At 46.7% G+C, this 216,845-nt stretch overlaps 1 protein-coding gene, 2 long non-coding RNA genes and 2 pseudogenes across 4 annotated transcripts; 1 reads left to right on the top strand and 4 right to left on the bottom strand.

Annotated features, from left to right (window-relative positions):
- Positions 1-41,122: 41,122 nt before the first annotated feature.
- On the bottom strand, positions 41,123-64,402 carry LOC138283016 (uncharacterized). The gene is made up of 3 exons (XR_011201033.1): positions 63,992-64,402; positions 57,583-57,761; positions 41,123-41,265 (listed from the first exon to the last, which is right to left on the bottom strand). It is a non-coding gene; the product is annotated as an uncharacterized lncRNA (long non-coding RNA).
- LOC138283138 (U2 spliceosomal RNA) lies at positions 61,150-61,314 on the bottom strand (annotated as a pseudogene).
- A 2-nt stretch (positions 64,403-64,404) lies between the features above and the next one.
- On the top strand, positions 64,405-211,104 carry LOC138283009 (zinc finger protein 484-like). 2 transcript variants are annotated; one of them, XM_069221124.1, is made up of 2 exons: positions 64,405-64,728; positions 106,688-110,114. In XM_069221124.1, exon 2 carries the CDS (start codon positions 107,317-107,319, stop codon positions 108,700-108,702), a length of 1,386 nt encoding a protein of 461 aa, XP_069077225.1. In that variant the 5' UTR covers positions 64,405-64,728; positions 106,688-107,316; the 3' UTR covers positions 108,703-110,114. The 2 variants fall into 2 exon arrangements, with proteins under 2 accessions (XP_069077225.1, XP_069077226.1); XM_069221125.1 differs by lacking the exons at positions 64,405-64,728; positions 106,688-110,114 and adding exons at positions 169,404-169,727; positions 207,498-211,104.
- LOC138283015 (uncharacterized) lies at positions 149,289-169,401 on the bottom strand. The gene is made up of 3 exons (XR_011201032.1): positions 168,991-169,401; positions 162,574-162,752; positions 149,289-149,431 (listed from the first exon to the last, which is right to left on the bottom strand). It is a non-coding gene; the product is annotated as an uncharacterized lncRNA (long non-coding RNA).
- On the bottom strand, positions 166,159-166,323 carry LOC138283141 (U2 spliceosomal RNA; annotated as a pseudogene).
- Positions 211,105-216,845: the final 5,741 nt, after the last annotated feature.

Raw genomic sequence — 216,845 nt, 5'->3', positions numbered from 1 at the left:
TGCAGCCTGAGTGAAATAAGGTCCACGTTATTTCACAGCCATTTTACACTGCACTTAAGTAACTTATAAGTCACCTATATGTCTAACCTTTACCTGGTAAAGGTTAGGTGCAAAGTTACTTAGTGTGAGGGCACCCTGGCACTAGCCAAGGTGCCCCCACATTGTTCAGGGCCAATTCCCTGAACTTTGTGAGTGCGGGGACACCATTACACGCGTGCACTACATATAGGTCACTACCTATATGTAGCTTCACAATGGTAACTCCGAATATGGCCCTGTAACATGTTTAAGATCATGGAATTGCCCCCTCTATGCCATCCTGGCATTATTGGGACAATTCCATGACCCCAGTGGTCTGTAGCACAGATCCTGGTACTGCCAAACTGCCTTTCCTGGGGTTTCACTGCAGCTGCTGCTGCTGCCAACCCCTCAGACGTGTTTCTGCCCCCCCTGGGGTCAAGCCAGGCTTGTCCCAGGATGGCAGAACAAAGGACTTCCTCTGAGAGAGGGTGTTACACCCTCTCCCTTTGGAAAATGGTGTGAAGGCAGGGGAGGAGTAGCCTCCCCCAGCCTCTGGAAATGCTTTCTTGGGCACAGATGTGCCCAATTCTGCATAAGCCAGTCTACACCGGTTCAGGGACCCCTTAGCCCTGCTCTGGCGCGAAACTGGACAAAGGAAAGGGGAGTGACCACTCCCCTGACCTGCACCTCCCCTGGGAGGTGTCCAGAGCTCCTCCAGTGTGCTCCAGACCTCTGCCATCTTGGAAACAGAGGTGCTGCTGGCACACTGGACTGCTCTGAGTGGCCAGTGCCACCAGGTGACGTCAGAGACTCCTTCTGATAGGCTCCTTCAGGTGTTAGTAGCCTATCCTCTCTCCTAGGTAGCCAAACCCTCTTTTCTGGCTATTTAGGGTCTCTGTCTCTGGGAAACTTTAGATAACGAATGCAAGAGCTCATCAGAGTTCCTCTGCATCTCTCTCTTCACCTTCTGCCAAGGAATCGACTGCTGACCGCGCTGGAAGCCTGCAACACTGCAACAAAGTAGCAAAGACGACTACTGCAACTCTGTAACGCTGATCCTGCCGCCTTCTCGACTGTTTTCCTGGTGGTGCATGCTGTGGGGGTAGTCTGCCTCCTCTCTGCACTAGAAGCGCCGAAGAAATCTCCCGTGGGTCGACGGAATCTTCCCCCTGCAACCGCAGACACCAAAAAGCTGCATTACCGGTCCCTTGGGTCTCCTCTCAGCACGACGAGCGAGGTCCCTCGAATCCAGCAATTGTGTCCAAGTGGCCCCCACAGTCCAGTGACTCTTCAGTCCAAGTTTGGTGGAGGTAAGTCCTTGCCTCACCTCGCTAGACTGCATTGCTGGGAACCGCGACTTTTGCAGCTACTCCGGCCCCTGTGCACTTCCGGCGGAAATCCTTCGTGCACAGCGAAGCCTGGGTCCACGGCACTCTAACCTGCATTGCACGATTTTCTAAGTTGGTCTCCGGCGACGTGGGACTCCTTTGTGTAACTTCGGGTGAGCACCGTTTCACGCATCCTCGTAGTGCCTGTTTCTGGCACTTCTCCGGGTGCTACCTGCTTCAGAGAGGGCTCCTTGTCTTGCTCGACGTCCCCTCTCTGTCCTGGTCCAATTTGCGACCTCCTGGTCCCTCCTGGGCCACAGCAGCGTCCAAAAACGCTAACCGCACGATTTGCAGCTAGCAAGGCTTGTTGGCGTTCTTTCGGCGGGAAAACCCTTCTGCACGACTCTCCACGGCGAGAGGGATCCGTCCACCAAAGGGGAAGTCTCTAGCCCTTTTCGTTCCTGCAGAAACCTCAGCTTCTTCTGTCCAGTAGAAGCTTCTTTGCATCCACAGCTGGCATTTCCTGGGCATATGCCCATCTCCGACTTGCTTGTGACTTTTGGACTTGGTCCCCTTGTTCCACAGGTACCCTAGATTGGAAATCCACAGTTGTTGCATTGTTGGTTTGTGTCTTTCCTGCATTATTCCTCTAACCCGACTTCTTTGTCTTTTGGGGAACTTTAGTGCACTTTGCACTCACTTTTCAGGGTCTTGGGGAGGGCTAATTTTCTAACTCTCACTATTTTCTAATAGTCCCAGCGACCCTCTACAAGGTCACATAGGTTTGGGGTTCATTCGTGGTTCGCATTCCACTTTTGGAGTATATGGTTTGTGTTGCCCCTATCCCTATGTGTCCCCATTGCATCCTATTGTAACTATACATTGTTTGCACTGTTTTCTAAGACTATACTGCATATTTTTGGTATTGTGTACATATAACTTGTGTATATTTGCTATCCTCACTCTGAGGGTACACTCTGAGATACTTTGGCATATTGTCATAAAAATAAAGTACCTTTATTTTTAGTATAACTGTGTATTGTGTTTTCTTATGATATTGTGCAAGTGACACTTGTGGTACTGTAGTAGCTTCACACGTCTCCTAGTTCAGCCTAGGCTGCTCTTCTAAGCTACCATTATCTATCAGCCTAAGCTGCTAGACACCCTATACACTAATAAGGGATAACTGGGCCTGGTGCAAGGTGCAAGTACCCCTTGGTACTCACTACAAGCCAGTCCAGCCTCCTACATTGGTTGTGCAGTGGTGGGATAAGTGCTTTGAGACTACTTACCACTCTTTTCATTGTACTTTTCATAAGAGAAAAATATACAAAACAAGTTCAGTGTGTGTACACATAGCTAAAAAGTTTTGCATTTCCTCTTTTCACTGTTTTCAAAGTGCTGAAAAGTACTTCTAAACTTTCAAAAAGTTCTTAAAAGTTTAAAAAGTTTTTTTCTGTCTTTCTAAAAAGTTCTGAAAACTTTTTTCTCTTTTTCTATCACTTTAACTCTCTCTAAAAATGTCTGGCACAGGCCAAAATACTGATCTGTCCAAACTTGCATATGATCACCTTAGCTGGAAAGGAGCAAGGAGTCTCTGCATAGAGAGAGGTTTGAGTGTAGGGAAGAATCCTTCCTTAGAACTGTTAATTAACATGCTTAGAGAACAGGATAAGGCCATAAGTGCCCCATCTGTTGAAAAAGTAGCTAATGGTTCTCAATCTGATCCAGGGACTCCCCCAGGAAAAGGTTCAGGGAAGAAACTTCTTAGCCTGCCCATTACAAGACAGTCTAGCATAGTTAGTACTGAGGTGGAGTCACATCATACAGATGATGTGCTCTCACATTACACTGTCAGCCAAGCTGTTAGGGTGGCCTCTGTAAGGGACAGGTCTCCTTCCGTTCATTCCCATCATACCTCTGTATCTAGAAATGTCCCTCCCACCAGCCCTGATGACAGATTGTTAGAAAGGGAACTCAATAAGTTGAGGGTGGAACAAACCAGACTGAAGCTTAAAAAGCAACAGCTGGATTTGGATAGACAGTCTTTAGAAATAGAGAGGGAAAGACAGAAGTTGGGTTTAGAAACCCATGGTGGCAGCAGCAGTATTCCCCATAGTCATCCTGTAAAAGAGCATGATTCCAGGAATCTGCACAAGATAGTTCCCCCTTATAAGGAGGGGGATGACATTAACAAGTGGTTTGCTGCACTTGAGAGGGCCTGTGTTGTATAGGATGTCCCTCAAAGGCAGTGGGCTGCTATCCTATGGCTATCATTTAGTGGAAAAGGTAGGGATAGGCTCCTTACTGTGAAAGAAAGTGATGCCAATAATTTCCAAGTTCTTAAGAATGCACTCCTGGATGGTTATGGCTTAACCACTGAACAATACAGGATAAAGTTCAGAGAGACCAAAAAGGAGTCTTCACAAGACTGGGTTGATTTCATTGACCATTCAGTGAAGGCCTTGGAGGGGTGGTTAAATGGCAGTAAGGTTACTGACTTTGAAAGCCTGTATAACTTGATCCTGAGAGAGCATATTCTTAATAATTGTGTGTCTGATTTGTTGCACCAGTACTTGGTGGACTCTGATCTGACCTCTTCCCAAGAATTGGGAAAGAAGGCAGACAAATGGGTCAGAACAAGAGTGAACAGAAAAGTTCATACAGGGGGTGACAAAGATGGCAACAAAAAGAAGGATGGTAAGTCTTCTGACAAGGGTGGGGACAAATCTAAAAATGAGTCTTCATCAGGCCCACAAAAACACTCTGGTGGGGGTGGTGGGCCCAAATCCTCTTTTAATCAGAACAAGGAAAAGAAACCATGGTGCTATTTTTGTAAAGTAAAAGGCCATTGGGCAACAGATCTCAGTTGCCCAAAGAAAAGCACCAAGCCTCCTACCACTACAACCCCTACTGCTACACCTAGTGTCCCTACTAATAGCAGTGGTGGTGGGAGCAAACCTACTAATAGCCAATCCAAGGGAGTAGCTGGGCTCACTATTGATAACTTAGTTGGGGTTGGCCTTGTTAGGGAGGCCACAGAGGCTGTGTTAGTCTCTGAGGGGGCTATTGATTTATCCACCTTAGCTGCTTGTCCCCTTAATATGGATAAGTACAAACAGCTACCCCTAATAAATGGTGTTGAGGTTCAGGCCTACAGGGACACTGGTGCCAGTGTGACTATGGTCATAGAGAAACTGGTCCACCCTGAACAACACCTACTTGGTCACCAGTACCAAGTAACCGATGCTCACAACAACACACTTAGCCACCCCATGGCTGTTGTTAATCTCAACTGGGGGGGGGTTACTGGTCCAAAGAAAGTTGTGGTAGCCACAGATTTACCTGTAGACTGTCTACTCGGAAATGATTTGGAGACATCAGCTTGGTCAGATGTGGAGTTGGAGGCCCATGCAGCAATGCTGGGCATCCCAGGGCATATTTTTGCTTTAACCAGGGCTCAGGCCAAAAGGCAAAAAGGACAGGGAAGCTTCGATCCTGGAACAATGGACCAAGTGCTCCCTAAAGCTAGGGCTAGTAGAAGCAAACCACTTCCTACTATCCCTCCCTCTACAGTGGATTCAACTTCAGAGGAAGAAGAATTCCCTCCCTGTGCAGAACCTACACCAGAGGAGCTGGAAGCAGATACTGCTGAGCTTTTGGGTGAAGGGGGGCCTGCCAGAGAGGAGCTGAGTGTGGCACAGCAAACCTGTCCCACATTAGAGGGTCTGAGACAGCAAGCTGTCAAACAGGCTAATGGGGATGTCAGTGACTCTCACAGAGTTTACTGGGAGGACAACCTCTTGTACACTGAGCATAGGGATCCTAAACCTGGAGCTGCCAGGAGATTAGTGATTCCTCAGGAGTACAGAAAGTTCCTCCTAACTCTGGCACACGACATTCCCCTAGCTGGGCATCTAGGACAAATGAAAACTTGGGACAGGCTTGTTCCCTTGTTTCATTGGCCTAGAATGTCTGAGGACACAAAAGATTTTTGTAAGTCCTGTGAAACCTGTCAAGCCAGTGGCAAGACAGGTGGCACCCCAAAGGCACCCCTTATTCCACTGCCTGTGGTTGGGGTTCCCTTTGAAAGGGTAGGGGTTGACATAGTTGGCCCCCTTGACCCTCCTACTGCTTCAGGCAATAGATTCATCTTGGTGGTAGTAGACCATGCCACAAGATATCCTGAAGCTATTCCTTTAAGGACCACTACAGCTCCTGCAGTGGCAAAGGCCCTCCTGGGAATATTTTCCAGGGTGGGCTTCCCAAAGGAAGTAGTATCAGACAGGGGAAGCAATTTCATGTCTGCATACTTAAAGGCCATGTGGAAGGAGTGTGGTGTAACTTACAAGTTCACCACACCCTATCATCCACAAACAAATGGACTGGTGGAGAGATTTAACAAAACTCTCAAAGGCATGATTATGGGTCTCCCTGAAAAACTCTGCAGGAGATGGGATATCCTTCTACCATGCCTCCTTTTTGCCTACAGGGAGGTACCCCAGAAAGGAGTGGGCTTTAGCCCCTTTGAACTTCTTTTTGGACACCCTGTTAGGGGTCCACTAACACTTGTAAAGGAGGGTTGGGAACAACCTTTAAAAGCTCCTAAGCAGGATATTGTGGATTATGTACTTGGCCTCAGATCAAGGATGGCTGAGTATATGAAAAAGGCCAGTAAGAACCTTCAGGCCAGCCAAGAGCTCCAGAAGCAATGGCATGATCAGAAGGCTGTTTTGGTTCAGTACCAACCAGGGCAGAAAGTGTGGGTCTTGGAGCCTGTGGCCCCAAGAGCACTCCAAGATAAATGGAGTGGACCCCACACAATTGTTGAGAAAAAGGATGAAGTCACTTATTTAGTTGACTTAGGCACTGCCAGGAGTCCCCTTAGGGTACTCCATGTCAACCGCCTGAAACCCTACTATGACAGGGCTGATCTCACCCTGCTCATGGCAACTGATGAGGGACAGGAAGAAGACAGTGATCCTCTACCTGATCTCTTCTCTTCCACAGAACAAGATGCTCTTGTGGAAGGTGTAGTTTTGGCTGATTGTCTTACTGCTGAGCAGAAAGATAATTGCATAAATCTCCTAGATCAATTCTCAGAACTCTTCTCTACTGTGCCAGGTACCACTTCTTGGTGTGAGCACACTATAGATACTGGAGACAGCTTGCCTGTCAAAAGTAAAATCTATAGGCAGCCTGACCATGTCAGGGACTGCATAAAACAAGAGGTCCAGAAAATGTTGGAACTAGGAGTAGTTGAGCACTCTGAAAGTCCATGGGCTTCTCCTGTGGTACTTGTACCAAAACCCCATTCCAAAGATGGAAAGAAGGAAATGCGGTTTTGTGTAGACTATAGAGGTCTCAACTTGGTAACCAAAACTGATGCTCACCCTATACCCAGGGCAGATGAGCTCATAGATACACTGGCATCTGCCAAGTATCTAAGCACTTTTGACTTGACTGCAGGGTATTGGCAGATCAAATTGTCAGAAGACGCTAAACCTAAAACAGCATTTTCAACCATTGGAGGACATTACCAATTTACTGTAATGCCTTTTGGTTTGAAAAATGACCCTGCCACTTTTCAGAGGTTGGTGAATACAGTCCTGCAAGGGCTGGAAGCTTTCAGTGCAGCATATTTGGACGATATAGCTGTCTTTAGCTCCAGCTGGGATGATCACCTGGTCCACCTATGGAAAGTTTTGGAGGCCCTGCAAAAGGCAGGCCTCACTATCAAGGCTTCAAAGTGCCAGATAGGGCAGGGTAAGGTGGTTTATCTGGGACACCTTGTTGGTGGGGAACAGATTGCACCACTACAGGGGAAAATCCAAACAATTATTGATTGGGTTCCCCCTACTACACAGACTCAGGTGAGAGCCTTCCTAGGCCTCACTGGGTATTACAGGAGGTTCATTAACAACTATGGCTCCATTGCAGCCCCTCTTAATGACCTCACTTCCAAGAAGATGCCTAAAAAGGTATTATGGACAGCAAACTGTCAGAAAGCTTTTGAGGAGCTGAAGCAGGCCATGTGCTCTGCACCTGTCCTGAAAAGCCCTTGTTACTCTAACAAATTCTATGTCCAAACTGATGCATCTGAATTAGGAGTAGGGGCAGTCCTATCACAACTTAATTCTGAGGGCCAGGATCAACCTGTTGCTTTTATTAGTAGGAGGTTGACCCCTAGAGAAAAGCGTTGGTCTGCCATAGAGAGGGAGGCCTTTGCTGTGGTCTGGGCTCTGAAGAAGTTGAGGCCATACCTGTTTGGCACTCACTTCATTGTTCAGACAGACCACAAACCTCTACTTTGGCTAAAACAAATGAAAGGTGAAAATCCTAAATTGTTGAGGTGGTCCATATCCCTACAGGGAATGGACTATACAGTGGAACATAGACCTGGGAGTAGCCACTCCAATGCAGATGGACTCTCCAGATATTTCCACTTAGACAATGAAGACTCATCAGGTCATGGCTAGTCTTATTGTCCTTCGGTTGGGGGGGTTGTGTAGGAAAGTACCATCTTGCCTGGCATGTTACCCCCATTTTTCACTGTATATATGTTGATTTAGTTGTATGTGTCACTGGGACCCTGTTCACCAGGGCCCCAGTGCTCATAAGCGTGCCTGAATGTGTTACCTGTGTAGTGACTAACTGTCTCACTGAGGCTCTGCTAATCAGAACCTCAGTGGTTATGCTCTCTCATTTCTTTCAAATTGTCACTAACAGGCTAGTGACCAATTTTACCAATTTACATTGGCTTTCTGGAACACCCTTATAATTCCCTAGTATATGGTACTGAGGTACCCAGGGTATTGGGGTTCCAGGAGATCCCTATGGGCTGCAGCATTTCTTTTGCCACCCATAGGGAGCTCTGACAATTCTTACACAGGCCTGCCACTGCAGCCTGAGTAAAATAACGTCCACGTTATTTCACAGCCATTTTACACTGCACTTAAGTAACTTATAAGTCACCTATATGTCTAACCTTTACCTGGTAAAGGTTAGGTGCAAAGTTACTTAGTGTGAGGGCACCCTGGCACTAGCCAAGGTGCCCCCACATTGTTCAGGGCCAATTCGCTGAACTTTGTGAGTGCGGGGACACCATTACACGCGTGCACTACATATAGGTCACTACCTATATGTAGCTTCACAATGGTAACTCCGAATATGGCCATGTAACATGTCTAAGATCATGGAATTGCCCCCTTTATGCCATCCTGGCATTATTGGGACAATTCCATGACCCCAGTGGTCTGTAGCACAGACCCTGGTACTGCCAAACTGCCTTTCCTGGGGTTTCACTGCAGCTGCTGCTGCTGCCAACCCCTCAGACAGGTTTCTGCCCCCCTGGGGTCAAGCCAGGCTTGTCCCAGGATGGCAGAACAAAGGACTTCCTCTGAGAGAGGGTGTTACACCCTCTCCCTTTGGAAAATGGTGTGAAGGCAGGGGAGGAGTAGCCTCCCCCAGCCTCTGGAAATGCTTTCTTGGGCACAGATGTGCCCAATTCTGCATAAGCCAGTCTACACCGGTTCAGGGACCCCTTAGCCCTGCTCTGGTGCGAAACTGGACAAAGGAAAGGGGAGTGACCACTCCCCTGACCTGCACCTCCCCTGGGAGGTGTCCAGAGCTCCTCCAGTGTGCTCCAGACCTCTGCCATCTTGGAAACAGAGGTGCTGCTGGCACACTGGACTGCTCTGAGTGGCCAGTGCCACCAGGTTACGTCAGAGACTCCTTCTGATAGGCTCCTTCAGGTGTTAGTAGCCTATCCTCTCTCCTAGGTAGCCAAACCCTCTTTTCTGGCTATTTAGGGTCTCTGTCTCTGGGGAAACTTTAGATAACGAATGCAAGAGCTCATCAGAGTTCCTCTGCATCTCTCTCTTCACCTTCTGCCAAGGAATCGACTGCTGACCGCGCTGGAAGCCTGCAACACTGCAACAAAGTAGCAAAGACGACTACTGCAACTCTGTAACGCTGATCCTGCCGCCTTCTCGACTGTTTTCCTGGTGGTGCATGCTGTGGGGGTAGTCTGCCTCCTCTCTGCCCTAGAAGCTCCGAAGAAATCTCCCGTGGGTCGACGGAATCTTCCCCCTGCAACCGCAGGCACCAAAAAGCTGCATTACCGGTCCCTTGGGTCTCCTCTCAGCACGACGAGCGAGGTCCCTCGAATCCAGCAACTGTGTCCAAGTGGCCCCCACAGTCCAGGGACTCTTCGGTCCAAGTTTGGTGGAGGTAAGTCCTTGCCTCACCTCGCTAGACTGCATTGCTGGGAACCGCGACTTTTGCAGCTACTCCGGCCCCTGTGCACTTCCGGCGGAAATCCTTCGTGCACAGCCAAGCCTGGGTCCACGGCACTCTAACCTGCATTGCACGACTTTCTAAGTTGGTCTCCGGCGACGTGGGACTCCTTTGTGTAACTTCGGGTGAGCACCGTTTCACGCATCCTCGTAGTGCCTGTTTCTGGCACTTCTCCGGGTGCTACCTGCTTCAGAGAGGGCTCCTTGTCTTGCTCGACGTCCCCTCTCTCTCCTGGTCCAATTTGCGACCTCCTGGTCCCTCCTGGGCCACAGCAGCGTCCAAAAACGCTAACCGCACAATTTGCAGCTAGCAAGGCTTGTTGGCGTTCTTTCGGCGGGAAAACCCTTCTGCACGACTCTCCACGGCGAGAGGGATCCGTCCACCAAAGGGGAAGTCTCTAGCCCTTTTCGTTCCTGCAGAAACCTCAGCTTCTTCTGTCCAGTAGAAGCTTCTTTGCATCCACAGCTGGCATTTCCTGGGCATATGCCCATCTCCGACTTGCTTGTGACTTTTGGACTTGGTCCCCTTGTTCCACAGGTACCCTAGATTGGAAATCCACAGTTGTTGCATTGTTGGTTTGTGTCTTTCCTGCATTATTCCTCTAACCCGACTTCTTTGTCTTTTGGGGAACTTTAGTGCACTTTGCACTCACTTTTCAGGGTCTTGGGGAGGGCTAATTTTCTAACTCTCACTATTTTCTAATAGTCCCAGCGACCCTCTACAAGGTCACATAGGTTTGGGGTTCATTCGTGGTTCGCATTCCACTTTTGGAGTATATGGTTTGTGTTGCCCCTATCCCTATGTGTCCCCATTGCATCCTATTGTAACTATACATTGTTTGCACTGTTTTCTAAGACTATACTGCATATTTTTGGTATTGTGTACATATAACTTGTGTATATTTGCTATCCTCACTCTGAGGGTACACTCTGAGATACTTTGGCATATTGTCATAAAAATAAAGTACCTTTATTTTTAGTATAACTGTGTATTCTTATGATATTGTGCAAGTGACACTTGTGGTACTGTAGTAGCTTCACACGTCTCCTAGTTCAGCCTAGGCTGCTCTGCTAAGCTACCATTATCTATCAGCCTAAGCTGCTAGACACCCTATACACTAATAAGGGATAACTGGGCCTGGTGCAAGGTGCAAGTACCCCTTGGTACTCACTACAAGCCAGTCCAGCCTCCTACATCTCCCATCTGTTTTCAAGATATTTGTTTGGTTTCCCAGATCTGTTAAAACTGGTAAGGATGTTTCTCCCACCATTAATAGCAGACATAATTCGAACCCTAATCTATACAGATGACATTATAGTTCGGGAGTTATTCCAATAGGACCCCAGGGTGGTTTAAATGAATTGGATCTGTATTTACAGAGAACTATTTTGCACATAAACATAGTCAGATCAAATGTGAATCTGATAAATAGGTTTAGAAAGCAGTGTATATTTCATTGGTACTTGTTAAGGTACCTTTAGAGCAAGTGAATAATTATACATACTTGTGTAGGGTTATAACTCTGAATATTCATGTAACATCTTATGTTAATCAATAGCTACATGCTCAGGCATTGAGGGTGATTTGTGAACCTCCAACAGAGACCTCCTACAGAATAATTATGAATTGCTAAGGTTTTCCTGGGTATCAAATAATATCGTAGAACTGTAATGTGAAAAGGTGTTCTGTTTTACAAGTTCTAGGTCAAAACTTAAATAAAAGTTTGAAATCAATTTGACATCTGGAGTGCAATCCATTAGTGTTTGCAGTTGAACATATTTCTCAAAAAATAATTTAAATTATTTGAAAAAGTTCCTTTGTCCTGAGGATGGGTAATATCATTCATGGTTCAGGAACATTGTGAAGAATTCAAGAGACCTCTGTTCCATGGATGGTAAAAAAGAGAAAAACAAAATGTATAGTTGTATTTAGAAATCTTAACCCCCGACAGTGCACTTCAAAGCAACTTCCATTGTAGGGACATCTGTGTCCCCTATCAGCAAGGTCCTCCAGGCGTTGTAGCAGGCTTGTGCCAAACACAACCCAGCGGGCTGGGAAAGTTGCATTGAAGAGCAATGTCCGTGGCCGGCAACTGTAATTAGGTTAATGGAATTGCCATTAAATTACTTACATTGTGAAGCTCCTTAAAGTGCTGTGCAGCACGAGCACTTCTCATTTCGTGTATTTCTTGCTGCCCGTGAACTAAGCATTCTTGTTTTGCAAGGAATTTCACTTCCATTCCTCCCTTGGCTACCAACATCCCTTCACTTAAAGAAGCTATAAATATAGCTATGGTGTTAGAAGAGAGAGAGATTAATGAAAGAAATACAACAGTTGGATCTCAAGAACGTGGGTGAGGTGGCAGAGGCACATGAAACTAGGGATCAGATGAATGTTGTGAGCAAGAAACCTTCAATTAGTTTTCAAGGAAACAACAGTAAAGGAGAAAACTGTAAAGTAATGAATATATCTAACTATGCAGGGAAGCAGGTTACAAAGTCATGTTGAAGATGTGGGAGTAGTGTGCATCAGGGTGATTAGAAGAACTGTTTTGCCATAGGCAAAGACTATCGGAACTGTGGAAAAAAGCGGGGGTTCCAGGATGTGCAAAGCTGCAAACAGGAGTAGAGTATCATCATTCAAAGAAGCATCAGAAGAAATTGAACATAAAGTGTTGATGGTGAATGGCCGTGGTAAAAAGGAACCTAAGGCTGAACTCAAAAGGAAAATCAACCCAAAGCAGTGTGCAGCATAAATGTAAAATATGTTTAATTGATGGTGGATTCTGGATCATTGTTCACCATAATTCCTTAACAGACATTTGAGGGTACGTGACCCAGCCAGAAATTAAACTCCGCAAACGTGATTCTGAAAGGGTAACAAGGTGCAGCCATAGATGTCACAGGCTCTATCCTTTTAAAGATCAAGTTTCAAGGCCTTGACACATTTGTGAAGGTATGTGTGGCAGAATCTGGGCCTTCGATATTGGGGTGGTCTCACCACTATGATTTGCATTTTATTGTGAATCCAAGAGCAGCAGTTTAAGTGTCAGTGGTGGAGGTCGTCTTCCTTTCAGCTTGTCATCAGCAGCAAGCATTTTTCAAAGATTGATATTTAATATTTTAGCTGGTGTGAAGAATGTTGTGTTCTTTGAAGACGGCGTGTTGATTTTTGGGGAAGGTATTGCCACTCATGATAAAACATTTGTAAGAGGTATTGAAACAAATTACAAATGCAGAGTTGACATTGCGCAAGGCAAATTGCAACTTTTTGGTGCAAGAAGATGAGTATTTAGGATATTAATTTTCAGGCAGGCAGTAAAGCCAAAGTTGAATCTTGTAAGTGTGGTTGTAAATGCTGAAGTGCCAAATGACAGAGAAAAACTGTGATCCTTTATGGGCCTAGTGGAATATTATTCCAGGTTCCTTAAGGATTTTGCACACATGACAGAGGCCTTGATAGAATTATTGAGGAAAGAGAAAAGATTTGTTTATGGGGAGGCTCAACAACTGGCATGCCTTGAGATAAAGAACAATATTGCCAATGCCAAGGTTTTGGTCTCATTTCAAATGGGGTTTAAAACTAAACTAACAATGGATGCCAGTGCTGTAGGTATTGGAGTGGTATTGTTCTAAATACATGGACATTCTGAGAAGACAGTAGCTTGTTGACTGGGGCAGAGGGAAATTATTCAGTAATTGAGCAAGAGGCATTAGCTGCTGCCTGGGCTACAAACTATTTCTGAACATTTATTTGAGGGAATTATGTGTTGGTAAGAACAGATAACAAGCCATTACCCAAGGTACTTGTGCGTTCAGGGATTAAGAACTGATCTGGGTGCTTAGCAAATTTGACTGAAGTTACATGAATATGATTGTAGGGCGGAGTAGGTTCCTGGGTGGAAAAACAGCGGTGGATTGCTTATCACGGATAAGGCAGCAGGTGAAGGTGAGTTGGAAACTGAAGAAGTAGTAGCCATTTTCAGGGATGCCATAGAAGGTTTGGAGGTTACTGTATCCAAAGAAGATTGAATGATGGCAATTGGAGGATGATAACACGTTGAGGGTAGTAGTGGTGTTGATCGAAGTTGGGGGGAAGAACACAAGAGTATGCTTCCTGACTGTGTAAGGCCTTGTTTGTAGGAGACTTGCCCTCTATGTAGTGTACAAAGCTAGGCGCAGTGTGGAGGGGATCCAGGCAACCACACATTGGTTTACAGAGGTGAAAACGAGATCACCTAATGCTTTACGGTTTAACAGAGCTTGATCGAGCATTTAGGGCAATCTTGGAGAAGTGCAAACCATTTGTTGTACTCACAGTATCAATCATACAGCTCACACATTCGAAGGAATAACTCGAGAACAATTTATAAAACTACTTCAGATTTTTATATAACTTTTAAGACCAAGATTATCAAAATTGTTTAAGTACTTTTTGAGAGATGGATTTTTGAAGTTTAATAAAAATGGTATTTTCTGCGTAATTACACACCATAGGAATCAACAGAAAGTCACCCTCACCCTTAAAAATACACATAAAATCATACAGTTGCTTTACCAAGTTCTTCTTTTGCAGGTTGGTCAAGGTCATTGGTGGGCACACTGTGCCAGCTGGAGAAGTTTGGGCAGCTCCCAGTTCCGGCAGGAGCAGCGGTGAAAAGTTTCTGGAGCTGGTGCAGGGCCACAGCGGGGGACCACTTGGAAAAGGTCTGTGCAGGTACATTTAGAGGTGGTTCATGGTGGGTCCCCTTGGGAGTGTGGAGGTCGCAAGGGGTGAGGGACCCTTAAGGCACAGCAGGCTCTTTGTTGCAGCGCATGGGGCAGCCGGGTGCAGAGCGAATTGGTGAGCCAGGAGCTGTGCACAAAGATGGCCTTTGGATGTGGATGTAAGTCACTTCAAGGGTCGTTTGCAGGACAACAGGGGCTCTCTGGTGGGAGGTTCGGGGTGTTCCTGAAGTCCCTCGACTGGGACTTCCTCCTAGACCTTTTTCAGCCCCGGGCAGACTGGTTTTCCGGTGTCCGATGTCAGCTGACCAGTACCCAGGGTATTAATACCGTCGGCCACTGAAGGGCAAAGTGCCACCAAACTTGGCACACTTGCAAGGTTTGTCCTCTTGTTCGTTAGTGTGTCGTCTTGTCTGGCTGCGACTTCCAGTTCAGGAGTTAGGGGCCGGTCAGTGAAGTGGCCCTCACTTGGTTGCTGGTTTCTTCCTTGTTGCAGAGTGGTACCTCCACTCTGGAGGGAATTCTTGGGCGGTTGGCAAAGCCTGGAGGTCCCCTGGGGTTCTTGAGGTCAGTCCAGTTGTCCAGCTTCTCTCCAGCAGTGATTGCCGGGTCTAGATGCAGCAGGCAGGGTTTGGCACCTTTTCTTTGTGCAGCAGGTCCACAGTTCTCGTGCCTTGGATCTTCTTGGTGCTGATCTTCTTTGTATCCTTCGAATCTGATTACCTGGTCTAGGGGTGCCCACTGAATTCTGAATTTAGTGGGCGTTTTAGGGCGAACCTGGTAGTGTCCAATGGGACACTTACCTTTGGGTGGCTACACTCACTATAGTGACTACTTCCTGTGGGAATGGTCACTTCCCTATCCTCGACTGGCTGTTTTCCTTCGATCTAAGCTGGAGGAAAATGAAATGGGGTGTCCACCTCGCAGGCAACACCTTAGGGGTAGTGCATTCCAGGTGGGGCCACACCCCCTACTCTTTATGTGGTTTCCCACCTTTGCTCCCGCCAAAGGTGGGGTTTTTCAAAGGGGTTGACCATTTGCTGCTAGCAGCAGACCTGGGGGTTGAGTTTCAAAGGTGGTAAGCCCTTTGAAGCTTGCCACCAGGGCAGTGCACATTCCTGAGAGAGGGGGTGTTAGCACCTCCACTTAGGAAGGGCATTGTTCTACAACCCAGAGAGACAGGGTTCTCCCCCAAGGTTTGTAGATTGGGTGTTTGGACATGGCAGGCTGGATAGAGCCAGTCAGCAACCATGCCAGGGTAGTTAGCGTTTGTAGGGGGCACCTCTAAGGTGACCCCTGGGTACATTTAGGGATACATCCAACACAAGTACCAGTTTGGATGTATTATTCTCAGTTGTTTGATACCAAACAACCCAGGGTTCAGAGTGGCCATCATGTAGTAGGGAAACTCGCGTTGACTAGTGTCCAGCACATGTATTAAAATGGTTGTTCTGTTCACTCACTATGTCCCAGGTTTGGCAAGGACACAGTGGGAGCATTTTGCTCATTCAGCTGTGGCCTCACATATGACATGGTGCACACTGCCTCAGGGCTGTAAGGACTGCCACAGGGGGTGTCTTACCCGTAGTATATGCAGTGTATGGTGGACAGGGCACACAGGCAGTGTGCCATGTAGAGTTTGAGTTTTAGGTTTGCACCAGTACATCCGGCCTGAAATGGCAGGGCTGGGAACATCTGGATGCATGGTCCTGCAGGGAGGCACAATCAGTGCTTCTGCCCTCAGGGGCCTACCCGTAGTACCCCATGCCCTGGGTGTGGGAAACTGGCACCTTGTTGCAGTACCCCCAGCCCCCACCTCCCCACTTTTTGCCTGGTTTCTGAATGCAACTTGGACTGGAGTGCACTGGGATCCTGCTAACCAGGTTGCCAGTGTTCTTTCCCTAAAATTGCAAAGGTGTACTGCCATTTGATGGAGTTTGTTTTGACCAATGACTGTGTTTCACCACTGCGCATATTAGTTGCTCCATGTTCACATTGTATGTTTTGTTCAGTTTAGCCGCCTATGGGCTTTGACATTGCATTAGCCATTACTTTCTGTATTCAGTTGAGCCGCCTATGGGCTTTGACATTGCATTAGTCATTACATTCTGTATTCTGCCAATTGGCTTTGACATGGCATTAGCCATTACTTTCTGTATTCAGTTGAGCCGCCTATGGGCTTTGACATTGCATTAGCCATTCCTATTGGCTTTGACATGCTGTATCCAGTCTAGCCGCCTATTGGCTTTGACATTGCATTCCTATTGGCTTTGACATGATGTATTCAATTTAGCTGCCTATTGACTTTGACATGCTATTAGATATTCTGCCTATGGGCTTTGACATGATATTATATATTGCATTTTGTATTCAGCTTAACTGCCTATTGGCTTTGACATGATATTATACATTACATTTTGTATTCAGCTCCGCTGCCTATTGGCTTTGACATGATATTAAACATTGCATTTTATATTCAGCTCAGCTGCCTATGGGCTTTGACATGATATTATACATTGCATTTTGTATTCAGCTCAGCTGCCTATTGGCTTTGACATGACACTAGACATTGCATTTGATATTTAGGTTAGCTGCCTATTGCCTTTAACGTGGAGTTAGACATTGCAATTGAGAATCCAAGCTGTATTTTTCCAAGCTGTGTTTTTGAACCAAGATGTTTTTCTCACAGTAGACTAGACCTGATAAGAGAGGGTACATGGTGTTGTTCTCTCTGCTTGAGCTTGGGAACAGGAGTAGTCTTGGAGACCTGGCCAGTCTCCAAAAGGCTTGCTCAGTTTCCCAGGTCTGAGAGGAGGGGGCACACCTTTGTAACGAATGACACAGGCTGCAGAGAGTCAGATTCGAATCTGCCAGACCTCGTGCTGGAGCTTGGCGCCAGCTGCCAGCAATCCCGTGTGGGTAGATGAATCTCTTTCTCGCGGCTGACAGGGGTCATCAGCTTGCAGACCTTAGAAAGATGAAGCTGTAGATAGTTTCCCACACGGTGAAGTATTTGTTTTGCTTTGCATTCAATATCTTATAAATATAACCTGCTGTGTATATTGCAAACTGATATATTTTGTTTGATTAACGCGGACTTGAAAGCTACTAATTCGTCATACATAAAAATTGGGGTTGGGGAAGAATTAACAACAATAAAAGTCTTCTTTGACCTCAGAAGTGCATTTCTGGTGTGTTATGTTAGTGCTTAGAAACTAAATAAGAGGAAAGCACTACAATTGGTAACAGAAGTGGGGTCGGTCATTAAGAGGTGATTAAGAGGGTGTTGACGAGTTGGTAGATTTCTAAGTGCACACTTTAAAAGTGTAATTGTTTTTGTTGTTTGGAGAATTACAGAAATTGTTTTTTTTTTGGAGAATCACAGTAGCACGGCAGACCATGTCTGAGAATGCATGTGTTGGTAAACTGCCCGATGGTGCTAAGAAAAACTGTGAATTGTTTTCTGTTTGGAGAATTACAGGAGCACAGCAGACCATTTTTGAAAATGCATGTGTAGCTAAAATGCCTGATAGTGTTTTGAGAAATAATTTCTGTTGTACATATGTAGAAAAAGTGTCTTTTGGAAGTAATGATGACAGAAAGGTCTGGATACCTTTATCTGCTTACAGAGAAATGCAGGAGAAATGTAGGAAGTTGGAACATGAAAAAAGGATTTTACGTGAGCAAATTAGCCCGACTGAAAGTTATAAAAGGGCTGTTTTAGAAGAATCTTTCTTGTCCCATTCCAGTAATGAGGGGGTTAAGACAGCTCCGAGCTGCACTGAGTTTCCTGTGAGCCAGGGTTTTTGGCAGCCAAAATGCATTCCTTAACTGATAACACGGACGAGAGAGACCAGAATGTGATTTACGAGTTACCGTTGCAAAATACACAAGTAAAACGAAGGATTTTAGAGCAAGACACCCCGAGTTTCATTAGCTTGTTTGATTTTTGGAAAAAGAATAGCCCTCATTTGAGGGAAATCCTAACACTTTTGTATATGGTCACTGTGAAAAATGATATGCAGCTGCGCGCTTGTGATTTGGCAAATGAAATAATGCAGACTTTAGGTTTCTGCGCAGTGCAAGAAGAAAAAACTGATGTACATGTAACTCAAGAACAAGGAAAGAAAATAGTGCCCCTAGCTAGAATCATACAATGGATCTGGTACTTGCAAGACAGGGCTAGAGTACCACAGGTAAAAGAGTTATCAATGAAGTTGTGTGCACCATTTGAATTTGTGTCTACTGAAGATAAAAAGCATGTTTGTTTTACTAATGATTCATTGACTGAAATGTTGTTTTCTGGCACAGTAGAAGGAACAGCGTTGTATAATGTGTGTCAGATTTTAAAGCAAGAGCTACGTGAGATGTGTCATTTTTATGCTGATTTTTGGTTCTTTGATAATGTTTTAGCCACATGGCTTGTACCTAACTGGTTCAATTACCTTGCAGATGTTAATCAGAAAAATTCAGAGAGAGAAGTATACACCCAGAATTCTGCCTTAGTGGGGATGGCTAAGTGGGTGCCCCAGAAATGTGAACAGCTGAGAGAAAAAGCCACTTACAGGTGGGCAGAGATGAGAGAGATGCACATTCCCCTAGATTTGATAAAAACTGTGCAGCACGCACAAAAGCAATCTGTCATGCAAGCAGTCACAGAGCAGTTGGGGAGAGGAAAGTTACCAGGACAGAAATGGCAAATTGATCAGGTTTTAGGGAAAGTGATTGCTGCAGATTACCAAGGAAAAATCGAAATTATGCTGATACCTAGAAAAGAATTTGATTTATTCATACAAATTGGAGACAGAATGGCCCAAATTGGCAAAAGTGCAGTGAATGGAGGTTTGTTAAAGAAGGAGTCTGCCCCAGCCCTTCTGACAGTGCAAGAAAAGGGAAGCTGTGGTGCAGCAGATAAAAACCTCAGTGCTGATGTGTGGGCTGAAGCCCCAAGTGATCCTCCAGAACCTGCAGCGAATGTAACAAAGGGCCCCAAAAACGTCCTGATGATTATAAAAAAAGGGAAAGAAAGAGGAAGGGTGCAGTTTAAATGAAAAATGTTATTTGCAAGAAAAGTCATACTTGTTTCTTTTGCAGATCCTACCACGTTTCGCCACTGTCCCTGAGTGTGCTGTGTGGTCCCCCTTCCGGTGTGTGCGTGTGGGGTCGGGGAAGGGACCGAATCCCCAACCTGAACCTGGCTGAGTAAAGTGCCAGCACCATGGATCCATTTTGCGCAAACTGCACCTTCAGTTCAAGTTCAACTTGTTTGATTGCATTCTTCCACTGGAACTAAGCTGTGTTTTTTTTTTTTTTTCCCTCTCGTATGGAACTCTGACTTTTGCTTATCTTCCAGCAAACCTTTCAGGTGGACCGTGCACCTTTACATGAGCAGAACTCATGCCACATCAAATTGCTAACACTGTTGAATTAGAGACTCATTCAGAGTACAAATTGCCCAGTCTTTTCTATGTAGATGTATCTGATGTGAAAGGTTATGAGATCAATGTGTTAATGCACTTCTATTGCTTTACAGGGATTGCTTTGATCATTCAAATCTGACTTGTTGATAATGTTTTTTTTGTGCTGATGTTTTTTTTTGTTTTTGTTTGAAACAGGAGATATGTGAAACAAAAATTCATTGGTCAAAGGGCGGAATGTACTGCCATTTGATGGGGTTTGTTTTGACCAATGACTTTGTGTTTCACCACTGCGCATATTAGTTGCTCAATGTTCACATTGTATGTTTTGTTCAGTTTAGCCGCCTATGGGCTTTGACATTGCATTAGCCATTACTTTCTGTATTCAGTTGAGCCGCCTATGGGCTTTGACATTGCATTAGTCATTACATTCTGTATTCTGCCTATTGGCTTTGACATGGCATTAGCCATTACTTTCTATATTCAGTTGAGCCGCCTATGGGCTTTGACATTGCATTAGCCATTCCTATTGGCTTTGACATGCTGTATCCAGTCTAGCCGCCTATTGGCTTTGACATTGCATTCCTATTGGCTTTGGCATGATGTATTCAATTTAGCTGCCTATTGACTTTGACATGCTATTAGATATTCTGCCTATGGGCTTTGACATGATATTATATATTGCATTTTGTATTCAGCTTAACTGCCTATTGGCTTTGACATGATATTATACATTACATTTTGTATTCAGCTCCGCTGCCTATTGGCTTTGACATGATATTATACATTGCATTTTATATTCAGCTCAGCTGCCTATGGGCTTTGACATGATATTATACATTGCATTTTGTATTCAGCTCAGCTGCCTATTGGCTTTGACATGACACTAGACATTGCATTTGATATTTAGGTTAGCTGCCTATTGCCTTTAACGTGGAGTTAGACATTGCAATTGAGAATCCAAGCTGTATTTTTCCAAGCTGTGTTTTTGAACCAAGATGTTTTTCTCACAGTAGACTAGACCTGATACGAGAGGGTACATGGTGTTGTTCTCTCTGCTTGAGCTTGGGAACAGGAGTAGTCTTGGAGACCTGGCCAGTCTCCAAAAGGCTTGCTCAGTTTCCCAGGTCTGAGAGGAGGGGGCACACCTTTGTAACGAATGACACAGGCTGCAGAGAGTCAGATTCGAATCTGCCGGACCTCGTGCTGGAGCTTGGCGCCAGCTGCCAGCAATCCCGTGTGGGTAGATGAATCTCTTTCTCGCGGCTGACAGGGGTCATCAGCTTGCAGACCTTAGAAAGATGAAGCTGTAGATAGTTTCCCACACGGTGAAGTATTTGTTTTGCTTTGCATTCAATATCTTATAAATATAACCTGCTGTGTATATTGCAAACTGATATATTTTGTTTGATTAACGCGGACTTGAAAGCTACTAATTCGTCATACATAAAAATTGGGGTTGGGGAAGAATTAACAACAATAAAAGTCTTCTTTGACCTCAGAAGTGCATTTCTGGTGTGTTATGTTAGTGCTTAGAAACTAAATAAGAGGAAAGCACTACAAAAGGTAATTGGAGACACCTTTAGCTACCACTATAAGTCCCTAGTAAATGGTACTAAGGTACCCAGGTACTGGTCAGTGGATGTCTGAAACCAAGTAAAACAGCTCCCCATGAGCTGCAACTGGATCAGGAGGAAGCCCCAGTCAAGGGACTTCAGGAAAACCCTGGACTTCCCCCAAGAGTGCCACTGTCGTCCTGCAAGCGACTCTGACCGCAACCTGCATCGGCACCAGAGAGGCATCTTTGCGCACAGCCCTTGGATCAACAATTTGCCCTACACCCAGCCACCCTGAGACAAGGAACCAGCCATGCCCCAAGGGTCCCTCACCCCTTGAGACCTCGACACCACAAAGGGGACCCCAAGGCACCACCGTTAAACCTGCTCCTGCAGACCTTTTCCAAGTGGTACCCGGCTGTGGCCCTGTAACAGCTCCAAGTCTTTCGTACTCTGCTCCCGCCGGAACCGGGAGCCGCCCGGACTTCTCCTGCTGGCGCAGCGTGCCCACTGACGACTGCGACCAACCTGCCAAAGCTGAACTTGGTAAAGCAATTGTATGATTTTATATGCATTTTTATAGGTGGCCTTCCATTGATTCCTCTGGTGTTTAATTATACACAGAAAGACTGCATTTATTAAAACGTGAATATTCTGATGGATACAACTACCTGTGGATTCCTTACCTAATGAATACTCCCACGGCGCCAGCATTCGACGGAAATCTTCTTACTAGTCTCTGCACGTCGACGAGGACGTCACTCTAGCCCACGCGACGCCGTCTGACGTCATACAGGCAATAAGAGGTCCTCGACGACGTGCGGACGTCAGTTCCCTTTTTTCCGTGCATTCGAAACGGTTATCTTCGAGGGAGCAACTGTTACTTTTTTGGTTACAGTGTATTTTTGCTGCGTAGTCTTTCGCTGTGGTAATAATGTCGCAGAGAAAGTCTGGATTTAAGCCTTGTCGTGAGTGTGGAGGCAAGATGTCGGTGACGGATCCTCATTCCGATTGCCTTTGGTGTTTGAGCTCCGACCACGACGTCTCGACTTGTGATTCATGCCAGCACATGAATCCAAAGGCCCTCAAGGAACGTGAGGCGAAGCTGTTTATGGCTAAATCGAAGGAGAAGCATCACAAGAAGTCTTCTTCTCCAAGACATCGGCGTCATCGAGACTCCCGGCGCCGTAGAGAATCTCGGCGTCATTCGAAGGAGACTCGTTCCAGGTCTTCGGATCGGCGCCGAAGGACATGGGAGATCAGTCCCACGGTTACGCTGCATCCTTCGACGCCGTTGCTCTCTCCGGCGTCTCCAACTTCACCTGGACAGGCGTCGGTGATTGAGGTATTGGAGCCTCAGGTGTTTTCTCCGGCGCAGACGTCGAGGCCGGCGTCGGGGTCGCCTCCGAGACAGGCACCTCAGTATCCGGCTTTTCCCACCCCTGGAGCCGATAGTTCCGCATTCTTGAATGCGATGTATGCCATCTTCCAACAGATGGCTCCAGGGAGTGCTCCGGCTGGGCCTTTGGCCTTTTCTTTGGGTGATCCTGCGCCTCTTCGGCCGGCACCCTTTATGCCCTTTCTCCCTTTTGGGAACGTGGGCTCGGCGCCAGTGTCGGCGCCGGTGGCCGCTCCGGTGGCTTCAGAAGGATTGGCCCCGGGGATTTCCATCCCGTCGACGTCGGGATTTCGGCCTGTGACTCCGGTGGGTCCATCTGCTTCAGCTGCTCTTTTGTCGGCGCCGAAGTTACCTGTGGCGCCGGACGCGGCGTCGGTGGCTTCTGAAGATCAGCGCCGATCTTCGACTTCGGCGGAGGCATTGTCGACTCCGCGTATTGAACAACGACTTCATTCCAGGAGACGTGCTCTCCGTGTATTAGAAGAGCAGGAGTACCAACGAGCCCTGGAGGAAGGAGAGCTAGAGGACTCGGGTGATGGGCTGCGTGGACTGGAGTCGGCCAGTGGGCTGGACACTTCCCCTGAGTGGGATCTTTCGTCCCCGGGGGAATATACTGAGGAGGCTGCTTCCTTTCATGCAGTGGTACGGAAGGCAGCTAGTTTTTTGGACCTGCCTTTGCCGGTGGTGGAGGCTAAACAAAACCTTTTAACAGAGGTGCTACATCCGGCCTCAGCTGCGGCGGAGCCTCTGTTGCCATTTAATGACGCTCTGCTGGATCCGGTGTTAGAGGTGTGGAAGAGGCCGGTATCTTCCCCAGCAGTTCACAGAGCCGTGGCCAGGAGGTATCGGGCGGCTCCGACTGACCCTGGGTTTCTATCTAGGCACCCTACGCCGGAGAGCTTGGTAGTGCAGGCCTCCTGTTCATCCAAGTCAGCGCCTGGTTCTTTCCCGACGGTGCCTGGGGACAGAGATTCAAAGAAGCTAGAGGCGCAGTCGAAGAAGATTTTTTCGTCCTGCAGTCTGGCGTTAAAACCCACCAATGCAACCTGTATCCTGGGGAGGTATATTCATGCTCTGATGGATGACATTTCCTCATCGTTTACAGAGCTTCCCCAGGGTCTTTTGGATCTTGTCTCAAATGCCCAGGCTGCTGCGACCCAGATTATCCAGACGGGACTGGATACCACCGACTCGGTAGCCAGAGCAATGGGCACAACTGTGGTGGCAAGGAGACAGGCCTGGCTCCGTAACTCGGGCTTTTCTGCAGATGTACAGTCCACATTGTTGGATCTCCCGTGTGATGGGGACAAACTGTTTGGAGCCAAGGCTGATTCGGCCTTGGAACGTTTTAAGGAAAGCAGGGCCACGGCTAAGTCGTTAGGGCTCCAAGCTCCTTCTTCCACGGCCTCTTCCAGATTTTTCAGGAGGTTTCGTGGATTTGGGCGTGGCTCTTCCTCCTCTTCCTTTCGGGGAAGATATCAGCAACCTGCCTCTTCCCATCCCTATAGATCTTTCAGGGGGAGAGGTAGGGTCCGCACCAGAGGAGCCTCTCAGCAGCACTCTGCCTCTTCCTCATCCTCTGGCGGGGTGCAGCAGGGGAAGCAGCCTTAGGCTTCCACCATTTCCCACTCACTCCTCTCCTGTAGGGGGAAGATTACAGCATTTTCTCACCAAATGGAAGACTGTTACAACGGACACTTGGGTTCTCAGTATTGTGGGAAAAGGCTACACCCTTCCCTTTCGGGAGTTCCCGCCCCTCATCCCGCCCCGCCCCGCCCTTCTTATTGTTCAGAAGAACACCTCCTGTTGCTAGAACAGGAGGTACAAGCCCTCCTTTCCAAGGGCGCGGTGGAGTTGGTCCCAGAGCAGGAAAGGGGTTGAGGATGTTACTCAAGGTATTTCCTGATTCCCAAGAAGGATGGTCGTTTGAGACCAATTCTGGACCTGAGGATCTTGAATTGGTTCCTCAAGCAGGAAAAATTCAAGATGCTGACCCTAGCACAGGTGCTTTTGGCGTTGAACAAGGAAGACTGGATGGTGTCTGTCGACTTGCAGGATGCTTACTTTCATATCCCGATACTCAAGTCACACAGGAAGTATCTCCGGTTTGTGGTGGGATCGCAACACTATCAGTTTGCGGTCCTTCCGTTTGGTCTTACTTCAGCACCTCGAGTCTTCACAAAGGTGATGTCGGTGGTTGCGGCAGAACTCAGAAGGAAGGGGATAGCAGTATTCCCTTACTTGGACGACTGGTTGATCAAAGCCAAGTCCCCGGAGCTTGTGTCGCATCATCTGCAGTCAACAACCCAGTTGTTGTTCGACCTGGGTTTTTCGGTGAACGAGCCCAAATCTCACCTAGAGCCCTCTCAGCGCCTCCTGTTCATAGGGGCAGTACTGGATACAACATTGGGTCGGGCCTTTCCTCCGCCTCAGCGGATTCAAGGTATTCAGGATTTGGTTCCAATGTTTCAAAATGGAGCAGTAGTTCCAGTCCTCAAGGTCCTTCGTCTGCTCGGTCTTTTTGCCTCCTGCATTCTGTTGGTCACGCATGCTCGCTGGCACATGAGGGCTCTTCAGTGGTGCCTCCGAAGGCAGTGGTCTCAACACAAAGGGGATCTAGAGGGTACTGTCAAGATCTCCAGAGATGCTGCTGTGGATTTGAAGTGGTGGATTGCAAGCAACAATCTTTCACAAGGAAAGCCGTTCCAGCAGTCGCCACCAGTGGCCACAGTCATAACGGATGCTTCCACTCTAGGGTGGGGAGCTCATCTGGGGGATCTGGAGATCAAAGGTCTTTGGTCTCCAGAGGAACAGATGTTTCACATCAATCTGTTAGAGTTACGGGCTGTACGTCTGGCTCTCAAGGCCTTCCTCCCTTCCCTTCGTGGTCAGTCGGTACAGGTCCTAACGGACAATACTACCACGATGTGGTACATAAACAAGCAGGGAGGAGTGGGGTCGTACCTTCTCTGCAGAGAAGCTCTTCGACTATGGTCCTGGGCAAAGGACCATCAGATTTGCTTGATAGCAAACCATCTGGCCGGAGTCTTGAACGTGCGTGCGGACAGTCTCAGTCGCCATTTCTCGGCAGACCACGAGTGGCGTCTCCATCCAGATCAAGTCCGTTTAATCTTCCAGAGGTGGGGGTTTCCTCGGGTAGATCTGTTTGCCACTCGAGAGAACGCGCATTGTCCGTTGTTCTGCAGCCTCCAGTATCCGATGCAGGGAGCGTTGGGGGACGCGTTTCAAATAACCTGGTGCGGCCAGTTGCTTTACGCGTTTCCTCCCATACCCTTGATTCCTCGAGTATTGAGGAAGATTCGCCAGGACCGGGCTCTAGTCATCCTAATAGCTCCGGATTGGCCAAGGAGGGTATGGTACTCCGACCTTCTCCAACTCTCAATGTGCCCTCCGCTCCGTCTCCCTTTCAGGGCAGACCTCCTCTCGCAGTCGCAGCGGCAGGTTCTACACCCCAACCTCCAGAGTCTGCACCTACATGCCTGGAGATTGAACGGGGCAACCTGAGTTCCTTCTCTCTCCCGCCTGAGGTAGTGGATGTTATATTAGCGGCCAGGCGACACTCCACTAAATCTATCTACGCTAATAGATGGTCTAAATTTGTTGCGTGGTGTGGAGAGAGGCAGATTGATCCTTTGCATTCTCATCTATCGGACGTTTTGTCTTTTGCTCTGTCTCTAGCGCAGAAAGGTTGTGCAGTGGCTACCATTAAGGGTTATTTATCGGCCTTGTCAGCCTTCATATGTCTTCCAGACCAACCATCTTTATTTAAATCCCCTATTGTTATCAGATTCCTGAAAGGTCTTCTAAATAAATATCCTCCAAAGCCATTCGTTATGCCGCAATGGGATTTGTCCTTGGTCCTGACTTTCCTTATGGGGTCCCCTTTTGAACCTATGCATTCTTGCCCCTTAAGGTATTTGGTTTTAAAAACAGTCTTCCTGATAGCTATAACATCAGCAAGGAGAGTGAGTGAGTTGCAGGCCTTATCAGTAAAGCCCCCTTATACAACTTTTTATGGGGATAAGGTGGTGTTGAGGACCAAGGCTGCTTTCCTCCCGAAGGTTGTTTCACCCTTCCATTTGGCTCAGGCAATTACTTTGTCCACGTTCTATCCTCCGCCTCATCCTTCCAAAGAGGAAGAAAGACTGCACCGTCTGGACCCAAAGAGAGCGTTGAGCTTCTTTATTGATAGAACAAAGGATTTCAGGCTGGAGGATCAGCTGTTTATTGGATACGTGGGCAAGAGGAGAGGAAAGGCAGTCCACAAGAGAACACTATCCAGGTGGGTTGTTCTTTGCATTAAAATCTGTTACTCTTTGGCAAAGAAGGATCCTCCTGAGGGCATTAGAGCTCATTCCACCAGAGCTAAGTCGGCCACTTCGGCCTTGGCCAGAGGTGTTCCTGTGGTCGACATCTGCAAGGCCGCAACTTGGTCGTCCCTTCACACTTTTGCAAAACATTACTGTTTGGATTCTGAGGTTAGAAGGGACGGCCATTTTGCACGGTCAGTGCTGCAGGATTTCTTGGTTTGACCATTTAGGCACCCACCGCCGGGCATGGTACTGCTTTGGGACTCTATTCATTAGGTGAGGAATCCACAGGTAGTTGTATCCATCAGAAGAACGAGTTACTTACCTTCGGTAACGACTTTTCTGGTGGATACATTAGCTACCTGTGGATTCCTCACATTGGGTACCTAAGTACCTTTCACTTGGGACTTATAGTGGTAGCTAATGGTGTATCCAAATACCTTTTGGAATGTTTTAGGGAAACAACACTGGCACTGGTAACCTGGTTAGCAGGATCACTGTGCACCCCAGTCCAAGTTGCATCCAGAAGCCAGGCAAAATGTGTGTGTGTTTGACCGGAGGGTACTGCAACAAAGTGCCAGTTTCCCACATTGTTACAAGGTGGTTGAGGAATTGTTGGTGTGTTGTGATAAAGCTGTGATGGGGGTATTAGTTTGTACCGCCAGCTTGGGGTAAGGTCCAAATTGATTTGCTTGGTGCATGAAGGACATCAGACCAACCAATGACTCTTAAGAGACTGGAGGAGACATTTTGGCAGCCAACGGTTGACTGAAACCCAGGTGAAACAAGCATTTGCATTTGCAAGATTGATGTCTACAACCCGGCGACCGTTACCGCATTGGCGGTCAGTGTGGTACATTGGCAGTTTGGCTTCAGCCAAACCACCAATGTCATGATATGGAGGAAAGTACTGCCAGCCTGTTGGCAGTACTTTCCTCCATATTACCGCTGACCACTGGGGTCGTAATGACCCCCTTAATGTTCTAGTCCAAGAATTTTATATGCTTATCTAGTTTATACAAGAAATTAGAGCAGCAGAAACATCACTGATTTATCATGAATACAAGCACAGGTAACCTACTCCAGTCCCATTAACTCTGCATCTAGGGGACACAAGGAGGGCACCAGCCCCCTGACTATCTAATACAAACAACAGTTAATAATTAATCAGTCCTGTCTGATGCCACACAGGCAATCAGAATCCTTCATGAAATATTCTTGCAGAAATTAGATGAGTTTCGTCATGAAAGTCTGTGATCGAGGTTTCGGTCTCCCGTGGCTCAAACAATCCCTGAGACCATCCTCAGGACGTGTCATGAAGGAATGAATTACAATTGTTGCTCTACAACATAATAAATGCCTTATAATAATAAACCAGTATGTACATGTAAAAACAAACCAAAACTCAAAACACTCCATACTTAAACGTTGATTGCCCCCTCACAATATACACTACACTGTGGAATCAAAGCCATCTCATACAAACGTGAGCCGAACCGTACACTTGTGCCCACGAGACCTCACCTACATTAGAAGGAGTGACCAATCTCACCACTAATACCAGTGCAGTGCCATGAAGGAGAATGAAACTGACCTCCTGTTTTGGCTGCCCATTTATACTGAGAACAGGTTCTTGCCAAGCCATCACCACATGGTTGGAAGTAATAAAATATACTAGTATTTCTTGTAGGATTGCCACAATCACCTATTTCAAGCTTAATGATTTACTTTAAGTTCCCTTTATCATGTTTTATAAAAGGTTAACCCATGGAATGACAAACTTGTTTATTGGGGGCGATATATATCGATGATATTTTTATTATTTGGAAGGGCACAGCCAAAGATCTTGAGGCCCTTCACAAATATTTACATGACATTTCAGTCAATATTACTTTGCAAAAGAGCTGTATGCTTTTTGGATTTACATCTGTGTGTGGATGAAGGAAAGTTAGTGCCATTAATGTTTAGAAAACCAACAGCTGGTGATATTTTACATGCTCAATATGGGCATTTGAAAAAAATCATCAATAAGATTCCCTTTGAACTTAACTTTTGTTATTATTTGCCAGGAGATACCATATATGAACAGACAGCATCTCCACTTACATTTATTTGAAATAAAATCCTATGCAACCTTAAGATCTGTTCAGTGTCTTGTTTTATATATATATATGTATATATATATATATTTGTTCACTGTCTGAGCACTGTGCTGGGACACTCGGTTGAGTAGCCGTGTGTTCTATAAAAACCTTAACTGCATTGTTTGCATCAATTTGGATACATAATGAATTGTATATTGTCCTTATACTAAAAATGTGAAAATCATCATCATACAAGATATTGTGTCCTGTACCCATTTTCAATTACATTTATTATGATACAAGTTACTATTGTAGTTTTCACACTTTCAAAGCAAAAGTAGAAGTGTTAGTGAATGAGTCCTAACAGACATTTATTTGGCGTATTACTTTAGGGACCTTAGGCATTATTCCCCAGCATGTTTGCCTTACTTTCAAAGGTAGATATGCTCTTCCATTTCGAGGAATGTAGGCCTCGGAGGAATTCTCAGACACTCGCAACTTGCATCCACAGACTGCCAGGAGTTGGACTTAGCACAGTGGATGCGCTGAAGGTGCATGAAAAACACGTTTTCTTGAGCTTCAAATAGCTAGCGATGGAAGGAGTTAGTACAGGTTCACTCGGCAAGTTACATGATTAGTCAGGACTCTGATGAGGACAGAGACATGAACGGGTAAGAAAAGCTTAGGCTAGGTGTGCTTTGACAGGGCTATTCTATCAGTAGAAGGCAGAGAGTAAAGGTAGTACAGATACACGTCATCACTTCATCTTCACCTACGGATTCAAACCCATTGGCTTCAATACTGAATTACGTCCTCACTCAACAATGGGAATTACTCCAAATCATACAGTACACAGCAGGCAGCCTCCTCCCTCAGCATCCCAACACACACACACACACACACACACACACCCTGGACCTCAGTCAGCTTCACTGACTCCCCATCCAGAGCTCTTTCAATCTCATGAAACACATTCACAGAACTGGACCGGCACACCTCACAAACACACATTTTCCTCACATTTCTATGATGGGGAGATCTGGAATATGTGGGGGAGCCACAGGTTTCCTACCATTGTGAGTTCCCTCAGGTCTCCTGACAAGAACAGTGCCCCACTTGTGTGAGTGGGCCAAGAGACGACGACACAATAGGCCCTAAATCTCTACAGTGAGAAATAAACAATAGGCATAGCTGTTATATTTGAGACGGTACTGTGGCGCCATGCAAAACTGCAAACCACAGACATTTTAAAAAACTAGACAGCTAGAGGATTCCAGGGTAGTGTGCCTTGTGTAGATCCCTCAAGGTTTTCTGCCAGGGAGCCCGGATCCTCGGGGTTTGCGCCTGTTCCCAATATGTCCACCTCTTGGCAGCTCCAAACTCTACTAGCTATTATAGCACAGAGTTAAAGAATGGCTAAGTGGGGGATGGGGTTTTAGGTTGGGAACAGCGGGGAAGGAGACCTGTGGAAGCAAGAGTTAAGAAATCAATAGCAAGAGTATGCACATTGACTTTCATGAACTTTGTTCCAAATATTTATATACTGATAACATGAATGATCAAGAGCTTTTCTATAACATGACATTAATAGTTCTGGGTACTTGGAAAATAAAGAAGGATTATGCAAACTTTCATATGAGCGTTCTTAGAATAACATATTATGCTTTGAACATGAAACTGTCTCAAGTTAGTTCTTGGAGTAGAGACTACATTATAGCAAGAATCAATGATCACATTAGTTTTTATAAATGAACTGCGATAATCTCATGAATGATACTGCAAGGTCACACTCTGTCTTGAATTTCAGGATTCAATTGACTAGAAATTATCAATCATTTTAATACAAAACTGTGCATCAAGATTTCAATCCCTAAAAATGATCGCACACTCTGCCGATCTGATCTACAAGGGTTAATGGCCAAGAATGAATCTCACACACTGTTGCCGATTCAACCATCAATGCACAAACCATAAGCACTGGGGTCCTGACTAGCAGGCACAGTCAAAACACACTGACAAACAAGCCAAAAACTGGGGTAACCATCCTTGAAAGAGGCTACTTTCTCACAGATCTTATTTAATTTAATGGGAATCAGGAGTTTAGCTTAGCCTTCTGGCTTGCAGGCCTGTGCCCCCGAAACCTAGTGACTTTTAACCTACTTAGCTTGCTCTATCTTAGCCTATTTATTTAATTAATTCTTTCAAAATGGCTGCTATGTTTATAGTTTGTGAAATGTTTTGATTTTACTTTATCAGTGCCACTCTGTGAAGATGTCACTATCAGTGTCGAAGTTAAGTGAGCTACGTAGGTATTCACATCATGTCCCTTCCCCACTTACGCGTGACAGGAACATAATGAACTTTTGGAGGGAATTGTTTATATAATTGTGGCCCCAAGCATGCCTTCTTATCTATTGTTTTGTAACATACCTGCATCAAGGGTCCTACAAGATCTGTATAAATACATCTCACGCAGACAAGGTTATGAGAGGGATCCCATCTAGGTGCTATTGATGCCATCTATGCTGCAAGTCGCTTTGATGCAGACCCAGCCTTCATGTCACCACAGAGTCTGATATAGAGACCTCATTCCAAGGTAAAAAGGGTTTGGGGGTACATCTCATGGACCTGGTACTGGCAGGTTAAGTTTATCACACCTAGCTCTCCTTAGGTTAGAGATTAGTTTCTACAATCTAGGGTTTTAGGGATATTTTATATTTCATAATTATTGCAAGACGGTGGGGGTCTTTGTAGTCACAACTCTTATCTTTACAATTCTGCTTCTTGCATTGTTCATTATTCTAACCATTGCAGCTTATGCATTTCACAGTAGATTGCCGTATTTTTAATAAACCTATTGAAAACTTTACTGCATCTGCTTTATTACCCGTGTGTGACTGACACTTATTACTAACGTGAGAAAAGGGTAATCTCCATTTAACCACGACTCCCCTGAGAAGTTGTATTCTAGAGTCCATGCATAAAGGCTGCCAGAAATCACCTTTTACTGTTTGGATTATGGTGAGGTACTGCTTGTGAGCCGGGAGGGTTTTGCTGACAGTTGCGGCTTGTTGTAGGATTGGCCTAGCTGCCTACAGACAAAAGTGCTGTCATCCCTAAACCAGCAGTCTCGCCTAGGAGCCAGAGTCCAACTATGACACACTTGTTAAGTTTTTTACTGCCTTTGTTAATTTCTGTTTTTTCCCTGTCTGCTCACTTTCCAGGCCTTTTTAATGCCGCTTTTTCCAGGCACATCCCGTTCCCGCATCCTGCCCTTGCAGGCCCTGCCCAGCACCCCTCCCAGGACCAACTTAATGGAGGCTGCAGTGCGGCTCCTTTGATTAGGTCCTTCGTGACAGCTCCCTCCTCTTCGCTGCCTCCCTGGTTACTGAATTGTTCACTTTGTTATTGTCTTATTCTGCTCAACTTTGTTTAACTCATCTTTGTTTAATCTTGTTAAACTTGTTTTGTTTTGGACTATCTTTCTTAATTTCTGTTGGTTTTCTGCCTGTTCACTTTCCTGACATTTTTCCAGCTGCTTTTTCCTGCCACATCTTCTTCCAACTTCCCTCCTTCACAGGGCCCCCCCATCGCCTCCCAGCGCCTCTTCATCCTCCCAGGACCCACTTAATGGAGGCTGCAGCACAGCCCTGTAGCGGGCGCGTGCCAAAGGCAGTCTAATAGCAAGCCCGTCTGTGCCCATCAGTGCCTCGACCGCGCCCAGCGCCAGTAACCCTGGTTCTTCCACAACATGCCGATGCACTGACGCTGAGCTCCTAGCCCTGGACCCCAGACTCTGCAACAACTGCTGCTGCACTTCTCCACGATCAAGGGTAGGACCTTTTATCTGCCAGCACTGTCTCTTCTCCTGCAACACCAGAGCAGCCACACACACAGCGACCATCACCATGCCAACCATGTCAACCATGACTGCGTCTGCTCCACTGCCTCGTGCTCAGCACCCATCACTCCGCGAGCATGCCACTTAGATCCAGAACACCAACACCTCCTTCACCCTTGACATAGTCTTCCTCACCGAGATCTGGCTTAAGCCTGCATCCGTTTCTAACAATACCTCATCAACTCAAGACTGCTACAAGATAGCACACCAGGGCCACATCAACAAACCTGGAGGTGGAATCGCCATCATCCACAAAGAAACCATCCACTGCACCACAGCCGCAGACATCACTGCCCTAATCATGGAACACCTCAATTTCCAACTCCAAATGGACGGCAAAACACCATCTGAGGCACCCTCACCTACAGACCTCTAGGACCACACCCTAGTTTCTACGATGCTGTCCCTGAATTCATCACTCTGCTCGCCATCACCTCCAAACGCATCTACCTCAGAGACTTGAATTTTCACCTCAAGAGTGCCAACACCGCCAACCTCCTCAAAAGCATGAACAACATCGGCCTCACGCAACTAGTCACCGACACACACACACTATGCAGGACAAACGCTCAATCCCATCTTCACGGCCAGTGAAACAGTCAAGTACAGCCATCTCACCTGGCTCACCTGGACAGACCACGCCATCGTCCACTTTACCATCACAGGATCCCACAGCACTGCCACCAACCCTCTCAGCAACTCACAGCAGCTGGAACAAAGTATCAGAGAGCCAGTGGGCCACCGTCCTCAACACCTCCAACCCTGACACCACAACAAACCTAGAACAGGCTGTCAAGAACTTCTCCGCCTGGATCACTGATTGCGCCAACAGTCACCCCCGTCAAGCCCAAGAAACTCATGAGACCCACCAAACAGGCCAGTTGGTACCCTACAGAACTGAGAACCAAGAAACGCAACTGCAAGCGACTAGAAGGGAAATGGTGCACCACCAAGGAAGCCACTTCAGGTCATCCCTCAACCAATACCACCAACTACTGAAAGAGACAAAGCTGAGTGCCCTGGCTAACCGCATCAAAGCGAGCTCTAACCACATTAAAGAACTCTTCAACACAGTCAGAGAGTTCTCCAACTCCTCAGCCACCAAAAACATAATCACCCCTTCTTAGCAACTCTGCAACACCCTGGCTGGCTACTTCCACAAGATCTCCACTATCTACAAAAACTTCAAACCAACCCACTTACACCCTCAGCTTCCTCACTCTCACGGATGCAATCTCCGATGCCATCTCCGACCACCTGCTCACTGCCTGGGACCAGCTCACCACACAAAACACCATAGCCATCATGAACTCTGTCCATTCAAGAGCACCCACTGACCACTGTCCCCACCACATTTTTTACCTTAAGAGCAAGATGATCAGCAGCAAGCTCATCACCATCTTCAACTCATTCATAAGCACTGCCACCTTCCCCGAAGTATGGCAACATGTAGAAGTCAAACCCCTTCTCAAGAAACCTTCTGCCAACCCCAGTGAACTCAAGAACAACTATCCCATCTCTCAGGCCCTGATTCTCCTCAACCTCTCAGCAGCATTCAACACCAAATCCCACGACACCCTTATTAAGAAGCTTGATCACATCAGAATCCAAGGAGACACCCTGAAATGAATCGCTTTCTTCCTCACGGAAAGAACCCAGAGAATCTGCCTACCACCTTTCCCCTTGGAACCTAAGAACATCATCTGCGACCTCCCTCAAGGCTCACCCTCAGCCCTACACTGTTCACCATCTACATATCCCCCTTGGCCAACATCATCAGAATCAGGATATGAATATCATATCCTACACAAATGACACCCAGCTCATGCTCTCAGTATTAGAAGGCCCCTCCACCATGAAAGCCAACTTCTGCAGGTGCATGACTGGCATCGCTGACTGGATGAATAACAACTGCCTGTACCTCAAAACAGACAAAACGAAAGTGCTGATCTTTGGTAACAACACCTCCCTGTGGAACGACTCCTGGCTGCCTACTGAACTAGGATCAGCACCCACCCCGACAGACCATGCTCGCAATCTTGGGATCATCCTGGACAGCAAGCTTACCATGAAAAACCAGATCAACGCAGTCTCTTCTGCCTGCTTCCTCACTCTTCGCACACTGCATAAGATCTTGAAATGGCTCCCAGTCAACACTGTCATTCAAGCCCTAGTCACCAGCTGGCTGGACTAAGGCAACGCTCTCTACGTAGGACTCATGACCTACCTCCAGAAGAGACTACAGGCCATACAGAATTCAGTGGCCGGACTCGACCTCCCCAAATGGACCCACACCACCTCCACATCAAGAAGCTCCTCTGGTTCCCCATTCAGAAGATATGTCAATTTAAGGTGCTCATCCACACCCACAAGGCCCTTCACAATCAAGGACCAACATACATCAACCACCGCCTTAACTTACAACAACCCTCCAGACACCTGAGCTCCGCTTCCCTCTCCTTTACACCCCCCCCCCCCCCCCCCCCACGTCTGCCGAAGCAACAATGAAGGATGCTCCTTCTCCTACCATGAGGCGAAATCCTGAAACGTCCTCCTCCTTCACCTAGGAACTTTATTCTCTCTTCTGGAATTCAGGGAAGGACTCAAGACCTGGCTGTTCAACTGACCCCTTAGCAGCTATGTTCTCAGTACCTTGACACCATTGTGAGTGATTAGCCGTGCTCTATAAATACTGTTTGATTGATCGATTGATTGGGTCTAGGAATCACACTGGTGCTAATACTAATTGCTGAACTCAAGGCAAATTCTGTGTTAAGTGCAAAAAAAGGTCACTTTCACAACATCTGCAGAAGTTCCAAAGCATTTTTGAAGGTTAATAGTTAGGATTCTACTTTAGAGAATTGTTCTGTTGATTTGTTTGGTGGTTCAGTGCTCACCTTAGGTGTTGTTACTGATGTCAGGAAATCCTTTGTGAGGTCACCCTTTGCTTTTAAGCTCACGCTAATCATGCTAGCTGAGTCAGGTGCTCCCATTACCATCATTTCTGATTCTTTTTTCTTTCAACAGAGAGGGGAGCAGATCACTCCCTTACAGCTCCTGATGTTCACTGCCTGGTGTACGGGGAGGTGGACACTGATAAGCATAGCTATTTTACAGACAGCCCAACATGTCTTGGTTGCATTATCACCTCTAAAATGTATGTAGCGAGAAAGGGTTGACTCACAATTGGCTGGCAGGATCCCACCAAGTTCTGCCTCATGCTTGTAATTGGTGCTGACCCACCAGTCAGGGTCTGATTCTCTTACACACATATTTCACAGATTTCCTGACACATTTAATGCAAAAGTCGTGGTTATCAACAAAGGTGTGCACAATATAAGAGTAAAGAGAAATGCCATTCCTGTGGTACATACGGTTAGACCTGTTCTGTTGAGTGTTGGGAAAGAACTCAAACAATTGCTTAATTATCAGGTTGCCGATGGTATCATCCAACCAATCAACTCAGCCGGACGGGTCATCCCAGTTGTTATTGTGTACAACAAATCAGACAAGGTTCGCCCCTGTGGAGATCTTCGGACATTTAACAAAAATATTCTCATTGATTCTCACCCATTGCCAAAGCATATGTGCTCTTAGACAACTTAGGATAAGCCAAATCCTTCACCCTTTCTGACCTGAGGTCTGCCTGCCACTATATTCCTTTAGCTCCAGAATTTCAATAATGAACCGCAATCATCACACCATTTGGTGCTTAGAAGTGCTGTAGATTACCTTTTGGCTTTGCATCAGCTACTAGTGTTTTTCTTATAAAGTGATGGCCACTATTTTAATGAATATAACTGAAGCACAGGCCTTTCAGAATGATGCACTGATTTTTGCAAACAACGTACACAGATTTAATACAGCTGTTGCCAGAGTTCTTACTGTTTTCAAGCAATACTGTATCACTTTACAATGTGACAAATGTCAATTTTCTAGCACAAGAAGTCGACTATCAAGGTCGCACTATCAGTGAAAAAGGTATACAACCTAAACGTTCCTTAGTCAAAGCTATTCAGGGCACAGATGCACCCAGGGACAAGAACACTGTTTGCTCCTTTTTGGGTCTCAGTGAATGTTATTTACAATTTGGGCAAGGCTATGCTTTTATTGTACAGCCTCTTTGCAACCTATTTAGAAAGGGGGAAAAGTTTGGTCAGACCATGTTGATAAGGCTTTTGCCCTGACACCTTTCATGGATGGTAACAAATGTTTGTTGGTGCCCATCAGATTGAGCAAGGAGTTATTCTGTCCCAATTTGTAGACAGCAAAGCATGTACCATCGCTTTTGCTCTACGCTTCCTCAAACAATCTGAATCTACCTACAGCTCTATTGTACAGGAAACACTTACATGCTGTTGGCTGTAGAGAAATGTAAAACTTTCCTGTGAGGTACACACTTTCATCTCTACATCGATCACAAAACACTGTTACGTCTTCTTAACCTATGCTGGTGTTAGTAGATTACATATCCAAATAGGTGTACTTTGAATTCAGACTGGTACCCAACATTCATGCTGTTATTACATTTCATTTTTGTTACATTGCTACAAAGGATTTTTATAATTGAAGGTGCACCGAAAGAACTTCTCTTTTTACATCCATGCAAATAAAAAGTTTCCTTAAATCACATCACATTACACACTTACACGTTTCTCAATACTCTCCCACCGGGAATGGCTTAGTTGAGAGGATGAACGTGTTTGTCAAGGAGGGGATCCATACTGCTCTTCCAACTGGAGAATATATTGAATCGTTTTTTGAGACAAAAAAGTTTGGCCTTATCTTGTGACACCATACATCACCACTGGTGGTTCTCTGTTAAAGGTGCTGCACGGCAGAGGCTTTAGGACGAGGGTGTGTCCGGATTGGATCTTAGAGTTAAAAAGTGAATGCACCATGCCTACTCTCTAAACACGATGCGATAGATGCCACCACCAACAGAGTGACTGTGCCACAGTGAAAAACTAATGAAAAACATCATGTCCAAGAGCTCTACTGTAGTGTGGGACACTGGGTCCTTATTAAAAAAAAATAAAAAACAGTAAAGTCAGAAAAGGAGAAACTAAATTTACAAGGTCAGTACAAGTGGTGAAATTGTCAAAAAGGTCTGTACTCATTTTTAGGAAGCCTTGATGGAGCAGGAGGTTTTTGGCTAATTTACTCCTGTGCAAGCAAAAAGAAATTGAATGTTAGAAAGATGCATGTCAGTGATGTTATTAATGAAGCAGTGCTCTTGATGGCTCTTGGTAGCTTCAGTCTACGGGATACCTTTTGATCAAGTTCTAGTACTATACTGCGTAGGTTCAAGTGACCGGCCAATGTTCTTGTTCCATGCCACATTCACCAGCTTGAGTGCTGGCTCTGATGTATCTCGATCACCCTGTCGGTAACACTCCCACCAGAACACTCATGTTAGGAGTTCATATAATGTGTCCATACCTAGCCGCTTTAAGGATTTCAATGTATGTTAATTTTGCTTTTCCCATACCTTTTGTCTATTTTGTTGGAAGGGGAAAGGTGATGTACCAATGCGCAGTGGTTTATTCCTTGCTCTTTTGTTGTTGCGTGTTATGTACTGATCTACCTTCCACACTCCAGCACACTTCTCTTCATGGAATTCTTGTCGGCGGCCGCAGCAATTGACTGTGGACATCCGCGAGGAAGGCCTCCAGCTGGTCGTGGGCTCCTCATTTGCCTCATTCTGCAGACAATATTACCTGCTTGTATCTGTCTCTTCTCAATATGCCACAGATTTGTCATAAATGGAGAATAACAGCCATCTCGATGGTCAGTGGAGCACTGTGTGGAGGGTACGGGCATGGACTCGGACAACAGAGGGGAGTGGGCAAAGAGGCAGCAAGCAGACCATGCAAAGCAGACAGAGGGGCAGTGGCATCACAACAGACCATGAGGGCAGGTGGGTAGGGGCAGTGGCAGGGCAATGAATCATGTAGGGTAGGGTTGCAGGGCATCAAGCCAACCATGCAGGACTGGCAAAAGAGGCTATGATAGTTCAACAGACCATGGAGGGCAGGACGGAGGGACATTGGCAGCACAACCAGCCGTGGAGGGCAGAAGGGACGGGGTTGGTGCCCAGACTCGCACAATCAAGGGCAGATTGGAGGTGATAGAGCAGCAAGCTGACCACGCCGGGCAGGTAGAGGGGTAGTGGGAGAAATACAGAGCATGGAGGGCAAGATGGTGTGAGTATGGGCACTCACACAGAAAATGGAGGGCAGGGTGAGTGGGTGGTGACAGCAATCTGACTAAGCAGGGCAGGTGGAAGGGGCAGTGGCAGCACAATGGACTATAGAAAGCAGGAGGAGACGGGCATGCGCCCAGACAATGGCGGGTGGGGGTTCAGAGGCCAGGGCAGTAAGTTGATCACATAAGCCAGGCAGGAAGGGCAGTGGCAGCACAACCAACCATGGAGGGCACGTATGAGGTGGCAGGCGCATGGCAACAGACCATGGAGGGCAGAAGGGAGAGGATAGGGTGAAGGTACTTGGATGATCAAGGGCCGGATTAATCCTCATTGCCTCATTCATCTCATTTTACCTCTATGCAAATTAAAGGTTTTCTTAACTCGCATCACATCATATCACACACTTACAAGTTCCTCTGTACTCTCCCACCTGGAATGGCCTAGTTGAGAGGATGGACATGTTTCTCAAAGAGGGGATCCAGACTGTTCTTGCAACTGGAGAAGGTGTTATATCTTTTTTGAGACAAAAACGTTTGGCCTTATCCTGTGACACCATACAGTACCACTGGTGGTTCTCTGTTAAAGGTGCTGCACGGCAGAGGCTTGAGGACGAGGGTGTGTCCGGATTGGATCTTAGGGTTTAAATTGGAATCCACTACGCTCACTGTGCGCACGATTCTGTAGATGCCACTACCAACAGTGATTGCACCACAGTGAAAAGTAAATGAAAAATATCATGTCATAGAGCTCTACTCTAGTGTGGGTGACTGGGTCCTTATAAAAAAATAAAACACTAAACTCAGAAAGGGAGAAACTACATTTACAAGCCCAGTACAAGTGGTTCAATTGTCAAAAAGATCTGTACTAATTTCTAAGGAGGGTTGGTGAAGCAGGAGGTTTTTGATTAAACTTACCCCTGCGGAAACAAAAATAAACAAAAAAATTGAATGCCAGAAATAGGCATGTCAGGTATGTCAATAACAAAGGCAATGCCTTCAGGTAGCTGGGGCACCAAGCTGATGAGCCAGGGCAGGCGGTGAGGTAGTTAACAGCACACCAAAAATCCCATTTCCTACGAAGGCATCGCCCTAACTATAACTAGCCACTAGTTCCACGGACAACATACCTAACAAAAACCCAGAAAGAACAAAGACAGGAAGAAAATAGGGAAAAAAGAGGACGGACTAAGAGGAAAAGGAGCAGAGAAAGAAGAGGAGAGGTCATGAACATGGAAAGACAAAAAAGTTTATGGGCCTAGTTTAGAGTTTGGCAGATGGGTTACTCCATCACAAACCTGACGGATAGCCCGTCCGCCGTATTACGATCTCCATAGGCTATCATGGGATCACAGGGAGGGCATAGATGGGGATCAAGGAACAAAAGGACAGCCATGAGATAGGAAACGCGCAGCCCAGACGCGTAAGAGTACCACAGTCCCTGAAAGGAGCATGGATGGAACAGTGGCGGTGCAAGAAGAAGATTCCCGAGATGAGATGGACATGGGTTAAGATACTTTGTACGAAGATTGGTGGATGTCGCCGAACGGTCAAGCCAGTGCGCGTCACAGTCCTGAAGGGCTGTGGCTTCCCAGACGAGTGACCTACCCTGCAGTAGCAGGAGGGAAGTGTGACAAGGGGAAATTCTGTATGGTGGATGACGCTGCACTTGGGTCATTTTAGTAATCCGCGTTCACACCCTGAAGTCTATCTCAAAATCAAGAGAAGGAAAGCTGTGATAGGGATTGTCAGGGTACTCATGAGTCTGAACTTTCTGAAGTTATAAGAATGTCCAAACTCTGCTAAATATTTTTCCCAGGACATAAAAGTATGGGAGAGCGTACAAAAAGAGAGGCTGAGTCACTGCTGTATAGCCCAAACTTTCAACCCTTCAGAAGTTGAGAGCGGGGCTTAGGTTTTTTTATTATTGTTATTTTACACATGGTTGTTCTTCGTGTTTGTTCGACCGAGAGACTGTTTGTGGTTGGCACAGTGGGTGAACCTAGAGGAAAGAGGTAGACAAAACGTGAGTCGAAGAAAAGTTACCAGCTCTGTCATTCTAATGGACATACCATGTCACTCTGATTATACAATGCTTAAATTCAGACAGAAGTTAAATCACCATTGCAAAATGCATAAGTCAAAAAATAGTGTTTTTTGTTTTGCTTATAACTTTAGCGCTGTTTGATGAATCTTCATGACATTTTCAAAACTTATACTTTGCTAAGTTCAGCTTCTGCCTTGAAATTTTCTGGGTGATCTGTCAACCGAGGGTCGATAGAAAGAGGAGGTCCCAAAACACGTTTTTCCCATTCATTTTTCCATAGGACCTTTAGACACGCCTGCAGCCCGAACCACTGAACGGGATTACACCAAATTTGGAACAATGGTAGATTCTGTTGTGCAGATCATGCTTTTGTGCTTTGGTGTAAATCCATTCAGGAGTTTTGGAGTAATTTAAGGCCAAAAAATATAGATATATAGGGACGCGGATTCACCTCGCACCAGAAGAAGAATTTGATTGGCTGGCCGCAACCTGACAGAAAAATTGCGGCTGCCATTTTGTTTGTGGTATCGGCTCGGGCTGGGAAAAGAAGAGAGAGAAAACACAAAAAGGGTCAGGATACAAGTATCCTGACACTATAGGACACATAGAGGTGTCCGTAAGGGGCAAAAATAGCCCAATTATTTATGTTTTTTCATCCGATTCGTGGATCCGCGAATCCACTTGAGGATTCGCAAATCCAGAGAAAAATTGAAAAAAAAAAAACACCCACTGTATCCAAACTCATGCTGTACACGGCCAAAGACTGTGTGCAGCTTAGGTTTGGGTGCATGCAGGAGGGTTGGCCGCCAGGCCATCCAGGCTATGTGTCTAAACCCCGCCGCACACATCTAAATGCCATGCGTGGCGCTGCTTATACTCACGTCTGTGCATGCTAAAAAAAACATAGAAATTCACTGAAAAAAACAAAGGTTACAGGGATGTTATAGTTAGGTTCTGAATTAGTTGCACAAAACCTTAGAAATTCAGCAGTTATAGTTAGTTATTTCAAGTAACTATACCTCGCGCCCTAAGGTAACTATAACTCGAGCCCCCGCCACCCAAAGATTTTTCTTCAGTAATATCACTTTGATTGTTTCATTGAATATTTTGATTGACGTTATAAATGTTGCCATGAGTGCTGTACTATATACTATCTGGGGTAAGAGAATTTTTATGTTTCTTTTTAATTCTATTTTCTAACTATAATGGCCCTGTTACCTTTGGTTTTTTTTTTCAGTGAATTTCTATGATTTTTTTTTAACGTAAAGTAATTTTCATTACTGTAAGTTAGTCTAACCTCCACCAAAGGCTGTTTGCAGTGGGGGTTGGACTCATGGCCTGGCCGGTGGCCAGGTCCTGCGGCCAACGCCCTATAACCACCCAACCCCACGCTGCGCACAGCTTTTAGCCATACGCCGCAGGAGTTGGCCATAGGGCCTGTCTCTCTAGGTGTGAGGGCGTGTCTCTGGGTGTGAGAGTGGGCGTAACAGGGTCTATGTGTATGTGAGAGTGACCCCCTACCTGTTTTTAAGGTCAGAGCTCGCTCCACACGCCACGCAGCTTTACCAGACTGCGCCCGTGCCCTCTACCCCACCCTCGCTGCTGCTGCGAGTTCGAGGCCCTCCACCACCTGCAGGCACCTGCTTGCGCCTAATCCCTGGTGTCTAGTGGTTTGTCGTAAGTATTATGTGTATGTCTAGTATCTGTCTTTCTTGTGTGCCTTTCTTCATTTTTTAGCCTCTTTTTCTCTTGGTAGCCTTTTCTCCTTGTGCTCGCTTTCCACCCGTTTTTCAGCTCTTCTGAGCCAATCCCTTCCAGCCACTGCGTCCCTGCAGCCCTGCCCCCTTGTGCCACCACGCGCCCATCGCTCCCGCCTCCCAGCTGCTCCTCCCTCCCACCTCCCCTTCTTAATGGCACCCGCTGCGCCGTGCACAGAGTGACCCCTGACCTGTTTTTATGGTCAGAGCTCGCTCAGCACGCCGGGCAGCTCCACCAGACTGCACACGTGCCCTCTAAACCGCCCTCACTGCTGCTGCGAGTTCGAGGCCCTCCACCACCCGCTGACACCCGCCTGTGCCTCATCCCTGGTGTCTAGTGGTTTGTCGTAAGTATTGTGTGTTTGTCTAGTATCTGTCTTTCTTGTGTGCCTTTTTCTGTGCCTTTCTTCATTTTTTTGCCTCTTTTTCTCTTGGTAGCCTTTTCTCCTTGTGCTTGCTTTCCACATGTTTTTCAGCTCTTCTGAGCCAATCCCTTCCAGCCGCTGCGTCCCTGCGGCCCGCCCCCTCGCATTTTCACATGGAGAACGCCAACGACAGCAACTCCACTGCCCTGTTCGACAACCTCGCCAACCTCGGTCGAAAACAACTTGTCACGATGCCCACCCACTCCGCGTGCCACACGCTCGACCCCGTCTTCTCCGCCAGCAGCCACATCACCTTCTGCCATACCACTGAACTCCACTGGACCGACCACTGATGCGTCCACTTCACCGCCCAGACACCCGCCACTCACCACCATCCACAACAGATCCCCCGCCGCAGCTGGAACAAGATCACCAAAGACCAGCTGATCTCCACCCTCGCCCGGGCCCCGCCACCCAGCACCACCGACCCCAATACAGCCGCCCTCAACCTCAGACAATGGATAGATGACTGCGCCAACATCCTCGCTCCGCTCAGGAAACCCTCCAACAACCATACCAGCACTAAGGCCATCTGGTTCACTGCTGACCTTCAAGCCTCCAAGCGGGAGTGCCGAAAAATCGAGAAGAAGTGGCGCCACGAACAATCAGAGAGCAACCACACCGCCCTCAAGACAACCATCCGCAAGCACCACCAGCTCATCCGGACCAACAAGAGATCCTTCTACAAGGATCACATTGACAACAACGCGCACAACAGCAAAGAGCTCTTCAGCATTGTCAAGGAACTCCCCAAGCCCAGGTCCTGCTCCATCGACCCCCCTCCTTCGCAAGACCTCTGCGACTCTCTCACCGCCTTTTTCCACTGCAAGATCACAGACATCCACGACCGCTTCAACTCCTCTACTCCCCCACAACCACTGAGGCCACCTCTAACCCCAACGCACCCAGCCCCACTAACCTTCTGCTCTCCTGGACCCACAACGACGACAAGGACACCATCAAAACCATGAGCACCATCCACTCCGGATCACCCTCGACCCCAGCCCCCACCATGTCTTCAACAAAGCTAGCCCCATCATCGGCTCCCAACTCTGTATGATCGTCAACAGCTCCTTCGAGACTGCCACCTTCCCAGTGAGTTGGAAGCACGCCGAAGTTAACGCCCTGCTAAAGAAACCCAAAGCAGACCCGTAGATCTCAAGATCTACCATCCCATCTCCCTCCTTCCCTTCCTGGCAAAAGTTATTGAGAAGATCGTCAACGGCCAACTGACCCACTTCCTGGAGGACAACACCACACTGGACACCTCCCAATCCGGATTCCGTAGGAACCTCAGCACCGAGACCGCCCTCATCTTCGCTACCGACGACATCAGGACCATGCTCGACAAAGGCAAAACCGCTGCCCTCATCCTCCTGGACCTCTCGGCTGCCTTCGACACCATCTGTCACCACTCCCTCTACAATTGCCTCCATGACGCAGGGATCTGCCACAAGGATCTGTAGTGGATCACATCCTTCCTCTCCAGCAGAACCCAGAGAGTCCGCCTCCCTCCCTTCTTTTCTGAAGCCACCAAGACCATCTGCGCCCTTCCCCAAGGGTCCTCTCTCAGCCCAACCCTTTTTAACATCTACATGGCACCGCTCTCCAACATCGTCCGATCCCACAACCTCAACATCATCTCCTACGCCGACGACACTCAGCTGATCCTCTCACTCACCAAGGACCCCGCCACCGCCAAATCCAACCTCCATCACGGACTACATGCCATCGCCAACTGGATGGAGAGGGGCCGCCTTAAGCTGAACTCAGAGAAGACAGAGATCCTCATCCTCTGCTCCAACCGCTCCACATGGGACGACTCCTGGTGGCCGGCCATCCTAGGAACTGCACCGACGCCCACCAACCACGCACGCAACCTTGGCTTCATCTTAGACTCATTGCTCACCATGACCCAGCAAGTCAACGCCGTCTCATCTTCCTGCTTCAACACCCTCCGCATGCTCCGCAAGATCTTCAGATGGATCCCCACCGAAACCAGAAGGATGGTCACCCACACCCTCGTCAGCTGCAAACTGGACTACGGCAACACTCTACGCTGGAACCACAGTCAAGATCCAGAAAAAACTGCAGCGTATACAGAACGCCTCTGCATACCTCGTCCTCAACATCCCACGCCGCAACAACATCTCAACCCACCTCAAAGACCTACACTGGCTCCCCGTCAACAAGAGGATCACCTTCAAACTCCTCATCCACACCCACAAAGGTCTCCAGAATGCTGGGCCTGCTTACCTCAACAAGTGACTCACCTTCCACACTCCTAACCGCCAACTTCGCTCCGCCAACCTCGCCCTCGCCACCGTCCCTTGCATCCACCGAACCACAGCCGGCAGCAGATCCTTCTTCCACCTCACCGCCAAGACCTGGAACTCCCTCCCCGTCCACTTATGACTGACCGAGGACCTCCTGACCTTCAGGAAATGCCTCAAGACCTGGCTGTTCGAGCAGTAGCAATTCCTGACCCACCCCCTCATCCCCCCTGTCAGTACCTTGAGACCCTAGCGGGTGAGTAGCGCGCTTTACAAATGCTTGATTGATTGATGGATTGATTGAGAGTGGGTGTGAGAGTGTCTGGGTGCGAGAGTAGGTGTAAGAGGATGTCTGGGTGTGACAATGGGTGTGAGATTCTGAGTGGGTGTGTGAGTGTCTTTGTGGGTCTGTGAGTGTATGTGTGAGAGTCTGAGTGGATCTGTGAGTGGGTGCCTGAATATCTGAGCGGGTCTGTGAGTGGGTGCATGAGTGTCTAAGTGGGTTTAGTGGGTGTGTGAGGCTTTGAGTGTGCCTGTGAGTGGGGGCATAAATCTCTGAGTGGATCTGTGAGTGGATGCATGAGTGCCTGAGCATGTCTGTGAGTGTCTGTGTGGGTGTGTCAGTAGCTGTGTGAGTGACTGTCACAAAGGAACCTCACCTGCCATTTTATCCAACAAGAATCCACAGCTTTGCATGAAATATCTACCAAAGTGGAGTTCTTTCTACCTCCTTGAGTAACTGTCCAGTATATATTCTACACTACAGCTGTGAAATGGAGCCAAGGAAATGTCACGAGTGACCTTGTGTGCATTTTGGCAACATGTTTGTTCCTGTTGCCTGTTTCTCTAGAATTCTGTGATAAGATGAATCCTCCTATAGAGAGCCCACGGAGACTACAAAGACGTACATCTCCACCAAACCAGGTTTCTTCCTCTTATCTATATGAAGTAAGTGCTTTTTTTTGTGGAGATGCTCTCAGATTCCTCGGCATCAAGAACGCGCCATCAAAATCGGCTGGAAATGCACTGGGGGGAACCCTTTGGCAATCTGTGCATCCTCCTGGCAAAAGGGGGAAATACATGCATACTACTAAGGCCGATGGAGTGGGGCCAAGCGGGCTCAGTTCCAGGTGATTTGCACATTGGCATACTCTTAGCTATTTAAATGGAGACTCACAAACTCTAGGGGGGGATCACGGCTCCGGGGACCAGGGTGGTGGGTTTGCACAGGCCTCCTCCCCCCTCCCAATCTAATTAACAATTTTGCCCTAGGGAGATGGTGGTCCACGGGGGAAGGGGACGCACGCCAACACTATTTCATTCAAGCCTGGGAAGGGTGCCAGTCCCCAGGGTATAAATAAGCTCATGAGGAGAGCCCCGAGCCCCCACTCCTTTATTTTCAATATGCCCCCGGGACTTGGCCCAACTGGTAGCTTTACTAAAACAAGTGCGGGAGACTGCGCTTTTTTGTTGTTGTTTTTTTTGTTGTTTTTTTTAAACAAAGTGCTTTTTTGCCCTGGCGCATCCCTCTGGGACCTTAGCACCAGAGCTAGGGGGCCAGGGTGTCCCTACCCTGTCCACTTTTCTTTTTTTTCATCTTTTTTTCTGGGACTCGGCTGATATCGAGTCCCAATCAGATCTCTGCACACGATCGGGAGGATTCACGAAGCCTCCGTGCCTCTAGATTTCTGTATTTGTTTTTCTTTTAATATTTCAAAAACTGCTGAATGGATTTCTACCAAATGTTTTTTAAAGTGTCATCGGTGTACCGAAAGCTACCTTTCTGCCAAATTTGGTGTAATTCAGTCCAGTGCTACGGGCTGTAGCTGTGTTCAAAGCTGCTATGGGAATTAACATGGGAAATGCACTTTTTTTTTTACCCTCCCTTTTTCTCAGACCCCGCTTGACGGATCACCTCGAAACTTCTCATGCACAGCAAGATTCTTTGGCAAAGTAAAAAATGCTTTTTCAATGTGAAATGGTCCTAACTATAAAAACCTCCGGGCAATCGCCAGTAGTTTTATAAATATATATATATATATAGATATATATATATATATATATATATACAGAAAGTTTTCGGCAAGGGAGCGACCCTTTGAAAATACCAACAATGACGTTGTTCCGTAGATCCGAGAAATCTCAGAATAACAAAACCGACGAGCCATGTGTGTGTACAAGCGCGTTTATTGCTTATCTGGCAACATAGGTATTGCAAAAACCAGTTTGTGTTTGAGTTTTGGCTTTTATTCCAACCTTTCCAGGCCTGAATGGTGACAGCATTTAGATGGAATATAATTGAGAACTTTGGTGACAGAGAAAGGCAGTGTAGAGGAGTGATATTTTATAGAGTGTATTATTCCCAATATTTATACAACCAGTTCACAATGGTACAAATGTGGATAATACAAATGATTCCTCGGAGAAATGAAGTTGAAAAGCTGACATTTTATTTCCTTTTTTCTTTTTTACTTTTTAATCTGTCTTGTATTATTGCTTCATAAAGTGAAACAGTTCCCAATACATCATATGGTAAGGCTTAATGTTCCATTATATAGTCACTGCAAATTAATGAAATATAATAAAGCCGACACGTTTCGTCCCCTGTTTGGCATGCAAACCTGAGGCTTTTTCAAGGCTGAAAGCATGTGCATCATAGACTGCAGAGAATGGAGCTACAAACAGCTTGACTTAAAAGAGGCACATAATTAAACAAATGAATCAAACCTCAGTAAGAATCTCCAAGTTCATCATCATATTGGGAGCATATCAGTAGCTATTGTAATTGGTATTTTCAAGTTTTCAACCTTAAATAAGAAATAAAATGTCAGCTTTTTCAACTTCATTTATCTGAGGAATCATTTGTACTATCCAAATTGTACCATTGGGAACTGATTATTCAAATACTGGGAATAATACACTCTATAAAATTCCACTTAACCAAAAATGAGAGATCACAGGCCCTACCCTCATCTAGAGGTGGTTCAGTCAGTCTGCGAAGGAAAAGTCTTTGGACTGCAGATTGGTAATCCAAGAAGGACACTAGTCCAAAGGGATGACCAAAGGGAATCACTGGTTTCGTTGTGGCCAGAGACCAGTAGTCCAGTGGCAGCTGGACTTTTGCTGGACTCTGGCAGGACTTCAAGGGACATCGACCCCTGTGGCCAAAGTTGATCCACAAAGACCATGACTTAGGAGTAGCTCCAGGACACCTCGCTTCCACTCGTCTACCACACAGCATCTTCAGCATCCTGTATGTCTTACATCAGGACCACTTCTTTGATGTCTATGGCGGTTCATCCATAGAGCCTTGAAATGGACTGGAGACTGCTTTGATGAAAAGGCTGCTGTTCTACAATTCCTCACTGGCTCCTTTGACTTGCTCCCTACCGGAGTTGGTTGCCAAATGTGGGCAGGAGTACCCGAACACAACTTTGCAAACATTTTTCAAAGTTTCTGATGTTTCTGCTAACTGCGGCATTCGCCAGTGCTTATTTGCATTTCACCTGAAAACCTGTGAGTTAGTATTTGCTTAATTATTTATATCTCCGGAACCCTCCGGCGCATTTTGTTCATTTTTGTGTCTGAAAATAAAAAAATGGGATATATTTTTGTAAATTGGTGTCCTATTTCTTTTCTGTGACTTTCCTATTTCGTTGTTTTGGTACTTCTAAATGTTTTGTACTTGTTCCTTTGTTTAAGCCTGACTGCTCGAGGCAACAGCTACCCAGGGTTCAGCTAAGGTTTTAAAAACATGGCTGACTGGACACAAGACGAAATTGCGAGTGTATTACACTGTAAGGTGGCACAAACACACCATATAATACACATCTTTCCTCACACTGAGTAAATGACCATGTGGAGCATGGCTTCTTAAAATTATTAACCACAAAGGCCAATGATTGGGATTATTGTACTTTCCACTAAGAATGTGTCAGTATGAGAATACTTATTAGGAGTGGATGAGAAGCATGTATCCTTGCAGTCTAAAAGAGGGTATCTCTACTAACTTTAAAATTGATGCTCTATCTTGGCTCATGAGTCAAAAAACAGCATTTCTGGTCTTCTTTTGTCTCATGAGCAATCTACATCCATGCAAATAAAGGATTATGGCAACCTGCTAGTTTGTTTGTAAGAAGGTGAGAACACCAGGGTCATCTATATTATAACCATAGATTGAACAGTGTGAACTTTGTTACACTCTGCTGAAATTGAGTGTTCACCCACCTTCAATTAGTGTCTGCAGCCTTCTGCATGACTTGCCACATACCTAAATGGGCCAATAAAGCAACCCTATGAAGGGAAACATGATAAATGGTGCATACTAATATTTGAGAGCCTATCTGTTCTAATAGCCCTTTTTGTTTATAACTCATGCGTGTGTCCTGGATACAAATTATATTCACTTACAAAAAGTGTTATTGTTCTGTGAGTAGCATTGTCTCTGATTTAGCACTTTAATGTTCCTTATTAAAATTCACAGGTCAGCCATTAATCTTAGTACTGTGTCTGGGGGCATAAAAGATTTTTCTTTTGGTGCTCCATGTCATATTTTTATCATTGTTTCACTTTTATTTTCCTTTTTGGCTCCCCTCTTTCTCCAGACACCCTCCCCCAACACCTTGCCACCCCATCACCCCTCTTCCTCCAGCGTCACAACCCCGTCCCTCAGGAAAATCACCTGTAAGCAGCGGTCAGTGCTGTAAAGGCTCCACCTTATCACATCCCAATGGACAGATCAAAAGCAAACTGCCCCCCACAAAATCCACTCACTACCCAAACCTCACTACATTACTGAACCACCATGGTTCCAGCATGTTATCAACATCATTGGTGATTATTAATAATGTTATTTATTCCCAATTAAGTGGGTTCCTCCTGCCTCTTGAGATTTAAATGAAACTATAAAGTTGTGAGCTTTATCTTATCTTTTAAGTGTTTACTCAGGAACACACTCATAGTGTGAGGGCCTGATTTAGAACTTGACAGACAAGTTTCTCTGTCACAACGGTGACTGATTTCTCGTCTGCCGAAATATAAATCCCATTATATCCAGTGGGATTTATATTTCGGCAGGCAGGATATCCGTCACCGTTGTGACGGAGTAACTCGTCCACCAAGTTTTAAATCATGCCCTGAGTCTGTAGCTGAAACACCATCACTATCTGGCAAATAACCAGGAGATTAATCTGACTATAAAAAACTGGTCTGGAGTGTCTGATTCTTGGGTTGTCTGCTTACAAAGCTTTTGCCTCTCCTCAAAATTTGGTTTACATTCAAGGCTCCTGGTACCATCTTCTTATTCTCCATGTTTGAGCTCCTTAAAATGTTTACTATTTGTCCTGCTTCAGAGTGGAAAAGATGATTGTATGGATAGAACATGGCTGCAAGTGGCCTTACCTCTCTCACTACCATCAGGCTCTATAATGCTTTTTTACTTGACATGGTCTCCCCTGCCCAGTTAAGGTCTTGCTTCGGGCCCCTTTAGGAAGGGCCTTCATCTTACCTTTAGTTGATGCTCCCTGATACTACGTATCCTCAGCGGCACGGCTGCATTCTACTGCACCGGGCCTCTGCTTCTGCAGTGTGGAAGCCCAGGGGTTTGATGGTATCCAAAGTCACCAAGCAAGTCAGGACCCAGATCGAGGCCACAACATGCAAGTATGCGTCTCCGGATCATGTCCATGGCGTGGGCACCCTGAAGGGGGTCATCGCACAAATCAATCACAGAACATTTTGGTAGTTCCATAAAAAGTTTTAAAGTGGCCCGAATGTCTGCGTATCTGACTCCCGCCTTCTCCGTCCACAATGCTGTGCTGCTGCTGACCTGCGTGCTGGCCAACCAGCAACGTCCTCCACCACTTCTTCTGGTGTAGCCATCGATTTGGCATCTGTTGCTGACCCAGCTGTGGGTCTCTCGTGCTTGGTGAAACAAACAGTGGAACAGGAGGCAACGCCGGAGGCTATGTCACGGGTCAAGGTTTCAGCAACACAATACATGGCAGTCCCTCTGGAACTATAAATAATTGTACCTCTGCTGTGATGTTTAGCACTAACTGTATCAGGTCTTGTGTTCACAGATCTGATAATTTTGGGTGCAAACACACTTGTAATTGTGTGTGGTGAACTTCCATCAGGAGTTCCAATTCTTTTATCAACAGGACTTTTACTCAAGTTCCCACTAATTATTCTTCTCCTAATCTCTCCTCAGGCCCATTCGAACACACCTACCTTTGATTTAAAACACTTTGGGGGTCATTACGACCTTGGAGGGTGGCATCTGCTGCCCGCCAAGATCTGACCGCCATGCGGCCGCGGCCATTTGGAGATCCCTGCTGGGCCGGCGGCCCAGCGCGGATCAAAGACGCAACATAGGAGCCGGCTCCAAATGGAGACGGCGGTGTTGCGGCCATGCGACGGGTGCAGTTGCACCCGTCGCGCTTTTCACTGTCTGCATAGCAGACAGTGAAAAGCTGCATGGAACCCTGTCAGGGGGTCCCACGACTCCCCGTTCCGCCAGCCTTTTCCTGGCGGTGCAAACCGCCAGAAAAAGGCTGGCGGTCGGGGACTCGTAATCCCCTGGGCACCGTCAGGGCAAAAGTGGCGGAATACCGCCGGCCCCGCCAATGCGACTGCGGCGCTTCCGCCGTCGTCGTAATACGCCTGGAAGCACCGCCAGCCTGTTGGCGGTACGTCCGTCGTTTTAGCCCTGGCGGTCCCGTACCGCCAGGGTCAAAATGACTCCCTTTGTATATTCACCTTGAGGGAAAAACAAACATTTATTGTGTATTAAACTGTATTTATTACAGGATACCTGCGCTGCTTTCACCTCCCTGTACCTTTCTTCTGCTTCCTGCTATCTGAATCCTGCTTTCACCCTGCAGCTAGTCTCTGGTCCCTGTTCCCATGCTTGCGTACCGAGCCTTTACCCTCTGCATTTCCCTTCTGCTTCCTTTCAGCCTACCTATACCCTGCGTTCAGCCTCTGCACCCTGTGCACAAGCCCGCACCTCACTTTCATCCCCATTTACCCTTTGATCTCTGCCCACAAGCCTGAATCCTGCTTTTACCCTGCACCTATTCTCTGCTGTTCGACACTTGCCCTTTCAGCAGAGTCACCCTGGATTTTTTTTGCCTTTTGTTGGACTCTATTTTTGCTGGCTGGAGAACTCTGTGCACTTTACCCCTTCCAACCAGAGGTAAAGTGCTTGAGCTCCTCCTTTCAACATGGTAAAATTGGTATAAACCTGATTGGCATATTTCACTTACCCATAAGTCCCTAGTATATAGTACAAAGTGTACCCAGGGCCGGTAAATTAAATGCCACTAGCGGGCTGCAGCACCTCTTGTATCACCCACTTTATTGAAAGTACAAACTCGACTGCAGGCCTATCATGGCAGCCTGACTGTTGCAGCTTAAGCTACAAATTCATCCAGTCCGAATCAGAAACATCTTTATTCGCAGCATTTGAGCCGCATAAAAGAATTAATAAACATACAAGATACACATCCCTAATAAAAGAAACATTGGGTAGCAATAATACAAATCATAAGCCAAAGAACAGTTCATAAATACAGCTAATGTCATGCAGATTTAAGCAAATTGAAAATGCATTAAAAAAACATTCCAACCCACAGCCATGCACTTCAAACAAGTAAACAAAACCTCCCAGCCACCCACCAGCTGCTCCACTCTTTGTTATTTTCATGATCTGCCATATATTCAGTGCCACAGAGTGGGAGACAAGGGGGGTGGATGCAGTTCCTCCAGAAAAAATAGGGAAAATCAGATTTCTCCTTGGCGTTTCATAGGAAGTGCAAAAGAACGAGATGTGCAAGTTGGTCTAAAGTGACACTCCATCACAAGGGCAGGGACCTAAACCTGACAGCGAGTGACCAACCATGAGGGTGGGGTCATTAAACCGAGATGTGGTTAAACAAAGCAATGTTGCTGATTTTGAATGAGGAGGAGGTATGGTTGCAGACCCTCTTGGAAGGAAACCAGTTTATAGAAAGACACCATGGCCTTAGAACTGTCAGCCCTCACGCTCATCGCCCTAGTATATGCAACAAACGCATCTCCCAGCTTTGCCCTAGAGCGGGCCTTGCAGGAAACCGGGGAAGTGAATAAATCTGCAAGCCCTATTTCCCCAACTTTGCTTTCACATATGCGAGCCAAGGGTTGTTATCAACTGTGCGCAATTTCAGGCGATCCTCGATAATGTTGGTTTAACAGAGTGGACTCCCTCACCCTAATAGTGCGCCAGAGCAATAAGAGGGCTAGTTTGATTTTGTCTGCTATGAGGAACACCCAGCTCATCATGGACCATGGAGTTAGGGCAGCTGCGTAGAACCACAAGAAGCTCCTTAAGAAAGCTGTTTTCTGCTAGTTGGATGTCTTGTATGTCAACCGTGCCCCAAATGTCCGCCCCATATGTGGCAACTGCCACTGCTTTAACCGCATAAATGTTTAGCAGCTCTCTAACCGGCTTGGAGCCTAGCTTTTTGCAGAATCCCTGTACCCCATAATCGTTTTCTCTAGCAAGGCCCATCTGTTTAAGACCATAGCTTTCCATCAATATTTGCTGTCGAATAGCACTTCCAGGTAAGGGAAAGAAGTGGTATCCTTCACTCTCAAACTATTCACGCTATGTGCTGGTTTCCTCTAGGGCCTCTTCCCACAAGAAATAGTGAAGGTTTCGCTATTGTTAACGTGAAGGCCGAGTTCCTGCATAAAATTAGTATAATTAACAATCAGCCCCTGCAATGCCCTCCCAGTTCCGGCCATTAGGACTGCATCATCCGCATAGAGGAGAATAGGTCGAGGGCGAGTTCCCTCGAATGGGGTATCTTTGGAACTTAATGTGAGAGCATCCTCAACTCTATTAGTGTAGAGAGAAAAAAAGAAGGGGGCTAGAACCCACCCCGCCCTACTCTTCATGGTGCATTCCCCATTCTTTCCAAACCTTACACAGGCGGTGGCCTTGGAATAAAGCTGTCTCATAAAGTTGATAATACCATCCTCTGTACCCATATTGGTCATAACTGCCCAAACTTTGGCATGAGATGAGTCAAACCCTGCCGTTAAGTCCATGAACGCTAACAACAAGGTTCCTCTTTTTGTGACAGCGTACTTGCCAATTAACAAACTCAAATTCAAACATTGGTCTATAGTACCCATCTCGTACTGGCATCTACTAAGACTTGGTTTTCACTGACCCACTGCTCCAATCTATGCAACAGTTTTCTACCCACTACTTTTGCTGTGTCCAGTAGGGAAATTGGCCAATAATTCTTCGGCTCAGACCTCTCTCCCCTTTTATAAATGAGGACAGTCACTGATTTTTTCCAAGTGGCAGGAGGACCCACCCTCGCATCTGCGTTGAAAACATTTGTGATCAGAGGTCCCCAAAGATCCGGGCAATCGATGTAGAGGTCCACCGGAACCCCATCGGAGCCAGGAGCCTTACCTTGTGTCACTTTCTCTAAGGGCTCTCGGAACCTTCTCTAGTTCGGAAAGGATGCAGGGTCGACTTACAACACAAAAGCGTTCACATCATCTATAATTCCTGATGAAGTGGAATATATAGTGGAAAAGTGTTTCACCGAAGAGGAGGCCTGAATGTGTGTATCTGTAGCAGAGTCTACACCTTCCCTAAAATAAGTTCCATTAATCACCCTCAGAAGGTTGCCCATTCATTAGGGCTAGCAATTCGAAGAGCCTTCCACGCACTCTCCCTAATCTCCTTAATCCTTAACCCACAGGCTTTTTTATAAATCGCCTGTGCCTCCCTAATACGGGCCCCATCTCTGGGTTCACTACGTAGGACTGCATGTAGATTAGAGAGGGTTTTAGTGCTAGCTGAATCAAACCAGCCCAAGGAACAGAGTTTAGCTGTGCCCACGTCCCGGGTCAAGATTTGTTTTACAAACTCTGTAAAAGCTGAATGGGCAGCCATAGTTTGAGAAGTATCAGCTCCCTCATCCAAACACGTGGAAATGTCAACCTTTATATTTTAAAGCACCGTATACAACAGGTTAGACTTATCCACCTTCTCCCATTTAACCATGAACCCATTACTTCTGGCTAAAATAGGCCTAAATCCCACCTTTGGCCGTGCCAAAACTCCACCCTCCATCATTATTTTCTAACACACCTGGGCGTGGTCACTGAAAGTAGTAAATGTAACCCTGAAATCAGCTGCCCTAGTGCCTAGAAGCTCTGTATATAGCACATAATCTATTGTAGAAGTGCAGTGTGTGCCCATAAAAGTTACCCCCCCCTCCAACAACCCCCTAGACTCGTTGACCTCATTCAGCATCAGGAGGTTAAACTTTGCCAAGAGTGAATTGAGGGCGCTACCATGGGCGTTATGTAAAAAAAATAGTTAAAGGTTCCCCATTATTATCTTTTAAGCTACATACAGATATAGGCCCTCATTCCTACTCTGGCGGGCCACGGTCGCCGCCCGCCAGGCGGGAACCGCCATATGGCCGCTCCGCGGTCGAAAGACCGCTGGGGCCATTCCGACCTTCCCGCCGGCCCAGCGGGAAGGCGGCCTGCAACACTGAAGCCGGCTCCGAATGGAGCCGGCGGTGTTGCAGGTGTGCGACGGGTGCAGTTGCACCCGTCGCGCTTTTCACTGTCTGCTAAGCAGACAGTGAAAAGCATGCTGGGGCCCTGTTAGGGGGCCCCCGCACTGCCCATGCCAGTGGCATGGGCAGTGCAGGGGCCCCAGGACACCCGTTCCCGCCAGCCTGTTCCTGGCGGTGAAAACCGCCAGAAACAGGCTGGCGGGAAGGGGGTCAGAATCCCCAGGGCAGCGCTGCTTGCAGCGCTGCCCTGGCGGATTCACCCAGCCGGGGGAAATCCGGCGGGAAACCGCCGGACCCGGTTTTCTGACCGCGGTCAGAATGGGCCAGGAAGCACCGCCAGCCTGTTGGCGGTGCTTTCGTCATTCGCGGCCCTGGCGGTTTTTACCGCCAGGGTCGGAATGACCCCCATAGTGATCATTGGTCAGAAGTGGGCATTAAAATCACCTACCCAAAGCAGCTCCATAGGCTTTTGGTGGTCATTTCTGATATCAATAATCACTCCCTCAAGTGCCGCAACCAGTGAAGCTGACTTTTGAAAGCAATTATTGTAATAATTCATAACTAGCATATCCCAGTTGGTTGAAAACTCACACAGCAAGCAAAAGAAGTGCACCAGGTCAACCAGTCAATCACAGCCCTCCAGTCCCTCCAAGGGGGAAACATTATTGCTGGACATTATCCCTGGGGCACACTCTAATTGGTTTACCGCAAAATGGCCAGCCCAGGATTCTAATATCAAATTAAACTGTACGTCACCTGGGTCACAAGGTTTCTAAAAGTAACCTAAGGGGAGAACCACTGTCTGGGCAAGACCCAGGGGTAGGTGTTCAAGTCATCTAAGGATATTTTGAGCGATGGCTGGATTTCCACAGTTGACGACTATACAGTCTCCAGGTAAAGATTTCTGCGAGGTGCCCACCCAGTCAGCCCTTCTTGCCATCACAGTGTGGAGTAAAAGCAGATAGGCAGAACCCAGGGACTTCTTTGCCCAGTGAGAAACTTTTGATATCAGCTGGACAGTTGACTCGGTCTGAGTAAACCTGGGTATGTTTGACAGCACCACCACATAAAGGCAAGATGCTGGCGGTAGAGTTAGAACCCGAGCAATCCTTCCCCCACTTCTAGACCTTTGTGATTGAGTTGTTTTACACAGGCGTTTGCCATTATAGTTCTCCTGTAGCCCCCCTACCACCTCCCTCAACCAGGGGACACCTATGCTCACCTTGGGGGGGATGTTTAGTAATGGAAGTAGAGGCTTTGTAAGTTTGCAGTTGAACTGGTGATATGTTCCTGCTATTCGAGACCGCTGGGGCAGCCAGCTCCCCCCAGTGGAGTCAAGGGGAGTGGTGGGCGGCAGCTGATTGCTTCCTCTCTTCTTAACACAGGAAATGTTTACACTAGCTGCAGAGGAAATACAATTTTATGGCAAAACGTGAGGTTTCATTATGATGAGTAAAAAATTTAGACATTTTGACTCTAAGCCATCAAGGCGATCCAATAATGGTTTAGATGTAATCGCATCATAGTTTCCACCCCAGTACAGATTTCATCTACCATACCCCGATCCGAGTCAGAACAAGCCGTCCCACCTTGTCTCTACGCACCTTAACCCCCTTAGTCAATAGAGCACCTCCTTTTTTGTTTTTGTCTGGTGGTTCACTGAAGGTGGAACTAGGGTTATCACTCAATACCATGCACAATTCCTCAATAGTAGCAGGCGACGAGGGGAACTGCCCCAGGGCACTCAAAACAATGCTCTGATGCTGAGCGTCGTGAGACGCAAGTGCTGGTGAGTCGACCCTAGCCTCATCCATAGAAAGATGTCTTTCAGGCAATTCTGTCTCTTTTGTAAGAAAACCTGCTGCACAAACCAGACAAGAGTCAGTGGTGGCAGTGGAGTCACCCGCCATGGTGATTGCTGTGGTCTTTGTTACCCATGAGTTCCACAAGAACATCCACACAAGTAGGCAATGCCGTGGCTCAAAACAAAGAGGGAGAGGCCTGGCCTCTGTTGGTCGTTGACCGGCGCAGGATGGCCCCACCCTTGGCCTGGGTGCGTCTCGCACTGTGGGACTGCAAAGAGCGCTATGAGCGCTGGCGAGGTTGGCCACGACCCTTTCAGAGATATGCTGCAAGCGCACGTCCTGGAGCAAAGAGCACTGGGAGATGGAATCCCGTAGTGTGAAGGAGGGACCAAAGATGCCTTTAGTTGTCAACTAAAAAGTCCGCCAACCTGTCAAAATACCTGCTTTTAAAAGGACTAAACCTTCCTTTTAAATATTAGTAAGTCACCCCTATGTTTGACTTATTACCTATAAGTCAGAGTCCATAGTAGTTAAATGTAGGATATGGAAACCTGTAATGCTACATGTCATTACATTGAAAAGCCCCAAAAACTATTTTCATTGTGGCAAGATTGGCTGTTCCATAGGAAAACACTGGGTTACATTATTACATTTATTAATGCTAATTTTGGTGTGCAAGCAGCTAGAAATATAATATAATTCTAGAAATCGTTTTAGTAGTTGTTTCCAATCCAATGTAATGGTAAAAGTAGAATTTGGAATAAAAAAGGTACTTTAGAAAGTTACCTTTTTCCTGCCTGAGTAACTACAAACCCATTCCACTTCTGCTTGAAGGGGCAAAAATGCTAGAGAAGTTAGTTACCAGACAACTTTCCCATTTTCTAGAATCTAATAATCTGGCTTCAGGTTAGGATTTAGAATGGAATGCTTGAGGTTACAGAATGCATTAGGGACAATCTTGATCAGAATTCCTCGGCGATGGTGGGTTTACTTGACCTATGTTTTGGCTTTTGACACAGTATCTCATGATTCTCTTCTGGGCCTGCCCAAAAGAAAAGCATGAGATACTGTGTCAAAAGCCAAAAATAGGAATCCAAGGTCAGTCCTTGGCCTAGTTTAAAAAATAATTGGGAGATAGTATGCAGTCTGTTTTTCTGCCTCCTTTTACTTCTTCTTCCAAACCCCTTGAATGCAGATTTCCGCTGGGCTCTCCTCGGTGTCCTACCCTCTTTAATGTCTATCTGGAGCCCTTTGTGTTTTGTTGAATCTTGGGGTCTGCGGGTGATCTCGTATATGTGGATGATACCCAACTCCTTCTGTCTTTTCAGGAGAATGACATGGAAGCTTTCAGTTCTTTTTAATTATGTCTTAAATCTGTTGTTGAATGGATGAATAGTTATTGTCTTAAACTTAACTATGATAAAACTGAGATTCTGTTTTTGGAATTAAATATTGCCCTTATTCATGCAGCCTTAGGAGTTTGGGACTCCTCATTTTTCTTCTGTGCCTGTAAGAAAAATGGGTATAAAATTTGAGTCAAATCTATATCAAAGCTATAGCTGCTAGTTGCTTTGTAGTACTCAAATTCTTAAGGTGGATGATTGATCTGGTACCAGAGGAAACTCGTAAATCATAGTTCATTCTTTGGTGACCTTGAAATAAAACTATGCAAACAGCCCTTTTTTGGGGGCCTGCCGGGGTAGCTAAACCAGCACCTTCAGATTATTCAAAATGCTGCAGAGCGTTCAATCTTGAAAATTCCTGCGCGCCTGTCAGTGTCATTGTATCTACAACAACTTCATTGTCTTCCCGTTATTAAACAGATTCAATTTAAGGCCCTTATCTTAGCCTAGAGAGCTTTTGAATACAAAGGTCCCCTCTACCTAAGGAAGAGACTCAAGGCCTATTCTCACACTAGATCCTTGAGCTCTGATAGTTTAATGCTACTTTACAGTCCTCTGTCTTGCAAAGCTCTGGGAAGTGGGAGGTCCTTTATATATCTCACGTCTAAGCTTTGAAATTCTCTCCCACTAGGTCTTCGTTTGGCCCATTCCGAAGCTACTTTTAGGAAAAACTTGAAGGCGTTTCTTTTTAACTCCAACCTATAATCATGTCTTGCCGACTACTTGTTGCTAGCGTCTGGATGCTTCTCCGGAAGCAGCTGCGCGCTTTATTAATAATTTTGTATTGTATTATGCAATTACCTTATTTCAGAACATGTCTCTGTCTAACTGGGCTTATTCGTCTTCTTTACCTCCCATCTCATTAATTGGGCAGACCTATGGGTAAGGGAGTACCCACTGGTTGGTCCCTTCTTTGCCCTTCCTCTTGCCCCCAGGTTTGGCAGTGCTGGCCTCCTCCTTTGCCTCTGGTGCCTTCTTGTCACCAGCCTACTCAGTGCTCGTGCTCTGTTTTGGAGGGTTTCTCTTAATTTTCACTTAGCTGCCCTTCCCCCTGGGGCTGGGTATCTTGGTGTCCATTCGGGGGGTGCCTTACTTGATGTTCACTAGGGCACCTGTGTCCATATGTTCCTCTATTGCATATAGTATTTTTGCCTGGTTTACTGGTTTTCACTAGGGTTACCCCTTAGATACCGGTGTTATCTAGAGGTTTACCGTCTTGGTACTTGGATGGTCTCCCAGCAGACAGCTATTGTTCCCAGTGCAATAAGCACTATGCAGTCAGTCCCAAGAGCTCCCAAGAGCTAAGGTGAGGGATATAAGTGTTGCCACCTAAGCATGGACCCCACCCCCCTCCAGAGGTCTGAGTGCTGATGGGCTGTGAAGGGTGTTAGGAGGGCTTTAATCCTCCACCATTACCCCACCCAAATACCAGGAAAGAGAAGAAAAAGGGAGTGCAACATTTTCTTGTGCCCTAATGTCTGACTAGGCAGTCCTCAGGTTTTCTATCTTGTGCCCCTAGTGAGCAGACTGGTAACAGCAGCAGGCTGGTTCCTCACGTTCTTTAATAAGGAGTGGACCTTGTCTGGGTAATTTGCAAAAAAAAAAGTTCATACACTATACAAATTTCAGCTGCTTCTGAGTCAAACTTATAGATCCAGAAAAAAAAACATATTTACTGAAACAGTAGTTTCAAACTGATAAGAACCCATGCTAAACTTGATCTTAGCCAAAAGGCAGAGAAGTGAGTACACCACCGACTGGTGTTGGCAGGTGGTCAGAGCGGGCAGTGCTGCAGGATATTGTTTACTGGTGCCAGGGACAGCCCTGTAATTACTCTCTACAGTCTCTCCTGGCCTGCGCAATTGAACCTGAATTTTATGGTCCAGATAATTTGCTGTTTCATTCACTATATTGAATACGGCAAGTGTGGGTCTGGTGGGGGTATGGGTAGGGGAGGGGTATTTCCTCTTGTCTCTTGCTGAAGCGAGAGGCTCTAGGCGAAGCGCACACAATATGAAAAGCTCCATTGCCTCTAACCAGCCAGAGTGAGACACTCCTGAGTGAGGAGATGAGAACTGCTACCAGCTCAGACACAGCCTGCAGCACCCTTGCCCAACCCCGCTCTTCTGCCCAGCTCAGCCCAAGAACTTCAGGCCCAAGACATGTTCCGGCTCAAAATAAAGCAAGCTGACAAAGTGCTCAGACTGGAAGACACACTCCAAGGCGCTTGTTGACTGGCAGCAGTCAGGTGAGTCATGCACTTTGTCATTCTGCAGACCATGCAGTGTTCATCTGATCTCTGCAGCATGTGCTTAACCCTGCTAGGCTGCAAGTCCTGTTAGTTTACACTATTCAAAGGCATGATTTTCTTAATTCATATTTTTAGGCTGGCACAGAAATGCCAGGGGCGTGGTGGGAAATATTTTGTGTTCCACACTGAGAATGAATCGAATGGTGTGTGGCAATTTCCAGTTACTTGCAGCTGTAAAAGCCAAGCTTGCAGCATCACTTGAAATATACTGCTCAGCTGCCCTGCTCTGCCGCCAGGCTTAAATATCTGGTACAGTTTGAAACTGCAGAGGTTATAAGGCATAAATGGACCTTAGTTCTGACTGCTCCAGCAGCCAGTGCAACCTCAGGGCCTGATTTAGATGTCGGCTGAGGGAAAACTCAGTCACAAACGTGATGGATATCTCATCCGCCATATTACGATCTCCATGGGATATAATGGAATCGTAATTCAGTCCACAGGGTATTCCCTTCTGCCAGAATCCAAATGAGGCCCTAAGTCTCACAACAAACAGAAACATGGATACAGTATTCTAGAACTATTTTGTTCGTTTTAAGATTAATACATACAAAATAACCACACACCAAAATTAAAGATGATAAATCACACAAGTTAAAGAAATTGATAGTAAATGCATTATTTTATGTTAACTTTATGAAAACTCATTGGTCAATGGAAACACTGCAGATGTTTTGTGTGTAACCAGCTCAGTGACTCTGCCTGGGAGTGGAAGTTCCCTTATTTGAAGTTGTTGGTGGGCAGAAGAGGCGGTGGTGGGTTGGCGGCATGAGGGTCACCGCCTATCGTGACCACTCACTTTAAGGCTTTGAGGTGGCAAATGGAGCATCCACTCATAAGCAATCTGAAAACTTCTTACATTGAGACAGGAAAAAGGTCTGGTCTCATTATAGATTTTAAATACAGTGTACAGTGCGAACTGTGAGGTCATGCTTAGCGCATCCCTCCAGGTCACAGCAGAGGTCAGGGATCTCGCATTGTCTGGGACAAACCTAGGCTTCCTCACACAGGCTAGGTTAGGGTGATGCCAAGAACAAAATAAAAGCCAGACTACCGGTTTCATCTACACTCGGGCAGCGCTTAATTTGTAAATAAAAATGTGCTGGTGCCCACAGCTCTCCCTCTTCTGAACTCCTCGGCTGCTGCATTTAAATGTGCGAGCACAGGACACTGAGACAGTGTAATCCTGAAGCCATCTCCGGCCTCTTTAACCCATTTACAGCCACTCCCTGCCCCTTCAGCTCACTCTTACAGCTTTCTGCTTTCTCCCTTTGTGACGCTTTTACATTTTTCTTTTCTTCCATCTTTCCCATGTGTGTATATTGCTCGCAGTTAATGCCTGAGGCAGAACAATAAGTGCTGGCCCTCAAAGATAAGTGCTGGTGCCCCAGCACTGGAAAGCACTGCACTTGGGTACTTTGGGTTGGGGTGTATACCTGTTTAACAAGCAGAGGACACTCCCGCCCCAACAGCTTCAGATTGGCACATAAAACCAGAGGTCGAAGTGGGTGGGTTTAGATGGGCACGACCTGCCCATGTATTTTTTATGTGACAAAAGCAGTTCTACTTTATGTTAAAAGACCACCGTATTGGGACGGTTAATTCGGCATTTCCGATGCCTCGGCTGAAGAGGATGGGGAGAGTCTCCTGTGCTATGAAGCCCAGGGAGGGACATATAGCTGTACAAGAAAGAAGCCTCTTTGCCAGCGTGCCTGAAAGAAATGTAAATGTGCACATTTTGGTTAATCTGTTAAACCTTTGAGGCTTTTTCAACATAAAACAGTGCATCTATCACTGGTTAGTTTACCATGCATTAATGTTTAATTTAAAGTATGTGCTATTTTATTTGCAGTTACCTGAAGGTGAAGACCAACAAATGAATTACAGAATATCACTCTTTTTTGCCACGCCTATGATCTCACCCCCACGCTCACTGACTTCGTCCCATTTTGTATCAGAGTTCCCATACTTTTTTATGCACTTTGCTGGTTAAAAACCTAATAAAAAGTTACCAAAACAAAGTTCATTAACAAAATGCATCCTCATATTAAATATGCCATTCAGACGACAATATCGACATTTAAAATACAATGTATTTGAACCCCAAATGTGTACATTGAAATTATGTATTGCTCCCTGCTGGGTTCTTCGGGTCTCTCTGGTGCATCTGCTCCTGTCCCCATAAAAGTGCGCCCGCCACTGTCCATGTGCAGGGAGGGGTGCAACAGGCGCCAGCAACAGCCCCTTAAGTGCAGGGGACATTGGGGCCCGAGGGAGGCGGTGCTGCTGCTGCTGGATGTGGAAGGGGAGCTCTGAGCAAGCAGCAGAGGTACAGAGGCCGCGCTGGGTTTATATGCAGGGCTCAGCCTTCTTCTCTGTCAGGGTGGCTTGTCCCGTTCCAAGATGGCGCCGGAGAAGATTCCAATGGTAGAGTCTCATGCCTGAAGGCCTGTGCGACGGCCATCTTTAAGCAGGATAAGGCGCAATATCTAGCTGTGTCCCATTTCTATGTTTATCACTTAAGCCCTCGGCTCGCGATGCAGGACAGGAAGTTCAGACGAAGATGGGACCGGTCTGGGCCCAGAGCTTCCGGTCAGCGTTTACTGATTCTGTAGCTCGTCCGTTCATTGTTTTACTTACCTTGAAGTAGTCTGTCCCAGTCATCCCGCAGGCAGCGTTCACCTGCTCCATGCCCACGGCTTCTAGGCGCTTGTGTGGTCCCCGCACCCCTGACCAGTCTGTGCTGCTACCTCTGAGCCACCTGCCCTCCAGTGCTGCCCTGGACCCCCCAGACTCAGTGATCTGCGGCCCTCTACGGCCTCGGGGGAGAACGAGGACTGAAGCCTGGAGAGGTGAGAGGCCTGGACTGTGCCCCATGTGTGAGGGCTTCTGTGAGCGGGTGATAGAGGAGGGGGGAATAACGAGGGCAGTGGTGCAGGACATTGCTGAAGGTCAGGGCAGGACATCTCAGGAGTGGTGTGTGGTGACACATGGTTCATGGGAGAGATGAGGCATCACTGAGAGATGGAGAGCTGACCATGCATGGGATGTGTCTGGGTATAACTGAAGAGAGATGAGGCATCACTGAGAGATGGAGAGCTGACCATGCATGGGATGTGTCTGGATATAACTGAGAAGAGAGATGCAGCATCACTGAGAGATGGAGAGCTGACCATGCATGGGATGTGTCTGGATATTACTGAGAAGAGAGATGCAGCATCACTGAGAGATGGAGAGCTGACCATGCATGGGATGTGTCTGGGTATAACTGAAGAGAGATGAGGCATCACTGAGAGATGGAGAGCTGACCATGCATGGAGTGTGTCTGGATATTACTGAGAAGAGAGATGCAGCATCACTGAGAGATGGAGAGTGACCATGCATGGAGTGTGTCTGGATATTACTGAGAAGAGAGATGCAGCATCACTGAGAGATGGAATGTGTCTGAATATTACTGAAGAGAGATGCAGCATCACTGAGAGATGGAGAGTGACCATGCATGGGGTGTGTCTGGATATTACTGAGAAGAGAGATGAGGCATCACTGAGAGATGGAGAGCTGCCCATGCATGGGATGTGTCTTGATATTATTGAAGAGAAATGCAGCATCACTGAGAGATGGAGAGCTGACCATGCATGGGATGTGTCTGGGTATAACTGAAGAGAGATGAGGCATCACTGAGAGATGGAGAGCTGACCATGCATGGGATGTGTCTGGATATAACTGAAGAGAGATGAGGCATCACTGAGAGATGGAGAGCTGACCATGCATGGGATGTGTCTGGATATAACTGAAGAGAGAGATGCAGCATCACTGAGAGATGGAGAGCTGACCATGCATGGGATGTGTCTGGATATAACTGAAGAGAGATGAGGCATCACTGAGAGATGGAGAGCTGACCATGCATGGGATGTGTCTGGATATAACTGAAGAGAGAGATGCAGCATCACTGAGAGATGGAGAGCTGACCATGCATGGGTGTGTGTCTGGATATTACTGAAGAGAGATGAGGCATCACTGAGAGATGGAGAGCTGCCCATGCATGGGATATGTCTGGATATTACTGAGAAGAGAGATGCAGCATCACTGAGAGATGGAGAGCTGACCGTGCATGGGATGTCCGGATATTACTGAAGAGAGAGATGCAGCAACACTGAGAGGTGGAGAGCTGACCATGCATGGGAGTGTCTGCATATTACTGAAGAGAGATGCAGCATCACTGAGAGATCGAGAGCTGAACATACATGGCATGTGTCTGGATATTACTGAAGAGAGAGATGCAGCATCACTGAGAGACAGCTGACCATGCATGGGATGAGTCTTGATATCAATGAAACAAGACATGCAGCATCACTGAGAGATGGAGCGTGACCATGCATGGGGATGTGTCTGGATATTACTGAGCAGACCGATGAAGCATCACTGAGATTTGGAGAGCTGAACATACATGGGGATGTGTCTGGATATTACAAAGGAGACAGATGAGGCATCACTGAGAGCTGGAGAGCTGACCATGCATGGGATGTGTCTGGATATTACTGAGGACACTGATGCAGCATCACTGAGAGATGGAGAGCTGACTGTGCGTGGGATGTGTCTGGATATTACTGAAGAGAGATGCAGCATCACTGAGATTTGGAGAGCTGACCATGCATGGGATGTGTCTGGATATTACAAAGAAGACAGATGAGGCATCACTGAGAGATGGAGAGCTGACCATGCATGGGATGAGTCTTGATATAAACGAAACGAGACATGCAGCATCACTGAGAGATGGAGAGCTGACAGTGTAAATGTCAGTGTGCTACCATATCATGATTTAGTATTATATTTATTAAAAGTGAGTGTTTAAGCATAAACTGAGAAACACTCCTGCCCTGATGGCAAAGCTATTAGTAAACTAAGAGACAAGTCATGCATGGATCATGTGTACCCTGTATGTGGGCTAGATTTATTTTACATGGAGCAACCGTTTAGTGTATTTAATTAATCAAACAAAAAAGGATTTTTTTACAGCAGGAATGCTGAAATCACATATTCGAAGGTGCACTCATGTGAGAATGAAGAAAAAGGTGACTGTAAAATACAATATTTGCCTAGGATCACACAATTTGAGAACCGTTTCCAGGTCAAGTACATTAAAGTTAGGTTGAGTAGATTAGTAGTGGAGAGCTGACCATGCACGTGTATGTGTCTGGATATTACTGAGAAGAAAGATGAGGCATCACTGAGAGATGGAAAGTTGACAAGTGTTTGGATATTACTGAAGAGAGAGATGCGGCATCACTGAGATGGAGAGCTGACCCTGCATGGGGACATGTCTGGATATTACTAAGAGAGATGCAGCATCCCTGTGAAATGGAGAGCTGACCATGCATGGGATGTCCGGATATTACTGAGAAGAGAGATGCAGTATCACTGAGAGATGGAGAGCTGACCATGCATGGGGATGTGCCTGGATATTACTGAAGAGAGATGCAGTATCACTGAGAGATGAAGAGCTGACCATGCATGGGGATGTGCCTGGATATTACTGAAGAGAGATGAGGCATCACTGAGAGATGGAGAGCTGCCCATGCATGGGATGTGTCTGGATATTACTGAGAAGAGAGATGCAGCATCACTGAGAGATGGAGAGCTGATCGTGCATGGGATGTCCGGATATTACTGAAGAGAGATGCAGCATCACTGAGAGATGGGGAGCTGACCATGCATGGGGATGTGCCTGGATATTACTGAGAAAAGAGATGAGGCATCACTGAGAGCTTGGGAGCTTACCATGCATGGAGTGTGTCTGGATATTACTGAGAAGAGAGATGCAGCATCACTGAGAGATGGAATGTGTCTGAATATTACTGAAGAGAGATGCAGCATCACTGAGAGATGGAGAGTGACCATGCATGGAGTGTGTCTGGATATTACTGAGAAGAGAGATGCAGCATCACTGAGAGATGGAATGTGTCTGAATATTACTGAAGAGAGATGCAGCATCACTGAGAGATGGAGAGTGACCATGCATGGGGTGTGTCTGGATATTACTGAGAAGAGAGATGAGGCATCACTGAGAGATGGAGAGCTGCCCATGCATGGGATGTGTCTTGATATTACTGAAGAGAGATGCAGCATCACTGAGAGATGGAGAGCTGACCATGCATGGGTGTGTGTCTGGATATTACTGAAGAGAGATGAGGCATCACTGAGAGATGGAGAGCTGCCCATGCATGGGATGTGTCTGGATATTACTGAGAAGAGAGATGCAGCATCACTGAGAGATGGAGAGCTGATCGTGCATGGGATGTCCGGATATTACTGAAGAGAGATGCAGCATCACTGAGAGATGGGGAGCTGACCATGCATGGGGATGTGCCTGGATATTACTGAGAAAAGAGATGAGGCATCACTGAGAGCTTGGGAGCTTACCATGCATGGAGTGTGTCTGGATATTACTGAGAAGAGAGATGCAGCATCACTGAGAGATGGAGAGTGACCATGCATGGAGTGTGTCTGGATATTACTGAGAAGAGAGATGCAGCATCACTGAGAGATGGAATGTGTCTGAATATTACTGAAGAGAGATGCAGCATCACTGAGAGATGGAGAGTGACCATGCATGGGGTGTGTCTGGATATTACTGAGAAGAGAGATGAGGCATCACTGAGAGATGGAGAGTGACCATGCATGGGGTGTGTCTGGATATTACTGAGAAGAGAGATGCAGCATCACTGAGAGATGGAGAGGTGACCATGCATGGGGATGTGGCTGGATATTACTGAGGAGAGAGATGAGGCATCTCTGAGAAATGGAGCGCTGACTATGCATGGGATGTGTCTGGATATTACTGAGGAGAAAGATGAGGCACATCTGAGACTGGGCAGGACCCTGATAGAGAATGTGGTTGGTCATTGCTGAGCAGGGCTCGAAAAATCTCGATCATTCACATTGGCGTATTTCATATTATAAGGTCGAGCTATTTTTAGATTCTACTGACCCTTCTGAGTGGACAAAGAACAGGTGTTCTGTTCAGTCAGAAGCTGGATTAGCAATTAAGATGCCTTTAAATCTTATTCTTGTCACATTTGCTCTGTGTTCAGAGACAAAGGTCAAAACAAAAGTCAGTTTGTCGTCTTGCAGTGCAAATACTTTCCCTTGTGACTTCAGAGTTCCAGGATTTTATAAGTTGAACTGTCTGACCTATGTGACGTGAAAGGCTTTTGGTATCAGCTTTTTCCTAACACACAACATGTATATAACCAAGTTAACTTTACAAAATATATTCCAGTAGCTGTGAAAGACCGTTTTTTGTATTTCTGTGTGATGAAAACAATATTTTAATAGGATGAAAAAAAGTCAGAACACTTTACTTGCTGATGTGCAAATCATAAATGTTTTCTGAAACCCAATTTTCACTGATTATTGTTAATACATTATATAGTTTTATCAGTAAAGCTGCAGGTTAGTGGGAAGGTTTTTGGACATTTCTTGGAAATATACTGTCTGTAAATGACAGCGTGCTACCATTTCATGCTTTAGTAATATATTTATTAAAAGTGAGTGTTTAAACGTAAACTGAGAAACACTCCTACCCTGATGGCAAAGCTATTAGTAAACTAAGAGATAAGTAATACATGGATCATGTGTACCCTGTATGTGGGCTAGATTTATAATATTATACATGGAGCAAACGTTTAGTGTATTTCATTAATCAAACAAAAGAGGATGTTTTTACAGCAGGAATGCTGAAATCACATATTTGAAGGTGTACTCATATGTGAGAATGAAGAAAAAGGTGACTGTAAAATACAATATTTGCCTAGGATCACACAATTTGAGACCTGTTTCCGGGTCAAGTACATTACAGTTAGGTCGAGTAGATTATTCAAGCTACTCGACCTGCGGGTCTAGTTAAATTGTTATGATTTTTCGCGGCCTGCTGAGCGTCTCACTTATTCAAAATTATTAATTTGTCACTGCATAGTGTGAACACTATACCAATCCTATATTATAATTTTGTTATTAAAATGTGCATTGTGTTGTGTGTTTTTTTTAAATCGCCACAAATTGGAAAGTGCCCTGTGAATCACTTACATGTGAAACCTATATGTAAATTTATTTCAAATTGTCCTGATGTCAGATTAGGGATGGGCTGGGATTCAGAAATATAGGGACCCTACCAGACAGTTTTCCACCTTCATGCGTGTACACTGAGCAGGGCAATCCAAACTCTCTTTGTTTACTTTAGAAGTGGTAGACCTTATCCTGTCTGTGCTCTACCCACCTACCAAGACTGTTTACTCTGGTAGTTGGTCATGTTTTGTTTACTGGTGCTCTGAGAAGTAATTATAATCCCCCTCCCCCACACACCTCCCCCTAGCATGTTTGTTTTGTGAGTTGTGCTTTGCTTTTGGCCCTGGTAAGTTTCATTTGTTGTCTCTTTCAGATTTTCTTTTTTGCCAGGTCAGCCATCTTTGATTAAGTCACCTGTTCTGATACAATTCTAGTCAAGGTTGACACTCATTGACCATTTGAGCTTATGCACAGTTGCGCCTTGAGGCTCCTCACGTTAAAGAGTGTCTCCTTATGGTCAGCTTTGCTGTTAGTGAGCTGCAGGCCTTATCTGTACCTCAATCTTTTCCATATTCTTCCCAGGCAAGCTTATCTTTTGGATGAGGGCACCCTTCATACCACAGATGCTGTGTCTATTATACACTGACCAGTCCAGTACCTTGGCTATGTTAGCTCTTCCTCTACGCCAACCACAAGCCGAGGTCACCAACATCCCTCCATCTCAGGAGCTCTGTGACAAACTGGCCACCTTCATCCACAGGAAGATCAAGGACAATCTACAACTGTTTTGGACCCCAAAACTCGTTGAACCCACCAACTACAACCCCACCAGGATCAGCCTAACCCCCTCAACTCCTGCACACCTGGTTCCCCCCTCATGACAGACAACACCCTCTCCACCATGAGCAGCATCCAGCCCGGGTCCCTGACCGACCCCTGCCCACACTACATTTTCAACAAGGCCAGCACTGTGATCACTCCCGAACTCCGCAAAACCATCAACTGCTCCCTGGAAGCAGCAACCTACCCTGAAGACTGGAAGCATGCCGAGATGTGCCCTCTTCTAAAGAAACCCACAGCCAACCTGACTCACTTGAAGAACTACCGCCCGATCTCACTGCTACCCTTCCCAGCTAAAGTCACTGAGAAAACAATCAACACTCAGCTATGACAACACATCTAGGACAGCAACATCCTGGACGTCTCCCACTTAGGATTCAGAACTATCTAAAGCACCGAAACCACTCGGCTTGCAGCCACGGTTGACATTCGCTCCCTCCTCGACCAAGGACAGACAGCAGCTCTCATCCTACTCGACCTCTCAGCTTCCTTCGATACAGTATCCCACCGTACGCAGTGTGCCAGACTCCACTCAGCAGGCATACGATGCAATGCCCTTTAATGGATTCTCTCCTTCCTGACAGACAGAACACAGAAAGTCAGGCTCCCTTCACACCAGTCAGAACCCACAGACATCAGCTGCGGAGTACCCCAAGGATCGAATCTGAGCCCCATGCTGTTCAATATCTACATGATCCCACTTGCCCCCATCGTCAGAAACTTGAGGATGAATATTGTCTCCTACGCTGATGACACCCAACTGATCCTCTCCCTGACAGAGAACCCATCAACAGCCAGGAAGAACTTCAGAGACTGGGTGGAAGCAGCCACCTGGATGAGGGAAAGCTGCCTCAAGCAGAACTTGGACAATACCGAGATCCTTGTCCTGGGACCCTCACCGTTGTCCTGGAACGACTCCTGGTGGCCCTCAACACTCGGAAAGCCCCCCACCCCTATGGACCACGCACACAACTTCAGCATCCTCCTCAACTCAAAGCTCCCCATGTCCAGGCAGGTCAACTCCGTCGCCTCCACCTGCTTCCACACCCTCCAACTCCTGCGAAAGATCGTCAGATGGTTTCCAACTGACTGCCGGAAAACCATGACACACACCCTTATCACAAGCAGACTTGACTACAGCAACGCCCTCTATGCTGGAACCTCCAAGAAAAATCAGAACAAGCTACAACAGATCCAGAACACCACTGCCAGACTCGTCCTAGACATCCCCCGCCGAGAACACATCACAGAACACCTGAAGAACCTCCACTGGCTCACTGTCGAGAAGAGGATCAACTTCAAACTCCTCATACATGCCTATAGAGCCCTTCACTACGACGGACCCAACTACCTCAACAGCCACACCAACTGGTACTCCCCTCCTAGACCCTTCCGCTCGCCCCAACAGTCGTTCACCAACATACCCCGAATAAAGAAGTCCTCGGCTGGAGGAAGATCGTTTTCATACCTGGCAGCAAAAAGCTGGAATACCTTACCACCACACCTCAGACAGTCGCCATCACTGCCTCTGTTCAGGAAGGACCTCAAGACATGGCTCTTCGACTGATCTCCGAGGTCGCCCCTAAGCATCTTGAGACCCTATGGGTGAGTAGTGCACTATACACGACCTTGATTGATTGGTGTCCTTCTCAGGAGGAAGAGACTGCACCATTTGGATTCTGGCAAGGATTCCATTTTTTTTTTTTTTACCTTTACAAGATACAGCTTTTCATCTAGATGACCATGGCTTTCTCATCTTCAAGAAATACAAGGCTATTCAGAACCTCACTGTATCCCACTGTATCATCCATTGATCAGCATTTGCTATGTCCTTGCAAAGATAGATCTCCATGAGACTGACAGGGCCCATTCCACTAAGGAAAAGGCTGCTGCTTCGACTCTGTCCAAGGTTGTTTCCTGGCCTTGTTTGGCAGTGACGTGGGCCTCGATCCAAACATTTATCAGGCACTACTGCCTCAATTCTGAAATCTTGGAGGTACAGCTTTGGTATTGATTCACAAGTTAAGGAATCTGAAGGTGGAGGCATTCATGAGAAGAACTTGCCTTACCTTTGGTAGCAGTCATTTTCGTGGATACTCTTCAGTCAGATTTCTCACTGGCTCTCTCAGCTCTGTCTGTTTTTGGAATTAGGTTCCAAGTTGAAAGTGCTAATGTGATTCTACAAACCAAGATGGCCACTTTTTAGCTGAACTCTGTGGCTTGACCATGCTATAATGTCATTGTCCTTTTAAAATTCTGGCAACTTTATCCCGTATTTAGCAGAGTGGCTGTGGTATTGATCCCGTTCACCAGGAGAAGGGTCAGGTTCCCAGCAAGACTCTCAATATCCTGTTGATGCAGGCGTGTAGAAAACTGGTGACAGGTGGGGCTGAGGTGTCGAGAAATGTAACGAAAGGGGCCGCCATGAGACCAGAGTTTGGCTGCCTGTAGGATTCACAAAAGCGAGGCTGTGAAACTCTGAAGCCCGCTATGGGAGGCTGAGGGGAGCCACTGCAGTCCTAATGCAGTAAGGCTTGAGGGCCCAACCAGTTGAAAGAAGGAGAGCAGCTCACTACTAACAACAGGGAGTTGCAGAGCTGAATGGTTTGACACACTATAGAAAGGCAGAGTAGACAGGAATCCGGGTGTTGGGATGGAAAAGTCCCTTGCATGATGATGGAACTGTACCACTGTCTTGAGTGCCTGAATCCCTGATTTAGATTAAAAAAAAAAAAATTGTTGTAGTGGGTGAACACAGATCATGCATATGCACCATGACATAGTCCTTCTCATGGATTGCGTTTTTTTTCTGACATGGAGGGCGCCCACAGCACCACCCCGATAGTGGTGAAATGCTACCACCTTCACCAGGAGTTAAGGGGGACAAGTGGAGTGGTGGCAGAATACTGTGTAGTGGCCATTTTACCTCTGTCACCTGAGTGAGGCCTACGGGCTCACTCATTTAAAGTTCCTCTGTAGTAGGCTTATCTCACCCTCTGCCTACATAAGATGGGTGTGTAGTGCTGCACATTGTGCGTATGTTATATACGTGTGCTTGGGTGTACATGTGCCTGTGGCTAATGCAGTACAATGAAGATTCTGGGGCCCATTTGGAGAGGCCCATGGTTACCTGGAGAAGCATGAGACAGATTTGCGGATTACTGCATTCCTGTGAGCTGAGCGGGGCACAGTGGTGGAAGGGAGAGTCAGGCTTCTCAGTATACTTAAAAGAGTGCTCTTTGATTCAGAAAGAGGTCACTGGGAAGGTACTTGGGGAATCTCAGGAAAGGGTTGGGGCTGGTAAGGTAATCATTAAGAGTAGGGTTGAGACCGCAGGCTAACCCTGTGATACACACATCACTGTAGCTGACATCCAGTTGTGAACTCTAGTCACTCCCATGGCTTGTGTTGTAGCGCTGTCAGATTTGGAGTCACTCTTGCTGTGACAGACTACTTTCTAAAGGAAAGACAGGGCCTTCAAAAAGGAAGCAGACCCCTAACATTAACTTCAAAAACTTAAACTCTAAATCACATTTGGTGTCTGGAAATGTACTATAAAAAGGGGGAGCTCGAGGCTCCCCACAAAACTGTCAAATGCCAAACAGCCAGTTGGGCTGTGCAAGGGAAAGAAACTCTGGAAGTCTTATGCCTTTGACCAGGGCTGGGGTCCAGTGCCTGCAAGTCTGCCATCTGGGTGAGGTAATATCACCCAGGGAGTTCAAGACCACATGCCCCTGGAGGGTGGAGCACCAGTACCTGCCTGCTTGCCAAAACCAGTGTGCCCTGTGAGGAAGAAGAGAGCGCTGGAGCAAGGTCCAGTGGGAGATCTTGGTGATGAGATCTCTGAAGTGAGGTGTGAGGAAACCAAAAACGTTTTTTATTGGGTTTTGTTATTGTTATTCAACAAAATAAATCACAGATTGAAAAACAGATGACAAATGAAAGCCAGCAGTATTTCACAGGTATACTAAGCAATTATAGGGGAGAGTGGCCTCGACTCTGGTACAGGGGACATAGCGTATATTGTCGGGGGCATTGCATGGTTTGTGTGCTGGAGAGAAGATAAGTTAAGAAATGCGCTGGCTCTTTGTACCGTGTACAGTAGGGTGTCTTTTACTGACTGCTTCTATGAGTTATGTTTCTGTGGGTGTGTATTCCCCTTTACATTGTGTTGCATGATCGGGGACCTAAGGGTGCGTAGGGCCTCCGTAATCTGGCACGAAATGCTGGGACTAGGGGGAAAGTGTCGATTATAGGGGCAACTTGTAGTGGGGCATGAGCGTAATCAGCGGGGGAGATTGAACGATATCAGGGAGTTGCGGGCCAGGTGTCAGGACACTGGGGGGAGGGAAGGTGAGTAGGGTGACTTATTGGAGGTTGCAAACCCTGTTGTGGAATCGTAACATCTGCAGTAGGAGGGGAGAGTGTGGGATCCCAAAATGAGAGTATTAGATTACCCCTTTAGGGAAGATCTGGGGTTCAGGGCGGTGACCTTGTCTTTTGTGTCAAGGGCAGAGGGCCTCATATCAGCAGAACTTAGGGAGGTGTGAAGGGGGATATCTCTGATCCATTCCTTAAATTCCATGAGTATGGTGTCCCAGGCAGCCGCTATGCAGCGTTGTCATATGTGGCGGCTTCTTCCCAGTGTAACGCCGAGCTCTCTGCCTTTCCTGAGTAGAGCAGTGCTTTACTCCACAGGGGAACTGTCAGAGGCTGCGGTGCTTCCGGTGCATAGTAAGCAGATGCTTGGCCAAGAGAAGTGCAAGGTCAGTGAAGCGCTGCTGCACCTCTTGGTGTTTGCATGAGGGATAACTGCCTAGGTCTGTGGCCTCCCAGGAGTGTAGCGAGTTCAGTGATAGTAACTAGTGTGGTGTGGATGGCGTTCTAATACGTTACTATATTCTGGGAGGACCAGAGCACGTGTTGGATGTTGGCTGTCGGAGAGAAACATCTAGGGCAAGTTAGGGCTGCTGTGGGGAACATGTGGTTTAATCGTAAGGGTGAGAGGTAGGACCTATGAAGTATCATGTACTTGAAATTTTTAAAGTGGGCATTCCTAGAGACAGTGTGTGGGGGCTCCTTGTCTCTGGTCCACTCTGTATAATGTATGGGTTTTGCTAGGTCTTCTTCCCAACGGTTCCTTAGGTGGGATAGTGTGGTGGTTGTGGGTCTAGTGCTCCGCAGAGTGAATGGAGTGCCATTAGTAGCTGCCTGTTGGAAAATGGGTTATTGGTAGGGCAGGTAGGTACCTACACCTAGCAACAAGCCACTAACCTCCACATAGGTACAGTTAGGTCTCAGTAAATTAGTCCCAGCTCAACCCTTGTTAGCTTGGCAACGAGCGTCAAGGCTTAACTTAGGAGACAAAGTGTAAAGCATTCAAATATCACAAAACAGTAATTAAATAAAACACAGGAAACAGTTTAAAAATCCAAAACCAATTTATAAAAATAGTTTATATTTTTATCTTTAAAATGACACAAAAACGATTAAAATCGGTTCAGGGGAACCGGAGATATGAATTTTTAAAGAATTATTACTTTTCTAGCGCTTAGAAACAAAAAGCGCCAATCGGGTCATCTGGTTGCACCTCGACCGGGGCAAAGTCAAACTTTCAGGCCGACCGTGATGGAGCCCTGCTCGGCTACAGGTCGCGGGAGGCCTCGGTTAAAAAGTTACCTTCTGACTTAGTCTTTATTTTGAAGTTTTTCTTCACCGGGACGAACCTGCCAGTTGAATCCGACCTCCTGGAGCCCTTGTCCGGATACGCGATGTGGGTTTCCTCGGTGGAGACTTTTACCTTCGGACTTATTCGTTTTTTCGAGATGAAAATCCTTCGACCGGGGTAAACCTGGATCTTGATCCGACGTCCATGGAGCCCTTCTCGGATACGATGGCTGGGAGGTCCCGGTCAACTTTTTACGTTCGGACTTAGTCTCTTTTTTGGATGTTTTTCTTTACCGGGACGAACCACGAAGTCAGGCCGGGTCGCGGTTGAGGCAAGCCGGCTAGAATTTCCGCGGCGGGTCGGTCCCTCTCTGGAGCTTTTTTCCAAAAATTCTCAAATCTTTTCCAAACTTCTGGGGCTTCACCCAGATGTTCTTTTAAGGTTCTTTTGGGGTCCACAGCTCACCCCAAGGGTCCAGAAGTTCTGTGATGGTCCTTGGGGGGTGCGGACTTCAACTCCCAGAATGCACCTGGCGCAAACTCCTTTTTGGCCACTTGACAGTGGTCAGCTGGTCGCTTTCTTCAGGAGTTGGTGCAGGGGACTCTGGTTTAGCAATTTTTCACCTGTAGCAAACAGGGAGTCCCTCCTTGAACCAGTTGAAGCCAGGCAAAGTCCTTCTTGTGCTGAAGCCCAAGTGTGCAGCTGGTGCAGTCCTTCTGAGTGCAGGTTCCAGGTGCAGGCCAGGCGTCCAGCAGGGCAGTCCTTCTTCTTCCTTAGTTCCTTTCTTGTTGAATTCTGGAGGGGATCTGAGGTGTGGGTGCAGGTCTGCCAGTTTTATCCTTGCTCCTGGGTGAAAAGCAGGGGAGCCCTGGTTCTCCAATCAGGGACAGGGTCGTCCCCCTGTGATGACCACTTCCTGGGAAGTGTGGCAAAAATCCATCCCAGAAGGCAACAGTCTCTAAAAATCCAACATGGATGAATCTGATTTTTGGAGGTTACATCTGGCTGAGCCCACCCACTGGTGTGGCTAAAAATCATAAACACACCCCTCTCCTGCCCTCTCCTAATCTAATCAAGGGGGCACCTAATTGTCTGGGGTTGCAGGATGTGGGGGTGTTGCTGGGTGCTGCAAATGTCCTTCTCTGCCTTTGAAGACCAGTTTGGCAGCCCTCCCCCTTCCTGCCTCACCATCTGCTGAGGGGAGATTCTCTCCCCCAAGCACATTCCTTTGTGTGAAGCCAGGCCACTTCACACCTAATCAAGGCAGCCTGGCAGAAGCTGCTGCAGGGTGGCCAATCAGAGCACAGCAGCAAAAACAATGCAGAGCTGAAATTGGCAACTTTTTAGGTAAAGTCTAAACTTTTTACCTGGACAAGTTATATTAAATCCAACAACTGGAAGTTGTGGGATTTATTACAACAATCAATTTGATACCAAATTCTTGGTATGTAACATTTAAGGAGACTTTAAAATTTAAAATAAAGTCTGCCCATTCTAGCCTATGAAGGCCATTTACTTCAATGAGGGAAAAACGAATTTGGCTGTTTTTACCTCACCAGGGCTTATAAATCTATTTTTATAAAGTCCCTGCTTATAGTTACATGGCACCCAGCCCTAGGGGCACATAGGGCACACCTTAGGGGTGACTTATATGTAAAAAATAAGGTAGTTTAAGACTTTGGAAGTACCTTTAATTCCAAAGTCGAATTTGCATATAACTTTAATTTAAAAGCAGCCAGCAAGGCAGGCTTGCTTTTAAAATGACACTGGGCACCTCAGCAGTGCACCTAGGTGTGCACCACCTATGCTGTGGTCCCTAAACCTACATGCCCTACCATATACTAGGGACTTATAGGTAGGTTAACTTAGCCAATTATAATTAGCCTAATTTGCATATCCATTTTACACAGAGCACAGGCCCTGGGACTGGTTAGCAGTACCCAGGGCACCATCAAAGTCAGGAAAACACCAGCAAAAAGAGGAAAATGGGGGCAAAAAGTTATGGGGCCTCTGCAATCAGCCCTGTTTTGTCACACAACCTCCCCCCCCCCCCAGCCCACACGCCCAGGAGACTCAGCCCAACCCTGGGAGAGTCTTCCTGGCTTGTTAGGCGAGGAAGACAGTGAAGAAAACTGGCTGTCCCTTTGCAGGGCCTACTCTGCCTTATATCCTCCTGTCAGGGTCACTCCCTATGGGTAGTGAAGCCATCCCAACAGTAAAAGAACCCAACTCAAACTGAAACTTCCCTCTAGGGGGGTCTTCCTCCTTTCTCTCTGCCAACTTGGGTAGTGAGGTGCCCACCTCCCCTACTCCAAACTTTGCTAGGGCAACACCTAGCTTACCCAAAGAGGTCACCCAACACTTGAGCAACCCCACCATGACCAATAGGGTCAGAGGGCCTACTTTACTATTGGCCCTGGGGTCTGCCTCCCAGGCCAAGTACAGTGCTGCCAGGAAGGCTAGCACCCAGCAGAGGCTACTGACAGCTGTCAGTACCCAGAACCACACCCTAAGCTCTCCACTGACAGGTGGCTGAGCTGCTTTAAGGGCAACTTTGGGGTCCTGGCACCCCTCTTGCTGTCTAGAGTGGGGGGCTACCACCTCCTGTGGCAGACACCCTCCTTCCACTCTCCCTTCTGTCAGTGCAGGGGCAACACCTTGCATCTGGACAGCTGCCTGACTACTCAGGACTTCCTTGGGGTCAGGTGAGGCCTCACCAGTGCCAACTCTGGGCTCCCCCCCTACTGGGGCAGAAGGCCTTTGGCTCCCTGGAACTCTCTTTAAGAGTGGCCTACCCTTCCTTTTCTTCTTTCCTTTTCTTGGGGACCCCTGTCTCCTAACTGTAGGGACTGACTCCCCAGGACTTTGGGTTGGGGGGGGCGCCCTGGGCGACCACCCCATCTGGGACCAGACTCACCTCTGGGAGGTCATTGCCCAGGATACAATCTAGGGGGAAGTCAGCACTGACTACCACCCTAATCCAGTCAAGGATACCCTCCCTCTCTAGGGGCACTATGGCTACAGGTTTGGAGGTGACCTCCCCTGTGGCTATCCTGACTTTCTTTGTCTTTCCTGGGACATACATGTCTGGGGTCACTAACCGGTCACTCACTATAGTGTGACTGGCACAGGTGTCCCTCAGGCCAGTGGTAGGGATCCCATTCACTTGAATGTGGTGGAAGTGCCTACTCCCACCCTCAGGGATCACCAGCTTACCATCTGGTCCTGTCTCCCAGCACAATGCTAGGAGGACTTCATCATCTGAGGAATCCTCCTCTATGGCTACACTGGACAGCCCAGTGCTAACCACCTTCCTTGGACAGGCTGCATCTCCTCTGAAGTGACCTGTCTGCTGACAGTCAAAGCAAGCCCTACTGTCCAAGAGTTTTTTTTAACCCTGGGTCTCCCTGTCTCTGCTTGTCAGAGTGGGAGTGGGATTTACTCTCCTCCTTCTTAGGGTTCTGGGGTACAGAGGGAGTCTCTGTGGTGGGCTTACCACCTCCCTCCTTAGGTTTTTGGGGACCTGTCCCCCCCTTCTTGGAGTCTCCCCCCTGGGACTTGACAACCACCCTGGTTCTCAACCACTCATCAGCTGCCTCCCCTAGGTCTCTAGGGTTGGTCTGCTTAGAGTCCACTAGATGCTGGCGTAACCTTTCTTGGATACAATTGGTCAAGATGTGCTCTCTCATGATCAAATTGTATAACCCCTCATAAGTATTTACTTTGTTGCCAATAATCCAGCCCTCTAGTGCCTTTAGTGAAATGTCCACAAAGTCAACCCAAGACTGGGTACTGACCTTCTGGGTGTCCCTGAACTTCATTCTATATTGCTCTGGGGTCAGACCAAACTTCTTGGCTAAGCACCTCTTCATACTAGGGTATGAATCTGCCTCCTCCCCCCTTAAGGTCAGAAGCCTATCCCTCCCTGAGTTGGGGACCAACTCCCACAAAAGGGAACCCCAGTATTGAGGCCTAACCCTTCTCATTTGGAGTGCCCTCTCAAAGGCCCCCAGCCACTTATCTATGTCATCCCCCTCTACATAAGCAGGAACTACCCCCTTGGGTAATCTGGGGCAAACTCCCCCACCCATGGACACCTCAGCTTCTTTATCGCTGCCTCCATCTCTTTTCTCTTTGTATGCCCACTTTTTCTTTTCTAGGGCCAGCTTCTCTGCTTCCAAAGCTATGTATGCTAGCTGGGCCTCCAGCTCTCTTTCTCTGATGGATGGGTTCTCTCCTCCTGAAAGGACCCCCTTCCCACCACTAGCTTTGGGTCTGCCCCTAGTGACTGTATTTACTGAGGACCGTTCTTCCTCATCCTCACTTAGGCTCAGATGCCTTCCCTCCCCTGAGTGGTTAGAGCTTGCATCCTCCCTTCTTTCTCCCTCCTCTGGAGCTTCTTCTGACTCTACCTCTTGGGCCTCAGCCAATGCTGTCAGGGATGTGATCAGGCTTTGCTTCCTGAGATCAGTGGTTGCAGGCAACCCTCTTTCAATACACAACCCCCTAAGCTGGACTACTGTCAGTGTGGGTAGGCTAGCCAGATCAAGCTCCATGGTTCCCTAGTTTTGTGTCAACAAAAACTTTTTGCAAAAATTGGAAACAAGAATTTAGAAAAATTACAAAAATTCAATAATTGAAATTAATCCAAATTAAAAATTAAAAACAATTTTTGCACTAGGACAATTTAAAGGATTTTTAATTTGTTTTACCTAAAACTGTAACGTGATATTGAACACAAGTACAGGATCCCGTCGCTGCTTCCAATTATGTTGGAAAATGGGTTATTGGTAGGGCAGGTAGGTACCTACACCTAGCAACAAGCCACTAACCTCCACATAGGTACAGTTAGGTCTCAGTAAATTAATCCCAGCTCAACCCTTGGTAGCTTGGCAACGAGCGTCAAGGCTTAATTTAGGAGACAAAGTGTAAAGCATTCAAATATCACAAAACAGTAATTAAATAAAACACAGGAAACAGTTTAAAAATCCAAAACCAATTTATAAAAATAGTTTATATTTTTATCTTTAAAATGACACAAAAACGATTAAAATCAGTTCAGGGGAACCGGAGATATGAATTTTTAAAGAATTATTACTTTTCTAGCGCTTAGAAACAAAAAGCGCCAATCGGGTCATCTGGTTGCACCTCGACCGGGGCAAAGTCAAACTTTCAGGCCGACCGCGATGGAGCCCTGCTCGGCTACAGGTCGCGGGAGGCCTCGGTTAAAAAGTTTCCTTCTGACTTAGTCTTTATTTTGAAGTTTTTCTTCACCGGGACGAACCTGCAAGTTGAATCCGACCTCCTGGAGTCCTTGTCCGGATACGCGATGTGGGTTTCCTCGGTGGAGACTTTTACCTTCGGACTTAGTCGTTTTTTCGAGATGAAAATCCTTCGACCGGGGTAAACCTGGATCTTGATCCGACGTCCATGGAGCCCTTCTCGGATACGATGGCTGGGAGGTCCCGGTCAACTTTTTACGTTCGGACTTAGTCTCTTTTTTGGATGTTTTTCTTTACCGGGACGTACCACGAAGTCAGGCCGGGTCGCGGTTGAGGCAAGCCGGCTAGAATTTCTGCGGCGGGTCGGTCCCTCTCTGGAGCTTTTTTCCAAAAATTCTCAAATCTTTTCCAAACTTCTGGGGCTTCACCCAGATGTTCTTTTAAGGTTCTTTTGGGGTCCACAGCTCACCCCAAGGGTCCAGAAGTTCTGTGATGGTCCTTGGGGGGTGCGGACTTCAACTCCCAGAATGCACCTGGCGCAAACTCCTTTTTGGCCACTGGACAGTGGTCAGCTGGTCGCTTTCTTCAGGAGTTGGTGCAGGGGACTCTGGTTTAGCAATTTTTCACCTGTAGCAAACAGGGAGTCCCTCCTTGAACCAGTTGAAGCCAGGCAAAGTCCTTCTTGTGTTGAAGCCCAAGTGTGCAGCTGGTGCAGTCCTTCTGAGTGCAGGTTCCAGGTGCAGGCCAGGGGTCCAGCAGGGCAGTCCTTCTTCTTCCTTAGTTCCTTTCTTGTTGAATTCTGGAGGGGATCTGAGGTGTGGGTGCAGGTCTGCCAGTTTTATCCTTGCTCCTGGGTGAAAAGCAGGGGGGCCCTGGTTCTCCAATCAGGGACAGGGTCGTCCCCCTGTGATGACCACTTCCTGGGAAGTGTGGCAAAAATCCATCCCAGAAGGCAACAGTCTCTAAAAATCCAACATGGATGAATCTGATTTTTGGAGATTACATCTGGCTGAGCCCACCCACTGGTGTGGCTAAAAATCATAAACACACCCCTCTCCTGCCCTCTCCTAATCTAATCAAGGGGGCACCTAATTGTCCGGGGTTGCAGGATGTGGGGGTGTTGCTGGGTGCTGCAAATGTCCTTCTCTGCCTTTGAAGACCAGTTTGGCAGCCCTCCCCTTCCTGCCTCACCATCTGCTGAGGGGAGATTCTCTCTCCCAAGCACATTCCTTTGTGTGAAGCCAGGCCACTTCACACCTAATCAAGGCAGCCTGGCAGAAGCTGCTGCAGGCTGGCCAATCAGAGCACAGCAGCAAAAACAATGCAGAGCTGAAATTGGCAACTTTTTAGGTAAAGTCTAAACTTTTTACCTGGACAAGTTATATTAAATCCAACAACTGGAAGTTGTGGGATTTATTACAACAATCAATTTGATACCAAATTCTTGGTATGTAACATTTAAGGAGACTTTAAAATTTAAAATAAAGTCTGCCCATTCTAGCCTATGAAGGCCATTTACTTCAATGAGGGAAAAACAAATGTGGCTGTTTTTACCTCACCAGGGCTTATAAATCTATTTTTATAAAGTCCCTGCTTATAGTTACATGGCACCCAGCCCTAGGGGCACATAGGGCACACCTTAGGGGTGACTTATATGTAAAAATAAGGTAGTTTAAGACTTTGGAAGTATCTTTAATTCCAAAGTCGAATTTGCATATAACTTTAATTTAAAAGCAGCCAGGAAGGCAGGCTTGCTTTTAAAATGACACTGGGCACCTCAGCAGTGCACCTAGGTGTGCACCACCTATGCTGTGGTCCCTAAACCTACATGCCCTACCATATACTAGGGACTTATAGGTAGGTTAACTTAGCCAATTATAATTAGCCTAATTTGCATATCCATTTTACACAGAGCACAGGCCCTGGGACTGGTTAGCAGTACCCAGGGCACCATCAAAGTCAGGAAAACACCAGCAAAAAGAGGAAAATGGGGGCAAAAAGTTATGGGGCCTCTGCAATCAGCCCTGTTTTCTCACACTGCCCATGTGTGAGGAATGGCCCCAGAAGCAGGTTGTAATCTTGGCAGAGTTGGTCAAATGTGAGGAGTTAGGTGTCTTTAAAGAGTTTGCCCGCTGTATCTAGTGAGTGTGTGGGCCATTCTGTTTATTGATCTGCAGTAACAGGTCCTAGAGGTCTTGGTAGGCCCTGGAGCGTGGTATTTGAGGGAGTAGGGTGTCCCCTTTCTCGTCAGTTGGAAGACCCTCACAAGACATTTGTTGGTTACCGTGCAAGGTCCATGAGAAGAGTAATTTGAAGCCTGGGTGGAGGAGTTGGCTTATTGCATGTGTGTGGAGTGGAACCTCTCCTGTGCTTGTATCATAGAGATTGTGCCTGTAAGGTATCGGGAAACCCATTGGAGCTGCACTGTAAGGTAGTAATTTTCAAAGGATGGTGCCCCAAGTCCTCCCTGTCCTATTGGCAGCTGGAGTTTATGAATTTACCCTTCTCCTCCGTCCGTCCCACTAGAGATCACCCTAAGGCTGGTTTAAGTCTAAGAAGAAACATCTAGGGGGGAGCACAGGGATGTTTGCAAAGTGGTATAAAAGGTGGGGGAGGACAATCATTTTAGAGCATGCTATTCTTCCTGTTAGGGCTAGGGACAGCCACTGCCAAAACCGCATTTGGGATTTGATGGCAGTAAAAGCGTGTTTCAGATTTCCCTTGAAGAGGTCCATATGGGAATGATACAATCTAATTCTGGAAATCGGCAGCGGTCTGGTACCTTAGGTCAGTGGCATATCGCCCAGGTGGATCATTTGTGGGCAGGGCATCTTGTCAGAACAAGAAGGCACATGACTTTTCTCAGTTCACTTTAAGACATGCCATTGCTCCGAAGTCTCGAAATGTCGATGAGACTAAGGCCATATTCATGGATGGGTTTCGCATATAGAGAAAGAGGTAATCCACGTAAATTGACACAGTATGTGTAGGGTTGTCTAATTTGTCCGTTGTTGCCCATCTTGCTGAAGGCAGTGGGTCAAGGATTCCATGGCCATGGAAAATAGAATAGGGGAGAGAGGGCATCCATGATGTGTTACCCGGCTTATGGGAAATTGGGATGAGATCAGTCTCCCGATGCAAACTCTGGAGGAGGAGTTCGTGCATAGCAATTTGATGTATGCTAGCAAGCACTGTCCCAGACCCATCACCCGTAGGACTTTGAACAGGTAATCCCAGGACAGGGAATCAAAGGCTTTTTCAGGGTCTAATATGAGACGTGCTGCAACCAGGTACAAAACCACTCTGGTCTGGGTAAATAAGGGATGGAAGTACCTGTTGGTTGCGCACCGCTAGGATCCTTTCCCAGGACAAAAACAGGTCATAATATTCTATTTGGGGTCCATCCAGGCCCAGAGTCTTATTATGGCTGAATCGTGTATGGCCTTCTTCACCTCAGCTATGGCAATTGATTTGTCCATTTCCTCTCGCTCAAAAGCACTTATGGATGGTAAAGGGAGAGGGGTTTAAAAGTGCCTGATTATCTCGAGGTGTAGGGCTGGAGGTCCCCTTTATAATGCTGTGTAGTAGGAGCTGAATGCTTGTAAAATAGTGGATTGGGATCTTAGAATTAGGCTCATGTCCATACTCATTTCGGTGATAGAGGGGTGGGTGGGTTTCCTGGCAAGTCAGCCATGGCAGTAGGTGGCTGGGTTTGTCGGCCGTGGCATGCAGTCTGACCGTGTTTTCCATAAAACTCCACCATGGCAACCTAGTTTTTCTCGGCATCCTTTAGGGTGCACTACCGGATAGGGGGTGATTGTCCAAAGCAGTCACAGCAGCATCTGCATCACGGAGGGCCTTTCCTAGTTCTCTGCGAACCTATGCAGAGTTGTGAAGTAGTGGGGGGGGGGGTGATCCGTCAATGTAGATGTCTAGTACGTTGTTATAATCACCATCTAATATCCATGGGATATCCACCCATTGGCGTATCCAGAAGGGGATGCCTTGGGCATATGCTGAGTATGTGGTACCATGAACTCTGCCTCTCCAGCATCTGCTAAGGCGTTGGAGTTCTCTGGATGTAAGGTGGATCTCTTGCAGGAAATTGATGTGCGCTTTGTTGGCGTTTGATGTAAGCATATACTGAATAGTTGTGGCATGCAGAGTGCATCCCTCCTACATTTTGCATGAGAAAGAGTGTGGCTGTGTCTAGCAGCATCAGGTGAGAGGGGAAGGGGAAAGGGAGATGATGCAGGGGCCCCCCTCTCCCACTATGCCCATGCTGGCCCCGCTAGAGGGAGTATCATGAGGTGCTTGCGCTGGGAAATGGAAGCCAGCAAATAACATATACCAATGCATAAACCAGAACTGGGGCCTGCAGCTGATGGCCACATGCCCAACAGGTGCTCTAGAAGGCAGTACATATAACGTGGGTGTTGACTTGCAGCTGCACTGAGTCAAGAGTTGGGAGATTGAAAGGGCTTTGGTCCACCAGCAACATGTCATGGATAGCATGTCAGTCACAAGCTGTGAGAAGTGCCCCCTTGAGGGAGTGAGGGCCATTAGAGCAGGTCGTCCGCTGACTATGGCATCAGAAGTCCTCTGTGTTGCATTTCTCCTGGGGCCATGTCTTCTTCTCTCATTGCAGTACTAGAATCTGTGTTTTGAGTGGAAGATGATTGACGGGTGCAAACATGCAGCGTCTATAGCAGATTGTTGGCTTTGGTGCAGTTCATCTGAGTGTGGTGTTTTCAGAGGTACACTTGCTCTGTTCCATGGTCTGTTCTTCTGGTTTTTACTTTCTCCAGGACGGGGTGTGGGTTTACTGGTTAATGAAGGGTGCGTGTCGCCTTCAAAATGGGTTTCCACCCAGTCTCATGTGGAGGCCGGTACAGTAAAGAAGTGAGTTTGTTGGTTATGATTGACATTTAGGTTTGCTGGGAACAGTAAAGAGTATCGAACATTTAAGTCACAGAGCTGGCATTTCACTGTAAGACATGAGGAGCGCTGATGCTGCATAGACATGGTGTAATCTGGTAATACAGATAATCAGCAGTTCTCTTATTCAAGTGGGGCTGTCCTCCTCGCCTCCTTGAAAAATACCTTTCTGTCTTTGAAGTGGAGGAGTTTAGCTACCACTGGGCGGGGTACCCCAAATGGGGGTCTGCAGGTGGGTACCCTGTGTGAACTATTCCTCCAGGAACTCAGTCTTTGAGTGGCAATTCTCTGCTCCCTCCAGTAAGCCTACGAAGCATATGTTATTCTGCCTAGTTCTCTCCATTGCATCCTCTGCACTGTTCTCTAGGAGTTGTACTTGCTCCTGGAGGTCTTGCATGGTTCTGCCTTGTTCTGCCAGTTGAGCTTGTATTTCTGAAATGGCACGTCTGCCTCTGTAACCCTAGAAGCTAGTATTTTTCGGTCTTCGAAGAGAAGCCCGGATTCCACCAGGATCTCCTTGATGCGCGATTCGACAGATGTATGCGATGATTCAATGGCATTGAAATGGCATCTAGTTTAGCAGCGGAATGCTTGGGTTGTGGGGATGCTGGGTCTCCTTGTTCCTGTCAGTCTATGGACTTGGCTGGTCATCTAGGATGAACTTTTGTGTGTGTGGGGGGGGGGGGGAAGAGGGGGAATTATCACCAGATGCCACTGCTTAAGTCTTCCTGCAGTGTTCCAGGCCTTAAGGCAGTCATGTGGGGTGGGAGAGCGATAGGTGGGAGGTATTCAGATTGCACACAGGTCTGTGCCCCTTCCCCCAGGTAGTCGTTCCGCTCCGTGCTGGGCCCCTGGGTGCATTTCCTTGTTGTTGCTATGAGACCCTCAATGCTGGGACGGTGTTTTAGTGTCTCTAGACGCCCAGGTCAGATCGGAAGGATTGGGTCCTCAAATGTGTGCTGAGTCGGGCCCGCGTTTTATGTCTGGGAGAGGCCCTCACCTGGTATCCATCCTCCAGCTCATTCTTTCATGTGTGGGTGGAAGGGAGGAAATGTCTGAGTGGTTGAATTAGGGTGTGTGCGATGTATCACAGTGGTCAGGGTAAGTAGGTGGTCACTGCAGGGCACAAGGGACTAGGGCACCCACAGGGCCTCCAGCGGTCCAGGCGGTAGCAGTCTTAAGGGTGGAAGATTTGTACCGACTACAACCTGTTCCCCCCCCTCCCCACACCCCACACAGTCCTATTCAGTTTCAACAGACTTCTTGTCTGCCTCTTGATGAGCTGGCCTGTGCACCGGTCACACGCAAATCGAAGCCCATCCTTCGCATGCAGAGGTATTCTCGTTTCCTCAGTCCAGTTCACTGGCACAATCTAGTGGAGGCGGCTGGCAGATAAGTCCTTTTGGGTGGCACAGGGTTGCAGGGGCCTGTGGCATGGCGCTTGTGGCAGGGGTTGAGGCGTCTGCGGTGCCTTTCCGTCAGAGAAAAGGGCTCTGGGATGGGGACCAGACCACAACCAGGAGATTCAGTGACCAGAGAGGGAATCAGGGCCGCTCCTTCGGCGGGGTCAATCTCCTACCTTGCGGCAGTGTTAGTGTGTCGATCAGCAGTCGCAGCCCGGCCTGGTAGGTGTTGCTCGGAGATAGAGGATTGCAGACGACTGGCCCTCCGGAGTCTTTCAGCAGTGCACCACTCAGGATCAGGCTGGGCTAGGCAGTTGGCTTCTCAGTCTACAGATGGGTAACGTCAGGCGGGGGACCCATTGTCTCAGGGGAAGGGGTGAGTTGATCAGCACTCCACTTCATCCCCACAGCACTTCACTACGTCTCCGGGGCTTTCGCACCACATGGTCTGTGCTGGCTCCGCGCCCTAGGTGGTAGGCCTCGTGGGCCTGCTGCGCAGTTTCGGAGGGGTGGGTTCGGTGGACTCTTATGCACCGTTCTCTGGGGTCTGATGTGTTTCATTAAGTGCCCTGTTAGCCACAGTTTAGCACTCCCTCCGCGTTGGTCGATGCAACCATGCACCTCGTAAGAGGGCAGGATTATTGTGGATTGCACTGTCCTGGAGCCTTGTTAGCAGAAGTCCACTATCTTCGGCTGCTAAGCTCCGCCCTGTGTGAGGAGAATGACTTATGCACCAATTGGGTCATATCCCGTGTGCAAAGGGAAGTTGGTTGTATGCCAGGTAGAGCAGCTGTGTAAATTACTAACCTGCTGACCAGGCTCTAGCTATTCTGCAGCGTGAGGACGGTGACTCCGTATGCCAGGTGGGGCCATCAGGTACAGGACAAGTTGTGCGGTCTGATTGAGACCGTCGTCTGGAGGAAGAGGCCTCCTCAGCAACCCATGCGGGCCCAAGTCCCGGCTGAGGATGAGCACCAGGAGAGCTGGATTCCATACCCACTCTCCACCCACCATTCCTCCCCTGAAATGTGGGGAGGACCCAAGGAAAATTACCAGCATTGGAGGAGTGTCTAGAACATGTAACCGCTGCCCCCACAGGATCATGTGTGAGGAATCCAAAGACAGACAGCCACTGCCCCAGCAGGGCCCGTGTCAGGAACTCACTGGAGACTGCTGCTGCAGTTCCAGCACCTGAGAAGTGGGTGCTTGGAGGCTCTGGTCATGCAGGTCCTGCTGGTGGCTGTAAGTGATTTATAATCCAAAAGTCCCCAAGAGAACTTACTTGCTATATAGCACCTCGGCGCTGAAACAACTTTGACTTCAATACAAGTCGGAGTGGTACTCCTGCAATTCGGACTACCAGTAGGGCATAACCTGAATGTGACCTGATGAGGAATAACTACTATTTCTAGCAAGAGGTGGAGTGGTTCTCAGGGATCCGCCTTTTGAAATACAAGAGCCCTGACCTCAGGGGACTGAGTATACTGATTGTGAATGCAGTATTATAAGTTGTTTTGATATATAAATACTGCTTTTTTCATAAAAGCCAGTATTTGACTGGGCAATCATTTATTGCTGCTACTGAACGTATTTTAAGTTGTGAGCCTGTGTTCACCATGCTCCCCCCACCATGTCTAACTCCCCACCCCTCCTCAGGGAAGCCTAGTACTACTCAACCTGTGCTACCACTGAGAGTCAAGTGCTGAAGGGTTGCTTGGCCTAATTGCTCAGAATCCATAGTAGCAGTAACCCCCTTGATTAGGCCCAGCTTGTCCTGTGGGCCTCTGATCGGGTTCAGACACCAGGCATCGAAAAGGAGATGTCTGTACACTTACCAAAGGAACAGTAACTCATATGCTGGGCGAACTGTTGAAGTCCGAGGTAGGAATAGGACACTGTTCTCCAGGACAACAAGTGACTGGCCACCATTAAAGGAGATTTTGCTTTCATGACAGTTTCAAGAGCTGGGCTTTAAGCTATCCTCCTCGGCCTGAAAGATGGGGTGATCACACGCACAAACCACCTTGCCAGCCAGCCAATGTTGCGGAACAGAAAGCTGGAACATACCCACTAAGGAAACTATCAAGGAGGAAAAAGCCAATGCAAAAAGCCTTTTCTAAATTGCCAACAACAAAACACTGAGAATCACAAGGTGCATAGGGAGCAGAGCAGACTAGGTATTAGCAGGGAAGAGGAAGGGGGAAAGAACTGGATCAACATCCAGGAGCATTGTGACGCACAGAGTGGTGTTCCAGCAAGGATTATATACCATAATATAATGTGGAAGAAAAGCTATCATTCACATGAATTAAACCTTTCATCCTAATGTGGGCTAAACCAATTTGTGCTTAGGAAACAATGACCGTGATGGATTTGGGAAAACAGACTAGGAAACCCGCCCCATCACGGTGCAGCATGTTCCTGCCTCTACTCATCGTCTTCCATGAGAGCGCACAAGGACCCTAGACTCTCACCTACATCCCAGAACATGCAGCAGGCAGGAAAACAGACAAACACAATGACGCCTACCTGCTGGTGGCAAGAGATGTGTTCCGCAGGCGTGCCAGAATGTCCCTAAATGGATCATCCAAGAGTGTGTCTAACAGGCAAAGGAGGGGAAGCTCAGAATAAAGTCTATGAATTGGATCAACTAGAAAAAATATAGTATATAGAAAGTGAAGCTTGCTGACTTCTGGCTGCAACTACAATACACAAGCCTGGTTTCAACCTACAATAGTGGGCAAAGTTACACAAAGAGGAGATTCTTGGCAAATGGAGCCCCGTCTAACACCGATGGAGGTAGTGCATTGCCTTCACTTTACCCAAAGATTCACATGAAGATTTACTCACTATCAGTGACTTCCTGCTGCCACTAGCTTGTAATGTACATTCGGCAGAATTGTTAAAGTTGGATAGCCAACAGTCCAAACTCTCATTTCAGGGAAGGAGGGAGCAGCCATAGATTCAGGAGTGAAAACGGAAGTCTTTGAATTTTACAGGGAAACAGGCTGCGCAGTAGGAATTGGCTACGATGAAGAGTATGTTGTCAAATCCCAAGATGGGCATAGATGGCACACCATAAGAACCAAGCTGGACACCTTGACTAAGCCCAGGTGGAATTTTAACTCCACAAGGGGAATTGAAGAATTTTGGCGACTCTGAGTTCCTGCCAAAATCTGCATGGTGAAATAGTTTTCCGTTTCAGAAAAAGAATTACACCAGTAACAGTATGAGGCTTCAGAATGCAAGCTGGTGATTGCCAGATAGACTTGGTGCCCCGTATTAGTGTTTCTGGCCACCAGGAGGACTTCTGGAGAGATTTTATGAACGAGGGCAGTCGCCGTCAGTGGGCTGCATCCAGAGGGAATTTTCTACTCAAGCAACAGCAGAATCAACTTGAAAATAGTGTGGTGCCATTCACGTGAAATGCATTATTGGTGCTAAAATCAGAGCACGAGCAGTACGATGCACATTTTTCACTTATTGGCAGGATTCCACCTGATTCCACTGAGTGAAATTCCGTGAGATCCGCCCCGGCCTAACCCTGACCTGGACAGTGAAACCCATCCAGGCAATGGCTCCTCGCATCCACTGCCAGCTCTGTACTCAAGCTGGAATGCTACACATTCAAGCAAAGCTAGAAGACCCAGAAGAACAAAATCCATTTTGTGGAATTAATAAAAAGAAACAGGAAGGGAGTATGTAAGAGTTTATGGAATCGCTTCTGAATTTATTGTATAGGAGCACACCTTCTTGAGCCACTTTATGGTGAGACTAGCAAGCCCACTCATTAGCAGTAATACTTTACATTGTACTCTACTGGATTACAGGAAGTAAAAACACTAAAAGGAACTCAAATCATTTCAGAACAAGGGAGTTGATTGTATGTCTAGAAGGCTGTTAGATGATAGTGCACAGAAGTATGGCACATTGCACGTTTACATAAGTGCTTGTATAAAATCCTGCCATACATGAGTCCCCCTTCTTCAAGAAGGTGATTTCTAAATGCCTGGAGTTCTACAATTCATTTTTGCAGTGGATTTTATCACATTTCTGGACTGGATCGTGATGGGTCTATTACAAATACTCACATTCTGCCAAGGCTCACTTGCATTATAAGGTTTTCGAGGTGTAGGGTGCATGGAGGCATTTGCTTTTTGAAATCGTGGAATTTACGTACCCGTCTACAGTACGTCAAGCCTCCTCTGGATAAGGCAGGGTGTTATTCACTCCAGACTTACTACATGCGCTTCATGAGTGTAGGAAGTTGGCTCTGTATGCACTATTTCAAAGTAAGGAATAGTATGCACAGAGTCCAAGGGTTCCCCTTAGAGGTAAGATAGTGGCAAAAAGAGATAATACTAATGCTCTATTTTGTGGTAGTGTGGTCGAGCAGTAGGCTTATCAAAGGAGTAGTGTTAAGCATTTGTTGTACATACACACAGGCAATAAATGAGGAACACACACTCAGAGACAAATCCAGCCAATAGGTTTTGTTATAGAAAAATATATTTTCTTAGTTTATTTTAAGAACCACAGGTTCAAATTCTACATGTAATATCTAATTTGAAAGGTATTGCAGGTAAGTACTTTAGGAACTTTGAATCATTACATTAGCATGTATACTTTTTACATAAAACACAATAAGCTGTTTTAAAAGTGGACACAGTGCAATTTTCACAGTTCCTGGGGAGGTAAGTTTTTTTGTTAGTTTTGTCAGGTAAGTAAATCACTTACAAGTCTCAGGTTTGGGTCCAAGGTAGCCCACCGTTGGGGGTTCAGAGCAACCCCAAAGTTACCACACCAGCAGCTCAGGGCCGGTCAGGTGCAGAGGTCAAAGAGGTGCCCAAAACACATAGGCTTCAATGGAGAGAAGGGGGTGCCCCGGTTCCGGTCTGCCAGCAGGTAAGTACCCGCGTCTTCAGAGGGCAGACCAGGGGGGTTTTGTAGGGCACCGGGGGGGACACAAGTCAGCACAAAAAGTACACCCTCAGCAGCGCGGGGGCGGCCGGGTGCAGTGTGCAAACACGCGTCGGGTTTTCAATGGTTTTCAATGAGAGACCAAGGGATCTCTTCAGCGTTGCAGGCAGGCAAGGGGGGGGCTCCTCGGGGTAGCCACCACCTGGGCAAGGGAGAGGGCCTCCTGGGGGTCACTCCTGCACAGGAGTTCCGTTCCTTTAGGTGCTGGGGGCTGCGGGTGCAGGGTCTTTTCCAGCTGTCGGGAAATGGAGTTCAGGCAGTCGCGGTCAGGGGGAGCCTCGGGATTCCCTCTGCAGGCGTCGCTGTGGGGGCTCAGGGGGGACAACTTTGGTTACTCACGGTCTCGGAGTCGCCGGAGGGTCCTCCCTGAGGTGTTGGTTCTCCACCAGTCGAGTCGGGGTCGCCGGGTGCAGTGTTGCAAGTCTCACGCTTCTTGCGGGGAGTTGCAGGGGTCTTTAACTCTGCTCCTTCGAAACAAAGTTGCAGTCTTTTTGGAGCAGTACCGCTGTCCTCGGGAGTTTCTTGGTCTCTTGGAAGCAGGGCAGTCCTCTGAGGATTCAGAGGTCGCTGGTCCTGGAGAAAGCGTCGCTGGAGCAGGGTTCTTTAGAAGGCAGGAGACAGGCCGGTAGGACTGGGGCCAAAGCAGTTGGTGTCTCCTTTCTTCTTCTGCAGGGGTTTTCAGCTCAGCAGTCTTCTTCTTCGGTAAGTTGCAGGAATCTAAATTCTTAGGTTCAGGGAAGCCCTTAAATACTAAATTTAAGGGCGTGTTTAGGTCTGGGGGGTTAGTAGCCAATGGCTACTAGCCCTGAGGGTGGGTACACCCTCTTTGTGCCTCCTCCCAAGGGTAGGGGGTCACATTCCTATCCCTATTGGGGGAATCCTCCTTCTACAAGATGGAGGATTTCTAAAAGTCAGAGTCACCTCAGCTCAGGACACCTTAGGGGCTGTCCTGACTGGCCAGTGACTCCTCCTTGTTTTTCTCATTATCTCTCCTGGACTTGCCGCCAAAAGTGGGGGCTGGGTCTAGGAGGCGGGCATCTCCACTAGCTGGAGTGCCCTGGGGCATTGTAACACTAAGCTTGAGCCTTTGAAGCTCACTGCTAGGTGTTACAGTTCCTGCAGGGGGGAGGTGTGAAGCACCTCCACCCAGAGCAGGCTTTGTTTCTGTCCTCAGAGAGCACAAAGGCTCTCACCGCATGAGGTCAGACACTCGTCTCTCAGCAGCAGGCTGGCACAGACCAGTCAGTCCTGCACTGAACAATTGGGTAAAATACAGGGGGTATCTCTAAGATGCCCTCTGTGTGCATTTTTTAATAAATCCAACACTGGCATCCGTGTGGGTTTATTATTCTGAGAAGTTTGATACTAAACTTCCCAGTATTCAGTGTAGCCATTATGGAACTGTGGAGTTCGTTTTTGACAGACTCCCAGCCCATATACTCTTATGGCTACCCTGCACTTACAATGTCTAAGGTTTTGCTTAGACACTGTAGGGGCATAGTGCTCATGCACATATGCCCTCACCTGTGGTATAGGGCACCCTGCCTTAGGGCTGTAAGGCCTACTAGAGGGGTGACTTACCTATGCCACAGGCAGTGGGCGGTTGGCATGGCACCCTGAGGGGAGTGCCATGTCGACTTAGTCATTTTCTCCCCACCAGCACACACAAGCTGGCAAGCAGTGTGTCTGTGCTGAGTGAGGGGTCCCTAGGGTGGCATAAGACATGCTGCAGCCCTTAGAGACCTTCCCTGGCATCAGGGCCCTTGGTACCAGGGGTACCAGTTACAAGGGACTTACCTAGGTGCCAGGGTTGTGCCAATTGTGGAAACAATGGTACATTTTAGGTGAAAGAACACTGGTGCTGGGGCCTGGTTAGCAGGGTCCCAGCACACTTCTCAGTCAAGTCAGCATCAGTATCAGGCAAAAAGTGGGGGGTAACTGCAACAGGGAGCCATTTCTTTACACAAGCGCCCCCCAGCCCACAGGCCAGGAGACTCAGCCAAAGCTGGGAGAGTCTTCCTAGTCTGTCAGGCGAGGAAGAGTAGAGGAAATAGGCTGGTTTGTTGCAGGGCCTACTCTGCCTTACATCCTCCTGTTTAGGTCATTCCCTCTGGGGAACTGACCCACTTCCACAGTGATAGGACCTAGTCTGAATTGCCTCTTGTCTGTACTTTTTATGTCTCCACCCATTCTCTCTATTTTGGGGTTAGAGGTATCCACCTCTGCTAATCTTATCTTAGCCAGGGTCACCCCTAGCTTACCCAAAGAGGTTACCCAGAGCTGGAGTAACCCCACCATGACCAACAGGGTCAGGGGGCCTAACTTGCTATTTGGCATGGGGTCAGACCACCAAGCCAAGGATAGTGCAGCCATAAAGGCTAACACCCAGCAGAGGCCACTGACAGCTGTCAGTGCCCAGAACCACACCTTTAGCTTTTCACCTACAAGGGAGGGGGCTAAATTGCAGGCTTCTTTGGGTTCAGGGTGCCTGTCTGCTGTATTAGAGTGGGGGGTTACCACATCTTGTAGTAAACACCCTTCTTCCACTCTTTCTTCTGTTAGCTGAGGAGCCACCCACTCAGGCTTAACAGTTGCCTGACTAGCCAGGACTTCTTGTGGGTCAGGTTGGACTTTAACAGTGCCATTTTTGGAGTTCTCCCCTACTGGAGCAGAATCTCCCTGGCTTGCTGGAACCTTGGCTAAAGGTTGTCCACCTTTCCTACTCTGTTTTCCTTTCTTTTTCTTCTGGGGCCTACTTGCAGTTACTGCAGGGGTAGCACCTCCAGAGTCCTTGGGAGAGGACTGGCACTGGACCAGTTCCTCTCTTGGGCTCTGACTAACCTCTGGGTAGTCATTTCCAAGGAGACAATCAAGGGGGAGGTCTGTACTGACTACCACCCTTCTCCAGCTAAAAGTCCCACCCACTTCTATGGGCACAAAAGCCACTGGCCTACAAGTGACCCTGTCTGGGCTAACTCTTACTCTGGCAGTCTCACCTGGGATGTACTGGTTTGAGAACACCAGCCTGTCATGCACAATAGTGTGACTGGCACAAGTGTCTCTCAGGGCAGTGGCTGGGATTCCATTCACCAGTAGGTGGTGGAAGTGTCTACTTCCCTCTGGAATCTCCAACTCACCTGTTGGGCCCTTTTTCCAGTTGAAGGCTATGAAGACCTCCTCATCTGAGGAGTCATCCCCAATGGCAACACTGGTCACCCCTGGGATTTTGCTAGGGGGTTTGTTTTTGGGACAAGAAGTGTCCTTGGTGTGGTGCCCTGTCTGTTTACAGTTATGGCACCATGCCTTAGTGGCATCCCAGTTCTTACCCTGGTACCCACCTTTGTTTTGGGTTGTGTCTCGGGGCCCACCCACCTGGTCTGGTTTTTGGGGGCCTACAGAGGACTCTTTTTCTTTGTTTCTAGTGTCACCCACTTTCTCCTGGGGAGGTTTTGTAATCCCTTTCTTTTGGTCACCCCCAGTGGAAGTTTTGGTTACCCTAGTCTTGACCCAGTGGTCTGCCTTCTTTCCCAATTCTTGGGGAGAAATTGGACCTAGGTCTACCAGATACTGATGCAACTTTTCATTGAAGCAGTTACTTAAAATGTGTTCTTTCATAAACAAATTATAAAGCCCAACATAGTCATGCACTTCATTTCCAGTTACCCAACCATCCAGTGTTTTCACTGAGTAGTCTACAAAATCAACCCAGGTCTGGCTCGGGGATTTTTGAGCCCCCCTGAATCTAATTCTATACTCCTCAGTGGAGAATCCAAAGCCCTCAATCAGGGTACCCTTCATGAGGTCATAAGATTCTGATTCTGATACTAATTTAACTAGGGTAAAATCTGAGCTAATGCCACTGATGTACAGGTGGAAAGTTTCGGTTGATATGGAAAGCAGACTACATTTGCTACTTGAGAATTGAGGTTAGTCTGGGAACTGGGGACGTCATTGAAATAATTATTGCGCAGCTCTGAAGAAAACGGACACCTTGGCAGGGGTGTGAATAAGATTGCAAATTGTAGAATGCCACTGCTGAATTTGGTAGTGGTAACCAAATTTCTGTATTTTTTCTGAATATCCCTTATTTCCATCAGGTGAATACTTTCACTGATTACAATACACATGTCCCAAATCAGGGGTCTAAAATGTTTTCTGTAACAAGAGCTTCTTATGTTAGTTGAAAATCATCTTGAGCTACTAATATTATTTGTGTTGTAATAGTTACCAGGTCAGACAAGAGCACGTTAATGCCACCGTATGCACATTGACCAGAAGTAACCATGTCAGTGCAACAGGCAGGGTTGCCAGTAGAAATTTAAACAAGCATTTGCAATGCAATGGGTCAAACGTTTACTCGAGTTAAAGCTATTAGCATTGTAAACTCCTAACCAGACTTTTCTTGCCACATAAACTGAAAATGAAAAGTAAAACAGTTTCACATAAGCGAGCCGATGGCCCACATGAGCGCAAAGCAAACACACAAAAGGAAACAGAAGTTCGCATGCAGTGAACCGTATCGGCAAAAGTGCAATTATCCATGAAACCGGCAAAAGTGCAATTATCCATGTAACCGGCAAAAGTGCAACTATCCATGTAACAGGGTCGATGTCATGCAAAGCGCTCTACTATTGCCCAGTGAGATTGCGCTGCCTACGAAATAAATAGTGCAGAAACCATACGGAAAACATGGAGCCTCGTATGTTTTCAGTAGTTGGCCGGTGCGCTCGAGGCAGGCTAAACACCGGAAAAGGCATGACGTATGCTTGCCTTTCACTAATTAAATCAAGCAAATTTTAAAAGATAAGCCCACGAATCAACCAAACTAATGGGCTTGACATGAGCGTGGTTAAAAGCCCACTGAGAGATTTCACCAAGGACAGAGAGCTTTGCGCTCGACCCTAAAAAGGCTTTGCAAATATGGAATGCCTTTACCTGGGAAATACATAACAGCAATAGCTGCAATGCCCTTGGCGCCAGGGCAGTAATGTTAGTACTAAGTCTCCCCAATGCCACATGATTTACAACTCAAATATCAGCTTCAAATATATTTAGGAAATTCAACATTTTTTTCCCCCCAAATATCAGTTTGTGAGTTCTAAAAACTAAAACTAAACACATTTTCATCCAGAATACATACTTTTCTGCTTTGGTATACATATATTAATTCAGCCAAGCAAAAGCGTCTAATTTATTTGGGTGGACTACACACAAGAGTTTCTCCTTGGGTAAGCCTGTACTAGATTACTATATGTTAGCGGGAAACCAGGGCTAGTTTGGGATATCACTGTGCAATCTTATACCATGGGTACCCTTACAGACCTGGCTTTCAGATATATTTTCAAGTATCAGACCCATTGTGCATCATATTGGTTTGAGGAAGTAGAGATTTGTTCATGTGACCAGGTGGAAAGAACACTGGCTTCTCTGGCTGGAGTCGCGGGTATTACAATAGTTAAAGTCTTGTTGGCGAGGAGAGGGATAAATTGTTGGTTCATGGTAAGTTGAGTTGTGTATGAACTTTCCTGGGATGTCAATCACATATGAACAAAGATACCTCCCTCTACTTCTGAAACTTGAAAAACACATTTTGGGGATTTTGTCAATGAGGATAGATTTTTGTTGCTAGAAAAGTTAAAGAGCAAAGGGTGATGAAAGATCCTGGATTTTTTGACATATGATAAGTTTAAATACGAGACAGATTCTGTTTTGCCAGCTTTTAACATAGGACCGCACAACGTTTGAAGCCTTAGACAAAGCCATTAGGCAAAATTGTTTGTTTATTTTTTATAACGAGGATGAGTCTGATGGCAACTCTGACAACAAAGAGCCAGGAGAGATGGGAAAAGGTGGCACATATACTTCTCACAGGTGATTAATGGCAATATCTGTGCAGACAAAACACGTGCACTTCGTGTAATTATAAGCACAGGCTATTGCACTGTGAGTAGTTATGTTGAAATGATTATGCTCCATAAGGCTCATAACACATGTAACCAGATACCACTGACTGGCGTGTTCGATGTTAATCGATGGGGCTGATTTTATACTTCTGAGCTCGCTATTCTCTGACTGCAGACATCTTGGGGAGAAGTGATTAACATGACTGAAAAATGGCGGTAGTGGGAATGCCAAGGGGCCAGTGGTACTGTATGGTGGGGATACAGGAGAACCACTACTGACAAAAGGTAGGATAGCACTGTGTTCATGTGAAAACAGTCTACTATGAATTGAAGCCTGGATTCTTGATTTGAAGAAATGCTGTGACCTGCGAGAACATTTGAGAAAAGTGAATCTTTAAGATATATGAGCTGCATTTATTGCGTGTATGCTCAGAAACGATGTGAACTGTGCAGAAGGGAACGTAGCAGAGTATGTGGACGATTCTTGCATCTGTATTGAATTTTCTAGAGATGTCCTCACTGAGTGCAGTTTTATGGGCAAGGTTAGGAATGTAATTCAGTAGTACTGACGCTATTAATGATAAAATAAGATCTGAAGTTGGTTCTTTTTTATCTCTAGTTAGTGTGTGTGTCTTTCTGTCTCTGGAAAAAAGAACAGAAACAGAATGCAGCGCACCTGGGTGGTACCACACGGCTCATTGTCCTCCTGTACAAGAAGGTACCAGAGCCCATTTGGAGCTGTGGTGCCACCTTTTTGCAGAGAAGAGCTATTTCAACTTTTCTGAATACAGTCTGGCACCTGGAGGATAGTTAAGAGGTGAGGAATCTGCAGATAGCTACAGTATCCACCAGAAAGATAATTACCTAAGGGGGTGGGGCGAGTGTGTTTGTGTTTTACTGGACAGGCAGGGCCCAACTGTGGGTGTTGTGGGCTTTTACTCCTGCTATCCCAGTGCCCAGCCTAGTATTGATCCTGACTACCTCTGCAAGTACTACCCTTCAATGTTTGACTCTGTCATAGCACAAGATAAACATTCCAGGGCTTCTCAATGGGAGTTAGGTGCAAGGTTTAGATGGACACAAGACTCAAAATATACATAGCAACCCCAGTAAATGAGTCTCCAGCAAAATACTCGCTGAAAAAAGTAGTGTTACTATATTAACACAAAATGAAATACATCACACAACAAATAATATACTAAGGGGGTTATTCTAACTTTGGAGGAGTGTTAATCCGTCCCAAAAGTGACGGTAAAGTGACTGATATACCACCAGCCGTATTACGAGTTCCATAGGATATAATGGACTCGTAATACGGCTGGTGGTAAATCCGTCACTTTTCCGTCACTTTTGGGACGGATTAACACCTCCTCCAAAGTTAGAATAACCCCCTAAGTCTTCATAAGTTTGGCACTCTAGGGGTGTCCGTGCAAGATCCTGAGACCTGTTCCCCTGCATACTGACTGGGGCAACAACTAGATTAGGCCTGCTAGCAAGTTCGAGTGTTAGATGTTCCACAATGGTTTTAGAGTGAAAGTGCTTCAGAACTGAGCAACTATCTTCAGAGCAAGTTCCCCCAGTGGCCCTGTGACTTGGTGATCAGTCTTACCAGCTTCTACTAGTGTTATGGTATGGAAAGCCTGGGAGTGTAGAAGCGGCTTGTAGGCGTTCAGAAATTCGGCTCCACAGTCAACGCAAGTGGGTGCCGGGCAATGAGCGATAGCTTCATCACCACAGGCAAGCCTGCTGGACAGCCACAGCACTCCTCTGATTTTTGTTTTTTTGTTTTTTTTGTTGTAAATCCTCCTTATTCTAGCGGCATGTCTTGTGCAGCTTCTGGTCTGAGGTGCCAAAGCAGATGCTCTGATTACACGGTTTACAACAGGCTAGGCTTCCCTTTTCTATGTTGCACAAGGGTGACAGGCCTGTCTCTCCCCTGCAGCCACCACGTTGCATATGGGGGTCGCAAGCACCACCACACAGGATACCGTCCTCTCTGGTCACATTGCTGCACAGGGTGCTGGCTTTCCTCAGTTAAGACCATGCTTATTTTTCAAGTTCGACTTTCCTGGCATATGTCGCCAACTTTAGCAGCAGATTGGTGAATGGCCCAATTGTTTTTTGCGGTCCTGACTTGACCATGAATCTCACACCTTGCTTCTGGGGTCCACTCAACAGGATCCCTACTGGACCTTGCTTCTTCCAAAGGTGATCTCCTTCTCACAGGGTCCTCTGGTCCCTGCAGGCAGATGCTGAGGCTCCAGGTTAAGTAGTCGAGATTCTCCTGGGTGATATCCCCTTTCCCACCAGACCCTAATCTCTTGTCCTGATCACAATGATCCAAAGTCGTGCTGAGCTACACCACACTGATGTACATCTAAGGTTTGAGCTTTTGGAAGCCTCAAGCTCCCCTTTTTATAATCCATTTCCAGACACAGATGTTATTTAATGTCTTAGTCTTTGAAGTTTGAGTGGGGGGGGGGAGGGGTTGCTTCGTTTGAAGTGCCCACTCCTCTGTTTATTCTATTGCCTTGGAAGCAGTTTGTCACAGCAGGAGAGACTCCACACTTGATAGCTCCATAACGCAGTCCATGGGAGTGACTACTGGATCATACCTAAATGTCAGCCTCACTGATGTATCCCAACAAAAAGGTTAAAAAGACCCCAGTCCTGATCATTGTGATTCCTCGTCTCTGCTGTGTTTCCCTTATCAGCCCTATCCTCTTCCCAGTCCCCACTGACCAGTCACCTTTCACGAATCAGAGACCTTTTGAATTGCACAGCAGAGCTTGGCTCTCCCTTCCCCCATTTGGTGTCCTATCCCGCTCTCTGGAATGCTGGCAATCCACAAATCTGCCTGACATAGCTCCTCCACTTCCATTTGCTTTTCCAATGCCCTGGGTTTCCAATATGGAAACCTCAGGCCTCCATGTACTGTACTAAAGTCAGGAACCCATACGTACCAACATGCAAACACATGCTGTGCACGGGTAGATATTATATCATGTACTCCAAGAGTGAGTTGGCTACACCAAAGCTGAACGTTCCATGAGTGGGGCAGTAGGCCTCACTCCAGTTACACAGTCAAAACAACCTGTTCACATTACTGATCACCATTTCAAAAACTGTATGCTTCCACCACTGCACCTGAGCTATTAACTCTTGGTACGTGTAGTTGCCCTTAACCAGTGCGCTATGGGCACAGTCTAACAAGCCAGCAATCGGTGGGGCAGCCCTAGGTAATGGCACACATGCATGCACCAAGAATCCAGAGGTTGTTGCAACTGGGACACTCTGGGTAGAGGTGCACATCCATCACCATGCAGGGGACTTTTCTGTCCCACCAGACGCCCCTACCAGACCAGACTGCCCTGAACCGGAGAGGTTGGGTCATCAGATCAGCCGAAACAGCAGGACTGTCCATCTGCATTCCCGTGGTTCATTGTGGCTTGGTGCTCCTCTACAAAATCTAATTCTTGCAGAGACATGGACTATTTCAACAACATGGCATTCTCTCCTTTCTTAGCCATCAATCACTTGACTGGCAGATGATTCGTTTGCGCTACAAACCTGGTGCCAAACAAGTAAGAGCAGACCTTACTTAAGGACCATACTGTGGCAACACACTCTTTTTTAGTAGCTGCCCAGTTCTGTTCCATGGGTAGTAACTAATTACTAATAAAGGCTAGCAGATGCCCTCCACCTTTGTCATCCAGTTGACTTAACACAACTCAGACTCTGTTATCAGATGCACCTGTACGTAAAATGAAAGGTTGACTTTAGTCAAGAGATTTCAGTATTGATTCGTTGCATAGTGCCTTCTTTAGCTCCTCAAATGCCTTTTGACGCTCTTTAGTCCATGTCACTTTTCTGGGCCGCTTCCTGGAGGTCAAAGCAGGTAATGTGGTAACTATATTTTCATAGTTTGCCACTAAGTTCCCAAAATACCTGATGAGTCCTAAAAAGGCCCTCACTTCAGTCTGGGTAGTAGGTACCTCTTACTCCAGCGCAGACTGAATCTTGGCATGCAACAGGTGAATCTTCCCGTTACCCACCTCATGCCAAAGGTAGAAAACAATGGACTGCCCCACCTGATACTTGGTTGCCTTGATGGACATTTATGACTCTTGTATCTTGGCCAACACCTGTCCTAGGTGTCTCAGGTGGTCCTGCAATGAATTGCTAAACAGTGCAATATCATCCAGGTAGACCACAGAGAACTGCTCCAGCCCTGCGAGAACATGGTTGGGCAATCGCTAAAAAGTGGCAGGAGCATTCTTCAGCCTAAAGTGCATCACCTTAAACCCCTCTTGCAGAGAAAATGCAGTTTCTTCCTTGGCACTTGGTGCTAACTGTGCCAATAGTCACTGGTAAGATCAAAGGTGCTGAAGGACTTTGCAGCACCTAAGTGATCCATAAGCTCAGCCGCTTTTGGGATTGGATGGGCATCGCTCTTGGTTACCTCATTAAGGGCTCGAAAGTTGACACACATCAGCAGGTGGGTAGACCGTTGCTCTTGTACTCCCCAAGACTAGACCGTGTACTACGAGATTTCTCTCCAGTCTCTTAGCAACTTCCTCCTTGATGCAGCCCAGAACCCAGCCAGCCGTTCTTTACCTTCTGCCCTCCACTGGCAGTCTGTCTCCTAGGTCTGTGTTGTGCATACCGACAGAGTCAATCATATAGTCAGCGCGAACAGGTTGGAAAACTTTCTGAACACTTTGTTGCATTCTCTCTGTCACTCAGGTGTTGAGTTGGGAGCTAACGGAACCCCTTGCACAGTGTCACCCTTCATGTCACTATGCAGTAGTGAGGACGAGGCTCATTGTCATCCTCACCCTCCTCTGTTGTACTCATAACATTTAGGGTCTCATTATGACCCTGGCGGCCGGCGGTAAGCTGGCGGTTTTCCACCAGCTATTATGACCGTGGCGCAGTAGCCACGGCCATACTGCCGGCCCCTCCACTATACAGCCAGGCTTTCGCCTGGCGGTCATAATCCCCAGGGCGGGGATTATGAGTCCCCGACCACCAGCCTGGCCACGGCGGTAAACACCACCATGGAATGGCTGGCGGTAAGGGGACTGGGGGGGCCCCTGGGGGCCCCTGCACTGCCCATGCACTTGGCATGGGCAGTGCAGGGGCCCCCAGGCATAGCCCTGTCGCGCATTTCACTGCCCGAATTTCGGGCAGTGAAATGCGCGACGGGTGCTACTGCAACCGCTGCACATCAGCATTGCCGCCGGCTCTTTTACGAGCCAGCAGCAATGTTGATGTGACTTTTCCACTGGGCCAGTGGACGGTAACACTGTTACTGTCCGCTGGCCCAGTGGAAAAGTCATAAAGGGGAGCTAGAAATACCGCCGGCACTGGCAGTATTCTGGCTCCCGCAGCCTCGGCGGCCTTATCAAAAGACCGCCGATGTTGTAATGAGGGCCTAAGTGTGTAATCTTTCCAGAAGTAAGGCTTCAGCTCGTTCACATAGACCATCCTTTTTGGTTTGCTTGTGGTACCTGTGTCCACCGAGTAGTAGAGAGCTGTCGTCTGGACTATCTTGTATGGCCCATTACGTTTGTTCTCCAAAGCTCTGGGGCGAAAGTCTCCTGACTTTCATTATACCCAGTGAACATAGCTTTCCATTTTAACCTGGGCATTTTACGTTTTTCGTAGAATGTTATGGAGCTGAAAGTCTTTCTTCCTGTCTATTGTGCAAGCAAGTAAAGGTTTTAATCACACCCCAAACAATTAGAGTAGCATTAAGCCACTAAGAAACTGCCAGTATGCTATGATGAAAGGGGTCAAAACACAGCTGCCCCTATCCAAGCTGTGGCAGGAGCTTTTCAACAGAGCTCTAAGAGAAACCCAGCTGCTCCTAGATAGCACTACCTCTCAACGACAAAGCCCCCATGATGGAGTGGTGCTAGTATCTTTTGGTGTCCATGAGAATTTCCAATAATAGTCTGATCCAGGCGGACCAGTGGGGGAGGGCAGAACTGTTAGTACTGAGGAAGTGGCATGAGGTGAGTGGTGGTGGATGGAGGTGAATGCTGTTGGTGGTGAGGTGACTGCTCGCTATGAAGAATTTGCTTTAGCCTTTATTAAGCGAGTGGTCTGATCTGGGCTTATCAAGTGCTAAATCAGGTTGAAGCCCAGTGTGGAGGGGGGGGGGGTGAAGTGCAGCACAGGATGAAACATCTATTCTCCTTTCAGTACCTCAGTAGAGTCTGAATCCTCCTTCAGCAAAATGTCTGTGCGGGGCAATTGAATCAGCAACACAATTGCACACAATAAGGAACAAAAAAGCAAGTTGCAAACTTCCCCCTCAAACGAATAGAGATAGAACTGGACAACCTTAACACCCCTATCAATGTATTAAAAAGACTACTGCTAGAAGAACAGAAAGTGGCATATTTGAGTGTGCTGGAAACAATTTCCTGCAAAGTAAAAGAAATTGTAAATCTGATGCCCCTCAAATAAAAGTCCTCCCTTGAGGAACCAGGCTGCTCACTGGACAGAAAAGGGGCATCAGTGACTCAAATGAGGACATTCATTAATTGTGCTAAAGCACTACATTGGGGATGTTTTATTTTCTTCCTATTGTACTTCTTACCCCTATTTGTTGACCATTGTAGCAGGGCCTAGTCCTCTTCCTTTAAGGTGCTTTAAGTTGATGTTCCATCCTTACATTTAGATGCCTCATAAGATGCCCTGGAACCAGGCTCACCTAATTTGTCACAGAAAAATCCCTCCTGTAGAAGATGCAATAAGGTATTTCTGCCTCTGTTACTGAACAAGCATCACAAGAATTTTTTTTCTCCAGAATTTAAGGTTCTTTTAAGACAAGGTGGTAATTATTCAGATCGTCTGACTGCAGTGATTTAAAAAAATTGTTTTTAAAACCCGGGCATCCCCATTTTCAGGCCAACAACTATTCAGTAGTTGAAGCAGCTTTAGTGAACAAAAGGGTTCTGCTGTTTTTTGTTTTTCTTTTCATTGTTGATGCCAGAAAAAGCTCTTTGAGGGAGGCAGAAGTCTGAATACCTAAAAATGCTACGCTGAGCTGCACCTCTCCCATTGGCTCAAATTTTAACAGTGTTTGTAGGTGAGGCGTAGGTTGCATAATCATTTACAAGTTAGAGGAGACATTTTCCTCCAAGATTTGGGTTTTAGAAGCCTTATTTTTGAAATGGCATAAAATATTCTCAAATAGATGCTTTGGTAGCATGGGAGAGGACTGACTTGCCTTATAGTGTCATAGGTCAGAAATGGTATGAAAAAGCTAATTTGATAGAGTTGGAGCACTGCTAATTTGCTCATAAAAGTAATCCAATATTTACTGCATTAACAAAGACTTCCCAAAGTGCTCAAGGTCCTTGCACCTTTTGAATGGTGCTTCCTTGGATTTGGTAGTTTGGGTCTGTGCCAATGGAGGGATGATTCACAGAATTAACTGTTCTTAATAGTCAGTGGTCAGGCTAGAGAGGTTACTAATGCTGGGCTAGCAACCAAGAGTCATAGTCAAAGGGCCACAGACTTCAAGAGGCTGTATTTCAAAACTAGACGGGTGTGATCAAGATTCATGATTGGCAGCTGCACCCAGTGGACCCACTAGTTCACCAGGTGCAACCAGGAAATTGTATAGAAAATGTATGCTTTAACTCTTGGGCTTTAATATCTCTAGTACAGCCATTGATGCATTTCTCCTTCTGTGCCTCTCATCTTCAAAATTACCCTTCCTCATCCAGCTTCTCCGTCTTTTAGCCACATATAAACATTTTGTTTCTCATTCACAGATTCAAAGGTCCTGATGAAGAGACCCACAGCACCCCAGCACCAGTCCTGCACAGCACCACAAGAAGAAAAATTGTATCGGTGTGCAGAATCATCTGAGTAAGCCTCCACTCGAAGGTTGGCCCTGTATTGCACATTGTGCAATTAATTCTGGGGAGAAACACTGGCCTATTGTGAGATAAACCTTCATACGGAGCTCATCCTTATGGGCACTTTAAACATCCAACCCAGTGACGATAACCTGTATCATTAAAGAGCGTAAAAAAGGTTTTACTCAGTATTTCTATATGTACCTCAGATGTTCTGCTGTGGCGAGATACGTTCTAGTGTAGAGTCCGAGGTGAACATCACTCAAAGCTCACATCTATAGTTGTATCAGATGATCTATAATTTATAAGGTGACAACCCCACATCAGTGCACAGAGTGTGACCTCGTTTTCCTTCTAATCAAAAATGTGTTCAGCATCAGAATATCCTTAGGAGAAACTGTAACAGTGTGAGAAAGCTTGACTCACTGAATCCTCTGTTGAATTATCAGAGAATACTTTCTGGGAAGGAACTTTACCAGTATATTGGATGTGGAAAACACTTCACTGAGCCAGAGAAGCTACTAAAACACCAGAGAATCAATATGGGTGAGAAACCCTGTAACTGCACAGAATGTGGTAAAAGCTTCATAGATAGACACAATTTGTTGATACACCACAGAGTCCATATTGGTGAGAAACCCTATCAGTGTGCAGAATGTGGAAAAGTGTTCACTCGTAAAAGAAATCTTCTCATACATCAGAGAGTCCATTCTGGTGAGAAGCCCTATCAATGTACAGACTGTGGAAAAAGCTTCACTCTGAAGAGCACACTGAGGAGGCATCATAGAACCCATACTGGGGAGAAACCCTATCAGTGTGCAGAATGTGGGCAAATCTTCACTCGCAAAACAAATCTTTTCTTACATCAAAGAGACCATACTGGTGAGAAACCCTACCAGTGTACTGAATGTGGAGAAGTGTTCACTCGGAAAAGAAATCTTCTCATACATCAGAGAGTCCATTCTGGTGAGAAGCCCTATCAATGTACAGACTGTGGAAAAAGCTTCACTCGGAAGAGCACACTGAGGAGGCATCATAGAACCCATACTGGTGAGAAACCCTTTCAGTGTACAGAATGTGAGAAAAGCTTCATTGCAGAATACAATTTGTTGAGACACCTGAGAGTCCATACTGGTGAGAAACACTTTCAGTTAACAAAATGTGGGAAAGGCTTCACTCATGAGACCGATATGTTAAGTCACCAAAGAAGCCATATTGCTGAGAAACGCCATTGGTGCACAGAATGCGGGAAAAGCTTCACTCAAAGAACCACACTCATCGTACATAAGAGAATCCATACTGGTGAGAAACCCTTTGAGTGTAAAGAATGTGGAAAAAGCTTTAACGAGAAGCACATGGTTGTGGATCATCAGAGACTCCATACTGGTGAGAAACCTTTTCACTGTACAGAATGTGGAAAAAGCTTCACTCAAAAGAGAACACTGTTGACACATCAGAGAATTCATACAGGTGAAAAACCATTTCAGTGTACAGAATGTGGGAAAAGATTCATTAAGACCTACAATTTGTTGATGCACCAGAGAGTCCATACTGGTGAGAAACCCTATCATTGTGCAGACTGTGGGAAAAATTTTGCCCTTAAGAAAACTATGTTAATACACCAAAGAATCCATACTGGTGAGAAACCCTATCAGTGCACAGAATGTGGGAAAAGCTTTACGCAAAAGAGCTCACTATTGGGACATCAGACAACTCATACAGGTGAGAAACCTTTTCAGTGTGCAGAATGTGGGAAAAGGTTCATTAAGACACACAGTTTGTTGATACACCAGCGAGTCCACACTGGGGAGAAACCATATTGTTGTACAGAATGTGGAAAAAGGTTCAGTCTTAAGCCAAAAATGTTAATACACCAAAGAATCCACAATGGTGAAAAACCATATCGAAGAACAGAATATGGAAAATAGCATACTGTGGCGATATGAATAATCAGTACATAGGAGAAACTATATAAATGTACAGAGTGTGGGGAAAAGCTTCACTCAAAGCAAGGTCTGTTACTGCATTGGAGGATCCATACTCCGTAAAGGCTGATTTAGTGCGGAAAATGTAAGAGAACAGTCATGCTACTTAGAAGCCTTATTGGGGCACAAAAAGTGGGGAAAGCTTCACTAAGACATACTGATCATACATCATAGAATACATACTCGGGAGAAACACTACCACTGCACTGAAAGCGGAGAAGGCTTCAGTGAGAAGCCAACCAGGTGATTTTGTGGAAAGAAATTCGAAATTGAAGTTAAACCATCTAGGAGATCCCGTGATTGCAGTCTGTGGTGTTCCCTGCCTGAAATATTGCAAGCTAATGAATCAAGCTCATTTTGGAAAGTAATCTTAGACCATGAATGTAGTCAGGAAGTTTGTATCATTTCCAGTCTCAGCTCATGATTAGATATCTTACAGACAGGATTTGTGTACAATTATCAGAAGTGAGAATGTGATGGAACATGAAATAGTTGGAGGTTGTGAGTGTGACCCAAGCGAGTGACCCCGCCTCCCAAAGAATACCAAGTAATACAGGGAATAAAAGCTGCAAATTGTCATGGGCAGGAAGCTTAGGTGGGATCCTGATGGGAAAAAAAGCCTGATCCTTGCCCATGAATCCTGACATGTTAACTGTTTAGAATTGATATGGCGCCTTCCAAAAGGCAAGGAAGGAACTGTTTTTGTCTTGGTGCATAAAAAGGGGTTCCCTAATTTGTGCTTTTAGAATCTGCTGGAAAAATCTTTAGGCAACTTTTCCTTATTTTCTTTCTCAGTAGGGCTGAAGAGAAATAAAATTCAAAGAAGTCTAGGTATTGTCCACATTTTCCTAGCAGTGATAATCTAATAATGTTGTCCATGCACATTCAGAAGTTTATGGGTCATAGAAGGATGCTGGAGTATGACAGACCAACTTTCTGCTAGAAAATGGTGTAACTCAGAATCTGCATGTCCTTTTACAGTTGATAGTATCTCTTCACACCCACACATGAGATACTTCATGCCTGTCTATAAGTGTATACCTCCGAATTGCAATTGACAGGGATGCATAGTTCTCTCCTGTAGGAAAGTACCATCTTGCCTGGCATGTTACCCCCATTTTTCACTGTATATATGTTGTTTTAGTTGTATGTGTCACTGGGACCCTGTTCACCAGGGCCCCAGTGCTCATAAGTGTGCCTGAATGTGTTACCTGTGTAGTGACTAACTGTCTCACTGAGGCTCTGCTAATCAGAACCTCAGTGGTTATGCTCTCTCATTTCTTTCAAATTGTCACTAACAGGCTAGTGACCAATTTTACCAATTTACATTGGCTTTCTGGAACACCCTTATAATTCCCTAGTATATGGTACTGAGGTACCCAGGGTATTGGGGTTCCAGGAGATCCCTATGGGCTGCAGCATTTCTTTTGCCACCCATAGGGAGCTCTGACAATTCTTACACAAGCCTGCCACTGCAGCCTGAGTGAAATAACGTCCACATTATTTCACAGCCATTTTACACTGCACTTAAGTAACTTATAAGTCACCTATATGTCTAACCTTTACCTGGTAAAGGTTAGGTGCAAAGTTACTTAGTGTGAGGGCACCCTGGCACTAGCCAAGGTCCCCCCACATTGTTCAGGGCCAATTCCCTGAACTTTGTGAGTGCGGGGACACCATTACACGCGTGCACTACATATAGGTCACTACCTATATGTAGCTTCACAATGGTAACTCCGAATATGGCCATGTAACATGTCTAAGATCATGGAATTGCCCCCTCTATTCCATCCTGGCATTATTGGGACAATTCCATGACCCCAGTGGTCTGTAGCACAGACCCTGGTACTGCCTTTCCTGGGGTTTCACTGCAGCTGCTGCTGCTGTCAACCCCTCAGACAGGTTTCTGCCCCCCTGGGGTCAAGCCAGGCTTGTCCCAGGATGGCAGAACAAAGGACTTCCTCTGAGAGAGGGTGTTACACCCTCTCCCTTTGGAAAATGGTGTGAAGGCAGGGGAGGAGTAGCCTCCCCCAGCCTCTGGAAATGCTTTCTTGGGCACAGATGTGCCCAATTCTGCATAAGCCAGTCTACACCGGTTCAGGGACCCCTTAGCCCTGCTCTGGCGCGAAACTGGACAAAGGAAAGGGGAGTGACCACTCCCCTGACCTGCACCTCCCCTGGGAGGTGTCCAGAGCTCCTCCAGTGTGCTCCAGACCTCTGCCATCTTGGAAACAGAGGTGCTGCTGGCACACTGGACTGCTCTGAGTGGCCAGTGCCACCAGGTGACGTCAGAGACTCCTTCTGATAGGCTCCTTCAGGTGTTAGTAGCCTATCCTCTCTCCTAGGTAGCCAAACCCTCTTTTCTGGCTATTTAGGGTCTCTGTCTCTGGGGAAACTTTAGATAACGAATGCAAGAGCTCATCAGAGTTCCTCTGCATCTCTCTCTTCACCTTCTGCCAAGGAATCGACTGCTGACCGCGCTGGAAGCCTGCAACACTGCAACAAAGTAGCAAAGACGACTACTGCAACTCTGTAACGCTGATCCTGTGGGGGTAGTCTGCCTCCTCTCTGCACTAGAAGCTCCGAAGAAATCTCCCATGGGTCGACGGAATCTTCCCCCTGCAACCGCAGACACCAAAAAGCTGCATTACCGGTCCCTTGGGTCTCCTCTCAGCACGACGAGCGAGGTCCCTCGAATCCAGCAATTGTGTCCAAGTGGCCCCCACAGTCCAGTGACTCTTCAGTCCAAGTTTGGTGGAGGTAAGTCCTTGCCTCACCTCGCTAGACTGCATTGCTGGGAACCGCGACTTTTGCAGCTACTCCGGCCCCTGTGCACTTCCGGCGGAAATCCTTCGTGCACAGCCAAGCCTGGGTCCACGGCACTCTAACCTGCATTGCACGACTTTCTAAGTTGGTCTCCGGCGACGTGGGACTCCTTTGTGTAACTTCGGGTGAGCACCGTTTCACGCATCCTCGTAGTGCCTGTTTCTGGCACTTCTCCGGGTGCTACCTGCTTCAGAGAGGGCTCCTTGTCTTGCTCGACGTCCCCTCTCTCTCCTGGTCCAATTTGCGACCTCCTGGTCCCTCCTGGGCCACAGCAGCGTCCAAAAACGCTAACCACACGATTTGCAGCTAGCAAGGCTTGTTGCCGTTCTTTCGGCGGGAAAACCCTTCTGCACGACTCTCCACGGCGAGAGGGATCCGTCCACCAAAGGGGAAGTCTCTAGCCCTTTTCGTTCCTGCAGAAACCTCAGCTTCTTCTGTCCAGTAGAAGCTTCTTTGCATCCACAGCTGGCATTTCCTGGGCATATGCCCATCTCCGACTTGCTTGTGACTTTTGGACTTGGTCCCCTTGTTCCACAGGTACCCTAGATTGGAAATCCACAGTTGTTGCATTGTTGGTTTGTGTCTTTCCTGCATTATTCCTCTAACCCGACTTCTTTGTCTTTTGGGGAACTTTAGTGCACTTTGCACTCACTTTTCAGGGTCTTGGGGAGGGCTCATTTTCTAACTCTCACTATTTTCTAATAGTCCCAGCGACCCTCTACAAGGTCACATAGGTTTGGGGTTCATTCGTGGTTCGCATTCCACTTTTGGAGTATATGGTTTGTGTTGCCCCTATCCCTATGTGTCCCCATTGCATCCTATTGTAACTATACATTGTTTGCACTGTTTTCTAAGACTATACTGCATATTTTTGGTATTGTGTACATATAACTTGTGTATATTTGCTATCCTCACTCTGAGGGTACACTCTGAGATACTTTGGCATATTGTCATAAAAATAAAGTACCTTTATTTTTAGTATAACTGTGTATTGTGTTTTCTTATGATATTGTGCAAGTGACACTTGTGGTACTGTAGTAGCTTCACACGTCTCCTAGTTCAGCCTAGGCTGCTCTGCTAAGCTACCATTATCTATCAGCCTAAGCTGCTAGACACCCTATACACTAATAAGGGATAACTGGGCCTGGTGCAAGGTGCAAGTACCCCTTGGTACTCACTACAAGCCAGTCCAGCCTCCTACATTGGTTGTGCAGTGGTGGGATAAGTGCTTTGAGACTACTTACCACTCTTGTCATTGTACTTTTCATAAGAGAAAAATATACAAAACAAGTTCAGTGTGTGTACACATAGCAAAAAAGTTTTGCATTTCCTCTTTTCACTGTTTTCAAAGTGCTGAAAAGTACTTCTAAACTTTCAAAAAGTTCTTAAAAGTTTAAAAAGTTTTTTTCTGTCTTTCTAAAAAGTTCTGAAAACTTTTTTCTCTTTTTCTATCACTTTAACTCTCTAAAAATGTCTGGCACAGGCCAAAATACTGATCTGTCCAAACTTGCATATGATCACCTTAGCTGGAAAGGAGCAAGGAGTCTCTGCATAGAGAGAGGTTTGAGTGTAGGGAAGAATCCTTCCTTAGAACTGTTAATTAACATGCTTAGAGAACAGGATAAGGCCATAAGTGCCCCATCTGTTGAAAAAGTAGCTAATGGTTCTCAATCTGATCCAGGGACTCCCCCAGGAAAAGGTTCAGGGAAGAAACTTCTTAGCCTGCCCATTACAAGACAGTCTAGCATAGTTAGTACTGAGGTGGAGTCAAATCATACAGATGATGTGCTCTCACATTACACTGTCAGCCAAGCTGTTAGGGTGGCCTCTGTAAGGGACAGGTCTCCTTCCGTTCATTCCCATCATACCTCTGTATCTAGAAATGTCCCTCCCACCAGCCCTGATGACAGATTGTTAGAAAGGGAACTCAATAAGTTGAGGGTGGAACAAACCAGACTGAAGCTTAAAAAGCAACAGCTGGATTTGGATAGACAGTCTTTAGAAATAGAGAGGGAAAGACAGAAGTTGGGTTTAGAAACCCATGGTGGCAGCAGCAGTATTCCCCATAGTCATCCTGTAAAAGAGCATGATTCCAGGAATCTGCACAAGATAGTTCCCCCTTATAAGGGGGGGGATGACATTAACAAGTGGTTTGCTGCACTTGAGAGGGCCTGTGTTGTACAGGATGTCCCTCAAAGGCAGTGGGCTGCTATCCTATGGCTATCATTTAGTGGAAAAGGTAGGGATAGGCTCCTTACTGTGAAAGAAAGTGATGCCAATAATTTCCAAGTTCTTAAGAATGCACTCCTGGATGGTTATGGCTTAACCACTGAACAATACAGGATAAAGTTCAGAGAGACCAAAAAGGAGTCTTCACAAGACTGGGTTGATTTCATTGACCATTCAGTGAAGGCCTTGGAGGGGTGGTTAAATGGCAGTAAGGTTACTGACTTTGAAAGCCTGTATAACTTGATCCTGAGAGAGCATATTCTTAATAATTGTGTGTCTGATTTGTTGCACCAGTACTTGGTGGACTCTGATCTGACCTCTCCCCAAGAATTGGGAAAGAAGGCAGACAAATGGGTCAGAACAAGAGTGAACAGAAAAGTTCATACAGGGGGTGACAAAGATGGCAACAAAAAGAAGGATGGTAAGTCTTCTGACAAGGGTGGGGACAAATCTAAAAATGAGTCTTCATCAGGCCCACAAAAACACTCTGGTGGGGGTGGTGGGCCCAAATCCTCTTTTAATCAGAACATGGAAAAGAAACCATGGTGCTATTTTTGTAAAGTAAAAGGCCATTGGGCAACAGATCTCAGTTGCCCAAAGAAAAGCACCAAGCCTCCTACCACTACAACCCCTACTGCTACACCTAGTATCCCTACTAATAGCAGTGGTGGTGGGAGCAAACCTACTAATAGCCAATCCAAGGGAGTAGCTGGGCTCACTATTGGTAACTTAGTTGGGGTTGGCCTTGTTAGGGAGGCCACAGAGGCTGTGTTAGTCTCTGAGGGGGCTATTGATTTAGCCACCTTAGCTGCTTGTCCCCTTAATATGGATAAGTACAAACAGCTACCCCTAATACATGGTGTTGAGGTTCAGGCCTACAGGGACACTGGTGCCAGTGTGACTATGGTCATAGAGAAACTGGTCCACCCTGAACAACACCTACTTGGTCACCAGTACCAAGTAACCGATGCTCACAACAACACACTTAGCCACCCCATGGCTGTTGTTAATCTCAACTGGGGGGGGGGTTACTGGTCCAAAGAAAGTTGTGGTAGCCACAGATTTACCTGTAGACTGTCTACTAGGAAATGATTTGGAGACATCAGCTTGGTCAGATGTGGAGTTGGAGGCCCATGCAGCCTCTGCTGGGCATCCCAGGGCATATTTTTGCTTTAACCAGGGCTCAGGCCAAAAAGCAAAAAGGACAGGGAAGCTTGGATCCTGGACCAATGGACCAAGTGCTCCCTAAAGCTAGGGCTAGTAGAAGCAAACCGCTTCCTACTATCCCTCCCTCTACAGTGGATTCAACTTCAGAGGAAGAAGAATTCCCTCCCTGTGCAGAACCTACACCAGAGGAGCTGGAAGCAGATACTGCTGAGCTTTTGGGTGAAGGGGGGCCTGCCAGAGAGGAGCTGAGTGTGGCACAGCAAACCTGTCCCATATTAGAGGGTCTGAGACAGCAAGCTGTCAAACAGGCTAATGGGGATGTCAGTGACTCTCACAGAGTTTACTGGGAGGACAACCTCTTGTACACTGAGCATAGGGATCCTAAACCTGGAGCTGCCAGGAGATTAGTGATTCCTCAGGAGTACAGAAAGTTCCTCCTAACTCTGGCACACAACATTCCCCTAGCTGGGCATCTAGGACAAATGAAAACTTGGGACAGGCTTGTTCCCTTGTTTCATTGGCCTAGAATGTCTGAGGACACAAAAGATTTTTGTAAGTCCTGTGAAACCTGTCAAGCCAGTGGCAAGACAGGTGGCACCCCAAAGGCACCCCTTATTCCACTGCCTGTGGTTGGGGTTCCCTTTGAAAGGGTAGGGGTTGACATAGTTGGCCCCCTTGACCCTCCTACTGCTTCAGGCAATAGATTCATCTTGGTGGTAGTGGACCATGCCACAAGATATCCTGAAGCTATTCCTTTAAGGACCACTACAGCTCCTGCAGTGGCAAAGGCCCTCCTGGGAATATTTTCCAGGGTGGGCTTCCCAAAGGAAGTAGTATCAGACAGGGGAAGCAATTTCATGTCTGCATACTTAAAGGCCATGTGGAAGGAGTGTGGTGTAACTTACAAGTTCACCACACCCTATCATCCACAAACAAATGGACTGGTGGAGAGATTTAACAAAACTCTCAAAGGCATGATTATGGGTCTCCCTGAAAAACTCCGCAGGAGATGGGATATCCTTCTACCATGCCTCCTTTTTGCCTACAGGGAGGTACCCCAGAAAGGAGTGGGCTTTAGCCCCTTTGAACTTCTTTTTGGACACCCTGTTAGGGGTCCACTAACACTTGTAAAGGAGGGTTGGGAACAACCTTTAAAAGCTCCTAAGCAGGATATTGTGGATTATGTACTTGGCCTCAGATCAAGGATGGCTGAGTATATGAAAAAGGCCAGTAAGAACCTTCAGGCCAGCCAAGAGCTCCAGAAGCAATGGCATGATCAGAAGGCTGTTTTGGTTCAGTACCAACCAGGGCAGAAAGTGTGGGTCTTGGAGCCTGTGGCCCCAAGAGCACTCCAAGATAAATGGAGTGGACCCCACACAATTGTTGAGAAAAAGGGTGAAGTCACTTATTTAGTTGACTTAGGCACTGCCAGGAGTCCCCTTAGGGTACTCCATGTCAACCGCCTGAAACCCTACTATGACAGGACTGATCTCACCCTGCTCATGGCAACTGATGAGGGACAGGAAGAAGACAGTGATCCTCTACCTGATCTCTTCTCTTCCACAGAACAAGATGCTCTTGTGGAAGGTGTAGTTTTGGCTGATTGTCTTACTGCTGAGCAGAAAGATAATTGCATAAATCTCCTAGATCAATTCTCAGAACTCTTCTCTACTGTGCCAGGTACCACTTCTTGGTGTGAGCACACTATAGATACTGGAGACAGCTTGCCTGTCAAAAGTAAAATCTATAGGCAGCCTGACCATGTCAGGGACTGCATAAAACAAGAGGTCCAGAAAATGTTGGAACTAGGAGTAGTTGAGCACTCTGAAAGTCCATGGGCTTCTCCTGTGGTACTTGTACCAAAACCCCATTCCAAAGATGGAAAGAAGGAAATGCGGTTTTGTGTAGACTATAGAGGTCTCAACTTGGTAACCAAAACTGATGCTCACCCTATACCCAGGGCAGATGAGCTCATAGATACACTGGCATCTGCCAAGTATCTAAGCACTTTTGACTTGACTGCAGGGTATTGGCAGATCAAATTGTCAGAAGACGCTAAACCTAAAACAGCATTTTCAACCATTGGAGGACATTACCAATTTACTGTAATGCCTTTTGGTTTGAAAAATGCACCTGCCACTTTTCAGAGGTTGGTGAGTACAGTCCTGCAAGGGCTGGAAGCTTTCAGTGCAGCATATTTGGACGATATAGCTGTCTTTAGCTCCAGCTGGGATGATCACCTGGTCCACCTATGGAAAGTTTTGGAGGCCCTGCAAAAGGCAGGCCTCACTATCAAGGCTTCAGAGTGCCAGATAGGGCAGGGTAAGGTGGTTTATCTGGGACACCTTGTTGGTGGGGAACAGATTGCACCACTACAGGGCAAAATCCAAACAATTATTGATTGGGTTCCCCCTACTACACAGACTCAGGTGAGAGCCTTCCTAGGCCTCACTGGGTATTACAGGAGGTTCATTAACAACTATGGCTCCATTGCAGCCCCTCTTAATGACCTCACTTCCAAGAAGATGCCTAAAAAGGTATTATGGACAGCAAACTGTCAGAAAGCTTTTGAGGAGCTGAAGCAGGCCATGTGCTCTGCACCTGTCCTGAAAAGCCCTTGTTACTCTAAAAAATTCTATGTCCAAACTGATGCATCTGAATTAGGAGGAGGGGCAGTCCTATCACAACTTAATTCTGAGGGCCAGGATCAACCTGTTGCTTTTATTAGTAGGAGGTTGACCCCTAGAGAAAAGCGTTGGTCTGCCATAGAGAGGGAGGCCTTTGCTGTGGTCTGGGCTCTGAAGAAGTTGAGGCCATACCTGTTTGGCACTCACTTCATTGTTCAGACAGACCACAAACCTCTACTTTGGCTAAAACAAATGAAAGGTGAAAATCCTAAATTGTTGAGGTGGTCCATATCCCTACAGGGAATGGACTATACAGTGGAATATAGACCTGGGAGTAGCCACTCCAATGCAGATGGACTCTCCAGATATTTCCACTTAGACAATGAAGACTCATCAGGTCATGGCTAGTCTTATTGTCCTTCGTTTGGGGAGGGGGGGTTGTGTAGGAAAGTACCATCTTGCCGGGCATGTTACCCCTATTTTTCACTGTATATATGTTGTTTTAGTTGTATGTGTCACTGGGACCCTGTTCACCAGGGCCCCAGTGCTCATAAGTGTGCCTGAATGTGTTACCTGTGTAGTGACTAACTGTCTCACTGAGGCTCTGCTAATCAGAACCTCAGTGGTTATGCTCTCTCATTTCTTTCAAATTGTCACTAACAGGCTAGTGACCAATTTTACCAATTTACATTGGCTTTCTGGAACACCCTTATAATTCCCTAGTATATGGTACTGAGGTACCCAGGGTATTGGGGTTCCAGGAGATCCCTATGGGCTGCAGCATTTCTTTTGCCACCCATAGGGAGCTCTGACAATTCTTACACAAGCCTGCCACTGCAGCCTGAGTGAAATAACGTCCACGTTATTTCACAGCCATTTTACACTGCACTTAAGTAACTTATAAGTCACCTATATGTCTAACCTTTACCTGGTAAAGGTTAGGTGCAAAGTTACTTAGTGTGAGGGCACCCTGGCACTAGCCAAGGTCCCCCCACATTGTTCAGGGCCAATTCCCTGAACTTTGTGAGTGCGGGGACACCATTACACGCGTGCACTACATATAGGTCACTACCTATATGTAGCTTCACAATGGTAACTCCGAATATGGCCATGTAACATGTCTAAGATCATGGAATTGCCCCCTCTATTCCATCCTGGCATTATTGGGACAATTCCATGACCCCAGTGGTCTGTAGCACAGACCCTGGTACTGCCTTTCCTGGGGTTTCACTGCAGCTGCTGCTGCTGTCAACCCCTCAGACAGGTTTCTGCCCCCCTGGGGTCAAGCCAGGCTTGTCCCAGGATGGCAGAACAAAGGACTTCCTCTGAGAGAGGGTGTTACACCCTCTCCCTTTGGAAAATGGTGTGAAGGCAGGGGAGGAGTAGCCTCCCCCAGCCTCTGGAAATGCTTTCTTGGGCACAGATGTGCCCAATTCTGCATAAGCCAGTCTACACCGGTTCAGGGACCCCTTAGCCCTGCTCTGGCGCGAAACTGGACAAAGGAAAGGGGAGTGACCACTCCCCTGACCTGCACCTCCCCTGGGAGGTGTCCAGAGCTCCTCCAGTGTGCTCCAGACCTCTGCCATCTTGGAAACAGAGGTGCTGCTGGCACACTGGACTGCTCTGAGTGGCCAGTGCCACCAGGTGACGTCAGAGACTCCTTCTGATAGGCTCCTTCAGGTGTTAGTAGCCTATCCTCTCTCCTAGGTAGCCAAACCCTCTTTTCTGGCTATTTAGGGTCTCTGTCTCTGGGGAAACTTTAGATAACGAATGCAAGAGCTCATCAGAGTTCCTCTGCATCTCTCTCTTCACCTTCTGCCAAGGAATCGACTGCTGACCGCGCTGGAAGCCTGCAACACTGCAACAAAGTAGCAAAGACGACTACTGCAACTCTGTAACGCTGATCCTGTGGGGGTAGTCTGCCTCCTCTCTGCACTAGAAGCTCCGAAGAAATCTCCCATGGGTCGACGGAATCTTCCCCCTGCAACCGCAGACACCAAAAAGCTGCATTACCGGTCCCTTGGGTCTCCTCTCAGCACGACGAGCGAGGTCCCTCGAATCCAGCAATTGTGTCCAAGTGGCCCCCACAGTCCAGTGACTCTTCAGTCCAAGTTTGGTGGAGGTAAGTCCTTGCCTCACCTCGCTAGACTGCATTGCTGGGAACCGCGACTTTTGCAGCTACTCCGGCCCCTGTGCACTTCCGGCGGAAATCCTTCGTGCACAGCCAAGCCTGGGTCCACGGCACTCTAACCTGCATTGCACGACTTTCTAAGTTGGTCTCCGGCGACGTGGGACTCCTTTGTGTAACTTCGGGTGAGCACCGTTTCACGCATCCTCGTAGTGCCTGTTTCTGGCACTTCTCCGGGTGCTACCTGCTTCAGAGAGGGCTCCTTGTCTTGCTCGACGTCCCCTCTCTCTCCTGGTCCAATTTGCGACCTCCTGGTCCCTCCTGGGCCACAGCAGCGTCCAAAAACGCTAACCACACGATTTGCAGCTAGCAAGGCTTGTTGCCGTTCTTTCGGCGGGAAAACCCTTCTGCACGACTCTCCACGGCGAGAGGGATCCGTCCACCAAAGGGGAAGTCTCTAGCCCTTTTCGTTCCTGCAGAAACCTCAGCTTCTTCTGTCCAGTAGAAGCTTCTTTGCATCCACAGCTGGCATTTCCTGGGCATATGCCCATCTCCGACTTGCTTGTGACTTTTGGACTTGGTCCCCTTGTTCCACAGGTACCCTAGATTGGAAATCCACAGTTGTTGCATTGTTGGTTTGTGTCTTTCCTGCATTATTCCTCTAACCCGACTTCTTTGTCTTTTGGGGAACTTTAGTGCACTTTGCACTCACTTTTCAGGGTCTTGGGGAGGGCTCATTTTCTAACTCTCACTATTTTCTAATAGTCCCAGCGACCCTCTACAAGGTCACATAGGTTTGGGGTTCATTCGTGGTTCGCATTCCACTTTTGGAGTATATGGTTTGTGTTGCCCCTATCCCTATGTGTCCCCATTGCATCCTATTGTAACTATACATTGTTTGCACTGTTTTCTAAGACTATACTGCATATTTTTGGTATTGTGTACATATAACTTGTGTATATTTGCTATCCTCACTCTGAGGGTACACTCTGAGATACTTTGGCATATTGTCATAAAAATAAAGTACCTTTATTTTTAGTATAACTGTGTATTGTGTTTTCTTATGATATTGTGCAAGTGACACTTGTGGTACTGTAGTAGCTTCACACGTCTCCTAGTTCAGCCTAGGCTGCTCTGCTAAGCTACCATTATCTATCAGCCTAAGCTGCTAGACACCCTATACACTAATAAGGGATAACTGGGCCTGGTGCAAGGTGCAAGTACCCCTTGGTACTCACTACAAGCCAGTCCAGCCTCCTACATTGGTTGTGCAGTGGTGGGATAAGTGCTTTGAGACTACTTACCACTCTTGTCATTGTACTTTTCATAAGAGAAAAATATACAAAACAAGTTCAGTGTGTGTACACATAGCTAAAAAGTTTTGCATTTCCTCTTTTCACTGTTTTCAAAGTGCTGAAAAGTACTTCTAAACTTTCAAAAAGTTCTTAAAAGTTTAAAAAGTTTTTTTCTGTCTTTCTAAAAAGTTCTGAAAACTTTTTTCTCTTTTTCTATCACTTTAACTCTCTAAAAATGTCTGGCACAGGCCAAAATACTGATCTGTCCAAACTTGCATATGATCACCTTAGCTGGAAAGGAGCAAGGAGTCTCTGCATAGAGAGAGGTTTGAGTGTAGGGAAGAATCCTTCCTTAGAACTGTTAATTAACATGCTTAGAGAACAGGATAAGGCCATAAGTGCCCCATCTGTTGAAAAAGTAGCTAATGGTTCTCAATCTGATCCAGGGACTCCCCCAGGAAAAGGTTCAGGGAAGAAACTTCTTAGCCTGCCCATTACAAGACAGTCTAGCATAGTTAGTACTGAGGTGGAGTCAAATCATACAGATGATGTGCTCTCACATTACACTGTCAGCCAAGCTGTTAGGGTGGCCTCTGTAAGGGACAGGTCTCCTTCCGTTCATTCCCATCATACCTCTGTATCTAGAAATGTCCCTCCCACCAGCCCTGATGACAGATTGTTAGAAAGGGAACTCAATAAGTTGAGGGTGGAACAAACCAGACTGAAGCTTAAAAAGCAACAGCTGGATTTGGATAGACAGTCTTTAGAAATAGAGAGGGAAAGACAGAAGTTGGGTTTAGAAACCCATGGTGGCAGCAGCAGTATTCCCCATAGTCATCCTGTAAAAGAGCATGATTCCAGGAATCTGCACAAGATAGTTCCCCCTTATAAGGGGGGGGATGACATTAACAAGTGGTTTGCTGCACTTGAGAGGGCCTGTGTTGTACAGGATGTCCCTCAAAGGCAGTGGGCTGCTATCCTATGGCTATCATTTAGTGGAAAAGGTAGGGATAGGCTCCTTACTGTGAAAGAAAGTGATGCCAATAATTTCCAAGTTCTTAAGAATGCACTCCTGGAGGGTTATGGCTTAACCACTGAACAATACAGGATAAAGTTCAGAGAGACCAAAAAGGAGTCTTCACAAGACTGGGTTGATTTCATTGACCATTCAGTGAAGGCCTTGGAGGGGTGGTTAAATGGCAGTAAGGTTACTGACTTTGAAAGCCTGTATAACTTGATCCTGAGAGAGCATATTCTTAATAATTGTGTGTCTGATTTGTTGCACCAGTACTTGGTGGACTCTGATCTGACCTCTCCCCAAGAATTGGGAAAGAAGGCAGACAAATGGGTCAGAACAAGAGTGAACAGAAAAGTTCATACAGGGGGTGACAAAGATGGCAACAAAAAGAAGGATGGTAAGTCTTCTGACAAGGGTGGGGACAAATCTAAAAATGAGTCTTCATCAGGCCCACAAAAACACTCTGGTGGGGGTGGTGGGCCCAAATCCTCTTTTAATCAGAACATGGAAAAGAAACCATGGTGCTATTTTTGTAAAGTAAAAGGCCATTGGGCAACAGATCTCAGTTGCCCAAAGAAAAGCACCAAGCCTCCTACCACTACAACCCCTACTGCTACACCTAGTATCCCTACTAATAGCAGTGGTGGTGGGAGCAAACCTACTAATAGCCAATCCAAGGGAGTAGCTGGGCTCACTATTGGTAACTTAGTTGGGGTTGGCCTTGTTAGGGAGGCCACAGAGGCTGTGTTAGTCTCTGAGGGGGCTATTGATTTAGCCACCTTAGCTGCTTGTCCCCTTAATATGGATAAGTACAAACAGCTACCCCTAATACATGGTGTTGAGGTTCAGGCCTACAGGGACACTGGTGCCAGTGTGACTATGGTCATAGAGAAACTGGTCCACCCTGAACAACACCTACTTGGTCACCAGTACCAAGTAACCGATGCTCACAACAACACACTTAGCCACCCCATGGCTGTTGTTAATCTCAACTGTGGGGGGGGGTTACTGGTCCAAAGAAAGTTGTGGTAGCCACAGATTTACCTGTAGACTGTCTACTAGGAAATGATTTGGAGACATCAGCTTGGTCAGATGTGGAGTTGGAGGCCCATGCAGCCTCTGCTGGGCATCCCAGGGCATATTTTTGCTTTAACCAGGGCTCAGGCCAAAAAGCAAAAAGGACAGGGAAGCTTGGATCCTGGACCAATGGACCAAGTGCTCCCTAAAGCTAGGGCTAGTAGAAGCAAACCGCTTCCTACTATCCCTCCCTCTACAGTGGATTCAACTTCAGAGGAAGAAGAATTCCCTCCCTGTGCAGAACCTACACCAGAGGAGCTGGAAGCAGATACTGCTGAGCTTTTGGGTGAAGGGGGGCCTGCCAGAGAGGAGCTGAGTGTGGCACAGCAAACCTGTCCCACATTAGAGGGTCTGAGACAGCAAGCTGTCAAACAGGCTAATGGGGATGTCAGTGACTCTCACAGAGTTTACTGGGAGGACAACCTCTTGTACACTGAGCATAGGGATCCTAAACCTGGAGCTGCCAGGAGATTAGTGATTCCTCAGGAGTACAGAAAGTTCCTCCTAACTCTGGCACACGACATTCCCCTAGCTGGGCATCTAGGACAAATGAAAACTTGGGACAGGCTTGTTCCCTTGTTTCATTGGCCTAGAATGTCTGAGGACACAAAAGATTTTTGTAAGTCCTGTGAAACCTGTCAAGCCAGTGGCAAGACAGGTGGCACCCCAAAGGCACCCCTTATTCCACTGCCTGTGGTTGGGGTTCCCTTTGAAAGGGTAGGGGTTGACATAGTTGGCCCCCTTGACCCTCCTACTGCTTCAGGCAATAGATTCATCTTGGTGGTAGTGGACCATGCCACAAGATATCCTGAAGCTATTCCTTTAAGGACCACTACAGCTCCTGCAGTGGCAAAGGCCCTCCTGGGAATATTTTCCAGGGTGGGCTTCCCAAAGGAAGTAGTATCAGACAGGGGAAGCAATTTCATGTCTGCATACTTAAAGGCCATGTGGAAGGAGTGTGGTGTAACTTACAAGTTCACCACACCCTATCATCCACAAACAAATGGACTGGTGGAGAGATTTAACAAAACTCTCAAAGGCATGATTATGGGTCTCCCTGAAAAACTCCGCAGGAGATGGGATATCCTTCTACCATGCCTCCTTTTTGCCTACAGGGAGGTACCCCAGAAAGGAGTGGGCTTTAGCCCCTTTGAACTTCTTTTTGGACACCCTGTTAGGGGTCCACTAACACTTGTAAAGGAGGGTTGGGAACAACCTTTAAAAGCTCCTAAGCAGGATATTGTGGATTATGTACTTGGCCTCAGATCAAGGATGGCTGAGTATATGAAAAAGGCCAGTAAGAACCTTCAGGCCAGCCAAGAGCTCCAGAAGCAATGGCATGATCAGAAGGCTGTTTTGGTTCAGTACCAACCAGGGCAGAAAGTGTGGGTCTTGGAGCCTATGGCCCCAAGAGCACTCCAAGATAAATGGAGTGGACCCCACACAATTGTTGAGAAAAAGGGTGAAGTCACTTATTTAGTTGACTTAGGCACTGCCAGGAGTCCCCTTAGGGTACTCCATGTCAACCGCCTGAAACCCTACTATGACAGGACTGATCTCACCCTGCTCATGGCAACTGATGAGGGACAGGAAGAAGACAGTGATCCTCTACCTGATCTCTTCTCTTCCACAGAACAAGATGCTCTTGTGGAAGGTGTAGTTTTGGCTGATTGTCTTACTGCTGAGCAGAAAGATAATTGCATAAATCTCCTAGATCAATTCTCAGAACTCTTCTCTACTGTGCCAGGTACCACTTCTTGGTGTGAGCACACTATAGATACTGGAGACAGCTTGCCTGTCAAAAGTAAAATCTATAGGCAGCCTGACCATGTCAGGGACTGCATAAAACAAGAGGTCCAGAAAATGTTGGAACTAGGAGTAGTTGAGCACTCTGAAAGTCCATGGGCTTCTCCTGTGGTACTTGTACCAAAACCCCATTCCAAAGATGGAAAGAAGGAAATGCGGTTTTGTGTAGACTATAGAGGTCTCAACTTGGTAACCAAAACTGATGCTCACCCTATACCCAGGGCAGATGAGCTCATAGATACACTGGCATCTGCCAAGTATCTAAGCACTTTTCACTTGACTGCAGGGTATTGGCAGATCAAATTGTCAGAAGACGCTAAACCTAAAACAGCATTTTCAACCATTGGAGGACATTACCAATTTACTGTAATGCCTTTTGGTTTGAAAAATGCACCTGCCACTTTTCAGAGGTTGGTGAGTACAGTCCTGCAAGGGCTGGAAGCTTTCAGTGCAGCATATTTGGATGATATAGCTGTCTTTAGCTCCAGCTGGGATGATCACCTGGTCCACCTATGGAAAGTTTTGGAGGCCCTGCAAAAGGCAGGCCTCACTATCAAGGCTTCAGAGTGCCAGATAGGGCAGGGTAAGGTGGTTTATCTGGGACACCTTGTTGGTGGGGAACAGATTGCACCACTACAGGGCAAAATCCAAACAATTATTGATTGGGTTCCCCCTACTACACAGACTCAGGTGAGAGCCTTCCTAGGCCTCACTGGGTATTACAGGAGGTTCATTAACAACTATGGCTCCATTGCAGCCCCTCTTAATGACCTCACTTCCAAGAAGATGCCTAAAAAGGTATTATGGACAGCAAACTGTCAGAAAGCTTTTGAGGAGCTGAAGCAGGCCATGTGCTCTGCACCTGTCCTGAAAAGCCCTTGTTACTCTAAACAATTCTATGTCCAAACTGATGCATCTGAATTAGGAGGAGGGGCAGTCCTATCACAACTTAATTCTGAGGGCCAGGATCAACCTGTTGCTTTTATTAGTAGGAGGTTGACCCCTAGAGAAAAGCGTTGGTCTGCCATAGAGAGGGAGGCCTTTGCTGTGGTCTGGGCTCTGAAGAAGTTGAGGCCATACCTGTTTGGCACTCACTTCATTGTTCAGACAGACCACAAACCTCTACTTTGGCTAAAACAAATGAAAGGTGAAAATCCTAAATTGTTGAGGTGGTCCATATCCCTACAGGGAATGGACTATACAGTGGAATATAGACCTGGGAGTAGCCACTCCAATGCAGATGGACTCTCCAGATATTTCCACTTAGACAATGAAGACTCATCAGGTCATGGCTAGTCTTATTGTCCTTCGTTTGGGGAGGGGGGGTTGTGTAGGAAAGTACCATCTTGCCGGGCATGTTACCCCCATTTTTCACTGTATATATGTTGTTTTAGTTGTATGTGTCACTGGGACCCTGTTCACCAGGGCCCCAGTGCTCATAAGTGTGCCTGAATGTGTTACCTGTGTAGTGACTAACTGTCTCACTGAGGCTCTGCTAATCAGAACCTCAGTGGTTATGCTCTCTCATTTCTTTCAAATTGTCACTAACAGGCTAGTGACCAATTTTACCAATTTACATTGGCTTTCTGGAACACCCTTATAATTCCCTAGTATATGGTACTGAGGTACCCAGGGTATTGGGGTTCCAGGAGATCCCTATGGGCTGCAGCATTTCTTTTGCCACCCATAGGGAGCTCTGACAATTCTTACACAGGCCTGCCACTGCAGCCTGAGTAAAATAACGTCCACGTTATTTCACAGCCATTTTACACTGCACTTAAATAACTTATAAGTCACCTATATGTCTAACCTTTACCTGGTAAAGGTTAGGTGCAAAGTTACTTAGTGTAAGGGCACCCTGGCACTAGCCAAGGTGCCCCCAGATTGTTCAGGGCCAATTCCCTGAACTTTGTGAGTGCGGGGACACCATTACACGTGTGACCTACATATAGGTCACTACCTATATGTAGCTTCACAATGGTAACTCCGAATATGGCCATGTAACATGTCTAAGATCATGGAATTGCCCCCTCTATGCCATCCTGGCATTGTTGGCACAATTCGATGATCCCAGTGGTCTGTAGCACAGACCCTGGTACTGCCAAACTGCCTTTCCTGGGGTTTCACTGCAGCTGCTGCTGCTGCCAACCCCTCAGACAGGTTTCTGCCCCCCTGGGGTCAAGCCAGGCTTGTCCCAGGATGGCAGAACAAAGGACTTCCTCTGAGAGAGGGTGTTACACCCTCTCCCTTTGGAAAATGGTGTGAAGGCAGGGGAGGAGTAGCCTCCCCCAGCCTCTGGAAATGCTTTCTTGGGCACAGATGTGCCCAATTCTGCATAAGCCAGTCTACACCGGTTCAGGGACCCCTTAGCCCTGCTCTGGCGCGAAACTGGACAAAGGAAAGGGGAGTGACCACTCCCCTGACCTGCACCTCCCCTGGGAGGTGTCCAGAGCTCCTCCAGTGTGCTCCAGACCTCTGCCATCTTGGAAACAGAGGTGCTGCTGGCACACTGGACTGCTCTGAGTGGCCAGTGCCACCAGGTGACGTCAGAGACTCCTCCTGATAGGCTCCTTCAGGTGTTAGTAGCCTATCCTCTCTCCTAGGTAGCCAAACCCTCTTTTCTGGCTATTTAGGGTCTCTGTCTCTGGGGAACCTTTAGATAACGAATGCAAGAGCTCATCAGAGTTCCTCTGCATCTCTCTCTTCACCTTCTGCCAAGGAATCGACTGCTGACCGTGCTGGAAGCCTGCAACAAAGTAGCAAAGACGACTACTGCAACTCTGTAACGCTGATCCTGCCGCCTTCTCGACTGTTTTCCTGGTGGTGCATGCTGTGGGGGTAGTCTGCCTCCTCTCTGCACTAGAAGCTCCGAAGAAATCTCCCGTGGGTCGACGGAATCTTCCCCCTGCAACCGCAGGCACCAAAAAGCTGCATTACCGGTCCCTTGGGTCTCCTCTCAGCACGACGAGCGAGGTCCCTCGAATCCAGCAACTGTGTCCAAGTGGCCCCCACAGTCCAGTGACTCTTCAGTCCAAGTTTGGTGGAGGTAAGTCCTTGCCTCACCTCGCTAGACTGCATTGCTGGGAACCGCGACTTTTGCAGCTACTCCGGCCCCTGTGCACTTCCGGCGGAAATCCTTCGTGCACAGCCAAGCCTGGGTCCACGGCACTCTAACCTGCATTGCACGACTTTCTAAGTTGGTCTCCGGCGACGTGGGACTCCTTTGTGTAACTTCGGGTGAGCACCGTTTCACGCATCCTCGTAGTGCCTGTTTCTGGCACTTCTCCGGGTGCTACCTGCTTCAGAGAGGGCTCCTTGTCTTGCTCGACGTCCCCTCTCTCTCCTGGTCCAATTTGCGACCTCCTGGTCCCTCCTGGGCCACAGCAGCGTCCAAAAACGCTAACCGCACAATTTGCAGCTAGCAAGGCTTGTTGGCGTTCTTTCGGCGGGAAAACCCTTCTGCACGACTCTCCACGGCGAGAGGGATCCGTCCACCAAAGGGGAAGTCTCTAGCCCTTTTCGTTCCTGCAGAAACCTCAGCTTCTTCTGTCCAGTAGAAGCTTCTTTGCATCCACAGCTGGCATTTCCTGGGCATATGCCCATCTCCGACTTGCTTGTGAATTTTGGACTTGGTCCCCTTGTTCCACAGGTACCCTAGATTGGAAATCCACAGTTGTTGCATTGTTGGTTTGTGTCTTTCCTGCATTATTCCTCTAACCCGACTTCTTTGTCTTTTGGGGAACTTTAGTGCACTTTGCACTCACTTTTCAGGGTCTTGGGGAGGGCTAATTTTCTAACTCTCACTATTTTCTAATAGTCCCAGCGACCCTCTACAAGGTCACATAGGTTTGGGGTTCATTCGTGGTTCGCATTCCACTTTTGGAGTATATGGTTTGTGTTGCCCCTAACCCTATGTGTCCCCATTGCATCCTATTGTAACTATACATTGTTTGCACTGTTTTCTAAGACTATACTGCATATTTTTGGTATTGTGTACATATAACTTGTGTATATTTGCTATCCTCACTCTGAGGGTACACTCTGAGATACTTTGGCATATTGTCATAAAAATAAAGTACCTTTATTTTTAGTATAACTGTGTATTGTGTTTTCTTATGATATTGTGCAAGTGACACTTGTGGTACTGTAGTAGCTTCACACGTCTCCTAGTTCAGCCTAGGCTGCTCTGCTAAGCTACCATTATCTATCAGCCTAAGCTGCTAGACACCCTATACACTAATAAGGGATAACTGGGCCTGGTGCAAGGTGCAAGTACCCCTTGGTACTCACTACAAGCCAGTCCAGCCTCCTACATCTCCCATCTGTTTTCAAGATATTTGTTTGGTTTCCCAGACCTGTTAAAACTGGTAAGGATGTTTCTCCCACCATTAATAGCAGACATAATTCGAACCCTAATCTATACAGATGACATTATAGTTCGGGAGTTATTCCAATAGGACCCCAGGGTGGTTTAAATGAATTGGATCTGTATTTACAGAGAACTATTTTGCACATAAACATAGTCAGATCAAATGTGAATCTGATAAATAGGTTTAGAAAGCAGTGTATATTTCATTGGTACTTGTTAAGGTACCTTTCGAGCAAGTGAATAATTATACATACTTGTGTAGGGTTATAACTCTGAATATTCATTTAACATCTTATGTTAATCAATAGCTACATGCTCAGGCATTGAGGGTGATTTGTGAACCTCCAACAGAGACCTCCTACAGAATAATTATGAATTGCTAAGGTTTTCCTGGGTATCAAATAATATCGTAGAACTGTAATGTGAAAAGGTGTTCTGTTTTACAAGTTCTAGGTCAAAACTTAAATAAAAGTTTGAAATCAATTTGACATCTGGAGTGCAATCCATTAGTGTTTGCAGTTGAACATATTTCTCAAAAAATAATTTAAATTATTTGAAAAAGTTCCTTTGTCCTGAGGATGGGTAATATCATTCATGGTTCAGGAACATTGTGAAGAATTCAAGAGACCTCTGTTCCATGGATGGTAAAAAAGAGAAAAACAAAATGTATAGTTGTATTTAGAAATCTTAACCCCCGACAGTGCACTTCAAAGCAACTTCCATTGTAGGGACATCTGTGTCCCCTATCAGCAAGGTCCTCCAGGCGTTGTAGCAGGCTTGTGCCAAACACAACCCAGCGGGCTGGGAAAGTTGCATTGAAGAGCAATGTCCGTGGCCGGCAACTGTAATTAGGTTAATGGAATTGCCATTAAATTACTTACATTGTGAAGCTCCTTAAAGTGCTGTGCAGCACGAGCACTTCTCATTTCGTGTATTTCTTGGTGCCCGTGAACTAAGCATTCTTGTTTTGCAAGGAATTTCACTTCCATTCCTCCCTTGGCTACCAACAACCCTTCACTTAAAGAAGCTATAAATATAGCTATGGTGTTAGAAGAGAGAGAGATTAATGAAAGAAATACAACAGTTGGATCTCAAGAACGTGGGTGAGGTGGCAGAGGCACATGAAACTAGGGATCAGATGAATGTTGTGAGCAAGAAACCTTCAATTAGTTTTCAAGGACACAACAGTAAAGGAGAAAACTGTAAAGTAATGAATATATCTAACTATGCAGGGAAGCACGTTACAAAGTCATGTTGAAGATGTGGGAGTAGTGTGCATCAGGGTGATTAGAAGAACTGTTTTGCCATAGGCAAAGACTATCGGAACTGTGGAAAAAAGCGGGGGTTCCAGGATGTGCAAAGCTGCAAACAGGAGTAGAGTATCATCATTCAAAGAAGCATCAGAAGAAATTGAACATAAAGTGTTGATGGTGAATGGCCGTGGTAAAAAGGAACCTAAGGCTGAACTCAAAAGGAAAATCAACCCAAAGCAGTGTGCAGCATAATTGTAAAATATGTTTCATTGATGGTGGATTCTGGATCATTGTTCACCATAATTCCTTAACAGACATTTGAGGGTACATGACCCAGCCAGAAATTAAACTCCGCAAACGTGATTCTGAAAGGGTAACAAGGTGCAGCCATATATGTCACAGGCTCTATCCTTTTAAAGATCAAGTTTCAAGGCCTTGACACATTTGTGAAGGTATGTGTGGCAGAATCTGGGCCTTCGATATTGGGGTGGTCTCACCACTATGATTTGCATTTTATTGTGAATCCAAGAGCAGCAGTTTAAGTGTCAGTGGTGGAGGTCGTCTTCCTTTCAGCTTGTCATCAGCAGCAAGCATTTTTCAAAGATTGATATTTAATATTTTAGCTGGTGTGAAGAATGTTGTGTTCTTTGAAGACGGCGTGTTGATTTTTGGGGAAGGTATTGCCACTCATGATGAAACATTTGTAAGAGGTATTGAAACAAATTACAAATGCAGAGTTGACATTGCGCAAGGCAAATTGCAACTTTTTGGTGCAAGAAGATGAGTATTTAGGATATTAATTTTCAGGCAGGCAGTAAAGCCAAAGTTGAATCTTGTAAGTGTGGTTGTAAATGCTGAAGTGCCAAATGACAGAGAAAAACTGTGATCCTTTATGGGCCTAGTGGAATATTATTCCAGGTTCCTTAAGGATTTTGCACACATGACAGAGGCCTTGATAGAATTATTGAGGAAAGAGAAAAGATTTGTTTATGGGGAGGCTCAACAACTGGCATGCCTTGAGATAAAGAACAATATTGCCAATGCCAAGGTTTTGGTCTCATTTCAAATGGGGTTGAAAACTAAACTAACAATGGATGCCAGTGCTGTAGGTATTGGAGTGGTATTGTTCTAAATACATGGACATTCTGAGAAGACAGTAGCTTGTTGACTGGGGCAGAGGGAAATTATTCAGTAATTGAGCAAGAGGCATTAGCTGCTGCCTGGGCTACAAACTATTTCTGAACATTTATTTGAGGGAATTATGTGTTGGTAAGAACAGATAACAAGCCATTACCCAAGGTACTTGTGCGTTCAGGGATTAAGAACTGATCTGGGTGCTTAGCAAATTTGACTGAAGTTACATGAATATGATTGTAGGGCGCAGTATGTTCCTGGGTGGAAAAACAGCGGTGGATTGCTTATCACGGATAAGGCAGCAGGTGAAGGTGAGTTGGAAACTGAAGAAGTAGTAGCCATTTTCAGGGATGCCATAGAAGGTTTGGAGGTTACTGTATCCAAAGAAGATTGAATGATGGCAATTGGAGGATGATAACACGTTGAGGGTAGTAGTGGTGTTGATCGAAGTTGGGGGGAAGAACACAAGAGTATGCTTCCTGACTGTGTAAGGCCTTGTTTGTAGGAGACTTGCCCTCTATGTAGTGTACAAAGCTAGGCGCAGTGTGGAGGGGATCCAGGCAACCACACATTGGTTTACAGAGGTGAAAACGAGATCACCTAATGCTTTACGGTTTAACAGAGCTTGATCGAGCATTTAGGGCAATCTTGGAGAAGTGCAAACCATTTGTTGTACTCACAGTATCAATCATACAGCTCACACATTCGAAGGAATAACTCGAGAACAATTTATAAAACTACTTCAGATTTTTATATAACTTTTAAGACCAAGATTATCAAAATTGTTTAAGTACTTTTTGAGAGATGGATTTTTGAAGTTTAATAAAAATGGTATTTTCTGCGTAATTACACACCATAGGAATCAACAGAAAGTCACCCTCACCCTTAAAAATACATATACAATCATACAGTTGCTTTACCAAGTTCTTCTTTTGCAGGTTGGTCAAGGTCATTGGTGGGCACACTGTGCCAGCTGGAGAAGTTTGGGCAGCTCCCAGTTCCGGCAGGAGCAGCGGTGAAAAGTTTCTGAGCTGGTGCAGGGCCACAGCGGGGGACCACTTGGAAAAGGTCTGTGCAGGTACATTTAGAGGTGGTTCATGGTGGGTCCCCTTGGGAGTGTCGAGGTCGCAAGGGGTGAGGGACCCTTAAGGCACAGCAGGCTCTTTGTTGCAGCGCATGGGGCAGCCGGGTGCAGAGCGAATTGGTGAGCCAGGAGCTGTGCACAAAGATGGCCTTTGGATGTGGATGTAAGTCACTTCAAGGGTCGTTTGCAGGACAACAGGGGCTCTCTGGTGGGAGGTCCGGGGTGTTCCTGAAGTCCCTCGACTGGGACTTCCTCCTAGACCTTTTTCATCCCCGGGCAGACTGGTTTTCCGGTGTCCGATGTCAGCTGACCAGTACCCAGGGTATTAATACCGTCGGCCACTGAAGGGCAAAGCGCCACCAAACTTGGCACACTTGCAAGGTTTGTCCTCTTGTTCGTTAGTGTGTCGTCGGGTCTGGCTGCGACTTCCAGTTCAGGAGTTAGGGGCCGGTCAGTGAAGTGGCCCTCACTTGGTTGCTGGTTTCTTCCTTGTTGCAGAGTGGTACCTCCACTCTGAAGGGAATTCTTGGGCGGTTGGCAAAGCCTGGAGGTCCCCTGGGGTTCTTGAGGTCAGTCCAGTTGTCCAGCTTCTCTCCAGCAGTGATTGCCGGGTCTAGATGCAGCAGGCAGGGTTTGGCACCTTTTCTTTGTGCAGCAGGTCCACAGTTCTCGTGCCTTGGATCTTCTTGGTGCTGATCTTCTTTGTATCCTTCGAATCTGATTACCTGGTCTAGGGGTGCCCACTGAATTCTGAATTTAGTGGGCGTTTTAGGGCGAACCTGGTAGTGTCCAATGGGACACTTACCTTTGGGTGGCTACACTCACTATAGTGACTACTTCCTGTGGGAATGGTCACTTCCCTATCCTCGACTGGCTGTTTTCCTTCGATCTAAGCTGGAGGAAAATGAAATGGGGTGTCCACCTCGCAGGCAACACCTTAGGGGTAGTGCATTCCAGGTGGGGCCACACCCCCTACTCTTTATGTGGTTTCCCACCTTTGCTCCCGCCAAAGGTGGGGTTTTTCAAAGGGGTTGACCATTTGCTGCTAGCAGCAGACCTGGGGGTTGAGTTTCAAAGGTGGTAAGCCCTTTGAAGCTCGCCACCAGGGCAGTGCACATTCCTGAGAGAGGGGGTGTTAGCACCTCCACTTAGGAAGGGCATTGTTCTACAACCCAGAGAGACTGGGTTCTCCCCCAAGGTTTGTAGATTGGGTGTTTGGACATGGCAGGCTGGATAGAGCCAGTCAGCAACCATGCCAGGGTAGTTAGCGTTTGTAGGGGGCACCTCTAAGGTGACCCCTGGGTACATTTAGGGATACATCCAACACAAGTACCAGTTTGGATGTATTATTCTCAGTTGTTTGATACCAAACAACCCAGGGTTCAGAGTGGCCATCATGTAGTAGGGAAACTCGCGTTGACTAGTGTCCAGCACGTATTAAAATGGTTGTTCTGTTCACTCACTATGTCCCAGGTTTGGCAAGGACACAGTGGGAGCATTTTGCTCATTCAGCTGTGGCCTCACATATGACATGGTGCACACTGCCTCAGGGCTGTAAGGACTGGCACAGGGGGTGTCTTACCCGTAGTATATGCAGTGTATGGTGGACAGGGCACACAGGCAGTGTGCCATGTAGAGTTTGAGTTTTAGGTTTGCACCAGTACATCCGGCCTGAAATGGCAGGGCTGGGAACATCTGGATGCATGGTCCTGCAGGGAGGCACAATCAGTGCTTCTGCCCTCAGGGGCCTACCCGTAGTACCCCATGCCCTGGGTGTGGGAAACTGGCACCTTGTTGCAGTACCCCCAGCCCCCACCTCCCCACTTTTTGCCTGGTTTCTGAATGCAACTTGGACTGGAGTGCACTGGGATCCTGCTAACCAGGTTGCCAGTGTTCTTTCCCTAAAATTGCAAAGGTAATTGGAGACACCTTTAGCTACCACTAGAAGTCCCTGGTAAATGGTACTAAGGTACCCAGGTACTGGTCAGTGGATGTCTGAAACCAAGTAAAACAGCTCCCCATGAGCTGCAACTGGATCAGGAGGAAGCCCCAGTCAAGGGACTTCAGGAAAACCCTGGACTTCCCCCCAGAGTGCCACTGTCGTCCTGCAAGCGACTCTGACCGCAACCTGCATCGGTACCAGAGAGGCATCTTTGCGCACAGCCCTTGGATCAACAATTTGCCCTACACCCAGCCACCCTGAGACAAGGAACCAGCCATGCCCCAAGGGTCCCTCACCCCTTGAGACCTCGACACCACAAAGGGGACCCCAAGGCACCACCGTTAAACCTGCTCCTGCAGACCTTTTCCAAGTGGTACCTGGCTGTGGCCCTGTAACAGCTCCAAGTCTTTCGTACTCTGCTCCCGCCGGAACCGGGAGCCGCCTGGACTTCTCCTGCTGGCGCAGCGTGCCCACTGACGACTGCGACCAACCTGCCAAAGCTGAACTTGGTAAAGCAATTGTATGATTTTATATGCATTTTTATAGGTGGCCTTCCATTGATTCCTCTGGTGTTTAATTATACACAGAAAGACTGCATTTATTAAAACGTGAATAATTCATAACTAAAAAAGTACTTAACGAATTTTGATAATCTTGGTCTCAAAAATGATATAAAAATCTGAAGTATTTTTATTAATTGGTCTCGAGTTATTCCTTTGAGTGTGTGAGTCGCATAATTGATAATGTGAGTACAACAAATGCTTTGCACTTCTCCAAGAATAGCCTCACTGCTCGACAAGCTACCCTAAAAAATTAAAACATTAGGTGATCTAGTTTTTACTTCTGGAAACCAACGTGTGGTTGCCTGGACCCCCTACACAGTGGGCCTAGTTTGTACACACATAGAGTGCCAGCCTCCTACATTGGGTACCTAAGTACCTTTCACTTGGGACTTATAGTGGTAGCTAATGGTGTATCCAAATACCTTTGGAATGTTTTAGGGAAACAACACTGGCACTGGTAACCTGGCTAGCAGGATCACTGTGCACCCCAGTCCAAGTTGCATCCAGAAGCCAGGCAAAATGTGTGTGTGTTTGACCGGAGGGTACTGCAACAAAGTGCCAGTTTCCCACATTGTTACAAGGTGGTTGAGGAATTGTTGGTGTGTTGTGATAAAGCTGTGATGGGGGTATTAGTTTGTACCGCCAGCTTGGGGTAAGGTCCAAATTGATTTGCTTGGTGCATGAAGGACATCAGACCAACCAATGACTCTTAAGAGACTGGAGGAGACATTTTGGCAGCCAACGGTTGACTGAAACCCAGGTGAAACAAGCATTTGCATTTGCAAGATTGATGTCTACAACCCGGCGACCGTTACCGCATTGGCGGTCAGTGTGGTACATTGGCAGTTTGGCTTCAGCCAAACCACCAATGTCATGATATGGAGGAAAGTACTGCCAGCCTGTTGGCAGTACTTTCCTCCATATTACCGCTGACCACTGGGGTCGTAATGACCCCCTTAATGTTCTAGTCCAAGAATTTTATATGCTTATCTAGTTTATACAAGAAATTAGAGCAGCAGAAACATCACTGATTTATCATGAATACAAGCACAGGTAACCTACTCCAGTCCCATTAACTCTGCATCTAGGGGACACAAGGAGGGCACCAGCCCCCTGACTATCTAATACAAACAACAGTTAATAATTAATCAGTCCTGTCTGATGCCACACAGGCAATCAGAATCCTTCATGAAATATTCTTGCAGAAATTAGATGAGTTTCGTCATGAAAGTCTGTGATCGAGGTTTCGGTCTCCCGTGGCTCAAACAATCCCTGAGACCATCCTCAGGACAACGTGTCATGAAGGAATGAATTACAATTGTTGCTCTACAACATAATAAATGCCTTATAATAATAAACCAGTATGTACATGTAAAAACAAACCAAAACTCAAAACACTCCATACTTAAACGTTGATTGCCCCCTCACAATATACACTACACTGTGGAATCAAAGCCATCTCATACAAACGTGAGCCGAACCGTACACTTGTGCCCACAAGACCTCACCTACATTAGAAGGAGTGACCAATCTCACCACTAATACCAGTGCAGTGCCATGAAGGAGAATGAAACTGACCTCCTGTTTTGGCTGCCCATATATACTGAGAACAGGTTCTTGCCAAGCCATCACCACATGGTTGGAAGTAATAAAATATACTAGTATTTCTTGTAGGATTGCCACAATCACCTATTTCAAGCTTAATGATTTACTTTAAGTTCCCTTTATCATGTTTTATAAAAGGTTAACCCATGGAATGACAAACTTGTTTATTGGGGGCGATATATATCGATGATATTTTTATTATTTGGAAGGGCACAGCCAAAGATCTTGAGGCCCTTCACAAATATTTACATGACATTTCAGTCAATATTACTTTGCAAAAGAGCTGTATGCTTTTTGGATTTACATCTGTGTGTGGATGAAGGAAAGTTAGTGCCATTAATGTTTAGAAAACCAACAGCTGGTGATATTTTACATGCTCAATATGGGCATTTGAAAAAAATAATCAGTAAGATTCCCTTTGAACTTAACTTTTGTTATTATTCGCCAGGAGATACCATATATGAACAGACAGCATCTCCACTTACATTTATTTGAAATAAAATCCTATGCAACCTTAAGATCTGTTCAGTGTCTTGTTTTATATATATATATATATATATATATATATATATATTTGTTCACTGTCTGAGCACTGTGCTGGGACACTCGGTTGAGTAGCCGTGTGTTCTATAAAAACCTTAATAACTGCATTGTTTGCATTAATTTGGATACATAATGAATTGTATATTGTCTTTATACTAAAAATGTGAAAATCATCATCATACAAGATATTGTGTCCTGTACCCATTTTCAATTACATTTATTATGATACAAGTTACTATTGTAGTTTTCACACTTTCAAAGCAAAAGTAGAAGTGTTAGTGAATGAGTCCTAACAGACATTTATTTGGGGACCTTAGGCATTATTCCCCAGCATGTTTGCCTTACTTTCAAAGGTAGATATGCTCTTCCATTTCGAGGAATGTAGGCCTCGGAGGAATTCTCAGACACTCGCAACTTGCATCCACAGACTGCCAGGAGTTGGACTTAGCACAGTGGATGCGCTGAAGGTGCATGAAAAACACGTTTTCTTGAGCTTCAAATAGCTAGCGATGGAAGGAGTTAGTACAGGTTCACTCGGCAAGTTACAGGATTAGTCAGGACTCTGATGAGGACAGAGACATGAACGGGTAAGAAAAGCTTAGGCTAGGTGTGCTTTGACAGGGCTATTCCATCAGTAGAAGGCAGAGAGTAAAGGTAGTACAGATACACGTCATCACTTCATCTTCACCTACGGATTCAAACCCATTGGCTTCAATACTGAATTACGTCCTCACTCAACAATGGGAATTACTCCAAATCATACAGTACACAGCAGGCAGCCTCCTCCCTCAGCATCCCAACACACACACACACACACACCCTGGACCTCAGTCAGCTTCACTGACTCCCCATCCAGAGCTCTTTCAATCTCATGAAACACATTCACAGAACTGGACCGGCACACCTCACAAACACACATTTTCCTCACATTTCTATGATGGGGAGATCTGGAATATGTGGGGGAGCCACAGGTTTCCTACCATTGTGAGTTCCCTCAGGTCTCCTGACAAGAACGGTGCCCCACTTGTGTGAGTGGGCCAAGAGACGACGACACAATAGGCCCTAAATCTCTACAGTGAGAAATAAACAATAGGCATAGCTGTTATATTTGAGACGGTACTGTGGCGCCATGCAAAACTGCAAACCACAGACATTTTAAAAAACTAGACAGCTAGAGGATTCCAGGGTAGTGTGCCTTGTGTAGATCCCTCAAGGTTTTCTGCCAGGGAGCCCGGATCCTCGGGGTTTGCGCCTGTTCCCAATATGTCCACCTCTTGGCAGCTCCAAACTCTACTAGCTATTATAGCAGAGAGTTAAAGAATGGCTAAGTGGGGGATGGGGTTTTAGGTTGGGAACAGCGGGGAAGGAGACCTGTGGAAGCAAGAGTTAAGAAATCAATAGCAAGAGTATGCACATTGACTTTCATGAACTTTGTTCCAAATATTTATATACTGATAACATGAATGATCAAGAGCTTTTCTATAACATGACATTAATAGTTATGGGTACTTGGAAAATAAAGAAGGATTATGCAAACTTTCATATGAGCGTTCTTAGAATAACATATTATGCTTTGAACATGAAACTGTCTCAAGTTAGTTCTTGGAGTAGAGACTACATTATAGCAAGAATCAATGATCACATTAGTTTTTATAAATGAACTGCGATAATCTCATGAATGATACTGCAAGGTCACACTCGGTCTTGAATTTCAGGATTCAATTGACTAGAAATTATCAATCATTTTAATACAAAACTGTGCATCAAGATTTCAATCCCTAAAAATGATCGCACACTCTGCCGATCTGATCTACAAGGGTTAATGGCCAAGAATGAATCGCACACACTGTTGCCGATTCAACCATCAATGCACAAACCATAAGCACTGGGGTCCTGACTAGCAGGCACAGTCAAAACACACTGACAAACAAGCCAAAAACTGGGGTAACCATCCTTGAAAGAGGCTACTTTCTCACAGATCTTATTTAATTTAATGGGAATCAGGAGTTTAGCTTAGCCTTCTGGCTTGCAGGCCTGTGCCCCCGAAACCTAGTGACTTTTAACCTACTTAGCTTGCTCTATCTTAGCCTATTTATTTAATTAATTCTTTCAAAATGGCTGCTATGTTTATAGTTTGTGAAATGTTTTGATTTTACTTTATCAGTGCCACTCTGTGAAGATGTCACTATCAGTGTCAAAGTTAAGTGAGCTACGTAGGTATTCACATCATGTCCCTTCCCCACTTACGCGTGACAGGAACATAATGAACTTTTGGAGGGAATTGTTTATATAATTGTGGCCCCAAGCATGCCTTCTTATCTATTGTTTTGTAACATACCTGCATCAAGGGTCCTACAAGATCTGTATAAATACATCTCACGCAGACAAGGTTATGAGAGGGATCCCTACTAGGTGCTATTGTTGCCATCTATGCTGCAAGTCGCTTTGATGCAGACCCAGCCTTCATGTCACCACAGAGTCTGATATAGAGACCTCATTCCAAGGTAAAAAGGGTTTGGGGGTACATCTCATGGACCTGGTACTGGCAGGTTAAGTTTATCACACCTAGCTCTCCTTAGGTTAGAGATTAGTTTCTACAATCTAGTGTTTTAGGGATATTTTATATTTCATAATTATTGCAAGACGGTGGGGGTCTTTGTAGTCACAACTCTTATCTTTACAATTCTGCTTCTTGCATTGTTCATTATTCTAACCATTGCAGCTTATGCATTTCACAGTAGATTGCCGTATTTTTAATAAACCTATTGAAAACTTTACTGCATCTGCTTTATTACCCGTGTGTGACTGACACTTATTACTAACGTGAGAAAAGGGTAATCTCCATTTAATCACGACTCCCCTGAGAAGTTGTATTCTAGAGTCCATGCGTAAAGGCTGCCAGAAATCACCTTTTACTGTTTGGATTATGGTGAGGTACTGCTTGTGAGCCGGGAGAGTTTTGCTGACAGTTGCGGCTTGTTGTAGGATTGGCCTAGCTGCCTACAGACAAAAGTGCTGTCATCCCTAAACCAGCAGTCTCGCCTAGGAGCCAGAGTCCAACTATGACACACTTGTTAAGTTTTTTACTGCCTTTGTTAATTTCTGTTTTTTCCCTGTCTGCTCACTTTCCAGGCCTTTTTAATGCCGCTTTTTCCAGGCACATCCCGTTCCCGCATCCTGCCCTTGCAGGCCCTGCCCAGCACCCCTCCCAGGACCAACTTAATGGAGGCTGCAGTGCGGCTCCTTTGATTAGGTCCTTCGTGACAGCTCCCTCCTCTTCGCTGCCTCCCTGGTTACTGAATTGTTCACTTTGTTATTGTCTTATTCTGCTCAACTTTGTTTAACTCATCTTTGTTTAATCTTGTTAAACTTGTTTTGTTTTGGACTATCTTTCTTAATTTCTGTTGGTTTTCTGCCTGTTCACTTTCCTGACATTTTTCCAGCTGCTTTTTCCTGCCACATCTTCTTCCAACTTCCCTCCTTCACAGGGCCCCCCCATCGCCTCCCAGCGCCTCTTCATCCTCCCAGGACCCACTTAATGGAGGCTGCAGCACAGCCCTGTAGCGGGCGCGTGCCAAAGGCAGTCTAATAGCAAGCCCGTCTGTGCCCATCAGTGCCTCGACCGCGCCCAGCGCCAGTAACCCTGGTTCTTCCACAACATGCCGATGCACTGACGCTGAGCTCCTAGCCCTGGACCCCAGACTCTGCAACAACTGCTGCTGCACTTCTCCACGATCAAGGGTAGGACCTTTTATCTGCCAGCACTATCTCTTCTCCTGCAACACCAGAGCAGCCACACACACAGCGACCATCACCATGCCAACCATGCCAACCATGTCAACCATGACTGCGTCTGCTCCACTGCCTCGTGCTCAGCACCCATCACTCCGCGAGCATGCCACTTAGATCCAGAACACCAACACCTCCTTCACCCTTGACATAGTCTTCCTCACCGAGATCTGGCTTAAGCCTGCATCCGTTTCTAACAATACCTCATCAACTCAAGACTGCTACAAGATAGCACACCAGGGCCACATCAACAAACCTGGAGGTGGAATCGCCATCATCCACAAAGAAACCATCCACTGCACCACAGCCGCAGACATCACTGCCCTAATCATGGAACACCTCAATTTCCAACTCCAAATGGACGGCAAAACACCATCTGAGGCACCCTCACCTACAGACCTCTAGGACCACACCCTAGTTTCTACGATGCTGTCCCTGAATTCATCACTCTGCTCGCCATCACCTCCAAACGCATCTACCTCAGAGACCTGAATTTTCACCTCAAGAGTGCCAACACCGCCAACCTCCTCAAAAGCATGAACAACATCGGCCTCACGCAACTAGTCACCGACACACACACACTATGCAGGACAAACGCTCAATCCCATCTTCACGGCCAGTGAAACAGTCAAGTACAGCCATCTCACCTGGCTCACCTGGACAGACCACGCCATCGTCCACTTTACCATCACAGGATCCCACAGCACTGCCACCAACCCTCTCAGCAACTCACAGCAGCTGGAACAAAGTATCAGAGAGCCAGTGGGCCACCGTCCTCAACACCTCCAACCCTGACACCACAACAAACCTAGAACAGGCTGTCAAGAACTTCTCCGCCTGGATCACTGATTGCGCCAACAGTCACCCCCGTCAAGCCCAAGAAACTCATGAGACCCACCAAACAGGCCAGTTGGTACCCTACAGAACTGAGAACCAAGAAACGCAACTGCAAGCGACTAGAAGGGAAATGGTGCACCACCAAGGAAGCCACTTCAGGTCATCCCTCAACCAATACCACCAACTACTGAAAGAGACAAAGCTGAGTGCCCTGGCTAACCGCATCAAAGCGAGCTCTAACCACATTAAAGAACTCTTCAACACAGTCAGAGAGTTCTCCAACTCCTCAGCCACCAAAAACATAATCACCCCTTCTTAGCAACTCTGCAACACCCTGGCTGGCTACTTCCACAAGATCTCCACTATCTACAAAAACTTCAAACCAACCCACTTACACCCTCAGCTTCCTCACTCTCACGGATGCAATCTCCGATGCCATCTCCGACCACCTGCTCACTGCCTGGGACCAGCTCATCACACAAAACACCATAGCCATCATGAACTCTGTCCATTCAAGAGCACCCACTGACCACTGTCCCCACCACATTTTTTACCTTAAGAGCAAGATGATCAGCAGCAAGCTCATCACCATCTTCAACTCATTCATAAGCACTGCCACCTTCCCCGAAGTATGGCAACATGTAGAAGTCAAACCCCTTCTCAAGAAACCTTCTGCCAACCCCAGTGAACTCAAGAACAACTATCCCATCTCTCAGGCCCTGATTCTCCTCAACCTCTCAGCAGCATTCAACACCAAATCCCACGACACCCTTATTAAGAAGCTTGATCACATCAGAATCCAAGGAGACACCCTGAAATGAATCGCTTTCTTCCTCACGGAAAGAACCCAGAGAATCTGCCTACCACCTTTCCCCTTGGAACCTAAGAACATCATCTGCGACCTCCCTCAAGGCTCACCCTCAGCCCTACACTGTTCACCATCTACATATCCCCCTTGGCCAACATCATCAGAATCAGGATATGAATATCATATCCTACACAAATGACACCCAGCTCATGCTCTCAGTATTAGAAGGCCCCTCCACCATGAAAGCCAACTTCTGCAGGTGCATGACTGGCATCGCTGACTGGATGAATAACAACTGCCTGTACCTCAAAACAGACAAAACGAAATTGCTGATCTTTGGTAACAACACCTCCCTGTGGAACGACTCCTGGCTGCCTACTGAACTAGGATCAGCACCCACCCCGACAGACCATGCTCGCAATCTTGGGATCATCCTGGACAGCAAGCTTACCATGAAAAACCAGATCAACGCAGTCTCTTCTGCCTGCTTCCTCACTCTTCGCACACTGCATAAGATCTTGAAATGGCTCCCAGTCAACACTGTCATTCAAGCCCTAGTCACCAGCTGGCTGGACTAAGGCAACGCTCTCTACGTAGGACTCATGACCTACCTCCAGAAGAGACTACAGGCCATACAGAATTCAGTGGCCGGACTCGACCTCCCCAAATGGACCCACACCACCTCCACATCAAGAAGCTCCTCTGGTTCCCCATTCAGAAGAGATGTCAATTTAAGGTGCTCATCCACACCCACAAGGCCCTTCACAATCAAGGACCAACATACATCAACCACCGCCTTAACTTACAACAACCCTCCAGACACCTGAGCTCCGCTTCCCTCTCCTTTACACCCCCCCCCCCACGTCTGCCGAAGCAACAATGAAGGATGCTCCTTCTCCTACCATGAGGCGAAATCCTCCTTCACCTAGGAACTTTATTCTCTCTTCTGGAATTCAGGGAAGGACTCAAGACCTGGCTGTTCAACTGACCCCTTAGCAGCTATGTTCTCAGTACCTTGACACCATTGTGAGTGATTAGCCGTGCTCTATAAATACTGTTTGATTGATCGATTGATTGGGTCTAGGAATCACACTGGTGCTAATACTCATTGCTGAACTCAAGGCAAATTCTGTGTTAAGTGCAAAAAAAGGTCACTTTCACAACATCTGCAGAAGTTCCAAAGCATTTTTGAAGGTTAATAGTTAGGATTCTACTTTAGAGAATTGTTCTGTTGATTTGTTTGGTGGTTCAGTGCTCACCTTAGGTGTTGTTACTGATGTCAGGAAATCCTTTGTGAGGTCACCCTTTGCTTTTAAGCTCACGCTAATCATGCTAGCTGAGTCAGGTGCTCCCATTACCATCATTTCTGATTCTTTTTTCTTTCAACAGAGAGGGGAGCAGATCACTCCCTTACAGCTCCTGATGTTCACTGCCTGGTGTACGGGGAGGTGGACACTGATAAGCATAGCTATTTTACAGACAGCCCAACATGTCTTGGTTGCATTATCACCTCTAAAATGTATGTAGCGAGGAAGGGTTGACTCACAATTGGCTGGCAGGATCCCACCAAGTTCTGCCTCATGCTTGTAATTGGTGCTGACCCACCAGTCAGGGTCTGATTCTCTTACACACATATTTCACAGATTTCCTGACACATTTAATGCAAAAGTCGTGGTTATCAACAAAGGTGTGCACAATATAAGAGTAAAGAGAAATGCCATTCCTGTGGTACATACGGTTAGACCTGTTCTGTTGAGTGTTGGGAAAGAACTCAAACAATTGCTTAATTATCAGGTTGCCGATGGTATCATCCAACCAATCAACTCAGCCGGACGGGTCATCCCAGTTGTTATTGTGTACAAGAAATCAGACAAGGTTCGCCCCTGTGGAGATCTTCGGACATTTAACAAAAATATTCTCATTGATTCTCACCCATTGCCAAAGCATATGTGCTCTTAGACAACTTAGGATAAGCCAAATCCTTCACCCTTTCTGACCTGAGGTCTGCCTGCCACTATATTCCTTTAGCTCCAGAATTTCAATAATGAACCGCAATCATCACACCATTTGGTGCTTAGAAGTGCTGTAGATTACCTTTTGGCTTTGCATCAGCTACTAGTGTTTTTCTTATAAAGTGATGGCCACTATTTTAATGAATATAACTGAAGCACAGGCCTTTCAGAATGATGCACTGATTTTTGCAAACAACGTACACAGATTTAATACAGCTGTTGCCAGAGTTCTTACTGTTTTCAAGCAATACTGTATCACTTTACAATGTGACAAATGTCAATTTTCTAGCACAAGAAGTCGACTATCAAGGTCGCACTATCAGTGAAAAAGGTATACAACCTAAACGTTCCTTAGTCAAAGCTATTCAGGGCACAGATGCACCCAGGGACAAGAACACTGTTTGCTCCTTTTTGGGTCTCAGTGAATGTTATTTACAATTTGGGCAAGGCTATGCTTTTATTGTACAGCCTCTTTGCAACCTATTTAGAAAGGGGGAAAAGTTTGGTCAGACCATGTTGATAAGGCTTTTGCCCTGACACCTTTCATGGATGGTAACAAATGTTTGTTGGTGCCCATCAGATTGAGCAAGGAGTTATTCTGTCCCAATTTGTAGACAGCAAAGCATGTACCATCGCTTTTGCTCTACGCTTCCTCAAACAATCTGAATCTACCTACAGCTCTATTGTACAGGAAACACTTACATGCTGTTGGCTGTAGAGAAATGTAAAACTTTCCTGTGAGGTACACACTTTCATCTCTACATCGATCACAAAACACTGTTACGTCTTCTTAACCTATGCTGGTGTTAGTAGATTACATATCCAAATAGGTGTACTTTGAATTCAGACTGGTACCCAACATTCATGCTGTTATTACATTTCATTTTTGTTACATTGCTACAAAGGATTTTTATAATTGAAGGTGCACCGAAAGAACTTCTCTTTTTACATCCATGCAAATAAAAAGTTTCCTTAAATCACATCACATTACACACTTACACGTTTCTCAATACTCTCCCACCGGGAATGGCTTAGTTGAGAGGATGAACGTGTTTGTCAAGGAGGGGATCCATACTGCTCTTCCAACTGGAGAATATATTGAATCGTTTTTTGAGACAAAAAAGTTTGGCCTTATCTTGTGACACCATACATCACCACTGGTGGTTCTCTGTTAAAGGTGCTGCACGGCAGAGGCTTTAGGACGAGGGTGTGTCCGGATTGGATCTTAGAGTTAAAAAGTGAATGCACCATGCCTACTCTCTAAACACGATGCGATAGATGCCACCACCAACAGAGTGACTGTGCCACAGTGAAAAACTAATGAAAAACATCATGTCCAAGAGCTCTACTGTAGTGTGGGACACTGGGTCCTTATTAAAAAAAAATAAAAAACAGTAAAGTCAGAAAAGGAGAAACTAAATTTACAAGGTCAGTACAAGTGGTGAAATTGTCAAAAAGGTCTGTACTCATTTTTAGGAAGCCTTGATGGAGCAGGAGGTTTTTGGCTAATTTACTCCTGTGCAAGCAAAAAGAAATTGAATGTTAGAAAGATGCATGTCAGTGATGTTATTAATGAAGCAGTGCTCTTGATGGCTCTTGGTAGCTTCAGTCTACGGGATACCTTTTGATCAAGTTCTAGTACTATACTGTGTAGGTTCAAGTGACCGGCCAATGTTCTTGTTCCATGCCACATTCACCAGCTTGAGTGCTGGCTCTGATGTATCTCGATCACCCTGTCGGTAACACTCCCACCAGAACACTCATGTTAGGAGTTCATATAATGTGTCCATACCTAGCCGCTTTAAGGATTTCAATGTATGTTAATTTTGCTTTTCCCATACCTTTTGTCTATTTTGTTGGAAGGGGAAAGGTGATGTACCAATGCGCAGTGGTTTATTCCTTGCTCTTTTGTTGTTGCGTGTTATGTACTGATCTACCTTCCACACTCCAGCACACTTCTCTTCATGGAATTCTTGTCGGCCGCCGCAGCAATTGACTGTGGACATCCACGAGGAAGGCCTCCAGCTGGTCGTGGGCTCCTCATTTGCCTCATTCTGCAGACAATATTACCTGCTTGTCTCTGTCTCTTCTCATTATGCCACAGATTTGTCATAAATGGAGAATAACAGCCATCTCGATGGTCAGTGGAGCACTGTGTGGAGGGTACGGGCATGGACTCGGACAACAGAGGGGAGTGGGCAAAGAGGCAGCAAGCAGACCATGCAAAGCAGACAGAGGGGCAGTGGCATCACAGCAGACCATGAGGGCAGGTGGGTAGGGGCAGTGGCAGGGCAATGAATCATGTAGGGTAGGGTTGCAGGGCATCAAGCCAACCATGCAGGACTGGCAAAAGAGGCTATGATAGTTCAACAGACCATGGAGGGCAGGACGGAGGGACATTGGCAGCACAACCAGCCGTGGAGGGCAGAAGGGACGGGGTTGGTGCCCAGACTCGCACAATCAAGGGCAGATTGGAGGTGATAGAGCAGCAAGCTGACCACGCCGGGCAGGTAGAGGGGTAGTGGGAGAAATACAGAGCATGGAGGGCAAGATGGTGTGAGTATGGGCACTCACACAGAAAATGGAGGGCAGGGTGAGTGGGTGGTGACAGCAATCTGACTAAGCAGGGCAGGTGGAAGGGGCAGTGGCAGCACAATGGACTATAGAAAGCAGGAGGAGACGGGCATGCGCCCAGACAATGGCGGGTGGGGGTTCAGAGGCCAGGGCAGTAAGTTGATCACATAAGCCAGGCAGGAAGGGCAGTGGCAGCACAACCAACCATGGAGGGCACGTATGAGGTGGCAGGCGCATGGCAACAGACCATGGAGGGCAGAAGGGAGAGGATAGGGTGAAGGTACTTGGATGATCAAGGGCCGGATTAATCCTCATTGCCTCATTCATCTCATTTTACCTCTATGCAAATTAAAGGTTTTCTTAACTCGCATCACATCATATCACATCACACACTTACAAGTTCCTCTGTACTCTCCCACCTGGAATGGCCTAGTTGAGAGGATGGACATGTTTCTCAAAGAGGGGATCCAGACTGTTCTTGCAACTGGAGAAGGTGTTATATCTTTTTTGAGACAAAACGTTTGGCCTTATCCTGTGACACCATATAGTACCACTGGTGGTTCTCTGTTAAAGGTGCTGCACGGCAGAGGCTTGAGGACGAGGGTGTGTCCGGATTGGATCTTAGAGTTTAAATTGGAATCCACTACGCTCACTGTGCGCACGATTCTGTAGATGCCACTACCAACAGTGATTGCACCACAGTGAAAAGTAAATGAAAAATATCATGTCATAGAGCTCTACTCTAGTGTGGGTGACTGGGTCCTTATAAAAAAATAAAACACTAAACTCAGAAAGGGAGAAACTACATTTACAAGCCCAGTACAAGTGGTTCAATTGTCAAAAAGATCTGTACTAATTTCTAAGGAGGGTTGGTGAAGCAGGAGGTTTTTGATTAAACTTACCCCTGCGGAAACAAAAATAAACAAAAAAATTGAATGCCAGAAATAGGCATGTCAGGTATGTCAATAACCAAGGCAATGCCTTCAGGTAGCGGGGGCACCAAGCTGATGAGCCAGGGCAGGCGGTGAGGTAGTTAACAGCACACCAAAAATCCCATTTCCTACGAAGGCATCGCCCTAACTATAACTAGCCACTAGTTCCACAGACAACATACCTAACAAAAACCCAGAAAGAACAAAGACAGGAAGAAAATAGGGAAAAAAGAGGACGGACTAAGAGGAAAAGGAGCAGAGAAAGAAGAGGAGAGGTCATGAACATGGAAAGACAAAAAAGTTTATGGGCCTAGTTTAGAGTTTGGCAGATGGGTTACTCCATCACAAACCTGACGGATAGCCCGTCCGCCGTATTACGATCTCCATAGGCTATCATGGGATCACAGGGAGGGCATAGATGGGGATCAAGGAACAAAAGGACAGCCATGAGATAGGAAACGCGCAGCCCAGACGCGTAAGAGTACCACAGTCCCTGAAAGGAGCATGGATGGAACAGTGGCGGTGCAAGAAGAAGATTCCCGAGATGAGATGGACATGGGTTAAGATACTTTGTACGAAGATTGGTGGATGTCGCCGAACGGTCAAGCCAGTGCGCGTCACAGTCCTGAAGGGCTGTGGCTTCCCAGACGAGTGACCTATCCTGCAGTAGCAGGAGGGAAGTGTGACAAGGGGAAATTCTGTATGGTGGATGACGCTGCACTTGGGTCATTTTAGTAATCCGCGTTCACACCCTGAAGTCTATCTCAAAATCAAGAGAAGGAAAGCTGTGATAGGGATTGTCAGGGTACTCATGAGTCTGAACTTTCTGAAGTTATAAGAATGTCCAAACTCTGCTAAATATTTTTCCCAGGACATAAAAGTATGGGATAGCGTACAAAAAGAGAGGCTGAGTCACTGCTGTATAGCCCAAACTTTCAACCCTTCAGAAGTTGAGAGCGGGGCTTAGGTTTTTTTATTATTGTTATTTTACACATGGTTGTTCTTCGTGTTTGTTCGACCGAGAGACTGTTTGTGGTTGGCACAGTTGGTGAACCTAGAGGAAAGAGGTAGACAAAACGTGAGTCGAAGAAAAGTTACCAGCTCTGTCATTCTAATGGACATACCATGTCACTCTGATTATACAATGCTTAAATTCAGACAGAAGTTAAATCACCATTGCAAAATGCATAAGTCAAAAAATAGTGTTTTTTGTTTTGCTTATAACTTTAGCGCTGTTTGATGAATCTTCATGACATTTTCAAAACGTATACTTTGCTAAGTTCAGCTTCTGTCTTGAAATGTAATTTTCCGGGTGATCTGTCAACCGAGGGCCGATAGAAAGAGGAGGTCCCAAAACACATTTTTCCCATTCATTTTTCCATAGGACCTTTAGACACGCCTGCAGCCCGAACCACTGAACGGGATTACACCAAATTTGGAACAATGGTAGATTCTGTTGTGCAGATCATGCTTTTGTGCTTTGGTGTAAATCCATTCAGGAGTTTTGGAGTAATTTTAGGCCAAAAAATATAGATATATAGGAACGCGGATTCACCTCGCACCAGAAGAAGAATTTGATTGGCTGGCCGCAACCTGACAGAAAAATTGCGGCTGCCATTTTGTTTGTGGTATCGGCTCGGGCTGGGAAAAGAAGAGAGAGAAAACACAAAAAGGGTCAGGATACAAGTATCCTGACACTATAGGACACATAGAGGTGTCCGTAAGGGGCAAAAATAGCCCAATTATTTATGTTTTTTCATCCGATTCGTGGATCCGCGAATCCACTTGAGGATTCGCAAATCCAGAGAAAAATTGAAAAAAAAAAAAAACACCCACTGTATCCAAACTCATGCTGTACACGGCCAAAGACTGTGTGCAGCTTAGGTGTGGGTGCATGCAGGAGGGTTGGCCGCCAGGCCATCCAGGCTATGTGTCTAAACCCCGCCGCACACATCTAAATGCCATGCGTGGCGCTGCTTATACTCACGTCTGTGCATGCTAAAAAAAACATAGAAATTCACTGAAAAAAACAAAGGTTACAGGGATGTTATAGTTAGGTTCTGAATTAGTTGCACAAAACCTTAGAAATTCAGCAGTTATAGTTAGTTATTTCAAGTAACTATACCTCGCGCCCTAAGGTAACTATAACTCGAGCCCCCGCCACCCAAAGATTTTTCTTCAATAATATGACTTTGATTGTTTCATTGAATATTTTGATTGACGTTATAAATGTTGCCATGAGTGCTGTACTATATACTATCTGGGGTAAGTGAATTTTTATGTTTCTTTTTAATTCTATTTTCTAACTATAATGGCCCTGTTACCTTTGGTTTTTTTTTTCAGTGAATTTCTATGATTTTTTTTTAACGTAAAGTAATTTTCATTACTGTAAGTTAGTCTAACCTCCACCAAAGGCTGTTTGCAGTGGGGGTTGGCCTCGTGGCCTGGCCGGTGGCCAGGTCCTGCGGCCAACGCCCTATAACCACCCAACCCCACGCTGCGCACAGATTTTAGCCATACGCCGCAGGAGTTGGCCACAAGGCCTGTCTCTTTAGGTGTGAGAGTGGGCATAACAGGGTGTATGTGTATGTGAGAGTGACCCCCTACCTGTTTTTAAGGTCAGAGCTCGCTCCACACGCCACGCAGCTTTACCAGACTGCGCCCGTGCCCTCTACCCCACCCTCGCTGCTGCTGCGAGTTCGAGGCCCTCCACCACCTGCAGGCACCTGCTTGCGCCTAATCCCTGGTGTCTAGTGGTTTGTCGTAAGTATTGCGTGTTTGTCTAGTATCTGTCTTTCTTGTGTGCCCTTCCTGTCCCTGCGGTCCCGCCGTCCCTTGCGCCCCCATTCGCCCACCGCTCCCGCCTCCCAGCTGCTCCTCTCTCCCACCTCCCCTACTAAATGGCGCACGCTGCGCGGTGCACAGAGTGACCCATGACCTGTTTTTAAGGACAGAGCTTGCTCCACACACCATGCAGCTCCACCAGACTGCGCCCATGCCCTCTACCCCACCCTTGCTGCTGCTGCAAGTTCGAGGCCCTCCACCATCCGCAGGCACCCGCCTGCGCCTCATCCCTGGTGTCTAGTGGTTTGTCGTAAGTATTATGTGTATGTCTAGTATCTGTCTTTCTTGTGTGCCTTTCTTCATTTTTTAGCCTCTTTTTCTCTTGGTAGCCTTTTCTCCTTGTGCTCGCTTTCCACCCGTTTTTCAGCTCTTCTGAGCCAATCCCTTCCAGCCACTGCGTCCCTGCAGCCCTGCCCCCTTGTGCCACCACGCGCCCATCGCTCCCGCCTCCCAGCTGCTCCTCCCTCCCACCTCCCCTTCTTAATGGCACCCGCTGCGCCGTGCACAGAGTGACCCCTGACCTGTTTTTAAGGTCAGAGCTCGCTCAGCACGCCGGGCAGCTCCTCCAGACTGCACCCGTGCCCTCTAAACCGCCCTCACTGCTGCTGCGAGTTCGAGGCCCTCCACCACCCGCTGACACCCGCCTGTGCCTCATCCCTGGTGTCTAGTGGTTTGTCGTAAGTATTGTGTGTTTGTCTAGTATCTGTCTTTCTTGTGTGCCTTTTTCTGTGCCTTTCTTCATTTTTTTGCCTCTTTTTCTCTTGGTAGCCTTTTCTCCTTGTGCTCGCTTTCCACATGTTTTTCAGCTCTTCTGAGCCAATCCCTTCCAGCCGCTGCTTCCCTGCGGCCCGCCCCCTCGCATTTTCACCTTGAGAACGCCAACGACAGCAACTCCACTGCCCTGTTCGACAACCTCGCCAACCTCGGTCGAAAACAACTTGTCACGATGCCCACCCACTCCGCGTGCCACACGCTCGACCCCGTCTTCTCCACCAGCAGCCACATCACCTTCTGCCATACCACTGAACTCCACTGGACCGACCACTGATGCGTCCACTTCACCGCCCAGACACCCGCCACTCACCACCATCCACAACAGATCCCCCGCCTCAGCTGGAACAAGATCACCAAAGACCAGCTGATCTCCACCCTTGCCCGGGCCCCGCCACCCAGCACCACCGACCCCAATACAGCCGCCCTCAACCTCAGACAATGGATAGATGACTGCGCCAACATCCTCGCTCCGCTCAGGAAACCCTCCAACAACCATACCAGCACTAAGGCCATCTGGTTCACTGCTGACCTTCAAGCCTCCAAGCGGGAGTGCCGAAAAATCGAGAAGAAGTGGCGCCACGAACAATCAGAGAGCAACCACACCGCCCTCAAGACAACCATCCGCAAGCACCACCAGCTCATCCGGACCAACAAGAGATCCTTCTACAAGGATCACATTGACAACAACGCGCACAACAGCAAAGAGCTCTTCAGCATTGTCAAGGAACTCCCCAACCCCAGGTCCTGCTCCATCGACCCCCCTCCTTCGCAAGACCTCTGCGACTCTCTCACCGCCTTTTTCCACTGCAAGATCACAGACATCCACGACCGCTTCAACTCCTCGACTCCCCCACAACCACTGAGGCCACCTCTAACCCCAACGCACCCAGCCCCACTAACCTTCTGCTCTCCTGGACCCACAACAACGACAAGGACACCATCAAAACCATGAGCACCATCCACTCCGGATCACCCTCGACCCCAGCCCCCACCATGTCTTCAACAAAGCTAGCCCCATCATCGGCTCCCAACTCTGTATGATCGTCAACAGCTCCTTCGAGACTGCCACCTTCCCAGTGAGTTGGAAGCACGCCGAAGTTAACGCCCTGCTAAAGAAACCCAAAGCAGACCCGTAGATCTCAAGATCTACCATCCCATCTCCCTCCTTCCCTTCCTGGCAAAAGTTATTGAGAAGATCGTCAACGGCCAACTGACCCACTTCCTGGAGGACAACACCACACTGGACACCTCCCAATCCGGATTCCGTAGGAATCTCAGCACCGAGACCGCCCTCATCTTTGCTACCGACGACATCAGGACCATGCTTGACAAAGGCAAAACCGCTGCCCTCATCCTCCTGGACCTCTCGGCTGCCTTCGACACCGTCTGTCACCCTCTACAATTGCCTCCATGACGCAGGGATCTGCCACAAGGATCTGTAGTGGATCACATCCTTCCTCTCCAGCAGAACCCTGAGAGTCCGCCTCCCTCCCTTCTTTTCTGAAGCCACCAAGACCATCTGCGCCCTTCCCCAAGGGTCCTCTCTCAGCCCAACCCTTTTTAACATCTACATGGCACCGCTCTCCAACATCGTCCGATCCCACAACCTCAACATCATCTCCTACGCCGACGACACTCAGCTGATCCTCTCACTCACCAAGGACCCCGCCACCGCCAAATCCAACCTCCATCACGGACTACATGCCATCGCCAACTGGATGGAGAGGGGCCGCCTTAAGCTGAACTCAGAGAAGACAGAGATCCTCATCCTCTGCTCCAACCGCTCCACATGGGACGACTCCTGGTGGCCGGCCACCCTAGGAACTGCACCGACGCCCACCAACCACGCACGCAACCTTGGCTTCATCTTAGACTCATTGCTCACCATGACCCAGCAAGTCAACGCCGTCTCATCTTCCTGCTTCAACACCCTCCGCATGCTCCGCAAGATCTTCAGATGGATCCCCACCGAAACCAGAAGGATGGTCACCCACACCCTCGTCAGCTGCAAACTGGACTACGGCAACACTCTACGCTGGAACCACAGTCAAGATCCAGAAAAAACTGCAGCGTATACAGAACGCCTCTGCATGCCTCGTCCTCAACATCCCACGCCGCAACAACATCTCAACCCACCTCAAAGACCTACACTGGCTCCCCGTCAACAAGAGGATCACCTTCAAACTCCTCATTCACACCCACAAAGGTCTCCAGAATGCTGGGCCTGCCTACCTCAACAAGTGACTCACCTTCCACACTCCTAACCGCCAACTTCGCTCCGCCAACCTCACCCTCGCCACCGTCCCTTGCATCCACCGAACCACAGCCGGCAGCAGATCCTTCTTCCACCTCACCGCCAAGACCTGGAACTCCCTCCCCGTCCACTTATGACTGACGAGGACCTCCTGACCTTCAGGAAATGTCTCAAGACCTGGCTGTTCGAGCAGTAGCAATTCCTGACCCACCCCCTCATCCCCCCTGTCAGTACCTTGAGACCCTAGCGGGTGAGTAGCGCGCTTTACAAATGCTTGATTGATTGATTGATTGATTGAGAGTGGGTGTGAGAGTGTCTGGGTGCGAGAGTAGGTGTAAGAGGATGTCTGGGTGTGACAATGGGTGTGAGATTCTGAGTGGGTGTGTGAGTGTCTTTGTGGGTCTGTGAGTGTATGTGTGAGAGTCTGAGTGGATCTGTGAGTGGGTGCCTGAATATCTGAGCGGGTCTGTGAGTGGGTGCATGAGTGTCTAAGTGGGTTGAGTGGGTGTGTGAGGCTTTGAGTGTGCCTGTGAGTGGGGGCATAAATCTCTGAGTGGATCTGTGAGTGGATGCATGAGTGCCTGAGCATGTCTGTGAGTGTCTGTGTGGGTGTGTCAGTAGCTGTGTGAGTGACTGTCACAAAGGAACCTCACCTGCCATTTTATCCAACAAGAATCCACAGCTTTGCATGAAATATCTACCAAAGTGGAGTTCTTTCTACCTCCTTGAGTAACTGTCCAGTATATATTCTACACTACAGCTGTGAAATGGAGCCAAGGAAATGTCACGAGTGACCTTGTGTGCATTTTGGCAACATGTTTGTTCCTGTTGCCTGTTTCTCTAGAATTCTGTGATAAGATGAATCCTCCTATAGAGAGCCCAAGGAGACTACAAAGACGTACATCTCCACCAAACCAGGTTTCTTCCTCTTATCTATATGAAGTAAGTGCTTTTTTTTGTGGAGATGCTCTCAGATTCCTCGGCATCAAGAACGCGCCATCAAAATCGGCTGGAAATGCACTGGGGGGAACCCTTTGGCAATCTGTGCATCCTCCTGGCAAAAGGGGGAAATACATGCATACTACTAAGGCCGATGGAGTGGGGCCAAGCGGGCTCAGTTCCAGGTGATTTGCACATTGGCATACTCTTAGCTATTTAAATGGAGACTCACAAACTCTAGGGGGGGATCACGGCTCCGGGGACCAGGGTGGTGGGTTTGCACAGGCCTCCTCCCCCCTCCCACTCTAATTAACAATTTTGCCCTAGGGAGATGGTGGTCCACGGGGGAAGGGGACGCACGCCAACACTATTTCATTCAAGCCTGGGAAGGGTGCCAGTCCCCAGGGTATAAATAAGCTCATGAGGAGAGCCCCGAGCCCCCACTCCTTTATTTTCAATATGCCCCCGGGACTTGGCCCAACTGGTAGCTTTACTAAAACAAGTGCGGGAGACTGCGCTTTTTTTTTTTTTTTTTTTTTAAACAAAGTGCTTTTTTGCCCTGGGGCATCCCTCTGGGACCTTAGCACCAGAGCTAGGGGGCCAGGGTGTCCCTACCCTGTCCACTTTTCTTTTTTTTCATCTTTTTTTCTGGGACTCAGCTGAAATCGAGTCCCAATCAGATCTCTGCACACGATCGGGAGGATTCACGAAGCCTCCGTGCCTCTGGATTTCTGTATTTGTTTTTCTTTTAATATTTCAAAAACTGCTGAATGGATTTCTACCAAATGTTTTTTAAAGTGTCATCGGTGTACCGAAAGCTACCTTTCTGCCAAATTTGGTGTAATTCAGTCCAGTGCTACGGGCTGTAGCTGTGTTCAAAGCTTCTATGGAATTAACATGGGAAATGCACTTTTTTTTTTACCCTCCCTTTTTCTCAGCCCCCGCTTGACGGATCACCTCGAAACTTCTCATGCACAGCAAGATTCTTTGGCAAAGTAAAAAATGCTTTTTCAATGTGAAATGGTCCTAACTATAAAAACCTCCTGGCAATCGCCAGTAGTTTTATAAATATATATATATATATATATATATATATATATATATATCCACAGAAAGTTTACGGCAAGGGAGCGACCCTTTGAAAATACCAACAATGACGTTGTTCCGTAGATCCGAGAAATCTCAGAATAACAAAACCGACGAGCCATGTGTGTGTACAAGCGCGTTTATTGCTTATCTGGCAACATAGGTATTGCAAAAACCTGTTTGTGTTTGAGTTTTGGCTTTTATTCCAACCTTTCCAGGCCTGAATGGTGACAGCATTTAGATGGAATATAATTGAGAACTTTGGTGACAGAGAAAGGCAGTGTAGAGGAGTGATATTTTATAGAGTGTATTATTCCCAATATTTATACAACCAGTTCACAATGGTACAAATGTGGATAATACAAATGATTCCTCAGAGAAATGAAGTTGAAAAGCTGACATTTTATTTCCTTTTTTCTTTTTTACTTTTTAATCTGTCTTGTATTATTGCTTCATAAAGTGAAACAGTTCCCAATACATCATATGGTAAGGCTTAATGTTCCATTATATAGTCACTGCAAATTAATGAAATATAATAAAGCCAACACGTTTCGTCCCCTGTTTGGCATGCAAACCTGAGGCTTTTTCAAGGCTGAAAGCATGTGCATCATAGACTGCAGAGAATGGAGCTACAAACAGCTTGACTTAAAAGAGGCACATAATTAAACAAATGAATCAAACCTCAGTAAGAATCTCCAAGTTCATCATCATATTGGGAGCATATCAGTAGCTATTGTAATTGGTATTTTCAAGTTTTCAACCTTAAATAAGAAATAAAATGTCAGCTTTTTCAACTTCATTTATCTGAGGAATCATTTGTACTATCCAAATTGTACCATTGGGAACTGATTATTCAAATACTGGGAATAATACACTCTATAAAATTCCACTTAACCAAAAATGAGAGATCACAGGCCCTACCCTCATCTAGAGGTGGTTCAGTCAGTCTGCGAAGGAAAAGTCTTTGGACTGCAGATTGGTAATCCAAGAAGGACACTAGTCCAAAGGGATGACCAAAGGGAATCACTGGTTTCGTTGTGGCCAGAGACCAGTAGTCCAGTGGCAGCTGGACTTTTGCTGGACTCTGGCAGGACTTCAAGGGACATCGACCCCTGTGGCCAAAGTTGATCCACAAAGACCATGACTTAGGAGTAGCTCCAGGACACCTCGCTTCCACTCGTCTACCACACAGCATCTTCAGCATCCTGTATGTCTTACATCAGGACCACTTCTTTGATGTCTATGGCGGTTCATCCATAGAGCCTTGAAATGGACTGGAGACTGCTTTGATGAAAAGGCTGCTGTTCTACAATTCCTCACTGGCTCCTTTGACTTGCTCCCTACCGGAGTTGTTTGCCAAATGTGGGCAGGAGTACCCGAACACAACTTTGCAAACATTTTTCAAAGTTTCTGATGTTTCTGCTAACTGCGGCATTCGCCAGTGCTTATTTGCATTTCACCTGAAAACCTGTGAGTTAGTATTTGCTTAATTATTTATATCTCCGGAACCCTCCGGCGCATTTTGTTCATTTTTGTGTCTGAAAATAAAAAAAATGGGATATATTTTTGTAAATTGGTGTCCTATTTCTTTTCTGTGACTTTCCTATTTCGTTGTTTTGGTACTTCTAAATGTTTTGTACTTGTTCCTTTGTTTAAGCCTGACTGCTCGAGGCAACAGCTACCCAGGGTTCAGCTAAGGTTTTAAAAACATGGCTGACTGGACACAAGACGAAATTGCGAGTGTATTACACTGTAAGGTGGCACAAACACACCATATAATACACATCTTTCCTCACACTGAGTAAATGACCATGTGGAGCATGGCTTTTTAAAATTATTAACCACAAAGGCCAATGATTGGGATTATTGTACTTTCCACTAAGAATGTGTCAGTATGAGAATACTTATTAGGAGTGGATGAGAAGCATGTATCCTTGCAGTCTAAAAGAGGGTATCTCTACTAACTTTAAAATTGATGCTCTATCTTGGCTCATGAGTCAAAAAACAGCATTTCTGGTCTTCTTTTGTCTCATGAGCAATCTACATCCATGCAAATAAAGGATTATGGCAACCTGCTAGTTTGTTTGTAAGAAGGTGAGAACACCAGGGTCATCTATATTATAACCATAGATTGAACAGTGTGAACTTTGTTACACTCTGCTGAAATTGAGTGTTCACCCACCTTCAATTAGTGTCTTCAGCCTTCTGCATGATTTGCCACATACCTAAATGGGCCAATAAAGCAACCCTATGAAGGGAAACATGATAAATGGTGCATACTAATATTTGAGAGCCTATCTGTTCTAATAGCCCTTTTTGTTTATAACTCATGCGTGTGTCCTGGATACAAATTATATTCACTTACAAAAAGTGTTATTGTTCTGTGAGTAGCATTGTCTCTGATTTAGCACTTTAATGTTCCTTATTAAAATTCACAGGTCAGCCATTAATCTTAGTACTGTGTCTGGGGGCATAAAAGATTTTTCTTTTGGTGCTCCATGTCATATTTTTATCATTGTTTCACTTTTATTTTCCTTTTTGGCTCCCCTCTTTCCCCAGACACCCTCCCCCAACACCTTGCCACCCCATCACCCCTCTTCCTCCAGCGTCACAACCCCGTCCCTCAGGAAAATCACCTGTAAGCAGCGGTCAGTGCTGTAAAGGCTCCACCTTATCACATCCCAATGGACAGATCAAAAGCAAACTGCCCCCCACAAAATCCACTCACTACCCAAACCTCACTACATTACTGAACCACCATGGTTCCAGCATGTTATCAACATCATTGGTGATTATTAATAATGTTATTTATTACCAATTAAGTGGGTTCCTCCTGCCTCTTGAGATTTAAATGAAACTATAAAGTTGTGAGCTTTATCTTATCTTTTAAGTGTTTACTCAGGAACACACTCATAGTGTGAGGGCCTGATTTAGAACTTGACAGACAAGTTTCTCTGTCACAACGGTGACTGATTTCTCGTCTGCCGAAATATAAATCCCATTATATCCAGTGGGATTTATATTTCGGCAGGCAGGATATCCGTCACCGTTGTGACGGAGTAACTCGTCCGCCAAGTTTTAAATCATGCCCTGAGTCTGTAGCTGAAACACCATCACTATCTGGCAAATAACCAGGAGATTAATCTGACTATAAAAAACTGGTCTGGAGTGTCTGATTCTTGGGTTGTCTGCTTACAAAGCTTTTGCCTCTCCTCAAAATTTGGTTTACATTCAAGGCTCCTGGTACCATCTTCTTATTCTCCATGTTTGAGCTCCTTAAAATGTTTACTATTTGTCCTGCTTCAGAGTGGAAAAGATAATTGTATGGATAGAACATGGCTGCAAGTGGCCTTACCTCTCTCACTACCATCAGGCTCTATAATGCTTTTTTACTTGACATGGTCTCCCCTGCCCAGTTAAGGTCTTGCTTCGGGCCCCTTTAGGAAGGGCCTTCATCTTACCTTTAGTTGATGCTCCCTGATACTACGTATCCTCAGCGGCACGGCTGCATTCTACTGCACCGGGCCTCTGCTTCTGCAGTGTGGAAGCCCAGGGGTTTGATGGTATCCAAAGTCACCAAGCAAGTCAGGACCCAGATCGAGGCCACAACATGCAAGTATGCGTCTCCGGATCATGTCCATGGTGTGGGCACCCTGAAGGGGGTCATCGCACAAATCAATCACAGAACATTTTGGTATTTCCATAAAAAGTTTTAAAGTGGCCCGAATGTCTGCGTATCTGACTCCCGCCTTCTCCGTCCACAATGCTGTGCTGCTGCTGACCTGCGTGCTGGCCAACCAGCAACGTCCTCCACCACTTCTTCTGGTGTAGCCATCGATTTGGCATCTGTTGCTGACCCAGCTGTGGGTCTCTCGTGCTTGGTGAAACAAACAGTGGAACAGGAGGCAACGCCGGAGGCTATGTCACGGGTCAAGGTTTCAGCAACACAACACATGGCAGTCCCTCTGGAACTATAAATAATTGTACCTCTGCTGTGATGTTTAGCACTAACTGTATCAGGTCTTGTGTTCACAGATCTGATAATTTTGGGTGCAAACACACTTGTAATTGTGTATGGTGAACTTCCATCAGGAGTTCCAATTCTTTTATCAACAGAACTTTTACTCAAGTTCCCACTAATTATTCTTCTCCTAATCTCTCCTCAGGCCCATTCGAACACACCTACCTTTGATTTAAAACACTTTGGGGGTCATTACGACCTTGGAGGGCGGCATCTGCTGCCCGCCAAGATCTGACCGCCATGCGGCCGCGGCCATTTGGAGATCCCTGCTGGGCCGGCGGGCGTAAACCTGATTTCCGGCCGCCGGCCCAGCGCGGATCACAGACGCAACATAGGAGCCGGCTCCAAATGGAGCCGGCGGTGTTGCGGCCATGCGACGGGTGCAGTTGCACCCGTCGCGCTTTTCACTGTCTGCAAAGTCCGCGCTTTTCACTGTCCCCAAAGATCCGGGCAAGCGATGTAGAGGTCCACCGGAACCCCATCGGGCCAGGAGCCATACCTTGTGTCACTTTCTCTCAGGGCTCTCGGAACCTTCTCTAGTTGGGAAAGGATGCAGGTTCGACTTACAACACAAAAGCGTTCACATCATCTATAATTCCTGATGGAGTGGAATATATAGTGGAAAAGTGTTTCACCGAAGAGGAGGCCTGAATGTGTGTATCTGTAGCAGAGTCTACACCTTCCCTAAAATAAATACCATTAATCACCCTCAGAAGGTTGCCCAGTCATTAGGGCTAGCGATTCGAAGAGCCTTCCACGCACTCTCCCTAATCTCCTTAATCCTTAACCCACAGCCTTTTTTATAAATCGCCCGTGCCTCCCTAATACGGGCCCCATCTCTGGGTTCACTACGTAGGACTGCATGTAGATTAGAGAGGGTTTTAGTGCTAGCTGAATCAAACCAGCCCAAGGAACAGAGTTTAGCTGTGCCCACGTCCCGGGTCAAGGTTTGTTTTACAAACTCTGTAAAAGCTGAATGGGCAGCCATAGTTTGAGAAGTATCAGCTCCCTCATCCAAACACGTGGAAATGTCAACCTTTATATTTTAAAGCACCGTATACAACAGGTTAGACTTATCCACCTTCTCCCATTTAACCATGAACCCATTACTTCTGGCTAAAATAGGCCTAAATCCCACCTTTGGGCGTGCCAAAACTCCACCCTCCATCAATATTTTCTAACACACCTGGGCGTGGTCACTGAAAGTAGTAAATGTAACCCTGAAATCAGCTGCCCTAGTGCCTAGAAGCTCTGTATATAGCACATAATCTATTGTAGAAGTGCAGTGTGTGCCCATAAAAGTTACCCCCCCCCCTCCAACAACCCCCTAGACTCGTTGACCTCATTCAGCATCAGGAGGTTAAACTTTGCCAAGAGTGAATTGAGGGTGCTACCATGGGCGTTATGTAAAAAAAATAGTTAAAGGTTCCCCATTATTATCTTTTAAGCTACATACAGATATAGTGATCATTGGTCAAAAGTGGGCATTAAAATCACCTACCCAAAGCAGCTCCATAGGCTTCTGGTGGGCATTTCTGATATCAATAATCACTCCCTCAAGTGCTGCCGCCGCCAGTGAAGCTGACTTTTGAAAGCAATTATTGTAATAATTCATAACTAGCATATCCCAGTTGGTTGAAAACTCGCACAGCAAGCAAAAGAAGTGCACCAGGTCAACCAGACAATCACAGCCCTCCAGTCCCTCCAAGGGGGAAACATTATTGCTGGACATTATCCCTGGGGCACACTCTAATTGGTTTACCGCAAAATGGCCAGCCCGGGATTCTAATATCAAATTAAACTGTACGTCACCTGGGTCACAAGGTTTCTAAAAGTAACCTAAGGGGAGAACCACTGTCTGGGCAAGACCCAGGGGTAGGTGTTCAAGTCATCTAAGGATATTTTGAGCGATGGCTGGATTTCTACAGTTGACGACTATACAGTCTCCAGTTAAAGATTTCTGCGAGGTGCCCACCCAGTCAGCCCTTCTTGCCATCAGAATGTGGAGTAAACGCAGATAGGCAGAACCCAGGGACTTCTTTGCCCAGTGAGAAACTTTTGATATCAGCTGGACAGTTGACTCAGTCTGAGTAAACCTGGGTATGTTTGCCTGCACCACCACATAAAGGCAAGATGCTGGCAGTAGAGTTAGAACCCGAGCAATCCTTCCCCCACTTCTAGACCTTTGTGAGTGAGTTGTTTTACACAGGCGTTTGCCATTATAGTTCTCCTGTAGCCCCCCTACCACCTCCCTCAACCAGGGGATACCTATGCTCACCTTCGGGGGGATGTTTAGTAATGGAAGTAGAGGCTTTGTAAGTTTGCAGTTGAACTGGTGATATGTTCCTGCTATTCGAGACCGGTGGGGCAGCCAGCCCCCCCCAGTGGAGTCAAGGGGAGTGGTGGGCGGCAGCTGATTGCTTCCTCTCTTCTTAACACAGGAAATGTTTACACTAGCTGCAGAGGAAATACAATTTGATGGCAAAACTTGAGGTTTCATTATGATGAGTAAAAAATTTTGACATTTTGACTCTAAGCCATCAAGGCGATCCAATAATGGTTTTAGATGTAATCGCATCATAGTTTCCACCCCGGTACAGATTTCATCTACCATACCCCGATCCGAGTCAGAACAAGCCGTCCCACCTTGTCTCTACGCACCTTAACCCCCTTAGTCAATAGAGCACCTCCTTTTTTGTTTTTGTCTGGTGGTTCACTGAAGGTGGAACTAGGGTTATCACTCAATACCATGCACAATTCCTCAATAGTAGCAGGCGACGAGGGGAACTGCCCCAGGGCACTCAAAACAATGCTCTGATGCTGAGCGTCGTGAGACGCAAGTGCTGGTGAGTCGACCCTAGCCTCATCCATAGAAAGATGTCTTTCAGGCAATTCTGTCTCTTTTGTAAGAAAACCTGCTGCACAAACCAGACAAGAGTCAGTGGTGGCAGTGGAGTCACCCGCCATGGTGATTGCTGTGGTCTTTGTTACCCATGAGTTCCACAAGAACATCCACACAAGTAGGCAATGCCGTGGCTCAAATCCAAGAGGGAGAGGCCTGGCCTCTGTTGGTCGTTGACCGGCGCAGGATGGCCCCACCCTTGGCCTGGGTGCGTCTCGCACTGTGGGACTGCAAAGAGCGCTATGAGCGCAGGCGAGGTTGGCCACGACCCTTTCAGAGATATGCTGCAAGCGCACGTCCTGGAGCAAAGAGCACTGGGAGATGGAATCCCGTAGTGTGAAGGAGGGACCAAAGATGCCTTTAGTTGTCAACTAAAAAGTCCGCCAACCTGTCAAAATACCTGCTTTTAAAAGGACTAAACCTTCCTTTTAAATATTAGTAAGTCACCCCTATGTTTGACTTATTACCTATAAGTCAGAGTCCATAGAAGTTAAATGTAGGATATGGAAACCTGTAATGCTACATGTCATTACATTGAAAAGCCCCAAAAACTATTTTCATTGTGGCAAGATTGGCTGTTCCATAGGAAAACACTGGGTTACATTATTACATTTATTGATGCTAATATCGGTGTGCAAGCAGCTAGTAATATAATATAATTCTAGAAATCGTTTTAGTAGTTGTTTCCAATCCACTTTAATGGTAAAAGTAGAATTTGGAATAAAAAAGGTACTTTAGAAAGTTACCTCTTTCCTGCCTGAGAAACTACAAACCCATTCCACTTCTGCTTGAAGAGGCAAAAATGCTAGAGAAGTTAGTTACCAGACAACTTTCCCATTTTCTAGAATCTAATAATTTGTTACATGATTAACAATCTGGCTTCAGGTTAGGATTTAGTATGGAATGCCTGAGGTTACAGAATGCATTAGGGACAATCTTGATCAGAATTCCTCGGCGATGGGGGGTTTACTTGACCTCTGTTTTGGCTTTTGACACAGTATCTCATGATTCTCTTTTGGGCCTGCCCAAAAGAAAAGCATGAGATATTGTGTCAAAAGCCAAAAATAGGAATCCAAGGTCAGTCCTTGGCCTAGTTTAAAAAATAATTGGGAGATAGTATGCAGTCTATTTTTCTGCCTCCTTTTACTTCTTCTTCCAAACCCCTTGAATGCAGATTTCGGCTGGGCCCTTCTCGGTGCCCTACCCTCTTTAATGTCTATCTGGAGCCCTTTGTGTTTTGTTGAATCTTGGGGTTTGCGGGTGATCTCGTATATGTGGATGATACCCAACTCCTTCTGTCTTTTCAGGAGAATGACATGGAAGCTCTCAGTTCTTTTTAATTATGTCTTAAATCTGTTGTTGAATGTATGAATAGTTATTGTCTTAAACTTAACTCTGATAAAACTGAGATTCTGTTTTTGGAATTAAATATTGCCCTTATTCATGCAGCCTTAGGAGTTGGGGACTCCTCATTTTTCTTCTGTGCCTGTAAGAAGAATGGGTATAAAATTTGAGTCAAATCTATATCAAAGCTATAGCTGCTAGTTGCTTTGTAGTACTTAAATTCTTAAGGTGGATGATGGATCTGGTACCAGAGGAAACTCGTAAATCATAGTTCATTCTTTGGTGACCTTGAAATAAAACTTTGCAAACAGCCCTTATTTGGGGGCCTGCCGGGGTATCTAAACCAGCACCTTCAGATTATTAAAAATGCTGCAGAGCGTTCAATCTTGAAAATTCCTGCGCGCCTGTCAGTGTCATTGTATCTACAACAACTTCATTGTCTTCCCGTTATTAAACAGATTCAATTTAAGGCCCTTATCTTAGCCTAGAGAGCTTTTGAATACAAAGGTCCCCTCTACCTAAGGAAGAGACTCAAGGCCTATTCTCACACTAGATCCTTGAGCTCTGATAGTTTAATGCTACTTTACAGTCCTCTGTCTTGCAAAGCTCGGGGAAGTGGGAGGTCCTTTATATATCTCACATCTAAGCTTTGAAATTCTCTCCCACTAGGTCTTCGTTTGGCCCATTCCGAAGCTACTTTTAGGAAAAACTTGAAGGCGTTTCTTTTTAACTCCAACCTGTAATCATGTCTTGCCGTCTACTTGTTGCTAGCGTCTGGATGCTTCTCCGGAAGCAGCTGCGCACTTTATTAATAATTTTGTATTGTATTATGCAGTTACCTTATTTCAGAACATGTCTCTGTCTAGCTGGGCTTATTCGTCTTCTTTACCTCCCATCTCATTACTTGAGCAGACCTATGGGTAAGGGAGTACCCACTGGTTGGTCCCTTCTTTGCCCTTCCCCTTGCCCCCAGGTTTGGCAGTGCTGGCCTCCTCCTTTGCCCCTGGTGCCTTCTTGTCACCAGCCTACTCAGCGCTCGTGCTCTGTTTTGGAGGGTTTCTCTTAATTTTCACTTAGCTGCCCTTCCCCCTGGGGTGGGTGTCTTGGTGTCCATTTGGGGGGTGCCTTACTTGATGTTCACTAGGGCACCAGTGTCCATATGTTCCTCCATTGCATATGGTATTTTTGCCTGGTTTACTGGTTTTCACTGGGGTTACCCCTTAGATACCGGTGTTATCTGGAGGTTTACCGTCTTGGTACTTGGATGGTCTCCCAGCAGACAGCTATTGTTCCCAGTGCAATAAGCACTATGCAGTCAGTCCCAAGAGCTCCCAAGAGCTAAGGTGAGGGATATAAGTGTTGCCACCTAAGCATGGACCCCCTCCCCTACAGAGGTCTGAGTGCTGATGGGCTGTGAAGGGTGTTAGGAGGGCTTTAATCCTCCACCATTACCCCACCCAAATACCAGGAAAGAGAAGAAAAAGGGAGTGCAACATTATCTTGTGCACTAATGTCTGACTAGGCAGTCCTCAGGTTTTCTATCTTGTGCCCCTAGTGAGCAGACTGGTAACAGCAGCAGGCTGGTTCCTCACGTTCTTTAATAAGGAGTGGACCTTGTCTGGGTAATTTGCACAAAAAAAGTTCAAACACTATACAAATTTCAGCTGCTTCTAAGTCAAACTTATAGATCCAGAAAAAAAAAACATATTTACTGAAACAGTAGTTTCAAACTGATAAGAACCCATGCTAAACTTGATCTTAGCCAAAAGGCAGAGAAGTGAGTACACCACCGACTGGTGTTGGCAGGTGGTCAGAGCGGGCAGTGCTGCAGGATATTGTTTACTGGTGCCAGGGACAGCCCTGTAATTACTCTCTACAGTCTCTCCTGGCCTGCACAATTGAACCTGAATTTTATGGTCCAGATAATTTGCTGTTTCATTCACTATATTGAATACGGCAAGTGGGGGTATGGGTAGGGGAGGGGTATTTCCTCTTGTCTCTTGCTGAAGCGAGAGGCTCTAGGTGAAGCGCACACAATATGAAAAGCCCCATTGCCTCTAACCAGCCAGAGTGAGACACTCCTGAGTGAGGAGATGAGAACTGCTACCAGCTCAGACACAGCCTGCAGCACCCTTGCCCAACCCCGCTCTTCTGCCCAGCTCAGCCAAAGAACTTCAGGCCCAAGACATGTTCCGGCTCAAGATAAAGCAAGCTGACAAAGTGCTCAGACTGGAAGGCACACTCCAAGGCGCTTGTTGACTGGCAGCAGTCAGGTGAGTCATGCACTTTGTCAGTCTGCAGACCATGCAGTGTTCATCTGATCTCTGCAGCATGTGCTTAACCCTGCTAGGCTGCAAGTCCTGTTAGTTTACACTATTCAAAGGCATGATTTTCTTAATTCATATTTTTAGGCTGGCACAGAAATGCCAGGGGCGTGGTGGGAAATATTTTGTGTTCCACACTGAGAATGAATCGAATGGTGTGTGGCAATTTCCAGTTACTTGCAGCTGTAAAAGCCAAGCTTGCAGCATCACTTGAAATATACTGCTCAGCTGCCCTGCTCTGCCGCCAGGCTTAAATATCTGGTACAATTTGAAACTGCAGAGGTTATAAGGCATAAATGGACCTTAGTTCTGACTGCTTCAGCAGCCAGTACAACCTCAGGGCCTGATTTAGATGTCGGCTGAGGGAAAACTCAGTCACAAACGTGATTTATATCTCATCCGCCATATTATGATCTCCATGGGATATAATAGGATCGGAATTCAGTCCAGACGGTTTTCCCTTCCGCCAGAATCCAAATGAGGCCCTAAGTCTCACAACAAACAGAAACATGGATACAGTATTCTAGAACTATTTTGTTCGTTTTAAGATTAATACATACGAAATAACCACACACCAAAATGAAAGATGATAAATCATACAAGTTAAAGAAATTGATAGTAAATGCATTATTTGACGTTAACTTTATGAAAACTCATTGGTCAATGGAAACACTGCAGATGTTTTGTGTGTAACCAGCTCAGTGACTCTGCCTGGGAGTGGAAGTTCCCTTATTTGAAGTTGTTGGTGGGCAGAAGAGGCGGTGGTGGGTTGGCGGCATGAGGGTCACCGCCTATCGTGACCACTCACTTTAAGGCTTTGAGGTGGCAAATGGAGCATCCACTCATAAGCAATCTGAAAACTTCTTACATTGAGACAGGAAAAAGGTCTGGTCTCATTATAGATTTTAAATACAGTGTACAGTGCGAACTGTGAGGTCATGCTTAGCGCATCCCTCCAGGTCACAGCAGAGGTCAGGGATCTCGCATTGTCTGGGACAAACCTAGGCTTCCTCACACAGGCTAGGTTAGGGTGATGCCAAGAACAAAATAAAAGCCAGGACTACCAGTTTCATCTACACTCGGGCAGCGCTTAATTTGTAAATAAAAATGTGCCGGTGCCCACAGCTCTCTCTCTTCTGAACTCCTCGGCTGCTGCATTTAAATGTGCGAGCACAGAACACTGAGACGGTGTAATCCTGAAGCCATCTCTGGCCTCTTTAACCCATTTACAGGCACTCCCTGCCCCTTCAGCTAACTCTTACAGCTTTCTGCTTTCTCCCTTTGTGACGCTTTTACATTTTTCTTTTCTTCCATCTTTCCCATGTGTGTATATTGCTCGCAGTTAATGCCTGAGGCAGAACAATAAGTGCTGGCCCTCAAAGATAAGTGCTGGTGCCCCAGCACTGGAAAGCACTGCACTTGGGTACTTTGGGTTGGGGTGTATACCTGTTTAACAAGCAGAGGACACTCCCGCCCCAACAGCTTCAGATTGGCACATAAAACCAGAGGTCGAAGTGGGTGGGTTTAGATGGGCACGACCTGCCCATGTATTTTTTATGTGACAAAAGCAGTTCTACTTTATGTTAAAAGACCACCGTATTGGGACGGTTAATTCGGCATTTCCGATGCCTCGGCTGAAGAGGATGGGGAGAGTCTCCTGTGCTATGAAGCCCAGGGAGGGACATATAGCTGTACAAGAAAGAAGCCTCTTTGCCAGCGTGCCTGAAAGAAATGTAAATGTGCACATTTTGGTTAATCTGTTAAACCTTTGAGGCTTTTTCAACATAAAACAGTGCATCTATCACTGGTTAGTTTACCATGCATTAATGTTTAATTTAAAGTATGTGCTATTTTATTTGCAGTTACCTGAAGGTGAAGACCAACAAATGAATTACAGAATATCACTCTTTTTTGCCACGCCTATGATCTCACCCCCACGCTCACTGACTTCGTCCCATTTTGTATCAGAGTTCCCATACTTTTTTATGCACTTTGCTGGTTAAAAACCTAATAAAAAGTTACCAAAACAAAGTTCATTAACAAAATGCATCCTCATATTAAATATGCCATTCAGACGACAATATCGACATTTAAAATACAATGTATTTGAACCCCAAATGTGTACATTGAAATTATGTATTGCTCCCTGCTGGGTTCTTCGGGTCTCTCTGGTGCATCTGCTCCTGTCCCCATAAAAGTGCGCCCGCCACTGTCCATGTGCAGGGAGGGGTGCAACAGGCGCCAGCAACAGCCCCTTAAGTGCAGGGGACATTGGGGCCCGAGGGAGGCGGTGCTGCTGCTGCTGGATGTGGAAGGGGAGCTCTGAGCAAGCAGCAGAGGTACAGAGGCCGCGCTGGGTTTATATGCAGGGCTCAGCCTTCTTCTCTGTCAGGGTGGCTTGTCCCGTTCCAAGATGGCGCCGGAGAAGATTCCAATGGTAGAGTCTCATGCCTGAAGGCCTGTGCGACGGCCATCTTTAAGCAGGATAAGGCGCAATATCTAGCTGTGTCCCATTTCTATGTTTATCACTTAAGCCCTCGGCTCGCGATGCAGGACAGGAAGTTCAGACGAAGATGGGACCGGTCTGGGCCCAGAGCTTCCGGTCAGCGTTTACTGATTCTGTAGCTCGTCCGTTCATTGTTTTACTTACCTTGAAGTAGTCTGTCCCAGTCATCCCGCAGGCAGCGTTCACCTGCTCCATGCCCACGGCTTCTAGGCGCTTGTGTGGTCCCCGCACCCCTGACCAGTCTGTGCTGCTACCTCTGAGCCACCTGCCCTCCAGTGCTGCCCTGGACCCCCCAGACTCAGTGATCTGCGGCCCTCTACGGCCTCGGGGGAGAACGAGGACTGAAGCCTGGAGAGGTGAGAGGCCTGGACTGTGCCCCATGTGTGAGGGCTTCTGTGAGCGGGTGATAGAGGAGGGGGGAATAACGAGGGCAGTGGTGCAGGACATTGCTGAAGGTCAGGGCAGGACATCTCAGGAGTGGTGTGTGGTGACACATGGTTCATGGGAGAGATGAGGCATCACTGAGAGATGGAGAGCTGACCATGCATGGGATGTGTCTGGGTATAACTGAAGAGAGATGAGGCATCACTGAGAGATGGAGAGCTGACCATGCATGGGATGTGTCTGGATATAACTGAAGAGAGATGCAGCATCACTGAGAGATGGAGAGCTGACCATGCATGGAGTGTGTCTGGATATTACTGAGAAGAGAGATGCAGCATCACTGAGAGATGGAGAGTGACCATGCATGGAGTGTGTCTGGATATTACTGAGAAGAGAGATGCAGCATCACTGAGAGATGGAATGTGTCTGAATATTACTGAAGAGAGATGCAGCATCACTGAGAGATGGAGAGTGACCATGCATGGGGTGTGTCTGGATATTACTGAGAAGAGAGATGAGGCATCACTGAGAGATGGAGAGCTGCCCATGCATGGAGTGTGTCTGGGTATAACTGAAGAGAGATGAGGCATCACTGAGAGATGGAGAGCTGATCATGCATGGGATGTGTCTGGATATAACTGAAGAGAGATGAGGCATCACTGAGAGATGGCGAGCTGACCATGCATGGGATGTGTCTGGATATAACTGAAGAGAGAGATGCGGCATCACTGAGAGATGGAGAGCTGACCATGCATGGGATGAGTCTTGATATAAACGAAACGAGACATGCAGCATCACTGAGAGATGGAGAGCTGACCATGCATGGGTGTGTGTCTGGATATTACTGAAGAGAGATGAGGCATCACTGAGAGATGGAGAGCTGCCCATGCATGGGATATGTCTGGATATTACTGAGAAGAGAGATGCAGCATCACTGAGAGATGGAGAGCTGACCGTGCATGGGATGTCCGGATATTACTGAAGAGAGAGATGCAGCAACACTGAGAGGTGGAGAGCTGACCATGCATGGGAGTGTCTGCATATTACTGAAGAGAGATGCAGCATCACTGAGAGATCGAGAGCTGAACATACATGGCATGTGTCTGGATATTACTGAAGAGAGAGATGCAGCATCACTGAGAGACAGCTGACCATGCATGGGATGAGTCTTGATAGCAATGAAACAAGACATGCAGCATCACTGAGAGATGGAGAGCTGACAGTGTAAATGACAGTGTGCTACCATATCATGATTTAGTATTATATTTATTAAAAGTGAGTGTTTAAACACAAACTGAGAAACACTCCTGCCCTGATGGCAAAGCTATTAGTAAACTAAGAGACAAGTCATGCATGGATCATGTGTACCCTGTATGTGGGCTAGATTTATTATACATGGAGCAACCGTTTAGTGTATTTAATTAATCAAACAAAAGAGGATTTTTTTACAGCAGGAATGCTGAAATCACATATTTGAAGGTGCACTCATGTGAGAATGAAGAAAAAGGTGACTGTAAATTACAATATTTGCCTAGGATCACACAATTTGAGAACCGTTTCCAGGTCAAGTACATTAAAGTTAGGTAGAGTAGATTAGTAGTGGAGAGCTGACCATGCACGTGTATGTGTTTGGATATTACTGAGAAGAAAGATGAGGCATCACTGAGAGATGGAAAGTTGACGAGTGTTTGGATATTACTGAAGAGAGAGATGCGGCATCACTGAGATGGAGAGCTGACCCTGCATGGGGACATGTCTGGATATTACTGAGAGAGATGCAGCATCCCTGTGAGATGGAGAGCTGACTGCATTGGGATGTGTCTGGATATTACTGAAGAGAGATGCAGCATCACTGAGAGATGGAGAGGTGACCACGCATGGGATGTCTGGATATTACTGAAGAGAGATGCAGCATATTACTGAAGAGAGATGCAGCATCACTGAGAGATGGAGAGCTGGCCATGCATCGGGACGTGTCTGGATATTACTGAAGAGAGACGCAGCATCACTGAGAGATGAAGAGTTGACGAGTGTTTGGATATTACTGAAGAGAGAGATGCAGCATCACTGAGAGATGGAGAGCTGACCATGCTTGGGGATGTGTCTGGATACTACTGAAGAGAGAGATGCGGCATCACTGAGATGGAGAGCTGACCCTGCATGGGTACATGTCTGGATATTACTGAGAGAGATGCAGCATCCCTGTGAGATGGAGAGCTGACTGTGCATTGGGATGTGTCTGGATACTACTGAAGAGAGAGATGCAGCATCACTGAGAGATGGAGAGCTGACCATGCATGGGGGTGTGTTTGGGTATTACTGAAGAGAGATGCAGCATCACTGAGAGATGGAGAGCTGGCCATGCATGGGGACATGTCTGGATATTACTGAAGAGAGACGCAGCATCACTGAGAGATGAAGAGTTGCCAAGTGTTTGGATATTACTGGAGAGAGAGAGATGCGGCATCACTGAGAGATGGAGAGGTGACCATGCTGAAGAGAGAGATGCAGCATCACTGAGAGGTGGAGAGCTGACCATGCATGGGATGTGTCTGGATATTACTGAAGAGAGAGATGCAGCATCACTGAGAGATGGAGACCTGACCATGCATGGGATGTGTCTGGATATTACTGAAGAGAAATGCAGCATCACTGAGAGGTGGAGAGTGACCATGCATGGGAGTGTGTCTGGATATTACTGAGAAGAGAGATGCAGCATCACTGAGAGATGGAGTGCTGACCGTGCATGGGATGTCCGGATATTACTGAAGAGAGATGCAGCATCACTGAGAGATGGAGAGCTGACCATGCATGGGATGTCCGGATATTACTGAGAAGAGAGATGCAGTATCACTGAGAGATGGAGAGCTGACCATGCATGGGGATGTGCCTGGATATTACTGAAGAGAGATGAGGCATCACTGAGAGATGGAGAGCTGCCCAGGCATGGGATGTGTCTGGATATTACTGAGAAGAGAGATGCAGCATCACTGAGAGATGGAGAGCTGACCGTGCATGGGATGTCCGGATATTACTGAAGAGAGATGCAGCATCACTGAGAGATGGAGAGCTGACCATGCATGGAGATGTGCCTGGATATTACTGAGAAGAGAGATGAGGCATCACTGAGAGCTGGGGAGCTTACCATGCATGGAGTGTGTCTGGATATTACTGAGAAGAGAGATGCAGCATCACTGAGAGATGGAGAGCTGACCATGCATGGGGATGTGGCTGGATATTACTGAGGAGAGAGATGAGGCATCTCTGAGAGATGGAGGGCTGACTATGCATGGGATGTGTCTGGATATTACTGAGGAGAAAGATGAGGCACGTCTGAGACTGGGCAGGACCCTGATAGGGAATGTGGTTGGTCATTGCTGAGCAGGGCTTGAAAAATCTCGATCATTCACATTGGCGTATTTCATATTATAAGGTCGAGCTATTTTTAGATTCTCCTGGACCCTTCTGAGTGGACAAAGAACAGGTGTTCTGTTCAGTCAGAAGCTGAATTGGCAATTAAGATGCCTTTAAATCTGCCTTTAAATCTTATTCTTGTCACATTTGCTCTGTGTTCAGAGACAAAGGTCAAAAGTCAGTTTGTCTTCTTGCAATGCAAATACTTTCCCTTGTGACTTCAGAGTTGCAGGATTTTATAAGGTGAACTGTCTGACCTATGTGAAGTGAAAGGCTTTTGGTATCAGCTTTTTCCTAACACACAACATGTATATAACCAAGTTAACTTTACAAACATTTCAAAATATATTCCAGTAGCTGTGGAAGACCGTTTTTTGTACTTCTGTGTGATGAAAACAATATTTTAATAGGATGAAAAAAAGTCAGAACACTTTACTTGGTGATGTGCAAATGATAAATGTTTTTCTGAAACCCAATTTTCACAGATTATTGTTAATATATTATATAGTTTTATCAGTAAAGCTGCAGGTTAGTGGGAAGGTTTTTGGACATTTCTTGGAAATATACTGTCTGTAAATGACAGTGTGCTACCATATCATGCTTTAGTAATATATTTATTAAAAGTGAGTGTTTAAACGTAAACTGAGAAACACTCCTACCCTGTTGGCAAAGCTATTAGTAAACTAAGTGATAAGTCATACATGGATCATGTGTACCCTCTATGTGGGCTAGATTTATAATATTATACATGGAGCAAACGTTTAGTGTATTTCATTAATCAAACAAAAACAGGATTTTTTTTACAGCAGGAATGCTGAAATCACATATTTGAAGGTGTACTCACATGTGAGAATGAAGAAAAAGGTGACTGTAAAATACAATATTTGCCTAGGATCACACAATTTGAGACCTGTTTCCGGGTCAAGTACATTACAGTTAGGTCGAGTAGATTATTCAAGCTACTCGACCTGCGGGTCTAGTTAAATATTTATGATTGTTCGAGGCCTGCTGAGCATCTCACTTATACGAAATTATTAATTGTCACTGCATAGTGTGAACACTATACCAATCCTATATTATAATTTTGTTTTTAAAATGTGCATTGTGTTGTGTGTGTTTTAAAAAAAAAAAAATTTTAATCGCCACAAATTGGAAAGTGCCCTGTGAATCACTTATATGTGAAACCTATATTTACATTTATTTCAAATTGTCCTGATGTCAGATTAGGGATGGGCCTGGATTCAGAAATATAGGGACCCTACCAGACAGTTTTCCACCTTCATGCGTGTACACTGAGCAGGGCAATCCAAACTCTCTTTGTTTACTTTAGAAGTGGTAGACCTTATCCTGTCTGTGCTCTACCCACCTACCAAGACTGTTTACTCTGGTAGTTGGTCATGTTTTGTTTATTGGTGCTCTGAGAAGTAATTATAATTCCCCCCACCCCCACACACACACCTCCCCCCAGCATGTTTGTTTTGTGAGTTGTGCTTTGCTTTTGGCCCTGGTAAGTTTCATTTGTTGTCTCTTTCAGATTTTCTTTTTTGCCAGGTCAGCCATCTTTGATTAAGTCACCTGTTCTGATACAATTCTAGTCAAGGTTGACACTCATTGACCATTTGAGCTTATGCACAGTTGCGCCTTGAGGCTCCTCACGTTAAAGAGTGTCTTCTTATGATCAGCTCTGCTGTTAGTGAGCTGCAGGCCTTATCTGTACCTCAATCTTTTCCATATTCTTCCCAGGCACGCTTGTCTTTTGGATGAGGGCACCCTTCATACCACAGATGCTGGGTCTATTATACACTGACCAGTCCAGTACCTTGGCTATGTTAGCTCTTCCTCTACGCCAACCACAAGCCGAGGTCACCAACATCCCTCCATCTCAGGAGCTCTGTGACAGACTGGCCACCTTCATCCATAGGAAGATCAAGGACATTTACAACTGTTTTGGACCCCAAAACTTGTTGAACCCACCAACTACAACCCCACTAGGATCAGCCGAACCCCCTCAACTCCTGCACACCTGGTTCCCCCCTCATGACAGACAACACCCTCTCCACCATGGACAGCATCAAGTCCAGGTCCCTGACCGACCCCTGCCCACACTACATTTATAACAAGGCCAGCACTGTGATCACTCCCGAACTCTGCAAAACCATCAACTGCTCCCTGGAAGCAGCAACCTACCCTGAAGACTGGAAGCATGCCTAGATTTGCCCTCTTCTAAAGAAACCCACAGCCGACCTGACTCACTTGAAGAACTACCGCCACATCTCACTGCTACCCTTCCCAGCTAAAGTCACTGAGAAAACAATCAACACTTGTAGGAAAGTACCATCTTGCCTGGCATGTTACCCCCATATTTCACTGTATATATGTTGTTTTAGTTGTATGTGTCACTGGGACCCTGCCAGCCAGGGTCCCAGTGCTCATAAGTGTGCCTGTATGTGTTACCTGTGTTATGACTAACTGTCTCACTGAGGCTCTGCTAACCAGAACCTCAGTGGTTATGCTCTCTCATTTCTTTCCAAATTGTCACTAACAGGCTAGTGACCAATTTCACCAATTCACATTGGCATACTGGAACACCCTTATAATTACCTAGTATATGGTACTGAGGTACCCAGGGTATTGGGGTTCCAGGAGATCCCTATGGGCTGCAGCATTTCTTTTGCCACCCATAGGGAGCTCTGACAATTCTTACACAGGCCTGCCACTGCAGCCTGAGTGAAATAACGTCCACGTTATTTCACAGCCATTTACCACTGCACTTAAGTAACTTATAAGTCACCTATATGTCTAACCTTTACCTGGTAAAGGTTGGGTGCTAAGTTACTTAGTGTGTGGGCACCCTGGCACTAGCCAAGGTGCCCCCGCATTGTTCAGGGCAAATTCCCAGGACTTTGTGAGTGCGGGGACACCATTACACGCATGCACTACACATAGGTCACTACCTATGTGTAGCTTCACAATGGTAACTCCGAACATGGCCATGTAACATGTCTAAGATCATGGAATTGCCCCCCCCAATGCCATCCTGGTATTGGGGAGACAATCCCATGATTCCCCAGGTCTCTAGCACAGACCCAGGTACTGCCAAACTGCCTTTTCAGGGGTTTCACTGCAGCTGCTGCCAACCCCTCAGACAGGTTTCTGCCCTCCTGGGGTCCAGCCAGGCTTTGCCCAGGAAGGCAGAACAAAGGACTTCCTCAGAGAGAGGGTGTTACACCCTCTCCCTTTGGAAAAAGGTGTTAAGGCAGGGGAGGAGTAGCCTCCCCCAGCCTCTGGAAATGCTTTCATGGGCACAGATGGTGCCCATTTCTGCATAAGCCAGTCTACACCGGTTCAGGGACCCCTCAGCCCTGCTCTGGCGCGAAACTGGACAAAGGAAAGGGGAGTGACCACTCCCCTGACCTGCACCTCCCCTGGGAGGTGCCCAGAGCTCCTCCAGTGTGCTCCAGACCTCTGCCATCTTGGAAACAGAGGTGCTGCTGGCACACTGGACTGCTCTGAGTGGCCAGGGCCAGCAGGTGACGTCAGAGACTCCTTCTGATAGGCTCCTTCAGGTGTTGCTAGCCTATCCTCTCTCCTAAGTAGCCAGACCCTCTTTTCTGGCTATTTAGGGTCTCTGCTCTGGGGAATTCCTTAGATAACGAATGCAAGAGCTCATCAGAGTTCCTCTGCATCTCTCTCTTCACCTTCTGCCAAGGAATCGACTGCTGACCGCGCTGGAAGCCTGCAAAACTGCAACAAAGTAGTAAAGACGACTACTGCGACACTGTAACGCTGATCCAGCCGCCTTCTCGACTGTTTTCCTGGTGGTGCATGCTGTGGGGGTAGTCTGCCTCCTCTCTGCACTAGAAGCTCCGAAGAAATCTCCCGTGGGTTGACAGAATCTTCCCCCTGCAACCGCAGGCACCAAAGAACTGTATCACCGGTCCTCTGATTCTCCTCTCAGCACGACGAGCGAGGTCCCTTGAACTCAGCAACTCTGTCCAAGTGACTCCCACAGTCCAGTGACTCTTCAGTCCAAGTTTGGTGGAGGTAAGTCCTTGCCTCCCCACGCCAGACTGCATTGCTGGGAACCGCGTGTTTTGCAGCTACTCCGGCTCCTGTGCACTTTTCCAGGATTTCCTTTGTGCACAGCCAAGCCTGGGTCCACGGCACTCTAACCTGCATTGCACGACCTCCTGAGTTATCCTCCGGCGGCGTGGGACTCTCTTGTGCAACTTCGGGTGAGCACCGTTTCGCTCCACTTCGTAGTGCCTGTTCTGGCACTTCTGCGGGTGCTGCCTGCTTCTGAGAGGGCTCCTTGTCTTGCTGGACGCCCCCTCTGTCCCCTCACGCAATTGGCAACATCCTGGTCCCTCCTGGGCCACAGCAGCATCCAAAAACCCTAACCGCGAGCTTTGCAGCTAGCAAGGCTTGTTTGCGGTCTTTCTGCGGGAAAACACTTCTGCGCGACTCTTCACTACGTCGGACATCCACCCTCCAAAGGGGAAGTTTCTAGCCCTTGTCGTTCTTGCAGAATCCTCAGCTTCTACCATCCGGTGGCAGCTTCTTTGCACCCACAGCTGGCATTTCCTGGGCATCTGCCCACTCCCGACTTGATCGTGACTTTTGGACTTGGTCCCCTTGTTCCACAGGTACTCTCGTCTGGAAATCCATCGTTGTTGCATTGCTGGTGTTGGTCTTTCCTGCAGAATTCCCCTATCACGACTTCTGTGCTCTTTGGGGATCTTCAGTGCACTTTGCACTCACTTTTCAGGGTCTTGGGGTGGGCTATTTTTCTAACCCTCACTGTTTTCTTACAGTCCCAGCGACCCTTTACAAGGTCACATAGGTTTGGGGTCCATTCGTGGTTCGCATTCCACTTCTAGAGTATATGGTTTGTGTTGCCCCTATCCCTATGTGCCCCCATTGCATTCTATTGTGAATATACATTGTTTGCACTGTTTTCTATTGCTATTACTGCATATTTTGGTATTGTGTACATATATCTTGTGTATATTTGCTATCCTCATACTGAGGGTACTCACTGAGATACTTTGGCATATTGTCATAAAAATAAAGTACCTTTATTTTTAGTATATCTGTGTATTGTTTTTTCTTATGATATTGTGCAAGTGACACTAGTGGTACTGTAGGAGCTTCACTCGTCTCCTAGTTCAGCCTAAGCTGCTCTGCTATAGCTACCTTCTATCAGTCTAAGCTGCTAGAAACACCTCTTCTACACTAATAAGGGATAACTGGACCTGGCACAAGGTTTAAGTACCACAGGGTATCCACTATAAGCCAGGCCAGCCTCCTACAGGTGCCCCAGGGGTTGAGTACTTATCTCGGGTGGGGTTGAGAACGCACAGGAAAGTGCCATGGAGAGGGTGTAGGGGCCAAAGACTGCCAAAGGAGGCCGGGACATTAACATATCTCTTAAGTCTGGATCTCCTGCAGTCTTTGGTTTTTCTTTGTTATGGAGGCAGAGAGAGTAGAAAACACCTCTCTTACTGACCCGGCGCGGCAGCCCAGGCCAATGAAAAAAGGTTTAAAGAAAGAGTTTATTCAAGATTTTGCGTGGCTTTTGTAAAAATCGTGGCCTTTCTAGAAAAGTCCAGATTTTGTGATTTCTTTGGAAATCGCAAAATCCTGGAGGGTCTATGAGGTTCTGGGAATTAAGATTGGTGGTCCTGACATCAATTAGGTGAGGATGTGGGATTCGAGCTCAGGTTTCCTATTTACACATTGTGCAGTGGAGCGTCTCGATGGACATATCTTTGAGTTTTCCATATAGCTACCATTTTCTATCAGCCTAAGCTGCTAGACACCCCTTTACACTAATAAGGGATACCTGGGCCTGGTGCAAGGTGTAAGGACCCCTTGGTACTCACTACAAGCCAGTCCAGCCTCCTACAACACTCAGCTACAACAACACATCTAGGACAACAACATCCTTGACGTCTCCCACTTAGGATTCAGAACTATCCACAGCACCGAAACCACTCTGCTTGCAGCCACAGATGACATTCGCTCCCTCCTCGACCAAGGACAGACAGCAGCTCTCATCCTACTCGACCTCTCAGCTTCCTTCGATACAGTATCCCACCGTACGCAATTTGCCAGACTCCACTCAGCAGGCATACGATTCAAGGCCCTTTAATGGATTCACTCCCTCCTGACAGACAGAACACAGAAAGTCAGGCTCCCTCCACACCAGTCAGAACCCATAGACATCAGCTGCGGAGTACCCCAAGGATCAAATCTGAGCCCCATGCTGTTCAATATCTACATGATCCCACTTGCCCCCATCGTCAGAAACTTGAGGATGAATATTGTCTCCTATGCTGATGACACCCAACTGATCCTCTCCCTGACAGAGAACCCATCAACAGCCAGGAAGAATTTCAGAGACTGGGTGGAAGCAGTAGCCACCTGGATGAGGAAAAGCTGCCTCAAGCAGAACTTGGACAATACCAAGATCCTTGTCCTGAGACCCTCACCGTTGGCCTGGAACCACTCCTGGTGGCCCTCAACACTCGGAAAGTCCCCCCACCCCTATGGACCACGCACGCAACTTCAGCATCCTCCCCAACTCAAAGCTCCCCATGTCCAGGCAGGTCAACTCCGTCGCCTCCACCTGCTTCCACACCCTCCAACTCCTACGAAAGATCGTCAGATGGTTTCCAACTGACTGCCGGAAAACCATGACACACACCCTTATGACAAGCAGACTTGACTACAGCAACGCCCTCTATGCTGGAACCTCCAAGAAAAATCAGAACAAGCTACAACAGATCCAGAACACCACTGCCAGACTCGTCCTAGACATCCCCCGCTGAGAACACATCACAGAACACCTGAAGAACCTCCACTGGCTCACTGGCGAGAAGAGGATCAACTTCAAACTCCTCATACATGCCTATAGAGCCCTCCACTACGACGGACCCAACTACCTCAACAGCCACACCAACTGGTACTCCCCTCCTAGACCCCTCCTCTCGCCCCAACAGTCGCTCATCAACGTACCCCGAATAAAGAAGTCCTCGGCTGGAGGAAGATCGTTTTCATACCTGGCAGCAAAAAGCTGGAACATCTTACCACCACACCTCAGACAGTCGCCATCACTGCCTCTGTTCAGGAAGGACCTCAAGACATGGCTCTTCGACTGATCTCCGAGGTCACCCCTAAGCATCGTGAGACCCTATGGGTGAGTAGTGCACTATACACGACCTTGCTTGATTGATTGATTGGTGTCCTTCTCAGGAGGAAGAGACTGCACCATTTGGATTCTGGCAAGGATTCCATTTTTTTTTTTACCTTTACAAGACACAGATTATCATCTAGATGACCATGGCTTTCTCAGCTTCAAGAAATACAAGGCTATTCAGAACCTCACAGTATCCCACTGTATCATCCATTGAGCAACATTTGCTATGTCCTTGCAAAGATAGATCTCCATGAGACTGACAGGGCCCATTCCACTAAGGAAAAGGCTGCTGCTTCGACTCTGTCCAAGGTTGTTTCCTGGCCTGGTTTGGCAGTGACGTGGGCCTCGATCCAAACATTTATCAGGCACTACTGCCTCAATTCTGAAATCTTGGAGGTACAGCTTTGGTATTGATTCACAAGTTAAGGAATCTGAAGGTGGAGGCATTCATGAGAAGAACTTGCCTTACCTTTGGTAGCAGTCATTTTCGTGGATACTCTTCAGTCAGATTTCTCACTGGCTCTCTCAGCTCTGTCTGTTTTTGGAATTAGGTTCCAAGTTGAAAGTGCTAATGTGATTCTACAAACCAAGAAGGCCACTTTTAGCTGAACCCTGTGGCTTGACCATGCTATAATGTCATTGTCCTTTTAAAATTCTGGCAACTTTATCCCGTATTTAGCAGAGTGGCTGTGGTACTGATTCCGTTCACCAGGAGAAGGGTCAGGTTCCCAACAAGAAGGCCTGAGGTGTGGGCTATAAGACTCTCAATATCCTGTTGATGCAGGCATGTAGAAAACTGGTGACACGTGGGGCTGAGGTGTAGAGAAATGTAACGAAAGGGGCCGCCATGAGACCAGAGTTTGGCTGCCTGTAGTATTCACAAAAGCGAGGCTGTGAAACTCTGAAGCCCGCTATGGGAGGCTGAGGGGAGCCACCGCAGTCCTAATGCACTAAGGCTTGAGGGCCCAACCAGTTGAAAGAAGGAGAGCAGCTCACTACCAACAACAGGGAGTTGCAGAGCTGAATGGTTTGACACACTATAGAAAGGCAGAGTAGACAGGAATCCGGGTGTTGGGATGGAAACATCCCTTGCATGATGATGGAACTGTACCACTGTCTTGAGTGCCTGAATCCCTGATTTAGATTAAAAAAAAAAAATTGTTGTAGTGGGTGAACACAGATCATGCATATGCACCATGACATAGTCCTTCTCATGGATTGCGTTATTTTTCTGACCTGGAGGGCGCCCACAGCACCACCCCGATAGTGGTGAAATGCTACCACTTTCACCAGGAGTTAAGGGGGACAAGTGCAGTGGTGGCAGAATACTGTGTAGTGGCCATTTTACCTCTGTCACCTGAGTGAGGCCTATGAGCTACTCATTTAAAGTTCCTCTGTAGTAGGCTTATCTCACCCTCTGCCTACATAAGATGGGTGTGTAGTGCTGCACATTGTGCGTATGTTATATAAGTGTGCTTGGGTGTACATGTGCCTGTGGCTAATGCAGTACAATGAAGATTCTGGGGCCCATTTGGAGAGGCCCATGGTTACCTGGAGAAGCATGAGACAGATTTGCGGATTACTGCATTCCTGTGAGCTGAGCGGGGCACAGTGGTGGAAGGGAGAGTCAGGCTCCTCAGTATACTTAAAAGAATTCTCTTTGATTCAGAAGGAGGTCACTGGGAAGGTACTTGGGGAATCTCAGGAAGTGGGTGGGGCCGGTAAGGTAATTATAAAGAGTAGGGTTGAGACTGTAGGCTAACCCTGTGATACACACATCACTGTAGCTGACATCCAGTTGTGAACTCTAGTCACTCCCATGGCTTGTGTTGTAGCGCTGTCAGATTTGGAGTCACTCTTGCTGTGACAGACTACTTTCTAAAGGAAAGACAGGGCCTTCAAAAAGGAAGCAGACCCCTAACATTAACTTCAAAAACTTAAACTCTAAATCACATTTGGTGTCTGGAAATGTACTATAAAAAGGGGGAGCTCGAGGCCCCCCTAAAAACTGTCAAATGCCAAACAGCCAGTTGGGCTGTGCAAGGGAGAGAAACTCTGGAAGTCTTATGCCTTTGACCAGGGCTGGGGTCCAGTGCCTGCAAGTCTCCCATCTGGGTGAGGTAATATCACTCAGGGAGTTCAAGACCACATGCCCCTGGAGGGTGGAGCACCAGTACCTGCTTGCTTGCCAAAACCAGTGTGCCCTGTGAGGAAGAAGAGAGCGCTGGAGCAAGGTCAAGTGGGAGATCTTGGTGATGAGATCTCTGAAGTGAGGTGTGAGGAAAGCAACTTTAAAAAAAAAAAATAAAAAAAAAAATGTTTTTTATTGGGTTTTGTTATTGTTATACAACAGTATAAATCACTGATTGAAAAGCAGATGACAAATGAAAGCCAGCAGTATTTCACAGGTATTCTAAGCAATTATAGGGGAGAGTGGCCTCGACTCTGGTACAGGGGTGCAGATGACATAGCGTATATTGTTGGGGGGCACTGCATGGTTTCTGTGCTGGAGAGAAGATAAGTTAAGAAATGCGCTGGCTCTTTGTACCGTGTATAGTAGGGTGTCTTTTACTGACTGCTTCTATGAGTTATGTTGCTGTGGGTGTGTATTCCCCTGTACATTGTGTTGCATGATCGGGGACCTAAGGGTGTGTAGGGCCTCCGTAAGCTGGCATGAAATGCTGGGACTAGGGGGAAGTGTTGATTATAGGGGCAACTTGTAGTGGGGTATGAGCGTAATCAGCGGGGGAGATTGAACGATATCAGGGAGTTGCAGGCCAGGTGTCAGGGCACTGGGGAGGAGGGCAGGTGAGTTGGGTGACTTATTGGAGGTTGCAAACCCTGTTGTGGAATCGTAACATCTGCAGTAGGAGGGGAGAGTGTGGGATCCCAAAATGAGTGTATTAGATTACCCCTTTAGGGAAGATCTGGGGTTCAGGGCGGTGACCTTGTCTTATGTGTCAGGGGCAGAGGGCCTCATATCAGCAGAACTTAGGGAGGTGTGAAGGGGGATATCTCTGATCGATTCCTTAAATTCCATGAGTATGGTGTCCCAGGCAGCCGCTATGCAGCGTTGTCATATGTGGTGGCTTCTTCCCAGTGTAACGCCAAGCTCTCTGTCTTTCCTGAGAAGAGCAGTGCTTTACTCCACAGGGGAACTGTCAGAGGCTGCGGTGCTTCCGGTGCATAGTAAGCAGATGCTTGGCCAAGAGAAGTACAAGGTCAGTGAAGCGCTGCTGCACCCCTCTGTGTTTGCATGAGGGATAACTGCCTAGGTCTGTGGCCTCCCAGGAGTGTAGCGAGTTCAGTGATAGTAACTAGTGTGGTGTGGATGGCGTTCTAATACGTTACTATATTCCGGGAGGACCAGAGCATGTGTTGGATGTCGGCTGTCGGAGAGACACATCTAGGGCAAGTTAGGGCTGCTGTGGGGAACATGTGGTTTAATCGTAAGGGTGAGAGGTAGGACCTATAAAGTATCATGTACTTGATATTTTTAAAGTGGGCATTCCTAGAGACAGTGTGTGGGAGCTCCTTGTCTCTGGTGCACTCTGTATCATGTTTGGGTCTTGCTAGGTCTTCTTCCCAACGGTTCCTTAGGTGGGTTAGTGTGGTGGTTGTGGGTCTAGTACTCCCCAGAGTGAATGGAGTGCCATTAGTAGCTGCCCATGTGTGAGGAATGGCCCCAGAAGCAGGTTGTAATCTTGACAGAGTTGGTCAAATGTGAGGAGTTAGGTGTCTTTAAAGAGTTTGCCCGCTGTATCTAGTTAGTGTGTGGGCCATTCTGTTAATTGATCTGCAGTAACAGGTCCTAGAGGTCTTGGTAGGCCATGGAGCGTGGTATTTTGGGGAGTAGGGCGTCCCCTTTCTCGCCAGTTGGAAGACCCTCACAAGACATTTGTGGGTGACCGTGTAAGGTCCATGAGCAGAGTAATTTGAAGCCTGGGTGGAGGAGTTGGCTTATTGCATGTGTGTGGAGTGGAACCTCTCCTGTGCTTGTATCAGAGAGATTGTGCCTGTAAGGTATCGGGAAACCCATTGGAGCTGCACTGTAAGGTAGTAATTTTCAAAGGATGGTGCCCCAAGTCCTCCCTGTCCTACTGGCAGCTGGAGTTTATGAATTTACCCTTCTCCTCCGTCCGTCCCACTAGAGAGCACCCTGAAGCTGGTTTAAGTCTAAGAAGAAACATCTAGGGGGGAGCACAGGGATGTTTGCAAAGTGGTATAAAAGGTGGGGGAGGACAATCATTTTAGAGCATGCTATTCTTCCTGTTAGGGCTAGGGACAGCCACTGCCAAAACCGCATTTGGGATTTTATGGCAGTAAACGCGTGTTTCATATTTCCCTTGAAGAGGTATATATGGGAATGATACAATCTAATTCTAGGGTACCAGACCGCTGCCGATTTCCAGCTCAGTGGCATATCGCCCAGGTGGATCATTTGTGGGTGGGGCATCTTGTCAGAACAAGAGGGCACATTGCTTTTCTCAGTTCACTTTAAGACATGCCATTGCTCCAAAGTCTCGGAAAGTCGATGAGACTAAGGCCATATTCATGGATGCGTTCCGCATATAGAGCGCAGAGTAATCCCCGTAAATTGACACAGCATGTGTAAGGTTGTCTAATTTGTCAGTTGTTGCCCATCTTGCTGAAGGCAGTGGGCCAAGGATTCCATGGCCATGGAAAATAGAATGGGGGAGAGAGGGCATCCATGATGTGTTACCCGGCTTATGGGAAATTGGGATGAGATCAGTCTCCCGATGCAAACTCTGGAGGAGGAGTTCGTGCATAGCAATTTGATGTATGCTAGCAAGCACTGTCCGAGACCCATCACCCGTAGGACTTTGAACAGGTAATCCCAGGACAGGGAGTCAAAGGCTTTTTCAGGGTCTAATATGAGATGTGCTGCAACCAGGTACAAAACCACTCTGGTCTGGGTAAATAAGGGATGGAAGTACCTGTTGGTTGCACACAGCTAGGATCCTTTCCCAGGACAAAAACAGGTAATAATATTCTATTTGGGGTCCATCCAGCCCCAGGGTCTTATTATGGCTGAATCGTGTATGGCCTTCTTCACCTCAGCTATGGCAATTGATTTGTCCATTTCCTCTCGCTCAAAAGCACTTATGGATGGTAAAGGGAGAGGGGTTTAAAAGTGCCTGATTATCTCGAGGTGTAGGGCTGGAGGTGCCCTTTATAATGCTGTGTAGTAGGAGCTGAATGCTTGTAAGATAGTGGATTGGGATCTTAGAATTAGGCTCATGTCCATACTGATTTCGGTGATAGAGGGGAGGGTGGGTTTCCTGGCAAGTCAGCCATGGCAGTAGGTGGCTGGGTTTGTCGGCCGTGGCATGCAGTCTGACCGTGTTTTCCATAAAGCTCTACCATGGCAGCCTAGTTTTTCTCGGCATCCTTTAGGGTGCACTACCGGATAGGGGGTGATTGTCCAAAGCAGTTACAGCAGCATCTGCATCACAGAGGGCCTTTCCTAGTTCTCTGCGAACCTATGCAGAGTTTTGGAGGAGTGAAGTAGTGGGGGGGGGGTGATCCGTCAATGTAGATGTCTAGTACGTTGTTATAATCACCACCTAATATCAATGGGATTCCCACCCATTGGGCTAGGACTCCTGATATATGGGCTCAGAACACCATCTGTTCCAAGTTGAGGGCGTATATGTAGCCTTGGGTGACAGGGTCGCCATCTAGACGGCCCTTAACGAAAACGTCCCTCCCCTCCTTATCAACCACCGTGGTTGTGGTTTGGGAGGGGGTGCCTGCGCGTATCCACAGGGGGATGCCTTGGGCATAGGCTGAGTATGTGGTACCATGAACTCTGCCTCTCCAGCATCTGCTAAGGCGTTGGAGTTCTCTGGATGTAAGGTGGATCTTTTGCAGGAAATTGATGTGCGCTTGTTGGTGTTTGATGTAAGCATATACTGAATAGTAGTGGCATGCAGAGTGCATCCCTCCTACATTTAGCATGAGAAAGAGTGTGGCTGTGTCTAGCAGCATCAGGTGTGTGGGGAAGGGGAAAGGGAGATGATGCAGGGGTCCCCCTCTCCCACTATGCCCATGCTGGCCTGCTAGAGGGAGTATCATGAGGTGCTTGCGCTGGGAAAGGGAAGCCAGCAAATAACATATACCAATGCATAAACCAGAACTGGGGCCTGCAGCAGATGGCCACATGCCCAACAGGTGCTCTAGAAGGCAGTACATATAACGTGGGTGTTGACTTGCAGCTGCACTGTGTCAAGAGTTGGGAGATTGAAAGGACTTTGGTCCACCAGCAACACGTCATGGATGGCATGTCAGTCACAAGCTGTGCGAAGTGCCCCCTTGAGGGAGTGAGGGCCATTAGAGCAGGTCGTCCGCTGACTATGGCATCAGAAGTCCTCTGTGTTGCATTTCTCCTGGGGCCATGTCTTCTTCTCTCATTGTAGTACTAGAATCTGTGTTTTGAGTGGAAGATGATTGACGGGCGCAAATATGCAGCGTCTATAGCAGATTGTTGGCTTTGGTGCAGTTCATCTGGGTGTGGTGTTTTCAGAGGTACACTTGCTCTGTTCCATGGTCTGTTCTTCTGGTTTTTACTTTCTCCAGGACGGGGTGTGGGTTTACTGGTTAATGAAGGGTGCGTGTTGCCTTCAAAATGGGTTTCCACCCAGTCTCATGTGCAGGCCGGTACAGTAAAGAAGTGAGTTTGTTGGTTATGATTGACATTTAGGTTTGCCGGGAACAGTAAAGAGTATCGAACATTTAAGTCACAGAGCTGGCGTTTCACTGTAAGACATGAGGAGCGCTGATACTGCATAGACATTGTGTGGTCTGGTAATACAGATAATCAGCAGTTCTCTTATTCAAGTGGGGCTGTCCACCTCGCCTCCTTGAAAAATACCTTTCTGTCGTTGAAGTGGAGGAGTTTAGCCACCACTGGGCGGGGTACCCCAAATGGGTGTCTGCAGGTGGGTACCCTGTGTGAACCATTCCTCCAGGAACTCAATCTTTGAGTGGCAATTCTCTGCTCCCTCCAGTAAGCCTACAAAGTATATGTTGTTCTGCCTAGTTCTCTCCTTCGCATCCTCTGCACTGTTCTCTAGGAGTTGTACTTGCTCCTGGAGGTCTTGCATGGTTCTGCCTTGTTCTGCCAGTTGAGCTTGTATTTCTGAAATGGCACGTCTGCCTCTGTAACCCTAGAAGCTAGTATCTTTCGGTCTTCGCGTAGAAGCCCGGATTCCACCAGGATCTCCTTGATGCGCAATTCAACAGATGTATGCGATGATTCAATGGCATTGAAATGGCATCTAGTTTAGCAGCGGAATGCTTGGGTTGTGGGGATGCTGGGTCTCCTTGTTCCTGTCAGTCTGTGGACTTGGCTGGTCATCTAGGATGAACTTGTGTGTGTGTGTGGGGGGGGGGGAATTATCACCAGATGCCACTGCTTAAGTCTTCCTGCAGTGTTCCAGGCCTTAAGGCAGTGATGTGGGGTGGGAGAGCGGTAGGTGGGAGGTATTCAGATTGCACACAGGTCTGTGCCCCTTCCGCCAGGAAGTCGTTCCGCTCCGTCCTGGGCCCCTGGGTGCATTTCCTTGTTGTTGCTATGAGACCCTCAGTGCTGGGACGGTGTTTTAGTGTCTCTAGACACCCAGGTCAGATCGGAAGGATTGGGTCCTCAAATGTGTGCTGAGTCAGGCCCTCGTTTTATGTCTGGAAGAGGCCCTCACCTGGTATCCATCCTCCAGCTCATTCTTTCATGTGTGGGTGGAAGGGAGGAAATGTCTGAGTGGTTGAATTAGGGTGTGTTCGATGTATCACAGTGGTCAGGGTCAGTAGGTGGTCGCTGCAGGGGACAAGGGACTAGGGCACGCACAGGGCCTCCAGCGGTCCAGGCGGTAGCAGTCTTAAGGGTGGAAGATTTGTACCAACTACAACCTGTTCCTCCCCTCCCCACACCCCACTCAGTCCTATTCGGTTCCAACAGAGTTCTTGTCTGCCTCTTGATGAGCTGGCCCGTGCACCGGTCGCACGCAAATCGAAGCCCATCCTTCGCATGCAGAGGTATTCTCGTTTCCTCAGTCCAGTTCACTGGCACAAGCTAGTGGAGGCGGCTGGCAGATAAGTCCTTTTGGGTGGCACAGGGTTGCAGGGGCCTGTGGCATGGCGCTTGTGGCAGGGGTTGAGGCATCTGCGGTGCCTTTCCGTCAGAGAAAAGGGCTCTGGGTTGGGGACCAGACCACAACCAGGAGATTCAGTGACCAGAGAGGGAATCAGGGCCACTTCTTCGGCGGGGTCAATCTCCTACCTTGCGGTAGTGTTGGTGTGTCGATCCGCAGCCCGGCCTGGGTGGTGTTGCTCGGAGATAGAGGATTGCAGACGACTGAGTCTTTCAGCAGTGCACCACTTAGGATCAGGCTGGGCTAGGCAGTTGGCTTCTCAGTCTACAGATGGGTAATGTCAGGCGGGGGACCCATTGTCTCAGGGGAGGGGGTGAGTTGATCAGCACTCCACTTCATCCCTGCAGCACTTCACTACGTATCCGGGGCTTTCGCATCACATGGTCTGTGCTGGCTCTGCGCCCTAGGTGGTAGGTCTCGTGGGCCTGCTGCGCAGTTTCAGAGGGGTGGGTTCGGTGGACTCTTATGCACCGTTCTCTGGGGTCCGATGTGTTTCATTAAGTGCCCTGTTAGCCACAGTTTAGCACTCCCTCCGCGCTGGTCGATGCAACCACGCACCTCGTAAGAGGGCAGGATTATTGTGGATTGCACTGTCCTGGAGCCTTGTTAGCAGACGTCCGCCATCTTCGGCTGCTAAGCTTCGCCCTGTGTGAGGAGAATGACCTATGCACCAATTGGGTCATATCCTGTGTGCAAAGGGAAGTTGGTTGTATGCCAGGTGTAGCAGCTGTGTAAATTACTAACCTTCTGACCAGGCTCTAGCTATTCTGCAGAGAGAGGTGGGTGACTCCGTATGCCAGGTGGGGCCATCAGGTACAGGACAAGAAGTGTGGTCTGATTGAGACTGTCGTCTGGAGGAAGAGGCCTCCTCAGTAACCCATGCGGGCCCAAGTCCCAGCTGAAGATCAGCACCAGGAGAGCTGGATTCCATACCCACTCTCCACCCACCATTCCTCTCCTGAAATGTAGGGAGGACCCAAGGAAAATTACCAGCATTGGAGGAGTGTCTAGAACATGTAACCACTGCCCCCACAGGATCATGTGTGAGGAATCCAAAGACAGCCAACCACTGCCCCAGCAGGGCCCCGAGTCAGGAACTCACTGGAGACTGCTGCTGCAGTTCCAGCACCTGAGAAGTGGGTGCTTGAAGGCTGTGGTCATGCAGGTCCTTCTGGTGGCTGTAAGTGATTTATAATCCAAAAGTCCTCGGGAGAACTTACTTGCTATATAGCACCTCGGCGCTGAAACAACTTTGACTTCAATACAAGTCGGAGTGGTACTCCTGCGATTCGGACTACCAGTAGGGCATAACCTGAATGTGACCTGAAGTAAATGAGGAATAACTAATATTTCTAGCAAGAGGGGAGTGGTTCTCAGGGACCCGCCTTTTGAAATACAAGAGCCCTGACCTCAGGGGACTGAGTATACCGATTGTGAATGCAGTATTATAAGTTGTTTTGATATATAAATACTGCTTTTTTCTTAAAAGCCAGTGTTTGACTTGGCAATAATTTATTGCTGATACTGAACTTATTTTGGGTTGTGAGCCTGTGTTCACCATGCTCCCTTCACCATGTCTAACTCCCCACCCCTCCTCAGGGAAGCCTAGTACTACTCAACCTGTGCTACCACTGAGAGTCAAGTGCTGAAGGGTTGCTTGGCCTAATTGCTCAGAATCCATAGTAGCAGTAACCCCCTTGATTAGGCCCTGCTTGTCCTGTGGCCCTCTGATCGGGGTTCAGACACCAGGCATCGAAAAGGAGATGTCTGTACACTTACCAAAGGAACAGTAACTCATATGCTGGGCGAACTGTTGAAGTCCGAGGTAGGAATAGGACACTGTTCTCCAGGACAAGTGACCATTAAAGGAGATTTTGCTTTCATGACAGTTTCAAGAGCTGGGCTTTAAGCTATCCTCCTCGGCCTGAAAGATGGGGTGATCACACGCACAAACCACCTTGCCAGCCAGCCAATGTTGCGGAACACAAAGCTGGAACATACCCACTAAGGAAACCATCAAGGAGGAAAAAGCCAATGAAAAAAGCCTTTTCTAAATTGCCATCAACTAAACACCGAGAATCACAAGGAGCATAGGGAGCAGAGCAGACTAGGTATTAGCAGGGAAGAGGAAGGGGGAAAGAACTGGATCAACATCCAGGAGCATTGTGACGCACAGAGTGGTGTTCCAGCAAGGATTATATACCATAATATAATGTGGAAGAAAAGCTATCATTCACATGAATTAAACCTTTCATCCTAATGTGGGCTAAACCAATTTGCGCCTAGGAAACAATGACCGTGATGGATTTGGGAAAACAGACTAGGAAACCCGCCCCATCACGGTGCAGCATGTTCCTGCCTCTACTCATCGTCTTCCATGAGAGCGCACAAGGACCCTAGACTCTCCCCTACATCCCAGAACATGCAGCTGGCACGAAAACAGACAAACACAATGACGCCTACCTGCTGGTGGCAAGAGATGTGTTCCGCAGGCGTGCCAGAATGTCCCTAACTGGCTCATCCCAAGAGTGTGTCTAACAGACAAAGGAGGGGAAGCTCAGAATAAAGTCTATGAATTGGATCAACTAGAAAAAATATAGTATATAGAAAGTGAAGCTTGCGGTCTTCTGGCTGCAACTACAAAACACAAACTTGGTTTCAACCTACAATATTGGGCAAAGTTACATAAAGAGGAGATTCTTGGGAAATGGAGCCCCGTCTAACACCGATGGAGGTAGTGCATTGCCTTCACTTTACCCAAAGATTCACATGAAGATTTACTCACTATCAGTGAGTTCCTACTACCACTAGCTTGTTATGTACATTCGGCAGAATTGTTAAAGTGGATAAGCAACAGTCCAAACTCTCATTTCAGGGAAGGAGGGAGCAGCCATAGATTCAGGAGTGAAAACGGAAGTCTTTGAATTTTACAAGGAAACCGGCTGCGCAGTAGGAATTGGCTACGATGAAGAGTATGTTGTCAAAACCCAAGATGGGCACAGATGGCACACCATAAGAACCAAGCTGGACACCCTGACTAAGCCCAGGTGGAATTTTAACTCCACAAGGGGAATTGAAGAATTTTGTGGACTCGGAGTTCCTGCCAAAATCTGCAAATTGTCACATGGTGAAATATTTTTCCCGTTTCCGAAAAAGAATGACACCAGTAACAGTATGAGGCTTCAGAATGCAAGCTGGCGATTGCCAGATAGACTTGGAGCCCCGTATTAGTGTTTCTGGCCACCAGGAGGACTTCCGGAGAGATTTTATGAACGAGGGCAGTCGCGGTCAGTGGGCTGCTTCCAGAAGGAATTTTCTACTCGAGCAACAGCAGAATCAACTTGAAAATAGTGTGGTGCCATTCACGTGAAATGCGTTATTGGTGCTAAAATAGGAGCACGAGCAGTACGATGCACATTTTTCACTTATTGGCAGGACTCCACCTGATTCCACCGAGTGAAATTCCGTGAGATCCGCCCCGGCCTAACCCTGAACCTGGACAGTGAAACCCATCTGGGCAATGGCTCCTAGCATCCACTGCCAGCTCTGTACTCAAGCTGGAATGCTACACATTCAAGCAAAGGTAGAAGACCCAGAAGAACAAAATCCATTTTGGATTAGTATGTAAGAGGTAATGGAATGGCTTTCAAATTCATTGTTTAGGAGCTCACCTTATTGAGCCACTTTATGGTGAGACTAGCAAGCCCACTCATTAGCATTAATACTTTACATTGTACTCTACTGGATTACAGGAAGTAAAAACACTAAAAGGAACTCAAATCATTTCAGAACAAAGAAGGTGATTGTATGTCTAGTAGGCTATTAGATGATAGTGCACAGAAGTATGGCACATTGCACGTTTACATAAGTGCTTGTATAAAATCCTGCCATACATGAGTCCCCCTTCTTCAAGAAGGTGATTTCTAAATGCCTGGAGTTCTACAATTCATTTTTGCAGTGGATTTTATCACATTTCTGGACTGGATCGTGATGGGTCTATTACAAATACTCACATTCTGCCAAGGCTCACTTGCATTATAAGGTTTTCGAGGTGTAGGGTGCATGGAGGCATTTGCTGTTTGAAATCGTGGAATTTACGTACCCGTCTACGGTACGTCAAGCATCCTCTGGATAAGGCAGGGTGTTATTCACTCCAGACTTACTACATGCGCTTCATGAGGCTAATATTTTGACTAAAACGTCTGATCACTCCTCAGCCCAGCTGGTGGGTTCAGTTCTGCTCAATAGTGTTCTGCAAAGCAATTAAAGAACAATTCCTTCTTTATTTACAATTCTAATATAGACTAGGATGCCGAAGATGGTGTGATGTGGAGTGTGTTTAAACCTTACATCCGGAGTATGTGCCGCGCCAAAGAAGATGGGGTACTCCGGATATGAGGCGCCCTTTATAGAGCTCGAAATAAGGTGAATGGGATTGAAATATAGTACGATAGTACTTCAGTAGAAGACAGCAGATCTGAGAAGTTTAGGGAATTATCAGAAAGAAAAGTTGTCATGTTGGACCCGAAGATGCCATTACTGAGATATGAGCAGGGAACCCAGATAGGCCATGGGCAGGACTGCTTAGAGTGGCATTTGGCCTCAATACAGTTGAAGTGTCAGTAACAAAACGGATGTCATGGTAACCAGAGAGAGAGGTTTATCAATGTAGAGTTCCCAAAATATTACAAGGCACTCTAAACTGTGCAGGGAACTGCAGCCTGAGAGGTGACTTGGCAATACTTGCACTATCATGGATTGAGAGAGTCAGGGCAAGAAATATGTGCACTCTTGTCTGTAAGCAAAAAGCAAACATTTGTATGAAAATGAGAGAGAGGCCTCAAAGGCCACATGAGCTGACCAGTGATCTTTATAAAGTCTTTGAGAAACTACTAGTGCAGCTTAAAGACCTAATGAGGAGGCCCTTGTAATTTGCGGATAGCCAGAGGACACGAGAGAGGGACTTTTTAAGTTACTGAAACCAGGAAAAACATCCCTAGCGAGAGCCATATAGAACCCTATCTCTTATTAATATTGAATGTAAAATTCTTTCTAAAGTAATTGCAGATCACCTGTTACCTCTGATATTGATTTTAATACTGACAGACCAAATAGGATTTATACATGAGAGGTCCACATTGACTAATCTATGAAGAGTATGTAGGAAGCTAGCCTGGTGTGTGGTGAGCACCTATGGTGTTATCACCTTATACCAGGTCCAGGTATTCCCTATTAGTGAAGTGTAGGCAGTGTCTAGGAAGCCAGGCTCTCTAGAGCAGTGGTTCCCAACCTGTGGGCCGGGGACCCCTGAGGGTCCGCGAAGCCTCCTCAGGGGGTCCGCAACTGCTTAGAAAATTAAATTATATTACCAGATTAGGTCCCCACTTTTCAGTAATGACTCAGTGGGGGGTCCCAAGATTCCAAAAAAGATACAGTGGGGGTCCCTGGGCTCCAGTAATGATAAAGTGGGGGTCCACAGAAGTCGAAAGGTTGGGAACCACTGCTCTAGAGGTAGCTGTGGATGAGCAGCCAAGACTTATCTAGGAGACATGCAAAGCTTATGCAATACCACTAGAGTCACAGAGCGCTCACGCACATGAATGAGCTACACAATGTTACAAATCTAAAGGTACTTTATTAGAGTAACACAAATACTAGAAAACTGAATAGTCAACCCCCAACAGTAGGTAAGTAAACACTATTATATACACATTAGCAATCAGTAAAGAGCATAGAAAGCAATACCCATTGGCAAAAAAATAGGTAAACCGTGAGGGCCAAACCATATACTAAAAAAAGTGGAATGTCCAAGGCAGTCCCCCAGCCAAGAAAGTGGAATCAGTAGAGGGAAGCTGGAGGGACTAAGAACCCCAAGAGGTGAGTACCAAAGTGCCCCCACTGCGACTAGGAGAGCAGAGGTAAGTTCCTGGTTTTCCCCAAAACAACATGAGGACTTTGGAAAAGGATTATGCAAGACCCAACCAAAGACTGGAAGAACCCAAAGGTGGATCCTGACAGAAGAGGACCTGCAAAGGAAGGGTACCAAGTCCAGTTCGTGTTGGAGTGTCCAGTTGTGGCAGGAGCCACCATTCTGTGGATGCAGGACCAGGTCGACGGTAGACAAAGAAGGCCAGCAGGGCAGCACAGGAGATGAAGAAAAGTCCCAGGAGTGATGCAAGTGGTGTCCTACGTCGGTGGTCGAGATGCAGTCAGTCAGTGGTGCTGGAAAATCACCAACAAGCATTGACAAATGCAAGAGACGGAGAAGAAGTTTTGCAAGGCTAAAGATGACCAGCAAGGCCCAGCGGTCTTGACCCAAGGAGGGGAGTCCAGGGTGACCCTCAGCAGTCGGGAGAGTCACAGGAAGAGGAGGCAGCCCCCACTGGCAACCGACCAGCAGCAGCCACAGCAGTTGCAGTGAGGCCCAAACAGCACACCTGAAGAGGAGTCTCACGTCGCTGAAGGAACAGGCAGGAGACTGTGTTTTGCAGGAAGGAGTGCTGGGGGATGAGGCTACACGGAGCCTGAAGATCCCTTGGAGGAGGAGCAAACAAGCCTTGGTAGCTGCAAGACTTGTGGTGCATAGGGGTACTGTCCTGCAAGGCAAGGCAAAGGGTTACCATCTCCCACGTTGGACAGCTGGTAGGGAGGACCCAGGAGACCACTCCAGACCACCACCTGTGATGCAGGATCCAGGCAGTTCTGGAGGAGAGCAGATCCACACTGCCGGTCATCATTGTGGTTGGTGCCTGCAGATGCAGGGGAGTGACTCCTTTGCTCCAAGGGAGATTCCTTCTTACTTCTTGTGCAGGCTGAAGACTCACTGCCCTCAGAGGATACACGGGGAAATGTTGCAGTTGTTGGAAGGAGCTGGAGAAACAATGTTGCAGAGTAGAGTCACCGCTGTAGTTGCAGATTGTCGTTCCTTGGGAGTCCAATTGCAGCCCCTGTGGCCAGAATATGAAGTAAATGATGCAGAGGAGACCTGCTGGAATCTTGTATGTCGAATTTGAGAACCCATCCAAGAGGGAGACCCTAAATAGCCCAGGAAGGGGGATTGGTCACCTAGCAGAGTGACCAGCTATCAGGAAGGGGCTGTTACATCACCTACCTGACCTGGCCACTCAGATGCTTCCAGGGGCCTCTGCCTACCTTGGATTCAAGATGGCGGAATCAAGTGGCCACCTGAAGGAACTCTGGGCACCTCCCCTGGGGTCGTGATAGACAGGGGTGTTGTCACTTCTCTTTCCATTGCCGAGTTTCGCGCCAGAGCAGGGACCTGGGGGTCCCTGGATTGGTGCAAACCAGTTTATGCAAGGAGGGCACCAAATTTGCCCTTCAAAGCATACCGTTGATTCCAGAGCCATGTAACACCTCTTTCACAGGAAAACCTTTGTTCTGCCTTCTTCTTTAGCTGGTCAAGCAGCAAAAGGGCAGAAACCTGTTTGAGGGGTGACAGTAGCGCCAGCTGCCCGGAATACCCCAGAAGACTGGTAGGAGCAACGCTAGGTGTGCTCTAAAGAGCCCTCAGAGTGCATGGAGTCGTACAACCAATATTGGCAACAATATTGGGGTATAATTCAGACATACATGCCCAGGCTCGAAGTTACCATTATGTAGCTGGACACAGGTAGTACACAGGTAAAATGGCTTCCCCGCACTTACGAAGTCCAGTGTAATGGAGCTGGAGTTTATAGTGGCACCTCTGCTCATGCAGGGGTGCCCTCACACACAGGTACCTACAGCCTGCTCTCTGGGCTAGGAGGGCCTACCATAGGGGTGACTTACTGTGACCTGGTGCAGTGACCTGTAGTGAAAGGGTGCATCACCCTTTTCGCGCAGGCTGCAATGGCAGGCCAGCAGACACATTTTGCATGGGCTCCCATGGGTGGCACAATACGTGCTGCAGCCCATGGGTAACCCCTAGTGCCCCAATGCCCTGGGCACCTAAGTACCATATACTAGGGACTTACAAGGGGCCACCAGTATGCCAATTGTGGGGTGTGCAGAGTCCTCTGCAACCAAATTTTGAGGGAGTGGGGGTAACCATGCCAAAAAGAGAGTGCTTTCCTACAGAGTATTCACTACTTCACCCCAAATACTCCCGAATGTGAATGCAGATCCAGTCACAGATGGGGTAGAGAAGATAATCGACTCTGAGGAGCTGCCTTTCCTGATGGAATTCCTTAGGTGAAAGCGAGATGGAGTTCCATTTCAATCAAAGGAACTAATGCTGTATACAGACCCGATGTCAAGTGTTTTCACCAGTAGAAATATGTCCAGTCCTATCCATCTGACGTGTGTTGTAAACAGGGTTGCTCCACATTTCTGCTGCTTTTGCTTTTGCTATGAAGCCACAGATCTGTATGCTACCTGAGAAACGTGTGACTTGGAGGATATGTTTCAACGGTCCATGTATGCTGTTCTGTATGCAAGCGAATGACGTATTCATAATTTATTAGAGACCCAGAGGCAAATCAACAACTGGAAGTGAGCAAATGACCCAATTAGATGCTACTGGCAAAGTGATCCAAATAGATACTTCTGTGGTCGGAAAATTTAACTAGGGTAAAATCTGAGCTAATGCCACTGATGTACAGGTGGAAAGTTTCGGTTGATATGGAAAGCAGACTACATTTGCTACTTGAGAATTGAGGTTAGTCTGGGAACTGGGGACGTCATTGAAATAATTATTGCGCAGCTCTGAAGAAAACGGACACCTTGGCAGGGGTGTGAATAAGATTGCAAATTGTAGAATGCCACTGCTGAATTTGGTAGTGGTAACCAAATTTCTGTATTTTTTCTGAATATCCCTTATTTCCATCAGGTGAATACTTTCACTGATTACAATACACATGTCCCAAATCAGGGGTCTACAATGTTTTCTGTAACAAGAGCTTCTTATGTTAGTTGAAAATCATCTTGAGCTACTAATATTATTTGTGTTGTAATAGTTACTAGGTCAGACAAGAGCACATTAATGCCACCGTATGCACATTTACCAGCAGTAACCATGTCAGTGCAACAGGCAGGGTTGCCAGTAGAAATTTAAACAAGCATTTGCAATGCAATGGGTCAAACGTTTACTCGAGTTAAAGCTATTAGCATTGTAAACTCCTAACCAGACTTTTCTTGCCACATAAACTGAAAATTCAAAGTAAAACAGTTTCACATAGGCGAGCCGATGGCCCACATGAGCAAACACACAAAAGGAAACAGAAGTTTGCATGCAGTGAACCGTATCGGCAAAAGTGCAATTATCCATGAAACCGGCAAAAGTGCAATTATCCATGTAACCGGCAAAAGTGCAACTATCCATGTAACAGGGTCGATGTCATGCAAAGCGCTCTACTATTGCCCAGCGAGATTGCGCTGCCTACGAAATAAATAGTGCAGAAACCATACGGAAAACATGGAGCCTCGTATGTTTTCAGTAGTTGGCCGGTGCGCTCGAGGCAGGCTAAACACCGGAAAAGGCATGACGTATGCTTGCCTTTCACTAATTAAATCAAGCAAATTTTAAAAGATAAGCCCACGAACCAACCAAACTAATGGGCTTGACATGAGCGTGGTTAAAAGCCCACTGAGAGATTTCACCAAGGACAGAGAGCTTTGCGCTCGACCCTAAAAAGGCTTTGCAAATATGGAATGCCTTTACCTGGGAAATACGTAACAGCAATAGCTGCAATGCCCTTGGCGCCAGGGCAGTAATGTTAGTACTAAGTCTCCCCAATGCCACATGATTTACAACTCAAATATCAGCTTCAAATATATTTAGGAAATTCAAAAAAAATTTCCCCCCAAATATCAGTTTGTGAGTTCTAAAAACTAAAACTACACACATTTTCATCCAGAATACATACTTTTCTGCTTTGGTATACATATATTAATTCAGCCAAGCAAAAGCGTCTAATTTATTTGGCTGGACTACACACAAGAGTTTCTCTTTGGGTAAGCCTGTTCTAGATTACTATATGTTAGCGGGAAACCAGGGCTAGTTTGGGATACCACTGTGCAACCTTATACCATGGGTACCCTAACAGACCTGGCTTTCAGATATATTTTCAAGTATCAGACCCATTGTGCATCATATTGGTTTGAGGAAGTAGAGATTTGTTCATGTGACCAGGTGGAAAGAACACTGGCTTCTCTGGCTGGAGTCGCAGGTATTACAATAGTTAAAGTCTTGTTGGCGAGGAGAGGGATAAATTGTTGGTTCATGGTAAGTTGAGTTGTGTATGAACTTTCCTGGGATGTCAATCACTTATGAACAAAGATACCTCCCTCTACTTCTGAAACTTGAAAAACACATTTTGGGGATTTTGTCAATGTGGATAGATTTTTGTTGCTAGAAAAGTTAAAGAGCAAAGGTTGATGAAAGATCCTGGATTTTTTGACATATGATAAGTTTAAATACGAGACAGATTCTGTTTTGCCAGCTTTTAACATAGGACCGCACAACGTTTGAAGCCTTAGACAAAGCCATTAGGCAAAATTGTTTGTTTATTTTTTATAACGAGGATGAGTCTGATGGCAACTCTGACAACAAAGAGCCAGGAGAGATGGGAAAAGGTGGCACATATACTTCTCACAGGTGATTAATGGCAATATCTGTGCAGACAAAACACGTGCACTTCGTGTAATTATAAGCACAGGCTATTGCGCTGTGAGTAGTTATGTTTAAATGATTATACTCCATAAGGCTCATAACACATGTAACCAGATACCACTGACTGGCGTGTTCGATGTTAATCGATGGGGCTGATTTTATACTTCTGAGCTCGCTATTCTCTGACTGCAGACATCTTGGGGAGAAGTGATTAACATGACTGAAAAATGGCGGTAATGGGAATGCCAAGGGGCCAGTGGTACTGTATGGTGGGGATACAGGAGAACCACTACTGACAAAAGGTAGGATAGCACTGTGTTCATGTGAAAACAGTCTACTATGAATTGAAGCCTGGATTCTTGATTTGAAGAAAAGCTGTGACCTGCGAGAACATTTGAGAAAAGTGAATCTTTAAAATATATGAGCTGCATTTATTGCGTGTATGCTCAGAAACGATGTGAACTGTGCAGAAGGGAACGTAGCAGAGTATGTGGACGATTCTTGCATCTGTATTGAATTTTCTAGAGATGTCCTCACTGAGTGCAGTTTTATGGGCAAGGTTAGGAATGTAATTCAGTAGTACTGACGCTATTAATGATAAAATAAGATCTGAAGTTGGTTCTTTTTTATCTCTAGTTAGTGTGTGTGTCTGTCTGTCTGTCTGTCTGTCTGTCTCTGGAAAAAAGAACAGAAACAGAATGCAGCGCATTTGGTGGTACCACACGGCTCATTGTCCTGTTCAAGAAGGTACCAGAGCCCATTTGGAGCTGTGGTGCCACCTTTTTGCAGAGGAGAGCTATTTCAACTTTTCTGGATACAGTCTGGCACCTGGAGGATAGTTAAGAGGTGAGGAATCTGCAGATAGCTACAGTATCCACCAGAAAGATAATTACCTAAGGGGGTGGGGCGAATGTGTTTGTGTTTTACTGGACAGGCAGGGCCCAACTGTGGGTGTTGTGGGCTTTGTACTCCTGCTATCCCAGTGCCCAGCCTAGTATTGATCCTGACTACCTCTGCAAGTACTACCCTTCAATGTTTGACTCTGTCATAGCACAAGATAAACATTCCAGGGCTTCTCAATGGGAGTTAGGTGCAAGGTTTAGATGGACACAAGACTCAAAATACACATAGCAACCCCAGTAAATGAGTCTCCAGCAAAATACTTGCTGAAAAAAGTAGTGTTCCTATATTAACACAAAATGAAATACATCACACAACAAATAATATACTGAGTCTTCATAAGTTTGGCACTCTAGGGGTGTCCGTGCAAGATCCTGAGACCTGTTCCCCTGCATACTGACTGGGGCAACAACTAGATTAGGCCTGCTAGCAAGTTCGAGTGTTAGATGTTCCACAATGGTTTTAGAGTGAAAGTGCTTCAGAACTGAGCAACTATCTTCAGAGCAAGTTCCCCCAGTGGCCCTGTGACTTGGTGATCAGTCTTACCAGCTTCTACTAGTGTTATGGTATGGAAAGCCTGGGAGTGTAGAAGCGGCTTGTAGGCGTTCAGAAATTCGGCTCCACAGTCAACGCAAGTGGGTGCCGGGCAATGAGCGATAGCTTCATCACCACAGGCAAGCCTGCTGGACAGCCACAGCACTCCTCTGATTTTTTTGTTGTTGTTTTTTTTGTTGTAAATCCTCCTTATTCTAGCGGCATGTCTTGTGCAGCTTCTGGTCTGAGGTGCCAAAGCAGATGCTCTGATTACACGGTTTACAACAGGCTAGGCTTCCCTTTTCTATGTTGCACAAGGGTGACAGGCCTGTCTCTCCCCTGCAGCCACCACGTTGCATATGGGGGTCGCAAGCACCACCACACAGGATACCGTCCTCTCTGGTCACATTGCTGCACAGGGTGCTGGCTTTCCTCAGTTAAGACCATGCTTATTTTTCAAGTTCGACTTTCCTGGCATATGTCGCCAACTTTAGCAGCAGATTGCTGAATGGCCCAATTGTTTTTTGCGGTCCTGACTTGACCATGAATCTCACACCTTGCTTCTGGGGTCCACTCAACAGGATCCCTACTGGGCCTTGCTTCTTCCAAGGGTGATATCCTTCTCACAGGGTCCTCTGGTCCCTGCAGGCAGATGCTGACGCTCCAGGTTAAGTAGTCGAGATTCTCCTGGGTGATATCCCCTTTCCCACCAGACCCTAATCTCTTGTCCTGATCACAATGATCCAAAGTCGTGCTGAGCTACACCACACTGATGTACATCTAAGGTTTGCGCTTTTGGAAGCCTCAAGCTCCCCTTTTTATAATCCATTTCCAGACACAGATGTTATTTAATGTCTTAGTCTTTGAAGTTTGAGTGGGGGGGGGAGAGGGGTTGCTTCGTTTGAAGTGCCCACTCCTCTGTTTAGTCTATTGCCTTGGAAGCAGTTTGTAACAGCAGGAGAGACTCCACACTTGATAGCCCCATAACGCAGTCCATGGGAGTGACTACTGGATCATACCTAAATGTCAGCCTCACTGATGTATGCCAACAAAAAGGTTAAAAAGACCCCAGTCCTGATCATTGTCATTCCTCGTCTCTGCTGTGTTTCCCTTAACAGCCCTATCCTCTTCCCAGGCCCCACTGACCAGTCACCTTTCACGAATCAGAGACCTTTTGAATTGCACAGCAGAGCTTGGCTCTCCCTTCCCCCAGTTGGTGTCCTATCCCGCTCTCTGGAATGCTGGCAATCCACAAATCTGCCTGACATAGCTCCTCCACTTCCATTTGCTTTTCCAATGCCCTGGGTTTCCAATATGGAAACCTCAGGCCTCCATGTACTGTACTAAATGCAGGAACCCATACGTACCAACATGCAAACACATGCTGTGCACGGGTAGATATTATATCATGTACTCCAAGAGTGAGTTGGCTACACCGAAGCTGAACGTTCCATGAGTGGGGCAGTAGGCCTCACTCCAGTTACACAGTCAAAACAACCTGTTCACATTACTGATCACCATTTCAAAAACTGTATGCTTCCACCACTGCACCTGAGCTATTAACTCTTTGTACGTGTAGTTGCCCTTTACCAGTGCGCTATGTGCACAGTCTAACAAGCCAGCAATCGGTGGGGCAGCCCTAGGTAATGGCACACATGCATGTACCAAGAATCCAGAGGTTGTTGCAACTGGGACACTTGGGTTAGAGGTGCACATCCATCACCATGCAGAGGACTTTTCTGTCACACCAGACGCCCCTACCAGACCAGACTGCCCTGAACCGGAGAGGTTGGGTCATCAGATCAGCCGAAACAGCAGGATTGTCCATCTGCATTCCCGTGGTTCATTGTGGCTTGGTGCTCCTCTACAAAATCTAATTCTTGCAGAGACATGGACTATTTCAACAACATGGCATTCTCTCCTTTCTTAGCCATCAATTACTTGACTGGCAGATGATTCATTTGCGCTACAAACCTGGTGCCAAACAAGTAAGAGCAGACCTTACTTAAGGACCATACTGTGGCAACGCAATCTTTTTCAGTAGCTGCCCAGTTCTGTTCCATGGGTAGTAACTAATTACTGATAAAGGCTAGCAGATGCCCTCCACCTTTGTCATCCAGTTGACTTAACACAACTCAGACTCTGTTATCAGATGCATCTGTACGTAAAATGAAAGGTTGACTTTAGTCAGGAGATTTCAGTATTGATTCGTTGCATAGTGCCTTCTTTAGCTCCTCAAATGCCTTTTGACGCTCTTTAGTCCATGTCACTTTTCTGGGCCGCTTCCTGGAGGTCAAAGCAGGTAATGTGGTAACTATATTTTCATAGTTAGCTACCATGGGCCAGATGTAGCAAAGAAACATTTTGCGAGTTGTAAATAGCGAGTCATAGCGACTCGCTATTTGCAACTCGCAAAATGTTATGCAGAACGGTGTCTCAGACACCGTCTGCGAGTCGGTATGGGGTCGCAATGACCCACCTCATGAATATTCATGAGGTGGGTCGCAAATTGCGGCCCCATACCGACTATGGGCACTTGCAAACATGGAGGCCTGCTGTAGTCAGCAGACCTCCGTGTTCGTGACTGCTTTAAATAAAGCAGTTTTTTTTTTTTTAAGTGTAGCCCGTTTTCCTTAAAGGAAAACGAGCTGCACTTAAAAAAAAAAAACCGAAACCTTTAGTTTCGGTATTTTTTCAGGGCAGGGAGTGGTCACTTGGACCACTCCCTGCCCTGAAAGAATGTTTTTGGGTCCAGTCACAAACTGGAAGGGGTCCCATGGGGACCCCTTCCAATTTGCGAGTGGGTTACCATCCACTTGAAGTGGATGGTAACTGCAACACCATTTGCGACCGCACATGCGGTCGCAAATGGTATTGCATACCACTAGGAATCGCAAATAGGAAGGGAACACCCCTTCCTATTTGCGATTCTGAAATGCATTTTGCGAGTCGGTCCGACTCGCAGAATGCATTTCTGCATAGGAAAATGCGATTTGCAACTCGCAACCGCAGTTTTTGCCATTTGAGAGTTGCAAATTCTTTCCTACATCTGGCCCCATGTTCCCAAAATACCTGATGAGTCCTAAAAAGGCCCTCACTTCAGTCTGGGTAGTAGGTACCTCTTACTCCAGCGCAGACTGAATCTTGGCATGCAACAGGTGAATCTTCCTGTTACCCACCTCATGCCAAAGGTAGAAAACAATGGACTGCCCCACCTGATACTTGGTTGCCTTGATGGCCATTTATGACTCTTGTGTCTTAGCCAACACCTGTCCTAGGTGTCTCAGGTGGTCCTGCAATGAATTGCTAAACAGTGCAATATCATCCAGGTAGACCACAGAGAACTGCTCCAGCCCTGCGAGAACATGGTTGGACAATCGCTAAAAAGTGGCAGGAGCATTCTTCAGCCTAAAGTGCATCACCTTAAACCCCTCTGGCAGAGAAAATGCAGTTTCTTCCTTGGCACTTAGTGCTAACTGTGCCAGTAGTCACTGGTAAGATCAAAGGTGCTGAAGGACTTCGCAGCACCTAAGTGATCCATAAGCTCAGCCGCTTTTGGGATTGGATGGGCATCGCTCTTGGTTACCTCATTAAGGGCTTGAAAGTTGACACACATCAGCAGGTGGGTAGACCGTTGCTCTTGTACTCCCCAAGACTAGACCGTGTACTACGAGATTTCTCTCCAGTCTCTTAGCAACTTCCTCCTTGATGCAGCCCAGAACCCAGCCAGCCAATCTTTACATTCTGCCCTCCACTGGCAGTCTGTCTCCTAGGTCTGTGTTGTGCATACCGACAGTCAATCATATAGTCAGCGTGAACAGGTTGGAAAACTGACTGAACACTTTGTTGCATTCTCTCTGTTACTTAGGTGTTGAGTTGGGGGCTAACAGAACCCCTTGCACAGTGTCATCCTTCATGTCACTATGCAGTAGTGAGGACGAGGCTCATTGTCATCCTCACCCTCCTCTGCTGTACTCATAACATTTAGGGTCTCATTATGACCCTGGCGGCCGGCGGTAAGCTGGCGGTGTTCCACCAGCTATTATGACCGTGGCGCAATAGCCACGGCCATACTGCCGTCCCCTCCACTATACAGCCAGGCTTTCGCCTGGCGGTCATAATCCCCAGGGCGGGGATTATGAGTCCCCGACCACCAGCCTGGCCACGGCGGTAAACACCACCATGGAATGGCTGGCGGTAAGGGGACTGGGGGTGCCCCTGGGGGCCCCTGCACTGCCCATGCACTTGGCATGGGCAGTGCAGGGGCCCCCAGGCATAGCCCTGTCGCGCATTTCACTGCCCGAATTTCGGGCAGTGAAATGTGCGACGGGTGCTACTGCAACCGCTGCACATCAGCATTGCCGCCGGCTCTATTACGAGCCAGCAGCAATGTTGATGTGACTTTTCCACTGGGCCAGTGGACGGTAACACTGTTACTGTCCGCTGGCCCAGTGGAAAAGTCATAAATGGGAGCCAGAAATACCGCTGGCACTGGCAGTATTCTGGCTCCCGCAGCCTCGGCGGTCTTATCAAAAGACCGCCGATGTTGTAATGAGGGCCTAAGTGTGTAATCTTTCCAGAAGTAAGGCTTCAGCTCGTTCACATAGACCATCCTTTTTGGTTTGCTTGTGGTACCTGTGTCCACCGAGTAGTAGAGAGCTGTCGTCTGGACTATCTTGTATGGCCCATTACGTTTGTTCTCCAAAGCTCTGGGGCGAAAGTCTCCTGACTTTCATTATACCCAGTGAACATAGCTTTCCATTTTAACCTGGGCATTTTACGTTTTTCGTAGAATGTTATGGAGCTGAAAGTCTTTCTTCCTGTCTATTGTGCAAGCAAGTAAAGGTTTTAATCACACCCCAAACAATTAGAGTAGCATTAAGCCACTAAGAAACTGCCAGTATGCTATGGTGAAAGGGGTCAAAACACAGCTGCCCCTATCCAAGCTGTGGCAGGAGCTTTTCAACAGAGCTCTAAGAGAAACCCAGCTGCTCCTAGATAGCACTACCTCTCAACGACAAAGCCCCCATGATGGAGTGGTGCTAGTATCTTTTGGTGTCCATGAGAATTTCCAATAATAGTCTGATCCAGGCGGACCAGTGGGGGAGGGCAGAACTGTTAGTACTGAGGAAGTGGCATGAGGTGAGTGGTGGTGGATGGAGGTGAATGCTGTTGGTGGTGAGGTGACTGCTCGCTATGAAGAATTTGCTTTAGCCTTTATTAAGCGAGTGGTCTGATCTGGGCTTATCAAGTGCTAAATCAGGTTGAAGCCCAGTGTTGGGGGGGGGGGGTGAAGTGCAGCACAGGATGAAACATCTATTCTCCTTTCAGTACCTCAGTAGAGTCTGAATCCTCCTTCAGCAAAATGTCTGTGCAGGGCAATTGAATCAGCAACACAATTGCACACAATAAGGAACAAAAAAGCAAGTTGCAAACTTCCCCCTCAAACGAATAGAGATAGAACTGGACAACCTTAACACCCCTATCAATGTATTAAAAATACTACTGCTAGAAGAACAGAAAGTGGCGTATTTGAGGGTGCTGGAAACAATTTCCTGCAAAGTAAAAGAAATTGTAAATCTGATGCCCCTCAAATAAAAGTCCTCCCTTGAGGAACCAGGCTGCTCACTGGACAGAAAAGGGGCATCAGTGACTCAAGTGAGGACATTCATTAATTGTGCTAAAGCAGTACATTGGGGATGTTTTTTTTCCTATTGTACTTCTTACCCCTATTTGTTGACCATTGTAGCAGGGCTTAGTCCTCTTCCTTTAAGGTGCTTTCAGTTGATGTTCCATCCTTACATTTAGATGCCTCATGAGGTGCCCTGGAACCAGGCTCACCTAATTTGTTACAGAAAAATCCCTCCTGTAGAAGATGCAATAAGGTATTTCTGCCTCTGTTACTGAACAAGCATCACAAGAATTTTTTTTCTCCAGAATTTAAGGTTCTTTTAAGACAAGGTGGCAATTATTCAGATCGTCTGACTGCAGTGATTTAAAAAAAATGTTTTTAAAACCCGGGCATCCCCATTTTCAGGCCAGCAACTATTCAGTAGTTGAAGCAGCTCTAGTGAACAAAAGGGTTCTGCTGTTTTTTGTTTTTCTTTTCATTGTTGATGCCAGAAAAAGCTCTTTGAGGGAGGCAGAAGTCTGAATACCTAAAAATGCTACGCTGAGCTGCACCTCTCCCATTGGCTCAAATTTTAACAGTGTTTGTAGGTGAGGCGTAGGTTGCATAATCATTTGCAAGTTAGAGGAGACATTTTCCTCCAAGATTTGGGTTTTTGAAGCCTTATTTTTGAAATGGCATAAAATATTCTCAAATAGATGCTTTGGTAGCATGGGAGAGGACTGACTTGCCTTATAGTGTCATAGGTCAGAAATGGTATGAAAAAGCTAATTTGATAGAGTTGGAGCACTGCTAATTTGCTCATAAAAGTAATCCAATATTTACTGCATTAACAAAGACTTCCCAAAGTGCGCAAGGTCCTTGCACCTTTTGAATGGTGCTTCCTTGGATTTGGTAGTTTGGGTCTGTGCCAATGGAGGGATGATTCACAGAATTAACTGTTCTTAATAGTCAGTGGTCAGGCTAGAGAGGTTACTAATGCTGGGCTAGCAACCAACTAAGAGTCATAGTCAAAGGGCCACAGACTTCAAGAGGCTGTATTTCAAAACTAGACGGGTCTGATCAAGATTTATGATTGGCAGCTGCGCCCAGTGGACCCACTAGTTCACCAGGTGCAACCAGGAAATTGTATAGAAAATGTATGCTTTAACTCTTGGGCTTTAATATCTCTAGTACAGCCATTGATGCATTTCTCCTTCTGTGCCTCTCATCTTCAAAATTACCCTTCCTCATCCAGCTTCTCCGTCTTTTAGCCACATATAAACATTTGTTTCTCATTCACAGATTCAAAGGTCCTGATGAAGAGACCCACAGCACCCCAGCACCAGACCTGCACAGCACCACAAGAAGAAAAATTGTATCGGTGTGCAGAATCATCTGAGTAAGCCTCCACTCGAAGGTTGGCCCTGTATTGCACATTGTGCAATTAATTCTGGGGAGAAACACTGGCCTACTGTGAGATAAACCTTCATACAGAGCTCATCCTTATGAGCACTTTAAACATCCAACCCAGTGACGATAACCTGTATCATTAAAGAGCGTAAAAAAGGTTTTACTCAGTATTTCTATATGTACCTCAGATGTTCTGCTGTGGCGAGATACGTTCTAGTGTAGAGTCCGAGGTAAACATCACTCAAAGCTCACATCTATAGTTGTATCAAATGATCTATAATTTATAAGGTGACAACCCCACATCAGTGCACAGAGTGTGACCTCGTTTTCCTTCTAATCAAAAATGTGTTCAGCATCAGAATATCCTTAGGAGAAACTGTAACAGTGTGAGAAAGCTTGACTCACTGAATCCTCTGTTGAATTATCAGAGAATTCTTTCTGGGAAGGAACTTTACCAGTATATTGGATGTGGGAAACACTTCACTGAGCCAGAGAAGCTACTAAAACACCAGAGAATCAATATGGGTGAGAAACCCTGTAACTGCACAGAATGTGGTAAAAGCTTCATAGATAGAAACAATTTGTTGATACACCAGAGAGTCCATATTGGTGAGAAACCCTATCAGTGTGCAGAATGTGGGCAAATCTTCACTCGCAAAACAAATCTTTTCTTACATCAAAGAGACCATACTGGTGAGAAACCCTACCAGTGTACTGAATGTGGAAAAGTGTTCACTCGGAAAAGAAATCTTCTCATACATCAGAGAGTCCATTCTGGTGAGAAGCCCTATCAATGTACAGACTGTGGAAAAAGCTTCACTCGGAAGAGCACACTGAGGAGGCATCATAGAACCCATACTGGTGAGAAACCCTTTCAGTGTACAGAATGTGAGAAAAGCTTCATTGCAGCATACAATTTGTTGAGACACCTGAGAGTCCATACTGGTGAGAAACACTTTCAGTTAACAAAATGTGAGAAAGGCTTCACTCATGAGACCGATATGTTAAGTCACCAAAGAAGCCATATTGCTGAGAAACGCCATTGGTGCACAGAATGCGGGAAAAGCTTCACTCGAAGAACCACTCTCCTCGTACATAAGAGAATCCATACTGGTGAGAAACCCTTTGAGTGTAAAGAATGTGGGAAAAGCTTCAACGAGAAGCACAGGGTGGTGGAGCATCAGAGACTCCATACTGGTGAGAAACCTTTTCACTGTACAGAATGTGGAAAAAGCTTCACTCTAAAGAGCACACTGTTGACACATCAGAGAATTCATACAGGTGAAAAACCATTTCAGTGTACAGAATGTGGGAAAAGATTCATTAAGACCTACAATTTGTTGATACACCAGAGAGTCCATACTGGTGAGAAACCCTATCATTGTGCAGACTGTGGGAAAAATTTTGCCCTTAAGAAAAATATGTTAATACACCAAAGAATCCATACTGGTGAGAAACCCTATCAGTGCACAGAATGTGGGAAATGCTTTACTATGAACAGCACATTGCTGAGCCATCAAATAATCCATACAGGGGAGAAACCATATAAATGTATAGAATGTGGGAAAAGCTTTACGCAAAAGAGCACACTGTTGGGACATCAGACAACTCATACAGGTGAGAAACCTTTTCAGTGTGCAGAATGTGGGAAAAGGTTCATTAAGACACACAGTTTGTTGATACACCAGCGAGTCCACACTGGTGAGAAACCATATTGTTGTACAGAATGTGGAAAAAGGTTCAGTCTTAAGCCAAAAATGTTAATACACCAAAGAATCCACAATGGTGAAAAACCATATCGAAGAACAGAATATGGAAAACCGCATACTGTGGAGATATCAATAATCAGTACAATAGGAGAAACTATATAAATGTACAGAGTGTGGGGAAAAGCTTCACTCAAAGCAAGGTCTGTTACTGCATTGGAGGATCCATACTCTGTAAAGGCTGATTTAGTGTGGAAAATGGAAGAGAACTGTCATACTACTCAGAAGCCTTATTGGGGCACAAAAAGTGGGGAAAGCTTCACTCAAACAGACATACTGATCATACATCATAGAATACATACTCGGGAGAAACACTACCACTGCACTGAAAGCGGAGAAGGCCAGCCAGGTGATTTTGTGGAAAAAAAATCGAAATTGAAGTTAAACCATCTAGGAGATCCTGTGATTGCAGTCTGTGGTGTTCCCTGACTGAAATATTGCAAGCTAATGAATCAAGCTCATTTTGGAAAGTAATCTTAGACCATAACTGTAGTCAGGAAGTTTTTATCAGTTCCAGTCTCAGCTCATGATTAGATATCTTACAGACAGGATTTGTGTACAATTATCAGAAGTGAGAAAGTGATGGAACATGAAATAGTTGGAGGTTGTGAGTGTGACCCAAGCGAGTGACCCTGCCTCCCAAAGAATACCAAGTAATACAGATAATAAAGGCTGCAAATTGTCATGGGCAGAAAGCTTAGATGGGATCCTGAATATGCTGATGGGGGGGGAAAAAGCCTGAATCTTGGCCATGAATCCTGACATGTTAACTGTTTAGAATTGAGATGGCGCCTTCCAAAAGGCAAGGAAGGAACTGTTTTTGTCTTGGTGCATAAAAAGGGGTTCCCTAATTTGTGCTTTTAGAATCTGCTGGAAAAATATTTAGGTAACATTTCCTTAGTTTCTTTATCAGTAGGGCTGAAGAGAAAATAAAAAATTCAAAGCAGTCTAGGTATTGTCCACATTTTCTTAGCAGTGATAATCTAATAATGTTGTCCATGAACATTCAGAAGTTTGTGGGTCATAGAAGGATGCTGGAGTATGACAGACCAACTTTCTGCTAAAAAATGGTGTAACTGAGAATCTGCATGTCCTTTTACAGTTGATAGTATCTCTTCACACCCACACATGAGATACTTCATGCCTGTCTATAAGTGTATACCTCCAAATTGCAATTGACGGGGATGCATAGTTCTCTCCCATCTGTTTTCAAGATATTTGTTTGGTTTCCCAGACCTGTTAAAACTGGTAAGGATGTTTCTCCCACCATTAATAGCAGACACAATTCGAACCCTAATCTATACAGATGACATTATAGTTCGGGATTTATTCCAATAGGACCCCAGGGTGGTTTAAATGAATTGGATCTGTATTTACAGAGAACTGTTTTGCATATAAACATAGTCAGATCAAATGTGAATCTGATAAATAGGTTTACAAAGCAGTGTATATTTCATTGGTACTTGTGAAGGTACCTTTAGAGCAAGTGAATAATTATACATACTTGTGTAGGGTTATAACTCTGAATATTCATGTAACATCTTATGTTAATCAATAGCTACATGCTCAGGCATTGAGGGTGATTTGTGAACCTCCAACAGAGACCTCCTACAGAATAATTATGAATTGCTAATGTTTTCCTGGGTATCAAATAATATCGTAGAACTGTAATGTGAAAAGGTGTTCTGTTTTACAAGTTCTAGCTCAAAACTTAAATAAAAGTTTGAAATCAATTTGACATCTGGAGTGCAATCCATTACTGTTTGCAGTTGAACATATTTCTCAAAAAATAATTTAAATGATTTGAAAAAGTTGCTTTGTCCTGAGGATGGGTAATATCAATCATGGTTCAGGAACATTGTGAAGATTTCAAGAGACCTCTGTTCCATGGATGGTAAAAAAGAGAAAAACAAAATGTATAGTTGTTTTTAGAACTTTTTACCCCCGACAGTGCACTTCAAAGCAACTTCCATTGTAGGGACATCTGTGTCCCCTATCAGCAAGGTCCTCCAGGCGCTGTAGCAGGCTTGTGCCAAACACAACCCAGCGGGCTGGGAAAGTTGCATTGAAGAGCGATGTCAGTGGCCGGCAACTGTAATTAGGTTAATGGAATTGCCATTAAAGTACTTACATTGTGAAGCTCCTTAAAGTGCTGTGCAGCACGAGCACTTCTCATTTTGTGTATTTCTTGCTGCCTGTGAACTAAGCATTCTTGTTTTGCAAGGAATTTCACTTACATTTCTCCCTTGGCTACCAACATCCCTTCACTTAAAGAAGCTATAAATATAGCTATGGTGTTAGAAAAGAGTGAAAGATGCATGAAAGAAATACAACAGTTGGATCTCAAGAACGTGGGTGAGGTGGCAGAGGCACATGAAACTAGGGATCAGATGAATGTTGTGAGCAAGAAACCTTCAATTAGTTTTCAAGGAAACAACAGTAAAGGAGAAAGCTGTAAAGTAATGAATATATCTAACTATGCAGGGAAGCAGGTTACAAAGTCATGTTGAAGATGTGGGAGTAGTGTGCATCAGGGTGATTAGAAGAACTGTTTTGCCATAGACAAAGACTATCAGAACTGTGGAAAAAAGCCGGGGTTCCAGGATGTGCAGAGCTGCAAACAGTAGAGTATCATCATTCAAAGAAGCATCAGAAGAAATTGAACATGAAGTGTTGATGGTGAATGGCCATGGTAAAAAGGAACCTAAGGCTGAGCTCAAAAGGAAAATCAACCCAAAGCAGTGTGCAGCATAAATGTAAAATATGTTTCATTGATGGTGGATTCTGGATCATTGTTCACCATAATTCCTTAACAGACATTTGAGGGTACGTGACCCAGCCAGAAATTTAACTCCGCCAACGTGATTCTGAAAGGGTAACAAGGTGCAGACATAGATGTCACAGGCTCTATCCTTTTAAAGATCAAGTTTCAAGGCCTTGACACATTTGTGAAGGTATGTGTGGCAGAATCTGGGCCTTCGATATTGCGGTGGTCTCACCACTATGATTTGCATTTTATTGTGAATCCAAGAGCAGCAGTTCAAGTGTCAGTGGTGGAAGTCCTCTTCCTTTCAGCTTGTCATCAGCAGCAAGCATTTTTCAAAGATTGATATTTAATATTTTAGCTGGTGTGAAGAATGTTGTGTTCTTTGAAGACGGCGTGTTGATTTTTGGGGAAGGTATTGTCACTCATGATTAAACATTTGTAAGAGGTATTGAAACAAATTACAAATGCAGAGTTGACATTGCGCAAGGCAAATTGCAACTTTTTGGTGCAAGAAAATGAGTATTTAGGATATTAATTTTCAGGCAGGCAGTAAAGCCAAAGTTGAATCTTGTAAGTGTGGTTTTAAATGCTGAAGTGCCAAATGACAGAGAAAAACTGTGATCCTTTATGGGCCTAGTGGAATATTATTCCAGGTTCCTTAAGGATTTTGCACACATGACAGAGGCCTTGATAGAATTATTGAGGAAAGAGAAAAGATTTGTTTATGGAGAGGCTCAACAACTGGCATGCCTTGAGATAAAGAACAATATTGCCAATGCCGAGGTTTTGGTCTAATTTCAAATGGGGTTGAAAACTATACTAACAATGGATGCCAGTGCTGTAGGTATTGGAGTGGTATTGTTCTAAATACATGGAAATTCTGAGAAGACCGTAGCTTGTTGACTGGGGCAGAGGGAAATTATTCAGTAATTGAGCAAGAGGCATTAGCTGCTGCCTGGGCTACAAACTATTTCTGAACATTTATTTGAGGGAATTATGTGTTGGTAAGAACAGATAACAAGCCATTACCCAAGGTACTTGTGCCTTCAGGTATGAAGAACTGATCTGGGCGCTTAGCAAATTTGACTTTGAAGTTACATGAATATGATTGTAGGGCGGAGTATGTTCCTGGGTGGAAAAACAGCGGTGGATTGCTTATCACAGATAAGGCAGCAGGTGAAGGTGAGTTGGAAACTGAAGAAGTAGTAGCCATTGACAGGGATGCCATAGAAGGTTTGGAGGTTACTGTATCCAAAGAAGATTGAATGATGGCAATTGGAGGATAACAGGTTGAGGGTAGTAGTGGTGTTGATCGAAGTTGGGGGGAAGAACACAAGAGTATGTTTCCTGACTGTGTAAGGCCTTGTTTGTAGGAGACTTGCCCTCTATGTAGTGTACAAAGCTAGGCGCAGTGTGCAGGGGATCCAGGCAACCACACATTGGTTTACAGAGGTGAAAACGAGATCACCTAATGCTTTACGTTTTAACAGAGCTTGAGCGAGCATTTAGGGCAATCTTGGAGAAGTGCAAACCATTTGTTGTACTCACAGCTCACACATTCGAAGGAATAACTCGAGAACAATTTATAAAACTACTTCAGATTTTTATATAACCTTTAAGACCAAGATTATCAAAATTGGTTAAGTACTTTTTGAGATATGGATTTTTGAAGTTTAATAAAAATGGTCTTTTCTGTGTAATTACACACCATAGGAATCAACAGAAAGTCACCCCTCACCCTTAAAAATACATATAAAATCATACAGTTGCTTTACCAAGTTCTTCTTTTGCAGGTTGGTCAAGGTCATTGGTGGGCACACTGTGCCAGCTGGAGAAGTTTGGGCAGCTCCCAGTTCCGGCAGGAGCAGTGGTGAAAAGTTTCTGGAGCTGGTGCAGGGCCACTGCGGGGGACCACTTGGAAAAGGTCTGTGCAGGTACATTTAGAGGTGGTTCATGGTGGGTCCCCTTGGGAGTGTCGAGGTCGCAAGGGGTGAGGGACCCTTAAGGCACAGCAGGCTCTTCGTTGCAGCGCATGGGGAAGCCGGGTGCAGAGCGAATTGGTGAGCCAGGAGCTGTGCACAAAGATGGCTTTTGGATGTGGATGTAAGTCACTTCAAGGGTCGTTTGCAGGACAACGGGGGCTCTCTGGTGGGAGGTCCGGGGTGTTCCTGAAGTCCCTCGACTGGGACTTCCTCCTAGACCTTTTTCAGCCCCGGGCAGACTGGTTTTCCGATGTCAGCTGACCAGTACCCAGGGTATTAATACAATCGGCCACTGAAGGGCAAAGCGCCACCAAACTTGGCACACTTGCAGGGTTTGTCCTCTTGTTCGTTAGTGTGTAATCGGGTCTGGCTGCGACTTCCAGTTCAGGAGTTAGGGGCCGGTCAGTGAAGTGGCCCTCACTAGGTTGCTGGTTTCTTCTTTGTTGCAGAGTGGTACCTCCACTCAGGAGGGAATTCCTGGGCGGTTGGCAGAGCCTGGAGGTCCCCTGGGGTTCTTGAGGTCAGTCCAGTTGTCCAGCTTCTCTCCAGCAGTGATTGCCGGGTCTAGATGCAGCAGGCAGGGTTTGGCGCCTTTTCTTTGTGCAGCAGGTCCACAGTTCTCGTGCCTTGGATCTTCTTGGTGCTGATCTTCTTTGTGTCCTTCGAATCTGATTACCTGGTCTAGGGGTGCCCACTGAATTCTGAATTTAGTGGGTGTTTTAGGGGGGGACCTGGTAGTGTCCAATGGGACACTTACCTATGGGTGGCAACACTCACTATAGTGACTACTTCCTGTGGGAATGGTCACTTCCCTATCCCCGACTGGCTGTTTTCCTTCCATCTAAGATGGAGGGAAATGAAATGGGGTGTCCACCTCGCAGGCAACACCTTAGGGGTAGTGCATTCCAGGTGGGGCCACACCCCCTACTCTTTATGTGGTTTCCCACCTTTGCTCCAGCCAAAGGTGGGGTTTTTCTAAGGGGTTGACCATTTGCTGCTAGCAGCAGACCTGGGGGTCGAGTTTCAAAGGTGGTAAGCCCTTTGAAGCTCGCCACCAGGGCAGTGCACATTCCTGAGAGAGGGGGTGTTAGCACCTCCACTTAGGAAGGGCATTGTTCTACAACCCAGAGAGACAGGGTTCTCCCCCAAGGTTTGTAGATTGGGTGTTTGGACATGGCAGGCTGGATAGAGCCAGTCAGCAACCACGCCAGGGTAGTTAGCTTTTGCAGGGGGCACCTCTAAGGTGACCCCTGGGTACGTTTAGGGATACATCCAACACAAGTACCAGTTTGGATGTATTATTCTGAGTTGTTTGATACCAAACAACCCAGGGTTCAGAGTGGCCATCATGTAGTAGGGAAACTTGCGTTGACTAGTGTCCAGCACATGTATTAAATGTTGTTCTGTTCACTCACTATGTCCCAGGATTGGCAAGGACACAGTGGGGGCATTTTGCTCATTCAGCTGTGGCCTCACATATGACATGGTGCACACGCAGCCTCAGGGCTGTAAGGACTGCCACAGGGGTGTCTTACCCGTAGTATATGCAGTGTATGGTGGACAGGGCACACAGGCAGTGTGCCATGTAGAGTTTGAGTTTTAGGTTTGCACCAGTACATCCGGCCTGCAATGGCAGGTCTGGGGACATCTGGATGCATGGTCCTACAGGGTGGCACAATCAGTGCTTCTGCCCTCAGGGGCCTACCCGTAGTACCCCATGTCCTGGGTGTGGGAAACTGGCCCCTTGTTGCAGTACCCCCAGCCCCCACTTCCCCACTTTTTGCCTGGTTTCTGAATGCAACTTGACTGGAGTGCACTGGGATCCTGCTAACCAGGTTGCCAGTGTTCTTTCCCTAAAATTGCAAAGGTAATTGGAGACACCTTTAGCTACCACTATAAGTCCCTAGTAAATGGTACTAAGGTACCCAGGTACTGGTCAGTGGATGTCTGAAACCAAGTAAAACAGCTCCCCATGAGCTGCAACTGGATCAGGAGGAAGCCCCAGTCAAGGGACTTCAGGAAAACCCTGGACTTCCCCCCCAGAGTGCCACTGTCGTCCTGCAAGCGACTCTGACCGCAACCTGCATCAGTACCAGAGAGGCATCTTTGCACACAGCCCTTGGATCAACAATTTGCCCTACACCCAGCCACCCTGAGACAAGGAACCAGCCATGCCCAAAGGGTCCCTCACCCCTTGAGACCTCGACACCACAAGGGGGACCCCAAGGCACCACCGTTAAACCTGCTCCTGCAGACCTTTTCCAAGTGGTACCCGGCTGTGGCCCTGTACCAGCTCCAAGAGTCTTTGGTACTCTGCTCCCGCCGGAACCGGGAGCCGCCCGGACTTCTCCTGCTGGCGACTGCGACCAACCTGCTAAAGCTGAACTTGGTAAAGCAATCGTATGATTTATATGCATTTTTATAGGCGGCCTTCCATTGATTCCTCTGGTGTGTAATTATACACAGAAAGACTGCATTTATTAAAACGTGAATAATTAATAACTAAAAAAGTACTAAACAAATTTTGATAATCTTGGTCTCAAAAATTATATAAAAATCAGAAGTATTTTTATTAATTGGTCTCGCGTTATTCCTTTGAGTGTGTGAGTCGCATAATTGATAATGTGAGTACAACAAATGCTTTGCACTTCTCCAAGAATAGCCTCACTGCTCGACAAGCTACCCTAAAAAATTTAAACATTGGGTGATCTAGTTTTTACTTCTG

The sequence above is a fragment of the Pleurodeles waltl genome, chromosome 2_2, assembly GCF_031143425.1.
Source record: "Pleurodeles waltl isolate 20211129_DDA chromosome 2_2, aPleWal1.hap1.20221129, whole genome shotgun sequence".
Lineage (NCBI taxonomy): Eukaryota > Metazoa > Chordata > Amphibia > Caudata > Salamandridae > Pleurodeles > Pleurodeles waltl.
Note: the sequence above shows the minus strand (reverse complement) of the source record. Positions and strands in the feature narration are given on the sequence as shown.

Coding starts and splice junctions, on each gene's coding strand:
- LOC138283009 (XM_069221124.1), top strand. CDS start 107,317: ATGGGTGAGAAACCCTGTAACTGCACAGAATGTGGTAAAAGCTTCATA.